The 288358-nt window shown below is 45.7% G+C and overlaps 1 protein-coding gene across 4 annotated transcripts; it reads right to left on the bottom strand.

Moving 5' to 3' along the window:
- Positions 1–159916: 159916 nt before the first annotated feature.
- On the bottom strand, positions 159917–281967 carry tsen15 (TSEN15 tRNA splicing endonuclease subunit). Of its 4 annotated transcripts, none has more exons than XM_068037828.1 (4): positions 281598–281963; positions 270852–270933; positions 261003–261138; positions 159917–162377 (listed from the first exon to the last, which is right to left on the bottom strand). In XM_068037828.1, exons 1-4 carry the CDS (start codon positions 281694–281696, stop codon positions 162368–162370), a joined length of 327 nt encoding a protein of 108 aa, XP_067893929.1. In that variant the 5' UTR covers positions 281697–281963; the 3' UTR covers positions 159917–162367. The 4 variants fall into 4 exon arrangements, with proteins under 4 accessions (XP_067893929.1, XP_067893927.1, XP_067893930.1 ...); XM_068037826.1 differs by lacking the exon at positions 159917–162377 and adding an exon at positions 212419–212905 and having other exon boundaries at positions 281598–281957; XM_068037829.1 differs by lacking the exon at positions 159917–162377 and adding an exon at positions 229235–229329 and having other exon boundaries at positions 281598–281962.
- Between the last annotated feature and the right edge of the window lie 6391 nt (positions 281968–288358).

The raw sequence follows: 288358 nt of genomic DNA, 5'->3' as shown, positions 1-288358 counted from the left end.
GAGTCAGTGTGAAGTGGGGATTAGAGAGAGAGTCAGTGTGAGCTGGAGATTGGAGAGAGAGTCAGTGTGAACTGGGGTTTGGAGAAAGAGTCAGTGTGAACTGGGGCTTGGAGAGAGAGAGTGTGAACTGGGAAATGGAAAGAGAGTCAGTGTGAACTGGGGCGTGGAGAGAGACAGTGTGAACTGGGGATTGCAGAGAGAGTCAGTGTGAACAGGGGATTGGAGAGAAAGACAGTGTGAACTGGGGATTGGAAAGAGAGTCAGTGTGAACTGGGGATTGGAGATAGAGTCAGTGTGAACTGGGAGTTCGAGAGTCAGTGTGAACTGGGGAATGGAGAGAGAGTCAGTGTGAACTGGGGTTTGGAGAGTGGGACAGTTTGAACTGGGGATTGGAGAGAGAGTCAGTGTGAAGTGGGGATTGGAGAGAGAGACAGTGTGAACTGGCGATTCGAGAGAGAGTCAGTGTGAACTGGGGATTAGAGAGAGAGTCAGTGTGAACTGGAGATTGGAGAGAGAGTCAGTTTGAACTGTGGGTTGGAGAGAGAGTCAGTGTGAACTTAGGATTGGAGAGAGAATCAGTGTGAACTGGGGATTGGAGAGAGAATCAGTGTGAACTTGGGATTGGAGAGAGAATCAGTGTGAACTGGGGGTTGGAGAGAGAGTCAGTGTGAACTGGGGATTGGACAGAAATTCATTCTGAACTGGGGATTGGAGAGAGAATCAGTGTGAACTGGGGATAGGAGAGAGAGTCAATGTGAACTGGGGATTGGAGAGAGAGTCAGTGTGAACTGGGGATTGGAGAGAAATTCATTCTGAACTGGGGATTTGAGAGAGAATCAGTGTGAACTGGGGATAGGAGAGAGAGTCAGTGTGAACTGGGGATTGGAGAGAGAGACAGTGTGAACTGGGGATTGAAGAGAGAGTCAGTGTGAACTGGGGATTGGAGATAGAGTCAGTGTGAACTGGGGATTGGAGAGAGAGTCAGTGTGAGCTGGGGATTGGAGAGAGAATCAGTGTGAACTGGCGATTGGAGAGCGAGTCAGTGTGAACTGGGGATTGGAGAGAGATTCAGTGTGAACTGGGGATTGGACAGAAGTTCATTCTGAACTGGGGATTGGAGAGAGAATCAGTGTGATCTGGGGATAGGAGAGAGAGTCAGTGTGAACTGGGGATTGGAGAGAGAGTCAGTGTGAACTGGGGATTGGAGAGAAATTCATTCTGAACTGGGGATTGGAGAGAGAATCAGTGTGAACTGGGGATAGGAGAGAGAGTCAGTGTGAACTGGGGATTGGAGAGAGAGTCAGTGTGAACTGGGGGTTGGAGAGACAGTCAGTGTGAAGTGGAGATAGGAGAGAGAGTCAGTGTGACTGGGGATTGGAGAGAGAATCAGTGTGAACTGGGGATAGGAGAGAGAGTCAATGTGAACTGTGGATTGGAGAGAGAGTCAGTGTGAACTGGGGATTGGAGAGAAATTCATTCTGAACTGGGATTGGAGAGTCAGTGTGAACTGGGGATTGGAGAGAGAGACAGTGTGAACTGGGGATTGAAGAGAGAGTCAGTGTGAACTGGGGATTGGAGAGAGAGTCAGTGTGAGCTGGGGATTGGAGAGAGAATCAGTGTGAACTGGCGATTGGAGAGCGAGTCAGTGTGAACTGGGGATTGGAGAGAGATTCAGTGTGAACCGGGGATTGGACAGAAATTCATTCTGAACTGGGGATTGGAGAGAGAATCAGTGTGATTTGGGGATCGGAGAGAGAGTCAGTGTGAACGGGGGATTGGAGAGAAATTCATTCTGAACTGGGGATTGGAGAGAGAGTCAGTGTGACTGGGGATTGGAGAGAGAATCAGTGTGAACTGGGGATAGGAGAGAGAGTCAATGTGAACTGTGGATTGGAGAGAGAGTCAGTGTGAACTGGGGATTGGAGAGAAATTCATTCTGAACTGGGATTGGAGAGAGAATCAGTGTGAACTGGGGATAGGAGAGAGAGTCAGTGTGAACTGGGGATTGGAGAGAGACTGTGTGAAATGGGGATTGGAGAGAGAGTCAGTGTGAACTGGAGATTGGAGAGAGAGTCAGTGAGAACTGGGGTTTGGAGAGTCAATGTGAACTGGGGCTTGGAGAGAGAGTCAGTGTGAACCGGGGATTGGAGAGAGAGTCAGTGTGAACCGGTGATTGGAGAGAGAGTCAGTGTGAAGTGGGGATTGGAGAGAGAGTCAATGTGAACTGGGGATTGGAGAGAGAGACAGTGTGAATTGGTGATTCGAGAGAGAATCAGTGTGAAATGGGGATTGGAGAGAGTCAGTGTGAACTGGGGATTGGAGAGAGTCAGTGTGAACTGGCGATTCGAGAGAGAGTCAGTGTGAACTGGGGATTGGAGAGAGAGTCAGTGTGAACTGGGAATTGGAGAGAGACAGTGTGAACTGTGGATTAGAGAGAGAGTCAGTGTGAACTGGGGATTGGAGAGAGAGTCAGTGTGAACTGGGAATTGGAGAGAGACAGTGTGAACTGGGGATTAGAGAGAGAGTCAGTGTGAACTGGGAGTTCGAGAGAGAGTCAGTGTGAACTGGGGCTTGGAGAGAGAGTCAGTGTGAACTGGGAATTGGAGAGAGACAGTGTGAACTGGGGATTAGAGAGAGTGTCAGTGTGAACTGGAGATTGCAGAGAGAGTCTGTGGGAACTGGGGTTTGGAGAAAGAGCCAGTGTGAACTGGGGCTTGGAGAGGGACAGTGTGAACTGGGGATTGGAAAGAGAGTCAGTGTGAACTGGTGATTGGAGAGTGGGACAGTTTGAACTGGGGATTGGAGAGACAGTCAGTGTGAAGTGGGGATTGGAGAGAGAGACAGTGTGAACTGGCGATTCGAGAGAGAGTCAGTGTGAACTGGGGATTGGAGAGAGAGTCAGTGTGAACTGGGAATTGGAGAGAGACAGTGTGAACTGGGGATTAGAGAGAGAGTCAGTGTGAACTGGAGATTGGAGAGAGAGTCAGTGTGAACTGGGGTTTGGAGAAAGAGTCAGTGTGAACTGGGGCTTGGAGAGAGACAGTGTGAACTGGGGATTGGAGAGAGAGCCAGAGTGAACTGGAGATTGAAGAGAGAGTCAGTGTGAACTGGGGATTGGAGAGAGAGTCAGTGTGAGCTGGGGATTGGAGATAGAGTCAGTGTGAACCGGGGATTGGAGAGAGAGTCAGTGTGAAGTGGGGATTGGAGAGAGAGTCAATGTGAACTGGGGATTGGAGAGAGAGACAGTGTGAATTGGCGATTCGAGAGAGAATCAGTGTGAACTGGGGTTTGGAGAAAGAGTCAGTGTGAACTGGGGATTGGAGAGTTGGACAGTTTGAACTGGGGATTGGAGAGAGAGTCAGTGTGAAGTGGGGATTGGAGAGAGAGACAGTGTGAACTGGCGATTCGAGAGAGAGTCAGTGTGAACTGGGGATTAGAGAGAGAGTCAGTGTGAACTGGAGATTGGAGAGAGAGTCAGTTTGAACTGTGGGTTGGAGAGAGAGTCAGTGTGAACTTAGGATTGGAGAGAGAATCAGTGTGAACTGGGGATTGGAGAGAGAATCAGTGTGAACTTGGGATTGGAGAGAGAATCAGTGTGAACTGGGGGTTGGAGAGAGAGTCAGTGTGAACTGGGGATTGGACAGAAATTCATTCTGAACTGGGGATTGGAGAGAGAATCAGTGTGAACTGGGGATAGGAGAGAGAGTCAATGTGAACTGGGGATTGGAGAGAGAGTCAGTGTGAACTGGGGATTGGAGAGAAATTCATTCTGAACTGGGGATTTGAGAGAGAATCAGTGTGAACTGGGGATAGGAGAGAGAGTCAGTGTGAACTGGGGATTGGAGAGAGAGACAGTGTGAACTGGGGATTGAAGAGAGAGTCAGTGTGAACTGGGGATTGGAGATAGAGTCAGTGTGAACTGGGGATTGGAGAGAGAGTCAGTGTGAGCTGGGGATTGGAGAGAGAATCAGTGTGAACTGGCGATTGGAGAGCGAGTCAGTGTGAACTGGGGATTGGAGAGAGATTCAGTGTGAACTGGGGATTGGACAGAAGTTCATTCTGAACTGGGGATTGGAGAGAGAATCAGTGTGATCTGGGGATAGGAGAGAGAGTCAGTGTGAACTGGGGATTGGAGAGAGAGTCAGTGTGAACTGGGGATTGGAGAGAAATTCATTCTGAACTGGGGATTGGAGAGAGAATCAGTGTGAACTGGGGATAGGAGAGAGAGTCATTGTGAACTGGGGATTGGAGAGAGAGTCAGTGTGAACTGGGGGTTGGAGAGACAGTCAGTGTGAAGTGGAGATAGGAGAGAGAGTCAGTGTGACTGGGGATTGGAGAGAGAATCAGTGTGAACTGGGGATAGGAGAGAGAGTCAATGTGAACTGTGGATTGGAGAGAGAGTCAGTGTGAACTGGGGATTGGAGAGAAATTCATTCTGAACTGGGATTGGAGAGTCAGTGTGAACTGGGGATTGGAGAGAGAGACAGTGTGAACTGGGGATTGAAGAGAGAGTCAGTGTGAACTGGGGATTGGAGAGAGAGTCAGTGTGAGCTGGGGATTGGAGAGAGAATCAGTGTGAACTGGCGATTGGAGAGCGAGTCAGTGTGAACTGGGGATTGGAGAGAGATTCAGTGTGAACCGGGGATTGGACAGAAATTCATTCTGAACTGGGGATTGGAGAGAGAATCAGTGTGATTTGGGGATCGGAGAGAGAGTCAGTGTGAACGGGGGATTGGAGAGAAATTCATTCTGAACTGGGGATTGGAGAGAGAGTCAGTGTGACTGGGGATTGGAGAGAGAATCAGTGTGAACTGGGGATAGGAGAGAGAGTCAATGTGAACTGTGGATTGGAGAGAGAGTCAGTGTGAACTGGGGATTGGAGAGAAATTCATTCTGAACTGGGATTGGAGAGAGAATCAGTGTGAACTGGGGATAGGAGAGAGAGTCAGTGTGAACTGGGGATTGGAGAGAGAGACAGTGTGAACTGGGGATTGAAGAGAGAGTCAGTGTGAACTGGGGCTTGGAGAGAGAGTCAGTGTGAGCTGGGGATTGGAGAGAGAATCAGTGTGAACTGGCGATTGGAGAGCGAGTCGGTGTGAACTGGGGATTGGAGAGAGATTCAGTGTGAACCGGGGATTGGACAGAAATTCATTCTGAACTGGGGATTGGAGAGAGAATCAGTGTGATTTGGGGATCGGAGAGAGAGTCAGTGTGAACGGGGGATTGGAGAGAGAGTCAGTGTGAACTGGGGATTGGAGAGAAATTCATTCTGAACTGGGGATTGGAGAGAGAATCAGTGTGAACTGCGGATAGGAGAGAGAGTCAGTGTGAACTGGGGATTGGAGAGAGAGTCAGTGTGAACTGGGGGTTGGAGAGACTGTCAGTGTGAACTGGAGATAGGAGACAGAGTCAGTGTGAACTGGGGATTGGAGAGACAATCAGTGTGAACTGGGGATAGGAGAGAGAGTCAGTGTGAACTGGGGATTGGAGAGAGAGTCAGTTTGAACTGTGGGTTGGAGAGAGAGTCAGTGTGAATTTAGGATTGGAGAGAGAATCAGTGTGAACTGGGGATTGGAGAGAGAATCAGTGTGAACTTGGGATTGGAGAGAGAATCAGTGTGAACTGGGGGTTGGAGAGAGAGTCAGTGTGAACTGGGGATTGGACAGAAATTCATTCTGAACTGGGGATTGGAGAGAGAATCAGTGTGAACTGGGGATAGGAGAGAGAGTCAATGTGAACTGGGGATTGGAGAGCGAGTCAGTGTGAACTGGGGATTGGAGAGAGATTCAGTGTGAACTGGGGATTGGACAGAAGTTCATTCTGAACTGGGGATTGGAGAGAGAATCAGTGTGATCTGGGGATAGGAGAGAGAGTCAGTGTGAACTGGGGATTGGAGAGAGAGTCAGTGTGAACTGGGGATTGGAGAGAAATTCATTCTGAACTGGGGATTGGAGAGAGAGTCAGTGTGAACTGGGGGTTGGAGAGACAGTCAGTGTGAAGTGGAGATAGGAGAGAGAGTCAGTGTGACTGGGGATTGGAGAGAGAATCAGTGTGAACTGGGGATAGGAGAGAGAGTCAATGTGAACTGTGGATTGGAGAGAGAGTCAGTGTGAACTGGGGATTGGAGAGAAATTCATTCTGAACTGGGATTGGAGAGTCAGTGTGAACTGGGGATTGGAGAGAGAGACAGTGTGAACTGGGGATTGAAGAGAGAGTCAGTGTGAACTGGGGATTGGAGAGAGAGTCAGTGTGAGCTGGGGATTGGAGAGAGAATCAGTGTGAACTGGCGATTGGAGAGGTAGTCAGTGTGAACTGGGGATTGGAGAGAGATTCAGTGTGAACCGGGGATTGGACAGAAATTCATTCTGAACTGGGGATTGGAGAGAGAATCAGTGTGATTTGGGGATCGGAGAGAGAGTCAGTGTGAACGGGGGATTGGAGAGAAATTCATTCTGAACTGGGGATTGGAGAGAGAGTCAGTGTGACTGGGGATTGGAGAGAGAATCAGTGTGAACTGGGGATAGGAGAGAGAGTCAATGTGAACTGTGGATTGGAGAGAGAGTCAGTGTGAACTGGGGATTGGAGAGAAATTCATTCTGAACTGGGATTGGAGAGAGAATCAGTGTGAACTGGGGATAGGAGAGAGAGTCAGTGTGAACTGGGGATTGGAGAGAGAGTCAGTGTGAACTGGGGGTTGGAGAGACTGTCAGTGTGAACTGGAGATAGGAGACAGAGTCAGTGTGAACTGGGGATTGGAGAGACAATCAGTGTGAACTGGGGATAGGAGAGAGAGTCAGTGTGAACTGGGGATTGGAGAGAGAGTCAGTGTGAACTGGGGATTGGAGAGACAATCATTGTGAACTGGGGATAGGAGAGAGAGTCAATGTGAACTGGGGATAGGAGAGAGAGTCAGTGTGAACTGGGGATTGGAGAGAGAGTCAGTGTGAAGTGGGGATAGGAGAGACAGTCAGTGTGAAATGGAGATAGGAGACAGAGTCAGTGTGAACTGGAAATTGGAGAGAGAGTCAGTGTTAACTGGGGATTGGAGAGAGAGTCAGTGTGAACTGGGGATTGGAGAGAGACTGTGTGAAATGGGGATTGGAGAGAGAGTCAGTGTGAACTGGAGATTGGAGAGAGAGTCAGTGAGAACTGGGGTTTGGAGAGTCAATGTGAACTGGGGCTTGGAGAGAGACAGTGTGAACTGGGGATTGGAAAGAGAGTCAGTGTGAACTGGGAATTGGAGAGAGAGTCAGTGTGAACTGGGGTTTGGAGTCAGTGTGAACTGGGAATTGGAGAGCGACAGTGTGAACTGGGAATTGGAGAGAGACAGTGTGAACTGGGAATTGGAGAGAGACAGTGTGAACTGGGAATTGGAGAGATAATTACTGTGAACTGGTGATTGGAGAGAGAGTGAGTGTGAAGTGGGGATTCGAGAGAGAGACAGTTTGAACTGTGGATTGGAGAGAGAGACAGTTTGAACTGCAGGTTTGGAGAGGGTCAGTGTGAACTGGGGATTGAAGAGAGAAAGTATGAACTAGGGATTGGAGAGAGAGTCAGTGTGAACAGGGGATTGGAGAGAGACAGTATGAACTAGGGATTGGAGAGAGAGGCAGTGTGAACTGGGGATTGGAGAGAGTCAGTGTGAACTGGGGATTGGAGAGAGAGTCAGTGTGAACCGTGGATTGGAGAGAGTGTCAGTGTGAACTGGGGATTGGAGAGAGAGTCAGTGTGAAGTGGGGATTGGAGAGAGAGTCAATGTGAACTGGGGATTGGAGAGAAAGACAGTGTGAATTGACGATTCGAGAGAGAATCAGTGTGAACTGTGGATTGGAGAGAGTCAGTGTGAACTGGGGATTGGAGAGAGACAGTATGAACTAGGGATTGGAGAGAGAGTCAGTGTGAACTGGGGATTGGAGAGAGTCAGTGTGAACTGGGGATTGGAGAGAGAGTCAGTGTGAACCGGGGATTGGAGAGAGAGTCAGTGTGAACCGGTGATTGGAGAGAGAGTCAGTGTGAAGTGGGGATTGGAGAGAGAGTCAATGTGAACTGGGGATTGGAGAGAGAGACAGTGTGAATTGGTGATTCGAGAGAGAATCAGTGTGAAATGGGGATTGGAGAGAGTCAGTGTGAACTGGGGATTGGAGAGAGTCAGTGTGAACTGGCGATTCGAGAGAGAGTCAGTGTGAACTGGGGATTGGAGAGAGAGTCAGTGTGAACTGGGAATTGGAGAGAGACAGTGTGAACTGTGGATTAGAGAGAGAGTCAGTGTGAACTGGGGATTGGAGAGAGAGTCAGTGTGAACTGGGAATTGGAGAGAGACAGTGTGAACTGGGGATTAGAGAGAGAGTCAGTGTGAACTGGGAGTTCGAGAGAGAGTCAGTGTGAACTGGGGCTTGGAGAGAGAGTCAGTGTGAACTGGGAATTGGAGAGAGACAGTGTGAACTGGGGATTAGAGAGAGTGTCAGTGTGAACTGGAGATTGCAGAGAGAGTCTGTGGGAACTGGGGTTTGGAGAAAGAGCCAGTGTGAACTGGGGATTGGAGAGGGACAGTGTGAACTGGGGATTGGAAAGAGAGTCAGTGTGAACTGGTGATTGGAGAGTGGGACAGTTTGAACTGGGGATTGGAGAGACAGTCAGTGTGAAGTGGGGATTGGAGAGAGAGACAGTGTGAACTGGCGATTCGAGAGAGAGTCAGTGTGAACTGGGGATTGGAGAGAGAGTCAGTGTGAACTGGGAATTGGAGAGAGACAGTGTGAACTGGGGATTAGAGAGAGAGTCAGTGTGAACTGGAGATTGGAGAGAGAGTCAGTGTGAACTGGGGTTTGGAGAAAGAGTCAGTGTGAACTGGGGCTTGGAGAGAGACAGTGTGAACTGGGGATTGGAGAGAGAGCCAGAGTGAACTGGAGATTGAAGAGAGAGTCAGTGTGAACTGGGGATTGGAGAGAGAGTCAGTGTGAGCTGGGGATTGGAGATAGAGTCAGTGTGAACCGGGGATTGGAGAGAGAGTCAGTGTGAAGTGGGGATTGGAGAGAGAGTCAATGTGAACTGGGGATTGGAGAGAGAGACAGTGTGAATTGGCGATTCGAGAGAGAATCAGTGTGAACTGGGGTTTGGAGAAAGAGTCAGTGTGAACTGGGGATTGGAGAGTTGGACAGTTTGAACTGGGGATTGGAGAGAGAGTCAGTGTGAAGTGGGGATTGGAGAGAGAGACAGTGTGAACTGGCGATTCGAGAGAGAGTCAGTGTGAACTGGGGATTAGAGAGAGAGTCAGTGTGAACTGGAGATTGGAGAGAGAGTCAGTTTGAACTGTGGGTTGGAGAGAGAGTCAGTGTGAACTTAGGATTGGAGAGAGAATCAGTGTGAACTGGGGATTGGAGAGAGAATCAGTGTGAACTTGGGATTGGAGAGAGAATCAGTGTGAACTGGGGGTTGGAGAGAGAGTCAGTGTGAACTGGGGATTGGACAGAAATTCATTCTGAACTGGGGATTGGAGAGAGAATCAGTGTGAACTGGGGATAGGAGAGAGAGTCAATGTGAACTGGGGATTGGAGAGAGAGTCAGTGTGAACTGGGGATTGGAGAGAAATTCATTCTGAACTGGGGATTTGAGAGAGAATCAGTGTGAACTGGGGATAGGAGAGAGAGTCAGTGTGAACTGGGGATTGGAGAGAGAGACAGTGTGAACTGGGGATTGAAGAGAGAGTCAGTGTGAACTGGGGATTGGAGATAGAGTCAGTGTGAACTGGGGATTGGAGAGAGAGTCAGTGTGAGCTGGGGATTGGAGAGAGAATCAGTGTGAACTGGCGATTGGAGAGCGAGTCAGTGTGAACTGGGGATTGGAGAGAGATTCAGTGTGAACTGGGGATTGGACAGAAGTTCATTCTGAACTGGGGATTGGAGAGAGAATCAGTGTGATCTGGGGATAGGAGAGAGAGTCAGTGTGAACTGGGGATTGGAGAGAGAGTCAGTGTGAACTGGGGATTGGAGAGAAATTCATTCTGAACTGGGGATTGGAGAGAGAATCAGTGTGAACTGGGGATAGGAGAGAGAGTCATTGTGAACTGGGGATTGGAGAGAGAGTCAGTGTGAACTGGGGGTTGGAGAGACAGTCAGTGTGAAGTGGAGATAGGAGAGAGAGTCAGTGTGACTGGGGATTGGAGAGAGAATCAGTGTGAACTGGGGATTGGAGAGAGAGTCAATGTGAACTGTGGATTGGAGAGAGAGTCAGTGTGAACTGGGGATTGGAGAGAAATTCATTCTGAACTGGGATTGGAGAGTCAGTGTGAACTGGGGATTGGAGAGAGAGACAGTGTGAACTGGGGATTGAAGAGAGAGTCAGTGTGAACTGGGGATTGGAGAGAGAGTCAGTGTGAGCTGGGGATTGGAGAGAGAATCAGTGTGAACTGGCGATTGGAGAGCGAGTCAGTGTGAACTGGGGATTGGAGAGAGATTCAGTGTGAACCGGGGATTGGACAGAAATTCATTCTGAACTGGGGATTGGAGAGAGAATCAGTGTGATTTGGGGATCGGAGAGAGAGTCAGTGTGAACGGGGGATTGGAGAGAAATTCATTCTGAACTGGGGATTGGAGAGAGAGTCAGTGTGACTGGGGATTGGAGAGAGAATCAGTGTGAACTGGGGATAGGAGAGAGAGTCAATGTGAACTGTGGATTGGAGAGAGAGTCAGTGTGAACTGGGGATTGGAGAGAAATTCATTCTGAACTGGGATTGGAGAGAGAATCAGTGTGAACTGGGGATAGGAGAGAGAGTCAGTGTGAACTGGGGATTGGAGAGAGAGACAGTGTGAACTGGGGATTGAAGAGAGAGTCAGTGTGAACTGGGGCTTGGAGAGAGAGTCAGTGTGAGCTGGGGATTGGAGAGAGAATCAGTGTGAACTGGCGATTGGAGAGCGAGTCAGTGTGAACTGGGGATTGGAGAGAGATTCAGTGTGAACCGGGGATTGGACAGAAATTCATTCTGAACTGGGGATTGGAGAGAGAATCAGTGTGATTTGGGGATCGGAGAGAGAGTCAGTGTGAACGGGGGATTGGAGAGAGAGTCAGTGTGAACTGGGGATTGGAGAGAAATTCATTCTGAACTGGGGATTGGAGAGAGAATCAGTGTGAACTGCGGATAGGAGAGAGAGTCAGTGTGAACTGGGGATTGGAGAGAGAGTCAGTGTGAACTGGGGGTTGGAGAGACTGTCAGTGTGAACTGGAGATAGGAGACAGAGTCAGTGTGAACTGGGGATTGGAGAGACAATCAGTGTGAACTGGGGATAGGAGAGAGAGTCAGTGTGAACTGGGGATTGGAGAGAGAGTCAGTTTGAACTGTGGGTTGGAGAGAGAGTCAGTGTGAACTTAGGATTGGAGAGAGAATCAGTGTGAACTGGGGATTGGAGAGAGAATCAGTGTGAACTTGGGATTGGAGAGAGAATCAGTGTGAACTGGGGGTTGGAGAGAGAGTCAGTGTGAACTGGGGATTGGACAGAAATTCATTCTGAACTGGGGATTGGAGAGAGAATCAGTGTGAACTGGGGATAGGAGAGAGAGTCAATGTGAACTGGGGATTGGAGAGAGACAGTGTGAACTGGGGATTAGAGAGAGAGTCAGTGTGAACTGGAGATTGGAGAGAGAGTCAGTGTGAACTGGGGTTTGGAGAAAGAGTCAGTGTGAACTGGGGCTTGGAGAGAGACAGTGTGAACTGGGGATTGGAGAGAGAGCCAGAGTGAACTGGAGATTGAAGAGAGAGTCAGTGTGAACTGGGGATTGGAGAGAGAGTCAGTGTGAGCTGGGGATTGGAGATAGAGTCAGTGTGAACCGGGGATTGGAGAGAGAGTCAGTGTGAAGTGGGGATTGGAGAGAGAGTCAATGTGAACTGGGGATTGGAGAGAGAGACAGTGTGAATTGGCGATTCGAGAGAGAATCAGTGTGAACTGGGGTTTGGAGAAAGAGTCAGTGTGAACTGGGGATTGGAGAGTTGGACAGTTTGAACTGGGGATTGGAGAGAGAGTCAGTGTGAAGTGGGGATTGGAGAGAGAGACAGTGTGAACTGGCGATTCGAGAGAGAGTCAGTGTGAACTGGGGATTAGAGAGAGAGTCAGTGTGAACTGGAGATTGGAGAGAGAGTCAGTTTGAACTGTGGGTTGGAGAGAGAGTCAGTGTGAACTTAGGATTGGAGAGAGAATCAGTGTGAACTGGGGATTGGAGAGAGAATCAGTGTGAACTTGGGATTGGAGAGAGAATCAGTGTGAACTGGGGGTTGGAGAGAGAGTCAGTGTGAACTGGGGATTGGACAGAAATTCATTCTGAACTGGGGATTGGAGAGAGAATCAGTGTGAACTGGGGATAGGAGAGAGAGTCAATGTGAACTGGGGATTGGAGAGAGAGTCAGTGTGAACTGGGGATTGGAGAGAAATTCATTCTGAACTGGGGATTTGAGAGAGAATCAGTGTGAACTGGGGATAGGAGAGAGAGTCAGTGTGAACTGGGGATTGGAGAGAGAGACAGTGTGAACTGGGGATTGAAGAGAGAGTCAGTGTGAACTGGGGATTGGAGATAGAGTCAGTGTGAACTGGGGATTGGAGAGAGAGTCAGTGTGAGCTGGGGATTGGAGAGAGAATCAGTGTGAACTGGCGATTGGAGAGCGAGTCAGTGTGAACTGGGGATTGGAGAGAGATTCAGTGTGAACTGGGGATTGGACAGAAGTTCATTCTGAACTGGGGATTGGAGAGAGAATCAGTGTGATCTGGGGATAGGAGAGAGAGTCAGTGTGAACTGGGGATTGGAGAGAGAGTCAGTGTGAACTGGGGATTGGAGAGAAATTCATTCTGAACTGGGGATTGGAGAGAGAATCAGTGTGAACTGGGGATAGGAGAGAGAGTCATTGTGAACTGGGGATTGGAGAGAGAGTCAGTGTGAACTGGGGGTTGGAGAGACAGTCAGTGTGAAGTGGAGATAGGAGAGAGAGTCAGTGTGACTGGGGATTGGAGAGAGAATCAGTGTGAACTGGGGATAGGAGAGAGAGTCAATGTGAACTGTGGATTGGAGAGAGAGTCAGTGTGAACTGGGGATTGGAGAGAAATTCATTCTGAACTGGGATTGGAGAGTCAGTGTGAACTGGGGATTGGAGAGAGAGACAGTGTGAACTGGGGATTGAAGAGAGAGTCAGTGTGAACTGGGGATTGGAGAGAGAGTCAGTGTGAGCTGGGGATTGGAGAGAGAATCAGTGTGAACTGGCGATTGGAGAGCGAGTCAGTGTGAACTGGGGATTGGAGAGAGATTCAGTGTGAACCGGGGATTGGACAGAAATTCATTCTGAACTGGGGATTGGAGAGAGAATCAGTGTGATTTGGGGATCGGAGAGAGAGTCAGTGTGAACGGGGGATTGGAGAGAAATTCATTCTGAACTGGGGATTGGAGAGAGAGTCAGTGTGACTGGGGATTGGAGAGAGAATCAGTGTGAACTGGGGATAGGAGAGAGAGTCAATGTGAACTGTGGATTGGAGAGAGAGTCAGTGTGAACTGGGGATTGGAGAGAAATTCATTCTGAACTGGGATTGGAGAGAGAATCAGTGTGAACTGGGGATAGGAGAGAGAGTCAGTGTGAACTGGGGATTGGAGAGAGAGACAGTGTGAACTGGGGATTGAAGAGAGAGTCAGTGTGAACTGGGGCTTGGAGAGAGAGTCAGTGTGAGCTGGGGATTGGAGAGAGAATCAGTGTGAACTGGCGATTGGAGAGCGAGTCAGTGTGAACTGGGGATTGGAGAGAGATTCAGTGTGAACCGGGGATTGGACAGAAATTCATTCTGAACTGGGGATTGGAGAGAGAATCAGTGTGATTTGGGGATCGGAGAGAGAGTCAGTGTGAACGGGGGATTGGAGAGAGAGTCAGTGTGAACTGGGGATTGGAGAGAAATTCATTCTGAACTGGGGATTGGAGAGAGAATCAGTGTGAACTGCGGATAGGAGAGAGAGTCAGTGTGAACTGGGGATTGGAGAGAGAGTCAGTGTGAACTGGGGGTTGGAGAGACTGTCAGTGTGAACTGGAGATAGGAGACAGAGTCAGTGTGAACTGGGGATTGGAGAGACAATCAGTGTGAACTGGGGATAGGAGAGAGAGTCAGTGTGAACTGGGGATTGGAGAGAGAGTCAGTTTGAGCTGTGGGTTGGAGAGAGAGTCAGTGTGAACTTAGGATTGGAGAGAGAATCAGTGTGAACAGGGGATTGGAGAGAGAATCAGTGTGAACTTGGGATTGGAGAGAGAATCAGTGTGAACTGGGGGTTGGAGAGAGAGTCAGTGTGAACTGGGGATTGGACAGAAATTCATTCTGAACTGGGGATTGGAGAGAGAATCAGTGTGAACTGGGGATAGGAGAGAGAGTCAATGTGAACTGGGGATTGGAGAGAGAGTCAGTGTGAACTGGGGATTGGAGAGAAATTCATTCTGAACTGGGGATTTGAGAGAGAATCAGTGTGAACTGGGGATAGGAGAGAGAGTCAGTGTGAACTGGGGATTGGAGAGAGAGACAGTGTGAACTGGGGATTGAAGAGAGAGTCAGTGTGAACTGGGGATTGGAGAGAGAGTCAGTGTGAACTGGGGATTGGAGAGAGAGTCAGTGTGAGCTGGGAATTGGAGAGAGAATCAGTGTGAACTGGCGATTGGAGAGCGAGTCAGTGGAACTGGGGATTGGAGAGAGATTCAGTGTGAACTGGGGATTGGACAGAAGTTCATTCTGAACTGGGGATTGGAGAGAGAATCAGTGTGATCTGGGGATAGGAGAGAGAGTCAGTGTGAACTGGGGATTGGAGAGAGAGTCAGTGTGAACTGGGGATTGGAGAGAAATTCATTCTGAACTGGGGATTGGAGAGAGAATCAGTGTGAACTGGGGATAGGAGAGAGAGTCAGTGTGAACTGGGGATTGGAGAGAGAGTCAGTGTGAACTGGGGGTTGGAGAGACAGTCAGTGTGAAGTGGAGATAGGAGAGAGAGTCAGTGTGACTGGGGATTGGAGAGAGAATCAGTGTGAACTGGGGATAGGAGAGAGAGTCAATGTGAACTGTGGATTGGAGAGAGAGTCAGTGTGAACTGGGGATTGGAGAGAAATTCATTCTGAACTGGGATTGGAGAGAGAATCAGTGTGAACTGGGGATAGGAGAGAGAGTCAGTGTGAACTGGGGATTGGAGAGAGAGACAGTGTGAACTGGGGATTGGAGAGAGAATCAGTGTGAACTGGCGATTGGAGAGCGTGTCAGTGTGAACTGGGGATTGGAGAGAGATTCAGTGTGAACCGGGGATTGGACAGAAATTCATTCTGAACTGGGGATTGGAGAGAGAATCAGTGTGATTTGGGGATCGGAGAGAGAGTCAGTGTGAACGGGGGATTGGAGAGAAATTCTTTCTGAACTGGGGATTGGAGAGAGAGTCAGTGTGACTGGGGATTGGAGAGAGAATCAGTGTGAACTGGGGATAGGAGAGAGAGTCAATGTGAACTGTGGATTGGAGAGAGAGTCAGTGTGAACTGGGGATTGGAGAGAAATTCATTCTGAACTGGGATTGGAGAGAGAATCAGTGTGAACTGGGGATAGGAGAGAGAGTCAGTGTGAACTGGGGATTGGAGAGAGAGACAGTGTGAACTGGGGATTGAAGAGAGAGTCAGTGTGAACTGGGGCTTGGAGAGAGAGTCAGTGAGAGCTGGGGATTGGAGAGAGAATCAGTGTGAACTGGCGATTGGAGAGCGAGTCAGTGTGAACTGGGGATTGGAGAGAGATTCAGTGTGAACCGGGGATTGGACAGAAATTCATTCTGAACTGGGGATTGGAGAGAGAATCAGTGTCATTTGGGGATCGGAGAGAGAGTCAGTGTGAATGGGGGATTGCAGAGAGAGTCAGTGTGAACTGGGGATTGGAGAGAAATTCATTCTGAACTGGGGATTGGAGAGAGAATCAGTGTGAACTGGGGATAGGAGAGAGAGTCAGTGTGAACTGGGGTTTGGAGAGAGAGTCAGTGTGAACTGGGGGTTGGAGAGACTGTCAGTGTGAACTGGAGATAGGAGACAGAGTCAGTGTGAACTGGGGATTGGAGAGACAATCAGTGTGAACTGGGGATAGGAGAGAGAGTCAGTGTGAACTGGGGATTGGAGAGAGAGTCAGTGCGAACTGGGGATAGGAGAGAGAGTCAGTGTGAATTGGGGATTGGAGAGAGAGTCAGTGTGAACTGGGGATAGGAGAGACAGTCAGTGTGAAATGGAGATAGGAGACAGAGTCAGTGTGAACTGGAAATTGGAGAGAGAGTCAGAGTTAACTGGGGATTGGAGAGAGAGTCAGTGTGAACTGGGGATTGGAGAGAGACTGTGTGAAATGGGGATTGGTGAGAGAGTCAGTGTGAACTGGAGATTGGAGAGAGAGTCAGTGTGAACTGGGGTTTGGAGAGTCAATGTGAACTGGGGCTTGGAGAGAGACAGTGTGAACTGGGGATTGGAAAGAGAGTCAGTGTGAAGTGGGAATTGGAGAGAGACAGTGTGAACTGGGAATTGGAGAGAGACAGTGCGAACTGGGAATTGGAGAGGTATTTACTGTGAACTGGTGATTGGAGAGAGAGTGAGTGTGAAGTGGGGATTCGAGAGAGAGACAGTGTGAACTGTGGATTGGAGAGAGAGTCAGTGTGAACTGGAGATTGGAGAGAGAGTCAGTGTGAACTGGGGTTTGGAGAGTCAATGTGAACTGGGGCTTGGAGAGAGACAGTGTGAACTGGGGATTGGAAAGAGAGTCAGTGTGAACTGGGAATTGGAGAGAGACAGTGTGAACTGGGAATTGGAGAGAGACAGTGTGAACTGGGAATTGGAGAGAGACAGTGTGAACTGGGAATTGGAGAGATAATTACTGTGAACTGGTGATTGGAGAGAGAGTGAGTGTGAAGTGGGGATTCGAGAGAGAGACAGTTTGAACTGTGGATTGGAGAGAGAGACAGTTTGAACTGCAGGTTTGGAGAGGGTCAGTGTGAACTGGGGATTGAAGAGAGACAGTATGAACTAGGGATTGGAGAGAGAGTCAGTGTGAACAGGGGATTGGAGAGAGACAGTATGAACTTGGGATTGGAGAGAGAGGCAGTGTGAACTGGGGATTGGAGAGAGTCAGTGTGAACTGGGGATTGGAGAGAGAGTCAGTGTGAACCGGGGATTGGAGAGAGTGTCAGTGTGAACTGGGGATTGGAGACAGAGTCTGTGTGAAGTGGGAATTGGAGAGAGACAGTGTGAACTGGGGATTGGAAAGAGAGTCAGTGTGAAGTGGGAATTGGAGAGAGACAGTGTGAACTGGGAATTGGAGAGAGACAGTGCGAACTGGGAATTGGAGAGGTATTTACTGTGAACTGGTGATTGGAGAGAGAGTGAGTGTGAAGTGGGGATTCGAGAGAGAGACAGTGTGAACTGTGGATTGGAGAGAGAGTCAGTGTGAACTGGAGATTGGAGAGAGAGTCAGTGTGAACTGGGGTTTGGAGAGTCAATGTGAACTGGGGCTTGGAGAGAGACAGTGTGAACTGGGGATTGGAAAGAGAGTCAGTGTGAACTGGGAATTGGAGAGAGACAGTGTGAACTGGGAATTGGAGAGAGACAGTGTGAACTGGGAATTGGAGAGAGACAGTGTGAACTGGGAATTGGAGAGATAATTACTGTGAACTGGTGATTGGAGAGAGAGTGAGTGTGAAGTGGGGATTCGAGAGAGAGACAGTTTGAACTGTGGATTGGAGAGAGAGACAGTTTGAACTGCAGGTTTGGAGAGGGTCAGTGTGAACTGGGGATTGAAGAGAGACAGTATGAACTAGGGATTGGAGAGAGAGTCAGTGTGAACAGGGGATTGAAGAGAGACAGTATGAACTAGGGATTGGAGAGAGAGTCAGTGTGAACAGGGGATTGGAGAGAGACAGTATGAACTTGGGATTGGAGAGAGAGGCAGTGTGAACTGGGGATTGGAGAGAGTCAGTGTGAACTGGGGATTGGAGAGAGAGTCAGTGTGAACCGGGGATTGGAGAGAGTGTCAGTGTGAACTGGGGATTGGAGACAGAGTCTCTGTGAAGTGGGGATTGGAGAGAGAGTCAATGTGAACTGGGGATTGGAGAGAAAGACAGTGTGAATTGGCGATTCGAGAGAGAATCAGTGTGAACTGTGGATTGGAGAGAGTCAGTGTGAACTGGGGATTGGAGAGAGACAGTATGAACTAGGGATTGGAGAGAGAGTCAGTGTGAACTGGGGATTGGAGAGAGTCAGTGTGAACTGGGGATTGGAGAGAGAGTCAGTGTGAACCGGGGATTGGAGAGAGAGTCAGTGTGAACCGGTGATTGGAGAGAGAGTCAGTGTGAAGTGGGGATTGGAGAGAGAGTCAATGTGAACTGGGGATTGGAGAGAGAGACAGTGTGAATTGGCGATTCGAGAGAGAATCAGTGTGAAATGGGGATTGGAGAGAGTCAGTGTAAACTGGGGATTGGAGAGAGTCAGTGTGAACAGGCGATTCGAGAGAGAGTCAGTGTGAAATGGGGATTGGAGAGAGAGTCAGTGTGAACTGGGAATTGGAGAGAGACGGTGTGAACTGGGGATTAGAGAGAGAGTCAGTGTGAACTGGGGATTGGAGAGAGAGTCAGTGTGAACTGGGAATTGGAGAGAGACAGTGTGAACTGGGGATTAGAGAGAGAGTCAGTGTGAACTGGGAGTTCGAGAGAGAGTCAGTGTGAACTGGGGCTTGGAGAGAGAGTCAGTGTGAACTGGGAATTGGAGAGAGACAGTGTGAACTGGGGATTAGAGAGAGTGTCAGTGTGAACTGGAGATTGCAGAGAGAGTCTGTGGGAACTGGGGTTTGGAGAAAGAGCCAGTGTGAACTGGGGCTTGGAGAGGGACAGTGTGAACTGGGGATTGGAAAGAGAGTCAGTGTGAACTGGGGATTGGAGAGTGGGAGAGTTTGAACTGGGGATTGGAGAGAGAGTCAGTGTGAAGTGGGGATTGGAGAGAGAGACAGTGTGAACTGGCGATTCGAGAGAGAGTCAGTGTGAACTGGGGATTGGAGAGAGAGTCAGTGTGAACTGGGAATTGGAGAGAAACAGTGTGAACTGGGGATTAGAGAGAGAGTCAGTGTGAATTGGAGATTGGAGAGAGAGTCAGTGTGAACTGGGGTTTGGAGAAAGAGTCAGTGTGAACTGGGGCTTGGAGAGAGACAGTGTGAACTGGGGATTGGAGAGAGAGCCAGTGTGAACTGGAGATTGAAGAAAGAGTCAGTGTGAACTGGGGATTGGAGAGAGAGTCAGTGTGAGCTGGGGATTGGAGAGAGTCAGTGTGAACTGGGGATTGGAGATAGAGTCAGTGTGAACCGGGGATTGGAGAGAGAGTCAGTGTGAAGTGGGGATTGGAGAGAGAGTCAATGTGAACTGGGGATTGGAGAGAGAGACAGTGTGAATTGGCGATTCGAGAGAGAATCAGTGTGAACTGGGGTTTGGAGAAAGAGTCAGTGTGAACTGGGGCTTGGAGAGAGAGAGTGTGAACTGGGGAATGGAAAGAGAGTCAGTGTGAACTGGGGCGTGGAGAGAGACAGTGTGAACTGGGGATTGCAGAGAGAGTCAGTGTGAACTGGTGATTGGAAAGAGAGTCAGTGTGTACTGGGGATTGGAGATAGAGTCAGTGTGAACAGGGAGTTCGAGAGTCAGTGTGAACTGGGGAATGGAGAGAGAGTCAGTGTGAACTGGGGATTAGAGAGAGAGTCAGTGTGAAGTGGGGATTGGAGAGAGAGACAGTGTGAACTGGCGATTCGAGAGAGAGTCAGTGTGAACTGGGGATTAGAGAGAGAGTCAGTGTGAACTGGAGATGGAGAGAGAGTCAGTTTGAACTGTGGGTTGGAGAGAGAGTCAGTGTGAACTTAGGATTGGAGAGAGAATCAGTGTGAACTGGGGATTGGAGAGAGAATCAGTGTGAACTTGGGATTGGAGAGAGAATCAGTGTGAAATGGGGGTTGGAGAGAGAGTCAGTGTGAACTGGGGATTGGACAGAAATTCATTCTGAACTGGGGATTGGAGAGAGAATCAGTGTGAACTGGGGATAGGAGAGAGAGTCAGTGTGAGCTGGGGATTGGAGAGAGAGACAGTGTGAACTGGGGATTGGAGAGAGAGTCAGTGTGAACTGGGGATTGGAGAGAGAGTCAGTGTGAGCTCGGGATTGGAGAGAGAATCAGTGTGAACTGGCGATTGGAGAGCGAGTCAGTGTGAACTGGGGATTGGAGAGAGATTCAGTGTGAACTGGGGATTGGACAGAAGTTCATTCTGAACTGGGGATTGGAGAGAGAATCAGTGTGATCTGGGGATAGGAGAGAGAGTCAGTGTGAACTGGGGATTGGAGAGAGAGTCAGTGTGAACTGGGGATTGGAGAGAAATTCATTCTGAACTGGGGATTGGAGAGAGAATCAGTGTGAACTGGGGATAGGAGAGAGAGTCAGTGTGAACTGGGGATTGGAGAGAGAGTCAGTGTGAACTGGGGGTTGGAGAGACAGTCAGTGTGAAGTGGAGATAGGAGAGAGAGTCAGTGTGACTGGGGATTGGAGAGAGAATCAGTGTGAACTGGGGATAGGAGAGAGAGTCAATGTGAACTGTGGATTGGAGAGAGAGTCAGTGTGAACTGGGGATTGGAGAGAAATTCATTCTGAACTGGGATTGGAGAGAGAATCAGTGTGAACTAGGGATAGGAGAGAGCGTCAGTGTGAACTGGGGATTGGAGAGAGAAACAGTGTGAACTGGGGATTGAAGAGAGAGTCAGTGTGAACTGGGGATTGGAGAGAGAGTCAGTGTGAGCTGGGGATTGGAGAGAGAATCAGTGTGAACTGGCGATTGGAGAGCGAGTCAGTGTGAACTGGGGATTGGAGAGAGATTCAGTGTGAACCGGGGATTGGACAGAAATTCATTCTGAACTGGGGATTGGAGAGAGAATCAGTGTGATTTGGGGATCGGAGAGAGAGTCAGTGTGAACGGGGAATTGGAGCGAAATTCATTCTGAACTGGGGATTGGAGAGAGAGTCAGTGTGACTGGGGATTGGAGAGAGAATCAGTGTGAACTGGGGATAGGAGAGAGAGTCAATGTGAACTGTGGATTGGAGAGAGAGTCAGTGTGAACTGGGGATTGGAGAGAAATTCATTCTGAACTGGGATTGGAGAGAGAATCAGTGTGAACTGGGGATCGGAGAGAGAGTCAGTGTGAACTGGGGATTGGAGAGAGAGACAGTGTGAACTGGGGATTGAAGAGAGAGTCAGTGTGAACTGGGGCTTGGAGAGAGAGTCAGTGTGAGCTGGGGATTGGAGAGAGAATCAGTGTGAACTGGCGATTGGAGAGCGAGTCAGTGTGAACTGGGGATTGGAGAGAGATTCAGTGTGAACCGGGGATTGGACAGAAATTCATTCTGAACTGGGGATTGGAGAGAGAATCAGTGTGATTTGGGGATCGGAGAGAGAGTCAGTGTGAACGGGGGATTGGAGAGAGAGTCAGTGTGAACTGGGGATTGGAGAGAAATTCATTCTGAACTGGGGATTGGAGAGAGAATCAGTTTGAACTGGGGATAGGAGAGAGAGTCAGTGTGAACTGGGGATTGGAGAGAGAGTCAGTGTGAACTGGGGGTTGGAGAGACTGTCAGTGTGAACTGGAGATAGGTGACAGAGTCAGTGTGAATTGGGGATTGGAGAGACAATCAGTGTGAACTGGGGATAGGAGAGAGAGTCAGTGTGAACTGGGGATTGGAGAGAGAGTCAGTGTGAACTGGGGATAGGAGAGAGAGTCAGTGTGAACTGGGGATTGGAGAGAGTCAGTGTGAACTGGGGATAGGAGAGACAGTCAGTGTGAAATGGAGATAGGAGACAGAGTCAGTGTGAACTGGAAATTGGAGAGAGAGTCAGTGTTAACTGGGGATTGGAGAGAGAGTCAGTGTGAACTGGGGATTGGAGAGAGACTGTGTGAAATGGGGATTGGAGAGAGAGTCAGTGTGAACTGGAGATTGGAGAGAGAGTCAGTGTGAACTGGGGTTTGGAGAGTCAATGTGAACTGGGGCTTGGAGAGAGACAGTGTGAACTGGGGATTGGAAAGAGAGTCAGTGTGAACTGGGAATTGGAAAGAGAGTCAGTGTGAACTGGGAATTGGAGAGAGACAGTGCGAACTGTGAATTGGAGAGAGACAGTGTGAACTGGGAATTGGAGAGAGACAGTGCGAACTGTGAATTGGAGAGGTAATTACTGTGAACTGGTGATTGGAGAGTGAGTGAGTGTGAAGTGGGGATTCGAGAGAGAGACAGTGTGAACTGTGGATTGGAGAGAGAGTCAGTGTGAACTGGAGATTGGAGAGAGAGTCAGTGTGAACTGGGGTTTGGAGAGTCAATGTGAACTGGGGCTTGGAGAGAGACAGTGTGAACTGGGGATTGGAAAGAGAGTCAGTGTGAACTGGGAATTGGAGAGAGACAGTGTGAACTGGGAATTGGAGAGAGACAGTGTGAACTGGGAATTGGAGAGAGACAGTGTGAACTGGGAATTGGAGAGATAATTTCTGTGAACTGGTGATTGGAGAGAGAGTGAGTGTGAAGTGGGGATTCGAGAGAGAGTAAGTTTGAACTGTGGATTGGAGAGAGAGACAGTTTGAACTGCAGGTTTGGAGAGGGTCAGTGTGAACTGGGGATTGAAGAGAGACAGTATGAACTAGGGATTGGAGAGAGAGTCAGTGTGAACAGGGGATTGGAGAGAGACAGTATGAACTAGGGATTGGAGAGAGAGGCAGTGTGAACTGGGGATTGGAGAGAGTCAGTGTGAACTGGGGATTGGAGAGAGAGTCAGTGTGAAGTGGGGATTGGAGAGAGAGTCAATGTGAACTGGGGATTGGAGAGAAAGACAGTGTGAATTGGCGATTCGAGAGAGAATCAGTGTGAACTGTGGATTGGAGAGAGTCAGTGTGAACTGGGGATTGGAGAGAGACAGTATGAACTAGGGATTGGAGAGAGAGTCAGTGTGAACTGGGGATTGGAGAGAGTCAGTGTGAACTGGGGATTGGAGAGAGAGTCAGTGTGAACCGGGGATTGGAGAGAGAGTCAGTGTGAACCGGTGATTGGAGATAGAGACAGTGTGAATTGGCGATTCGAGAGTGAACCAGTGTGAAATGGGGATTGGAGAGAGTCAGTGTGAACTGGGGATTGGAGAGAGTCAGTGTGAACTGGCGATTCGAGAGAGAGTCAGTGTGAACTGGGGATTGGAGAGAGAGTCAGTGTGAACTGGGAATTGGAGAGAGACAGTGTGAACTGGGGATTGGAGAGAGAGTCAGTGTGAACTGGGAATTGGAGAGAGACAGTGTGAACTGGGGATTAGAGAGAGAGTCAGTGTGAACTGGGAGTTCGAGAGAGAGTCAGTGTGAACTGGGGCTTGGAGAGAGAGTCAGTGTGAACTGGGAATTGGAGAGAGACAGTGTGAACTGGGGATTAGAGAGAGTCTGTGGGAACTGGGGTTTGGAGAAAGAGCCAGTGTGAACTGGGGCTTGGAGAGAGTCAGTGTGAACTGGGGATTGGAGAGAGAGTCAGTGTGAACCGGGGATTGGAGAGAGTGTCAGTGTGAGCTGGGGATTGGAGAGAGAGTCAGTGTGAAATGGAGATAGGAGACAGAGTCAGTGTGAACTGGAAATTGGAGAGAGAGTCAGTGTTAACTGGGGATTGGAGAGAGAGTCAGTGTGAACTGGGGATTGGAGAGAGACTGTGTGAAATGGGGATTGGAGAGAGAGTCAGTGTGAACTGGAGATTGGAGAGAGAGTCAGTGTGAACTGGGGTTTGGAGAGTCAATGTGAACTGGGGCTTGGAGAGAGACAGTGTGAACTGGGGATTGGAAAGAGAGTCAGTGTGAACTGGGAATTGGAGAGAGACAGTGTGAACTGGGAATTGGAGAGAGACAGTGCGAACTGGGAATTGGAGAGGTAATTACTGTGAACTGGTGATTGGAGAGAGAGTGAGTGTGAAGTGGGGATTCGAGAGAGAGACAGTGTGAACTGTGGATTGGAGAGAGAGTCAGTGTGAACTGGAGATTGGAGAGAGAGTCAGTGTGAACTGGGGTTTGGAGAGTCAATGTGAACTGGGGCTTGGAGAGAGACAGTGTGAACTGGGGATTGGAAAGAGAGTCAGTGTGAACTGGGAATTGGAGAGAGACAGTGTGAACTGGGAATTGGAGAGAGACAGTGTGAACTGGGAATTGGAGAGATAATTACTGTGAACTGGTGATTGGAGAGAGAGTGAGTGTGAAGTGGGGATTCGAGAGAGAGACATTTGAACTGTGGATTGGAGAGAGAGACAGTTTGAACTGCAGGTTTGGAGAGGGTCAGTGTGAACTGGGGATTGAAGAGAGACAGTATGAACTAGGGATTGGAGAGAGAGTCAGTGTGAACAGGGGATTGGAGAGAGACAGTATGAACTAGGGATTGGAGAGAGAGGCAGTGTGAACTGGGGATTGGAGAGAGTCAGTGTGAACTGGGGATTGGAGAGAGAGTCAGTGTGAACCGGGGATTGGAGAGAGTGTCAGTGTGAACTGGGGATTGGAGACAGAGTCAGTGTGAAGTGGGGATTGGAGAGAGAGTCAATGTGAACTGGGGATTGGAGAGAAAGACAGTGTGAATTGGCGATTCGAGAGAGAATCAGTGTGAACTGTGGATTGGAGAGAGTCAGTGTGAACTGGGGATTGGAGAGAGACAGTATGAACTAGGGATTGGAGAGAGAGTCAGTGTGAACTGGGGATTGGAGAGAGTCAGTGTGAACTGGGGATTGGAGAGAGAGTCAGTGTGAACCGGGGATTGGAGAGAGAGTCAGTGTGAACCGGTGATTGGAGAGAGAGTCAGTGTGAAGTGGGGATTGGAGAGAGAGTCAATGTGAACTGGGGATTGGAGAGAGAGACAGTGTGAATTGGCGATTCGAGAGAGAATCAGTGTGAAATGGGGATTGGAGAGAGTCAGTGTGAACTGGGGATTGGAGAGAGTCAGTGTGAACTGGCGATTCGAGAGAGAGTCAGTGTGAACTGGGGATTGGAGAGAGAGTCAGTGTGAACTGGGAATTGGAGAGAGACAGTGTGAACTGGGGATTAGAGAGAGACTCAGTGTGAACTGGGGATTGGAGAGAGAGTCAGTGTGAACTGGGAATTGGAGAGAGACAGTGTGAACTGGGGATTAGAGAGAGAGTCAGTGTGAACTGGGAGTTCGAGAGAGAGTCAGTGTGAACTGGGGCTTGGAGAGAGAGTCAGTGTGAACTGGGAATTGGAGAGAGACAGTGTGAACTGGGGATTAGAGAGAGTGTCAGTGTGAACTGGAGATTGCAGAGAGAGTCTGTGGGAACTGGGGTTTGGAGAAAGAGCCAGTGTGAACTGGGGCTTGGAGAGGGACAGTGTGAACTGGGGATTGGAAAGAGAGTCAGTGTGAACTGGGGATTGGAGAGTGGGAGAGTTTGAACTGGGGATTGGAGAGAGAGTCAGTGTGAAGTGGGGATTGGAGAGAGAGACAGTGTGAACTGGCGATTCGAGAGAGAGTCAGTGTGAACTGGGGATTGGAGAGAGAATCAGTGTGAACTGGGAATTGGAGAGAGACAGTGTGAAGTGGGGATTAGAGAGAGAGTCAGTGTGAACTGGAGATTGGAGAGAGAGTCAGTGTGAACTGGGGTTTGGAGAAAGAGTCAGTGTGAACTGGGGCTTGGAGAGAGACAGTGTGAACTGGGGATTGGAGAGAGAGCCAGTGTGAACTGGAGATTGAAGAAAGAGTCAGTGTGAACTGGGGATTGGAGAGAGAGTCAGTGTGAGCTGGGGATTGGAGAGAGTCAGTGTGAACTGGGGATTGGAGATAGAGTCAGTGTGAACCGGGGATTGGAGAGAGAGTCAGTGTGAAGTGGGGATTGGAGAGAGAGTCAATGTGAACTGGGGATTGGAGAGAGAGACAGTGTGAATTGGCGATTCGAGAGAGAATCAGTGTGAAGTGGGGATTGGAGAGAGAGTCAATGTGAACTGGGGATTGGAGAGAAAGACAGTGTGAATTGGCGATTCGAGAGAGAATCAATGTGAAGTGGGGATTGGAGAGAGTCAATGTGAACTGGGGATTGGAGAGAGACAGTATGAACTAGGGATTGGAGAGAGAGTCAGTGTGAACCGGGGATTGGAGAGAGAGTCGGTGTGAACCGGTGATTGGAGAGAGAGTCAGTGTGAAGTGGGGATTGGAGAGAGAGTCAATGTGAACTGGGGATTGGAGAGAGAGACAGTGTGAATTGGCGATTCGAGAGAGAATCAGTGTGAAATGGGGATTGGAGAGAGTCAGTGTGAACTGGGGATTGGAGAGAGAATCAGTGTGAACTGGGGATAGGAGAGAGAGTCAATGTGAACTGTGGATTGGAGAGAGAGTCAGTGTGAACTGGGGATTGGAGAGAAATTCATTCTGAACTGGGATTGGAGAGAGAATCAGTGTGAACTGGGGATAGGAGAGAGAGTCAGTGTGAACTGGGGATTGGAGAGAGAGACAGTGTGAACTGGGGATTGAAGAGAGAGTCAGTATGAACTGGGGCTTGGAGAGAGAGTCAGTGTGAGCTGGTGATTGGAGAGAGAATCAGTGTGAACCGGCGATTGGAGAGCGAGTCAGTGTGAACTGGGGATTGGAAAGAGATTCAGTGTGAACCGGGGATTGGACAGAAATTCATTCTGAACTGGGGATTGGAGAGAGAATCAGTGTGATTTGGGGATCGGAGAGAGAGTCAGTGTGAACGGGGGATTGGAGAGAGAGTCAGTGTGAACTGGGGATTGGAGAGAAATTCATTCTGAACTGGGGATTGGAGAGAGAATCAGTGTGAACTGGGGATAGGAGAGAGAGTCAGTGTGAACTGGGGATTGGAGAGAGAGTCAGTGTGAACTGGGGATTGGAGAGACTGTCAGTGTGAACTGGAGATAGGTGACAGAGTCAGTGTGAACTGGGGATTGGAGAGACAATCAGTGTGAACTGGGGATAGGAGAGAGAGTCAGTGTGAACTGGGGATTGGAGAGAGAGTCAGTGTGAACTGGGGATAGGAGAGAGAGTCAGTGTGAACTGGGGATTGGAGAGAGAGTCAGTGTGAACTGGGGATAGGAGAGACAGTCAGTGTGAAATGGAGATAGGAGACAGAGTCAGTGTTAACTGGGGATTGGAGAGAGAGTCAGTGTGAACTGGGGATTGGAGAGAGACTGTGTGAAATGGGGATTGGAGAGAGAGTCAGTGTGAACTGGAGATTGGAGAGAGAGTCAGTGTGAACTGGGGTTTGGAGAGTCAATGTGAACTGGGGCTTGGAGAGAGACAGTGTGAACTGGGGATTGGAAAGAGAGTCAGTGTGAACTGGGAATTGGAGAGAGACAGTGTGAACTGGGAATTGGAGAGAGACAGTGCGAACTGGGAATTGGAGAGGTAATTACTGTGAACTGGTGATTGGAGAGAGAGTGAGTGTGAAGTGGGGATTCGAGAGAGCGACAGTGTGAACTGTGGATTGGAGAGAGAGTCAGTGTGAACTGGGGTTTGGAGAGTCAATGTGAACTGGGGCTTGGAGAGAGACAGTGTGAACTGGGGATTGGAAAGAGAGTCAGTGTGAACTGGGAATTGGAGAGAGACAGTGTGAACTGGGAATTGGAGAGAGACAGTGTGAACTGGGAATTGGAGAGAGACAGTGTGAACTGGGAATTGGAGAGATAATTACTGTGAACTGGTGATTGGAGAGAGAGTGAGTGTGAAGTGGGGATTCGAGAGAGAGACAGTTTGAACTGTGGATTGGAGAGAGAGACAGTTTGAACTGCAGGTTTGGAGAGGGTGAGTGTGAAATGGGGATTGAAGAGAGACAGTATGAACTAGGGATTGGAGAGAGAGTCAGTGTGAACAGGGGATTGGAGAGAGACAGTATGAACTAGGGATTGGAGAGAGAGGCAGTGTGAACTGGGGATTGGAGAGAGTCAGTGTGAACTGGGGATTGCAGAGAGAGTCAGTGTGAAGCGGGGATTGGAGAGAGTGTCAGTGTGAACTGGGGATTGGAGAGAGAGTCAGTGTGAAGTGGGGATTGGAGAGAGAGTCAATGTGAACTGGGGATTGGAGAGAAAGACAGTGTGAATTGGCGATTCGAGAGAGAATCAGTGTGAACTGTGGATTGGAGAGAGTCAGTGTGAACTGGGGATTGGAGAGAGACAGTATGAACTAGGGATTGGAGAGAGAGTCAGTGTGAACTGGGGATTGGAGAGAGTCAGTGTGAACTGGGGATTGGTGAGAGAGTCAGTGTGAACCGGGGATTGGAGAGAGAGTCAGTGTGAACCGGTGATTGGAGAGAGAGTCAGTGTGAAGTGGGGATTGGAGAGAGAGTCAATGTGAACTGGGGATTGGAGAGAGAGACAGTGTGAATTGGCGATTCGAGAGAGAATCAGTGTGAAATGGGGATTGGAGAGAGTCAGTGTGAACTGGGGATTGGAGAGAGTCAGTGTGAACTGGCGATTCGAGAGAGAGTCAGTGTGAACTGGGAATTGGAGAGAGACAGTGTGAACTGGGGATTAGAGAGAGAGTCAGTGTGAACTGGGGATTGGAGAGAGAGACAGTGTGAACTGGGAATTGGAGAGAGACAGTGTGAACTGGGGATTAGAGAGAGAGTCAGTGTGAACTGGGAGTTCGAGAGAGAGTCAGTGTGAACTGGGGCTTGGAGAGAGAGTCAGTGTGAACTGGGAATTGGAGAGAGTCAGTGTGAACTGGGGCTTGGAGAGAGAGTCAGTGAGAGCTGGGGATTGGAGAGAGAATCAGTGTGAACTGGCGATTGGAGAGCGAGTCAGTGTGAACTGGGGATTGGAGGGAGATTCAGTGTGAACCGGGGATTGGACAGAAATTCATTCTGAACTGGGGATTGGAGAGAGAATCAGTGTGATTTGGGGATCGGAGAGAGAGTCAGGGTGAATGGGGGATTGGAGAGAGAGTCAGTGTGAACTGGGGATTGGAGAGAAATTCATTCTGAACTGGGGATTGGAGAGAGAATCAGTGTGAACTGGGGATAGGAGAGAGAGTCAGTGTGAACTGGGGATTGGAGAGAGAGTCAGTGTGAACTGGGGGTTGGAGAGACTGTCAGTGTGAACTGGAGATAGGAGACAGAGTCAGTGTGAACTGGGGATTGGAGAGACAATCAGTGTGAACTGGGGATAGGAGAGAGAGTCAGTGTGAACTGCGGATTGGAGAGAGAGTCAGTGTGAACTGGGGATAGGAGAGAGAGTCAGTGTGAATTGGGGATTGGAGAGAGAGTCAGTGTGAACTGGGGATAGGAGAGACAGTCAGTGTGAAATGGAGATAGGAGACAGAGTCAGTGTGAACTGGAAATTGGAGAGAGAGTCAGTGTTAACTGGGGATTGGAGAGAGAGTCAGTGTGAACTGGGGATTGGAGAGAGACTGTGTGAAATGGGGATTGGAGAGAGAGTCAGTGTGAACTGGAGATTGGAGAGAGAGTCAGTGTGAACTGGGGTTTGGAGAGTCAATGTGAACTGGGGCTTGGAGAGAGACAGTGTGAACTGGGGATTGGAAAGAGAGTCAGTGTGAACTGGGAATTGGAGAGAGACAGTGTGAACTGGGAATTGGAGAGAGACAGTGCGAACTGGGAATTGGAGAGGTAATTACTGTGAACTGGTGATTGGAGAGAGAGTGAGTGTGAAGTGGGGATTCGAGAGAGAGACAGTGTGAACTGTGGATTGGAGAGAGAGTCAGTGTGAACTGGAGATTGGAGAGAGAGTCAGTGTGAACTGGGGTTTGGAGAGTCAATGTGAACTGGGGCTTGGAGAGAGACAGTGTGAACTGGGGATTGGAAAGAGAGTCAGTGTGAACTGGGAATTGGAGAGAGACAGTGTGAACTGGGAATTGGAGAGAGACAGTGTGAACTGGGAATTGGAGAGATAATTACTGTGAACTGGTGATTGGAGAGAGAGTGAGTGTGAAGTGGGGATTCGAGAGAGAGACATTTGAACTGTGGATTGGAGAGAGAGACAGTTTGAACTGCAGGTTTGGAGAGGGTCAGTGTGAACTGGGGATTGAAGAGAGACAGTATGAACTAGGGATTGGAGAGAGAGTCAGTGTGAACAGGGGATTGGAGAGAGACAGTATGAACTAGGGATTGGAGAGAGAGGCAGTGTGAACTGGGGATTGGAGAGAGTCAGTGTGAACTGGGGATTGGAGAGAGAGTCAGTGTGAACCGGGGATTGGAGAGAGTGTCAGTGTGAACTGGGGATTGGAGACAGAGTCAGTGTGAAGTGGGGATTAGAGAGAGAGTCAATGTGAACTGGGGATTGGAGAGAAAGACAGTGTGAATTGGCGATTCGAGAGAGAATCAGTGTGAACTGTGGATTGGAGAGAGTCAGTGTGAACTGGGGATTGGAGAGAGACAGTATGAACTAGGGATTGGAGAGAGAGTCAGTGTGAACTGGGGATTGGAGAGAGTCAGTGTGAACTGGGGATTGGAGAGAGAGTCAGTGTGAACCGGGGATTGGAGAGAGAGTCAGTGTGAACCGGTGATTGGAGAGAGAGTCAGTGTGAAGTGGGGATTGGAGAGAGAGTCAATGAGAACTGGGGATTGGAGAGAGAGACAGTGTGAATTGGCGATTCGAGAGAGAATCAGTGTGAAATGGGGATTGGAGAGAGTCAGTGTGAACTGGGGATTGGAGAGAGTCAGTGTGAACTGGCGATTCGAGAGAGAGTCAGTGTGAACTGGGGATTGGAGAGAGAGTCAGTGTGAACTGGGAATTGGAGAGAGACAGTGTGAACTGGGGATTAGAGAGAGACTCAGTGTGAACTGGGGATTGGAGAGAGAGTCAGTGTGAACTGGGAATTGGAGAGAGACAGTGTGAACTGGGGATTAGAGAGAGAGTCAGTGTGAACTGGGAGTTCGAGAGAGAGTCAGTGTGAACTGGGGCTTGGAGAGAGAGTCAGTGTGAACTGGGAATTGGAGAGAGACAGTGTGAACTGGGGATTAGAGAGAGTGTCAGTGTGAACTGGAGATTGCAGAGAGAGTCTGTGGGAACTGGGGTTTGGAGAAAGAGCCAGTGTGAACTGGGGCTTGGAGAGGGACAGTGTGAACTGGGGATTGGAAAGAGAGTCAGTGTGAACTGGGGATTGGAGAGTGGGAGAGTTTGAACTGGGGATTGGAGAGAGAGTCAGTGTGAAGTGGGGATTGGAGAGAGAGACAGTGTGAACTGGCGATTCGAGAGAGAGTCAGTGTGAACTGGGGATTGGAGAGAGAGTCAGTGTGAACTGGGAATTGGAGAGAGACAGTGTGAAGTGGGGATTGGAGAGAGAGTCAGTGTGAACTGGAGATTGGAGAGAGAGTCAGTGTGAACTGGGGTTTGGAGAAAGAGTCAGTGTGAACTGGGGCTTGGAGAGAGACAGTGTGAACTGGGGATTGGAGAGAGAGCCAGTGTGAACTGGAGATTGAAGAAAGAGTCAGTGTGAACTGGGGATTGGAGAGAGAGTCAGTGTGAGCTGGGGATTGGAGAGAGTCAGTGTGAACTGGGGATTGGAGATAGAGTCAGTGTGAACCGGGGATTGGAGAGAGAGTCAGTGTGAAGTGGGGATTGGAGAGAGAGTCAATGTGAACTGGGGATTGGAGAGAGAGACAGTGTGAATTGGCGATTCGAGAGAGAATCAGTGTGAACTGGGGTTTGGAGAAAGAGTCAGTGTGAACTGGGGCTTGGAGAGAGAGAGTGTGAACTGGGGAATGGAAAGAGAGTCAGTGTGAACTGGGGCGTGGAGAGAGACAGTGTGAACTGGGGATTGCAGAGAGAGTCAGTGTGAACTGGTGATTGGAGAGAAAGACAGTGTGAACTGGGGATTGGAAAGAGAGTCAGTGTGTACTGGGGATTGGAGATAGAGTCAGTGTGAACTGGGAGTTCGAGAGTCAGTGTGAACTGGGGAATGGAGAGAGAGTCAGTGTGAACTGGGGTTTGGAGAGTGGGACAGTTTGAACTGGGGATTGGAGAGAGAGTCAGTGTGAAGTGGGGATTGGAGAGAGAGACAGTGTGAACTGGCGATTCGAGAGAGAGTCAGTGTGAACTGGGGATTAGAGAGAGAGTCAGTGTGAACTGGAGATTGGAGAGAGAGTCAGTTTGAACTGTGGGTTGGAGAGAGAGTCAGTGTGAACTTAGGATTGGAGAGAGAATCAGTGTGAACTGGGGATTGGAGAGAGAATCAGTGTGAACTTGGGATTGGAGAGAGAATCAGTGTGAAATGGGGGTTGGAGAGAGAGTCAATGTGAACTGGGGATTGGACAGAAATTCATTCTGAACTGGGGATTGGAGAGAGAATCAGTGTGAACTGGGGATAGGAGAGAGAGTCAATGTGAACTGGGGATTGGAGAGAGAGTCAGTGTGAACTGGGGATTGGAGAGAAATTCATTCTGAACTGGGGATTTGAGAGAGAATCATTGTGAACTGGGGATAGGAGAGAGAGTCAGTGTGAACTGGGAATTGGAGAGAGAGACAGTGTGAACTGGGGATTGAAGAGAGAGTCAGTGTGAACTGGGGATTGGAGAGAGAGTCAGTGTGAACTGGGGATTGGAGAGAGAGTCAGTGTGAGCTGGGGATTGGAGAGAGAATCAGTGTGAACTGGCGATTGGAGAGCGAGTCAGTGTGAACTGGGGATTGGAGAGAGATTCAGTGTGAACTGGGGATTGGACAGAAGTTCATTCTGAACTGGGGATTGGAGAGAGAATCAGTGTGATCTGGGGATAGGAGAGAGAGTCAGTGTGAACTGGGGATTGGAGAGAAATTCATTCTGAACTGGGGATTGGAGAGAGAATCAGTGTGAACTGGGGATAGGAGAGAGAGTCAGTGTGAACTGGGGATTGGAGAGAGAGTCAGTGTGAACTGGGGGTTGGAGAGACAGTCAGTGTGAAGTGGAGATAGGAGAGAGAGTCAGTGTGACTGGGGATTGGAGAGAGAATCAGTGTGAACTGGGGATAGGAGAGAGAGTCAATGTGAACTGTGGATTGGAGAGAGAGTCAGTGTGAACTGGGGATTGGAGAGAAATTCATTCTGAACTGGGATTGGAGAGAGAATCAGTGTGAACTGGGGATAGGAGAGAGCGTCAGTGTGAACTGGGGATTGGAGAGAGAGACAGTGTGAACTGGGGATTGAAGAGAGAGTCAGTGTGAGCTGGGGATTGGAGAGAGAATCAGTGTGAACTGGCGATTGGAGAGCGAGTCAGTGTGAACTGGGGATTGGAGAGAGATTCAGTGTGAACCGGGGATTGGACAGAAATTCATTCTGAACTGGGGATTGGAGAGAGAATCAGTGTGATTTGGGGATCGGAGAGAGAGTCAGTGTGAACGGGGGATTGGAGCGAAATTCATTCTGAACTGGGGATTGGAGAGAGAGTCAGTGTGACTGGGGATTGGAGAGAGAATCAGTGTGAACTGGGGATAGGAGAGAGAGTCAATGTGAACTGTGGATTGGAGAGAGAGTCAGTGTGATCTGGGGATTGGAGAGAAATTCATTCTGAACTGGGATTGGAGAGAGAATCAGTGTGAACTGGGGATCGGAGAGAGAGTCAGTGTGAACTGGGGATTGGAGAGAGAGACAGTGTGAACTGGGGATTGAAGAGAGAGTCAGTGTGAACTGGGGCTTGGAGAGAGAGTCAGTGTGAGCTGGGGATTGGAGAGAGAATCAGTGTGAACTGGCGATTGGAGAGCGAGTCAGTGTGAACTGGGGATTGGAGAGAGATTCAGTGTGAACCGGGGATTGGACAGAAATTCATTCTGAACTGGTGATTGGAGAGAGAATCAGTGTGATTTGGGGATCGGAGAGAGAGTCAGTGTGAACGGGGGATTGGAGACAGAGTCAGTGTGAACTGGGGATTGGAGAGAAATTCATTCTGAACTGGGGATTGGAGAGAGAATCAGTTTGAACTGGGGATAGGAGAGAGAGTCAGTGTGAACTGGGGATTGGAGAGAGAGTCAGTGTGAACTGGGGGTTGGAGAGACTGTCAGTGTGAACTGGAGATAGGTGACAGAGTCAGTGTGAACTGGGGATTGGAGAGACAATCAGTGTGAACTGGGGATAGGAGAGAGAGTCAGTGTGAACTGGGGATTGGAGAGAGAGTCAGTGTGAACTGGGGATAGGAGAGAGAGTCAGTGTGAACTGGGGATTGGAGAGAGTCAGTGTTAACTGGGGATAGGAGAGACAGTCAGTGTGAAATGGAGATAGGAGACAGAGTCAGTGTGAACTGGAAATTGGAGAGAGAGTCAGTGTTAACTGGGGATTGGAGAGAGAGTCAGTGTGAACTGGGGATTGGAGAGAGACTGTGTGAAATGGGGATTGGAGAGAGAGTCAGTGTGAACTGGAGATTGGAGAGAGAGTCAGTGTGAACTGGGGTTTGGAGAGTCAATGTGAACTGGTGCTTGGAGAGAGACAGTGTGAACTGGGGATTGGAAAGAGAGTCAGTGTGAACTGGGAATTGGAAAGAGACAGTGTGAACTGGGAATTGGAGAGAGACAGTGCGAACTGTGAATTGGAGAGGTAATTACTGTGAACTGGTGATTGGAGAGAGAGTGAGTGTGAAGTGGGGATTCGAGAGAGAGACAGTGTGAACTGTGGATTGGAGAGAGAGTCAGTGTGAACTGGAGATTGGAGAGAGAGTCAGTGTGAACTGGGGTTTGGAGAGTCAATGTGAACTGGGGCTTGGAGAGAGACAGTGTGAACTGGGGATTGGAAAGAGAGTCAGTGTGAACTGGGAATTGGAGAGAGACAGTGTGAACTGGGAATTGGAGAGAGACAGTGTGAACTGGGAATTGGAGAGAGACAGTGTGAACTGGGAATTGGAGAGATAATTACTGTGAACTGGTGATTGGAGAGAGAGTGAGTGTGAAGTGGGGATTCGAGAGAGAGTTAGTTTGAACTGTGGATTGGAGAGAGAGACAGTTTGAACTGCAGGTTTGGAGAGGGTCAGTGTGAACTGGGGATTGAAGAGAGACAGTATCAACTAGGGATTGGAGAGAGAGTCAGTGTGAACAGGGGATTGGAGAGAGACAGTATGAACTAGGGATTGGAGAGAGATGCAGTGTGAACTGGGGATTGGAGAGAGTCAGTGTGAACTGGGGATTGGAGAGAGAGTCAGTGTGAAGTGGGGATTGGAGAGAGAGTCAATGTGAACTGGGGATTGGAGAGAAAGACAGTGTGAATTGGCGATTCGAGAGAGAATCAGTGTGAACTGTGGATTGGAGAGAGTCAGTGTGAACTGGGGATTGGAGAGAGACAGTATGAACTAGGGATTGGAGAGAGAGTCAGTGTGAACTGGGGATTGGAGAGAGTCAGTGTGAACTGGGGATTGGAGAGAGAGTCAGTGTGAACCGGGGATTGGAGAGAGAGTCAGTGTGAACCGGTGATTGGAGAGAGAGTCAGTGTGAAGTGGGGATTGGAGAGAGAGTCAATGTGAACTGGGGATTGGAGAGAGAGACAGTGTGAATTGGCGATTCGAGAGAGAATCAGTGTGAAATGGGGATTGGAGAGAGTCAGTGTGAACTGGGGATTGGAGAGAGTCAGTGTGAACTGGCGATTCGAGAGAGACTCAGTGTGAACTGGGGATTGGAGAGAGAGTCAGTGTGAACTGGGAATTGGAGAGAGACAGTGTGAACTGGGGATTAGAGAGAGAGTCAGTGTGAACTGGGGATTGGAGAGAGAGTCAGTGTGAACTGGGAATTGGAGAGAGACAGTGTGAACTGGGGATTAGAGAGAGAGTCAGTGTGAACTGGGAGTTCGAGAGAGAGTCAGTGTGAACTGGGGCTTGGAGAGAGAGTCAGTGTGAACTGGGAATTGGAGAGAGACAGTGTGAACTGGGGATTAGAGAGAGAGTCAGTGTGAACTGGAGATTGCAGAGAGAGTCTGTGGGAACTGGGGTTTGGAGAAAGAGCCAGTGTGAACTGGGGATTGGAGAGAGTCAGTGTGAACTGGGGATTGGAGAGAGAGTCAGTGTGAACCGGGGATTGGAGAGAGTGTCAGTGTGAGCTGGGGATTGGAGAGAGAGTCAGAGTGAACTGGGAATTGGAGAGAGACATTGTGAACTGGGGATTAGAGAGAGACAGTATGAACTAGGGATTGGAGAGAGAGGCAGTGTGAACTGGGGATTGGAGAGCGTCAGTGTGAACTGGGGATTGGAGAGAGAGTCTGTGTGAACCGGGGATTGGAGAGAGTGTCAGTGTGAACTGGGGATTGGAGAGAGAGTCAGTGTGAAGTGGGGATTGGAGAGAGAGTCAATGTGAACTGGGGATTGGAGAGAAAGACAGTGTGAATTGGCGATTCGAGAGAGAATCAATGTGAACTGTGGATTGGAGAGAGTCAATGTGAACTGGGGATTGGAGAGAGACAGTATGAACTAGGGATTGGAGAGAGAGTCAGTGTGAACCGGGGATTGGAGAGAGAGTCGGTGTGAACCGGTGATTGGAGAGAGAGTCAGTGTGAAGTGGGGATTGGAGAGAGAGTCAATGTGAACTGGGGATTGGAGAGAGAGACAGTGTGAATTGGCGATTCGAGAGAGAATCAGTGTGAAATGGGGATTGGAGAGAGTCAGTGTGAACTGGGGATTGGAGAGAGAATCAGTGTGAACTGGGGATAGGAGAGAGAGTCAATGTGAACTGTGGATTGGAGAGAGAGTCAGTGTGAACTGGGGATTGGAGAGAAATTCATTCTGAACTGGGATTGGAGAGAGAATCAGTGTGAACCGGGGATAGGAGAGAGAGTCAGTGTGAACTGGGGATTGGAGAGAGAGACAGTGTGAACTGGGGATTGAAGAGAGAGTCAGTATGAACTGGGGCTTGGAGAGAGAGTCAGTGTGAGCTGGGGATTGGAGAGAGAATCAGTGTGAACCGGCGATTGGAGAGCGAGTCAGTGTGAACTGGGGATTGGAAAGAGATTCAGTGTGAACCGGGGATTGGACAGAAATTCATTCTGAACTGGGGATTGGAGAGAGAATCAGTGTGATTTGGGGATCGGAGAGAGAGTCAGTGTGAACGGGGGATTGGAGAGAGAGTCAGTGTGAACTGGGGATTGGAGAGAAATTCATTCTGAACTGGGGATTGGAGAGAGAATCAGTGTGAACTGGGGATAGGAGAGAGAGTCAGTGTGAACTGGGGATTGGAGAGAGAGTCAGTGTGAACTGGGGATTGGAGAGACTGTCAGTGTGAACTGGAGATAGGTGACAGAGTCAGTGTGAACTGGGGATTGGAGAGACAATCAGTGTGAACTGGGGATAGGAGAGAGAGTCAGTGTGAACTGGGGATTGGAGAGAGAGTCAGTGTGAACTGGGGATAGGAGAGAGAGTCAGTGTGAACTGGGGATTGGAGAGAGAGTCAGTGTGAACTGGGGATAGGAGAGACAGTCAGTGTGAAATGGAGATAGGAGACAGAGTCAGTGTTAACTGGGGATTGGAGAGTGAGTCAGTGTGAACTGGGGATTGGAGAGAGACTGTGTGAAATGGGGATTGGAGAGAGAGTCAGTGTGAACTGGAGATTGGAGAGAGAGTCAGTGTGAACTGGGGTTTGGAGAGTCAATGTGAACTGGGGCTTGGAGAGAGACAGTGTGAACTGGGGATTGGAAAGAGAGTCAGTGTGAACTGGGAATTGGAGAGAGACAGTGTGAACTGGGAATTGGAGATAGACAGTGCGAACTGGGAATTGGAGAGGTAATTACTGTGAACTGGTGATTGGAGAGAGAGTGAGTGTGAAGTGGGGATTCGAGAGAGCGACAGTGTGAACTGTGGATTGGAGAGAGAGTCAGTGTGAACTGGAGATTGGAGAGAGAGTCAGTGTGAACTGGGGTTTGGAGAGTCAATGTGAACTGGGGCTTGGAGAGAGACAGTGTGAACTGGGGATTGGAAAGAGAGTCAGTGTGACCTGGGAATTGGAGAGAGACAGTGTGAACTGGGAATTGGAGAGAGACAGTGTGAACTGGGATTTGGAGAGAGACAGTGTGAACTGGGAATTGGAGAGATAATTACTGTGAACTGGTGATTGGAGAGAGAGTGAGTGTGAAGTGGGGATTCGAGAGAGAGTTAGTTTGAACTGTGGATTGGAGAGAGAGACAGTTTGAACTGCAGGTTTGGAGAGGGTGAGTGTGAAATGGGGATTGAAGAGAGACAGTATGAACTAGGGATTGGAGAGAGAGTCAGTGTGAACAGGGGATTGGAGAGAGACAGTATGAACTAGGGATTGGAGAGAGAGGCAGTGTGAACTGGGGATTGGAGAGAGTCAGTGTGAACTGGGGATTGGAGAGAGAGTCAGTGTGAAGCGGGGATTGGAGAGAGTGTCAGTGTGAACTGGGGATTGGAGAGAGAGTCAGTGTGAAGTGGGGATTGGAGAGAGAGTCAATGTGAACTGGGGATTGGAGAGAAAGACAGTGTGAATTGGCGATTCGAGAGAGAATCAGTGTGAACTGTGGATTGGAGAGAGTCAGTGTGAACTGGGGATTGGAGAGAGACAGTGTGAACTAGGGATTGGAGAGAGAGTCAGTGTGAACTGGGGATTGGAGGGAGTCAGTGTGAACTGGGGATTGGAGAGAGAGTCAGTGTGAACCGGGGATTGGAGAGAGAGTCAGTGTGAACCGGTGATTGGAGAGAGAGTCAGTGTGAATTGGCGATTCGAGAGAGAATCAGTGTGAAATGGGGATTGGAGAGAGTCAGTGTGAACTGGGGATTGGAGAGAGTCAGTGTGAACTGGCGATTCGAGAGAGAGTCAGTGTGAACTGGGGATTGGAGAGAGAGTCAGTGTGAACTGGGAATTGGAGAGAGACAGTGTGAACTGGGGATTAGAGAGAGAGTCAGTGTGAACTGGGGATTGGAGAGAGAGTCAGTGTGAACTGGGAATTGGAGAGAGACAGTGTGAACTGGGGATTAGAGAGAGAGTCAGTGTGAACTGGGAGTTCGAGAGAGAGTCAGTGTGAACTGGGGCTTGGAGAGAGAGTCAGTGTGAACTGGGAATTGGAGAGAGACAGTGTGAACTGGGGATTAGAGAGAGAGTCAGTGTGAACTGGAGATTGCAGAGAGAGTCTGTGGTAACTGGGGTTTGGAGAAAGAGCCAGTGTGAACTGGGGCTTGGAGAGAGTCAGTGTGAACTGGGGATTGGAGAGAGAGTCAGTGTGAACCGGGGATTGGAGAGAGTGTCAGTGTGAACTGGGGATTGGAGAGAGAGTCAGTGTGAACTGGGAATTGGAGAGAGACAGAGTGAACTGGGGATTAGAGAGTGAGTCAGTGTGAACAGGGGATTGGAGAGAGACAGTATGAACTAGGGAATGGAGAGAGAGGCAGTGTGAACTGGGGATTGGAGAGAGTCAGTGTGAACTGGGGATTGGAGAGAAAGTCAGTGTGAACCGGGGATTGGAGAGAGTGTCAGTGTGAACTGGGGATTGGAGAGAGAGTCAGTGTGAAGTGGGGATTGGAGAGAGAGTCAATGTGAACTGGGGATTGGAGAGAAAGACAGTGTGAATTGGCGATTCGAGAGAGAATCAGTGTGAACTGTGGATTGGAGAGAGTCAATGTGAAATGGGGATTGGAGAGAGACAGTATGAACTAGGGATTGGAGAGAGAGTCAGTGTGAACTGAGGATTGGAGAGAGTCAGTGTGAACTGGGGATTGGAGAGAGAGTCAGTGTGAAACGGGGATTGGAGAGAGAGTCAGTGTGAACCAGTGATTGGAGAGAGAGTCAGTGTGAAGTGGGGATTGGAGAGAGAGTCAATGTGAACTGGGGATTGGAGAGAGAGACAGTGTGAATTGGCGATTCGAGAGAGAATCAGTGTGAAATGGGGATTGGAGAGAGTCAGTGTGAACTGGGGATTGGAGTGAGTCAGTGTGAACTGGCGATTCGAGAGAGAGTCAGTGTGAACTGGGGATTGGAGAGAGAGTCAGTGTGAACTGGGAATTGGAGAGAGACAGTGTGAACTGGGGATTAGAGAGAGAGTCAGTGTGAACTGGGGATTGGAGAGAGAGTCAGTGTGAACTGGGAATTGGAGAGAGACAGTGTGAACTGGGGATTAGAGAGAGAGTCAGTGTGAACTGGGAGTTCGAGAGAGAGTCAGTGTGAACTGGGGCTTGGAGAGAGAGTCAGTGTGAACTGGGAATTGGAGAGAGACAGTGTGAACTGGGGATTAGAGAGAGAGTCAGTGTGAACTGGAGATTGCAGAGAGAGTCTGTGGGAACTGGGGTTTGGAGAAAGAGCCAGTGTGAACTGGGGCTTGGAGAGGGACAGTGTGAACTGGGGATTGGAAAGAGAGTCAGTGTGAACTGGGGATTGGAGAGTGGGACAGTTTGAAATGGGGATTGGAGAGAGAGTCAGTGTGAAGTGGGGATTGGAGAGAGAGACAGTGTGAACTGGCGATTCGAGAGAGAGTCAGTGTGAACTGGGGATTGGAGAGAGAGTCAGTGTGAACTGGGAATTGGAGAGAGACAGTGTGAACTGGGGATTAGAGAGAGAGTCAGTGTGAACTGGAGATTGGAGAGAGAGTCAGTGTGAACTGGGGTTTGGAGAAAGAGTCAGTGTGAACTGGGGCTTGGAGAGAGACAGTGTGAACTGGGGATTGGAGAGAGAGCCAGTGTGAACTGGAGATTGAAGAGAGAGTCAGTGTGAACTGGGGATTGGAGAGAGAGTCAGTGTGAGCTGGGGATTGGAGAGAGTCAGTGTGAACTGGGGATTGGAGAGAGAGTCAGTGTGAAGTGGGGATTGGAGAGAGAGACAGTGTGAATTGGCGATTCGAGAGAGAATCAGTGTGAAATGGGGATTGGAGAGAGTCAGTGTGAACTGGGGATTGGGGAGAGAGACAGTTTGAACTGGGGATTGGAGAGAGAGTCAGCGTGAACTGGGGATTGGAAAGAGAGTCAGTGTGAACTGGCGATTCGAGAGAGAGTCAGTGTGAACTCGGGATTGGAGAGAGAGTCAGTGTGAACTGGGAATTGGAGAGAGACAGTGTGAACTTGGTCTTGGAGAGAGAGTCAGTGTGAACTGGGGATTGGAGAGAGAATCAGTGTGAACTGGGAGTTGGAGAGAGAATCAGTGTGAACTGGGAATTGGAGAGAGAGTCAGTGTCAACTGGGGTTTGGAGAGAGAGTCAGTGTGAACTGGAAATTGGAGAGAGAGTCAGTGTGAACTGGGGATTGGAGAGAGAGTCAGTGTGAACTGGGGATTGGAGAGAGACTGTGTGAAATGGGGATTGGAGAGAGAGTCAGTGTGAACTGGAGATTGGAGAGAGAGTCAGTGTGAACTGGGGTTTGGAGAGTCAATGTGAACTGGGGATTGGAGAGAGAGTCATTGTGAAGTGGGGATTGGAGAGAGAGTCAGTGTGAACTGGAGATTGGAGAGAGAGTCAGTGTGAACTGGGGTTTGGAGAGAGAGTCAGTGTGAACTGGAAATTGGAGAGAGAGTCAGTGTGAACTGGGGATTGGAGAGAGAGTCAGTGTGAACTGGGGATTGGAGAGAGACTGTGTGAAATGGGGATTGGAGAGAGAGTCAGTGTGAACTGGAGATTGGAGAGAGAGTCAGTGTGAACTGGGGTTTGGAGTGTCAGTGTGAACTGGGAATTGGAGAGAGACAGTGTGAACTGGGAATTGGAGAGAGACAGTGTGAACTGGGAATTGGAGAGATAATTACTGTGAACTGGTGATTGGAGAGAGAGTGAGTGTGAAGTGGGGATTCGAGAGAGAGACAGTTTGAACTGTGGATTGGAGAGAGAGACAGTTTGAACTGCAGGTTTGGGGAGGGTCAGTGTGAACTGGGGATTGAAGAGAGACAGTATGAACTAGGGATTGGAGAGAGAGTCAGTGTGAACAGGGGATTGGAGAGAGACAGTATGAACTAGGGATTGGAGAGAGAGTCAGTGTGAACTGGGGATTGGAGAGAGTCAGTGTGAACTGGGGATTGGAGAGAGAGTCAGTGTGAACCGGGGATTGGAGTAGAGTGTCAGTGCGAACTGGGGATTGGAGAGAGAGTCAGTGTGAAGTGGGGATTGGAGAGAGAGTCAATGTGAACTGGGGATTGGAGAGAAAGACAGTGTGAATTGGCGATTCGAGAGAGAATCAGTGTGAACTGTGGATTGGAGAGAGTCAGTGTGAACTGGGGATTGGAGAGAGACAGTGTGAACTAGGGATTGGAGAGAGAGTCAGTGTGAACTGGGGATTGGAGAGAGTCAGTGTGAACTGGGGATTGGAGAGAGAGTCAGTGTGAACCGGGGATTGGAGAGAGAGTCAGTGTGAACCGGTGATTGGAGAGAGAGTCAGTGTGAAGTGGGGATTGGAGAGAGAGTCAATGTGAACTGGGGATTGGAGAGAGAGACAGTGTGAATTGGCGATTCGAGAGAGAATCAGTGTGAAATGGGGATTGGAGAGAGTCAGAGTGAACTGGGGATTGGAGAGAGTCAGTGTGAACTGGCGATTCGAGAGAGAGTCAGTGTGAACTGGGGATTGGAGAGAGAGTCAGTGTGAACTGGGAATTGGAGAGAGACAGTGTGAACTGGGGATTAGAGAGAGAGTCAGTGTGAACTGGGGATTGGAGAGAGAGTCAGTGTGAACTGGGAATTGGACAGAGACAGTGTGAACTGGGGATTAGAGAGAGAGTCAGTGTGAACTGGGAGTTCGAGAGAGAGTCAGTGTGAACTGGGGCTTGGAGAGAGAGTCAGTGTGAACTGGGAATTGGAGAGAGACAGTGTGAACTGGGGATTAGAGAGAGAGTCAGTGTGAACTGGAGATTGCAGAGAGAGTCTGTGGTAACTGGGGTTTGGAGAAAGAGCCAGTGTGAACTGGGGCTTGGAGAGAGTCAGTGTGAACTGGGGATTGGAGAGAGAGTCAGTGTGAACCGGGGATTGGAGAGAGTGTCAGTGTGAACTGGGGATTGGAGAGAGAGTCAGTGTGAACTGGGAATTGGAGAGAGACAGTGTGAACTGGGGATTAGAGAGTGAGTCAGTGTGAACAGGGGATTGGAGAGAGACAGTATGAACTAGGGATTGGAGAGAGAGGCAGTGTGAACTGGGGATTGGAGAGAGTCAGTGTGAACTGGGGATTGGAGAGAGAGTCAGTGTGAACCGGGGATTGGAGAGAGTGTCAGTGTGAACTGGGGATTGGAGAGAGAGACAGTGTGAACTGGCGATTCGAGAGAGAGTCAGTGTGAACTGGGGATTGGAGAGAGAGTCAGTGTGAACTGGGAATTGGAGAGAGACAGTGTGAACTGGGGATTAGAGAGAGAGTCAGTGTGAACTGGAGATTGGAGAGAGAGTCTGTGTGAACTGGGGTTTGGAGAAAGAGTCAGTGTGAACTGGGGCTTGGAGAGAGACAGTGTGAACTGGGGATTGGAGAGAGAGCCAGTGTGAACTGGAGATTGAAGAGAGAGTCAGTGTGAACTGGGGATTGGAGAGAGAGTCAGTGTGAGCTGGGGATTGGAGAGAGTCAGTGTGAACTGGGGATTGGAGAGAGAGTCAGTGTGAAGTGGGGATTGGAGAGAGAGTCAATGTGAACTGGGGATTGGAGAGAGAGACAGTGTGAATTGGCGATTCGAGAGAGAATCAGTGTGAAATGGGGATTGGAGAGAGTCAGTGTGAACTGGGGATTGGGGAGAGAGACAGTTTGAACTGGGGATTGGAGAGAGAGTCAGCGTGAACTGGGGATTGGAAAGAGAGTCAGTGTGAATTGGCGATTCGAGAGAGAGTCAGTGTGAACTGGGGTTTGGAGTGTCAGTGTGAACTGGGAATTGGAGAGAGACAGTGTGAACTGGGGATTGGAGAGAGTCAGTGTGAACTGGGGATTGGAGAGAGAGTCAGTGTGAACCGGGGATTGGAGAGAGAGTCAGTGTGAACCGGTGATTGGAGAGAGAGTCAGTGTGAATTGGCGATTCGAGAGAGAATCAGTGTGAAATGGGGATTGGAGAGAGTCAGTGTGAACTGGGGATTGGAGAGAGTCAGTGTGAACTGGCGATTCGAGAGAGAGTCAGTGTGAACTGGGGATTGGAGAGAGAGTCAGTGTGAACTGGGAATTGGAGAGAGACAGTGTGAACTGGGGATTAGAGAGAGAGTCAGTGTGAACTGGGGATTGGAGAGAGAGTCAGTGTGAACTGGGAATTGGAGAGAGACAGTGTGAACTGGGGATTAGAGAGAGAGTCAGTGTGAACTGGGAGTTCGAGAGAGAGTCAGTGTGAACTGGGGCTTGGAGAGAGAGTCAGTGTGAACTGGGAATTGGAGAGAGACAGTGTGAACTGGGGATTAGAGAGAGAGTCAGTGTGAACTGGAGATTGCAGAGAGAGTCTGTGGTAACTGGGGTTTGGAGAAAGAGCCAGTGTGAACTGGGGCTTGGAGAGAGTCAGTGTGAACTGGGGATTGGAGAGAGAGTCAGTGTGAACCGGGGATTGGAGAGAGTGTCAGTGTGAACTGGGGATTGGAGAGAGAGTCAGTGTGAACTGGGAATTGGAGAGAGACAGAGTGAACTGGGGATTAGAGAGTGAGTCAGTGTGAACAGGGGATTGGAGAGAGACAGTATGAACTAGGGAATGGAGAGAGAGGCAGTGTGAACTGGGGATTGGAGAGAGTCAGTGTGAACTGGGGATTGGAGAGAAAGTCAGTGTGAACCGGGGATTGGAGAGAGTGTCAGTGTGAACTGGGGATTGGAGAGAGAGTCAGTGTGAAGTGGGGATTGGAGAGAGAGTCAATGTGAACTGGGGATTGGAGAGAAAGACAGTGTGAATTGGCGATTCGAGAGAGAATCAGTGTGAACTGTGGATTGGAGAGAGTCAATGTGAAATGGGGATTGGAGAGAGACAGTATGAACTAGGGATTGGAGAGAGAGTCAGTGTGAACTGAGGATTGGAGAGAGTCAGTGTGAACTGGGGATTGGAGAGAGAGTCAGTGTGAACCGGGGATTGGAGAGAGAGTCAGTGTGAACCAGTGATTGGAGAGAGAGTCAGTGTGAAGTGGGGATTGGAGAGAGAGTCAATGTGAACTGGGGATTGGAGAGAGAGACAGTGTGAATTGGCGATTCGAGAGAGAATCAGTGTGAAATGGGGATTGGAGAGAGTCAGTGTGAACTGGGGATTGGAGTGAGTCAGTGTGAACTGGCGATTCGAGAGAGAGTCAGTGTGAACTGGGGATTGGAGAGAGAGTCAGTGTGAACTGGGAATTGGAGAGAGACAGTGTGAACTGGGGATTAGAGAGAGAGTCAGTGTGAACTGGGGATTGGAGAGAGAGTCAGTGTGAACTGGGAATTGGAGAGAGACCGTGTGAACTGGGGATTAGAGAGAGAGTCAGTGTGAACTGGGAGTTCGAGAGAGAGTCAGTGTGAACTGGGGCTTGGAGAGAGAGTCAGTGTGAACTGGGAATTGGAGAGAGACAGTGTGAACTGGGGATTAGAGAGAGAGTCAGTGTGAACTGGAGATTGCAGAGAGAGTCTGTGGGAACTGGGGTTTGGAGAAAGAGCCAGTGTGAACTGGGGCTTGGAGAGGGACAGTGTGAACTGGGGATTGGAAAGAGAGTCAGTGTGAACTGGGGATTGGAGAGTGGGACAGTTTGAAATGGGGATTGGAGAGAGAGTCAGTGTGAAGTGGGGATTGGAGAGAGAGACAGTGTGAACTGGCGATTCGAGAGAGAGTCAGTGTGAACTGGGGATTGGAGAGAGAGTCAGTGTGAACTGGGAATTGGAGAGAGACAGTGTGAACTGGGGATTAGAGAGAGAGTCAGTGTGAACTGGAGATTGGAGAGAGAGTCAGTGTGAACTGGGGTTTGGAGAAAGAGTCAGTGTGAACTGGGGCTTGGAGAGAGACAGTGTGAACTGGGGATTGGAGAGAGAGCCAGTGTGAACTGGAGATTGAAGAGAGAGTCAGTGTGAACTGGGGATTGGAGAGAGAGTCAGTGTGAGCTGGGGATTGGAGAGAGTCAGTGTGAACTGGGGATTGGAGAGAGAGTCAGTGTGAAGTGGGGATTGGAGAGAGAGACAGTGTGAATTGGCGATTCGAGAGAGAATCAGTGTGAAATGGGGATTGGAGAGAGTCAGTGTGAACTGGGGATTGGGGAGAGAGACAGTTTGAACTGGGGATTGGAGAGAGAGTCAGCGTGAACTGGGGATTGGAAAGAGAGTCAGTGTGAACTGGCGATTCGAGAGAGAGTCAGTGTGAACTCGGGATTGGAGAGAGAGTCAGTGTGAACTGGGAATTGGAGAGAGACAGTGTGAACTTGGTCTTGGAGAGAGAGTCAGTGTGAACTGGGGATTGGAGAGAGAATCAGTGTGAACTGGGAGTTGGAGAGAGAATCAGTGTGAACTGGGAATTGGAGAGAGAGTCAGTGTCAACTGGGGTTTGGAGAGAGAGTCAGTGTGAACTGGAAATTGGAGAGAGAGTCAGTGTGAACTGGGGATTGGAGAGAGAGTCAGTGTGAACTGGGGATTGGAGAGAGACTGTGTGAAATGGGGATTGGAGAGAGAGTCAGTGTGAACTGGAGATTGGAGAGAGAGTCAGTGTGAACTGGGGTTTGGAGAGTCAATGTGAACTGGGGATTGGAGAGAGAGTCATTGTGAAGTGGGGATTGGAGAGAGAGTCAGTGTGAACTGGAGATTGGAGAGAGAGTCAGTGTGAACTGTGGTTTGGAGAGAGAGTCAGTGTGAACTGGAAATTGGAGAGAGAGTCAGTGTGAACTGGGGATTGGAGAGAGAGTCAGTGTGAACTGGGGATTGGAGAGAGACTGTGTGAAATGGGGATTGGAGAGAGAGTCAGTGTGAACTGGAGATTGGAGAGAGAGTCAGTGTGAACTGGGGTTTGGAGTGTCAGTGTGAACTGGGAATTGGAGAGAGACAGTGTGAACTGGGAATTGGAGAGAGACAGTGTGAACTGGGAATTGGAGAGATAATTACTGTGAACTGGTGATTGGAGAGAGAGTGAGTGTGAAGTGGGGATTCGAGAGAGAGACAGTTTGAACTGTGGATTGGAGAGAGAGACAGTTTGAACTGCAGGTTTGGGGAGGGTCAGTGTGAACTGGGGATTGAAGAGAGACAGTATGAACTAGGGATTGGAGAGAGAGTCAGTGTGAACAGGGGATTGGAGAGAGACAGTATGAACTAGGGATTGGAGAGAGAGTCAGTGTGAACTGGGGATTGGAGAGAGTCAGTGTGAACTGGGGATTGGAGAGAGAGTCAGTGTGAACCGGGGATTGGAGAGAGTGTCAGTGTGAACTGGGGATTGGAGAGAGAGTCAGTGTGAAGTGGGGATTGGAGAGAGAGTCAATGTGAACTGGGGATTGGAGAGAAAGACAGTGTGAATTGGCGATTCGAGAGAGAATCAGTGTGAACTGTGGATTGGAGAGAGTCAGTGTGAACTGGGGATTGGAGAGAGACAGTGTGAACTAGGGATTGGAGAGAGAGTCAGTGTGAACTGGGGATTGGAGAGAGTCAGTGTGAACTGGGGATTGGAGAGAGAGTCAGTGTGAACCGGGGATTGGAGAGAGAGTCAGTGTGAACCGGTGATTGGAGAGAGAGTCAGTGTGAAGTGGGGATTGGAGAGAGAGTCAATGTGAACTGGGGATTGGAGAGAGAGACAGTGTGAATTGGCGATTCGAGAGAGAATCAGTGTGAAATGGGGATTGGAGAGAGTCAGTGTGAACTGGGGATTGGAGAGAGTCAGTGTGAACTGGCGATTCGAGAGAGAGTCAGTGTGAACTGGGGATTGGAGAGAGAGTCAGTGTGAACTGGGAATTGGAGAGAGACAGTGTGAACTGGGGATTAGAGAGAGAGTCAGTGTGAACTGGGGATTGGAGAGAGAGTCAGTGTGAACTGGGAATTGGAGAGAGACAGTGTGAACTGGGGATTAGAGAGAGAGTCAGTGTGAACTGGGAGTTCGAGAGAGAGTCAGTGTGAACTGGGGCTTGGAGAGAGAGTCAGTGTGAACTGGGAATTGGAGAGAGACAGTGTGAACTGGGGATTAGAGAGAGAGTCAGTGTGAACTGGAGATTGCAGAGAGAGTCTGTGGTAACTGGGGTTTGGAGAAAGAGCCAGTGTGAACTGGGGCTTGGAGAGAGTCAGTGTGAACTGGGGATTGGAGAGAGAGTCAGTGTGAACCGGGGATTGGAGAGAGTGTCAGTGTGAACTGGGGATTGGAGAGAGAGTCAGTGTGAACTGGGAATTGGAGAGAGACAGTGTGAACTGGGGATTAGAGAGTGAGTCAGTGTGAACAGGGGATTGGAGAGAGACAGTATGAACTAGGGATTGGAGAGAGAGGCAGTGAGAACTGGGGATTGGAGAGAGTCAGTGTGAACTGGGGATTGGAGAGAGAGTCAGTGTGAACCGGGGATTGGAGAGAGTGTCAGTGTGAACTGGGGATTGGAGAGAGAGACAGTGTGAACTGGCGATTCGAGAGAGAGTCAGTGTGAACTGGGGATTGGAGAGAGAGTCAGTGTGAACTGGGAATTGGAGAGAGACAGTGTGAACTGGGGATTAGAGAGAGAGTCAGTGTGAACTGGAGATTGGAGAGAGAGTCTGTGTGAACTGGGGTTTGGAGAAAGACTCAGTGTGAACTGGGGCTTGGAGAGAGACAGTGTGAACTGGGGATTGGAGAGAGAGCCAGTGTGAACTGGAGATTGAAGAGAGAGTCAGTGTGAACTGGAGATTGGAGAGAGAGTCAGTGTGAACTGGGGTTTGGAGAGTCAATGTGAACTGGGGATTGGAGAGAGAGTCATTGTGAAGTGGGGATTGGAGAGAGAGTCAGTGTGAACTGGAGATTGGAGAGAGAGTCAGTGTGAACTGTGGTTTGGAGAGAGAGTCAGTGTGAACTGGAAATTGGAGAGAGAGTCAGTGTGAACTGGGGATTGGAGAGAGAGTCAGTGTGAACTGGGGATTGGAGAGAGACTGTGTGAAATGGGGATTGGAGAGAGAGTCAGTGTGAACTGGAGATTGGAGAGAGAGTCAGTGTGAACTGGGGTTTGGAGTGTCAGTGTGAACTGGGAATTGGAGAGAGACAGTGTGAACTGGGAATTGGAGAGAGACAGTGTGAACTGGGAATTGGAGAGATAATTACTGTGAACTGGTGATTGGAGAGAGAGTGAGTGTGAAGTGGGGATTCGAGAGAGAGACAGTTTGAACTGTGGATTGGAGAGAGAGACAGTTTGAACTGCAGGTTTGGGGAGGGTCAGTGTGAACTGGGGATTGAAGAGAGACAGTATGAACTAGGGATTGGAGAGAGAGTCAGTGTGAACAGGGGATTGGAGAGAGACAGTATGAACTAGGGATTGGAGAGAGAGTCAGTGTGAACTGGGGATTGGAGAGAGTCAGTGTGAACTGGGGATTGGAGAGAGAGTCAGTGTGAACCGGGGATTGGAGAGAGTGTCAGTGTGAACTGGGGATTGGAGAGAGAGTCAGTGTGAAGTGGGGATTGGAGAGAGAGTCAATGTGAACTGGGGATTGGAGAGAAAGACAGTGTGAATTGGCGATTCGAGAGAGAATCAGTGTGAACTGTGGATTGGAGAGAGTCAGTGTGAACTGGGGATTGGAGAGAGACAGTGTGAACTAGGGATTGGAGAGAGAGTCAGTGTGAACTGGGGATTGGAGAGAGTCAGTGTGAACTGGGGATTGGAGAGAGAGTCAGTGTGAACCGGGGATTGGAGAGAGAGTCAGTGTGAACCGGTGATTGGAGAGAGAGTCAGTGTGAAGTGGGGATTGGAGAGAGAGTCAATGTGAACTGGGGATTGGAGAGAGAGACAGTGTGAATTGGCGATTCGAGAGAGAATCAGTGTGAAATGGGGATTGGAGAGAGTCAGTGTGAACTGGGGATTGGAGAGAGTCAGTGTGAACTGGCGATTCGAGAGAGAGTCAGTGTGAACTGGGGATTGGAGAGAGAGTCAGTGTGAACTGGGAATTGGAGAGAGACAGTGTGAACTGGGGATTAGAGAGAGAGTCAGTGTGAACTGGGGATTGGAGAGAGAGTCAGTGTGAACTGGGAATTGGAGAGAGACAGTGTGAACTGGGGATTAGAGAGAGAGTCAGTGTGAACTGGGAGTTCGAGAGAGAGTCAGTGTGAACTGGGGCTTGGAGAGAGAGTCAGTGTGAACTGGGAATTGGAGAGAGACAGTGTGAACTGGGGATTAGAGAGAGAGTCAGTGTGAACTGGAGATTGCAGAGAGAGTCTGTGGTAACTGGGGTTTGGAGAAAGAGCCAGTGTGAACTGGGGCTTGGAGAGAGTCAGTGTGAACTGGGGATTGGAGAGAGAGTCAGTGTGAACCGGGGATTGGAGAGAGTGTCAGTGTGAACTGGGGATTGGAGAGAGAGTCAGTGTGAACTGGGAATTGGAGAGAGACAGTGTGAACTGGGGATTAGAGAGTGAGTCAGTGTGAACAGGGGATTGGAGAGAGACAGTATGAACTAGGGATTGGAGAGAGAGGCAGTGAGAACTGGGGATTGGAGAGAGTCAGTGTGAACTGGGGATTGGAGAGAGAGTCAGTGTGAACCGGGGATTGGAGAGAGTGTCAGTGTGAACTGGGGATTGGAGAGAGAGACAGTGTGAACTGGCGATTCGAGAGAGAGTCAGTGTGAACTGGGGATTGGAGAGAGAGTCAGTGTGAACTGGGAATTGGAGAGAGACAGTGTGAACTGGGGATTAGAGAGAGAGTCAGTGTGAACTGGAGATTGGAGAGAGAGTCTGTGTGAACTGGGGTTTGGAGAAAGACTCAGTGTGAACTGGGGCTTGGAGAGAGACAGTGTGAACTGGGGATTGGAGAGAGAGCCAGTGTGAACTGGAGATTGAAGAGAGAGTCAGTGTGAACTGGGGATTGGAGAGAGAGTCAGTGTGAGCTGGGGATTGGAGAGAGTCAGTGTGAACTGGGGATTGGAGAGAGAGTCAGTGTGAAGTGGGGATTGGAGAGAGAGTCAATGTGAACTGGGGATTGGAGAGAGAGACAGTGTGAATTGGCGATTCGAGAGAGAATCAGTGTGAAATGGGGATTGGAGAGAGTCAGTGTGAACTGGGGATTGGGGAGAGAGACAGTTTGAACTGGGGATTGGAGAGAGAGTCAGCGTGAACTGGGGATTGGAAAGAGAGTCAGTGTGAATTGGCGATTCGAGAGAGAGTCAGTGTGAACTCGGGATTGGAGAGAGAGTCAGTGTGAACTGGGAATTGGAGAGAGACAGTGTGAACTTGGTTTTGGAGAGAGAGTCAGTGTGAACTGGGGATTGGAGAGAGAATCAGTGTGAACTGGGAGTTGGAGAGAGAATCAGTGTGAACTGGGAATTGGAGAGAGAGTCAGTGTCAACTGGGGTTTGGAGAGAGAGTCAGTGTGAACTGGAAATTGGAGAGAGAGTCAGTGTGAACTGGGGATTGGAGAGAGAGTCAGTGTGAACTGGGGATTGGAGAGAGACTGTGTGAAATGGGGATTGGAGAGAGAGTCAATGTGAACTGGAGATTGGAGAGAGAGTCAGTGTGAACTGGGGTTTGGAGAGTCAATGTGAACTGGGGATTGGAGAGAGAGTCATTGTGAAGTGGGGATTGGAGAGAGAGTCAGTGTGAACTGGAGATTGGAGAGAGAGTCAGTGTGAACTGGGGTTTGGAGAGAGAGTCAGTGTGAACTGGAAATTGGAGAGAGAGTCAGTGTGAACTGGGGATTGGAGAGAGAGTCAGTGTGAACTGGGGATTGGAGAGAGACTGTGTGAAATGGGGATTGGAGAGAGAGTCAGTGTGAACTGGAGATTGGAGAGAGAGTCAGTGTGAACTGGGGTTTGGAGTGTCAGTGTGAACTGGGAATTGGAGAGAGACAGTGTGAACTGGGAATTGGAGAGAGACAGTGTGAACTGGGAATTGGAGAGATAATTACTGTGAACTGGTGATTGGAGAGAGAGTGAGTGTGAAGTGGGGATTCGAGAGAGAGACAGTTTGAACTGTGGATTGGAGAGAGAGACAGTTTGAACTGCAGGTTTGGGGAGGGTCAGTGTGAACTGGGGATTGAAGAGAGACAGTATGAACTAGGGATTGGAGAGAGAGTCAGTGTGAACAGGGGATTGGAGAGAGACAGTATGAACTAGGGATTGGAGAGAGAGTCAGTGTGAACTGGGGATTGGAGAGAGTCAGTGTGAACTGGGGATTGGAGAGAGAGTCAGTGTGAACCGGGGATTGGAGAGAGTGTCAGTGTGAACTGGGGATTGGAGAGAGAGTCAGTGTGAAGTGGGGATTGGAGAGAGAGTCAATGTGAACTGGGGATTGGAGAGAAAGACAGTGTGAATTGGCGATTCGAGAGAGAATCAGTGTGAACTGTGGATTGGAGAGAGTCAGTGTGAACTGGGGATTGGAGAGAGACAGTATGAACTAGGGATTGGAGAGAGAGTCAGTGTGAACTGGGGATTGGAGAGAGTCAGTGTGAACTGGGGATTGGAGAGAGAGTCAGTGTGAACCGGGGATTGGAGAGAGAGTCAATGTGAACCGATGATTGGAGAGAGAGTCAGTGTGCAGTGGGGATTGGAGAGAGAGGCAATGTGAACTGGGGATTGGAGAGAGATACAGTGTGAATTGGCGATTCGAGAGAGAATAAGTGTGAAATGGGGATTGGAGAGAGTCAGTGTGAACTGGGGATTGGAGAGAGTCAGTGTGAACCGGGGATTGGAGAGAGAGACAGTTTGAACTGGGGATTGGAGAGAGAGTCAGTGTGAACTGGGGATTGGAAAGAGAGTCAGTGTGAACTGGGGATTCGAGAGAGAGTCAGTGTGAACTGGGGATTGGAGAGAGAGTCAGTGTGAACTGGGAATTGGAGAGAGACAGTGTGAACTGGGGATTGGAGAGAGAGTCAGTGTGAACTGGGATTGGAGAGAAAGTCAGTGTGAACTGGGAATTGGAGAGAGACAGTGTGAACTGGGGATTAGAGAGAGAGTCAGTGTGAACTGGGAGTTCGAGAGAGAGTCAGTGTGAACTGGGAATTGGAGAGAGACAGTGTGAACTGGGGATTAGAGGGAGACTCAGTGTGAACTGGAGATTGGAGAGAGAGTCTGTGGGAACTGGGGTTTGGAGAAAGAGCCAGTGTGAACTGGGGCTTGGAGAGAGACAGTGTGAACTGGGCATTGGAAAGAGAGTCAGTGTGAACTGGGCATTGGAAAGAGAGTCAGTGTGAACTGGAGATTGGAGAGAGAGTCAGTGTGAACTGGGGTTTGGAGAAAGAGTCAGTGTGAACTGGGGCTTGGAGAGAGACAGTGTGAACTGGGGATTGGAGAGAGAGCCAGTGTGAACTGGGGATTGAAGAGAGAGTCAGTGTGAACTGGGAATTGGAGAGAGACAGTGTGAACTGGGAATTGGAGAGAGAGTCAGTGTGAACCGGGGATTGGAGAGAGTGTCAGTGTGAACTGGGGATTGGAGAGAGAGTCAGTGTGAAGTGGGGATTGGAGAGAGAGTCAATGTGAACTGGGGATTGGAGAGAAAGACAGTGTGAATTGGCGATTCGAGAGAGAATCGGTGTGAACTGTGGATTGGAGAGAGTCAGTGTGAACTGGGGATTGGAGAGAGACAGTATGAACTAGGGATTGGAGAGAGAGTCAGTGTGAACTGGGGATTGGAGAGAGTCAGTGTGAACTGGGGATTGGAGAGAGAGTCAGTGTGAACCGGGGATTGGAGAGAGAGTCAGTGTGAACCGGTGATTGGAGAGAGAGTCAGTGTGAAGTGGGGATTGGAGAGAGAGTCAATGTGAACTGGGGATTGGAGAGAGAGACAGTGTGAATTGGCGATTCGAGAGAGAATCAGTGTGAAATGGGGATTGGAGAGAGTCAGTGTGAACTGGGGATTGGAGAGAGTCAGTGTGAACCGGGGATTGGAGAGAGAGACAGTTTGAACTGGGGATTGGAGAGAGAGTCAGTGTGAACTGGGGATTGGAAAGAGAGTCAGTGTGAACAGGCGATTCGAGAGAGAGTCAGTGTGAACTGGGAATTGGAGAGAGACAGTGTGAACTGGGGATTAGAGAGAGACAGTGTGAACTGGGGATTAGAGAGAGAGTCAGTGTGAACTGGGGATTGGAGAGAGAGTCAGTGTGAACTGGGAATTGGAGAGAGACAGTTTGAACTGGTGATTAGAGAGAGAGTCAGTGTGAACTGGGAGTTCGAGAGAGAGTCAGTGTGAACTGGGGATTGGAGAGAGAGTCAGTGTGAACCGGGGATTGGAGAGAGAGTCAGTGTGAACCGGTGATTGGAGAGAGAGTCAGTGTGAAGTGGGGATTGGAGAGAGAGTCAATGTGAACTGGGGATTGGAGAGAGAGACAGTGTGAATTGGCGATTCGAGAGAGAATCAGTGTGAAATCGGGATTGGAGAGAGTCAGTGTGAACTGGGGATTGGAGAGAGTCAGTGTGAACCGGGGATTGGAGAGAGAGACAGTTTGAACTGGGGATTGGAGAGAGAGTCAGTGTGAACTGGGGATTGGAAAGAGAGTCAGTGTGAACTGGCGATTCGAGAGAGAGTCAGTGTGAACTGGGAATTGGAGAGAGACAGTGTGAACTGGGGATTAGAGAGAGACAGTGTGAACTGGGGATTAGAGAGAGAGTCAGTGTGAACTGGGGATTGGAGAGAGAGTCAGTGTGAACTGGGAATTGGAGAGAGACAGTGTGAACTGGGGATTAGAGAGAGAGTCAGTGTGAACTGGGAGTTCGAGAGAGAGTCAGTGTGAACTGGGGCTTGGAGAGAGAGTCAGTGTGAACTGGGAATGGGAGAGAGACAGTGTGAACTGGAGATTGGAGAGAGAGTCTGTGGGAACTGGGGTTTGGAGAAAGAGCCAGTGTGAACTGGGGCTTGGAGAGAGACAGTGTGAACTGGGGATTGGAAAGAGAGTCAGTGTGAACTGGGGATTGGAGAGTGGGACAGTTTGAACTGGGGATTGGAGAGAGAGTCAGAGTGAAGTGGGGATTGGAGAGAGAGACAGTGTGAACTGGCGATTCGAGAGAGAGTCAGTGTGAACTGGGGATTGGAGAGAGAGTCAGTGTGAACTGGGAATTGGAGAGAGACAGTGTGAACTGGGGATTAGAGAGAGAGTCAGTGTGAACTGGAGATTGGAGAGAGAGTCAGTGTGAACTGGGGTTTGGAGAAAGAGTCAGTGTGAACTGGGGCTTGGAGAGAGTCAGTGTGAACTGGGGATTGGAGAGAGAGCCAGTGTGAACTGGAGATTGAAGAGAGAGTCAGTGTGAACTGGGGATTGGAGAGAGAGTCAGTGTGAGCTGGGGATTGGAGAGAGTCAGTGTGAACTGGGGATTGGAGAGAGAGTCAGTGTGAACCGGGGATTGGAGAGAGAGTCAGTGTGAACTGGGGATTGGAGAGAGAGTCAATGTGAACTGGGGATTGGAGAGAGAGACAGTGTGAATTGGCGATTCGAGAGAGAATCAGTGTGAAATGGGGATTGGAGAGAGTCAGTGTGAACTGGGGATTGGGGAGAGAGACAGTTTGAACTGGGGATTGGAGAGAGAGTCAGTGTGAACTGGGGATTGGAAAGAGAGTCAGTGTGAACTGGGGATTCGAGAGAGAGTCAGTGTGAACTCGGGATTGGAGAGAGAGTCAGTGTGAACTGGGAATTGGAGAGAGACAGTGTGAACTGGGGATTAGAGAGAGACAGTGTGAACTGGGGATTAGAGAGAGAGTCAGTGTGAACTGGGGATTGGAAAGAGAGTCAGTGTGAACTGGCGATTCGAGAGAGAGTCAGTGTGAACTGGGAATTGGAGAGAGACAGTGTGAACTGGGGATTAGAGAGAGACAGTGTGAACTGGGGATTAGAGAGAGAGTCAGTGTGAACTGGGGATTGGAGAGAGAGTCAGTGTGAACTGGGAATTGGAGAGAGACAGTGTGAACTGGGGATTAGAGAGAGAGTCAGTGTGAACTGGGAGTTCGAGAGAGAGTCAGTGTGAACTGGGGCTTGGAGAGAGAGTCAGTGTGAACTGGGAATGGGAGAGAGACAGTGTGAACTGGGGATTAGAGAGAGAGTCAGTGTGAACTGGAGATTGGAGAGAGATTCTGTGGGAACTGGGGTTTGGAGAAAGAGCCAGTGTGAACTGGGGCTTGGAGAGAGACAGTGTGAACTGGGGATTGGAAAGAGAGTCAGTGTGAACTGGGGATTGGAGAGTGGGACAGTTTGAACTGGGGATTGGAGAGAGAGTCAGTGTGAAGTGGGGATTGGAGAGAGAGACAGTGTGAACTGGCGATTCGAGAGAGAGTCAGTGTGAACTGGGGATTGGAGAGAGAGTCAGTGTGAACTGGGAATTGGAGAGAGACAGTGTGAACTGGGGATTAGAGAGAGAGTCAGTGTGAACTGGAGATTGGAGAGAGAGTCAGTGTGAACTGGGGTTTGGAGAAAGAGTCAGTGTGAACTGGGGCTTGGAGAGAGTCAGTGTGAACTGGGGATTGGAGAGAGAGCCAGTGTGAACTGGAGATTGAAGAGAGAGTCAGTGTGAACTGGGGATTGGCGAGAGAGTCAGTGTGAGCTGGGGATTGGAGAGAGTCAGTGTGAACTGGGGATTGGAGAGAGAGTCAGTGTGAACCGGGGATTGGAGAGAGAGTCAGTGTGAACTGGGGATTGGAGAGAGAGTCAATGTGAACTGGGGATTGGAGAGAGAGACAGTGTGAATTGGCGATTCGAGAGAGAATCAGTGTGAAATGGGGATTGGAGAGAGTCAGTGTGAACTGGGGATTGGGGAGAGAGACATTTTGAACTGGGGATTGGAGAGAGAGTCAGTGTGAACTGGGGATTGGAAAGAGAGTCAGTGTGAACTGGGGATTCGAGAGAGAGTCAGTGTGAACTCGGGATTGGAGAGAGAGTCAGTGTGAACTGGGAATTGGAGAGAGACAGTGTGAACTTGGTCTTGGAGAGAGAGTCAGTGTGAACTGGGGATTGGAGAGAGAGTCAGTGTGAACTGGGGGTTGGAGAGAGAATCAGTGTGAACTGGGAATTGGAGAGAGAGTCAGTGTGAACTGGGGTTTGGAGAGAGAGTCAGTGTGAAGTGGGGATTGGAGAGAGAGTCAATGTGAACTGGGGATTGGAGAGAGAGTCAGTGTGAACTGGGAATTGGAGAGAGACAGTGTGAACTGGGGATTTGAGAGAGAGAGTCAGTGTGAACTGGGAGTTCGAGAGAGAGTCAGTGTGAACTGGGGATTGGAGAGAGAGTCAGTGTGAACTGGGAATTGGAGAGAGACAGTGTGAACTGGGGATTAGAGAGAGACTAAGTGTGAACTGGAGATTGGAGAGAGAGTCTGTGGGAACTGGGGTTTGGAGAAAGAGCCAGTGTGAACTGGGGCTTGGAGAGAGACTGTGAACTGGGGATTGGAAAGAGAGTCAGTGTGAACAGGCGATTCGAGAGAGAGTCAGTGTGAACTGGGAATTGGAGAGAGACAGTGTGAACTGGGGATTGGAGAGAGACAGTGTGAACTGGGGATTAGAGAGAGAGTCAGTGTGAACTGGGGATTGGAGAGAGAGTCAGTGTGAACTGGGAATTGGAGAGAGACAGTGTGAACTGGTGATTAGAGAGAGAGTCAGTGTGAACTGGGAGTTCGAGAGAGAGTCAGTGTGAACTGGGGATTGGAGAGAGAGTCAGTGTGAACCGGGGATTGGAGAGAGAGTCAGTGTGAACCGGTGATTGTAGAGAGAGTCAGTGTGAAGTGGGGATTGGAGAGAGAGTCAATGTGAACTGGGGATTGGAGAGAGAGACAGTGTGAACTGGGAATTGGAGAGAGACAGTGTGAACTGGGGATTAGAGAGAGAGTCAGTGTGAAATGGGGATTGGAGAGAGTCAGTGTGAACTGGGGATTGGAGAGAGTCAGTGTGAACCGGGGATTGGAGAGAGAGACAGTTTGAACTGGGGATTGGAGAGAGAGTCAGTGTGAACTGGGGATTGGAAAGAGAGTCAGTGTGAACTGGCGATTCGAGAGAGAGTCAGTGTGAACTGGGAATTGGAGAGAGACAGTGTGAACTGGGGATTAGAGAGAGACAGTGTGAACTGGGGATTAGAGAGAGAGTCAGTGTGAAATGGGGATTGGAGAGAGTAAGTGTGAACTGGGGATTGGGGAGAGAGACAGTTTGAACTGGGGATTGGAGAGAGAGTCAGTGTGAACTGGGGATTGGAAAGAGAGTCAGTGTGAACTGGGGATTCGAGAGAGAGTCAGTGTGAACTCGGGATTGGAGAGAGAGTCAGTGTGAACTGGGAATTGGAGAGAGACAGTGTGAACTGGGGATTAGAGAGAGACAGTGTGAACTGGGGATTAGAGAGAGAGTCAGTGTGAACTGGGGATTGGAAAGAGAGTCAGTGTGAACTGGCGATTCGAGAGAGAGTCAGTGTGAACTGGGAATTGGAGAGAGACAGTGTGAACTGGGGATTAGAGAGAGACAGTGTGAACTGGGGATTAGAGAGAGAGTCAGTGTGAACTGGGGATTGGAGAGAGAGTCAGTGTGAACTGGGAATTGGAGAGAGACAGTGTGAACTGGGGATTAGAGAGAGAGTCAGTGTGAACTGGGAGTTCGAGAGAGAGTCAGTGTGAACTGGGGCTTGGAGAGAGAGTCAGTGTGAACTGGGAATGGGAGAGAGACAGTGTGAACTGGAGATTGGAGAGAGAGTCTGTGGGAACTGGGGTTTGGAGAAAGAGCCAGTGTGAACTGGGGCTTGGAGAGAGACAGTGTGAACTGGGGATTGGAAAGAGAGTCAGTGTGAACTGGGGATTGGAAAGTGGGACAGTTTGAACTGGGGATTGGAGAGAGAGTCAGTGTGAAGTGGGGATTGGAGAGAGAGACAGTGTGAACTGGCGATTCGAGAGAGAGTCAGTGTGAACTGGGGATTGGAGAGAGAGTCAGTGTGAACTGGGAATTGGAGAGAGACAGTGTGAACTGGGGATTAGAGAGAGAGTCAGTGTGAACTGGAGATTGGAGAGAGAGTCAGTGTGAACTGGGGTTTGGAGAAAGAGTCAGTGTGAACTGGGGCTTGGAGAGAGTCAGTGTGAACTGGGGATTGGAGAGAGAGCCAGTGTGAACTGGAGATTGAAGAGAGAGTCAGTGTGAACTGGGGATTGGAGAGAGAGTCAGTGTGAGCTGGGGATTGGAGAGAGTCAGTGTGAACTGGGGATTGGAGAGAGAGTCAGTGTGAACCGGGGATTGGAGAGAGAGTCAGTGTGAACTGGGGATTGGAGAGAGAGTCAATGTGAACTGGGGATTGGAGAGAGAGACAGTGTGAATTGGCGATTCGAGAGAGAATCAGTGTGAAATGGGGATTGGAGAGAGTCAGTGTGAACTGGGGATTGGGGAGAGAGACAGTTTGAACTGGGGATTGGAGAGAGAGTCAGTGTGAACTGGGGATTGGAAAGAGAGTCAGTGTGAACTGGGGATTCGAGAGAGAGTCAGTGTGAACTCGGGATTGGAGAGAGAGTCAGTGTGAACTGGGAATTGGAGAGAGACAGTGTGAACTTGGACTTGGAGAGAGAGTCAGTGTGAACTGGGGATTGGAGAGAGAATCAGTGTGAACTGGGGGTTGGAGAGAGAATCAGTGTGAACTGGGAATTGAAGAGAGAGTCAGTGTGAACTGGGGTTTGGAGAGAGAGTCAGTGTGAAGTGGGGATTGGAGAGAGAGTCAATGTGAACTGGGGATTGGAGAGAGAGTCAGTGTGAACTGGGAATTGGAGAGAGACAGTGTGAACTGGGGATTAGAGAGAGAGTCATTGTGAACTGGAGATTCGAGAGAGAGTCTGTGTGAACTGGGGATTGGAGAGAGAGTCAGTGTGAACTGGGAATTGGAGAGAGACAGTGTGAACTGGGGATTAGAGAGAGACTAAGTGTGAACTGGAGATTGGAGAGAGAGTCTGTGGGAACTGGGGTTTGGAGAAAGAGCCAGTGTGAACTGGGGCTTGGAGAGAGACAGTGTGAACTGGGCATTGGAAAGAGAGTCAGTGTGAACTGGGCATTGGAAAGAGAGTCAGTGTGAACTGGAGATTGGAGAGAGAGTCAGTGTGAACTGGGGTTTGGAGAAAGAGTCAGTGTGAACTGGGGCTTGGAGAGAGACAGTGTGAACTGGGGATTGGAGAGAGAGCCAGTGTGAACTGGGGATTGAAGAGAGAGTCAGTGTGAACTGGGAATTGGAGAGAGACAGTGTGAACTGGGAATTGGAGAGAGAGTCAGTGTGAACAGGGGATTGGAGAGAGACAGTATGAACTCGGGATTGGAGAGAGAGTCAGTGTGAACTGGGGATTGGAGAGAGAGACAGTTTGAACTGCAGGTTTGGAGAGGGTCAGTGTGAACTGGGGATTGAAGAGAGACAGTATGAACTAGGGAGTGGAGAGAGAGTCAGTGTGAACAGGGGATTGGAGAGAGACAGTATGAACTCGGGATTGGAGAGAGAGTCAGTGTGAACTGGGGATTGGAGAGAGTCAGTGTGAACTGGGGATTGGAGAGAGAGTCAGTGTGAACCGGGGATTGGAGAGAAAGACAGTGTGAATTGGCGATTCGAGAGAGAATCGGTGTGAACTGTGGATTGGAGAGAGTCAGTGTGAACTGGGGATTGGAGAGAGACAGTATGAACTAGGGATTGGAGAGAGAGTCAGTGTGAACTGGGGATTGGAGAGAGTCAGTGTGAACTGGGGATTGGAGAGAGAATCAGTGTGAACCGGGGATTGGAGAGAGAGTCAGTGTGAACCGGTGATTGGAGAGAGAGTCAGTGTGAAGTGGGGATTGGAGAGAGAGTCAATGTGAACTGGGGATTGGAGAGAGAGACAGTGTGAATTCGCGATTCGAGAGAGAATCAGTGTGAAATGGGGATTGGAGAGAGTGAGTGTCAACTGGGGATTGGAGAGAGTCAGTGTGAACCGGGGATTGGAGAGAGAGACAGTTTGAACTGGGGATTGGAGAGAGAGTCAGTGTGAACTGGGGATTGGAAAGAGAGTCAGTGTGAACAGGCGATTCGAGAGAGAGTCAGTGTGAACTGGGAATTGGAGAGAGACAGTGTGAACTGGGGATTAGAGAGAGACAGTGTGAACTGGGGATTAGAGAGAGAGTCAGTGTGAACTGGGGATTGGAGAGAGAGTCAGTGTGAACTGGGAATTGGAGAGAGACAGTGTGAACTGGTGATTAGAGAGAGAGTCAGTGTGAACTGGGAGTTCGAGAGAGAGTCAGTGTGAACTGGGGCTTGGAGAGAGAGTCAGTGTGAACTGGGAATGGGAGAGAGACAGTGTGAACTGGAGATTGGAGAGAGAGTCTGTGGGAACGGGGGTTTGGAGAAAGAGCCAGTGTGAACTGGGGCTTGGAGAGAGACAGTGTGAACTGGGGATTGGAAAGAGAGTCAGTGTGAACTGGGGATTGGAGAGTGGGACAGTTTGAACTGGGGATTGGAGAGAGAGTCAGTGTGAAGTGGGGATTGGAGAGAGAGACAGTGTGAACTGGCGATTCGAGAGAGAGTCAATGTGAACTGGGGATTGGAGAGAGAGTCAGTGTGAACTGGGAATTGGAGAGAGACAGTGTGAACTGGGGATTAGAGAGAGAGTCAGTGTGAACTGGGGATTGGAGAGAGAGTCAGTGTGAGCTGGGGATTGGAGAGAGAGCCAGTGTGAACTGGAGATTGAAGAGAGAGTCAGTGTGAACTGGGGATTGGAGAGAGAGTCAGTGTGAGCTGGGGATTGGAGAGAGTCAGTGTGAACTGGGGATTGGAGAGAGAGTCAGTGTGAACCGGGGATTGGAGAGAGAGTCAGTGTGAACTGGGGATTGGAGAGAGAGTCAATGTGAACTGGGGATTGGAGAGAGAGACAGTGTGAATTGGCGATTCGAGAGAGAATCAGTGTGAAATGGGGATTGGAGAGAGTCAGTGTGAAATGGGGATTGGGGAGAGAGACAGTTTGAACTGGGGATTGGAGAGAGAGTCAGTGTGAACTGGGGATTGGAAAGAGAGTCAGTGTGAACTGGGGATTCGAAAGTGAGTCAGTGTGAACTCGGGATTGGAGAGAGAGTCAGTGTGAACTCGGGATTGGAGAGAGAGTCAGTGTGAACTGGGAATTGGAGAGAGACAGTGTGAACTTGGTCTTGGAGAGAGAGTCAGTGTGAACTGGGGATTGGAGAGAGAATCAGTGTGAACTGGGGGTTGGAGAGAGAATCAGTGTGAACTGGGAATTGGAGAGAGAGTCAGTGTGAACTGGGGTTTGGCGAGAGAGTCAGTGTGAACTGGAAATTGGAGAGAGAGTCAGTGTGAACTGGGGATTGGAGAGAGAGTCAGTGTGAACTGGGGTTTGGCGAGAGAGTCAGTGTGAACTGGAAATTGGAGAGAGAGTCAGTGTGAACTGGGGATTGGAGAGAGACTGTGTGAAATGGGGATTGGAGAGAGAGTCAGTGTGAACTGGAGATTGGAGAGAGAGTCAGTGTGAACTGGGGTTTGGAGAGTCAATGTGAACTGGGGATTGGAGAGAGAGTCAGTGTGAAGTGGGGATTGGAGAGAGAGTCAGCGTGAACTGGAGATTGGAGAGAGAATCAGTGTGAACTGGGGGTTGGAGAGAGAATCAGTGTGAACTGGGAATTGGAGAGAGAGTCAGTGTGAACTGGGGTTTGGAGAGAGAGTCAGTGTGAACTGGGGTTTGGAGAGAGAGTCAGTGTGAACTGGAAATTGGAGAGAGAGTCAGTGTGAAATGGGGATTGGAGAGAGAGTCAGTGTGAAGTGGGGATTGGAGAGAGAGTCAATGTGAACTGGGGATTGGAGAGAAAGACAGTGTGAATTGGCGATTCGAGAGAGAATCGGTGTGAACTGTGGATTGGAGAGAGTCATTGTGAACTGGGGATTGGAGAGAGACAGTATGAACTAGGGATTGGAGAGAGAGTCAGTGTGAACTGGGGATTGGAGAGAGTCAGTGTGAACTGGGGATTGGAGAGAGAGTCAGTGTGAACCGGGGATTGGAGAGAGAGTCAGTGTGAACCGGTGATTGGAGAGAGAGTCAGTGTGAAGTGGGGATTGGAGAGAGAGTCAATGTGAACTGGGGATTGGAGAGAGAGACAGTGTGAATTCGCGATTCGAGAGAGAATCAGTGTGAAATGGGGATTGGAGAGAGTCAGTGTGAACTGGGGATTGGAGAGAGTCAGTGTGAACCGGGGATTGGAGAGAGAGACAGTTTGAACTGGGGATTGGAGAGAGAGTCAGTGTGAACTGGGGATTGGAAAGAGAGTCAGTGTGAACAGGCGATTCGAGAGAGAGTCAGTGTGAACTGGGAATTGGAGAGAGACAGTGTGAACTGGGGATTAGAGAGAGACAGTGTGAACTGGGGATTAGAGAGAGAGTCAGTGTGAACTGGGGATTGGAGAGAGAGTCAGTGTGAACTGGGAATTGGAGAGAGACAGTGTGAACTGGTGATTAGAGAGAGAGTCAGTGTGAACTGGGAGTTCGAGAGAGAGTCAGTGTGAACTGGGGCTTGGAGAGAGAGTCAGTGTGAACTGGGAATGGGAGAGAGACAGTGTGAACTGGAGATTGGAGAGAGAGTCTGTGGGAACTGGGGTTTGGAGAAAGAGCCAGTGTGAACTGGGGCTTGGAGAGAGACAGTGTGAACTGGGGATTGGAAAGAGAGTCAGTGTGAACTGGGGATTGGAGAGTGGGACAGTTTGAACTGGGGATTGGAGAGAGAGTCAGTGTGAACTGGGGATTGGAGAGAGAGACAGTGTGGACTGGCGATTCGAGAGAGAGTCTGTGGGAACTGGGGTTTGGAGAAAGAGCCAGTGTGAACTGGGGCTTGGAGAGAGACAGTGTGAACTGGGCATTGGAAAGAGAGTCAGTGTGAAATGGGCATTGGAAAGAGAGTCAGTGTGAACTGGAGATTGGAGAGAGAGTCAGTGTGAACTGGGGTTTGGAGAAAGAGTCAGTGTGAACTGGGGCTTGGAGAGAGACAGTGTGAACTGGGGATTGGAGAGAGAGCCAGTGTGAACTGGGGATTGAAGAGAGAGTCAGTGTGAACTGGGAATTGGAGAGAGACAGTGTGAACTGGGAATTGGAGAGAGAGTCAGTGTGAAGTGGGAATTGGAGAGAGACAGTGTGAACTGGGAATTGGAGAGAGACAGTGTGAACTGGGAATTGGAGAGAGACAGTGTGAACTGGGAATTGGAGAGGTAATTACTGTGAACTGGTGATTGGAGAGAGAGTGAGTGTGAAGTGGGGATTCGAGAGAGAGACAGTTTGAACTGTGGATTGGAGAGAGAGACAGTTTGAACTGCAGGTTTGGAGAGGGTCAGTGTGAACTGGGGATTGAAGAGAGACAGTATGAACTAGGGAGTGGAGAGAGAGTCAGTGTGAACAGGGGAATGGAGAGAGACAGTATGAACTCGGGATTGGAGAGAGAGTCAGTGTGAACTGGGGATTGGAGAGAGTCAGTGTGAACTGGGGATTGGAGAGAGAGTCAGTGTGAACCGGGGATTGGAGAGAAAGACAGTGTGAATTGGCGATTCGAGAGAGAATCGGTGTGAACTGTGGATTGGAGAGAGTCAGTGTGAACTGGGGATTGGAGAGAGACAGTATGAACTAGGGATTGGAGAGAGAGTCAGTGTGAACTGGGGATTGGAGAGAGTCAGTGTGAACTGGGGATTGGAGAGAGAATCAGTGTGAACCGGGGATTGGAGAGAGAGTCAGTGTGAACCGGTGATTGGAGAGAGAGTCAGTGTGAAGTGGGGATTGGAGAGAGAGTCAATGTGAACTGGGGATTGGAGAGAGAGACAGTGTGAATTCGCGATTCGAGAGAGAATCAGTGTGAAATGGGGATTGGAGAGAGTCAGTGTCAACTGGGGATTGGAGAGAGTCAGTGTGAACCGGGGATTGGAGAGAGAGACAGTTTGAACTGGGGATTGGAGAGAGAGTCAGTGTGAACTGGGGATTGGAAAGAGAGTCAGTGTGAACAGGCGATTCGAGAGAGAGTCAGTGTGAACTGGGAATTGGAGAGAGACAGTGTGAACTGGGGATTAGAGAGAGACAGTGTGAACTGGGGATTAGAGAGAGAGTCAGTGTGAACTGGGGATTGGAGAGAGAGTCAGTGTGAACTGGGAATTGGAGAGAGACAGTGTGAACTGGTGATTAGAGAGAGAGTCAGTGTGAACTGGGAGTTCGAGAGAGAGTCAGTGTGAACTGGGGCTTGGAGAGAGAGTCAGTGTGAACTGGGAATGGGAGAGAGACAGTGTGAACTGGAGATTGGAGAGAGAGTCTGTGGGAACGGGGGTTTGGAGAAAGAGCCAGTGTGAACTGGGGCTTGGAGAGAGACAGTGTGAACTGGGGATTGGAAAGAGAGTCAGTGTGAACTGGGGATTGGAGAGTGGGACAATTTGAACTGGGGATTGGAGAGAGAGTCAGTGTGAAGTGGGGATTGGAGAGAGAGACAGTGTGAACTGGCGATTCGAGAGAGAGTCAATGTGAACTGGGGATTGGAGAGAGAGTCAGTGTGAACTGGGAATTGGAGAGAGACAGTGTGAACTGGGGATTAGAGAGAGAGTCAGTGTGAACTGGGGATTGGAGAGAGAGTCAGTGTGAGCTGGGGATTGGAGAGAGAGCCAGTGTGAACTGGAGATTGAAGAGAGAGTCAGTGTGAACTGGGGATTGGAGAGAGAGTCAGTGTGAGCTGGGGATTGGAGAGAGTCAGTGTGAACTGGGGATTGGAGAGAGAGTCAGTGTGAACCGGGGATTGGAGAGAGAGTCAGTGTGAACTGGGGATTGGAGAGAGATTCAATGTGAACTGGGGATTGGAGAGAGAGACAGTGTGAATTGGCGATTCGAGAGAGAATCAGTGTGAAATGGGGATTGGAGAGAGTCAGTGTGAACTGGGGATTGGGGAGAGAGACAGTTTGAACTGGGGATTGGAGAGAGAGTCAGTGTGAACTGGGGATTGGAAAGAGAGTCAGTGTGAACTGGGGATTCGAAAGAGAGTCAGTGTGAACTCGGGATTGGAGAGAGAGTCAGTGTGAACTCGGGATTGGAGAGAGAGTCAGTGTGAACTGGGAATTGGAGAGAGACAGTGTGAACTTGGTCTTGGAGAGAGAGTCAGTGTGAACTGGGGATTGGAGAGAGAATCAGTGTGAACTGGGGGTTGGAGAGAGAATCAGTGTGAACTGGGAATTGGAGAGAGAGTCAGTGTGAACTGGGGTTTGGCGAGAGAGTCAGTGTGAACTGGAAATTGGAGAGAGAGTCAGTGTGAACTGGGGATTGGAGAGAGAGTCAGTGTGAACTGGGGTTTGGCGAGAGAGTCAGTGTGAACTGGAAATTGGAGAGAGAGTCAGTGTGAACTGGGGATTGGAGAGAGACTGTGTGAAATGGGGATTGGAGAGAGAGTCAGTGTGAACTGGAGATTGGAGAGAGAGTCAGTGTGAACTGGGGTTTGGAGAGTCAATGTGAACTGGGGATTGGAGAGAGAGTCAGTGTGAAGTGGGGATTGGAGAGAGAGTCAGCGTGAACTGGAGATTGGAGAGAGAATCAGTGTGAACTGGGGGTTGGAGAGAGAATCAGTGTGAACTGGGAATTGGAGAGAGAGTCAGTGTGAACTGGGGTTTGGAGAGAGAGTCAGTGTGAACTGGGGTTTGGAGAGAGAGTCAGTGTGAACTGGAAATTGGAGAGAGAGTCAGTGTGAAATGGGGATTGGAGAGAGAGTCAGTGTGAAGTGGGGATTGGAGAGAGAGTCAATGTGAACTGGGGATTGGAGAGAAAGACAGTGTGAATTGGCGATTCGAGAGAGAATCGGTGTGAACTGTGGATTGGAGAGAGTCATTGTGAACTGGGGATTGGAGAGAGACAGTATGAACTAGGGATTGGAGAGAGAGTCAGTGTGAACTGGGGATTGGAGAGAGTCAGTGTGAACTGGGGATTGGAGAGAGAGTCAGTGTGAACCGGGGATTGGAGAGAGAGTCAGTGTGAACCGGTGATTGGAGAGAGAGTCAGTGTGAAGTGGGGATTGGAGAGAGAGTCAATGTGAACTGGGGATTGGAGAGAGAGACAGTGTGAATTGGCGATTCGAGAGAGAATCAGTGTGAAATGGGGATTGGAGAGAGTCAGTGTGAACTGGGGATTGGAGAGAGTCAGTGTGAACCGGGGATTGGAGAGAGAGACAGTTTGAACTGGGGATTGGAGAGAGAGTCAGTGTGAACTGGGGATTGGAAAGAGAGTCAGTGTGAACAGGCGATTCGAGAGAGAGTCAGTGTGAACTGGGAATTGGAGAGAGACAGTGTGAACTGGGGATTAGAGAGAGACAGTGTGAACTGGGGATTAGAGAGAGAGTCAGTGTGAACTGGGGATTGGAGAGAGAGTCAGTGTGAACTGGGAATTGGAGAGAGACAGTGTGAACTGGTGATTAGAGAGAGAGTCAGTGTTAACTGGGAGTTCGAGAGAGAGTCAGTGTGAACTGGGGCTTGGAGAGAGAGTCAGTGTGAACTGGGAATGGGAGAGAGACAGTGTGAACTGGAGATTGGAGAGAGAGTCTGTGGGAACTGGGGTTTGGAGAAAGAGCCAGTGTGAACTGGGGCTTGGAGAGAGACAGTGTGTACTGGGGATTGGAAAGAGAGTCAGTGTGAACTGGGGATTGGAGAGTGGGACAGTTTGAACTGGGGATTGGAGAGAGAGTCAGTGTGAACTGGGGATTGGAGAGAGAGACAGTGTGAACTGGCGATTCGAGAGAGAGTCAGTGTGAACTGGGGATTGGAGAGAGAGTCAGTGTGAACTGGGAATTGGAGAGAGACAGTGTGAACTGGGGATTAGAGAGAGAGTCAGTGTGAACTGGGGATTGGAGAGTGAGTCAGTGTGAGCTGGGGATTGGAGAGAGAGCCAGTGTGAACTGGAGATTGAAGAGAGAGTCAGTGTGAACTGGGGATTGGAGAGAGAGTCAGTGTGAGCTGGGGATTGGAGAGAGTCAGTGTGAACTGGGGATTGGAGAGAGAGTCAGTGTGAACCGGGGATTGGAGAGAGAGTCAGTGTGAACTGGGGATTGGAGAGAGAGTCAACGTGAACTGGGGATTGGAGAGAGAGACAGTGTGAATTGGCGATTCGAGAGAGAATCAGTGTGAAATGGGGATTGGAGAGAGTCAGTGTGAACTGGGGATAGGGGAGAGAGACAGTTTGAACTGGGGATTGGAGAGAGAGTCAGTGTGAACTGGGGATTGGAAAGAGAGTCAGTGTGAACTGGGGATTGGAGAGAGAGTCAGTGTGAACTGGGGATTTGAAAGAGAGTCAGTGTGAACTCGGGATTGGAGAGAGAGTCAGTGTGAACTGGGAATTGGAGAGAGACAGTGTGAACTTGGTCTTGGAGAGAGAGTCAGTGTGAACTGGGGATTGGAGAGAGAATCAGTGTGAACTGGGGGTTGGAGAGAGAATCAGTGTGAACTGGAAATTGGAGAGAGTGTCAGTGTGAAATGGGGATTGGAGAGAGAGTCAGTGTGAACTGGGGATTGGAGAGAGACTGTGTGAAATGGGGATTGGAGAGAGAGTCAGTGTGAACTGGAGATTGGAGAGAGAGTCAGTGTGAACTGGGGTTTGGAGTGTCAGTGTGAACTGGTAATTGGAGAGAGACAGTGTGAACTGGGAATTGGAGAGAGACAGTGTGAACTGGGAATTGGAGAGATAATTACTGTGAACTGGTGATTGGAGAGAGTGAGTGTGAAGTGGGGATTCGAGAGAGAGACAGTTTGAACTGTGGATTGGAGAGAGAGACAGTTTGAACTGCAGGTTTGGAGAGGGTCAGTGTGAACTGGGGATTGAAGAGAGACAGTATGAACTAGGGATTGGAGAGAGAGTCAGTGTGAACAGGGGATTGGAGAGAGACAGTATGAACTCGGGATTGGAGAGAGAGTCAGTGTGAACTGGGGATTGGAGAGAGTCAGTGTGAACTGGGGATTGGAGAGAGAGTCAGTGTGAACCGGGGATTGGAGAGAGTGTCAGTGTGAACTGGGGATTGGAGAGAGAGTCAGTGTGAAGTGGGGATTGGAGAGAGAGTCAATGTGAACTGGGGATTGGAGAGAAAGACAGTGTGAATTGGCGATTCGAGAGAGAATCAGTGTGAACTGTGGATTGGAGAGAGTCAGTGTGAACTGGGGATTGGAGAGAGACAGTATGAACTAGGGATTGGAGAGAGAGTCAGTGTGAACTGGGGATTGGAGAGAGTCAGTGTGAACTGGGGATTGGAGAGAGAGTCAGTGTGAACCGGGGATTGGAGAGAGAGTCAGTGTGAACCGGTGATTGGAGAGAGAGTCAGTGTGAAGTGGGGATTGGAGAGAGAGTCAATGTGAACTGGGGATTGGAGAGAGATTCAGTGTGAATTGGCGATTCGAGAGAGAATCAGTGTGAAATGGGGATTGGAGAGAGTCAGTGTGAACTGGGGATTGGAGAGAGTCAGTGTGAACCGGGGATTGGAGAGATAGACAGTTTGAACTGGGGATTGGAGAGAGAGTCAGTGTGAACTGGAGATTGGAAAGAGAGTCAGTGTGAACTGGGGATTCGAGAGAGAGTCAGTGTGAACTGGGGATTGGAGAGAGAGTCAGTGTGAACTGGGAATTGGAGAGAGACAGTGTGAACTGGGGATTAGAGAGAGAGTCAGTGTGAACTGGGGATTGGAGAGAGAGTCAGTGTGAACTGGGAATAGGAGAGAGACAGTGTGAACTGGGGATTAGAGAGAGAGTCAGTGTGAACTGGGAGTTCGAGAGAGAGTCAGTGTGAACTGGGGCTTGGAGAGAGAGTCAGTGTGAACTGGGAATTGGAGAGAGACAGTGTGAACTGGGGATTAGAGAGGGAGTCAGTGTGAACTGGAGATTGGAGAGAGAGTCTGTGGGAACTGGGGTTTGGAGAAAGAGCCAGTGTGAACTGGGGCTTGGAGAGAGACTGTGAACTGGGCATTGGAAAGAGAGTCAGTGTGAACTGGAGATTGGAGAGAGAGTCAGTGTGAACTGGGGTTTGGAGAAAGAGTCAGTGTGAACTGGGGCTTGGAGAGAGACAGTGTGAACTGGGGATTGGAGAGTGAGCCAGTGTGAACTGGGGATTGAAGAGAGAGTCAGTGTGAACTGGGGATTGGAGAGAGAGTCAGTGTGAGCTGGGGATTGGAGAGAGAATCAATGTGAACTGGGGATTGGAGAGAGAGTCAGTGTGAACTGGGGATTGGAGAGAGAGTCAGTGTGAACTGGGGATTGGACAGACATTCATTCTGAACTGGGGATTGGAGAGAGAATCAATGTGAACTGGGGATAGGTGAGAGAGTCAATGTGATCTGGGGATTGGAGAGAGAGTCAGTGTGAACTGGGGATTGGACAGACATTCATTCTGAACTGGGGATTGGAGAGAGAATCAATGTGAACTGGGGATAGGTGAGAGAGTCAATGTGATCTGGGGATTGGAGAGAGAGTCAGTGTGAACTGGGGATTGTAGAGAAATTCATTCTGAACTGGGGATTCGAGAGAGAGTCAGTGTGAACTGGGGATTGGAGAGAGAGTCAGTGTGAACTGGGAATTGGAGAGAGACAGTGTGAACTGGGGATTAGAGAGAGACTAAGTGTGAACTGGAGATTGGAAAGAGAGTCAGTGTGAACTGGGCATTGGAAAGAGAGTCAGTGTGAACTGGAGATTGGAGAGAGAGTCAGTGTGAACTGGGGTTTGGAGAAAGAGTCAGTGTGAACTGGGGCTTGGAGAGAGACAGTGTGAACTGGGGATTGGAGAGAAAGCCAGTGTGAACTGGGGATTGAAGAGAGAGTCAGTGTGAACTGGGAATTGGAGAGAGACAGTGTGAACTGGGAATTGGAGAGAGAGTCAGTGTGAAGTGGGAATTGGAGAGAGACAGTGTGAACTGGGAATTGGAGAGAGACAGTGTGAACTGGGAATTGGAGAGGTAATTACTGTGAACTGGTGATTGGAGAGAGAGTGAGTGTGAAGTGGGGATTCGAGAGAGAGACAGTTTGAACTGTGGATTGGAGAGAGAGACAGTTTGAACTGCAGGTTTGGAGAGGGTCAGTGTGAACTGGGGATTGAAGAGAGACAGTATGAACTAGGGATTGGAGAGAGAGTCAGTGTGAACAGGGGATTGGAGAGAGACAGTATGAACTAGGGATTGGAGAGAGAGTCAGTGTGAACTGGGGATTGGAGAGAGTCAGTGTGAACTGGGGATTGGAGAGAGAGTCAGTGTGAACCGGGGATTGGAGAGAGTGTCAGTGTGAACTGGGGATTGGAGAGAGAGTCAGTGTGAAGTGGGGATTGGAGAGAGAGTCAATGTGAACTGGGGATTGGAGAGAAAGACAGTGTGAATTGGCGATTCGAGAGAGAATCGGTGTGAACTGTGGATTGGAGAGAGTCAGTGTGAACTGGGGATTGGAGAGAGACAGTATGAACTAGGGATTGGAGAGAGAGTCAGTGTGAACTGGGGATTGGAGAGAGTCAGTGTGAACTGGGGATTGGAGAGAGAGTCAGTGTGAACAGGGGATTGGAGAGAGAGTCAGTGTGAACCGGTGATTGGAGAGAGAGTCAGTGTGAAGTGGGGATTGGAGAGAGAGTCAATGTGAACTGGGGATTGGAGAGAGAGACAGTGTGAATTCGCGATTCGAGACAGAATCAGTGTGAAATGGGGATTGGAGAGAGTCAGTGTGAACTGGGGATTGGAGAGAGTCAGTGTGAACCGGGGATTGGAGAGAGAGACAGTTTGAACTGGGGATTGGAGAGAGAGTCAGTGTGAACTGGGGATTGGAAAGAGAGTCAGTGTGAACAGGCGATTCGAGAGAGAGTCAGTGTGAACTGGGAATTGGAGAGAGACAGTGTGAACTGGGGATTAGAGAGAGACAGTGTGAACTGGGGATTAGAGAGAGAGTCAGTGTGAACTGGGGATTGGAGAGAGAGTCAGTGTGAACTGGGAATTGGAGAGAGACAGTGTGAACTGGTGATTAGAGAGAGAGTCAGTGTGAACTGGGAGTTCGAGAGAGAGTCAGTGTGAACTGGGGCTTGGAGAGAGAGTCAGTGTGAACTGGGAATGGGAGAGAGACAGTGTGAACTGGAGATTGGAGAGAGAGTCTGTGGGAACTGGGGTTTGGAGAAAGAGCCAGTGTGAACTGGGGCTTGGAGAGAGACAGTGTGAACTGGCGATTGGAAAGAGAGTCAGTGTGAACTGGGGATTGGAGAGTGGGACAGTTTGAACTTGGGATTGGAGAGAGAGTCAGTGTGAAGTGGGGATTGGAGAGAGAGACAGTGTGGACTGACGATTCGAGAGAGAGTCAGTGTGAACTGGGGATTGGAGAGAGAGTCAGTGTGAACTGGGAATTGGAGAGAGGCAGTGTGAACTGGGGATTAGAGAGAGAGTCAGTGTGAACTGGGGATTGGAGAGAGAGTCAGTGTGAGCTGGGGATTGGAGAGAGAGCCAGTGTGAACTGGAGATTGAAGAGCGAGTCAGTGTGAACTGGGGATTGGGGAGAGAGACAGTTTGAACTGGGGATTGGAGAGAGAGTCAGTGTGAACTGGGGATTGGAAAGAGAGTCAGTGTGAACTGGGGATTCGAAAGAGAGTCAGTGTGAACTCGGGATTGGAGAGAGAGTCAGTGTGAACTGGGAATTGGAGAGAGACAGTGTGAACTTGGTCTTGGAGAGAGAGTCAGTGTGAACTGGGGATTGGAGAGAGAATCAGTGTGAACTGGGGGTTGGAGAGAGAATCAGTGTGAACTGGGAATTGGAGAGAGAGTCAGTGTGAACTGGGGTTTGGCGAGAGAGTCAGTGTGAACTGGAAATTGGAGAGAGAGTCAGTGTGAACTGGGGTTTGGAGAGAGACTGTGTGAAATGGGGATTGGAGAGAGAGTCAGTGTGAACTGGGGTTTGGAGAGTCAATGTGAACTGGGGATTGGAGAGAGAGTCAGTGTGAAGTGGGGATTGGAGAGAGAGTCAGCGTGAACTGGAGATTGGAGAGAGAGTCAGTGTGAACTGGGGATTGGAGAGAGAATCAGTGTGAACTGGGGGTTGGAGAGAGAATCAGTGTGAACTGGGAATTGGAGAGAGAGTCAGTGTGAACTGGGGTTTGGAGAGAGAGTCAGTGTGAACTGGAAATTGGAGAAAGAGTCAGTGTGAAATGGGGATTGGAGAGAGAGTCAGTGTGAACTGGGGATTGGAGAGAGACTGTGTGAAATGGGGATTGGAGAGAGAGTCAGTGTGAACTGGGGTTTGGAGTGTCAGTGTGAACTGGTAATTGGAGAGAGACAGTGTGAACTGGGAATTGGAGAGAGACAGTGTGAACTGGGAATTGGAGAGATAATTACTGTGAACTGGTGATTGGAGAGAGTGAGTGTGAGGTGGGGATTCGAGAGAGAGACAGTTTGAACTGTGGATTGGAGAGAGAGACAGTTTGAACTGCAGGTTTGGAGAGGGTCAGTGTGAACTGGGGATTGAAGAGAGACAGTATGAACTAGGGATTGGAGAGAGAGTCAGTGTGAACTGGGGATTGGAGAGAGTCAGTGTGAACTGGGGATTGGAGAGAGAGTCAGTGTGAACCGGGGATTGGAGAGAGTGTCAGTGTGAACAGGGGATTGGAGAGAGACAGTATGAACTAGGGATTGGAGAGAGAGTCAGTGTGAACAGGGGATTGGAGAGAGACAGTATGAACTAGGGATTGGAGAGAGAGTCAGTGTGAACTGGGGATTGGAGAGAGTCAGTGTGAACTGGGGATTGGAGAGAGAGTCAGTGTGAACCGGGGATTGGAGAGAGTGTCAGAGTGAACTGGGGATTGGAGAGAGAGTCAGTGTGAAGTGGGGATTGGAGAGAGAGTCAATGTGAACTGGGGATTGGAGAGAAAGACAGTGTGAATTGGCGATTCGAGAGAGAATCAGTGTGAACTGTGGATTGGAGAGAGTCAGTGTGAACTGGGGATTGGAGAGAGACAGTATGAACTAGGGATTGGAGAGAGAGTCAGTGTGAAATGGGGATTGGAGAGAGTCAGTGTGAACTGGGGATTGGAGAGAGAGTCAGTGTGAACTGGGGATTGGAGAGAGAGTCAGTGTGAACTGGGGATTGGAGAGAGACTGTGTGAAATGGGGATTGGAGAGAGAGTCAGTGTGAACTGGAGATTGGAGAGAGAGTCAGTGTGAACTGGGGTTTGGAGAGTCAATGTGAACTGGGGATTGGAGAGAGAGTCAGTGTGAAGTGGGGATTGGAGAGAGAGTCAGCGTGAACTGGAGATTGGAGAGAGAGTCAGTGTGAACTGGGGATTGGAGAGAGAATCAGTGTGAACTGGGGGTTGGAGAGAGAATCAGTGTGAACTGGGAATTGGAGAGAGAGTCAGTGTGAACTGGGGTTTGGAGAGAGAGTCAGTGTGAACTGGAAATTGGAGAAAGAGTCAGTGTGAAATGGGGATTGGAGAGAGAGTCAGTGTGAACTGGGGATTGGAGAGAGACTGTGTGAAATGGGGATTGGAGAGAGAGTCAGTGTGAACTGGAGATTGGAGAGAGAGTCAGTGTGAACTGGGGTTTGGAGTGTCAGTGTGAACTGGTAATTGGAGAGAGACAGTGTGAACTGGGAATTGGAGAGAGACAGTGTGAACTGGGAATTGGAGAGATAATTACTGTGAACTGGTGATTGGAGAGAGTGAGTGTGAGGTGGGGATTCGAGAGAGAGACAGTTTGAACTGTGGATTGGAGAGAGAGACAGTTTGAACTGCAGGTTTGGAGAGGGTCAGTGTGAACTGGGGATTGAAGAGAGACAGTATGAACTAGGGATTGGAGAGAGAGTCAGTGTGAACAGGGGATTGGAGAGAGACAGTATGAACTAGGGATTGGAGAGAGAGTCAGTGTGAACTGGGGATTGGAGAGAGTCAGTGTGAACTGGGGATTGGAGAGAGAGTCAGTGTGAACCGGGGATTGGAGAGAGTGTCAGTGTGAACTGGGGATTGGAGAGAGAGTCAGTGTGAAGTGGGGATTGGAGAGAGAGTCAATGTGAACTGGGGATTGGAGAGAAAGACAGTGTGAATTGGCGATTCGAGAGAGAATCAGTGTGAACTGTGGATTGGAGAGAGTCAGTGTGAACTGGGGATTGGAGAGAGACAGTATGAACTAGGGATTGGAGAGAGAGTCAGTGTGAAATGGGGATTGGAGAGAGTCAGTGTGAACTGGGGATTGGAGAGAGAGTCAGTGTGAACCGGGGATTGGAGAGAGAGTCAGTGTGAACCGGTGATTGGAGAGAGAGTCAGTGTGAAGTGGGGATTGGAGAGAGAGTCAATGTGAACTGGGGATTGGAGAGAGAGACAGTGTGAATTGGCGATTCGAGAGAGAATCAGTGTGAAATGGGGATTGGAGAGAGTCAGTGTGAACTGGGGATTGGAGAGAGTCAGTGTGAACCGGGGATTGGAGAGAGAGACAGTTTGAACTGGGGATTGGAGAGAGAGTCAGTGTGAACTGGAGATTGGAAAGAGAGTCAGTTTGAACTGCGGATTCGAGAGAGAGTCAGTGTGAACTGGGGATTGGAGAGAGAGTCAGTGTGAACTGGGAATTGGAGAGAGACAGTGTGAACTGGGGATTAGAGAGAGAGTCAGTGTGAACTGGGGATTGGAGAGAGAGTCAGTGTGAACTGGGAATAGGAGAGAGACAGTGTGAACTGGGGATTAGAGAGAGAGTCAGTGTGAACTGGGAGTTCGAGAGAGAGTCAGTGTGAACTGGGGATTGGAGAGAGAGTCAGTGTGAACTGGGAATTGGAGAGAGACAGTGTGAACTGGGGATTAGAGAGGGAGTCAGTGTGAACTGGAGATTGGAGAGAGAGTCTGTGGGAACTGGGGTTTGGAGAAAGAGCCAGTGTGAACTGGGGCTTGGAGAGAGACTGTGAACTGGGCATTGGAAAGAGAGTCAGTGTGAACTGGAGATTGGAGAGAGAGTCAGTGTGAACTGGGGTTTGGAGAAAGAGTCAGTGTGAACTGGGGCTTGGAGAGAGACAGTGTGAACTGGGGATTGGAGAGTGAGCCAGTGTGAACTGGGGATTGAAGAGAGAGTCAGTGTGAACTGGGGATTGGAGAGAGAGTCAGTGTGAGCTGGGGATTGGAGAGAGAATCAATGTGAACTGGGGATTGGAGAGAGAGTCAGTGTGAACTGGGGATTGGAGAGAGAGTCAGTGTGAACTGGGGATTGGACAGACATTCATTCTGAACTGGGGATTGGAGAGAGAATCAATGTGAACTGGGGATAGGTGAGAGAGTCAATGTGATCTGGGGATTGGAGAGAGAGTCAGTGTGAACTGGGGATTGGACAGACATTCATTCTGAACTGGGGATTGGAGAGAGAATCAATGTGAACTGGGGATAGGTGAGAGAGTCAATGTGATCTGGGGATTGGAGAGAGAGTCAGTGTGAACTGGGGATTGTAGAGAAATTCATTCTGAACTGGGGATTCGAGAGAGAGTCAGTGTGAACTGGGGATTGGAGAGAGAGTCAGTGTGAACTGGGAATTGGAGAGAGACAGTGTGAACTGGGGATTAGAGAGGGAGTCAGTGTGAACTGGAGATTGGAGAGAGAGTCTGTGGGAACTGGGGTTTGGAGAAAGAGCCAGTGTGAACTGGGGCTTGGAGAGAGACTGTGAACTGGGCATTGGAAAGAGAGTCAGTGTGAACTGGAGATTGGAGAGAGAGTCAGTGTGAACTGGGGTTTGGAGAAAGAGTCAGTGTGAACTGGGGCTTGGAGAGAGACAGTGTGAACTGGGGATTGGAGAGTGAGCCAGTGTGAACTGGGGATTGAAGAGAGAGTCAGTGTGAACTGGGGATTGGAGAGAGAGTCAGTGTGAGCTGGGGATTGGAGAGAGAATCAATGTGAACTGGGGATTGGAGAGAGAGTCAGTGTGAACTGGGGATTGGAGAGAGAGTCAGTGTGAACTGGGGATTGGACAGACATTCATTCTGAACTGGGGATTGGAGAGAGAATCAATGTGAACTGGGGATAGGTGAGAGAGTCAATGTGATCTGGGGATTGGAGAGAGAGTCAGTGTGAACTGGGGATTGTAGAGAAATTCATTCTGAACTGGGGATTGGAGAGAGAATCAGTGTGAACTGGGGATAGGAGAGAGAGTCAGTGTGAACTGGGGATTGGAGAGAGAGACAGTGTGAACTGGGGATTGAAGAGAGAGTCAGTGTGAAATGGGGATTGGACAGAGAGTCAGTGTGAGCTGGGGATTGGAGAGAGAGTCAGTGTGAACTGGGGATTGGAGAGAAATTCATTCTGAACTCGGGATTGGAGAGAGATTCAGTGTGAACTGGCGATTGCAGAGCGAGTCAGTGTGAACTGGGGATTGGAGAGAAATTCATTCTGAACTGGGGATTGGAGAGAGAATCAGTGTGAACTGGGGATAGGAGAGAGAGTCAGTGTGAACTGGGGATTGGTGAGAAATTCATTCTGAACTGGGGATTGGAGAGAGAATCAGTGTGAACTGGGGATAGGAGAGAGAGTCAGTGTGAACTGGGGATTGGAGAGAGAGTGAGTGTGAACTGGGGATTGGACAGAAATTCATTCTGAACTGGGGATTGGAGAGAGAATCAGTGTGAACTGGGGATAGGAGAGCGAGTCAGTGTGAACTGGGGATTGGAGAGACATTCATTCTGAACTGGGGATTGGAGAGAGAATCAGTGTGAACAGGGGATTGGAGAGAGAGTCAGTGTGAACAGGGGATTGGAGAGAGACAGTATGAACTAGGGATTGGAGAGAGAGTCAGTGTGAACTGGGGATTGGAGAGAGTCAGTGTGAACTGGGGATTGGAGAGAGAGTCAGTGTGAACCGGGGATTGGAGAGAGTGTCAGTGTGAACAGGGGATTGGAGAGAGACAGTATGAACTAGGGATTGGAGAGAGAGTCAGTGTGAACAGGGGATTGGAGAGAGACAGTATGAACTAGGGATTGGAGAGAGAGTCAGTGTGAACTGGGGATTGGAGAGAGTCAGTGTGAACTGGGGATTGGAGAGAGAGTCAGTGTGAACCGGGGATTGGAGAGAGTGTCAGAGTGAACTGGGGATTGGAGAGAGAGTCAGTGTGAAGTGGGGATTGGAGAGAGAGTCAATGTGAACTGGGGATTGGAGAGAAAGACAGTGTGAATTGGCGATTCGAGAGAGAATCAGTGTGAACTGTGGATTGGAGAGAGTCAGTGTGAACTGGGGATTGGAGAGAGACAGTATGAACTAGGGATTGGAGAGAGAGTCAGTGTGAAATGGGGATTGGAGAGAGTCAGTGTGAACTGGGGATTGGAGAGAGAGTCAGTGTGAACTGGGGATTGGAGAGAGAGTCAGTGTGAACTGGGGATTGGAGAGAGACTGTGTGAAATGGGGATTGGAGAGAGAGTCAGTGTGAACTGGAGATTGGAGAGAGAGTCAGTGTGAACTGGGGTTTGGAGAGTCAATGTGAACTGGGGATTGGAGAGAGAGTCAGTGTGAAGTGGGGATTGGAGAGAGAGTCAGCGTGAACTGGAGATTGGAGAGAGAGTCAGTGTGAACTGGGGATTGGAGAGAGAATCAGTGTGAACTGGGGGTTGGAGAGAGAATCAGTGTGAACTGGGAATTGGAGAGAGAGTCAGTGTGAACTGGGGTTTGGAGAGAGAGTCAGTGTGAACTGGAAATTGGAGAAAGAGTCAGTGTGAAATGGGGATTGGAGAGAGAGTCAGTGTGAACTGGGGATTGGAGAGAGACTGTGTGAAATGGGGATTGGAGAGAGAGTCAGTGTGAACTGGAGATTGGAGAGAGAGTCAGTGTGAACTGGGGTTTGGAGTGTCAGTGTGAACTGGTAATTGGAGAGAGACAGTGTGAACTGGGAATTGGAGAGAGACAGTGTGAACTGGGAATTGGAGAGATAATTACTGTGAACTGGTGATTGGAGAGAGTGAGTGTGAGGTGGGGATTCGAGAGAGAGACAGTTTGAACTGTGGATTGGAGAGAGAGACAGTTTGAACTGCAGGTTTGGAGAGGGTCAGTGTGAACTGGGGATTGAAGAGAGACAGTATGAACTAGGGATTGGAGAGAGAGTCAGTGTGAACAGGGGATTGGAGAGAGACAGTATGAACTAGGGATTGGAGAGAGAGTCAGTGTGAACTGGGGATTGGAGAGAGTCAGTGTGAACTGGGGATTGGAGAGAGAGTCAGTGTGAACCGGGGATTGGAGAGAGTGTCAGTGTGAACTGGGGATTGGAGAGAGAGTCAGTGTGAAGTGGGGATTGGAGAGAGAGTCAATGTGAACTGGGGATTGGAGAGAAAGACAGTGTGAATTGGCGATTCGAGAGAGAATCAGTGTGAACTGTGGATTGGAGAGAGTCAGTGTGAACTGGGGATTGGAGAGAGACAGTATGAACTAGGGATTGGAGAGAGAGTCAGTGTGAAATGGGGATTGGAGAGAGTCAGTGTGAACTGGGGATTGGAGAGAGAGTCAGTGTGAACCGGGGATTGGAGAGAGAGTCAGTGTGAACCGGTGATTGGAGAGAGAGTCAGTGTGAAGTGGGGATTGGAGAGAGAGTCAATGTGAACTGGGGATTGGAGAGAGAGACAGTGTGAATTGGCGATTCGAGAGAGAATCAGTGTGAAATGGGGATTGGAGAGAGTCAGTGTGAACTGGGGATTGGAGAGAGTCAGTGTGAACCGGGGATTGGAGAGAGAGACAGTTTGAACTGGGGATTGGAGAGAGAGTCAGTGTGAACTGGAGATTGGAAAGAGAGTCAGTTTGAACTGCGGATTCGAGAGAGAGTCAGTGTGAACTGGGGATTGGAGAGAGAGTCAGTGTGAACTGGGAATTGGAGAGAGACAGTGTGAACTGGGGATTAGAGAGAGAGTCAGTGTGAACTGGGGATTGGAGAGAGAGTCAGTGTGAACTGGGAATAGGAGAGAGACAGTGTGAACTGGGGATTAGAGAGAGAGTCAGAGTGAACTGGGAGTTCGAGAGAGAGTCAGTGTGAACTGGGGATTGGAGAGAGAGTCAGTGTGAACTGGGAATTGGAGAGAGACAGTGTGAACTGGGGATTAGAGAGGGAGTCAGTGTGAACTGGAGATTGGAGAGAGAGTCTGTGGGAACTGGGGTTTGGAGAAAGAGCCAGTGTGAACTGGGGCTTGGAGAGAGACTGTGAACTGGGCATTGGAAAGAGAGTCAGTGTGAACTGGAGATTGGAGAGAGAGTCAGTGTGAACTGGGGTTTGGAGAAAGAGTCAGTGTGAACTGGGGCTTGGAGAGAGACAGTGTGAACTGGGGATTGGAGAGTGAGCCAGTGTGAACTGGGGATTGAAGAGAGAGTCAGTGTGAACTGGGGATTGGAGAGAGAGTCAGTGTGAGCTGGGGATTGGAGAGAGAATCAATGTGAACTGGGGATTGGAGAGAGAGTCAGTGTGAACTGGGGATTGGAGAGAGAGTCAGTGTGAACTGGGGATTGGACAGACATTCATTCTGAACTGGGGATTGGAGAGAGAATCAATGTGAACTGGGGATAGGTGAGAGAGTCAATGTGATCTGGGGATTGGAGAGAGAGTCAGTGTGAACTGGGGATTGGACAGACATTCATTCTGAACTGGGGATTGGAGAGAGAATCAATGTGAACTGGGGATAGGTGAGAGAGTCAATGTGATCTGGGGATTGGAGAGAGAGTCAGTGTGAACTGGGGATTGTAGAGAAATTCATTCTGAACTGGGGATTCGAGAGAGAGTCAGTGTGAACTGGGGATTGGAGAGAGAGTCAGTGTGAACTGGGAATTGGAGAGAGACAGTGTGAACTGGGGATTAGAGAGGGAGTCAGTGTGAACTGGAGATTGGAGAGAGAGTCTGTGGGAACTGGGGTTTGGAGAAAGAGCCAGTGTGAACTGGGGCTTGGAGAGAGACTGTGAACTGGGCATTGGAAAGAGAGTCAGTGTGAACTGGAGATTGGAGAGAGAGTCAGTGTGAACTGGGGTTTGGAGAAAGAGTCAGTGTGAACTGGGGCTTGGAGAGAGACAGTGTGAACTGGGGATTGGAGAGTGAGCCAGTGTGAACTGGGGATTGAAGAGAGAGTCAGTGTGAACTGGGGATTGGAGAGAGAGTCAGTGTGAGCTGGGGATTGGAGAGAGAATCAATGTGAACTGGGGATTGGAGAGAGAGTCAGTGTGAACTGGGGATTGGAGAGAGAGTCAGTGTGAACTGGGGATTGGACAGACATTCATTCTGAACTGGGGATTGGAGAGAGAATCAATGTGAACTGGGGATAGGTGAGAGAGTCAATGTGATCTGGGGATTGGAGAGAGAGTCAGTGTGAACTGGGGATTGTAGAGAAATTCATTCTGAACTGGGGATTGGAGAGAGAATCAGTGTGAACTGGGGATAGGAGAGAGAGTCAGTGTGAACTGGGGATTGGAGAGAGAGACAGTGTGAACTGGGGATTGAAGAGAGAGTCAGTGTGAAATGGGGATTGGACAGAGAGTCAGTGTGAGCTGGGGATTGGAGAGAGAGTCAGTGTGAACTGGGGATTGGAGAGAAATTCATTCTGAACTCGGGATTGGAGAGAGATTCAGTGTGAACTGGCGATTGCAGAGCGAGTCAGTGTGAACTGGGGATTGGAGAGAAATTCATTCTGAACTGGGGATTGGAGAGAGAATCAGTGTGAACTGGGGATAGGAGAGAGAGTCAGTGTGAACTGGGGATTGGTGAGAAATTCATTCTGAACTGGGGATTGGAGAGAGAATCAGTGTGAACTGGGGATAGGAGAGAGAGTCAGTGTGAACTGGGGATTGGAGAGAGAGTGAGTGTGAACTGGGGATTGGACAGAAATTCATTCTGAACTGGGGATTGGAGAGAGAATCAGTGTGAACTGGGGATAGGAGAGCGAGTCAGTGTGAACTGGGGATTGGAGAGACATTCATTCTGAACTGGGGATTGGAGAGAGAATCAGTGTGAACAGGGGATTGGAGAGAGAGTCAATGTGAACTGGGGATTGGAGAGAGAGTCAGTGTGAAGTGGGGATTGGAGAGAGAGTCAGTGTGAACTGGGGATAGGAGAGAGAGTCAGTGTGAACTGGGGATTGGTGCGAGAGTCAGTGTGAACTGGGGATTGGAGAGAGAGTCAGTGTGAACTGGAAATTGGAGAGAGAGTCAGTGTGAACTGGGGATTGGAGAGAGAGTCAGTGTGAACTGGGGATTGGAGAGAGACTGTGTGAAATGGGGATTGGAGAGAGAGTCAGTGTGAACTGGAGATTGGAGAGAGAGTCAGTGTGAACTGGGGTTTGGAGAGTCAATGTGAACTGGGGATTGGAGAGAGAGTCAGTGTGAAGTGGGGATTGGAGAGAGAGTCAGCGTGAACTGGAGATTGGAGAGAGAGTCAGTGTGAACTGGGGATTGGAGAGAGAATCAGTGTGAACTGGGGGTTGGAGAGAGAATCAGTGTGAACTGGGAATTGGAGAGAGAGTCAGTGTGAACTGGGGTTTGGAGAGAGAGTCAGTGTGAACTGGAAATTGGAGAAAGAGTCAGTGTGAAATGGGGATTGGAGAGAGAGAGTCAGTGTGAACTGGGGATTGGAGAGAGACTGTGTGAAATGGGGATTGGAGAGAGAGTCAGTGTGAACTGGAGATTGGAGAGAGAGTCAGTGTGAACTGGTAATTGGAGAGAGACAGTGTGAACTGGGAATTGGAGAGAGACAGTGTGAACTGGGAATTGGAGAGATAATTACTGTGAACTGGTGATTGGAGAGAGTGAGTGTGAGGTGGGGATTCGAGAGAGAGACAGTTTGAACTGTGGATTGGAGAGAGAGACAGTTTGAACTGCAGGTTTGGAGAGGGTCAGTGTGAACTGGGGATTGAAGAGAGACAGTATGAACTAGGGATTGGAGAGAGAGTCAGTGTGAACAGGGGATTGGAGAGAGACAGTATGAACTAGGGATTGGAGAGAGAGTCAGTGTGAACTGGGGATTGGAGAGAGTCAGTGTGAACTGGGGATTGAAGAGAGACAGTATGAACTAGGGATTGGAGAGAGAGTCAGTGTGAACAGGGGATTGGAGAGAGACAGTATGAACTAGGGATTGGAGAGAGAGTCAGTGTGAACTGGGGATTGGAGAGAGTCAGTGTGGACTGGGGATTGGAGAGAGAGTCAGTGTGAACCGGGGATTGGAGAGAGTGTCAGTGTGAACTGGGGATTGGAGAGAGAGTCAGTGTGAAGTGGGGATTGGAGAGAGAGTCAATGTGAACTGGGGATTGGAGAGAAAGACAGTGTGAATTGGCGATTCGAGAGAGAATCAGTGTGAACTGTGGATTGGAGAGAGTCAGTGTGAACTGGGGATTGGAGAGAGACAGTATGAACTAGGGATTGGAGAGAGAGTCAGTGTGAAATGGGGATTGGAGAGAGTCAGTGTGAACTGGGGATTGGAGAGAGAGTCAGTGTGAACCGGGGATTGGAGAGAGAGTCAGTGTGAACCGGTGATTGGAGAGAGAGTCAGTGTGAAGTGGGGATTGGAGAGAGAGTCAATGTGAACTGGGGATTGGAGAGAGAGACAGTGTGAATTGGCGATTCGAGAGAGAATCAGTGTGAAATGGGGATTGGAGAGAGTCAGTGTGAACTGGGGATTGGAGAGAGTCAGTGTGAACCGGGGATTGGAGAGAGAGACAGTTTGAACTGGGGATTGGAGAGAATGTCAGTGTGAACTGGAGATTGGAAAGAGAGTCAGTGTGAACTGGGGATACGAGAGAGAGTCAGTGTGAACTGGGGATTGGAGAGAGAGTCAGTGTGAACTGGGAATTGGAGAGAGACAGTGTGAACTGGGGATTAGAGAGAGAGTCAGTGTGAACTGGGGATTGGAGAGAGAGTCAGTGTGAACTGGGAATAGGAGAGAGACAGTGTGAACTGGGGATTAGAGAGAGAGTCAGTGTGAACTGGGAGTTCGAGAGAGAGTCAGTGTGAACTGGGGATTGGAGAGAGAGTCAGTGTGAACTGGGAATTGGAGAGAGACAGTGTGAACTGGGGATTAGAGAGGGAGTCAGTGTGAACTGGAGATTGGAGAGAGAGTCTGTGGGAACTGGGGTTTGGAGAAAGAGCCAGTGTGAACTGGGGCTTGGAGAGAGACTGTGAACTGGGCATTGGAAAGAGAGTCAGTGTGAACTGGAGATTGGAGAGAGAGTCAGTGTGAACTGGGGTTTGGAGAAAGAGTCAGTGTGAACTGGGGCTTGGAGAGAGACAGTGTGAACTGGGGATTGGAGAGTGAGCCAGTGTGAACTGGGGATTGAAGAGAGAGTCAGTGTGAACTGGGGATTGGAGAGAGAGTCAGTGTGAGCTGGGGATTGGAGAGAGAATCAATGTGAACTGGGGATTGGAGAGAGAGTCAGTGTGAACTGGGGATTGGAGAGAGAGTCAGTGTGAACTGGGGATTGGACAGACATTCATTCTGAACTGGGGATTGGAGAGAGAATCAATGTGAACTGGGGATTGGTGAGAGAGTCAATGTGATCTGGGGATTGGAGAGAGAGTCAGTGTGAACTGGGGATTGTAGAGAAATTCATTCTGAACTGGGGATTGGAGAGAGAATCAGTGTGAACTGGGGATTGGAGAGAGAGACAGTGTGAACTGGGGATTGAAGAGAGAGTCAGTGTGAAATGGGGATTGGACAGAGAGTCAGTGTGAGCTGGGGATTGGAGAGAGAGTCAGTGTGAACTGGGGATTGGAGAGAAATTCATTCTGAACTCGGGATTGGAGAGAGATTCAGTGTGAACTGGCGATTGCAGAGCGAGTCAGTGTGAACTGGGGATTGGAGAGAAATTCATTCTGAACTGGGGATTGGAGAGAGAATCAGTGTGAACTGGGGATAGGAGAGAGAGTCAGTGTGAACTGGGGATTGGAGAGAGAGTCAGTGTGAACTGGGGATTGGTGAGAAATTCATTCTGAACTGGGGATTGGAGAGAGAATCAGTGTGAACTGGGGATAGGAGAGAGAGTCAGTGTGAACTGGGGATTGGAGAGAGAGTGAGTGTGAACTGGGGATTGGACAGAAATTCATTCTGAACTGGGGATTGGAGAGAGAATCAGTGTGAACTGGGGATAGGAGAGCGAGTCAGTGTGAACTGGGGATTGGAGAGAAATTCATTCTGAACTGGGGATTGGAGAGAGAATCAGTGTGAACAGGGGATTGGAGAGAGAGTCAATGTGAACTGGGGATTGGAGAGAGAGTCAGTGTGAAGTGGGGATTGGAGAGAGAGTCAGTGTGAACTGGGGATAGGAGAGAGAGTCAGTGTGAACTGGGGATTGGTGCGAGAGTCAGTGTGAACTGGGGATTGGAGAGAGAATCAGTGTGAACTGGGGGTTGGAGAGAGAATCAGTGTGAACTGGGAATTGGAGAGAGAGAGTCAGTGTGAACTGGGGATTGGAGAGAGAGTCAGTGTGAACTTGGAATTGGAGAGAGAGTCAGTGTGAACTGGGGATTGGAGAGAGAGTCAGTGTGAACTGGGAATTGGAGAGAGTGTCAGTGTGAACTGGGGATTGGAGAGAGAGTCAGTGTGAACTGGGAATTGGAGAGAGAGTCAGTGTGAACTGGGGGTTGGAGAGAGAATCAGTGTGAACTGGGAATTGGAGAGAGAGTCATTGTGAACTGGGGTTTGGAGAGAGAGTCAGTGTGAACTGGGAATTGGAGAGAGAGTCAGTGAGAACTGGGGATTGGAGAGAGAGTCGGTGTGAATTGGGAGTTGGAGAGATAGTCAGTGTGAACTGGGAGTTGGAGAGAGAGTCAGTGTGAACTGTGGGTTTGGAGAGGTTCAGTGTGAACTGGAGTTTGGAGAGAGAGTCAACATGAACTGGAGTTGGCGAGAGAGGCAGTGTGAACTGGAGCTTTGGAGAGAGTGCCTGTGAACTGCGGTGAGGAGAATTGTGCCACAATATTCAGCAACGCCATAATCAAATGTTAGTTATATCTGCTGCTCAAGTTACTGCACAACACTTCCAGTGAAAAAACATATCTGGTTTGCTCTTGGAGTTGTGTCAGCTTTCCTGTGTGGGGTGGAGCTGCTGTTTGCAAACTTGTGCTATCCCTGTGTGACAGTGCCCTCCACTCCATCATACATATCCTGGGGCTTGGTCGCACTGTGCTGCCCAGATAGTAACAATTCATTAAAACTGTTTTCTACAGCTTGCCTATTAATGTCTATGGATCTGAATTATGCAGATTGTATATGCCTGCGTGTATAATGTGATGACTCAGCTCCACCCACAGCACACTCACTGCTGTGCCCCATGCTGAGCCCACACAGCGCTCATTATAGATTAGTGCTCGACTGCTAGACTCGGTTGTTGTGAATTAAAGGACGTGAGTCGTGCACAAAACAGACAGCAGGGCAGCTGGTAAAATTTTAAATTATTAGCAGCATTCAGTGGGCTGGAAGAAAATTGGATTTGTCCTCAGTACAATCTATCACTACATAGGCTTTCGAAATACGGTATTTACATATTAATGCCTCAGGTGCGAACCACAGATATTGCAGTAATAGAATTACGCTAGCAATGCTTTGAAGGTCATATATTTCAAATATTCGACTAAACATTTAATTTTTAAAGCTTGCCAATTAAGCACTGTAAAAGGTATATTTTGTTGTTGGAACATCTTAAAGGCCAGATGCAGAAACTTAATCAGCTATTCAGAATCTCTTCTGAAGATGGATGCTGGTAAATGAAAATCATGAAATGTTTCACTAAGTGTCTACTGACAACATTAAGGCTCATGACACTTGATTCTAGTATTGTCTCAGTAGGGCTGTATTTTTACTGTTTAATCAGAATGTTACAGCACAAAAGACAGCCATTTGGCCCATCGTGCCTATGCCAGCTATTTCATAGTGCTATCTCATTAATCCAGCTTCTATGTTCCCCATAGTTCTGCAAAATTCTCCCTTTCAAGTATATGCCAATTCCCTTTTGAAAGTTACAATTGAATCTTCTCCCACCCCATCCTTTCAGGCAGTAGTTTCCGGATCACAACTCGCTACATGAAAGAAATTTTCCTCATCTCCCCGCTAGTTCTTTTGCCAATCATCTTAAATCTGTGTCCTCTGGTTACCGATCTGTCCGCCAGTGGGAACAGTCAAAACCTCTAAAAATTTTCAACACCTCTATTAAATCTTTCCTTACACCTCTCTGCTTTAAGGAGAACCATCCCAGCTTCCCTAGTCTCTCCAGTAACTGAAGTCCCTCAGTCCCTTTCCAAGGCCTTCACACTCTTCCTAAAGTATGGCGCCTGGAATTCGACAAAATACTCCAGCTGGGCCTAACCAGTGATTTTTCAGGGTTTAGCACAACTTCTGTGTTTAAGTACTCTATGCCTTTATAAAGCCAAGCATTCCATGTGCTTTTTTAGCAGCTTTATCAACTTGTCCTGTCACCTTCAGAGATTTGTGTACATAGACCCCCAGATCTCTCTGTTCCTGCACCCCATTTAAAATTGTACCTATTAGTTAATAGTGCTTGATATATTAGCTAACTGTGCACACAGAAAAGGAGTTATAAATGTTCCTTTGACTTTCAATATCAATTGCATACAGACGTTCCAATTCTTTATTGACCTTGTGTATGTTTGCAGTTGATGGTTGTTACACCCACACCAAAAAAAATGGATAAACATGACTTGGGATTCCTACTTATTATGGAATCTATGGTAGGAATATCACTGAGGAAAAGATTGGCACATTGTAATGTGAAGATTAGTAACTCACCACAGAAGGGCTTTATATGCTTATTCTTCTCGCTCAGACTGCATCTGCTGGTCTCATCACCTTACATCTAATTAACTTCACGGTTACAGATGAATATTAAGCTGGTGTGCCCACAGCTTTAAAAGAAAAAAGTCACCATTGTACTGTAGGAAATGAGGCAGCAAATTTGCACGATCCCATAAACTGCAATGCGATCATGATCAGATCATCTGTTTTAGCTATGTTGATTGAGGGATAAACATTGGCAAGAACATCTGGGGCAGCTCCACTGCTCTTCTTCAAAGTAGTGCCATCGTCCACCCGAGAGGGCAGATGGGGCCCTCAGTTTAACACCTGATCAGAAAGATGGCACCTCTGACAGTACAGCACGCCCTCAGTACTGAAATGGAGAGTCAGCCTGATTTATGTGTTTAGGTTTCTGGAATGGGACTTGAACCCATGACTTTCTGACTCAGAGGCAAGAATGCTACCATCTGAGGCACAGCTGACACCTAAATTGAGTTCATAATTGCTTACAGCCACCATAATGTATGGAGTCTGCAGTGCCAATTGTTAGGGAATAAAAACCTGCTGAAGTGATCTGAAAAGGGCTGTGTTGAAATGGCATTATCAGCTAAATCAGCCCTGATATTAGATAAACAATCCCTGTTTCTCTGATATCATACTGTTAGATTTCACCTTTAACTCTCTCAATGTTCAAGTTTATTAATTAAGTCTGGAGTTCTGAGCACACTTGTACTGTCAGCTTGTGATCACTGGGGATTCAGTCAGGAGTACAATGCTGTCAGCAACTGCATTTTATGTATGTTGTGTTTCGCTTGTCTGATGTTCAAAGGGCATTGCTGCAAAATCAGCTCAAAGACTTGCTTGACATTTAATCCTGTGGACTTTTCAAAACAAGATTGGGGCAGTCTGTTAGAGGAGTAATGAAGTGCACTGAGAAGGAGTGGGAGGCATCTTAAAACCTTCCCACCTCCACCATATTTCTGTTCCCAGCCATGTCACTGTACCCAAAGAGGTGGTGGGTGGGGAGGGAGGGTGGCAGGGGAGGGGGATGGACCCCCTAGTGGACTACTGGACCTCACAGAACACAAGTCATGATCTCTATTGCAGAAGCCTAGAAGCAGTCATGCTGGTGTACATAGCCCAGGAGAACCAGAAGGAAAAATAAAAGAAAATAACATCCCTTCTTAACAGCAATGGCAACTACTTATATAGCACCATTAACATAGTAAAACATCCCAAGTACTTCACAGGAGCGTTATCAAATAAAACTTGACACCAAGCTAGAGAAGGAGATATTAGGGCAGATGAAGGTAGGTTTTAAGGAGCATCTTAAAGGAGGAAAGAGAGGCAGAGAGGTGAAGAGGTTTAGGGAAGGAATTCCAGAGTTTGGGGCCTAGGCAGCTGAAGGCACGACCACCAAAGGTGAACCAATTAAATTCAGGGATGCTCAAGAGGCCAGATTTGAAGGAGCGCTGTAGGGCGTCAGGGAGCTGTAGGGCTGGAAGAGGTTACACAAATAGGGAGGGGTGAGGCTGTGGAGAGATTTGAAAACAAGGATGAAAATTTTAAAATCGAGGCATGGCTTAACCAGGAGCCAATGTAGGTCGATGAGCACAAGGGTGATGCGTGGTGCAAGTTAAGACATGGGCAGTAGAGTTTTGGATGACCTCAAGTTTATGGAGGGTGGTAGATGGGAGACCGGCCAGGATTACATTCAAATAAACAAATACCTAAACAGATAAGGGAGATAGTAACCAAATTTAAGACTTCAACAGGAATAATTGAAATGAGAGGGACATTTTTCTGACCTTAATCCTGTACAATTAAAGCCTCCCAAAGAAGCTATCTACCTATTTGTGAAACCTTTCTTCAACACTGCACTTTATATAGAAATCTAACCTCCTGAATCTTTCAATGAACTTTGCACAAAAGATCATCCAGATCCAAATAATTTATTTCATAGATTTACACTCTCTCACTATCAATCTAATTCTTTCAGTCTAGTGTTTCTCCTACCTGGCAGCAGCTGTTTGTTTGCAGCACAGCTAACTAGCTTCCTTTAGTGGGTCGCTTGTGGTAAAATGGAAGCAGGAGGATGGCAGCTGTGTTCCACTGGCTCTACAACCCCAGTGTGTTCTTTTAGAATCTGGGAGCCAGTACACCAGATGGACTGGCTTCAGGCTGTAGCATTACTGCTGTTACTGGAGCAGTCTGACTCTGAATGTACTCAGTACTGGGGATAGGTGGGTGGCAGGAGTTAGGGAAGAAAGACGGATTACCGTGGAAGTGGAGACATCTAGGGAGAAATCTACAACATCCACAGTCTCTCTTCGAGTCTTCGCCTTGTCCCAAAAAACATTTGATAAAGTGTAATACAAAAGACTGTAAGCAAAGTTAAAGCTCATAGAATAAAAGGGACAGTAGCAACGTGGATACAAAATTGGCTGAGTGACAAGAAAGAGAGAATAGTGGTTAATGGATATTTTTCGGACTGGAGGAAGGCTTATATTGGAGTTCCCCAGGGGTCAGTGTTAGGATCCCTGTTGTTACTGATATATATTAATGACCTAGACCTTGGTGTACAGGGCACAATTTTAAAATTTGCAGACGTTACAAAACTTGGAGACATTGTGAACTGTGAGGAGGATAGTGTAGAACTGCAAAATGACTTTGACAGTTTGGTGGAATGAGTGGACAAGTGACAGATGAAATTTACTGCAGAGAAGTGTGAAGTGATTCATTTTGGAGGAAGAACACGGAGAGACAATATAAAATAAAGGGTACAGTTCTAAAGGGGGTGCAGGAGCAGAGGGACCTGGGGGTATATGTGCATAAATCATTGAAGGTGGCAGGACAGATTGAGAGTGTGGTTAATAGAGGATACAGGATCCTAGGCTTCAGTAATAGGGGCATAGAGTACAAAAGCAAGGAGGTTATGTTGAACTTGTATAGAATACTGGTTTGGCCTTAACAGGAGTATTGTGTCCAGTTCTGGGTGCTACACTTTAGAAAAGACATGAAGGCATTGGAGAGGGTGCAGAAAATGTTCATGAGAATGGTTCCAGGGATGAGGAACTTCAGCTACATGGATAGATTGGAGAAGTTGGGACTGTTTTCTGTGGAGAAGAGAAGGTTGAGAGGAGGTTTGATAGAAGTATTCAAAATCATGAAGTGTCTGGACAGGGTAGATAGGGAAAAACTGTTTCCATTGGCGGAGAGATCGAGAACAAGAGGTCACAAATTTAAGGTAATTGGCAAAAGAAGCAATAGTGACATGAGGAAAAACGGTATCAAGCAGTGAGTGGTTAGGATCTGGAATGCACTGCCTGGCAATATGGTGGTGGCAGGTTCAATTGAAGGATTCAAGAGGGAATTGGATTTTTATCTGAAAAGGAGGAATGTGCAGGGCTATGGGGAGAAGGCAGGGAAGTGGCACTAGGTAAACTGTTCTTTCAGAGAGCTGGCATAGACATGACAGGCAGAATGGCCTCCTTCTGTGCTGTGACAATTCTGTGACTCTGTCATTCTTTGTGCATGGAGGCTGCTACAGTAAGGATTCCAACTCTCCAAGATTGTCCTGGATACTCCGGGAATTGAGATTTCTTCTCCCAGGTACTGTGGCAAGCAACCAGGGTAAATGTACTTTGCAGCTCTGAGCAAGCACACCAGCCGCATAAACAGGAATAACGACTTAGTTGCACTGAAAGCAGTTCATGCCAGCCTGTGCTGTGCGCTATTGTATCATGTGTTTTATTCCAGGAGTCAGGCAGCTTTTGTGCATCTCTCTAAGGGCGCAGTCTCACCTCCCTTATTGCTGGGTTTCCGTGGTGGGGGTAGGAATCAGTGAATTGAATTAGCTTTGCTTTCGGTTTTATGTGTCATTTTTAGAACTTGTGTTGTTTTGAAAAAGGTCATAAAACGTCACAAAACTTTGGTTATTTATATCGATGATGACTTTCTCGAACCAATGGAATTTATTTGGTGTTTCTTAATGCAGATGATAGTGTAGAAACATACAAACATATGAACGTATGAATTAGGAACAGAAGTAGGCCACTTGACCCCCCAAGCCTGCTCCGCCATTCAATTAGTTCATGGCTGAACTGATTACTCAACATTTCCACCTACCCCCGATAACCTTCCACCCCCTTGCTTATCAAGAATCTATCTACCTCTGCCTTCAAAATCTTCCAAGACTCTGCTTCTACTGGCTTTTGAGGAAGAGAATTTCAAAGATTCATGACCCTCTGAGAGAAAAAATTTCTTCTCATCTCTTAAATGGGCGACCCCTTATTTTTAAACAGTGACCCCGAGTTCTAGATTCTCCCACAAGGGGGAACATCCTTTCCACATCCACCCAGTCAAGACCCCTCAGGATCTTATATGTTTCAATCAAGTTGCCTCTTACTCTTCTAAACTCCAGCAGATACAAGCCTAGCCTGTCCAATCTTTCCTCGTAAGACAGCCCGCCCATTCCAAGTATTAGTCTAGTAAACCTTCTCTGTACTGCCTGCAACGCATTTACATCCTTCCTTAATTAAGGAGACCAGTACTGTACACAGTACTCCAGATGTGGTCGCACCAATGCCCTGTATAGCTGAAGCAGAACCTCCTTACTTTTGTATTCAATTCCCCTCGCAATAAACAGTAAAATTCTATTAGCTTTCCTAATTACGTGTTGTACCTCCATATTAACCTTTTGTGATTCATGCACTAGGACACCCATATCCCTCTGCATCTCAGAGCTCTGCAATCTCTCACCATTTAGATAATATGCTTCTTTTTTATTCTTCCTGCCAAAATGGACAATTTCATATTTTCCCACATTATACTCCATTTGCCAAATCTTTGCCCACTCACTTAACCTATCTGTATCCCTTTGTAGCCCCCTTATGTCCTCTTCACAACTTACTTTCTTACCTATCGTTGTGTCATCAGCAAATTTAGCAACCATACCTTTGGTCCCTTCATCTAAGTCATTTACATAAATTGTAAAAAGTTGAGGCCCCAGCACAGGAGTAGTTTTTATGTAAACATTACATACCCTTAAATCTTTCTATTCTGATCATGGACCACCTCTTTTTCTTCCAGTTGCTCTTGTTCTCCAGTGTTCAGGGATATTTAGTACTTGATAGACAGGGCTGGATTTTACAGCCACTCTGACATTGGGGGTTGTGGTGAGGGGGGGCTGGAAAATGCCTCCAGCAGAGGCCCGCCACAGGCCTCAACACTGGGAAGGCCCGGCCCGATATTGCCGGCGACGGTGAGGCCTGGTGGCAGCCCCCTGCCACTCGGCAACGGGAGCAGAATTTAAATATTTAAAACAATGCAAATTAACAAATTAATTACTAACTTGCTCCCGCCATCCGTCCCACTCCAATATTCGTGTTGGTGGCTGGCACTCCCGTGCCTTCGGATCTGTGAACTGAGATCCAAAGCGGGACACTGGTGGAGAGGGGGGAGTAGGTAAATATTTCGGTGTGGGAGTCGGGGGGAGGGGGGGTGGGGGGGGTGGGGGAGAGGGGTCAAGCTAATCTGATTGGTGTAGGGGATGGTGGGAAGGGGTTGAAGTTAAAATTTTATCAACTTTTGGGGGTGAAGGTCATGTAACAAGGTAAGTATTTTGGGGGGAGATGGCAAGGAATGAACTGTATAGTTATTGGGGACGGGTGGGAGAGGGGCTAGAAACATTTCTTTTATTTTTTCAATTAAATTTAAAATGCCTATATTTTTAAATATTTAAAGTAGATGGAAGGGCTGGAAGCTTTTTAAAAATGGTGTCGGCACCTGCGCAATGGATCTTGACGCCGTTCCCAGGAATGGACTGCCCGCCCCTCCGTTACATCAGGGGGGTGGGGGTGGTCCACCCTGGCCATGTAAATGAGCCGCTGCATTTAACATCATGGTGGCTCCACCACATGTGGTCCGCGCTGTCAGACCGCCATTGGTGGCGGACATGTTAAATTCTGCCTACTATATCTACATCCCCCTGAATAGGTGCAACTGGACTGCAACATGCCAGTTTTGACTTTCAGCCTGATGTGCTGCTTCCCCAGGTGCATTGAAGAGTTTGGCCTCTGATAGCTGGTTTGTTCTTGCGAAGACGTAAAGTTGAACAAACAGAAGGTCACATTAATAGTGGGGTGAAGGTTCCCTCATAGGTTTGGACTATCATTGTCATCTGCAAAGAAATTCCTGAAGGCCAGCATTTTCAAACACACTGACCAAAACTCACAAGGAAGCAAGGAAGGAAAGAAAGAGAACAACAAACCCTTAGTAGGAAGATACTCACTTAGTTCACCAAATCCTGCCACCTCTCTAAGGTAGAATTTCTGGAGCTTTACTAGTCTTTCTTCAATGGTTTTTCTTTCTTCCTGGACTGCAACACATCCTCCTCCAGTAGCTGTGGCCTACTCCTTCACCTACAGGAACATATTACACTTCCATGGACATCTGCAGCATCTGGACAGCCCACAACATTTGCATTCAAAAAGAGCAGCAATGATGTGAGCGTGATGCTAAGTTGCTGCTCTTTCATGCATTACATCCTTGCATTGACTTATGTGGAGCTTCTGTAGCTTGTGATCAAGGAATGTCACCTAGGTGGGCAGAGACTGTTCATTGCTTACAAGATGTTATCTTTCTAAGCAATGAACATTGAGTGACAAGAAACACTAGGGTATAGCCACAGAGCAGACAAACAATTCAACATCAATGTGAATGTTCACTCTTACCTTCATCCTACAGTTGAGGTCATGAAACATTTTTATAGCAATACATCTATGTCTTTGGCAAGTGTTTATGTTGACTTCAGCCATCTCCTGGATGCCACTGCATTAAAGAGTTTACTTCCTTCCATAGCAGGTAAAAAGTGCCTCGTTCTTCCAAGTATCCAACCGAAGGTGAAAATCTCATTTGAATTTAGTACCAAAAATTGAACATTGAGATCCCGGAGAGATCCGGACTTGGAAATCTCAAGGGTCCCATTGAATTTGTATTCAGATACACACCTGGATGATGTGGTCCTTGGTGGTTAGGCTTTTCAAGCTGTCATGCTAGGCCCCCACCTGCCAAGAATGAGGCACATTAATTTTGTCATGAACATTGATTTTAAACAGTTATTGGAGTGAAGAAAGGAGTTGTTAAACAGATCAACCATGGCTGGAAAAGACATTTGCATATTAACAGATGGTGATTAGAAGGACAAAGGACCATTCCCTGACACAGTCAACCCACAATGGACCTTGATCACCAGGTATTGTGTGTAAGAGGAGCATTCCAGAGACTGCTAAGGTGATGCAATCCAAGATGTGGTCAGACCAGTTCATCACATGACTAACCTGCTTTGCAACCTGGATTTTTCTGAATTGTACAAACAGTTTGAACTCAGAGTGTCTGTTTGCTCCTGGACTGAGAAGATCTCTCCTGTCTGCTCCCATCTCTTTCTCACAAGCCTCTGAATACACTGAAGACACATGAACCCCAAGAGAGAAAAGTCTCCTACAACATACGAGGTTTAAGAAGAATACTGGAGCCCCAATGAAAAGCAAGATCTGCCTACAATCAAGGACTCATCAGTGAGCTCGAAGATCCTTAATAAAAACTCTTCAGATATTGGGCTCAAACTTTTCCACTTTATTTTTCTTCTGCTCTTTTCTGTCTCTATTTCCATGTGTGTATCGTGTATGCATGCTAGCGTGGGGCATGTCGTGTATCCATAGGCATCAACTGAATTAGAGTTTAAGTTTGATAAATGTCAACTTTTCTTCTTTAAACCTAAGAAAGTCTGTTGGTGCTGGTTTCTTTGCCTTATAATTGGAAAGCAGTGAACAAGGATTCACCAAGGGGGAGCGAAAAACAGTGTGTATACTGCTACAGTAAGACCAGGTGAAGGCTGAAAGGAAACCCTAGACCTCTTTCTCACCTGGTCATAACAGAAATTTTGGGGTTACCGTCCTGGATTTTACCCACAGACAAACGAGAGAAATTGAAAGTGAGAAGCCAAATTGTTCCCAATCAAAAAAGAGCAAGATTTCAATACAGTTTTCTTGTGGTTGCGTGTAATTGAATACTAACATGTCTGCAACTGAAGCTAGTCACTTCCCAAGCCAGGATGAAGTAACTTGGGATAAGTTAAAAGCACTGTCTATAGCGGAGTTGAGGAAAATGGCTGAGCAGTGTGGGATCACTGTACGTGGCAAGGCTAGGAAGCATGAACTCCTAAGACTAGTGGCCAACCATTTTTCCCTTGAATCTGAAGAAGTAGTATTCAATTACACACAACCACAAGAAAACCTGTATTGAAATCTTGCCCTTTTTTGATTGGGAACAATCTGGCTTCTCACTTTCAATTTCTCTTGTTTGTCTGTGGGTAAAATCCAGGATGGTAGCCCCAAATTTCTGTTATGTCCAGGTGATAAAGAGGTCTAGGGTTTCCTTTCAGCCATCACCTAGCAGACTCCGACAGGGTATTGCTAGCAAAGATACAATTGGAACAGAGGAATCTTGAATCTGAGGAAAGAGAGAGGGAGAAAGAAAAAGCCTTCCAGAAGGAATGTGAAGAAAAACAAAGACAGGAGAAGGAACGAGAGAGTGAGGAGAGAGAGAGAGAGAAAGAATATTCCAGAAAGAATGTGAAGAAAGAGAGCTTAGCAGGTTGAGTTAACTAGCGGGCAACAAAATAACCCCAGTGAAAGCATGGCCAATATGGAGGATTTTAATTCAGGGCTGGGTGCAGAATTGTTAAAACTAGCTTAACTAATTCCAAAGTTCAATGAGGAAGATGTGGAAGTATTTTTTGTGTCCTTTGAGTAACTGGCAAGGCAAGTAAAATGGCCAGCTGAGACCTGAACTTTTTTACTACAAAGTAAGCTAACTGGAAAAGCCCATGAGGTTTATTCCCTGTTGCCAGATGAGAGTTCATCAAATTATGAACTGACAAAAAATGCTATCCTCGGGGCATATGAGTTAGTACCCGAAGCCTATTGCCAAAAGTTTAGAACCCTCAAGAAGCAAGCTAATCAAACTTATCTGGAGTTTGAAAGAAGTAAGCAGCTGGCTTTTGACCAGTAGCTGAAGGCTCTTAAAGTACAGCTCAGCTATGAAGCTCAGAATCTCAGAGAAGTAATTCTGTTAGAGGAATTTAAACACTCTCTCCCACTCTCCATAAATACCCATGTAGAGGAGCAGTGGGTTCAGAGAGCCTGGCAAGCAGCCGTTCTAGCTGATGAGTTTGCTTTAATTTATAAGTCGGTCTCCCAGGGGAGAACCTTTCCTAATCACCCCCACAATTCCGAAAAGGACAAAGGGTGGGAAGGTGATAGGAGCCCCAGCAGTCCTGGGAGAGAAAGGAAAGCGGGAGACACAGGGGACCCTCCTCTAGCCAAAAAGGAAGGTGCTGTGAGCAAGAGTGAGACCCGGAGACCTGTGTGCTTCCATTGTAATAATGCAGGGCATTTAAAAGCTGACTGCTGGAAACTAAAGGGAAAACCTGTAGGGTTAATCAGGGCACATCCGCACAGTGAAGAAGTGAACCTGATGGAAAGCACAGCAGAACAAGATGTGGCTTTAAATCCAGTAAGATTGCAACCCAGGAAGCTTGCGGCTGTACGTGCAGGAAAACTTAATAGGATTCCTGAAGGTTATCAGGGTTTTGTGTCTGAAGGAAAAGTAACCCCATACCCCTCGAGTGGGGCAAGCAAGCACGTAGTGATTCTTGGGGACACAGGGGCCACTAGATCCCTTTTACTGGGAAAAGGCCTGACCTTTCCCCCAGAGAGTGCAGTGAACACCAGAATGGTGGTGAATGGTATTGGAGGTCAGTGTATGACTGTACCTGTGCACTGGGTGCATCTGGAATGCGACCTAGTTTCGGGACCGGTGACCATAGGGATTGTCCCTAGTTTGCCTGTGGATGGGGTTGACCTGCTCCCTAGGTAATGATCTGGTGGGGTTGAAGGTGGTAGCCGCCCCCCCCAGTAGTGAAAGACAGACAGCAGGAGGTCAGAGCGACAAGGCAGTGGCAGGAGACAGACCCCTGCAGTTTCCCTGAATGTTTAGGCCATGATCAAACCAGGATCAGGCCATGATCAAACCAGCTCCCCCAGAGGAGACTGAATTTGCACTGCAGGCAGATGACCAGGTCTGTCTGTCTGAGACTTTCTTTGGAAAGATAAGAGACCCAGGGAATTAATTAAATGGATTTTCCCTAGATGAGGCTCAGCGGCCAACCCAGTATTGTGAGAATTAGTATAGGCTGCCCAGTCTGAAAGTGAAGCAGAGGGAATCCCTGATTGCTACTATTTAAAGAATGAGGTATTGATGAGGAAATGGAGTCCTACTCACAGACCTGAGAGCAAGTAGTGGTCAGGCCAGGTGAAGGTTTAAAGGGAACCCTAGAGCTCTTTCTCACCTGGTTGTAACAAAGCATACATCAATGTAAAGAGTTCTTTACTACAATAACTTGCCACTTGTCACACTTTACTGGTCGCAGTGTGTCCCTTGTACCATGACGAAATATGTCAGAGCAGCAGGGATCTGTTGCAAGGTCACAATTAATAGTTGAAACTGTCATTTATCACAACAGTTTGGGTTGCTTCAGGCATTCCATGCATTATGAACCAAGCCAATGACTGCAGGAGGATGACATAAAAATTCCACTGTGCATTAAAATTAATTAAATTCACAGGCTGGGAGTGCACCATTCAATGGAATTTTGGTCTCTTTAAGTTGGTATTGTAAAACATGGCATCTGGAGGGGTAAAATAGAGGGTGATGGAATTCTTTCTCAATTCCAAAGAACTTAACAGAAAAGAGGACCAAGCAAGCTTCCCTGCATTTCGTGGCACCGTGTGGTAGTTCTCCCTCAAGCTGCGACACTCTCTCAAATAATTAATTTTTTAATTTATGGCTGAATTTGTTACTTTCTCTGCCTATGTTTTTTTTTCTAAGTGATCCTAAAAGTATTTTAAGGGAATATCCCATTGGCCTACTATTTATTCCTACAGTTCTATCTCTTTCTTTTCTCATTCTGTTTCCTGTTTTCCTGTTTCACTTCAGGGATAATTTTCAACTTTGCACCCTGGGCTTGAATCTGGCAGAGCGAACCTTTGTACACTTTCGAGTGTTAGTTAGTGTTAGTTAGAGATACAGCACTGAAACAGGCCCTTCGGCCCACTGAGTCTGTGCCGACCATCAACCACCTATTTATACTAATCCTACACTAATTCCATATTCCTGCCACATCCCCACCTGTCCCTATATTTCCCTACCTATACTCGGGGCAATTTATAATGGCCAATTTACCTATCAACCTGCAAGTCTTTTAGCATGTGGGAGGAAACCGGAGCACCCGGAGGAAACCCACGCAGACACAGGGAGAACTTGCAAACTCCACACAGACAGTACCCAGAATTGAACCTGGGTCGCTGGAGTTGTGAGGCTGTGGTGCTAACCACTGCGCCACTGTGCCGCCCCTGCTGTATTGAACCTGCTTGCTTTCCGAACCCTTGATCTCAATCGGGTGAAATCCAGGCAGTTTCTATAAGCGATGGGTAATCCCCTCCACCAGAGGTTGGAAATAACTCCCTTATCGCTCCCATTTTCAAAGTTATTCTTTCTCAGTCTCCCAGTGTTACCACACTGCTTCTACTGCTAATGCTAAATCAGCATCTGATTTTGACACTGGCAGATTAGACCATCGTAATGACATAAGTTACGACTGGTTTGGCGTAAAACAGGTGGTTGGCGGGCAGATTACACCCACTGACTGCCTTCCTGCCTGTTAATGCTGCCGTGAGGCCTGAACCATTTTGTGGCCCTAAACCAGTGAACTCTGTGTGCTTTCTAATGACTTCAGTACAGAAGTTTGTGACAGATGAAGATGTTTTTCCCTTGGAGCTAGCCTGTTGTCCAGGCCTGAAGTAGTGAAGGTGATTATGGGGGTGGAGTTCGTGGGCTAGAGGTAAACATTCCTGCTCATCCTGGCACCACAAAAATCTTATGTACGCTTGAAACAGGCAAGCACTCCAGCTGCCCGTCTAAATGCTCTCCCAAGATGGCAGCCACTGAGCGCCAATGTAAATGGGCCATTAAGTCTCCCCATGCCATTTTCAGCTCACTACCACCCCTTTTGCACTTGTTGACAGGAGTTAAAATGAGCCCCAATATTCTTTCCTATTAATGCTGCTACCTCCTGTAGACTCACCTGCATGGTCAGAGCTGCACAGTGACACCAGGCACACGTGACGTTCTTGGAAAGTTTCCTTTACTTCCCAGGTCTTGGGGCCAGAACTGACAGTCTCTGCAGTTTCACAGCTCCTGGTCCCTCAGCAATGTAACATTCAACAAAGAACAGAAAATGGAGAACGATAGGGAGTGGCAGGGGAGTGGTGGGGGGGAGGGGGGGGGGGGATCTGCCTTTCACTCTCCACAGATGCTGCCTGACCTGCTGAGAGCTTCCAACATTGTTTATGTTTAAAACGGTTTTGTGTTAGTTGTAATGGGAAGGAACAAAGACCTCAATTGCAAATGGATTGTTAACGCACTTGTGTAAAATTCCTTTGGACATGTTAACCTATTTGAAACAACTGAAAAATAGTGAACGAAATAATTTCATACAAAAGCATAAACTAATATGACGCACTGTAATTTTAAGAACATTAAGTTAAAGGGGTAAAATTATCCAAATGTAGAAAAGTTTGTGAAGTTAATGTTAGGGTGTAAAGCATTATTTGAGTTTAATTTAAAAATTCACCCCTGTTCAATTTTGATTACATTGAACATATCAAAACCCACTATAAATAAATAACATTCTTGCTGTGTTTTTAAATCACAGCACAAGCTATTCGGACTTCTCAAATGGCTGCACCCTACTGCTTGAAAAATAATTCAAATAATCCCCTCAGCCTCACCGCCATGAGTCAACTATCAAAGACGCCCTGCCTGTCAATTGAGAAACTAACTTAAAATTGTACCTAAGTGTAGGTAGGTGATTGTTTCACAAGATCATTACAGATGAGGTGAGGCCAATCAACCTAGTTCATTCAGTCAGAATGGCCTTTCCGTCAATGACATGACTGTTTCTTCAGTGATTTCTGGGCTTTCACTTCCACTACCCTACAGAAAGTCTACTGATTTGTTGATCACTCTTCATGTGAAGAATCTCCTGACAAGAGTCCTATATTTGCTTTTGAACCTGTGTTCACTTGTCCTACTGTAATGCTTTAAAATGAAATAACATTCAGAAGTTATCAGTTTTACACCACTTATTATCTTGTATACCTCTCTGAGTTGACTTCTCAATCACTTCCTTTCAAGGCTATATGACCCTTTTTGGCAGTGCGATTGTTACAGGAGATAAAGATCCAAATTAATAGTGAAATATTCCCACGTCAGTAACAAACTACAAACAAAATTATTGAAACCATGAAGAATTCTCCATATAATGGTATTCTCTTATGTCGTGCTAAAGTTGTTCTTTCACCCTCAGTGTCAGCCATGGCTCAGTGGTAGTGCTCTTGCCTCTACCTTTAGAAGGTTGTGCTTTCAAGCCCCAAGACAAAGAATCAGGCAGATAATCTAGGCTGGAACTTCGATTGAGTACTGAGGAAGTGCTGCACTGCCAGAAGTGTCATCATTCAGACGAGATGTTAAGTCAAGGCCCCATCTTCCCTCCCAGGCCCCTTAGCACTACTTGAAGAGGAGGGGAGGCCTCCCTACTGTCCTGGCCAATATTCATCCCTCAAACATCACTAAAACAGATGGGGCTAGAAATTCATTTGTCCAGATTCTCAGGTGTGGGTGTTGCAATTCGCAACATGCCCGCGTCTGTTCAGATCAAGGTGGGCATCATGCAAAATTCATGCACCCACCTCATCAGAATGATTGTGGTGCCAGCTGGTGCAATGCAATGCTGAACTCTAATTCTTAACACTTCTGGTGAGCTCTGCACACAGTTGGGCACCCTGGCAGGGTTGTTTGCCGATCACATGGTACAGGGAACCTGCTCTTCCTAGAGGCAGGCTATCTCGTAAGGGAAAGTGGAACAGAATGAATGCAGCAATGGAAATTCTTGGAAACTGAATACCAGGGCAGAAAGAGGATCCATAGTGATGGATGCAGTGCTGGAGGCATTAGTGATGCAGGTGAGCATGAGCAGAGATGCTGTGGTTCTGTGGGATGGAGGGGAACCAGGAAACCCTTAAGGACAACCCTCAGAAGGGAGTGGGAGCAGGTGGCCACGAAGGTCAACTTTCAGAGTCTGAGCCCGAAGACCTGGCAGCAGTGCCACAAGAGGTCTACTGACCTCACAAGGGTGGTCAACATCAATGAATATACCACCAAACGATATCCCCTACCCACTATACCCCCAACCTCTTATGCTGCTCAATGCACCCCCTCACTCACCCAGCAGCACTCCCTAGCACTCACTACTCACGCTTAACATACACTCTACCTCACCCTCACACACCTACCAATGCTGCCAGCCTCACACAAACCTCTCATTTCCTATGCATACATGCAGCTATTCATCTATGGTAGGCACATCACCCAAACACAGTGCTATACAGCCACTGACATTCTGCCATCTCTCTTGCAGAACAAGGTGACGCAAAATAGAAGGGAGCAGAGCAGAGCCTGCAGGGGTCAAGGATGCTTGCATCTCCTAAGCCCTACATGGGAGACAGTTCCCTGCACCAAGATGCGGGCCGCAATAGGACCCAAAGTAACCAACATCATTGAGAGCTTTGTGCCCTTTCTCAATTCCCTGCTCACCTTCATTCTGCTATCTTGTGTGATGAAAGGCTGCTGATAGTGTGACTCTTGCTTCCCACCCAATGAACTTCCCTCACACCAGCCTTCCCCTTCTGAGTTCTTGCTTTCAGACACATGAGAACTATCACCTGCCAAGCCACAAGATCCTTGGGAGAAGGAAAGGGAACAACAGCACAGCACTGATGAAGAAGCACCATAATTTGGTCTAACACTCGCAGTCACCAGCTCAAATATTAGCACTGCACTTAACTTGGAGGCTAGTATAGAGTTGAGATCAGCACATGGTAAATCACCAGGCAAGAGTGGGCCACAACCAGGCCAGGGTGAAAGGAGGGTGAGGTGAAAGACAGGTTCTGCTGCAGGTGGCTCAGATGAGGACCACAATGGGCCAGCATATAGCCAAGCACTGAATGGGCATAGAAATGCTGGGTGCATTAATTGACCTGCCAGGCAGCCTCTTGTCACTGTCACGGAGCATGGAGGAGTCCGTCTCCAACTTGGCAGAGGACATGGCGTGGAGCTTGGCCTCTCCGCAGCCTCTGCTCTAACTCCCTGTCATACTACAGACCCAGAGGCACTGGTACTGCTGCCCCCAAAGCTCTTGCAGCCTCTATGTGCACAGGTCACCTACTCCTCTGCTATCCCTCTGTGGGTGTGGCGACACGTCTGACAAATTCAGGAACTCACCAAAACGCCTCTAAAAACACTCCAGAGTACTTTCAGACTCTTTACAACAGAAAAAGTCGCAAAAATTTAACTTAGTTGGACTCAAGGTGCCTGGCCCTTTAAATAATGTCAGGACTTGCATTGTCCAAATTTTGGCATCACATCAGCCAGTTAGCCTGTGTGATGTCAGAATAGCATCAATTCAACATGTGTGGACACGCACAGGGAGCGCACCTGCATGTGCCCACATCCTTGGAAGAAGCCACAGGAGCTGTAGAGCAGCCAGTGGTGCAGCCTCCCCCCACCACCCCACACACCCCCCTCCCCCACCACGGGAAGGCCAGGTAGGCCTTCATAGTGCCACTAGAAGTGGCACATTGCCATTGTATTCTGTGCTCATGATCTGGTCATTGTTCCAATTGCAGTTTGTGGTATCTTACTGTGTGTGAATTGGCAGCTGTGTTTCCCAACATCACAACAGTGACTGCACGTCAAAAGTACTTCATTGGCTGTAAAAGTGATTTGTGCTGCTCTTGTATAAATACAGATTCTTTGTTTCTTTCCTCTGTTTTCATTTGCAACTGAAAAAAACATTTGTCTACTTAATCTCTACACAAACATGCCCCCAAGTTAAGTACAAAATAAGTTAGATTTATATGAAATGGTCAGATTTTACTCAGCCCTTGTCCAATCTGTTAATGAATCACATCTGCCCTGAAGCGACATTGTAGGAAATAGGTTTGAAGCGTTGCAGTTGATTAAAAGGAGCATTGGATTTTTCTTCTTCCATTAGCTGATGTCAGTGGAAAGCTTGACCTGAGTATAAAGCAGCTGTTTTCCTTCATGTTCATGCTGACCTTTTTAAAAAAAATGAATAGAGGAAATATCGGCATCTCAGACTGATTGTCCTGTTGCATACATATGTTTGTGTCATTAATGTACAATGCTTGTGCAATCATCAGACAAATACATTGTACGATTAGTGTACAGATGTTTGTTCAATTAGTATATAAATGTTTGTGCAGTTAGCATACGAACATTCAACGTACTAGTCTGCCAGATCTCTGTCCTCATTTTCAACAGGGCTGTTAAAAAAGGGAATATCATCACCCTGTTGAATGATCATATTAACAGTATAAACAATAATTCCTCAGTGCTCATCTTTTAAATTCTAAATATAATATTTATACCAATCGTCAAATTATTGTGCATGAAGTGTGACAAATTCAAAGTGGCAAGGAAATGTTCACACAGCAAACATTACCAGCATAATGTGAGCATATAAACATTTCCAGGTCGACACTGGCCTTCATTTGTTAAAACTATGAGTGATCTGTAACTGCTTGTTTGTGTGCAAAATGGGCGAGCAAATGTCAGACTTGTGGGCTCATCACTGACCAGTGCACAAAGAATTCCTGTATAAAATTAACCAACTGTGAAGGTAGTTTTCTCACAGTTACCCTGCAGAACTGACTGAGAGAAAGATTGCTTGCATTACACATTAATATTAACTGGCAGAGCACCAACAAAGGAAGCTACAGGTCACCAGCCATCTGGCTTTGAAGTGGGTGTTTGAAGCAACAACAGCTTGTATTTATATAGTACCTTTAACATAATAAAATGTCCCAAGGTGCTTCACTGAAGCATTATAAAAATTTGACACAGAGTCACAAAAGGAGATATTCGAGCTTTGTCAAAGAGGTAGATTTTAAAGAGGTAGTGTCTTAAAGAACACAAGAAATAGGGGCAGGAGTAGACCATACGGCCCCTCGAGCCTCTTCCACCATTCAATATGATCAAGGCTGATCCTCGGCCTCAACTCTGCTTTATCGCCCACTCCCCGTATCCCTTGTTTCCCTGAGAGACCAAAAATCCGTCTATTCCAGCCTTAAATATATTCAACGATGGAGCATCCACAACCCTCTGAGGTAGAGAATTCCAAAGATTCACAACCCTTTGAGTGAAGAAACTTCTTCGCATCTCGGTCCGAAATGATCGGCCCTTTATCCTGAGAATGTGCCCCCGCGTTCTAGATTCCCCAGCCAGGGGAAACAACTTCTCAGTGTTTACTCTGTCAAGCTCCTTCAGAATCTTGAATGTTTCTTTGAGATCACCTCTCATTCTTCTAACCTGCAGAGAGCATAGGCCCAATTTACTTAGTCTCTCATCCCAGGGACCAATCTAGTGAACCTACACTGTACCACCTCCAATGCAAGTATATCCTTCATTAAGTATGCAGTGAATGACACCGGGAACCTGGGGGAATCCAGCGATCCCCTGAACCCAATGGTTCTCACAGCTTGAGAGTTGAGCTCACATTGTCATCAACCCTCCTGAAAAATGCATTGGTGACCTCCTTGATGTACCTATGCGCTGCTGACTGTGAGATCCCACACACGTCCCTGGTGGATCCCTGGAATGATCCAGAGGCATAGAGGCTCAGTGACACGGTAACCTTCAGCGCCACTGGCATTGGATTTCCACAAGTCCCCTGGAGCACAGCTTACAATATCACACTGATCAGTGACGGCTTCCCTGGAGAGGCGGAGTTGTCATTGGCATTGCTTCTCAGACATCTGTTGGTAGTTGATCCTGGACCCTCTCTGGAGGGTACCACCTTCTGCATGGGGGAGGCTGCTGGATTTCCCCTCTGTGCACTTCACCACCATCTGCTGCTGACCCTCCTGTGCGCTCACAGGTCATTGAGGTGCCGCTGTCAGTGCCTGGACCTCCCTCCCGCCCTGCTGCATCTCCTCTTCAATGGGATCCCTGAAGCCTGGCTGAATGAGGCCCATGATAGGTGTCCTCTTCCTGGTTTCATGGCCTCTCCTCCTCCCACCCCTCCCCCCACCCCACGTTACCTCTAACAAGGAGGCACTTGCCTGCTGCCCACCTTTGTATGGCACCCGCGCAGTTCCGGGATCCTTTCCCTCACCCCTCAAATGATGCCCGATGTCTTCACTTCTCCACCCTTCCTGGCAGTTAAAGCTGCCTCTCCCAATAGCCTCCCCTCACAGCCAGCAATGAGCTCCCACCTCCATGTCACCCCCAGTGACTCCCGAGCACCGTGCATAAAATTGAAAACTAGGAATAAAGTCACTGTCAATAGGGCCCTTAACTACCTTAATTGCCTGCCCACTGCATCGATGTCTGCTCTCCACCCTCCATGTTTGCAGCCATCCATAAAATCGGGCTGGAAGGTCACAATGTCGGACTTACGGTCCAACGTCTCCTGTCTCAATTTAATGACCGCTCCGCGCCCCGCCTCAGTTCCCGTCCCTGAAGTCCACATTAAAATTCTGCCCGTGTTTTCTGTGCGGATTCCAGATCCTGGGATTAAAATGAAGCTAGTCACAGACATTTATGAAATATCATTTTGGCTTCACTAACATCTCCAATTTTTAAGTGAAAGATTTAAAGAATGCTAGTTCTATTCATATCTCTTGCATTTACTCTCCTGGGGCTGGATTTTGTTCACCTCCCAGCATCGGGTTCTGTGGCAGGAGGTAGGGGGTGGGGCAGAGAATCGGAGTGGCAGCGGCCCACCATGGAGCCTGACACTGGGATTGCTAGGCCCGATCTTCCTGGCGGCGGGGAAGCTCTGGGCCGGGCCCTCTGCCACTCTGCACCTGGACCATGCTTTAAATCTTGAACTTACCTGCTTGCATACATTTAAATTGAATTACCAATGATCTCACCTTGGGTTACGGATCTTCAGTGCGACGAGCGGCACTCAAGCGCCTTCACTTTCCCATCCAGGAAAAACTGGCGCCACCAAGGTGGGGAAGGGGGGAGCTCATCATTTGAAGTGTAGTTGGCGGGGGGGGGGTGGGTGGGTGGTGAAGGGATGAACTCTGCACTTTGTGCAGTTGAGGGGAGAAGGGGTCAACTCTGCACTTTTAGTGTAGTGGGTGTTAAACTCCAGAAAGCTCATTATGGAAGGATAATACTGGAGCCTATCTTTACTCAGTTTCACATTTATTGTACAGAATAAAAGGATTACAAATATGTCGCTCCTCACTCAATACCCACCACTAGTCTCAGTAAGTGTCTGCTTATAAGTGCTCAATTAAGACCCCAGTTAATACCTTCCACCTGCATATAATCAAACAATTGATATATGATTAACAGATTAACAGATTCCCTTCTTTCTTTTACAATACAACTTGGATTAATATGCTCAAACAACATTTCAAAATAAATTCCATATTGGGGACAAAGTATTACATTGTGAGACACCCCTCTTCTAATACCCCTAATAAATTCTTTGTGCTAGCATTTCTTTTTGTGAAACAATCAGATAGCTGACCATAATTCCATAAGTTTTAAGGTACTTGTGGATAAGGATAAGAGTAGTCCTCGGGTGAAGGTGCTAATTTGGGGGAAGGCTAATTATAACAATATTAGACAGGAACTGAAGAATTTAGATTGGGGGCGGCTGTTTGAGGGTAAATCAACATCTGACATGTGGGAGTCTTTCAAATGTCAGTTGATTAGAATCCAGGACCAGCATGTTCCTGTGAGGAAGAAGGATAAGTTTGGCAAGTTTCGGGAACCTTGGATAACGCGGTATATTGTAAGCGTAGTCAAAAAGAAAAAGGAAGCATTCGTAAGGGCTGGAAGGCTAGGAACAAATGAACCCCTTGAGGAATATAAAGACAGTAGGAAGGAATTTAAGCAAGGAGCCAAGAGGGCTAAAAGGGGTCATGAAAAGTCATTGACAAACAGGATTAAGGAAAATCCCAAGGCTTTTTATACGTATATAAAGAGCAAGAGGGTAACCAGGGAAAGGGTTGGCCACTCAAGGACAGAGATGGGAATCTATGTGTGGAGCCAGAGGAAATGGGCGAGGTACTAAATGAGTACTTTGCATCAGTATTCACCAAAGAGAAAGACTTGGTGGATGATGAGCCTAGGGAAGGGAGTATAGATAGTCTCAGTCATCTCATTATCAAAAAGGAGGAGGTGTTGGGTGCCTTGCAAAGCATTAAGGTAGATAAGTCCCCAGGGCCTGATGGGATCTACCCTAGAATACTGAGGGAGGCAAGGGAAGAAATTGCTGGGGCCTTGACAGATATCTTTGCATCCTCATTGGCCACAGGTGAGGTCCCAGAGGACTGGAGAATAGCCAATGTTGTTCCTTTGTTTAAGAAGGGTAGCAAGGATAATCCAGGAAATTATAGGCTGGTGAGCCTTACGTCAGTGGTAGGGAAACTATTAGAGAGGATTCTTCGGGACAGGATTTACTCCCATTTGGAAACAAACAAACTTATTAGCAAGAGACAGCATGGTTTTGTGAAGGGGAGGTCGTGTCTCATTAATTTGATTGAGTTTTTTGAGGAAGTGACAAAGATGATTGATGAAGGAAGGGCAGTAGATGTTATCTATATGGACTTCAGTAAAGCCTTTGACAAGGTCCCTCACGGCAGACTGGTACAAAAGGTGAAGTCACATGGGATCAGAGGTGAGCTGGCAAGATGGATACAGAACTGGCTTGGTCATAGAAGACAGAGGGTATCAATGGAAGGGTGTTTTTCTGAATGGAGGGATGTGACTAGTGGTGTTCTGCAGGGATCAGTGCTGGGACCTTTGCTGTTTGTAGTATATATAAATGATTTGGAGGAAAATGTAGCTGGTCTGATTAGTAAGTTTGCGGACGACACAAAGGTTGGTGGAGGTGCAGATAATGATGAGGATTGTCAGAGGATACAGCAGGATATAGATCGGTTGGAGACTTGGGCGGAGAAATGGCAGATTGAGATTAATCCGGACAAATGTGAGGTAATGCATTTTGGAAGGTCTAATGCAGGTGGGAGGTATACTGTAAATGGCAGAACCCTTAGGAGTATTGACAGGCAGAGAGATCTGGGCGTACAGGTCCACAGGTCACTGAAAGTGGCAACACAGGTGGATAAGGTAGTCAAGAAGGCATACGGCATGCTTGCCTTCATCAGTCGGGGCATAGAGTATAAAAATTGGCAAGTCATGTTGCAGCTGTACAGAACCTTAGTTAGGCCACACTTATAATATTGCGTGCAATTCTGGTCACCACACTACCAGAAAGACATGGAGGCTTTGGAGAGGGTACAGAAGAGGTTTACCAGGATGTTGCGTGGTCAGGAGGGCATTAGCTATGAGGAGAGGTTGGAAAAACGCGGATTGTTTTCACTGGAACGACGGAGCTGGAGGGGCGACATGATAGAGGTTTATAAAGTTATGAGCGGCATGGACAGAGTGTATAGTCAGAAGCTTTTTCCCAGGGTGGAAGAGTCAGTTACTAGGGGACATAGGTTTACGGTGCGAGGGGCAAAGTTTAGAGGGGATGTGCGATGCAAGTTTTTTACACAGAGGGTGGTGAGTGCCTGGAACTTGCTGCCGGGGGAGGTGGTGGAAGCAGATACGATAGCGACGTTTAAGAGACATCTTGACAAATACATGAATAGGAAGGGAATAGAGGGATATGGGCCCCGGAAGTGCAGAAGGTTTTAGTTTAGGCAGGCATCAAGATCGGCACAGGCTTGGAGGGCCGAATGGCCTGTTCCTGTGCTGTACTGTTCTTTGTTCTTTGTTCTTTGTTTGTTCTGATGACTTGCATCTATCCATTTAAGTTTGGAGATTTCCTTTCTCTCCAGCATTTGTTTCAATCCGACAACGTCAATACGTAGTCTTTTCTCACTCACACTTTTTGTAGACTGTGCATTGTCCCACAAAGGACAATTATCCACATAACATTCAATGGGTATCCTATCTTCAGTATGTCCCTTGTTCAGAATTTCACCCAAACATCACTCTGAGTTACCTACTCCATCTTTCTCCCTGGCATAAAACAGGCTCCTGAACACCAGCCAGCTGCCATCATCAGCAGGAAGAACTTACACTCACTCAATGTACAACTTGGCTGTGACCACTGCAAATGGATCCTGTGGGTCTGTGCATACTTCCCAGGAAGTTGCCACGATGCCTACATTTTGAGGCAGTCCCAGGTGTCAGAGCTTTTCCGTCCTCCCGTGCGCCTTCAGGGATTGATCCTTGGAGACGAGGGCTACCCACTGAGGACATGGCTACTGACACCTGTGAGGAACACTCGCACAGTTGCAGAGGAAAGGTCCAACTCCTGCCAGGAGACAGCGCGAGTGATGAGACAGGCCATCAGTTTACTCAATATGAGATTCAGGTGCCGAGATTGGTCTGGTAGAGCCTTTCAGTTCGTCCCGGCGAGGGTCTCATGGCTCGTAGTGCTCTGCAGAAGTGGGTGAAGTGTTGAACAATGAGGATAGCAAGGAGTGTGCTGCCTCCTCAGCCAATGAGGATGCAGAGGAGGAAGCTGGCCAAGCATCGCTAGATGAAGGACCCCAGGGACAACAGGAGAGACGCCATGAGATATGTGTAAGGGAGGCTTGCAATGCTCTTAAACATTCGTGTTTCCTTTGATCCATACCTCCAGTTGTAGGTTGACAAATAACGACTTCCCTTTCCCCAGCCCTATTGTCGCCTTGCTCCTTTAGGATGCATTCACTCAGTGCCCAGCTGCACACAGCTCAACTAGCAAAGCTCCAGAGTTGATCCCTCACCTCGAGCCCCTTGACAGAGGGACAATGCAATGAAAGGCCATAAATAAGAGGAAGGAGATCTTGTGCGATGGAAAAAATTTTATTATCCCTGACACGTTCACCCGTGAGTCCCCCTTGCTTCTAGGTACTCTTCTTTATTCGTTTGTGTGGCACTCCTATGAGGTGCTGCTGACCTTGCTGCACCTTGGCTATGGATGACCTTAGCGGTCATCCTCTGGATACCTTAAGCCTGGACAGTCCAGCATGCTCAGGGCCTCCTGCACAGAAGCAGTATCACCCTCTGTCGTCAGGGAGGAAGGAGGATCCGATGTCACTGGCAGAGGCGCTGAGGAATTGCGGGCTGCACCTGGAGCACCCTGAGAGGACCCCCCAGCTGCAGAGGCAGCTGCTCCTCCTCCCTAGCAAGTCAGTCTTCTGCCTCCCTGCTGACCTGAGAGAGTGAAGGTCCTGGTGGTGACGCCGGGTCCCCTGACCCCTCTCGTCTTGCCGCTGCTGCCTTGAGCTCATGGTTAAGGCAGGGGTAGAAGGTCTGCAAGAATCTCCTGCAGACACTGAGTGCTCTGCTGGATGTGGCTCCCCAGGAGAACATCCAATCTCTCAATGCAGAACGCCACTCATGCACCAGTCAGAGACAATGCAGCACCCAAGGCATGGATGGAGTCCTCCATCATCTGCGCTGGGCACGCAAAGCCTCTGATGTTGCTGACCTCTTGATGCAGTTGCAGCATTGCTCATGAGGCTGGCGACACAAGAGGCACATCATGAGCCTGGGGCTTAATATGGGCCTGACTTCCCCCGAGTCCTCCGACGGTCAGCGGCCTGGGCTGTCAGTGCCTCTGTCAGCTGTTTGGGTGCGTCCATGCTGTGGTAACTAGGTTGTGTGCCTGAATCTAACCATGAGCGCATACCCACCGATGTGAGAGTATCTGAGCCGGTGGAAGGCGCGAAGGTATGAGGTGATGATGTACCCTCTGATTCTCCGTCCTCCCCCAAAGAGGTTGCAGGCTCCCCCGCAGTTTCAGAGGCTCTCTGTGGATGCTCTACATGACCTGCATGAGAGAACAGAGATATTGAAGGATCAAGGACCTCGCCTCGTGGCAGAGCACACACCCCAACATTGGAGACCCCTGTATGCCCCTTGTGCTCCATGGTGACCTTACTCAGAGTCTTGTGAAGGTGTCCCTGTCTTTCTGTCCACTACACACCATCTATCCTGTGGTCATGCCACTTCCATGGCCCCCTCCTCCACTGGCCTCAGGATATGGAGATTTGGCAGTCCACCACCAGTCTTGGCCACTCTCTGCGATTGTGCGCAATCCTCTCCTGCAGACTCAAAGATGAATATTGTTGGTATCCCAACGGGAACAATCCCAAGAAATATGCAGGTGGTAGTCCAGTGGTTACCAATGGGGGAACACAGATGCCCCCGACATGCGGCCCCCTTTCCAGGGACTTTGTGAGGATCGCCAATAACTAAAGGCCTCAGACAGCTTGTCTGTTTGCCCTGACCCTTTGCCAATGTCTAGGTGGCCACTCCCTCTCCACCCTTCTGCTTTGCCAGATGCAAGGCCCAAGAGGTGAAGGCATTAAGAAGTACTCACGTTCGCTGCCCGGATGAGGTCTGTGAGCTGCTTGCGACACTGAATCCAGCTTCTCGGGGTTACCCCATGGCTGCTGATCTCCTCCGCAATCTGCAGCCAGACTTGCTTGGTCAGGTTCCCAGCTCTCCTCCTCTCGTCCCTAGGGAATAGTATATCACGTCTTTCCCTGCCAGCCTGTAAGAGAACCTGGAGAGAGGCATCACTAAAGCATGGGACCAGCTGGGGTCTTTCTTCTGCCTTCGTTCTGCAGCCTTGAAGAAATCTTTATACCTGGAAATGAAGCATTGAATGCAGGGCTGGCAGCCCTTTAAATATGGTGCCAGCACCTGCTGCAGCATCGGCTGACACCAGCATCTCTGCCTCCACTTCGATTCTTGTATTGAGCTCAGCTGGCCAACAGTTGGGGGCATTATATTTGTCCTCAGCACCCCTGAGCTGAGAGGGGGGAAAAGAATCAGCCAGTAACTGCTGGTGGAAACTGTGATGCCTTCCATGGACAGGTAACCCGCAGCACTCAGTATGTAAGTTCAAAGAGGGAGACTAGCTACTTGGGAGAAGTGCCAGACAGCTACTGGCACCACTGGAGCCATATCCAAGCAAGACTCAGGCTGATCCCGTCCAAGCCTGGGTGTTGTCCAAGCACAATATCCCCAAGTTCACTGCACCTCTCCAGGCCTCAGAGTGCCTGGATTTAATAGTTCTGGCCATTTCCATGACTTGGTTGCAACTGCACTGCACCCCCCCACCCCACCAACTGACACAGGCCAGTTCCTGGAAGGAATTCATACCTGGAATTAGGACAGGAAAACAGGCAGCTGCTTTCGGTTTGATGGTCGGGGACTTCTGGCTGCTGTCAGGTCCTGCAGCTACTGCAGGCAGAGGCACTCCCACATCTCCCCTTCCACCCCATCAAAAGCCTAGGCTATCCTGGGCCTCCATAAAAGGAGTGGACACCCGGCCTCTTATGCCTCCATGTGTTCATTGTGGTTGTACCATTGGTAAATATATTCAAAAATAGAATTCAATTTCCATCAGCAATGAGGGCAGACAGGTCTTTGTGAAATGGACAGATCATGAACTTTGGTGAATGCATCTTCTATGACAGCCCGGAACAGAGGAACAGGAGTAGGCCATTCAGCCCCTCGAGCCTGCTCTGTCATTTAATTAGATCATGGCTGATCTGTATCTCAACTCTACTTCCCCATTTTGGATCCAAATCCATTGATGCCATTACCTAACAAAAATCTATCAATCCCAAACTTGAACATTTCAATTGACCCAAGATCCACAACCTTTTGGGGGAGGGTTCCAGATTTCCACTATCCTTTCACTTCTGAATGGCCTAGCTCTAATTTTAAGACTGCGTCCCCTTGTCCTGAAATACCCCCGAATAGGAAATAGCTTCTCTATATCTATTCTAGCAAATTCTTTTATCATTTCAAAAACCTAAATTAGATCGCACCTCAATCTTCTAAACTCCAGGGGATACACCCCACTTTTATGCTACCTCTCCTCATAATTTAACCCTTATAGCCATTGCAACATTCTGTGCTGTATCTCCTTCAAGACCAATATAGTCTTCCTGAGCTGCAGTGCCCAAAACTGAACACAGTACTCCAGATGGAGTCTGGCCAAGGCTCTGTACAGCTGAAGTATAACCTGCACCCCTTTCTCTTCCAACCTCCTTGAGATACTGGCTAATATTCCATGAGACTTGTTGATTATTTTTTGTTTCCTGTGCACCAGCTTTTAATGATTTGTGTACCTGGACACCTGCACGGTTTCCACTTTCTTGCCATTTAGAAAATATTCCAACATGTCTTCTTTGGAACCTCACCCTTCCCCACAATGAACTCCACCTGTTCAGTTTTGCTCACTCATTTAATCTGCCCATGTCCCTTTGTAACTTCCTGCTCCCATCTATACAACTTACTGTTCCTCCTAACTTAATGTCATCTGCAAACTAAAATATCCAACTCCCTATTACTTCATCCAAGTCAATGATATACAAATGGTGAAAACTGAGGCCTCTCTAGAGATCATTGGGGATAGCCCTTGTCTCCTAGAGCCATCCTTCAAACCAGAGAAATATGAATGCTGTCTGGGAGCATACAATCACCTCCATGATCTTCTGGTCACTTCACACCTAGATTTGGATGAGGTGGAAGCATTTGCAGTTATAACGGCCATGATATTCTGTCTGGGACAGAGATGACCACATGGGTCCCATCAACAACACACTAGACTTTGCCAAATCCTATGAGTTGGGTGAATTATAGTGCCTTGTCATTCTGCTGTTGCTTTTCCCTTGGGAAATGATAATGATGTCTGGCCTGGTGAACAAAACATCAGAGACTTTCTTGATACTTCTCTGCACTGCTGATTGATTGGTGTTGCAGATATTCACCCTGGTAGCCTAGCTGGCTCCAATGGATTAAATTGAAGGTGGTTGTGAACCTGACTGCCACAGACGTATGTTCCTGATCTGGTTAATTGCAGTCTGATTCTGTAAACACAGCTCAAGGAATAATAGTAAGTGAAAGCAAACCACCCCTCGTGCAGATCAACTTCCGTAGCATTTATTCGTTCATCCTCTTCTTTGTTTTCACAAATAAATGGAAATAGATGAAACGCTTTTCACAATTTTGGTTGCAGCAACCAAAATTCAAAGTTCATCTTTAAGAAACTACTTCCTTAAAGGCCAGTATGTGACTGGCCTTTAGCGTCCATTTTCTATGCAAAGTACAGAAGATATGCATAATACTTGGGAAATTGCACAAGAGTGAATCAACATCAAATTGACTGTTACTTAAGGTCAGGCAAGTTTTGTGCAGATGCAGTTTATACCAGTTGACATGTGGAAAATATCACACCCCACATGCATCCATTTTCTGTAGATCAAGGCTGTTCCTGGAAATAACTCAGGTGATAGACTAAGTAGATCGGATATTCATGTGTTGCTGCATTTCTATTGTCAGGATGAGCAGGATGACGGCGGGTGTTCTACAGCTGTACCATCAGGCAATCTTCATTTCCCCAGGCAGTGCATGGTGCAGGGAGAAGACATGATGAGTGTTTCGCACATCATTCACTTCACTCTGTTCCAAGAGCAGTTCTGAGTGGCTGTGTTGGGACTGCTATGTTAAACAAAACTAAAGTATAATCCACTTTGATGTTGGGGATGGGGAGGGAGGGTGTGAGAACAAAGCTAAGTTATAGTTCAATCAACGAAAATAAAAAGACTGTGTCGACTTTGGTAAGATACAATTTATTGTTACTAAGGATCATTCTCCATTTGGGCAAAGCCACACAGTGTATAGGAAATAGAAAATATTACAGTAAATATTACTGACAGCTGTGGACTATATTCAAGAATTAGTACTTATAAAATGACAGCATTTTCTATTTGCATTATGTGGAGTGAACAAGCTCATGGAAAAGTCGTGAGAAACCCCCAGAAGGATTTCTTTAAAAAAAAACTGTGTTTTCCTTCATCTGGCAGGAGGAAACATAACAATATTATTAATCCATATCATGCTACCCTAAAAAGTGAACTGCACAGTTATTAGTCTCTATGGAGGAAATGTCAGCATAATGTCCCAGAGTAATGAGTAGCAAGCACAATAAATCTTCCAAAATACCATATTACCTTATTTGGTGTTCAGTGCAGGTCTTCCTGAAAAGTCTCTCAGGTAGTGTAATCACATTAAATTACTGCAGCATAAAACTTTATATGTTGCAGTTGTCAACCCGGTTTCACTTAAAAGAAACCAGTAAAATTGTGGTTGGTGAGTTAACAACATTGCCCCTTGACTGCAGAGTATAATCCAGGGTGATGCTCCAGTGCAGGACTGAAAGAATGCAGTACTGTTGGAGGTGCCATCTTTTGGATGAGGCCCTGTCTGCCCTCTCCGATGGATGTAAAAGATCAGAAGCTGCTACTTTGAAGAAGAGATTGAGTTCTTCCCAGTGTTCGGTCCAATACTTATCCCTCAACCAACATCACTAAAATATAGATGATCTGGTTGTTATTTATGATGATGATGATGGCAGACTCTTTGCAGGTGAAGATGATGGGAAGGTTTGTCTCTGTAGTAGTTGGCGTGATCGTTGGTGACTGAAGAGGACAATTCTTGATCTACAGGCTCTTGGGGACAAGAACTCCTGGTTAGGAGGGGCTCTGGTATAAGCAGTTGTTTTTTTTTAGAGATACAGCACTGAAACAGGCCCTTCGGCCCACCGAGTCTGTGCCGACCATTAACCACCCTCTGTTGACAGAGAATGATGAGGAATGTGTACAAATAGGTTGCTGCTTTTCCTACAACAGTGACTACACTTCAAAAGTACTTCATTGGTTGTAAAGAGCCTTGGCACATCCTGAGATTGTGAAAAGTGCTATATAAGTGCAAGTCATGAAGAATATAATTTTCTGTTGTCATGCACACCGGAAATGTGATGATACAACAATCATAGACTAAACCTGAAGAGTTATGAAAAATGGACTTTGTCTCCAAAAAATGATCCTTTATATTTAAAAGCGAACAATGATCCAAAGTGGCCATTGAAGAAAAAAGGGATTGTGCTTTTGCATATTCAAACTGCCTGACAAAGACAAAGGGCAAATCTTCAAAGCTAAAAGGTGTTAATGGAGCCCATTGTACACCTGTCCTTAAACATTCCAGAATTAAATGTCTTCTTATGAAACAAAGGAGGTGTGAAGTAGTCACATCCTGGGCCATTGTGTGACCACCATGGGGAAGAAACCAGAGTATCTCCTAACAGAAGGTGAGAGATAACAGCTTTTCTTTTAAAAAGGACAGCCAGGGAGAGAAAGAGAGAGACTCACCCAAGAGAGAAGCAACATCTAACAGCTCGCATTCTAGCCAAGCCAGGAAGCACATTCTCTGCTGAAAAAATCCAACATCTACATTATACAGTAGTGAGAGCTAGAAGTAGCCCACCGTCTTCAATTGAGCCTTCAATCAAGAGAGAAATCTACACTCATATCAGGCCTGCATCCATTTAGGACTTGATTTCCAAGAAAATTCAACAGGTTTATTGTAAACTTTCCCCCCACTAAAAACCACCTTCCTTTTCCCCTTCTCTATCTGTTTCTTCTTGTGTGTGTGTGTTTTTGTGTTTGTGTGTGTGCGTGTATGAGTGTGTTTGTGTGTGTGTGTATGAGTGTGTATGTCTGTGTGTATGACTGTGTATGTCTGTGTGTGTGTATGTTTGTCTGTGTGTGTATGTTTGTCTGTGTGTGTGTGTATATTTGTCTGTTTGTGTGTGTATGAGTGTGTTTGTGTGTGTGTATGAGTGTGTTTGTGTGTGTGTGTTTGTGTGTGTTTGAGCGTGTGTGTGTATGAGTGTGTGTGTTTGAGCATGTGTGTGTGTGTGTGTGTGTGTGTATGAGTGTGTGTGTGTGTATGAGTGTTTGAGCGTGTGTGTGTATGAGAGTGTGTGTGTGTGTGTTTGAGCGTGTGTGTGTATGAGTGTTTGTGTGTGTGTGTGTAACTGCATGCGTGCGTGGATGAGGTTACGACAATTTCGGGATAAGTTGCATTGGTCAATAAACAATTGATTTTCTGTTTTTTTACAACCTACAAGAAAACCTGTTGCTGTCTGTTTATTTGAGAAATAAAACACCAAGGACTAAACTCTAATACAAATGCACTTTCTGCAGTCAGGTGGGAACCACCCACATCACACCACATGGCCGTAACAAATTGGCAGCTCGAAGCCAGGATCTGAACTGCCAGACAAATGAGAGATTTGGAAAATGGGAGGAAAATTGGCCTCTAAAATTGTGGAAAAATAAAAAAGCATGTTTTCTTGTATTCTTCTGTTCTTTTTCTATGGAGCTAAAAACAAAAGAGATGGCCACATTTTGTAGAGCAGGGAGAGATGTCCCATGATAAGTTGAACCATTTAAGTATTGAACATTTAAAAAGCTTAGTTACAGAGGTGGGAATCATTTTCAGACTAAAAGCAAAAAAACCTGAACTGGTGAAAAGTCTAGCTAACCATTTTAAATTTACCCCTGAACGAGCAGAGAACAGCATGGAACCAGAGACTGCAAAAAAACATTCTAGCTAGAATGCAGTTGCAGATGAAAAGAGAAGAAATACAGTTTCAGTTACAAAAGGAGAGGAAAGAGAATTTCAGTTGAAATGAGAGGAAATACAATTGCAAATGGTTGAGTTACAGAGACTACAAACACAAAATGAAAATGCTACCAGCCACTCAAACCTCAATTCAGAGCAAAATTTTGATATACTGAAACACTCAAGACTCGTGCCAAAATTTAATGAGGAGGAGGTTGAGTCATATTTCATCTTATTTGAGTAAGGGTGACAGCTTAAATGGCCACCAATATGAATTAATACATAAACCCCTAACTCTGAATAAATTTGGGTCTAGTAACTCATACAGGCTGGGGAGAGATAGCAGGGCTGCAGAGGAAGCAGAAATAGGCTTGAGAGAAAAGGTGAGCAGGGAAGGAAAACCTGACCAGTCTCCAATTTTTAAAAGAAGGAACCCAGGAGATAAACCAATAGGAGCCCGCCTGACTTGTTTCCAATGTGTCAAATCTGGGCACGTCCAGACCAATTGTTGGTATGCCAAAAAAACGGCAGGAGACGCTGCAGTCAAGCCCGTGTCTGTGGCTTTGAAAGTTATATGCCTGTGTTCTAATATATTGCAAAGGCAGCACACATATCAGAACATTTTGCACAAAGGAAAACTTATTCCTTTTGTGTCCAGGTACCAGACAAGGAGATAACCATCCTCAGGGATACCAGTTATTTTCAGATCCTACAGGCAGCCAAACTGACAGAAATGCCACTGGAAAGCAGAACAAATATCATGGTAAAAGTAAAAGGGCTGATTGGCAAATGCTTGAAAGTTCTCTTAGCTAAAATTTACCTACAGAGTAAGTTGGTCACTGGGGTAGTGACAGTCAGAATCATTCCAAGCTTACACATGCAGGAGGTAAACCTATTGCTAGGCAATGACTTGTCAGGAAGCACAGTATTGTACCCAGAGGGTCCAGAGCAGTCCACAGAGACTGGAGATACTTAGAGGAGAAAACAAAACTCTGTACAACTGCAAAGGGCTGGGGAAGTCCCAAAAATCCCAAAGGAGGTGATACAGCCAGAAGAATTTAAAAGGGCCCAGATAGAGCCAAAAAGATTTAAAGAAGCTAATATAAAAGCTGAAAAAGTGTTACAACCATGGCAGGAGGAATGCACGGTCTTTTCTCGTTCCACGTCTCCACAGTCACAACATATATTTTAAATGTTTACCCAGTTACCGATATGGTCAATCATATACTCTTTATCGCAGAATAAAATACACCAACCATGTTTCTTTAATACACAACAAAATTATCTGGTTATTATAAAGACTTATCCATTAAAGAAGCAAAGCATTTATACACAGATTGAAATATGAAATCTCCCTTTTTACATATCCTCCCCCAACCCCCACTCTCTCTCTCACACACACACACACACACAGAGTAAAAAAATAAAGAAATTCTTTCTGCAGAGGTCTTTTACAAAAAAAAGACAAGGAAGGAAGACTTTGGCCATATACTTGCTAATTCTTGAAGAAAAAAGAGAAAATATGAAAGGATGTCAGTTGTCCCTTTTGGTCTAGCGTCTGGGTATATGGAGACCGGTCACTCGGATCTTTTCAGAAGCAGTTCATTCTGGAGATGTCAAGAAATAGTCTAGTAGGCTTTCCAGGAGAAAGGTGGTATCAGGGGTTTCAGTTAGCACACTCTGGATTTTCAGGGTTTTTTCAAAGAGGTAGAGTAAGAGAAGCTGACATATTGGATTTCTCAGGGTCTCTTGGAGAGATGCAGGAAAGATGAGCTGGGGGTTTCTTTTCAATAGCCTACAAAACCAACTGCTTTTCAACACTATCCACACCCCAAGTGAACCAAAACAATATCTCTGAAGCGAAACCACCTCCTGACCCTCTTAAATCTTGACATGTCACATCTCTGACAACATCTCCCCCAAATTATTTATTGAGCTTAAGGCATATGATATCGAGTAAAGGTTGTTTTCAAACAAGACCTCTCAGTGTCCTTTCAGTAAACTTTCAACAAAAAGGCAAAGTTCAGCATCTATGAAATCTTCAGTTGTACAAAATGAATCAATTTCCACACTTTAAATATGAGTCCTCAAAAATTATTTAACGAAAAATGGAAGCACTTACATAACAAAAGTAACCGAGATATGGTTAGCTGAAACTTCTTTTAAACATTTAAATAGGGACGAGGAACGTTCCCAAACAGGAAAGCCAAGAATGAGAGAGATGCCTCACCTAGTTGATGTGCCACAGGGAAGTGCAGTGGAATCTGAACAACCACCTGTGAGCAGTAGTGTCCCAGAGGACATGGGGCAGATTATGGAAACACCTATCTCTGAAGTAAAATGGAAAGGGCAGGTAGCATACCCTAAAGTGAACCACACTTGTGATAATCACAAGAAAACTAAAAGTTAGGTCAGTGTAGATCTATCCACTGAAGAATCACACAATCAGGTTCCAAATCCAATACTCAGCTAACCCAACAACTTAGAGTCAGAACTCAGCAAGAACAAGGGGCAGGAAGAAATCCAACATGCCTCACAGGGGCTAAAAAAACAATGCATCACCCACTATCACCCTAGAAATAAGAACTATCAATGTGCCAGAACCTGAATGGTTAATGCCATGTTTTGTGGAAGCAGTAGTCAAGGATTTAAAGCTTGTGCAAATAGAGAACCTTGCAACCAGCAGTAAGAGAAATTTGCATACTACAAGCTTCACCAACAATCATATGGTCCTGGAGATTAACATTCCTAAAGTAGTACAAACTGGTGTGAGAGAAACTGCGACCCCATTTGACAACACGTAACCAAAAGAAATGCAGATTTTTAAAGGTACCTCATCCAAAGGAAGGATGATGAAAAAATGGAAACTTGAACCTCAAATGGCTATTGCAAGCAATACCAGCTGGAGCAGTTGTAAGATGGAGGAGTGAATGAAATGAATGTGTACAATGGTGTGATCTTAAACTTACTTTTGGTTTCTTTTTTTCCCTGTTTCTAAACACCAAAAAAACAAACAAAATGAAATCCAAGGAATTTCATTTTGTTCCTTTTGGGGAAGGTGTCATGTACACAGGAATTGTGATGATACAACAATCATGGACTAACTCTGAAGAGTTATTTAAAAATGGACTTTGCCTTTAAAAAAAAACCCTTTATTTTTAAAAGTGAACAATGGTCCAAAATGGCCACCGAAGAAAAGGGGGATTAGTCTTTTGCATATTCAAACTGTCTGACAAAGACAAAGGACAAATCTTCAAAGCTAAAATGTGTTAATGGGGTTAATCCTACACCTATCCTAAAACATTCCAGAATTGAATGTCTTCTTCTGAAACAAAGGAAGTGTATAGTAGCCACGTCCTTGGCCATTGTACGATCACCATGGGGCAGAAACCAGACTATCTCCTAACAGAAGGTGAGTGTTATGACCAGGTGAGAAAGGTGTCTAAGGGTCCCTCTCAGCCTTCACCTGGTCTTACTGTAACAGGGTTTAATTTTAAACACACTGTGTTTTTAGCTCCCCTTTGGTGAATCCTTGTTCACTGCTTTCCAAATATAAGGCAAAGAAACCAGCTCAAACAGGTTTTCTTAGGTTTAAAGAAGAAAGTTTGAAATTTATTAAACTTAAACTTAAATTATAATTCGGTTAACGCCTACAGATACATGACGAGCCCACGTAGCATGCATACATGATACACACATGCAGGTAGAGACAGAACAGAACAGAAGAAGTAAAGTGGAAAAGTTTGAGGCAATCTCTGAAGAGGGTTTTTGTTATGGATCTTCGAGCTCACTGTAGATTCCTTGATATTAAGTAAATCTTGCTTTTTGTTGGGGCCCAGTACTCTTCTGAAACCTTGTTCGCTGTAGGAGACTTTTCTCTCTTGGGGTTCATGTGTCTTCAGTGGATTTGGAGCTTTGTGACAAGGAGATGGGAGCAGACAAGAGAGGCTTTGGTGAGCCAGCCAGTAGTGGGCTTTCCAGTCCAGGAGCAAACAGACACTCTGAGTTCAAACTGTTTGTACAAATCAGAAAACACCCAGATTGTCAAGAAGGTTAGTCATGTGACTAACTGGTCTGACCACATCTTGGCTCTGTGGATTGTATCACCTTAGCAGGACCTGAAATGTGCTTCCCTGCCTTAAATGTCTGGTGCTCAAAGTCCATTGTGGGTTAAATGGTTAAGGGAAGTAACCTCCCTTGTCCCTATTGGTATGTAAATGTCTTCCAGCCAAGTGTCTGGCAGCCCTTGTAACAAGCCTTCTCTTCTTCCAAGCAACAATTTAAAATTGAATGTTCATGTGGCAAGATTAATATGCCTCATTTTTGGCAGGTGGGGGCCCAGCATGACACCTCTACACCCAGCGGAACGAAATGCGATTTGATAAAAGCGCATTTCATTAAAAGGGTCAAGAGAAAATATAAGATACAGCAAAAAAATATACATTTCTCTGATTCATTCCCATTCCTTCATAAATCATAAAATTTAATACCACCTGTGTTTTCTTGGTGCCAGTGCTGATTTAATTGCCCACTTTTAGGCATCCCAGTAAAGATGTGGATCTTTGGGGAAGTTTTTTTCAGTTTGCCCGTTTCCATGGCTGCCTAGGGTCTTTGAGATGTTTAGGTTTAATTAGCCCTGAGTTGGAAAAAAAATTTTCAGGAGAGTCAGTTGTGGGCTGGTCAATCCTGAACTCTCTTTCAGTGCTTTACTGAGTCATGTAAAGGCTTTTGGCTTCAGGGGATCAGTGATTTGATTTTTTTCTGACTGTGGGGGAGGATTCTTTGCTAATCTCCCCTTTCTCCTCTGAGACACTGCTGCCCGCAGGTATTCGTGTAGACTCTACTGCACACCCCTGTGGCACTTCGACTGGGCGAGGCATCACCCTCATGGTTTCACTGCCCCCTAGAGTCTTTCTTTGTCTTTGCAGGTTCCTGTACATGCTGTTAGCAACTCTGGTGGGTTGCCTCTAGTGTCTGCATTTCCATAGGAGGATGTGGGGTCTAACTTTTCAAATTTTTCAGGGTTGGCTGACCAGACAGCCGGGGTTTTTATCCGGGATTCCTCCTGGACTTTCTTTAGCCTGCCCTCTTGGTCGCTTTTTCCACTTCCCTTTCTAACCTTTTGCCAGCCGTGTGCCTACCTGTCCTATTTTGTTCTCGGCGGGGGGGTCCCTTACAGTTTACCAGCCCTCTGCTGGAGGGCCCTCCTAACACCGGTACAGGACTTAAGGGTGCAGTTTTCACTGTAGGTTGGGGTTTCCCCTCAACCTGACACGTGGCAACTCCTGCAGTACTCCACCAAAGCTTGGTGGAGTTTTGGCCAGTCAAACCATAGTCTTATGCAGGCTTTAATCTTTCATATACCAGCATGTACAGCCACTGTAGTCTTGTGGGCCATTCTTAATATTTCTCCCTGGTACCTCTGTAGCACCACTAACTGGTGAATTATTGCTTACTCCTTGCTCTCTGGTCTGTGAGGAGAACTCCATTTCCTCATCTGTACCTCATTCTTTAAATAGTAGCAATCAGGGGCTCCCTCTGCTTCACTTTCAGACTGCGCAGCCTGTGCAAACTCTCTCAATACTGGGTCAGCTCACTGAACCTCAGCTAGGGAAAATCCATTTAATTCATTAGCTGAGTCTCTTAACTTTCCAAAGAAAGTCTCAGACAGACAGACCTCATGGTCATCCGCCTGCAGTGCCAATTCAGTCTCCTCTGGGGGAACTGGTTTGATCATGGCCTGATCCACTACACATTCAGGGAAACTGCAGTGGTCTGTCTCCTGCCACTGCCCTGTCTCTCGGACATCCTGCGGTCTCTCTTTCACTACTGGGGGGGTTACCACCTTCACCCCCACCAGATCATTACCTAGGAGCAGGTCAACCCCGTCCACAGGCAAACTAAGGACAATCCCTACAGTCACCGGTCCCGAAACTAGGTCGCACTCCAGGTGCGCCCAGTGCACAGGTACAGTCATACACTGCCCACCATTCATTCACCACCATTCTGGGGTTCACTGCACTCTCTGGGGGAAAGGTCAGGCCTTTTCTCAGTAAAAAGGGATCTAGTGGTCCCTGTGTCCCTGAGAATTATTATGGACTTGCTTTCCCCACTCAAGGGGTACGGGGTTACATTTCTGTCAAACACAAAACCCTAATAGTCTTCAGGAATCCTATTAATGTTTCCTACACCTGTAGTAGCTAACCTCCTGGGTCTCACTCTTACTGCAGTTAAAGCCACAGTTTGTTCAGCTGTGCTTTTCATCAGGTTCACTTCTTCACTGAGCGGGTGTGCCCTGATTAACCCTACAGGTTTTCCCTTTAGTTTCCAGCAGTCAGCTTTTAAATGCCCTGCTTTTACAATGGAAGCACACAGGTCCCCGGGTCTCACTCTTGCTCACAGCACCTTCCTTTTTAGCTAGTGGAAGGTCCCCTGTGTCTCCTGCTTCCCTTTCTCTTCCTGCACTGCTTGGGCTCCTATCACCTTTCCACCCTTTGTCCTTTTCGGATTTGTGAGGGTGACTAGGGAGGGTTCTCCCCTGGGAAGCCGACTTATAAATTAAAGCAAACTAATCAGCCAGAACGGCTGCTTGCCCGGCTCTCTGAACCCGCTGCTCCTCTACATGTGTCTTGATGGAGAGTGGGAGAGAGTGTTTAAATTCCTCTAACAGAATTACTTCTCTGAGATCCTCATCACTGAGCTGTACATTAAGAGCCTTCAGCTACTGGTCAAAAGCCAGCTGCTTACTTCTTTTAAACTCCAGATAAGTTTGATTAGCTTGCTTCTTGAGGGTTCTAAACTTTTGGCGATAGGCTTTGGGTACGAATTTATATGCCCCGTGGATAGCACATTTTGTCAGTTCACAACTTAATGAACTTTCATCTGGCAACAGCGAATAAATCTTATGGGCTTTTCCAGTTAGCTCGCTTTGTAATAAAACAGGCCAAGTCTCAGCTGGCCATTGTAGCTACATTGCCAGTTTCTCAAAGAACACAACAAATGTTTCTGCATCTTCCTCATTGAATTTTGGGATAAGTTGAGCTAGTTTTAACAACTTTGTACCCAGCCCTGAATTACGCTCCTCCATATTGGCCATGCTTTCACTGGAGTTACTCTGTCGCCCACTAGTTAACTCAAGCCGCTTCAGCTCTCTCTCTTCACATTCCTTTTAGAATATTCTTTCTTTCTCCCTCCCCTCTAATTCAAGTTTCTTCTGTTTCAATTGTAGCTTTGCTAGCAGTACCCTGTCAGGATCTACTTCTAACCCTGTTTCTGCTTCTTCAGATTCAAGGGAAAAATGGTTGGCGACTGGCCTCAGGTGTTCAGACTTCCTAGCCTTGCCATGTACAGCTCCCACACTGCTCAGCCATTTTCCTCAACTCCTCCATACACAGTGCTTCTAACTCATCCCAAGTTACTTCACCCTGGCTTGGGGAGCTACTAGCTTCAGTTGCAGACATGTTAGTATTCAATCACACACAACCACAAGAAAACCTGTATTGAAATCTTGCTCTTTTTTGACTGGGAACAATTTGGCTTCCCACTTTCAATTTCCCTCGTTTGTCTGTGGATAAAATCCTGGACAAGCTCCCAAATTTGTGTTACGACCAGGTGAGAAAGGTGTCTAGGGGACCCTCTCAGCCTACATCTAGTCTTATTATGACAGGGTTTAATTTTAAACACACCATGTTTTTAGCTCCCCCTTGGTGAATCCTTGTTCACTGCTTCCCAATTATAAGGCAAAGGAACCAGCACAAACAGGTTTTCTTAGGTTTAAAGAAGAAAGGTTGAAATTTATTAAACTTAAGCTTAAACTCTAATTCTGTTAACGCCTACAGATACATGACGCGTCCACGCTAGCATGCATACGCAATACAGACATGCAGATAGAGACAGAACAGAGCAGATGAAATAAATGTTTGAGGCAATCTCTGAAGAGGGTTTTTGTTACGGATCTTCGAGCTCACTATAGAGTCCTTGATTTTAAGTAGATCTTGCTTTTCTTTGGGACCAATATTCTCCTTAAACCTTATCTAAAACTTTTCTCTCTTGGGGTTCATATGTCTTCAGTGGATTTGGAGTTCCATGAGAAAGAGATGGAAGCAGACAGGACAGGCTGTGGCGAGCCAGCCAGGAAAGGTCTTTTCAGTCCAGGAGCAAACAGACACTCTGAGTTCAACCTGTTTGTACAAATCAGAAAACACCCAGATTGCCAAGCAGGTTTGTCATGTGACTAACTGGTCTGACCATGTCTTGGCTCTATGGATTGTATCATCTTAGCAGGGCCTGAAATGTGCTTCCCTGCCTTCAGTGTTTGGTGCCAAAGTCCATTGTGGGTTAAATGGATAAGGGAAGTAAGCTGTCTTGTCCCTATGTAAATGTCTTCCAGCCAAGTGTCTGCCAGTCCTTGTAACAGGCCTTCTCTTATTGCCAGTGACAATTTGAAATTTAATGTCCATGTGGCGAAATTAATATGCCTCATTCTTGGCAAGTGGGAGCCCAGCATGACAGTGAGAGATAACAACTTTTACTTAAAAAAAAGAGACAGCGAGAGAGAGAGAGAGAGAGACTCACCCAAGAGAAAAACAACATCTAACACAGGGTTGTTCAACATACGGCCCGCAGGCCAGAATCCAGCCTGCCAAACGTTTCCATCCTGCCCATGGGTGTAAACTGTTCCCGGGGCCATTCCTCGTCCTCAGTGAAGATGAGAAATTTTCGTTTGTCAGTCCGACTTTTAAACTATTGCGCTGTCAGTTTCTCAGGTGACAGCTGCTAACTCTCACACAGTTGCAGAGAGTAAAACACTCTTTTAAAGTTCTTTTCAAAGTGAGCTCTTTTTAAAAAGATCATTATCAGTTTCAGAGCCGACAGCCACTGACATTGAGAATCGCCGTTTCCAAACAAAGTCGGGCTTTTCCGGCGGGTGCTGACTTTTTTTTAAAAGCCAGAGGAAAACCCCGTCTGTTGGGAAACTGCTGTTCCCAATGTCAGTGGCTGTTGGCTCTGAAACTGACAACCATCTGCTTTAAAAAAGCTGACTTTGAAAAGAACTTTATAAGAGCCTTCCACTGTCTGAAACTGTGTGAGAGAGAGGGGGGAGAGAAGGGGAGATACAGAGAGAGGGAGAAACAGGGACCGGGGTTGGGGGGGGGGGGTACAGAGAGAGAGAGGGAGGGGACAGAGAGTGAGAGAGAGAGAGGAGGGTCAGAGAGCGAGAAAGAGAGGGGGCAGAGAGACAGAGAGAAAGGGGAAGAGGGGGGAGGGACAGAGAGAGGGGGAACAAAGAGAGGAGGACAGAGAGAGCGAGGAACACTGAGCAGGGAACACTGGAGACATTAGGGGTGGTGGAGAGAGGGGGGGGTGGAGAGAGACAGAGAGAGGGGGGAGAAGGAGACAGAGAGAGGGGGAGAAGGAGACAGAGAGAGGGGGAGAGGAGGACATAGAGAGCAGACAGAGAGGGAGAGAGAGAGAGAGTAAAAGAGTCATTTACCTACAGCACAGAAAGTGGTCATTCTGTCCATCAAGCCCATGCCAGTTCTCCACGGAGCTACGCAGTCAGTCCCACTTCCTGGCTCAATCCCCTCAGCCCTGCAAGTCTATTTCTACCAGATGGCCATCCAACTTCCTCTTGAAGTCATTGATCGTCTCCACTTCTACCACCCTTGTGGGAAGCGAGTTCCAGGTCATTACCACCTGCTGTGTAAAAAAGTCCTTCCTCATATTCCACCTGTATCTTTTGCACAAACCTTTCAATCTGTGTCCCCTGGTCCTAGAGGGGAGGGAAGAGGGAAGAGAGAATGAGATACACACACAGCGCAGGGTAAGGGGGAAAAGAGATCGAAGTCTCTCCTGAAAGGTGGACATCCATCCAGTATACTCTACATCAAGTGTGCGGGCAGAGATTGATTACTTATTAAAGCAAAAACAATGGCAGGTATGTCACTAAATCAGTTTTCAATATAGTGATGAGAAAGTAAGTCAATAAATGAGTCTTCTCATTTTTTCATTTAAAGATTCTTCACAAAAATGCACATTTGCTTTTGTTTTTATCGGTAAGATAAATTTTTAATGCGTTTATCTTTCAAAATTTGCTCACCGGCCCCCTGGACCGAGCAAAAATCATAATGTGGCCCTCTGCCTGAAAGGTTTGGACAACCCTGACCTAACAACTCGCATTCCAGCCAAGCCAGGAAGCACGTGCTCTGCTGAAAACATCCAACATCTACAGTATACAGTAGTGAGAGCTAAAAGTAGCCCACCGTCTTCAACTGAGACTTCAATCAAGAGAGAAACCTACATTCATATCAGACCTGCATCCATCTAGAACTTGATTTCCAAGAGAATTCAACAGGTTTATTGTAACCTTTCCCCCCACTAAAAAACACCTTCCTTTTACCCTTCTCTATCTGCTTCTTCGTGTGTGTGCGTGTGTGTGCGTGTGTGTGTGTGCACGCGCGAATGAATGCATGAATGGATGCAGTTGTGATAATTTTGGGATAAGGCATATTGGTCAATAAACAATTTATCATCTGTTTTTTAAAAAATCTACAAGAAAATCTGTCGTTGTCTGTATATTTGAAAAATAAAACACCAAGGAGCTAAACTCTAGTACAAACACACTTGCTGCGGTAAGTTTTGGAGTTGAACAGTGGGAACTACCTACATCACAACACATGGTCGTAACACCGTTATGTGAACTGCCATAAAGCCATCTTTCATAAATTATCTATTAAGCGACTATGTACATTTGCATATAATACCACTAATTCTGTCCCTATTTGGGCTGAATGTAAGGTTTCATGTTAAACATAGTTCGTATCCTTCCTTGAGTTTCCCTCTGACCTTGTTTCTGCTCTAATGAAGCAAAGATGGTGGAGCCAACACCATCATCAACACATTCCCATCAGCAATTGCTGCCAACTGTCGCTTCTATCTCCCGACTGTAGTTCAACCTCCCACTTCTAATTTAAAGTGGAGCCTGCCCAGCAGAACAGATACAGGGAGAAAAAAATTTAAATCGGCAGTGGGAGCCAGAACAGAAGTTGTGGAGGCAGAGTTGACATTTAAATTTCACAGCATTGGATAGGAGTGGGTAGGAATGTGTTCATTAAAATGAAAGAAAGACTTGCACTTATACAGCGCCTTTCACCACCTCAGGACTTTTTTTTATTCATTCATGGGATGTGAGCGTCGCTGGCAAGGTCAGCATTAATTGCCCATCCCTAATTGCCCTTCAGAGGGTGGTGGTGAACTGCCTTCTTGAACTGTTGCAATCCATGTGGTGTAAGTACAACTACAGGGCTGTTAGGAAGGGAGTTCCAAGATTTTGACACAGCAACAAGGAAGGAACAGCGATATAGTTCCAAGGCATGGTGGTGGGTGACCTACAGGGGAACTTGCAAGTGGTGGTGTTCCCATGCGTCTGCTGCCCTTGTCCTTCTAGGTGGTAGAGATGGCAGGTTTAGAAGGTGCTATTGAAGGACCTTTGGCAAGTTGCTGCAGTGCATCCTGTAGATGGCACACACTGCTGCCACTGTGCACCGGTGAGGAGGGAGTGAATGTTTAAGGTGGTGAATGGGGTGCCGATCAAATGGGCTGCTTTGTTGAATGGTTCGAGCTTCTTGAGTGTTGTTGAAGCTATACTCATCCAGGCAAGTGGAGAGTATTCCATCACATGCCTGACTTGTGCCTTGTAGGTGGTGGACAGGCTTTGGTGACTCACGTAGTTGGTTACTCACTGCAGAATTTCCAGCCTCTGACCTGCTCTTATCATCACAATATTTACATGGCTTGTCCACTTAAGATTCTGGTCAATGGTAATCCCCAGGATTCTGATGGTGGGTAATTTGTTGATGGTAATGCCATTGAATGTCAAGGGGAGATGGTTAGATTCTCTTTTGTTGTGAGATGGTCATTGCCTGGCACTTTTGTGGTGCAAATGTTACTTGCCACTTATCAGCCCAAGCCTGAATGTTGTCCAGCGCTTGCTGCATGCGGGCACGGACTGCTTCAGAATCTGAGGACTAGCAAATGGTTGAAGACTGCAATCATCAGCGAATATCCCCACTTCTAACCTTCTGTTGGAGGGAAGGTCATTGACAAAACAGCTGAAGATGGTTGGACCTGAGGAACTCCTGCAGTGATGGCCTGAAGTTAGATGATTGGCCACCAACAACAACAATTATCTTCCTTTGTGCTAGATGTGACTCCAACCAGTGGAGATTTTTCCCCTGATGCCCATTGACTTCAATTTTTCTCTGGCTCCTTGATGCAATACTCAGTCAAATGCTGCATTAATGTCAAGGGCAGCTACTCTCACCTCACCTCAGCTCTTTTGTCCCTGTTTGAACCAAGGCTATATTTAGGTCTGAATCCGAGTGTTCTTGGCAGAACCCAAACTGAACATTGGTGAGCAGGTTATTGCTGAGTAGGTGCCGCTTGATAACACTGTCAATGACACCTTCCATCACTTTGCTGACTATTGAGAGTAGGCTGATGGGGCGGTAATTGGCCTGATTGGATTTGTCCTGCTTTTTGTGGAGAGGACAGACCTGGGCAATTTTCCACATTGTCGGGTAGATGGTAGTGTTGTCGCTGTACTGGAACAGCTTGGCTAGGGGCGGGCTAGTTCTGGAGTACAGGTCTTCTGTACCACAGGAGGGATGTTGTCAGAGCCCATAGCCTTTGCTGTATCCTATGCTTTCAGCCATTTCTTGGAGTGAATTGTATTAGATGAAGACTGGCATCTGTGATGGATCATCCACTGAGCACTTTTGGCTGAAGATGGTTGCAAATGCCTCAGCCTTTTGCATTAACATGCTGGGCTCCCCCATCTTTGAGGATGGGAAGTTTGTAGAACCTCCTCCTCTGCTGGTTAGTTGTTTAATTGTCCACCACCATTCATGACTGGATGCAGCAGGACTTCGGACCTTGATCTAATCCGTTGATTGTGGGATCGCTTAGCTCTGTCTATAGCATGCTGTTTCCACTGTTTATCATGCATATAGTCCTGAGTTATAGCTTCAACAGGTTGGCAGCTCATTTTTAGGTATGCCTGGTGTTGCTCCTGGCATGCTCTCATGCACTCCTTATTGAACCAGGGATGGTCACCTGGCTCGATGTTAATGGTAAAATGGGGGATATGCTGGGCCATGAAGTTACAGTATGTGGTTGAATACAATTCAGCTGCTGCTAATGGCCCACAATGTTTCTTGGATGCCCAGTTTTGAGCTGCTAGATCTGTTCTGAATCTACCTCATTTAGCATGGCAATAGTGCTACACAACATGATGGAGCATGCCCTCAGTGTGTATACGGGACTTTGTCCCAAAGTGCTTTACAGCCAATGAAATACTTTTGAAAACTGTAATCACTGTTGTAGTGTAGAAAATGCAGCTGTCAACTTGTGCATGGCAGGAACCCACAAAAAGCATAGTCATAGAGCACTGAAACAGGCCCTTTGGCCCACCGAATCTGCGCTGACCAACAAGCACCCATTTATACTAATCCTACATTAATCCCATATTCCCTACCACCTACCTACACTGCAGGCAATTTACAATGGCCAATTTACCTATCAACCTGCAAGCCTTTGGCTGTGGGAGGAAACCAGAGCACCCAGTGGAAACCCACACGGTCAAAGGGAGAACTTACAAACTCCACACAGGCAGTTCCCAGAATCGAGCCCAGGTCGCTGGAGCTGTGAGGCTGCAGTGCTAACCACTGCGCCACTATGCCGCCCGAAAGAGAAGGACCAGATAATCTGTTTCAGTGGTATTGGTTGAGGGATAAATATTGACCACGGGCAGAAATGAATGAGAAAGAATGCAGAGTAAATGTGTATGTGGACACCAGTTGATAAGAATTATTGTCCTCATGTAATATGAGAATTATAGATTGCTTCGGGTTCTTTTGGCAGTTATCTTGTATGTGGGTCAGCTTGTACTCTAGTGTTTACCGTAATATTAAACCCCTGTTTGTGTTTGGGCACACTGCAGTGTGTTGGGTAGAATGCTATTTCTCTAGTTGAGGAATGTTGGATTACTATTTATATCACAAAATATCTTGCTGGCAAACTTTGAGCCTATTAGATGTTTGATGTACAGGCCAGCTTCCTGTTTCCCTATTGGATATAGCAGAATGTGGTATTTGTCTACAGTGGAAAACACTTCAATGCTGCTCAGACTGCAGCTTATCTGCCAAACTGCAATTCATCTCATCTTCAGGATAAGATAGGTCATGCACTCTTGTTCTTAATACAGTTGCTAATAATAAATTCTGTTTTCAAACTCTTGGCTTCCACAGAGGCAAGAATTCTTCAACTTCTCTCTGCCTCTTTGGAGGAATATAGGAGTTCAAATATTCAATCGGTTTTACTGTGAAATTTAATGTTACCGACTTTGAACAGTGTAAAGTAGTGGATGCTACATGACCTAAGAAAACCTTCTCTACACAACTCCTTGGGGGTGATTTTAACCTTATTCACCTGACTGGAAACAGGTGGGATTGGATCATCATCCGTTTTACACACCACTCAACTTTACTCTCCAATGACTGCAAATCATTTACAACAGCATTTTCAAACTCCCAGTTGCTTAGCCTTTGACCGGTTTGCTCAACAGCTTACAGACTTGAGCAAAAGTGGGTCACAACTGGTTTAGCCATCCATCAATGGATCTGGCTGGACAAAATTAAGTGTTAACAAGCCTCATTGTCCTCTGTCAAACCTGCCCAAGATCATCCTTGAGAGCAAAGGTCAACCACTCCCTCTCCCCTGCTCTATCCACCGTCACCTTTAACAACAAGTATGAGGAGCTCATGGGGAATCCATCTATTCTGCAGTCTTTGCTGTTTCCTCTCCTTCCTTTGTCCACACAGCTAAACTTCCCAACAGACTTCCCCTGCCCTACCCGTGAAGCTCTGTATCTCTCTAATTTCTCTACTGTTTCCCTACAAGACCACTCTGAGCTTATTTTGTCCATGGGACATATCTCCTGCTCCCTTGACTCCATTCCAAGTTAACTGCTCACCACCCAACTTTTCTTTCTGGCCCCCATGCTAGCTTGCCTTGTAAATGGTGTCCCCCTTCCTTTCAAAAGCCCCTCATCTCCTCCTCTGTCCTTGCAAACTAATCCCCCATTTCTAATCCCCCTTTCCTCTGTTGGTAACTCCCAAATCAATTCCCATCTCATTACAACTCCCTGTTTGAGTCTACCCAATCAGGTTTCTGTCCACACCATCCTCCTCAAACCTCTCTCCTGCACTGTCCAGCTCAGTGGGACTCATAAAACCGCCATGCACTTGCACATTTAAGAGGAGCCACTGGATAGCCATTAGATGTGGGAACACTGGCTGTTTATTATTTTTTCCTTCCTAGTAGAGATTCCAAGGTCAATCCTGGTACCCATAATACAAACCTGGCTGATTCGGCCCAGATCAGAGGTCAAAGCTGGGATCAGCATTGAATGGTTTCGTTCAAACTCTTTTTACCTATAAACACATCATGAGAATCCTTGAGCCTTGTGTTAAATTGTTGTGCAGAATATCAGTTGTTTGACTGGGAAGGAGGGCTGTTTTGCTGACTGACAGCAAAAATATTTTCCTTCATTGTAACCTCTCCATTTCTATAAAATTATTTCATTTGGCTCCTCAGTTCTACTAAAAGATTAATGCAAGACAAGTCATTGGACAGATGGAACAGATGTCTGTAGATCTTAGAGTAATACATTAGGTTCAAAGAGCCTCACTTGGGACACAAAAACAGACAGCAAAGGAAGAGGAGAAGATGAGTAAATTATGCAGAAAATCTCCATGAAAGGAATAAAGTAGCACGTTGTACAGATTATACAATTGATAGCACATCCAAACTGAAAATGACCTTTATCGTGTGACCGTGATTCTTGAAGGAATGACACAGATAAAGGCTAGGAATTGAGGTGAGGGAGAACTAATAATCTTTTGAAGAATAAAAAATCAAATCAACTCAGTAATTTTTGAAACTTATTTCTAAAAGTTGAAAGGGTATTGTTGATAAACATAGTATTTAAAAGACGCTTGTTCGAGCCCCCTGGTAGTTAATCTGTCTAGTATAAAGGGTGTTGACTAGATCCTGGCTTGAGTCTCCAATGGCCAAATGTCAGCCAAGCCATTAAAACATGCCAGCCAATGTGAAAGGAAGCAATCGTATGAACGAAATTTGCAACTACGGCGAGAATGTAAAATTGGCAGCTGCTGATTGTCTGCCTGTTATATACCTGCTAGCATCTCCTTTCCATTGACTTTAAGGGAAATCAGGGCAGGGTGTGGAACAGGCAGCCAATCCGCTAACCCCCACCACGTCTCAATCTCCTGCTTCACTCCATTGTCCAAAAGGAAAGTCCTGCCCTTATGCAGCAAAGATTAAACTGCCCGGGCAGCTCATAAGCATAATGTCAATTAACCAGAAACATTGCCGATCCCTCACCCAGGTTCACAGCTTAAATCTTCACAGAACTAGAAAGGAAAGGCACTGGCACTCTGCTTCCTGCCAGTTGCAATTATAGGCTGTGGGCTCAATTCCTAAAATGCTCATGTATATAAACAGCTGAGGCATCCATTCTTTTGCATGCTGTGTGGGAGATGTTTGGCCCAACACTCCAATCCAAGTTTGCGTGCTGCCTACCTCCACCTCAATGGGCAAGGGCAGGTCACAAGTCATGACACCCTACCACCCCTGCTCCACACTGTGCCCAAAATTCAGCATGGATCAATTTAGCACTTCATGTGTATATTCACCTTCAGTCAGTCAATAGCATAATGGGACACAGAAGTTTTTTTTAATTAATTCATGAGATGTGACCATTGCTGGCAAGGCCAGCATTTATTGTCCATCTCTAATTGTCATTGAAAAGGTACACAAGTGAACTGATCATTTTGTTTTGAGTTACTGATTCATTTGGGCAGCTTAAGACATTATTAAGCAATCAGGATACAGATCACAGTAACAAGATTTGAAATCAGTGTTTAACATAGTATGACGCAGCTTTGCAGTCTGGAAACATACTCATGCAATGATAATTTCTCAAAACATTGCATTCATCATGATATTGAGACATGTTTAGATCTGTTGTAAGATGCCACATGTGATTAAACACTACAGTTTAATACATTTAAGAATTTCAAAGCCAGAGGGAGATGAGATTTTTTTTTTAACTCAGCAAGTTATTCTGATCTGGAATGCACTGCTTAAAAGGGTGGTGGAAGCAGATTCAAAAATAACTTTCAAAACGCAATTAGTTTTATACTTGAAAAGGAAAAAAATTGCAGGGCTATGGAGGAAGAACAGGGAATTGGAACTAATTGATAGCCCTTCCAAACAGTTGACAAAGGCCTGATAAGCAGCATGGCCTCATTCTACTCTGTATTGTTGTATAATTCTATGAGTTAAAATGAAGACAATTAGATTTTTGGTTTCTGCCATTATTAAAATATTTCAGTACAAAATATCCAATTTTAGACATGATTTCTCAATGGTCTAGTAGGCAAACCTATCACCAGTATACCCAGCAGTTAAAACAAGGCCTTTATAGGCTTTATAATTAGAGCCCTGTCTCTAAGACTAGTGATTGCAGGTCTGGTTCATTGCAGTTGTTACGCTTATAATATAACTCTCCATTCTTTATCACACCTCCTAAATACCCAAGAAGCAGGCCCACATTAATGTTATGTGGTAAGGGAAAGTGAAAGGTTTCTGAGGTAAAATTAGCATTTGCTGCCTGTCACACATTGAAGTAGTTCACTCCTACTATGTTACTAAAAGCTCTCAGCCAATAAGGAAAATGTCCTTAACCCACAATTAAGGAAACATTGCAATGTAAACATTATGGAGATGATAAATATGGAGTTCAAACTTGTGCTACATTCCTATTAATTAATTCTGTCAAATTTGTACTTTCCTTGTTGTAGATTATAAGAATGTCACATTCTATTTACCTCAATAAAAGATAACTTTTACTACAGAGAAACTAAGTTTCTGCATGGTGCAGGATACCATCTAGGCTGAAAGGAATTGAACAGAGGACTAGGTAACTCAAAAAAATGCCCAAGAGATAGCAATTTCCATGGAGACGCAGCTACAGAGCATCTTCGAGGAGGTTGTAAAAACTGAAGTAATTGAGGAAGACTTTCTTGGTATGTTTATGGACACAGTTGAAGATGAGAAATGTCAAGTTTGGGGAGAGAAGGTTTGGTATGAAATAATAAAAGTGAATTATTATTCACTAATGTTTTATATTTTTAAAGCAATGGTTTAATAGTTTAAGATTAGTTGCTATTTAAAACCTATTATTTTTTAAAACAAAGAATTTGAATACACTGATAGAAGTAAGAAAGATGAGTGGGAAACAGTAACACATGATGATCACTGAAATGAAGGCTGGAATTTTTCGTGCCCTGTCGGGGATTTGGAAGCGGAACCAGAAGCAGGTGGTGAAGGCCCTCGTGCTACGACCTCAGGTCATGGAGCGATCTCACACTGGCTGGCCAATTAACTGCCAGCAAGTGATTTCGCCATCCATGCAGCTTCCAGAGGCGGGCCTTGAGATAGCGGCTGCATTGTCATCTGACACGAAGGAAGTACTGGCGGCATGTTTAAAGGGCTGCCAGCACCCAAGCCCTGTATCAAACTGTGGCCAGCAGGAAGCCTGTGTCCAATGACCATCTTCTTCAGCCAGCAACTAGACCCCTTCAGCCTGAGACCACCCTCTTCAGCTAGTGACCAGCCCCCGACAGCCTCCAGCCAAGGTACCCCCGTCAGCCTGCATGATGACCACGCCATCTGGACCCTGACACTATAACCCCTGTCCAGTGGGTGCTGAAGCACTATCAAGCTCACACCCCTCTCAGGCACACCTCCAGTAAGCCCCCTGACAGGAGGAACAACTCCTCAAGGGGGCCTCAACCCTAAATAAATGGTTGTCCTACTCCTTCCTTGCAATGAAAGTGAAATGCCTCACTGCATGGTTGTTAAGTGCAGCAACACTAACATCTGTCGTCCTGTTGCTGCCGTTTAAAGGCTGCCAAGGCTCTGAACGCACCCCACCAACCAACCCGTGTCCCCTGTGCACAACTTGAAAAATTCAGAGGAGCCCATAAAATCGGTTTCAATTGTCCCCATAGTCATCTAAATGACCTTTTAATTGCTTGTTTTCAAAACATGAGCAGAGTCCCCATGCAACTTACCATTCGCCACTTGTGAAGTTGCGTCATGGCGGGATGACTTCGGGGGCCCAACGTGACACCATCACAGTTATACATTTCCCCCCCACCCTCCAAAGCCTACCTTTATCGCCGTCCACTTTTTTCAAAAAGAATCCCAGCAGAGGAGAAGGATGTGTCAATTCACATCATCATCCTGCTATGGAGTAAGCCTTTGGCTTAAAGGTAGCACTCCTACCTCTGAATTGAATAATACAAGATTCAAACCCCACCCCAGGAATTCTCAGTTCATATCCAGAGGGATACTCACACCCAGGGGATGTGGGTGCCCATAAAACTCTCCCACCAAATAGGACTAACCACCCTATTGGCTCATATAAAGATGGAAGGAGCATTCATGTTGTGGCCTGTTAGACTGTTAATCAGCCAGCAAATCTTTTCACTATTCTCTGATGAAAGACTGCAAAGATATTAAACCAACAAGCTTACACTGTTGCCTGATAAAGGATTTAAAAATGTCAAAGTTCAAGCTAGTTTGATTTTATGTATCTGGAGGAAGTATCTAACTGAATTGACAGTTTACCATTCCTCACTTCCCACAACAATTCACAAGTGCTCCTCCATAAAATTAGAAAGGCTTCCAGACAAAGAATTCTTGGTTGCATCAGCAACTGGGTGTAATTCTAATTGACTCGCTTGTGCCATTTTAAACAGTCTCCAATAAATTATGCCAGTATAGAATTTAATGTGCATGCTGTTGACACATTTTAACATCACGGCAGCAATACAGTGGGGAGTTTGTGGTTGACAAGCCACTCAGTTGTATCAAACCACTACAGAAAAGTTAAGTAAGAATAAAACAGGACAGACTACCCAAAATCAACTTAGGTACCAGAAACAACAAAGGCACACCCTACCAGTCAACTCTGCAAAGTCCTCCTCACTAATAGCTGGGAACTTGAGCCAAAATAGGGAGCGCTGTCCCACAGACTAGTCAAGCAACAGCCTGACATAGTCATACTTGTAGTATATGGATATGAAAGGGTTAATCTTGAGACAGTGTAAAGATTACCCCCCACCATGATGATGTAAGAGATCATGTGGGAGAAACTCAAGAACAGATACAGCATGGCTTTTGAAGGAGACACACAGGCTAGTGTGATGTGTATCTTCTTTGGCCTCCTTGTCTCGAGAGACAATGGGTAAGCACCTGGAGGTGGTCAGTGGTTTGTGTAGCAGCGCCTGGAGTGGCTATAAAGGCCGATTCTAGAGTGACAGACTCTTCCACAGGCGCTGCAGATAAAATTGGTTGTCGGGGCTGTTACGCAGTTGGCTCTCTCCTTGCGCTTCTGACTTTTTTCCTGCCAACTGCTAAGTCTCTTCGACTCGCCACGCTTTAGCCCCGCCTTTATGGTTGCCCGCCAGCTCTGGCGATCGCTGGCAACTGACTCCCACGACTTGTGATCAATGTCACAGGACTTCATGTCGCGTTTGCAGATGTCTTTAAAGCGGAGACAAGGACGGCCGGTGGGTCTGATACCAGTGACAAGCTCGCTGTATTCTCAGGAGGCAGTGAAGATGGAATGAATTGAGACGTCGCTCTTGGCTAACGTATGTAGTCCAGGCCTTGCTGCCGTAGAGCAAGGTACTGAGGAAACAGGCTTGATACACTTGGTCTTTTGTGTTCCGTGTCAGTGCGCAATTTTCCCACACTCTCTTGGCCAGTCTGGACATAGCAGTGGAAGCCTTTCCCATGCGCTTGTTCATTTCTGCATCGAGAGACAGGTTACTGGTGATAGTTGAGCCTAGGTAGATGAACTCTTGAACCACTTCCAGAGTGTGGTCGCCGATATTTCTGGATGGGGCATTTGTGACGTTCTGTCCCATGATGTTCGTTTTCTTGAGGCTGATGGTTAGGCCAAATTCATTGCAGGCAGCCGCAAACCTGTCGATGAGTCTCTGCAGACACTCTTCAGTGTGAGATGTTAATGCAGCATCGTCAGCAAAGAGGAGTTCCCTGATGAGGATTTTCCGTACTTTGGTCTTCGCTCTTAGACGGGCAATTTTCCTCCACACAAGAAGTGTATATAGTTGTTATTAAATAATTATTAATGTTTAAATACTACAGTCTAAGAACCTCTCTGGTAAATTCAATAAGGTGGCAGCATACAGAATCCAAACATATAATACCGAAACATACCTTACAACCAATGGCCCAGACTCCTCCATCACTATCTGAGTATGTCCTGTCTCACACTCAGGACAGACTCAGTGGTGGTGGCACAGTGGTAAACAGTCAGTAGGAAGTGGCCCTGGGAGTCCTCAACATTGACTTCAGACCTCATGGTGTCTCACGGCAGCAGGCCAAACCTGGACAAGGAAACCTCCTGCTGATTACCATCTACCATCCTCACTCAGCTGATGAGTCAGTACTCCTCTATGTTGAACACCATTTGAAAGAGGCACTGAGGGTAGCAATGGCACAGAATGTACTCTGGGTGGGGGAACTTCAATGTCCATCACCAAAAGTGGCTCGGTAGCACCACTACTGACCAAGCAGGCCAAGTCCTGAAGGATATATCTACCACACAGCACTGTGTGTGTTCCTACACCCCAAGGACTGCAGCAGTTTGTTACGACCAGGTGGGGAAGGGGTCTAGGGCTCCCATCTCAGCCTTTTCCTGGTTTGGCTGTAACAGGGTTTAACTTTTAAAGCACAGTGTTTTTATCTTCCCCTCAGTGAGTCCTTGCTCACTGCTCTCTAATTGTAATTGTAATGAAATCGACCAGTCAGGTTTTCTCAGCTTTAAACAAGAAAAGTGTAAGTTTATTAACCTTAAAATTCTAACTCAGTTAAAACGACTAAGAATTCGCGATGCGACCATGCTAGCATACATACACGGTAAACACACACTCAAATAGAGACACAGGAGGAGAAAGAAATAAAGGAGAAAGGTTTGAAGTAGTAGATGGAATTCAGTTACTGGTTTTGGGTTGGATGGAAAGTCTTTGATTGAAGTTAAGTTTTGCAGTTCTGGTTGGGGCCCAGTGCACACTTTTAAACTTGTTTCTCTGGTACCAGAAGGTTGCAGGGGTCTTCTGTCTTGAGTTACTTCAGTGGGTTCCGGGAACTTTGCATGTGAGAGAGAGACAGAGAGAGGTGCTTTCTTCTTAAAGTTCAATTGCAGTCTGTCTCAAAACATTACTGTGAGCACAATTCAATCAACTCCAGGTTGACCAACAGGTTAGTCATCTGACTAGCTTTTTGTTGGAAAAAGCATCGTTGCCAAGTTTGTTAATTCTTCCAAACTTACTAGACATACTCAGTGGGGTGGGGGGGGGGGGGGGGGGTGGTGGTGGAGGGGTGGAATGCTGGCTCTTAAACATTCAATGACTTTCAATGTCTCTTGATCATCACTATTGGCAAAACCCATCTGGCTAATTGGATCAGGGAGTACTTCCATTGTCTCTTTAGGCAACTATCTCTCAGAATGCAAATGTGCAGCCATGTTTTCAGCCACTCAGTCCTGTGGTGTTTTTAAACAAGTTTGTTCAAGGTTCAGTACAAGTTCAAATAGTATTCCATATGATGAAATTAATATTCTTCCATTTGGCAGATGTGGTTTCCATCACAGGTTCAAGAAGGTAGCTCACCACCACCTTCTCAAGGGCAATTAGGGATGGGCAATAAATACTGGCCTAGCCAGCGATGCCCACATCCCACGAATGCGTTAAAAAAGAACACACATTCCCTGAGGAGATGAGGTCCCATCTTTTCACGGAGGACATGCTCCATCGTGTTGTGTGGCACTATCACCGTGCTAAATGGGATAGATTCAGAACAGATCGGTAACCTCATGGCCTGGCATATCCCTCATTCTACCATAACCATCAAGCCAGGGGATCAATCCTGGTTCAATGAAAAGAGCATGCCAGGAGCAGCACCAGGCATACCTAAAAATGAGGTGCCAACAGAGGACTACCTGCATGCTAAACATTGGAGCAGTATGCCATAGACAGAGCTAAGTGATCGCACAACTAACAGATCAGAAGAAAGCTCTGCAGTCCTGCCAGATCCAGTTGTGAATGGTGGTGGACAATTAAACAACTAACAGGAGGACAAGGCGCCATAAACATCCCTATGCTCAATGATGGGAAAGCTCAGCACAAAAGTGTAAAAGAAAAGGCTGAAGCATTTGGAACCATCTTAGCCAAAAGTGCCAAGTGGATGATCCTTTACTGGATACAGTAAAGGCTATGGACCTTGACAACATCCTAGCTGTATTACTGAAGACTTGGGCTCCAGAACTAGCTGTGCCGCTAGCCAAACTGTTCCAGTACAGCTACAACACTGGCATCTACCTGACAATGTGGAAAATTGCCCAGGTGTGTCCTCTCTACAAAAAGCAGGACAAATCCAATCCAGCCAATTACCACCCCACAGGTCTACGCTCAATCATTAGCAAAGTAATGGAAGGTATCGTCGACAGTGCTATCAAGCAGCACTTATTCAGCAATTTGAGCTTTTTGAGCTCAGAAAGCTCAGTTTGGGTTCTGCCAGGGACACTCAGCTCCAGACCTAATATAGCCTTGGTTCAATCGTTGACAACAGAGCTGAATTCCAGAGGTGAGATGAGAGTGACTGCCCTTGACATCAGGGTAGCATTTCACCGAGTGTGGCATCAAGGAGCCTTAACAAAACTGAAGTCTGTGGGAATCGGGGGAAAACTCTCCCCAGGTTAGAGTCATACCTGGCACAAAGGAAGATGGTTGTGGTTGTTGGAGGTCAATCATCTCAGCTCCAGGACATCACTGCAGGTGTTCCTCAAGGTAGTGTCCTCAGTCCAACCATCTTCAGCTGCTTCATGACCTTCCCTGCAACACAAGTTCATAAGTAGCGATGTTCATTGATGATTGCACAGATACTGAAGCACTCTGTGCCCGTGTGCAGCAAGACCTGGATAATATTCAGGCTTAGGCCATTTGCACCACACAAGTGCCAGAAAATGACCACCTCCATCAAGAGAGAATCTAACCATCTCCCCTTGACGTTCAATGGCACTAACATCACTGAATCCCTTGTTATCAACATCCAGGAGGGTCACCATTAACCAGAAATTGAATTGGACCAGCCACCTAAATACTGTGGCTACGAGAGCAGGTCAGAGGCTGGGAATTCTGTGGCAAGTAACTCACCTCCTAATTCCCCAAAGCTTGTCCACTATCTAAAAGGCACAAGTTAGGAGTGTGATGGAATACTCTCCACTTGCCTGAACACTCAAAAAGCTTGATACCATCCCAGACAAAGCAGCCCACTTGATCGGCACCTCATCCACCATCTTCAACATTCACTTCCTCCAGTGCTGGCACAAGTGGCAGCAGTGTGTGCCACCTGCAAGATGCACTGCAGCAACTTTTCAAGACTCCTTCGACAGCAGCTTCCAAACTCATGACCTCTACCACTAGAAGGACAGTAGACGCATGAGAACACAATATCCCCTCCAAGTCAAGCACCACCCTGACTTGGAATTATATCGCTGTTCCTTCACTGCTGGATCAAAATCCTGACACTCCCTCCCATCCTAACAGTGTGTGCTCCTACATGGACTGCAGTGGTTCAAGAATGCAGCTCACCACAACTCAAGAGCAATTAGGGATGTGAAATTAATGCTGGGCTTGCCAGTGATGGTCATATCCCACAAATGAATAAAAAAGGTTGACCAAGGTTGTTTGTTAGCAATCATATCCTCTGTTCTGCTTTTGATGTTTGTCAAATCAATCGAATTCAGTAGGGATTTTGATATAAGTCATCAGTTACGTTTCTTCCAGTATTCTCCCCTCTTTTCCTCCAGCTGCTGACTCTCACTGAGGTTCAGAGGTGTCAGCATCTTTGCCATTCCACCATTTAACTGTGACCCTAGACATTTGGCATTCTATTTCACCATGGTGGTGCAGCCTGGGATTGAGAAATGCCCCGACTTGATGAAAAGGAAATGGGAGATGGGATCAAAGTAGGTGCAGCAGAGTTTGGCTGGACAAACGAGTTGACCAATAGCTGGACAATGTCATGGCCACAAAGGTACCATGGTGCTGGAGTATATCAAGGATCCCCTGAGGGGAGGGAGCCAGAGCAGCAAAGAAGTGAACACTTCGTTTTCAGGTCATTTCCTGCCCAAAGGGTCAGGTTAATACCTGTAATTTGCACTAATTGCCTTGTTACTGTTTGTAGCCTATTGTATTTAATCATTAAAGTTACCAATTGCTACCGTATTGGCTGTCTCATCAAATTGTATTCCAGTGGCATTCCTGCTGGGACTGATCTTGCCTTCGCCTGCTGTTTACAAACAAACTTCGTCTGCAGAAATCATTGGATAATGATTAGGATGAGAAACCCAGGTTGATTTTTCTCCTTTCTATCCTGGGGGTGCTAAGCAGAATTAAGGTATCCCGACTTCAAAGATATCAATGCAAAGCAAAATCTGCAACTGTTGGAAATGTGAACCAGGAAGAGAAAATGTTGGAAGGACCCAGGAGACCTCTCAGCATCAATGGAGAGAACAGTTAAGTTAACTTTTCAGGATAAAGCGCCTCATTGGTGCTGAAAAGAAAGAAAGATAGATGAGTATATTAATAAAATCAGAATAAAGGGGAGGAAGGGAGAAGCAAACAAGAGAGGAAATATTGGTGGAATGGCCTGTTTAAAAGGAAACTCCGAGCTGGATAGATTACCAAGATAATCGTTAGATGTCGGACAATGGAAAGGAGCAAAATTTAAAGTCTTAAAGGCAATGAAAATTGACTTGAGCAAGAGATGGGAAGATGAATTATTTATTTATCTGAGACTTTTGAGTTTGTTCTAATTCTCAGAGACCACTGGGCCACAAGAAGCACACATAATACGGTCAAAGTGAAGGCAAAGTGAAGCACAGTGGTAGGCACTGGAAATATTTTGTTATATCAGTGAACAAATGCAAACACTTTATTTCTCCTTCATGCAGATGGCTTTTTGTCAAGCAAACTGATGTTAAAATGGCAGTTAGAGGACAGTAGATGGAAAGTACATTGTTTCTGGCAGCACTGGAAGTAATTTTATAATCCCATGCCCTATGCTCTCTGCAAGCACTGCTCCCCACTGGGAGCACAGGATCATGGAAATATTCTAGACACCCGAGCTGTGCAATGGTGCAGCTTTCCACCCAAGCTATCCCGAAAATAGAATGTTTGCTTTAGCATCTCAGTGCCGTGGTGTACGAGGATTCAAGTTGAGGCATGTGCTCTATTGATTTATGCCATGCTGCAGCTCAGGGTTTTTTTGTGTGCTTATCAGCCACACTGCAGCCAGCCACTTAGTCCACAAGCTCCTACAACTAACACAGGCACCATTGACTGCTCAGCACAGGGACAATGGAATGAATGGCCTCCTTCTGCACTGTAAGGTTCTATGGTAATAAAGGAATCATATTTGTTTCCAAGAGCGTTCAACAAACCATATGGTCCATGAGTTGGATTGTTTTCCTCACCCTTCTGCTCAAATATTTTTTCCGCCGCAAGTTGCTGGAATGCACGCTGATGAGAAGGCCAACAAAACATCTGGGCCTTTGGTAAATGACCCTTAACCAGTGGGTTTTATGGATAGAGAAAGAAAACGAGGAACAACCGAGAAGGAAATAGGGGGAATTAAAGTCAAATTAGATAAAGAAAGAAAGAGAAGGATTAAAGATTGGAGTAGGAAAGAAACAAGAGGCAGAAAGGAAAAATAAGAAAACATTTTAAAAAGTAGAAATTTAAATTTAAAAATCTCAAAGAATAATTTACATCCTGCAGGAGTGAGACTCCACAGTTTCTGTTGTTCCCTTTCTTGGCCTCCAAGGTTGTATGATAGTGCAAGAACATAACATCATTAAAAGGGTCCTTACACTGTTAGGTACTGCCCCTAACTTTCTGTAGCATGTTTTATTCATTTTAACATTGCAAATGCAGCAATTTCTTGAAACCCATGGGAGATTGACGGTGAGATCCCGCTATCACTAGGCTAATGGCAGAGCTGTGCAAATCATCCAGCAATTTGTGGCAATTTACATTTCACAGTATTGCTTTGTTCCCACAAATTGCTGTTTTGCTTACACACTAACAACAGGGAGTGCCATGAACTCTCTGTTATTTTTCCAATAAATTCTGAACAAATGACTTGCCTTAAGGTGTTCCTGAAGTCCGCTACCACCTGAACATTAACTGAATGGGAGTCCTTGCTGTTCATGTAGACTGTCAGGTAAATGTGAGGGGCCTTGATGCGCACATGGCTGTCAATTCCTATGTGTGGACAATTGGCAACCCTGACATCTGATGGAAGTTTGGAATGCTGCCCAGCAAATGCCTTTGTTCCATAGGGAACTATTTGAAGATGATGCTTCATGAAAAATATTCCATCTGTCACTTCTTTGGTGCATTTATGGACTGCACATCGAGGTTAATCTTGCATATTTTGCTTGCAGTTGCTAGCAGCATACATGTTTAATGCTGTCTTAATCTTCAGAACTTGGAAGAGCCATCACTGTGGTGGAAGTGATGTGTGAATCAGCCTAGAATGGATGGTACAGTTCAGTGACAGCCCCTCTAATGAGGCGAGGTAGCCTAGACTGATCTCCTGTGCCATGCACAGACAGGATATAAATACCGGTCCTGGGTACCGGTAGGTGAAGAGCATAATGCCTCAGGTATCATTGCAAATGCATCTCGTGTCTCCTCAGGAACTTGCCTTCCTAAACTATGGAAGCATCTTCAACATTTTGTTTGATGCAACTTCAACTGCAGTAGCACGTAACAGCACTGGAGAAAAATCTTAGAAAATATTATTGGGGAAAGCTGGTGCTTTCACAGCAACAGAAACTAAATATTAAAAACAAATTCAAAAAAAGAGCATCTATAGTATCAAAGTTTGAAACAGAAACCTGGCTTTATGAATCCAGCTTGAGAAGGCCAAGCTATTTGTATGCCCAATTTCTATGGACAAGGCATGCGACAAGGTTAAAGCTTTCCTCAAGCTCGTCAAATTTGGCATGGTACCTAATTACCATGAGTAGCATATTACAATGAGGCTGACACTGGTTATTAGTGGTATCTCCCTCTGTCTGCCATTAGATTTGAGCTACTAATCTGGCTGTGGCCTACACACCCTACTCCGTGATACAGTGAAGATTTGCTGCCAGCAAAATCAGGGCTACAGAAGTCCAGCAGATGCAAACGGTGCAAAATATAAACAAATACAATCCAGTGGGTCAATTATTCAGTGTAAGAGCTTTTTCTGAAGAAATGTAATAGCCTTTTATTTAGTCTTTGTCAGTATTATTTCTGCAATCATGATGTTGACAGAAATCATGCTCATAGAGTAAGATCAGCCAATTTTGTCCGAAAAAGGTTCACTCAATTTACAAGTTTCCAGTCTAAACAGGTTTGTTAGATAAGGCATGACCAGTTATCAACAATTAGCTCATTCCAGGAAACCTCTGCTGTTTATAGTGGTGTAGTCATTACAAATTTAAGTCTGCAAAGTAATCTGATCCAGGATCAAAGATATTGTTACATCTGTATTGAGTGTGAGATAAGCAAAACCATCCAGTTGTAATAGGTTGCTTTGATTTCTTTAAATTGTTCTGTGATAGAGTCGCCAACGGTGATTCAGTGTAGTCCTGGAGGTTTCAACACAAGACCTCCCTCGTCCATTGCCTCTCTCCCACCATCCAGTCAAACTGTCTTTTTTCCCATTTACAATAATTTTATAACCAATAAATTAAAGTGTTCAAAGGCAATTTTAAAAGTGCATCATTTTCTTTAATGCTCCTATGATTTTTCTCCCACGTTGCTCACAGCAGCACCCTGAAGATTACGTTTCAATGCCTGGAGACCGATCCTGTGGGTTGGCAAACCTATTGCATGGGTAAGTGTTGTGCTCATGATTCAGAATAGAATCAGAAAGTCTCAGGTTTAAATCCTCAGTCTATGCTTCATTCATTTTTTCAGCTCGGAAACTTGAGTAAACTGATTTGTTCATTTCCCACAGTCTTGTGCGTTGCTTTCAATTTTGGAGGACTTTCTCTATTTCAATTTATTAAAAATCAAAGCACGGTAAATAATGACATTTCATAAATAAATATAAAGCAACTTCAAATTCTTCATTGTTCACTTGTTTTTGGAAAGCATCTTATATTCTGCAAGTTTTTAACCAAAATGTTTTCATGGTTTTGAATTATTTTTCCTCATATTTCCTCACTGTGGCACAGTAGTGCAGTGGTTAGCACTGCAGCCTCATAGCTCCAGGGACCCAGGTTCAATTCTGGGTACTGCCTATGCAGAGTTTGCACGTTCTTCCTGTGACTGTGTGGGTTTCCGCTGGATGCTCTGGTTTCCTCCCACAGCCAAAGACTTGCAGGTTGATAGGTAAATTGGCCATTGTAAATTGCCCCTAGTGTAGGTAGGTGGTAGGGAATATGGGATTACTGCAGGGTTAGTATAAATGGGTGGTTGTTGGTTGGCACAGACTCGGTGGACCGAAGGGCCTGTTTCAGTGCTGTATCTATAAATAAATAATAAAATATTTAGGAACTCCACAACTATTTCTGGGGATCGATTCAGTGATTGTCTTAATTGCCCAGAAACGTCTTAATTTATTAATTTTCAACTCAGTTTCTTTTCATTTCCAGGTAGGATTCGATTTACATCTCAAAAAAGCTTTAAAAAAAACATTGTTGCAGACTCTGAGAGCTTCCCATGGGTGGCACAGTTAGAATATGGTTTTAGATAGGTTTGAGCTAATTAGGTCCAGGGAGTCACTAGTTAAATCCCCAAAGCCGAACTTGTTTGTTTGAGTTCAGGAAGGTAAAGTGAAATTATTCATTTGGCATCATGTTCAGTGGCAACTTAGTTCAGTTGGCAGCACTGTTGTACGTCAGAAACCTGTGGGTTCGTGTCCTGACATGAACTTAAGCACATTACCTGAGCTGATCTTTCAAGGGAGTGCTACATCCTCTGATTGATTTTCAGATGGGACAATAAACTGAGGCCCTATTTTCCTTCTCAAGTGCATGGAAATAGCTCGATGGTAGTTATCAATAAACAGTAGTTCTCCCTGTATCAGCAACAACCGCTTTCATTTAGGTAGCACCTTCAATGTAGTAAAATGTCCCAAAATGCATCACAGGAGCATAATAAATAAAATTTGACACCAAGCCACATAAGGAAATATTAGAAAGAAAGACTTGGATCCAAATAGCAACTTTCACGACCATCGGAGTCTCAAAGCACTTTACAGCCAATGAAGTATTTTGGAAGTGTAGTCAGCATAGTCACTGTTGTAATGTAGGAAACACAACTGCCAATTTGTGCACAGCTAGCTCCTACAAACAACAGCTTGATAATGACTAGATTTTTTTTTGTGATGTTGATTGAGGAATAAATATTGGGGATAACTCCCCTGTTCTTCTTCAAAATGGTGTTATGGGATCTTTATGGCCACCTGAAAGGACAGACGGGGCATAGGTTTAACAACTTATCTGAAAGACAGCACCTCTGACAGTGCAGAACTCCCTCACTATTACACGGGAGAGCCAGCCTTGATTTTTGTGCTCAAGTCCTAGAGTGGGGCTTGAACTCAGACCTTCTGACTCAGAGGCAAGAGTGATAAACTGAACTTCAGCTGACATATTAGAGCAAATGACCAAAAGCTTGATTGAAGAGGTAGATTTTAAGGAATGCCTTAAAGGAGAAAAGCAAGGTGGAGAAGTTTAAGAAGGAAATTCCAGTGTTTAGGGACTCAGCAGTTAAAGGCATAGCATTCAATGGTGGAGCAATTAAAATTGGGGATGCACAAGAGGCCAGAACTGGAGGAGTTCAAATATCTCAGAGCTTTGAAGGGCTAGAGGAGGTTACAGAGATAGGGAGGGGCAAGGCCATGGCAAGATTTGAAAACAAGGATGAGAATTTTATCATCGAGGCATTACTTAACAGCGAACCAATGTAGGTCAGTGAGCACAGGGGGATAGGGGAACGGGACTTGATGCGAGTAAGGACATGGGCAGCAGAGTTTTGGATGACCTTAATTTTATGAAGGTTAGAAGATGGGACACTGGCCAGAAATATGTTGGAATAATCAAGTCTAGAGGTAATAAAGGCATGAATGAGGATTTCAGCAGCAAATGAGCTGAGGCAGGGATAGAGTCAGTTTATGTTACAGGGGTGGAAAGAGATGATCTATGGCCCGGATATGCGGTCAGAAGCTCATCTCAGTGTCAAATATGACACCAAAGTTGGGAACAGTCTGGTTCAGCCTCAGATAGTTGCCAAGGAGAGGGATGGAGTCAGGAGCTCGGGAATGGAGTTTGTAGCGGGGACTGACGATAAGGGCTCCAATCTTCCCAACGTTTAGTTGGAAGAAATTCCTGCTCATCTAGCACGGATGTCGGACATGCAGTCTGACAATTTAGAGAGAGGTGAGGGTGAGGTAGAGCTGGGTGTCGTCAGAGTACATGTGGAACCTGATGCTATGTTTACAGATGATGTTGCCAAGGGGCAGCATGTAGATGCGTAAAAGGAGGGTACTAAGAATAGGTCCTTTGGGGAAACCAAAGTTCCATCCTCAAAAATGTAAATCAGATTAATTGGTCATTTGCCTGATTTGCTGTGGCATGCTATGTATAAATTGGTTGCTATGTTTGTCCTTACAACAATGGTTACTACACTCCAAAACTAACCTATTGTTTGTAAAGTACTTTGGGATGTCCAGAGAATAAAGCACTATATCTATAGTTATTTTTCTCTCACCTACATATCATTCATCAACCCTTCTCCCATTCCATAATCAGCTGTAAAAGGTGCATCAAAAGCAGTTGAAACCATCTTACTCTTGGATTTCTCCTCTATCTCAGTGGGAAATAGATTACTTTCATGAAGTACCTACTAACACTGATCTCGTTTTTCACCAGTCAGGTGTCTGACAGGTATAGGAACCAATCGTTGTAAAACAAAAAGGTTCCAAATAAGCTGCTAAGAAATCTACACTCACTTAATTGGTGGCACAGTGAGCAACTGAATTCAGCATAAGATGTGCGTCACAGAGATCCTCCTTACCAGGGCAGGCACCATGTCCAATAATTGGAGTTCCAGCAGTGGCTGCTTGCCTTTCTGTGACCGAGTTATCATCAGCACATAGCAGCAAATCTCTGAGCATGTGTTCTTCTATCTGACCTCCAGATAGAGGCTTGCTACAGCTGTCATTGTTTGCCTATTAGTTAGAAGCTTGGCATCAACTTTCAGCTTGGTGGAAATGTGTATTGTGCCAAGGGTTGCCAACTCTTTTAGGATGGTTTCCTGGAGGTTTCATCACTTGACTTCTCACCTCTAAAAGACCTCCTCAGTCAAACAGCCTTTCTTCCCCCTCTCTAATACTTGGATAACTAATAAAAGTGTTCAAAGAAAAAAAATTTTTAAAGATTTTTTCAATGTCACAATTATTTGTCTCCAGGCTTGCTTGCAGTTGTGCCTGGGAGATTAATCTTTAATTCCTGGAGGTTAGTTGGCACATAACAAGCCAACGAGAGGGGGCGCAATTCTAGATTTAGTCTTCAGTAATGAAGCTGGGCAAGTGGATGAAGTAGCAGTGGGTGACCATTTTGGATATAGAGACCATAATACAGTTAGTTTTAGCACAATCATGGAAAAGGACAAAGATAAAACAGGAGTAAAATTTCTAAATTGGGGGAAGGCACATTTTACGAAACTGAGAGGTGACCTGGCAAAAGTGGACTGGATAAAGCTACTTGAAGGAAAATTAGTGGCAAACCAGTGGGAGGCATTCAAAAGTGAGATTCTACAGGCACAGTGTAGACAAGTCTCCACAATGGTAAAGGGTGGTAGAGCCAAATCTAGAGCCCCCTGGTTATCTAGAAGCGTACAGGATAAGTTAAAGCAGAGAAAGAAAGCTTATGATGATCACAAAAATCTTAATACTTCAGAAAGCTTAGAGGAGTATAGAAAGTACAGGGGTGAAGTAAAAAAGGAAATTAGAAAAACAAAGAAAAACATGAAAAATTATTGGCAGGTAAAATCAAGGAAAACCCAAAGATGTTTTATCAGTACATTAAGAGTAAGAGGATAACTAAGGAAAGGGTAGACCCTATCAGAGATGTACAAGGGAACTTATGCATGGATACAGAAGATGTGGGCAGGGTTCTGAATGAGTACTTTGTCTCTGTCTTCACAAAGGAGAGGGTTGATGCAGACACTGTAGTAAAAGAGGAGGAGTGTGAAATATTATATACGATACAGAGACTTGGTTGAGGGAAGGACAGGATTGGCAGCTAAATGTTCCAGGATTTAGAAGCTTCAGGCGGGATAGAGGGGGATGTAAAAGGGGTGGGGGAGTTGCATTACTGGTTAAGGAGAATATCACAGCTGTACTGCGGGAGGACACCTCGGAGGGGTAGAGCTCAGGAATAGGAAAGGTGCAGTCATGATGTTGGGGGTTTACTACAGGCCTCCCAACAGCCAGCAGGAGGTAGAGGAGCAGATATGTAGACAGATTTTTGAAAGATGTAAAGGTAACAGGGTTGTAGTGGTGGGCGCTTTTAACTTCCCCTACATTGCTTTCATTGATCTCACCAAAGCCGTTGACCTCGTCAGCAGACGTGGTCTCTTCAGACTACTAGAAAAGATCGGATGTCCACCAAAGCTACTAAGTATCATCACCTCATTCCATGACAATATGAAAGGCACAATTCAACATGGTGGCTCTTCATCAGAGCCCTTTCCTATCCTGAGTGGCGTGAAACAGGGCTGTGTTCTCGCACCCACACTTTTTGGGATTTTCTTCTCCCTGCTGCTTTCACATGCATTCAAGTCCTCTGAAGAAGGAATTTTCCTCCACACAAGATCAGGGGACAGGTTGTTCAACCTTGCCCATCTAAGAGCGAAGTCCAAAGTACGGAAAGTCCTCATCAGGGAACTCCTCTTTGCTGACGATGCTACTTTAACATCTCACACTGAAGAGTGCCTGCAGAGTCTCATCGACAGGTTTGCGGCTGCCTGCAATGAATTTGGCCTAACCATCAGCCTCAGGAAAACGAACATCATGGGGCAGGACATCAGAAATGCTCCATCCATCAATATTGGCGACCACGCTCTGGAAGTGGTTCAAGAGTTCACCTACCGAGGCTCAACTATCACCAGTAACCTGTCTCTAGATGCAGAAATCAACAAGCGCATGGGTAAGGCTTCCACTGCTATGTCCAGACTGGCCAAGAGAGTGTGGGAAAATGGCGCACTGACACGGAACACAAAAGTCCGAGTGTATCAGGCCTGTGTCCTCAGTACCTTGCTCTATGGCAGCAAGGCCTGGACTACATACGTTAGCCAAGAGCGACGTCTCAATTCATTCCATCTTCACTGCCTCCGGAGAATACTTGGCATCAGGTGGCAGGACCGTATCTCCAGCTTGTACACACTACTGAGTCAGCGGCGCTTGAGATGGCTTGGCCATGTGAGCCGCATGGAAGATGGCAGGATCCCCAATAACACATTGTACAGCGAGCTCGCCACTGGTATCAGACCCACCGGCCGTCCATGTCTCCGCTATAAAGACGTCTGCAAACGCGACATGAAATCCTGTGACATTGATAATAAGTCGTGGGAGTCAGTTGCCAGCGTTCGCCAGAGCTGGCGGGCAGCCATAAAGACAGGGCTAAAACGTGGCGAGTCGAAGAGACTTAGTAGTTGGCAGGAAAAAAGACAGAGGCGCAAGGGGAGAGCCAACTGTGCAACAGCCCCGACAAACAAATTTCTCTGCAGCACCTGTGGAAGAGCCTGTCACTCTAGAATTGGCCTTTATAGCCACTCCAGGCGCTGCTTCACAAACCACTGACCACCTCCAGGCGCGTATCCATTGTCTCTCGAGATAAGGTGGCCCAAAAGAAAGAAAAAGAAAGAAAAGAATATTGACTGGGACTCACTTAGTGTTAGGGGCTTCGATGGGGCAGAATTTGTAAGGAGCATCCAGGAGGGCTTCTTGAAACAATATGCAGATAGTCCAACTAGGGATGGGGCCGTACTGGACCTGGTATTGGGGAATGAGTCCAGCCAGGTGGTCGAAGTTTCAGTAGGGGACATTTCGGGAACAGTGACCATAATTCCATAAGTTTTAAGGTACTTGTGGATAAGGATAATAGTAGTCCTCGGGTGAAGGTGCTAAATTGGGGGAAGGCTAATTATAACAATATTAGGCAGGAACTGAAGAATTTAGATTGGGGGCAGCTATTTGAGGGTAAATCAACATCTGACATGTGGGAGTCTTTCAAATGTCAGTTGATTAGAATCCAGGACCAGCATGTTCCTGTGAGGAAGAAGGATAAGTTTGGCAAGTTTCGGGAACCTTGGATAACGCGGGATATTGTGAGCCTCGTCAAAAAGAAAAAGGAAGCATTCGTAAGGGCTGGAAGGCGAGGAACAGATGAATCCCTTGAGGAATATAAAGACAGTAGGAAGGAACTTAAGTAAGGAGTCAGGAGGGCTAAAAGGGGTCATGAGAAGTCATTGGCAAACAGGATTAAGGAAAATCCCAAGGCTTTTTATACGTATATAAAGAGCAAGAGGGTAACCAGGGAAAGTGTTGGCCCACTCAAGGACAGAGATGGGAATCTATGTGTGGAGCCAGAGGAAATGGGCGAGGTACTAAATGAGTACTTTACATCAGTATTCACCAAGGAGAAGGACTTGGTGGATGATGAGCCTTGGGAAGGGTGTGTAGATAGTCTCAGTCATCTCATTATCAAAAAGGAGGAGGTGTTGGGTGTCTTGTAAAGCATTAAGGTAGATAAGTCCCCAGGGCCTGATGGGATCTACCTCAGAATACTGAGGGAGGCAAGGGAAGAAATTGCTGGGGCCTTGACAGAAATCTTTGCATCCTCATTGGCTACAGGTGAGGTCCCAGAGGACTGGAGAATAGCCAATGTTGTTCCTTTGTTTAAGAAGGGTAGCAAGGATAATCCAGGAAATTATAGGCCGGTGAGCCTTACGTCAGTGGTAGGGAAATTATTAGAGAGGATTCTTCAGGACAGGATTTACTCCCATTTGGAAACAAATGGACCTATTAGCAAGAGACAGCATGGTTTTGTGAAGGGAAGGTCGTGTCTCATTAATTTGATTGAGTTTTTTGAGGAAGTGATGAAGATGATTGATGAAGGAAGGACAGTGGATGTTATCTATATGGACTTTAGTAAAGCCTTTGACAAGGTCCCGCATGGCAGACTGGTACAAAAGGTGAAGTCACACGGGATCAGAGGTGAGCTGGCAAGATGGATACAGAACTGGCTCGGTCATAGAAGACAGAGTAGCAGTGGAAGGGTGCTTTTCTGAATGGAGGGGTGTGAATAGTGGTGTTCTGCAGGGATCAGTGCTGGGACCTGTGCTGTTTGTAGTATATATAAATGATTTGTAGGAAAATGTAGCTGGTCTGATTAGTAAGTTTGCAGACGACACAAAGGTTGGTGGAGTTGCGGACAGTGATGAGGATTGTCAGAGGATACAGCAGGATATAGATCGGTTGGAGACTTGGGCAGAGAAATGGCAGATGGAGTTTAATCCGGACAAATGTGAGCTAATGCATTTTGGAAGGTCTAATGCAGGTGGGAAGTATACAGTAAATGGCAGAACCCTAAGGAGTATTGACAGGCAGAGAGATCTGGGCGTACAGGTCCACAGGTCACTGAAAGTGGCAACGCAGGTGCATAAGGTAGTCAAGAAGGCAAACAGCATGCTTGCCTTCATCGGTCGGGGCATAGAGTATAAAAATTGGCAAGTCATGCTGCAGCTGTACAGAACTTTAGTTAGGCCACACTTATAATATTGTGTGCAATTCTGGTCGCCACACTACCAGAAGGACATGGAGGCTTTGGAGAGGGTACAGAAGAGGTTTACCAGGATGTTGCCTGGTCTGGAGGGCATTAGCTATGAGGAGAGGTTGGATAAACTCGGATTGTTTTCACTGGAACGACGGAGGTGGAGGGGCAACATGATAGAGGTTTACAAAGTTATAAGTGGCATGGACAGAGTGGATAGTCAGAAGCTTTTTCCCAGGGTGGAAGAGTCAGTTACTAGGGGACATAAGTTTAAGGTGAGAGGGGCAAAGTTTAGAGGGGATGTGCGAGGCAAGTTCTTTACACAGAGGGTGGTGAGTGCCTGGAACATGTTGCCGGGGGAGGTGGTGGAAGCAGGTACCATAGAGACGTTTAAGAGGCATCTGGACAAATACATGAATAGGAAGGGAATAGAGGGATATGGACCCCGGAAATGCAGAAGATTTTAGTTTAGGCAGGTATCAAGATCGGCGCAGGCTTGGAGGGCCGAATGGCCTGTTCCTGTGCTGTACTGTTCTTTGTTCTTTGATAAGCATAATGAGAGAGGAAATGCTAGAAAGTCTGACATGCTTGAAGGTGGATAAATCGCCAGGACCAGATGGATTGCATGGTTGTTAAAGGAAGCCAGGGAGGAAACAGCAGATGCGCTGAGGATCATCTTCAAATCCTCACTAGATACAGGCGAGGTGCCAGAGGATCGGAGGTCTGTGACCGTTATACCATTTACAAAGGGTGCGAGAAATAAGCCAAATAATTATAGGCCGGTCAGTCTGACCTCAGTGGTGGATAAATTATTAGAATCAATTCTGAGAGATAGGGTAAACTGCCATTTAAAAAGGCACGGATTAAATCAGGTATAGTCAGCATGGATTTCTTAAGGGAAGGTCCTGTCTTACTAACTTGATTTGAGTTTTTTGAGGAAGTAACAAGGAGGATTGAGGAGGATAGTGCAGTGTATGTGGTCTACATTGATTTTAGTAAGGCATTTGAAAAGGTTCCACATGGCAGACTGGTCAGAAAAATGAAAGCCCATGGGATACAGGGGAATGTGACAGGTTGGATCCAGAATTGGCTCAGTGACAGGAAACAAAGGGTAGTAGATGTTTTTGTGAATGGAAAGTGATTTCCAGTGGCGTACCACAGGGCTCAGTGTTGGGTCCCTTGCTGTTTGTGGTATATATTAATGATTTGGCTTTGAATGTGGGAGGCAAGACTGGGAAATTTGCTGATGGCACAAAAATTGGCCATGTAGTTGATAGTGAAGAGGAAAGCTGTAGACTCCAAAATGATATCAATGGTTTGGTTGAGTGGGCGGAAAAGTGGTCAATGGAATTTAATCCAGAGAAGTGTGAGGTAATGCATTTGGGGAGGGCAAACAAAGCAAGGGAATACACAATAAACAGGAGGATATTGAGAAGGGTAGAAGTAGTGAGAGACCTTGGAGTGCATGTCTACCCTGAAAGTGGCAGGACAGGTAGATAGAGTGGTGAAGAAGGCATATGGATTGCTTTCCTTTATTGGCCGAGGTATAGAATTCAAAAACAGGGATGTGATGCTGGAATTGTATAAAATGCTGGTTAGGCCACAGCTGGAGTATTGCGTACAGTTCTGGTCACCACATTACAGGAAGAACATAATGGCTCTAGAGAGAGTACAGAGGAGATTTACAAGAATGTTGCCAGGGCTTGAAAGTTGCAGGAAAGAGGAAAGATTGGATCAGCTGGGACTGTTTTCCTGAGAACGGAGGAGGCTGAGGGTTGACTTAATTGCGGTGTACAAAATTATGAGGGGCCTAGATAGAGTAGACAGGAAGGACCTGTTTCCCCGAGCAGAGAGGTCTTAAGGTGATGGTTAGAAGGATTAGAGGTGATATGAGGAAAAACTTTTTCACTCAGAGGACGGTGGATGTCTGGAATTCGCTGCCAGGAATGGTTGTGGAGGCAATAACCCTCAACTCATTTAAAAGGTACCTGGACATGCTATAACCTACAAGGCTATGAACCAGGTGCAGGAAGGTGGGATTAGGCGGCTAGTTTTTTTCGGCTGGTGCAGTCATGGTGGGCTGAATGGCCTCCTTCCATGCTGTAATTTTTCTATGATTCCATGGTTCTATAGTCACTTAGTCCACTTGGCCCACCTCATTTCCCAGCACCAGATTCAGCATTGCCACCTTCCTATTTGGACTGAGAGCATACTTGTCAAGAAAATTCTCCTGAACACAATTCAGAAATTCCTCCCCCTCCTTTCCTTTTACTCTAACGTCATCCCTATCAATATTTGAGGAATTAAAGACCCTCAGTATCATCACTCTATAGTTCTTGCAGATCTCGGTGATCTCCATGCAGATTTACTCCTCTATCTCTCTCACTGTTTGGAGGCCTATAGAATATCCCCAGTAGTGTGATCATCCCCTTTTTGCTTCTCAATTCTAACCTGATGGAGTGAGTGGCTTTAGCAAAGAGGTTTTCCTTCCTTGAGGCAGACACCCCTTCCAAGGTATTTAGTGATAGCTTGCTGTCAGCCAAGCCTTCTATCCATGCAGACATCCCCTTTATCTGCCATAAATTCATCTGATAGTTTGATCTTGAATATCAGAAGAAGGCCTTCTATTGTTTTGAACCCTGAAGAACTGTTTGGCCATGTATTTTATATGCTGCAAACATATCAGAAATGTCTCCAAATTACTCTTGGCTAACACTGATGGACTTGTCAGCATGAATCAGCATCACACCACGAGAAGCAGCACAACACTAATGTGATTGCACATGCAATTGTACTTCAATCCATCCTTATTGCCAAATATCAGATTGTGTCTTTGGGCCAAGAATGTAAACAAAAATGCTTAAATAAATATTTCCCATGCATTCTTTGCTACTCAAAAATGTATTGCATAGAAATTAAAATAAACAGACTCATGCCTTTCCTAAAATAGTAGGCACAATAGTGTCACATGAAGCAGATCCCAATAACACAGACAGTCATTTCTAGGTTTAATTAATTAATTTATTTATTTATTGGACCCAAAATTGGCTTGGTGGCAGGAAACAGAGGGTAATGGTCGAGGGTTGTTTTTGCGAGTGGAGGCCTGTGACCAGTGGTGTACCGCAGGGATTGGTGCTGGGACCCTTGCTGTTTGTAGTGTACATTAATGATTTAGACGTGAATATCGGAGGTATGATAAGTAAGTTCACAGATGACACGAAAATTGGTGGTGTCGTAAATAGTAAGGAGGAAAGCCTTAGATTACAGGACGACATAGATGGGCCGGTAAGATGGATGGAGCAGTGGCAAATGGAATTTAATCCTGAGAAGTGTGAGGTGATGCATTTTGGGAGGACTAACAAGGCAAGGGAATAAACAATGGATGGTAGGACCCTAGGAAGTACAAAGAGTCAGAGGGGCCTTTGTGTACTTGTCCATAGATCACTGAAGGCAGCAGCACAGGTAGATAAGGTGGTTAGGAAGGCATATGGGATACTTGCCTTTATTAGCCGAGGCAGAGAATATAAGAGCAGGGAGGTTATGATGGAGCTGTATAAACTGCTAGTTAGGCCACAGCTGGAGTACTGTGTACAGTTCTGGGCACCACACTATAGGAAGGATGTGATTGCACTGGAGAGGGTGCAGAGGAGATTCACCAGGATGTTGCCTGGGCTGGAGCATTTCAGCTATGAAGAGAGACTGAAAAGGCTAGGGTTGTTTTCCTTAGAGCAGAGAAGGATGAGGGGGGACATGACTGAGGTTAAGTTAGATAGGAAGAGACTTTTTCCCTCAGCAGAGGGGTCAATAACCAGGGGGCATAGATTTAAGGTAAGGAGCAGGAGGCTTAGAGGGGATTTGAGGAAAAATGTTTTCACCCAGAGGGTGGTTGGAATCTGGAATACACTGCCTGAAGAGGCAGGAACCCTCACAACATTTAAGAAGTATTTAGATGAGCACTTGAAACGCCGTAGCATACAAGGCTACAGGCCAAGTGCTGGAAAATGGGACTATAATAGTTAGGTGCTTGATGGCCAGCACAGATACGATGGGCCGAAGGGCCTGTTTCTGTGCTGTATAACGGCTATGACTCTATTTGACAAATCCATGAGTCTTTTTAACATATCTGCTATTTGGTCACTGGAGGGTAGCAATATCACAGAAGCCTGGAATAATACCAATTCCTTTCAACATAATGTGAAACATCAGATTCATTCGAAGTTTAAAGGGGATGATCATGCTAATCCATGATCACATATCATGTAGCTTCTAACTTTATAAGTAGAGTTTAGTGCTACTAATCAGTTCACATAATAACAAAAATAATATAACTATTCCTTTGCTAATTTCTATAGAATGTAATATTGATGTCTTATCAGCAATTTTCATACAATAATTTGGTTGTAGAACATTGATTCAGTGCCAATGAACTGAGAACACAAATTGTTAGCAACCTTTGAAAATGCTAAACAAAAAAATTCAATAAATGATCTAATAACATAGAAAATAGGTCTAAGAGTAGTTGTGCTGCATGAAGCCATATTGTAAAAATCAATCATAATTTTCATACGTTCTTGATCTTTTTGAACCTGTGGGAACAATGTTTTATAATCACACCAAACATTATTACATAAATTAACAAAGGGAGGCATTTCACCTCTAATCTTCAGCAAGAACACAACTCTTATTACTGAAGTTGTTGGTAATAATAATATAAAACTGTTGCATAGAAGTCTCCTCAGTCAGTTGGCTGAGTTCAGATAATCTCCAATCAGCTCCTGGACTTGAGTCCAAAGCAAAAAACCAACTCCAATCTGGCACGAATTGAGAAAAAGTTATCAATCCCACTCAGAGAGGGCAAGCAATGGAGGGTGTGAGAAAACAAATTTGCATCCTAGAACAGTAATGGTCTTCTGAGATTGGAGATGAGACACACATTGAGCAAAGGAAGCTGGAGTCCGTATCTAACACTGCGTTACGAAAGTGCCTCTGTGTTTAGCTGAACACATTTTTTGAGGATTCATTTTTGAAAAATTGAAGAAATGCTAAACTTTAGGGTTTTCAAAGGGGGTCATGTAAAGGCCACTTGGCTTTGAAAAGCAGTCCCTGGAAATGTTTTTAAAAGGAGCACGGAGAGGTCTTGTGAAGAAAACAAGCCTTTCTGGGAAACCACCTGACTTCCAACAACAACAAGCCTTTCTGGGAAACCAGCTCAATAAACAACAGAGAATTTTGGACACCTGGAGAAGTTGTTTACCAGGAAGCGGCAGGTCAGGATTGATGGAGGTCAAAAGGTTGACCTCTTGTCGTTTTTTTTTAAATTGTTTTGAGTTAGGGTTTAACTGTATAAAAAGGGAGAGAACTTCCAAGGAGAGAGGAAACTTCCAAGGAGAGAAGAGAATTCCCAAGGAAGGAGAGAAGATCACAACCCAGCTCAGCTTTCCAGCACCTCTCTAAAAGACCATGAGAAGTCCATTGTGTCAACTCATCTCCTGTCTTTGAAGAAAAGCCTGTTAAATTAATTCTCAACACCGCCTGAAAAGAACAGTTCTAAAAGATCCCAGTGACCCATCGACATATACTTGGAGGCCAGACTGTAAGCCAGTTTTGGAACACAACATATCTCATCTGCTGTTTCTTCAAGAATAAGCAAATATTCAGCCCCTGTGTTTTTTTGTCTGTAATAGAGCTCTAAAAACAAAAATCCCTTTACTTTTCTGGTGTGTGTGTCTAAGGTAAAAAGGGAACTTTAATATTTCATCTGTGTGTTTATGCTTTAAAACAGATAATTTTGTTGTTTATTAAGGAAACCTGGTTAGTGTGTTTTATTCTGGGGAAAAAGAGTATATGATTGACTGTATCGGTAAGTGGGAAAACTTAAATATATGTTGTAACCTGTGGAGAAGTGGGACTAGAATGAACAGTGCACTCCTCCTGTCTCGGTCGTAACAACAGCTTTGCCCAACTTATACAAAAGAGATATAGAAAATCCCAAAGTCAGAAAATACCATGGGCCTGAAATTCCTGGGGGCCATTCTGCCAGTGAAAGTGCAATGGAGCCAAATCCTAACCTGTCCTAGCCCCAGGTTGGAGACCCTTGTCCCAAATCTCAGAGGTGGGGTCATTTGTATGGCAAAGGAAGGTCACCAGTGCTTTCTGGGATGCACCAAATCATGAGCCAATCATCCTCTAGGATCGGTTACCTTAAAATGGCTAGAGTTTGAAGCTTTACTGATAGCATCAAAAGGAAGTCACACCAACTTTTAGCTGGCATGAGTTCTGCTGAGGTCTTTTAAGGACATGAAGGACAGAATTCCCAGAGTAACCTATCCTGCCATAGGAGTCAGCAGATGGAAGATCCATCAAAGCCCCAACCCCATTGCAAGATGACTACTAAAGAAAAATGGGGTGGACTCTTGGAGGAACTAAGTTCTGCCAAAATTCCAGATTTTGTGGCTGATCCATCCCCTTTTCACCCTTGATCCAGGGTGGAATTTGAGGTCCAGAAGTCCTTCTAGTCCTCCTTCCTGTGGTCCAAACAGTAGCAACTACCAATGTGTTTACCATCAAAATTCTTGTCCAATTTGACTTTGAAGAGCGACTTGGCTTTCCAGCCTGCTGAGCAAGCTATTCCAAAAAAACAACCACCGTCTCAGAGAAGTAGTACTTTTTTTAAGGCCTAGCTCAGCCTATCCCTTTTCAATTTATACTCCAGAACAAAGGGACATAATGTTAAAGTTAGAGCTGGATTATTTAGGAGTGATGTCAGGAAGTTCTTCTTCACACAAAGGATTGTTGACATCTGGAACTTTCTTCCCAAATTACTGGGGAGGCTGGGTCAATTGAAAATGTCAGAAGTGAGAGTTTGTTGGGCAATGGTATTCAGATATATGGAAGCAAGTGTAAGTAGATGGAGTTGAGATACAAATTGGCCACAATCTGATTGAATGATGGAATAGGCTCGAGCGGTTGAATGGCCTACTCCTGTTCCTATATTCTTTTGTTCTACTCTCCTTCATTGGTTGTGAAGTTCTTCAGAGCATCCTGAGGACATAAAGGGCATTATATAAATGTAAGTCTGGATAGATGCAAATCCTCCTAAAATATATTTCTAAAATATTATAGCAAGGGAACATATGAATACAGGAACATAAGAGAAATAGACTTACACTGTAGGAAGCAAAATTAAAGCTGTTTGAAGCCAACATAGATAACAAAAAGACAAAGATCACAAAAATTCTCTGGGCTATACTGTTCCAAATAAAAGGTAAAAATACAGAGACAAATTAAAGGAGGATAAAGTCATCTACAGCAGATAAGAAAGAAGAATTTAAACCGGAATCACTTTTCCCTTTTATATCCTACGAGTAGCTTGTCCTCATGGTGAACAAGCTAAGTGGGAGGTAGCTCATTAAACTAGAGCTAATCAGTGATAAGAATGGTACAGAGAAATGTGACTAGCTACCCAGGCGGAAGAATTAGTTTAAGAAATAACTAAACAAGGAGGCTCTTGGGCAAGCAAAGGTGGAATGACAGGAATGAAGGAGGCTTGCTCCTCATTGCAGAGAGCTGTGTCTGAGGAATAGGTAAAGCATGCAGTGAAGCAAATGATTTTCACAAATACCATCACAGGCGCATGGGATCAGAACAATGCTGCTGAAAGACGTTTGGCGTGAAGTGATCGGGCTTCCAGTGATGGTGGCAGAGTGGTAGACAGGATTAGATGCAGGTTATAATTATCATTTCCATGAGAAAGGAGGCAGCAAAAATGCAAGACACCCTAAGGGATCAAATTCAATTCAACTTTGCACAACTAATAGCTATCTTTTTATTGTAAGACTTGCTCAAAGTGTTTTCATCATAACATGCCAAGTATCTTTCTCATTGTCTATTGATAAACATGAAGCTTGGCATTTTCACCACACCACAAAATATAGCTCACGAATCCCTTGATAAGTGATGGCGTTTGATGCTTTCTCTCTTGCGTTGGAGAATGTGCCAATCAAGTGAGCGGTTGTAATTTAAGCTGTCGGGAACCATTCCTAATTAGAAAATGTTTACATTTACATTTACATTTTCTTGTGGGAAAAAAAAGAGACAAAATGTAAGCTTTATGAGGTGATTATTTCCATTTCTTTCTCAAGCTAATACTTAAAAATAGGATGATGTGTCAGCTTCTCAAAAAACTGAAAGTGCAACAGTATGTTTTCAGAAATAAGTATTCAATAATATTAAATAGTTCAGAAGCACATAAGACAATGAGAAATCTAAGGAACATTGTTATCAATTGGATCTAAATTTAATTTTGAAAGCTTGAAAAGAGAGCTTATAGGATGATTTATTGCAAATTAATGTGTGAAACTGTATGCTAATAATAACAAATTCCTATGTCTTGTAGCCTTTGAATAATATACCATAGAAACTGTTTGCTAAAGGGCTTGGATTTGTATCCAGTCAGAATAACGGATTGATAGCCCCCTTGCTCTGCCAGCTATAAGCATTCTAATTGAGGTCAACCTGGAAGGTTTAAGCCCCTTGCCAGCAGGATGAACTGCAGGTGCCAACCAAACAACCAGGTTTAAGCTGACAGTTATTGAACTTACCAAGATTTGACAAAAGAAATCAAATGGTTGAAATTGGTCTTCGCCAGGAGCCTGTAAAGAATAGAACTGAAAATTGGGCAGAGCAAGTAGTGGGCAGCAGATGTGAGACCACTCACTCTGTGTTCCCTTCCAAATCAAGTTACACCATCCCACCCCAGACTCTTTTTTATTGGGGGTTTGAAGGTCGTCAATATCAACCAATCAGATCACTTAGAAGGCAAGACTAATAACTTAGAATCAATTATGTAAGTTGGAGGGCAGGGGTGGGAGTCAGCCTATCATTAATTAGTTTGGCCATGCCAATCATTTCAAAGTTCCTTTTCCTCTTTGTAGCTTGAGGCAAATTAATGAAAAATAAACTGCTGGTTTCTGAGAGTTATAGTTACAGCTGCACCTATTTAGTGTCTGCCCATACAACAACAACAGCAACAGCTTGCATTGAGATAGCGCCTTTAACATAGGAAAACACCCCAAGGTGCTTCACAGGAGTGTGATCAAATGTAGTTAAACAAGTCATTTAAGATGGCGCAGTGGCGCAGTGGTTAGCACCGCAGCTTCACAACTCCAGTGACCTGGGTTCAAATCTGCGTACTGCCTGTGCGGAGTTTGCAAGTTCTCCCTGTGTCTGTGTGGGTTTTTGCCGGATGCTCCGGTTTCCTCCCACAGCCAAAGCTTGCAGGTTGATAGGTAAATTGGCCATTATAAATTGACCCTAGTATAGGTAAGTAGCAGGGGAATTGAGTAAAGGTGGGGATGGGATAGGAATATGGGATTAATGTAGGATTAATATAAATGGGTGGTTGATGGTCGGCACAGACTCGGTGGGCCGAAGGGCCTGTTTCAGTCCCGTATCTCTAAATAAAAAAAATAAATAAGAAGTTATTAGGGCAAGTGACTAAAAGCTTGATCAAAGAGGTTGTTTGTATCAAAGAAGTTATAAACAACAAACCAGTTGCTTAAATGGAGCTCTTAAAAATGTCTCATTTGCCTCAGAGGACCATGCCCAGTCACTTTCTTCTGTGAAGTTTTATTTTCTTCAAGATCAGTTACAGAGACTTTTTTGAGATAGGAACAGTGTTACCTTTGAGTAAATGCACGAACTTGTTTTGCTTTGCATTCTTATAGCTGCACTTAACAGAAGCTGGAAATAAAATCGGAAGTACTGCTGGAGTAGTTATAAGTTTTACTTACTTTAAAAGCATTCAGAGTTAATATACACACCAAGAATTGCAGCAAATCAGGCATATAAAACAGGGTGAGTATTGACAACATTATGGCAGCCAAGGAGTCGCCGGCAGAGGTGGGATTATTTCTCCAGAACAACAAGCCCTCAGACTCTCTCGGAATAAATCTGATGCCTTCAGCAGTCATATTCCACTTCAGTCATTTTTAAATTCATCACTACTGCAAACTCTGTTCTTAGGTATTGTCTTTTGATCTGGTATAAGGCCCTTATTCAGTGCTGCTTTTGAGTTGTCAGTTTTCTGGGGGCTATGCCAACTTTTTTGAAGTCATTGGTCAGTTTTTGTGAGTTATCCGGGTTGCAGTGTACAAAGAATGCACACCAAAAACACCATATAATTGGATACAAAATTGACCCAAGTTGGCAATCTCACGCAGAGAGACCACAAAGATTGAGAAGTGGAAATTTCACAAAGGTGCAGTAGACAAGCCTAGATGTTCCTCTATAGCAGTGTTCCTACAGGAAGTGCATTGGGAATACGCTTTTGTCTACCAGCGTGATTCCACTCTGACCCTACCATATTTTCCTTCCTTGGATTAATCAGCATGTTCGTGGCAGGCTCCCAGTGCTGTTTAACCTCTCTATTGGAAATTCACCTCTGGAAGGAGGGAGATCCTGTAATGTTGCCATATTTAAAGGAACATGGTGTCAACAGAACAGCAGTAAGCAAGCACTTGGAAGAACGACTCAGGTCTGAGACCTCAAGTTCTCACTCTCTTCCTTAGGGATTTTATGGGCTCCAAGTCTGGAAGAAAGGCCTGAGCAAAGAAAGACAGCAAAAGGTATTGTACATGTTCAGTGGAAGAAGGTGTCCTTGACATTCAATACTACCTCATCAAACATCCGACATGGCCATTCAATGTGGGAAGAGGTTTAGTATCTTCATCAGCCAAAAGGAAACAGTCGCACATTTTACCAATGCCTGTTAACAAGAATGTTTTATATTTCAACACATCTTACCCTGCCTGTGTTGCACATCATCTACTACTTTGTACAGGTGCTTTTTATGAAGGAGGAAATGGTCCAAGGTTTCTCTGAAACCAATTCTAATGGTGCCAACTGAGATTAGCTAACTCAACACAGAATAGAAATTGAACCTGGGATCTTCTGGTCTGGGTGGCTTAGTGCCAAACCACATAGCCACAAGCAATAGAAGGTGCTCTGGAATTAATATGGATTTAAGATAATTGGCAAAAGTACCGGGAAGATGAGAATTTTTTTACATAACAGGTTGTTATGACCTGGAATGCATTGCCTGAAGGGGTGGTGGAAGCAGAGTCAAAAGTAACTTTCAAAAGGGTTATGGGGAAAGAGCATGGGGAGTCGAATTAACTGGATAGTTTTTAAAGGGCCGGCATGAGCCCAATGGGCCAAATGGCACTGTAAGATTCTATGATTCTTTTATTTTTGTTAGAAATGACTGATAATCCCCAAAGTAAAAAAAAAGACTTTAATTTTCCACCATTGGGTCTGAGTTAATATCCAAACCAATGAGCATGTAAATTATTCAATGCAATTTCACAGTGATTCATCAAATAGCAGATGTTCCAGCTTGCTTTGAAATTATTTCAGGGCTCAATCAGAGCAGGAAAAGCTTCTGTTGTGATACTGTGACGTAAAAAGCTAAGTGATCGCTTCTTCTGGTATATTTAGTGGTACAACAACTTGCATTTATATACAGTCTTTAACATGGCAACATGTACCAAGGTGCTTCACAGGAATAGTATCAGACAAAATTTAACACCGAGCCACATAATTATTTATCTTTCACCAAAATCATGGTCAAAGAAATAGGTTTTAAAAGGAGGAGAGAGAGAGGCTGAGAGGTTGAGAGAGGGAATTCCAGAGCCTCGGGGCCTTGGCAGCTATCAACATCCTGTAGTGTTTGATCTGGGGGAGGGGAAAGGCGGGAGAAGTTAATCATCATATTGAAATTAGTCCTTACTCCCCCTCCATCCTGACTCCTTTGTGTTCGATTCAAAACCATTGCATAACTACCTTGTAGCAGTGGCTGAATCTTCATGTGTAGATTATTGCATATCTGTAACTACTGCACCATGTGCCCTTGCAATTACTCTGTGGGATATTAGCACACGAGCACTAACACACATTTGGATGACAATTCTTTGTCAATTATTTGAATGGTTGATCTTAAAATAAATGAGTAAAGCATCTACTAAATTAGCAGTTAAAGGAACAAACGCCACAAGCATCCATATGCTAATATCGCACTGTGTAATTTCAAAGCTATTGAGATATGTTTCTTTTTAGGTTTTTGTTCGATCTTTACCACTGACTTTCATGATCAAACTCCCTCCAGCTTTCATAAAGTGGTAGAACTGGTGCACCAAAATCCAAAACTGGACAGAAGTTACTACAGGACAAACAGGCTTTGATGCTTGCTTGATTGATGATAAAAATTCAGAGAAAGCCTGAATAATGAAATCCTCCACATCACAAGGCACTGAAGCAGAATAGCTGCCTTCTGTTTTTAAAAACAAGTTTTGGTGCCTGCTTTACATTTTAGAATTTTCCAGACAGTATGCTGCAAAACCAGACTGTCCAGGCCACAACTGCACTGGCTGCGATCCTAAATCGAACTGTCTTTGGCTGCAGAATTTGATCCAGTCCTTGTCAGTACCCACTCATGAACAGCTGAATGCCTGTGCATATTGGGAATGGTGCCATCACTATTTCCTTCCCCCCCCCAACAACCTCACCCCCCGCAATACGATGGAGCGCTCTGTTACAGTAAACTGTTCCACCTAGATGGCAAACAGAGATACTGTAAAGTTTCCCTTGTCAAAGGAACTGCGTCAGATGACTATCAAAAGCTAGATCTGAGTGGGAATCTAGCCCTTTATGCAGCATAATCATCGTCATTTTAAAACAAGACAGCAAACATAAATATAATAAAATATCTAAGATTTTATTGCATTGAAAATATAACAACTCACATTTATATAGCCCCTTCCATGTAAAATAAATTCCAAAATGCTCCACAGCTTACTGCGGGTATCATGCTAGGCTACCACCTGCCAAGAATGAGGCACATTAATTTTATCATGAACATTGATTTTAAACTGTTACTAGAGTGAGGGGAGGCCTTGTTGAACAGATCAGTCATGGCTGGAAAATACTTTTGCATATTAACAGTGGCCGGAATTTTACGCCACCCCAGCGAGCAGGAAGGTGGCGGGGTGGGGTGGCATAAAATGGAGCGGGAGGGTCCGGGAGGACTTTCCGATCCGCTCCCGCCTCTGCCCCACTTTACATAGGGCGTGGGGCGGGGGCGAAAAATGGGCCACCTGCCCCAGGCCAAGCAAGGCCCTTAAGTTGCCAATTAACGGCCACTTAAGGGCCTTCGCCCACCTCCACAGGGATTTTACCCAAGGCAAGCGGGTGTCCTGGAGTCAGGAAAGGCCACCCGGTGAAAGCTGGTGGCCTCTCAGCAACCCGGGGATGGGCCCTGACAAACAGGCATAGAGTGCCCGATTGAGGGCCGCCCCCGCTTCCCCAAACACCCACTGGACCCAAGACACCCCCTTCCCCCCAAATGACCACCCTTGCCTTGCCAGAGCCAACCGATTACTCCCAGTGGGGCAACCCAAACTTACCTGCACTCCTGGCTCCACGTCCTCGGCTGGGCTGCAGACCCAGCAGTGGTCACAGCTCCCAGTGGTGCTGCTGGGACTAAGAGCAGCCAGCCCGATGATTGTCCTGCAGCTCACTGAGGTGGGACTTTCTCCCTTAAGTGGGTGGAAGACCCGCCTCAGAACAATTAAAGGCTGGGGACTTGTAAAATGCGGGACAGATCCCTAGGCTAGGCGGAAGCTCCTGTCCGTCTGAGGTAAAATCCAACCTAATGTTTGGAACAACAAAGCAGCTATTCCCTGACATTCAACCCACAATGAACTTTTGATCACCAGACGTTGAAGGTGGGGGAGCTCGCATTCCAGGTTGACTGCTAAGATGGCCGAATACACAAACGGACATGGTCAAACCAGCTAGTCACATGACTAACCTCCTGGGCAACCTGAGTTTTTTGAATTTATACAAAATTTATACAAAACAGTTTGGACAGAAAGCTGTTTGCTCCTGGACTGAGAAGATCTCTCCTGTCTGCTCACTTTTCTTGCTCACAAGCCTCTGAATCCATTGAAGACACATGAACCCCAAGAGAGAAAAGTCTCCTACAGCGAACAAGGTTTACGAAGAATACTGGGGCCCAACGAAAAGCAAGATCTACCTACAATGAAGGACTCTACAGTGAGCTCAAAGAACCGTAACAACAACTTTTCAGATATTACCTCAAACCTTTCCACTTTCTTTTTCTTCTGCTCTTTTCTCTCTTCATTTGCATGTGCATATCACATATGCATGCTAGTTTGGGCACGTCTTGTATCCATAGGCGTTAGCCGAATTAAAGTTTAAGTTTAAGTTTAAGATTAAGAAAATTTCATCTTTCTTCCTTAAACCTAAGAAAGCCTGTTTGTGCTGGTTTCTTTGTCTTATATTTGGAAAGCAGTGAACAAAGATTCACCAATGGGGAGCTAAAAACATGAAGTGCTTAAAAAATAAAGCCCTGTTACAGTAAGACCAGGCGAAGGCTGAAAGGGAACCCTAGACCTCTTTCTCAGCTGGTTGTAACAGAGATTTGGGTGCTAGCATCTGGAATTGGCCCACAGACAAATGAGAGAAATTGGAAGTGGGAAGCCAAATTGTTCCCAATCAAAAAAGAGCAAGATTACTACATGTTTTCTTGTGGTTGTGTCTACTTCAATACTAACATGTCTGCAACTGCATCTAATAACTCTCCAAGACAGGGTGAAGTAACTTGGGATAAGTTAAAAGCACTGTCTATGGAGGAGTTGAGAAAAATGGCTGAGCAGTGTGGGATCACTGTGCGTAGCAAAGCTAGGAAGCATGAACTCCTAAGGCTACTGGCCAACCATTTTTCCCTTGAATCTGAAGAAGCAGAAGCAGGGTTAGGAGCAGACTCCGACGGGATATTGTTAGTAAAGATACAATTGGAAAAGAGGAAGCTTGAATTTGAGGAGAGGTAGAGAGAAAGAATGTTCCAGAAAGAATGTGATCAGAGTTGAGTTAACTAGGGGCTTGAGTTAACTAGGGGGCGACAGAGTAACCCCAGTGAAAGCATGGCCAATATGGAGGAGCATAATTCAGGGATGGGTACAAAATTGTAAAAACTAGCTCTACTAATTCCAAAATTCAATGACGAGGATGTAGAAGTGTTTTTTTGTGTTCTTTGAGAAACTGGCAAGGCAGCTAAAATAGCCAGCTGAGACCTGGCCTCTTTTACTACAAAGCAAGCTGACTGGAAAAGCCCATGAGGTTTATTCCCTGTTGCCAGATGAAAGTTCATCAAATTATGAACTGACAAAAAATGCTATCCTCGGGGCATATGAATTAGTACCCGAAGCCTATCGGCAAAAGTTTAGAACCCTCAAGAAGCAAGCTAATCAAGCTTATCTGGAGTTTGAAAGAAGTAAGCAGCTGGCTTTTGACCAGTGGCTGAGGGTTCTTAAAGTACAGCTCAGCTATGAGAATCTCAGAGAAGTAATTCTGTTAGAAAAATGTAAACAATCTCTCCCACTCTCGATAAAGACCCATGTAGAGGAGCAGCCGGTTCAGAAAGCCCGGCAAGCGGCTGTTCTGGCTGATGAGTTTGCTTTAATTTATGAGTCAGTTTCTCAGGGGAGAACCTTTCCTAGTCACCTCCACAAATCTGTAAAGAACAAAGGGTGGAAAGGTGATAGGAGCCCAAGCAGTCCTGGGAGAGAAAGGAAAGCAGGAGACACAGGGGACCCTCCTCTAGCCAAAAAGGAAGGTGCTGTGAGCAAGAGTGAGACCCGGAGACCTGTGTTCTTCCATTGTAATAATGCAGGGCATTTAAAAGCTGACTGCTGGAAATTAAAGGGAAAACCTGTACGCTTAATCAGGGCAAACCCGCTCAGTGAAGAAGCGAACCTGATGAAAAGCACAGCTGAACAAACTGTGGCTTTGACTGTAGCAAGAGTGAGATCCAGAAAGCTTGCGGCTGCAACTGCAGGAAAACTTAATAGGATTCCTGAAGGTTATCAGGGTTTTGTGTCCAAAGGGAAAGTAACCCCATACCCCTCGAGTGGGGCAAGCAAGACCATAGTAATTCTCAGGGACACAGGGACCACTAGATCCCTTTTACTGGGAAAAGGCCTGACCTTTCCCCCAGAGAGTGCAGTGAACACCGGAATGGTGGTGAATGGTATTGGAGGGCAGTGTATGCCTATACCTGTGCACCGGGTGCACCTGGAATGTGACATAGTTTCGGGACCAGTGACTATAGGGATTGTCCTTAATTTGCCAGTGGATGGGGTTGACCTGCTCCTAGGTAATGATCTGGTGGGGATGAAGGTGGTAACCCACCCCCAGGAGTGAAAGAGAGACTGCAGGAGGTCAGAGAGACAGGGCTGTGGCAGGAGACAGACCCCTGCAGTTTCCCTGAATGTGTAGTGGATGAGGCCATGAACAAACCAGCTCCCCCAGAGGAGACTGCATTGGCACTGCAGGCAGATGACCAAGAAGTCTGCCTGTCTGAGACTTTCTTTGGAAAGTTAGGAAACCCATGGAATGAATTAAATGGATTTTCCCAAGCTGAAGTTCAGTGAGCTGACCCAGTATTGAGAGAGTTAGCACAGACTACCCAGTCTGAAAGTGAAGCAGAGGGAGTCCCTGATTGCAACTATTTAAAGAATGAGGTACTGATGAGGAAATGGAGTTCTCCTCAGAGACCTGAGAGTAAGGAGTAAGCAGTAGTGGTGCCGCAGAAGTACCGGAGAGAAATATTAAGAAGGGCCCATGAAACTACAGTGGCTGTACATGCCGGTATACGAAAGACCAAAGCCTTCGTAAGACAGCAGTTTGACTGGCCAAAACTCCACAAAGATGTGGTGGAGTACCGCAGGAGTTACCACATGTGCCAGGTTGGGGGGAAACCTATAGTGAGACCTGCACCTGGGATGCCAAAAAGGGGGCAATTAAAGCAGCACTGGCACCAAGAGAAGACAGGCCGTAATAGGTTTTAGGATTTATGAATGAATGGGAATGAATGAGAAAAATGCATGTTTTTTTCTGTATCTTACATTATTCGAGGCCCTTTTAATCAAATGCTCTGTCTGCTCCTTTTCTCAAGTTGCATTTCATTCCGTTGGGTGTGGAGGTGACATGCTAGGCTCCCACCTGCCAAGAATGCGGCGCATTAATTTTGACATAAACAGTGATTTTAAACTGTTACTGGAGTGAGGGGAGAACTTGTTGAACCGATCAGCTGTGGCTGGAAAATACATTTGCATATTAACAGACAGTGTTTGGAAGGACAAAGCAGCCATTCCCTGACACATTCAACCCACAATGGACTTTTGATCACAAAACATTGATGGTGGGGGAGCTCGCATTCCAGGTTGACTGCTAAGATGGCCGAATACACAAATGGACATGGTCAAATCAGCTAGTCACATGACTAACCTCCTGGGCAACCTGAGTTTTTTGAATTTGTACAAACCGTTTGGGCAGAAAGCTGTTTGCTCCTGGACTGAGAAGATCTCTCTCCTGTCTGCTCACTTCTCTTTCTCACAAGCCTCTGAATCCACTGAAGACACATGAACCCCAAGAGAGAAAAATCTCCTACAGCGAACAGGTTTAAAAAGAATACTGGGTCCCAACGAAAAGCAAGATCAATCGACATTCAAGGACTCTATAGTGAGCTCAAAGAACCATAACAACAACTCTTCAGGTATTGCCTCAGGCCATTCCACTTTATTTTTCTTCTGCTCTTTTCTGTCTCTATTTGCATGTGCGCACGCATATCCATGCTAGCGTTGGTACATTGTGTATCCGTAGGCGTCAACTGAATTAGGGTTTAAGTTTCAGTTTAATAAAATTTCACCTTTCTTCTTTAAACCTAAGAAAGCCTGTTTGTGCTGGTTTCTTTGCCTTATAATTGGAAAGCTGTGAACAAGGATTCACCAATGGAGAGCTAAAAACACGGTGTGTTGAAAAATTAAAACCCTAGACCTCTTTCTCACCTAGTTGTAGCAGCGGGAAAGGAGAGATTAGTACCTGGAGTTTCCTCAAAGTCAAGGTTCCCAGCAGAAGTTAGGTGGGGCAGGACGTCTGGCCACTGGCCTGGCCCTACTAATTATATTAAGGGCAGATTGCCAGCTCTATGTGTATCTTTCTTTGCTTTCTTGACCATAACTGGGAGGGAAAACCTGTGCAGCTGCAGCTTTTCAGTCACTGCAGCAGCTGAAACGGGAAGACCACCACTTTTGGAAGACGCAGCTGCGATTCAGCCGGGAGACATCTGGAGATGGGCTGGAAAGCAGGAGGGCTGGTAAAAAGGCGGAGGAAGGTGACAGAAGGGAAGCCCAACATCTTCCTACTGCCATGTCATATTTACAGAATTGGGAACGGCAGTGACGCAGCCGCCCGCCAATTGGAGGCAGGTGGTCAATTAGTTCAATTAACTGGCCAATTAGCAGCCACTGCCCCTGCCGCCATTTGACCAGTGTGGGAACAGGCCCCTGCCACATGGGGAGACCATCAAGTAGACCATGGCGGCCTCCCACTGTGTTCCCAGGGGTTGGTGGGGGTCATCCTTTATAGCCACTCAATGGCCCACAGAGGGGCCTCCCCACCTCCATGGCTCCACACCACTGCTAGACAGGTCACCCCTCCAATCGCTGGGGCCTGCCTGCCTGACCTCCGCACATTCTTACCTGCCCCTCAGCAGTGCCTCAACATGGATGTGCCCTCTTCCTCTCCCTGCAGCCACAGCAGCTACCTCTGTCAGTGGTGCTGCCAAGGTGGCCAAGCTGCTGAGCTGCTGGCCTCTGATTAGGCTGGCAGCTCTGAGAGATGGGCCACCGTTCTTATTTGGAGGGTGGTTCCAGCGGCGGCGGCCTCTTAATTGGCCGCTGGTAAAAGATCCCAATGTATTATTTGAAAAAGAGCATGGGAGTTCTGCCCAGAGTTCGAGCCAACATTTGTCCTTTGACCAATCTCAATAAAACAGATTATCTTGCCATTATCGCATTGCTTTTTATGGATCTTGCTGTTCACAAATTGACTGCCGGATTTTTTACATTACAACAATGACTACACATGGAAAGTACTTCATTGGCTGGAAAGTGCTTTGGGACGTCCTGATGGTTGTGAAAGGCGTTATATAAATGCAAGTCTTCCTTTGTCACAGAAAAAGTGAGCTTCAGATAACCCTTGTTCTCCAGGATGATCCTAGAACAGTGGATGGTTTAGTTCGATAAAGTATGATAGACCTCAACGTGGTCCAGCCACATAATCATATTGGATAGTTAAGCCAGTGATTCCCCAGATACAGTAGACATGAAGGACTGACAATAGAGGTTCAAATGGGGGAAGAGCATTTAAGTGAGAGATGATGATTGTTTTACTGGGAACACAGGTATCAAAGATAGACCTCGATTATAATGCATTTTTATTCCCTTAATTCTGGCTTTAGAAAGTATTGTTTATATTTCTGTGATCTGACATTACAGTATGCAGCATTAAAAACATAGTTTGCAAATGCTACATACTGTATTTAAAAATGCTGCTTAATAGCAGCACATGAGGATGATGTGTAGTAGGATGTGTGTTCATGTCATTTTCTCACATTGTAAGCTTCCAATCTCTGCTGAGGAAACAGTCATAGCAAAGATCAAGTTTTTCCTCACATGGGGAAGGATCATTGAGGAATGAGTCACCCAGCTGTTCTCCCAAGTGCCTACTTATATAGTGTCACATCCACCTGCCCGCTTTGCTGCAAAGAGGAAGAAAAACACATTTATTTTAGATGTTAGTTCAAAAGAGTTTGTTGTTTTAACTCACATGGTCTCGCTGGTTGAATAAAATCCTCTTAATATACAGATTTCCTATTTAAAGCAAAGATGATCACAGAGCTACCAATACTAGGATGCTTGTTTAAACAGGGACATTCCATCTCTCGACCAAGAGAAGAATGCTATCTGTGAAATATCCTACCCTCCCAACAAGGGAAGATGCAAATGCGGGGGGCGATCTTTGGAAAAGTTGGGGAATTACAAAAAACGGTATTTGCAATGTATATTTTTAATCATTCTGAATGGTTCAACAACTTATAATTGTACAGCACTTGTCACGTAATGGAATGTGTCAACATTGGGCAATGAACAGGCAGTGCGAGAGTGGTTAGGGGAATGTGACCTCAAGCACAATTGAAGAGGTAGGTTTGAAGTTGGAGAAGATGATAGTAAGACAAAGAGACTGAGGAGCATGATTCTGGAATGCGGGAAGGGTGGCTGAAGGCTGTGTTACTGATGGAGTGGAGGGAGGAGAGGCTCATAATGGGCCAGTCTCATTCCCCCCACCCCCCCTCAAAACCGCCCCACAACCCCCAGCCCTGTCCTCGGTTTCCGTCCATCATACTGGCCTGTGCTCGGCCGTCTGTCCAGGAGAGGCAAGGGAATGGGGAGGTGAACAGACTAGGGTGGACCTCCTACACTTCTACCTCTTGTCCTGTCCATCGTCTTGCTTCATGCCTCTCTCCAGTGGATTGAGTGAACACTGAGTGAGGAACCAAGGGTATGAGCCCACATTCAATCACTCTGTGCCATACCGTATTACAGCTTTGTCAATTTATAACCTCACTAAGTTAGGATGTGGGAAGTTATTCACATCAAATTCATATAAAAGAAAATTCAATCTCAAATTAACTTCAGAGCAAGTCTTGTGTAGATTCAAGACATTCCAAAGTTAGTTACCTTTATAGTAACATAATATCTGATTTCTCTTAATTCATGACCTGAATAGTGTTTTTGTGTGGTCTCACTTTAGAAACTGAAGCAGACACTTCTTCTTTTTCTTCTTTGGCCTCCTTGTCTCGAGAGACAATGGGTAAGCGCCTGGAGGTGGTCAGTGATTTGTGAAGCAGCGCCTGGAAACTGAAGCAGACACTAGTGTCTTGGAATCAAAGGTTTCCACAAGGTTTCTCTCTGACATGAAAAATCATCTAAATTCTAAACTGTGCAGCAACAGCACCCTCTGCAGTTCAAAGTGAATACAGCACATATAATTCTCAAAGAAAAAGCCAGAGGGAGTACATCACATTTTCCTCTATCTTCCCCATTTAGATCAATGAATGACCCCGATATCTTCATTACATTTAGAGACAGTTACAGTTTCTTTTTATTTATACAAAGATCCTTACATTTTGTGAAGCTGATTTTACTTTTTTACTACGCAGGATAGAATGGCACTATGGTAGTTGGTCCAGTTAAGCGTAAGTTAAGAGTAACCTAGAAACCATTTGTTTTGGGGGTCAGGGTGATTTTCTTTTTGACTTTGCTCGGTATAGCTGGGTCAAAAAGAGTTCCAAGTTCCTGTCTGCACACAGCAGCATCATTGGCCAATGCGAGGGTTAGTGGCCCAGTTGAACAAGAGAGAATCCTTGATACGTTGGGCTGAATTTTGTGGCTAGGCCCCAGGGCCCGCTGTCGGCACCAGAAACAGGAGCTGCTGCCCCCCTGGGCGAGGATCGATTGGCCACAAGCAATTTTCCATCAGCTGGCCTATTAAGAGTCATCAGGCGAGGTGACAGACGACTAAGAGAGCTGAGGCGGGCACAAAAGTGCCAGAGACAGTGTGATGTCACACTGTGGCAGTTGCTGGCACTATATTTAAAGGGCTGCCAGCACCAACACCATCCAGCCTTCCAGGACATCTGCAGGAAATGAAGACCTGAGGAAGAAATCAGCTGAGACAATACCAGAAAGAAGACCCTGGGCGGCCCCACGGGCAGGCAGTCCTCTCCCAGGGACAGGAGGAGGAGACTGGCCTGAATGACCAAGCAAGCCTGGATGGAGATTGCAGAGGAGGTCAGCAGCTGTGGGGTCACTCTAGAACCTAGCTCCAGTGCCACAAGAGCATCAATGACCTTATTCGTTCTGCCAGGGTGAGTACGCCATATCGCTTTTCCCTTTGGGCTTGCATGTGGCACCATGAGAGGATGGGTTTGGTGCAGAGGGAGTGACCACCCAGACAGTGGCAATGGAGTCCGACAGCAGTATATCCTGTCAGAGGAATGGCTGCATCTTGGTGACAGGCTCCTGTCTGTGATTAAAGAACAGAGAACAAAGAACAAAGAAAATTACAGCACAGGAACAGGCCCTTCGGCCCTCCAAGCCTACGCCGATCCAAATCCTCTATCTAAACCTGTCGCCTATTTTCTAAGGGTCAGTATCTCTTTACTTCCTGCCCATTCATGTAACTGTCTAGATACATCTTAAAAGACGCTATCGTGCCCGCGTCTACCACCTCCGCTGGCAATGCGTTCCAGGCACCCACCACCCTCTGCGTAAAGAACTTTCCACGCATATCCCCCCTAAACTTTTCCCCTTTCACTTTGAACTCGTGTCCCCTTGTAATTGAATCCCCCACACTGGGAAAAAGCTTCTTGCTATCCACCCTGTCTATACCTCTCATGATTTTGTACACCTCAATCAGGTCCCCCCTCAACCTCCATCTTTCTAATGAAAATAATCCTAATCTACTCAACCTCTCTTCGTAGCTAGCGCCCTCCATACCAGGCAACATCCTGGTGAACCTCCTCTGCACCCTCTCCAAAGCATCCACATCCTTTTGGTAATGTGGCAACCAGAACTGCACGCAGTATTCCAAATGTGGCCGAACCAAAGTCCTATACAACTGTAACATGACCTGCCAACTCTTGTACTCAATACCCCGTCCGATGAAGGAAAGCATGCCGTATGCCTTCTTGACCACTCTATTGACCTGCGTTGCCACCTTCAGGGAACAATGGACCTGAACACCCAAATCTCTCCGTACATCAATTTTCCCCAGGACTTTTCCATTTACTGTATAGTTCACTCTTGAATTGGATCTTCCAAAATGCATCACCTCGCATTTGCCCTGATTGAACTCCATCTGCCATTTCTCTGCCCAACTCTCCAGTCTATCTATATTCTGCTGTATTCTCTGACAGTCCCCTTCAGTATCTGCTACTCCACCAATCTTAGTGTCGTCTGCAAACTTGCTAATCAGACCACCTATACTTTCCTCCAAATCATTTATGTATATCACAAACAGCAGTGGTCCCAGCATGGATCCCTGTGGAACACCACTGGTCACATGTCTGCATTTTGAGAAACTCCCTTCCACTGCTACTCTCTGTCTCCTGTTGCCCAGCCAGTTCTTTATCCATCTAGCTAGTACACCTTGGACCCCATGTGCCTTCACTTTCTCCATCAGCCTACCATGGGGAACCTTATCAAACGCCTTACTGAAGTCCATGTATACGACATCTACAGCCCTTCCCTCATCAATCAACTTTGTCACTTCCTCAAAGAATTCTATTAAGTTGGTAAGACATGACCTTCCCTGCACAAAACCATGTTGCCTATCACTGATAAGCCCATTTTCTTCCAAATGGGAATAGATCCTATCCCTCAGTCTCTTCTCCAGCAGCTTCCCTACCACTGACGTCAGGCTCACCGGTCTATAATTACCTGGATTATCCCTGCTACCCTTCTTAAACAAGGGGACAACATTAGCAATTCTCCAGTCCTCCGGGACCTCACCCGTGTTTAAGGATGTTGCAAAGATATCTGTTAAGGCCCCAGCTATTTCCTCTCTCGCTTCCCACAGTAACCTGGGATAGGTCCCATCCGGACCTGGGGACTTGTCCACCTTAATGCCTTTTAGAATACCCAACACTTCCTCCCTCCTTATGCCGACTTGACCTAGAGTAATCAAACATCTGTCCCTAACCTCAACATCCGTCATGTCCCTCTCCTCGGTGAATACCGATGCAAAGTACTCGTTCAGAATCTCACCCATTTTCTCTGACTCCACGCATAACTTTCCTCTTTTGTCCTTGAGTGGGCCAATCCTTTCTCTAGTTACCCTCTTGCTCCTTATATATGAATAAAAGGCTTTGGGATTTTCCTTAACCCTGTTTGCTAAAGATATTTCATGACCCCTTTTAGCCCTCTTAATTCCTCGTTTCAGATTGTGCCTACAATCCCGATATTCTTTCAAAGCTTCGTCTTTCTTCAGCCGCCTAGACCTTATGTATGCTTCCTTTTTCCTCTTAGCTAGTCTCACAATTTCACCTGTCATCCATGGTTCCCTAATCTTGCCATTTCTCCCCCTCATTTTCACAGGAACATGTCTCTCCTGCACGCTAATCAACCTCTCTTTAAAAGCCTCCCACATATCAAATGTGGATTTACCTTCAAACAGCTGCTCCCAATCTACATTCCCCAGCTCCTGCCGAATTTTGGTATAGTTGGCCTTCCCCCAATTTAGCACTCTTCCTTTAGGACCACTCTCGTCTTTGTCCATGAGTATTCTAAAACTTACGGAATTGTGATCACTATTCCCAAAGTAGTCCCCTACTGAAACGTCAACCACCTGGCCCGGCTCATTCCCCAACACCAGGTCCAGTATGGCCCCTTCCCGAGTTGGACTATTTACATACTGCACTGGAAAACCTCCTGGATGCTCCTTACAAATTCTGCTCCATCTAGACCTCTAACACTAAGTGAATCCTAGTCAATGTGGGGAAAATTAAAATCTCCTATCACCACCACCCTGTTGCTCCTACATCTTTCCATAATCTGTTTACATATTTGTACCTCTATCTCACGCTCGCTGTTGGGAGGCCTGTAGTACAGCCCCAACATTGTTACCGCACCCTTCCTATTTCTCAGTTCTGCCCATATTGCCTCACAGCTCCAGTCCTCCATAGTGCCTTCCTTCAGCACAGCTGTGATATCCTCTTTGACCAGTAATGTAACTCCTCCACCCCTTTTACCTCCCTCTGTATCCCGCCTGAAGCATCGGTATCCTGGGATATTTAGTTGCCAATCATGCCCTTCCCTTAACCAAGTCTCAGTAATAGCAATAACATCATACTCCCAGGTACTAATCCAAGCCCTAAGTTCATCTGCCTTACCTACTACACTTCTTGCATTAAAACAAATACACCTCAGACCACCAGTCCCTTTGCTTTCATCATCTGCTCCCTGCCTACTCTTTCCCTTAGTCACGCTGACTTCATTATCTAGTTCCTTACAGGCTTCAGTTACTACCTCCTTACTCTCCACTGACCTCATTTGGTTCCCATCCCCCTGCCACATTAGTTTAAACCCTCCCCAACAGCGTTAGCAAAAGCACCCCCAAGGACATTGGTTCCAGTCCGGCCCAGGTGTAGACCGTCCAATTTGTAATAGTCCCACCTCCCCCAGAACTGGTCCCAATGTCCCAAAAATCTGAACCTCCCCCTCCTGCACCATCTCTCAAGCCACGCATTCATCCTGACTATTCTTTCATTTCTACTCTGACTATCACGTGGCACTGGTAGCAATCCTGAGATTACTACCTCTGAGGTCCTACTTTTTAACTTGGCTCCTAACTCCCTAAATTCTGCTTGACTCCAGTAAGGTCCCTCGAGAGTGGCCGCATGCAGGAGGCATTTGTGTGCTCCCATCATGGACAGCTGGGCTGCCACCAGCATAACAGTGTGTTTGTCTTCGTGGGGTAACTGACGGTGTTAATCTTTGTGCTTGCAGGAGAAGACAGCCCATAATGTTAAGGAACAAGTCAAGCCTAATGAAGGGGATCCATACTAGACCATGCCAAACCCCATGGAGGAGGAGGCGTTGGAACTGGCAGGGCTCCACAGCACAGGGGCCACTCCATCCCAGATGGCGAGACAGGAGTGCAGAAACAAGAGAGTGAGTGGCCGAGTGCAGTGGCATAAGGGAGCCTCTGGAGCACACAGGGCATAGTGCTCATGTATCCAATACTAGAGGCACAGAGCTCCACACTAGCAGTAGCTGGAAGGATGTAATGGGAAGAACATAACTCTTTAATTTGTCCTCTCTCTCATGCAGGTCAGGCAGAAATGTACAGTGCTGTAGTGACCGGGGGACAGCCGTCCACCTCTGAGGAGGAGGAGGGATCCTCAGAGGGCGCACCATCACATCATTCCCCCACACCCTCCACCAGCGCAGATATTTTCACGTCACTGGGTGTCTGTTTGCGCATGGATTCAGGGTCATAGCCTGGTGGGCACAGCACAGACGCACCCAAGTAGCTGATGGAGGCTGTTACAGCTTCCACAGTCGAACAGTCCGTAGTCTAACTCCAGCAGTAAGTGATGCTTCCTTCTTCAGCGATGGATTTCAACAGTTCACAACTTGCAAACACTTTCAATAGAATCAATCTGACTTGAGAGTTTTTGAGGGATAAAAGATTGTCACAGTCTAACTTCCCTTCCTTCAGTTCAAATTATCAGAGATCCCCGTTTTGGCTTGACTTTTTTTTAGAATTTTGAGAGATAATAATAATTAAACAGTCGAAAATTCTCTTCCTTTAGTTTAAATGGCTGAGAGCTCTTTTTTCGGATGCTAACACCACAGCTGTCTGTGTGTCCTCTGCCTGAGTACTCTGTAGAACAGACTGTCTTCAACCAATAAGCCAGGTCAAAATTGAATTGTAACAAATGTATCGCTTGATACTCACTCCAAGTGGCTGTCTCCATGGTAACGAGAATGCACCCTTTGAATCGCAGTCTCCAAATGGTTGTATCCAAGGCAACGAAAATGCACCTTTCTATAACTCCTGAGGCTTTCTGGTTCTTAAAGCAGTACTGATCCTTTGCAAGCCTTGAAGGCAAACTGCATATTCCCCGGAGAAAAAAAACTACAGGACCATGACAGTGCATACCGAGACTCACTTATGCGTGTCTCATTGCGCCTCACCTGTGGTTCTTCATCATGCATCGCCTGGTCAGCATCCTCCTCTACATCCTCATCAATGGAGGAGACATCATACTCCATGACATCTTCATTATTCAGCAACTCCCCCTTCTGCAGTGCCAGGGTATGTACAGCACAGCAGACTGCCATGATACCATTTAGGGCGGCACAGTGGCGCAGTGGTTAGCACCGCAGCCTCACAGCTCCAGCGACCCGGGTTCAATTATGGGTACTGCCTGTGTGGAGTTTGCAAGTTCTCCCTGTGTCTGCGTGGGTTTCCTCCGGGTGCTCCGGTTTCCTCCCACAGCCAAAGACTTGCAGGTTGATAGGTAAATTGGCCATTATAAATTTTCCCTAGTATAGGTAGGTGGTAGGAGAATATAGGGACAGGTGAGGATGTGATAGGAATATGGGATTAGTGTAGGATTAGTATAAATGGGTGGTTAATGGTCGGCACAGACTCGGTGGGCTGAAGGGCCTGTTTCAGTGCTGTATCTCTAAATCTAAAATCTAATCTAGATACACGAGACCTTTGCTGGGGCATACTGAAGGGCTCCATTGGATTGATCAAGGTACCTGAATCTCATCTTCAGGAGACCTATGGCCTGCTCGATGACCGCTCCGGTTGCCCTGTGGCAGGTGTCGTATCTCTCCTCTGAATCCATGCATGGGTTCCTCACAGGCATTAATAGCCATGTCCTCAGTCCTTGTCTTCTAACATCCATCCCTGAAAGCACAGGTGGTGGGGGTTGCCGGAAAAGTTGAGGCACCTGGGACTGCTGAAATATGTATGTATCGCAGCTGCTTCCTGGGAAACATGCAGTCAATCACACCCTACACCTGGGGGAATCTAGTGCTGGCCCAGAACCCAATGGATCTCTTAGCTTGACTGTCGGGATCGGTGCGAAAACGCCCTCTTGAACAGGGCTTTGGTCACCACCGTGATGCATCTAAGAGCCACAAACTAGGAGATCCCACTCATATCTCCAGTGGATTCCTGGAAAGATCCGGAGACGTAGTGGTTCAGTGCCACAGTGACCAGCACCAATGGCATTGGGTGGCCACCACCGCCCATGGCACACAGCTCATCCTGCATCATGGCACAGTGACCAGTGACAGCCTGCCTGGAGAGGTGCAGTCTTTGGTGACACTGCCACTCAGGCATTTGAAGGTAGCTGAGCCTCTGATGGTATACTCTCTCTGGTGGGTAACCTCTACGGTGCACAAGAGGCTGGTCGCCTGCCCCTCTGTGCCCTTCTCCTGTGTCCCCATCTCCAAGGCAGGTCTTCCTGTTGGTCCTGAGATTACTGCTCTCCCGCTGCCTGTGGCTGCATCTCCCTCCCTCTCTCCTCCTCCTCCTCCTCCCTGGAGGTGTCAAAATCTGAGTGAATGAGGCCCATGGCAGGTGGCCTCTCTCAGTGTCCAGGGTCTCTTATCCAACCGCAACCTCTGTTTATTGAGCACGTGCCAGTGCCCTGATCGCACTCTGGTGGCACGCTCCCGCAGTGTTGGCCCCTTTCTCCCACTCCTGTCTGTGATTGCCAATGACTGTGCTGCTGCACCCTCCCTGGTATGCCACACTGGCTCTCAGGATGGCTGCCAGATGAAGCCAGCACTGAGCTCCCACTTGCTTGCGGCTGAGATTCTGAAGCCCCGCCGTTCCTGTGCACATATTGGAAAATCCAAAAACCGCGTAAAATTGCTCTCAATTGTTAAATAATTGGCTTAATTACCCTCCCACCGCGTTCAGGCTCAATGTCCTCCTGCCAATGCTGGTCGCCTTTTGGAATATCTGATTACGATGTGAAGACATTGGGCTTTTGTCCTGCTATTCTGCCGCCTCCCGTCTTCAAGCCCATTCCCAAAGGGTCTGGAAAATTCAGTCCGTTGAGACTACATTCCCACTTAACCCATTCTTTACCATCCTTTGCGATTGATAGATTTTTGTTAGGTAAGGGTATTAAGGGTCATGCAACCCGAGTGAGTAGATGGAGTTAAGGTGCAGATCAACCATGATCTTCTTGAATGGCAGAACAGGCTTGAGAGGCTGAATGGCCTTCTCCTGTTCCTCTGTTTCTTTGAGGCCTTTAACCATAGAGGTGGGGATGTCTGGATTGAGTAGGGGTTTCCGGGAAAGGACTCAGGTTCTCTGTACATTATCAAACTGCCACAAGTATTCACTGATGTGTGTTATGGGGAGAGTTGCAGTTCACCACTGGGGTGGGGGCAAACAAGGAAGGAGGCATCTTTGTGCAGCTCGCAGTGACAGCTCAATAGCTTATGCGGGGCCCTTTTGTCACTGGGCAGGTTTGATAGGGACAGGCCTGGATCTGCAGGAATTAAAGCCAGCCAAACTCTCTGTGCCCTCCCAAACTGTGGAGATGACCAGAATATATGTAGCTTTATGCTTTTCTGACCACAGCCCCACCAGTAGTAATTCCCATAGCGAGAGCTGAATTGGTGAAGCAGTTGTGGAGAGTTTAGAGAGTAAGAGGCGATTTGATTGAAACATATAAGATCCTGAGGAGCCTTGACAGGGTGGATGTGGAAAGGATGTTTCTCCTTGTGGGAGAATCTAGTGGTCACTATTTAAAAATAGGGTGTCTCCAATTTAAGACAGAGATGAGGAGAATTTTTTCTCTTAGAGGCTCATGAGTCTTTGGAATTCTCTTCCTCAAAAGGCGGTAGAAGCAGAGTTTTTGAATATTTTTAAGGCAGAGGTAGATAAATTCTTGATAAGCAAGGGTGAAAGGTTATTGGGGGTAGGCGGGAATGTGGAGTCGAGGTTACAATCAGATCAGCCATGACTTTATTGAATGGCGAAGCAGGATCGAGGGGCTGAATGGCCTACTCCTGCTCCGAATTCTATGTTCATATGTTTGTGGTGCGCTGACTTTTTTGCCTTCTGGTGCAAGTGGTGGTGGCTTGCTTGCATAATTGTCTCCAGTGTTTCCGCAGCCATCCCCCAATCCCTGGACCTTTAGGGCCGAAGACTTGTTCCCAAGTTACCTTCAGATTTTCTGTGTTGTCGTTTTGAACTGGAGGCCAACACGGAGCAAAGGGTTGAGATGGCGTTGCAGGGGTCTGTTGAGTAATAGGGGTATGGCTCCAGATGGAAATGTAACTGACATCAAAGTTTGTGCAACCTAGTGATGTCTACCTCATACCACATTCAGAATCTACCTATGGCAACTATTTATGAGAGTGTCCACTGCCAATCGGCCTGCTAGTATTTTCATACAGGCAGAAGCTTCTTTTTCAGGCTGAAACATTGCTGCTACTAGGCCAGCCTCCTCTGGAGGCCTATGAAGCACAATCTATACAAGGGAAATGTTTTTGGAGTTCTGGTCTCCATTCCAATACATGAGATTGGCTAGATTCCAGGCCATAATTCCCTGGAGTTGAGCCATCCAGAAATAGTGCCTGAAATTGGGAAGTTTGAGCCCACTTTCATGTTTGGAGGGCTGAAATAGTTAGCCGCATTTTTCATTTTTTTCCCTTCCTGCCTATTAGAACTGAGAGATATGCTGGTCAAGGACTCAAATGTTGGGCTTGCACCCAAACTGGCAGTATCTGAAACAGGTAGAGAAGGAGGGGGAAGTGCTTCATTTCCATTGTCCTTGATCTCTCCAGAGGGCCGGAGAATTGCAAACAGGACATCTATGTTCAAGAAGGAAGAAAGTGATAAACCAGGTAACTGTAGACCAGTGAGCCAAGACAAGCTTCTAGGGCCATAGGAAAATAAAATTAATATTCACTTCGAAAGGCATGGGTTAATTAAGGATAAACTATACTGAGTTGTAAAAGGCAGTTCACATCTGCCAAATTTAACTGATTTCTTTGAGAAAGTTATGTGTATGCAATTGATGTGTATATCGATTTTCAAAAGGCATTTGATATAATGCCACAGAGGAGACTTGCTTATAAATGTAAGGCGTTTGATATTAAAAGGGATTTGGCTGCACAGATACAAAGTTGGTTCTAGCATAAAGAGTAGAGGTTAAAGGATGTTTCTTTTCAGCCTGGAGCGATGTAAATGGTTTCGGATCATTGCTGTTAGTATCTGTGATCTAGACATAATAAAGGTGGGGTTTAATACCAAAAGCTGCAGATAAGACAAAACTGGGGAGGATGACTAAGTGTGAAGGGTAAACAACTTCAGAAGGACACAGAATGATTGGTAGATTAAAATCAAATTTAATGTGAAGACATGTGAGGCGATCCATTTTGGAAGGAAGAAAAATAAATGGTAAAACTTTAAAAGGATTAGACAGCAGAGAAACTTAGGTGTTCACATAAATAAATCGTTAAAAGTGGGAGAACAAGTAGAGAAAGCTGAAAAAAAGCATTTAGTCATGGAGTCATATAGCACAGAAACAGGCCCTTCGACCCATTGTGTCTGTGCTGGCCATCAAGCACCTCTCTATACTTATCCTATTTTCCAGCACCAGGCCTGTAGCCTTGTGTGCTATGGCGTTTCAAGTGCTCATCTAAATACTTCTTAAATGTTGTGAGGGTTCCTACCTCTACCACCCCTTCAGGCAGTGTGTTCCAGATTCCAAACACCCTCTGGGTGAAAAAATCTTTCCTCAAATCCCCTCTAAACCTCCTGCCCCTTATCTTTAATCTATGCCCCCTAGTTATTGACACCTCCGCTAAGGGAAAAAGTTTCTTCTTATCTACCCTATCTATGCCCATCATAATTTGTATACCTCAATCAGGTCCCCCCTCAGCCTTCTCTGTTCTAAGGAAAACAACCCCAGCCTATCCAGTCTCTCTTCATGGCTGAAATGCTCCAACCCAGGTAACATCCTGGTGAATCTCCTCTGCACCCTCTCCAGTGCAATCACATCCTTCCTATAGTGTGGCAACCAGAACTGTACTCAGTACTCCAGCTGTGGCCGAACTAGCATTTTATACAGCTCCATTATCTGCAGTACCTTAGGTTTCATAAATAGAGCATAGAGTACAAAAGCAGGGGTAGTAATATTGGTCTGTAGTTACCTGCTGAAGCTATACACATCATTAGTTAGAACACAGTATATTTATATGTGCAGTTTTGGTCAGCCTACTTTAGGAAAAGTGGTACGGCTGCGGAAATGTTAGAAGATTGATTACCATGATACCATGGACGACAGGCCTTAGTGACAAGGACAGACGAGAAAAACTGGAGCTTTTTCACTACGGCCAGGATGGTCAAAAAGAGATTGAATTGAGATGTGCAAATTATGAGGGGATTTGATAGCTAAAATAAGGGCAAAAAATTTAACCAAAAGAACAAGGAGAGTTAGGAGATGTTATTTTGTGCAAAGAATTGTTAGGAGGTGGAATGGGCTACTAGAAACACTGATGGAAAGAAAGTCTAAAACAACAATTTAAAAAAATAGATATTTGAAACAGAAAAACAAGAAACAGAGAAAGGGTAGGGGAATGACACTAAAAGGATACATTTATCAGAAAGCCAGCACAGGCTGTGAAATTATCAGATACTATTGCCATATTTCCCTGAGCTTTAAACTTACAGTCCATCTATTTACTGTGACGTTGTAATTATTTACACTGTAGACATTTTTTTATTCATTCATGGGATGTGGGCATCGCTGGCAAGGCCAGGATTTGTTCTCCATCCTTAATTGCCCTTGAGAAGGTGGTGGTGAGCCACTTTCTTGAACCGCTGCAGTCTATGTGGTGTAGGTACACCCACAATGCTATTAGGAAGGGAGTTCCAGGATTTTGACCCAATGACAGTGAAAGAACGGCGGCACAGTGGCGCAGTGGTTAGCACCGCAGCCTCACAGCTCCAGGGACCCGGGTTCAATTCTGGGTACTGCCTGTGTGGAGTTTGCAAGTTCTCCCTGTGTCTGCGTGGGTTTTCTCCGGGTGCTCCGGTTTCCTCCCACAAGCCAAAAGACTTGCAGGTTGGTAGGTAAATTGGCCATTATAAATTGTCACTAGTATAGGTAGGTGGTAGGGAAATATAGGGACAGGTGGGGATGTTTGGTAGGAATATGGGATTAGTGTAGGATTAGTATAAATGGGTGGTTGATGGTCGGCACAGACTCGGTGGGCCGAAGGGCCTGTTTCAGTGCTGTATCTCTAATCTAATCTAATCTAATCATATAGTTCCAAGTTAGGATGTTGTGTGGCTTGGAGGGAAACTTGATGGTGATGTTCCCAGTCATCTGCTGCCCTTGTCCTTCTAGATGATAAAAGTTGCAGATTGGAAAGGTGCTGTCAAAGGAGGCTTGGCGAGTTGCTGCAGTACATTTTGTAGATGGTACACACTGCTGCCACTGTGCACCAACAGTGGAGGGACTGAAGGTTTAAGGTTGTGGATGGGGTGATGATCAAGCAGGTTGCTTTGTTTTGGATGGTGTCAAACTTCTTGAGTGTTGTTGCAGCTGCACTCATTCCTGACTTGGACTTTGTAGATGATGGACAGGCTTTGGTGAGCCAGGAGGTGAGTTACTCACCACAGAATTCCCACCTTCTGACCTGCTCTGTAGCCACAATATTTATATGGCTGGTCCAGATAAGTTTCAGGTCAATAGTAACCCTCCAGGATGTTGATAGTGGGGGATTCAGCAATGGTAATGCCATTGAATATCAAGGGGAATGGTTAGATTCTCTCTTGTTGGAGATCGTAATTGGCTGGCACTTGTGTGGCACGAATGTTACTTGCCACTTATCAGCCCAAGCCTGGATGTTGTCCAGGTCTTGCTGCATATGGACATGGGCTGCCTCAGTATCTGAGGAGTCGTGAATGGTGCTGAACATTGTGTAATCATCAGTGAGCAACCCCACTTCTGGCCTTATGGTGGAGGCTAGGTCATTGATGAAGCAGCTCAAGATGGTTGGGCCTAGGACAGTTCCTGAGGAACTCCAGCAGTGATGTCCTGGGGCTGAGATGATTGACCTCCAACAACCACAACCATCTTCCTTTGTGCTAGTATGACTCCAACCAGTGGAAAGTGTTCCCCTGATTCCCATTAACTTCAATTTGGCTAGAGCTCCTTGATGGCAAACTCGGTCAATTGCTGCCTTGGTGTTAAGGGCAGTCACTCTCACCACTTCTGGAGTTCAACTCTTTTGTCCGTGTTTAGATGAGGCTGTAATGAGGTCTGGAGCCATGTGACTCTGGCAGATCCCAGTAGACAGTGGGTGTCACCTGTAGCTCAGTGATAGCACATCTTGCCTTTGAGTCAAAAGATTATAGATTCAATATCCACTCCAGAGACTTGAACACATAATCCAGGCTGACACTCCAGTGCAGTACTGAGGAACTGCTGCATGATCGGAAGTGCTGTCTTTCAAATGAGATTTTAAACTGAGGCCCCATCTGTCCTCTCAGGTGGTCTTTAAAGATTCCATGGCAGTATTTTGAAGAAGAGCAGGGGAGTTCTTCCTTGTGTCCTGGCCAATATTTATCCCTCAATCAACATCACTAAAAAAAAAATTAGCTTACTCTGTGGGATCCTGCTGTGTGAAATTTGACTGCTACATTTCCTGCATGACAACAGTGACCACATAACAAAAGTCCTTCAGTAGCTGAAGCGTGCATTGGGAGGTGCTAAGGTTGTAAGGTTATAGAAATTACGTTTTTTCTTTAATATTTAGGGAATAGCAAGTGGACAGAATTTCAAGATGTAAATGTTAAGCTAATCTACATTGGATAGTGTGGACTACATGTACACAGCAAAGTGCAGTGTGGGCTACATGTACACAGTGAAAACTGTAGTGTGGGCTACATGTACACAGCAAAGTGTAGTATGGGCTACATGTACACAGTGACAAACTGTAGTGTGGACTACATGTACACAGTGACGAAGTGTAGTGTGGGATAGATGTACGCAGAAAAGTGTAGTATGGGCTACATGTACACAGTGACAAAGTGTACTCTGGGCTACATGTACACAGCAAAGTCTAGTGTGGGCTACATGTACACAGTGACAAAGTGTAGTGTGGGCTACATGTACACAGCAAAGTGTAGTGTGGGCTACATGTACATAGTGACAAAGTGTAGTGTGGGCTACATGTACATAGTGACAAAGTGTAGTGTGGGCTACATGTACACAGCAAAGCGTAGTGTGGGCTACATGTACACAGTGACAAAGTATAGTATGGACTACATGTACACAGCAAAGTGTAGTGTGGGCGACATGTACACAGTGTCAAACTGCAGTGTGGGCTACATGTACATAGTGACAAAGTGTACTCTGGGCTACATGTACACAGCAAAGTGTAGTGTGGGCTACATGTACACAGTGACAAAGTATAGTATGGACTACATGTACACAGCAAAGTGTAGTGTGGGCTACATGTACACAGTGTCAAACTGCAGTGTGGGCTACATGTACATAGTGACAAAGTGTACTCTGGGCTACATGTACACAGCAAAGTGTAGTGTGGACTACATGTACACAGTGACAAAGTATAGTATGGACTACATGTACACAGCAAAGTGTAGTGTGGGCTACATGTACACAGTGTCAAACTGCAGTGTGGGCTACATGTACACAGTGACAAAGTGTAGTGTGGGCGACATGTACACAGTGTCACAGTGACAAAATGTTGTCAAGAAAACATGCCATGCCAAATGAGGATTTTTAATTCATCAGTTGGAAACCTACATTAAACTTTTGAAAAGGAAAGCTGGGATCCTACATTTAACTTTCAAAAGCTGGCAGCCAAGATGGCCACCACAATTTGGACACCGCATTGAAATACCTCACATTCTAAGACATCGAATTGGAGATGCATGTCTAACGAGGTTCCCATCCAGGACAATGGTTGGATCACTGAGTAGTTTATCCAGTATCACTGTTATTGGTGGGATATTCAAAGCCATCTTGGAGCATTCACTTTTAAAAATGTACCTCTGGGAGTAAACATTGAAACAATGAGACCCAAGAGAGATTGAGAATTCCTAGACTTGAATCTAGTTAAATTGCAATTGTGGACACTGGACAATCATGTGACCGCCTCCACCATCTGTGAAAAACTAGCAGTTTTTTGCTACAAAGGACAAGCTCCTGAGACTTTGAAGCAGGATCCATTAGGGAGAGTGTCTCTTTCTCTCCCTCTCTCTCTCTCTTCAGGTGACATTGGGGCATTCAAAGCTTGCCTGCTGACTAGAAGAGATCAAAGACAAAGATGTCTGGGAAGAAGACCACCTGCTCCACTGTCTCCAAGAACATCTACCAACCAAGAATGTCAGGACTCCAGATTCAGCTGGAAGACAACTGAATTAACAGACACCACAGACTGTACATTATTTTTATTTGTTCGGACTCTAATCCAACCCAAACTATTCCTCATCACTCTGTAATCTATTTGTGTGCGTGTGATTCTCATGTATGTGTTCGTGGAAGTGTAGCATACTTTATTATTTTATTTAGATCAAGGTTTTGGTTAAGTACAATAAATTCACCTCTTGTTTAAATTCAAGAAAACCTGTCCGATTGATTATTTTATGATCACAACAAAGGATGAAGGTAAAGCACTCACTGAAGTGGTAAGCACATCCACTGTTTACAAAGGAATAAAATCCTGTTGCGGTCAAAGAAGGAGACGGACAAGACGGGAGCCTTGTGACCCCTCCTCACCCGATTGTAATGCTGTAGTGTGGGCTATATGGTATGACAGCAAGCATAATTAGTCCAGATGAATTGGATTGACAGAAGATTGTTGCCTCTGTGCATTTGGAAGTTAAAAATAAAAGTTTCATATGGGAGAGCTTTTGCTTTTCACATAAAAGTTGGTAAGAATGTAATTCAAACCCTCTTGATTAGCATGCTAATTCACCTCCCACCCCAAACATAAAGCCACTATAGTTCAATATTCAGTCAATAATTGCAGCATCAAGTTTGCTTTTGTCAACATATGGATGGTTTTATTGGCTACCAGGAAGGCATCATTCCAATGCCAACTTTTGTTTATCTTTAAATCTTTTGTTTGTAGAGAATTGATCATCATTGCTGCAAATAGTATATAGGTTAGCAAACACCACCAGACTGTCTGATCTTTTAAGAGGACAGTGAAAATCCCAATGGAAATCCTTGCCTTGAAATATCTAGATTCATGACTGGTCAAGAAACTTAGAGAACATTTACATCTTTCCTCTAGCTTAAGGTTCCATAAATCAAAAGCATAGCATTGCAAAGTACTGTGGAATATGACAATATCATTCTGTCAGCAACAATGAGACTCTTACATTAGGGCTGTACAAATGTGGGAAGTATTTTCGTGAAAATTGTTACAATGCATTTGAGGTCAGAAAAAGTGTGAAGCAGATGGGGAGTAATATGAAGCAGGTTGGGAGCAGAGTGAAGCAGATTGGGAGCAGTGTGAAGCTGGTCTGGATCAGAGCAGTGTAAAGCAAACCAGGAGCAGTGTGAAGGCAGGTCAGGAGCAGTGTGAAGCTGGTCTGGATCACAGTAGTGTGAAGCAGGTAGGGGTCAGAGCAGTGTGAAGCAGACCAGGATCGGAGCAGTGTGAAGCTGGCTGGGATTGAAGCAGTATGAAGCAGGCCAGGAGCTCAGCATAGCAGTGTAGAGCAGACCGGGAGCAGTGTGAAGCAGACCAGGAGCTTAGCAGAGCAGACAGGGAGCAGATCGGGCTGTGATCTGTGAGTCTGAACCGAACAGAAGAGGAGAAAAAAAAAATCACAAAGTGACATCACAGGATGAGGAGTCACGTGGGATGAGTTTATTGGTAAGTTTTTAATTTAATTTAATCTAAATTAATCAACTATAAAGTAAGACTTAATTAATTAATTAATTTGTATAAAAACTAAAAACTAAAGCCAGTTTGATATTTTATCATATAAGTGCTCAATTAATCAATCAGATCTAGGGGTTAAAGTTAAAATTAAATAATAGGGGTTGAAAAAATTCAAGTCCAAGTTTTTCAGTAAATTAAAATCTAACGTTCTTAGCAGTTAAGTAAAAACCATTCCGTAAACCTCCCTTCAAAATAGTGATGTCAGCACAGGAGAAGCAGCTGATTGGTGAGTGGTTGGTGAGTCTTTGCTTTTTTAAGTCATAATTTTAATAGTCTAAGAGACACAGACCCCCCGCCCCCCAAAACGAAACTCTGCTTCTCTCTCCACAGATACTACTTGATTTGCTGAGTATTTCCAGCACTTTCTGTTTTTATTTCAGATTTCGAGCATCTGCAGTATTTTGCTTTTATTTACTTTAAATCAGTGTCCATTTTGATACATAGATTAAAGAAAATGCTACTTCCTGAGCTATCTTTCAACATAATTAGATCCCTGAAAACAATTGCTCAGATTTTATGTGACACCACACAACCATTTTTTTATATTCGTTTCATGGGATGTGGACATCGCTGGCTAGGCCAACATTTATTGCCCATCCCTAATTGCCCTTGAGGAGGTGGTGGTGAGCTGCCTTCTTGACCCGCTGCAGTCCATCTGGTGTGGGTACACCCACAGTGCTCTTCAAGAGGGTGTTTCAGGATTTTGATCCAGCGACAGTGAAGGAACGGCGATATATTTCCCAGTCAGGATGGTGTGTGGCTTGGAGGGGAACTTGCAGATGCATTTGCTGCCCTTGTCCTTCTAGGTCATAGAGATCAGGGGTTTGGAAGGTGCTGTCAAAGGAGGTGTGGTGAGGTGCTGGGTAGATGCCAGTGCTGTAGATGTACTGGAACAGCTTGTCTAGGGGTGCGGCTTGTTCTGGAGAACACGTCTTTAGTCCTACAGCCGGAATGTTGTCAGGAACCATAGTCTTTGCAGTATCTTGTAGATGGTGCACACTGCTGCCACTATGTGTCAGTGGTGGAGGTAGTGAATGTTTAAGGTAGTGGATGGGATGCAGATCAAGCGGGCTGCATTGTCCTGGATGATGTCAAGCTTCCTGAGTGCTGTTGGAACCACGTTAATTCAGGCAAGTGGAAAGTATTCCAGCCCACTCCTGACTTGTGCTTGTCGATGGTGGACCGGCTTTCGGGAGTCAGGAGGTGGGTTACTCGCCGCAGGATTCTCAGTCTCTGACCTGCTCTTGTAGCCACAGAATTTATATGGCTACTCCAGTTCAGTTTCAGGTCAATGGCAACCCCCAAGATGTTGATAGTGGGGGCTCAGTGATAGTAATGCCGTTGAATGTCAAGGGGAGATGGTTAGATTCTGTCTTGTTGGAGACCGTCATTGCCTGGCACTTGTGTAACACAAATGTTACTTGCCACTTATCAGCCCAAGCCTGAATGTTATGCAGGTCTTGCTGCATATGGTCATGGAGTACTTCAGTATTTGAGCAGTTATGAATGATGCTGAACATAGTGCTATCATCAGCGAACATCCCCACTTCTGACCTTATAAGGAAAGTCATTGATGAAGCAGCTGAAAATGGTTGGACCTAGGACATGACCCTGAGGAACTCCTGCAGTGATGTTCTGGGCCTGAGATGATTGGCCTCCAACAACCACAACCATCTTCCTTTATGATAGGTATGACTCCAATCAGTGGAGAGTTTTCCCCCTGATTCCCATTGACTACAGTTTGGCTAGGGCTCCTTGATGCCATACTCGGTCAAATGCTACCTTGATATCAAGCGCGATCACTCTCACCTCACCTCCTGAGTTCAGCTCTTTTGTCCATGTTTGGACCAAGGCTGGAATGAGGTCAGGAGCAGATGGCCCTGGCAGAACCCAAACCGAGCATCAATGAGCATGTTGTTGCTGTTTAAATGGCGCTTCATAGCACTGTCGACGCCACCTTCCATCACTTTGCTGATGATTAAGAGTAGACAGATGGGGCTCTAGTTGGCCGGATTGGAATTGTCCTGCTTTTTGTGGAGTGAACATGCCTAGGCAATTTTCCACATTGCTGGGTAGATGCCTGTGTTGTAGCTGTACTGGAACAGCTTGGCTAGAGGTGCGGCTTATTCTCGAGAACAAGTCTTAAGTACTACAGCTGGGATGTTGTCAGGACCTATAGCCTTTGAAATATCGAGTGCCTTCAGCATTTCTTGATATCACATGGAGTGAATGGAGTTGGCTGAAGACTGGCATCTGCAATGCTGGGGACCTCAGGGACGAGGAGAGGGATCATCCACTCAGCACTTCTGGCTGAAGATGGATACGAACATACATACAAACATATGAATTAGGAGTAGGAGTAGGCTAAATGCTTCAGCCTTGTCTTTTGCAGTAATGTGCTGGGCTCCTCCATCTTTGAGGATGGGGATATTTGTGGAGCTTCCTCCTCCTGTTAGTTGTTTAATTGTCCACCACTATTCAAGACTGGATGTGGCAGGACTGCAAAGCTCTGATCTTATCCGCTAGTTGTGGGATCGCTTAGCTCTGTCTATTGTATATTGCTTCGGCTGTTCAGCATGCAAGTAGTCTGGTGTTGTAGCTTCACTAGGTTGACACCTAATTTTTAGGTATGCCTGGTGCTGCTCCTGGTTTGCTCTCTTGCGCTCTTTATGGAACCAGGGGTGATCTCCCAGCTTGATGGTAATGGTAGGGTGAAAGATATGCTGGGCCATGAGGTTACAGATTGTGGGTGATTACAATTCTGCTGCTGCTGACGGCCCACAGCACCTCATGGATACCCAGTTTTGAGCTGCTAGCTCTGTTCTGAATCTATCCCATTTAGCACCGTGGTAGTTCCTCACAACAAGATAGTGGGTATCCTAATTGTGAAGTCGGGACTTCGTTTTCGCAAGAATTGTGCAGTGATCATTCCTACCAATACTGTCATGGACAGATGCATCTGCAAGTGGAAGATTGGTGAGGACAAGGTCTGGTATTTTTTTCTCTCTTGTTGGTTTGCTCACCACTTCCCACAGGCCCAGCCTGTCAGATATGTACTTCAGAACTCAGCCAGCTCGGTCAGTAGTGGTGTTACCGAGCCACTCTTGGTGATAGACATTGAAGTCCCCCACCCAGAGTACATTCTGTGCCCTTGCTACCCTCAGTGCTTCTTCCAAGTGGTGTTCAACATGGAGGAGTACTGATTCATCAGCCAAGGGGGGCAGTAGGTGTTAATCCGCAGGAGGTTTCCTTGCCCATGTTTGATCTGATGCCATGACATTTCATGGGGTGTGGAGTCAATGTTGAGGACTCCCAGGGCAACTCTCTCCCGACAGTATTCCACTGTGCCACCACCTCTGGCAAGTCTGCCCTGCCAGTAGGACAGGACATACCCAGGAATTGTGATGTTGGTGCCTGGGATGTAAGGTATGTTTCCATGAGGATGACTATGTCCAGCTGTGAGACAGCTCTCCCAATTTTGGCACAAACCCCCAGATGTTAGTAAGGAGGTCTTTTCAGGGTCAACAGGGCTGGGTTTGTTGTCATTTCCGGTGCCGAGGACGATGTTGGGAGTTCCATCCGGTTTTATTCCTTTTCAATTTTTGTGTAGCGGTTGTTGTACAACTGAGTGGCTTGCTAGGCCATTTCAGAGGGCTGTTAAGAGTCAACCACATTGCTGTGGGTCTGGACTCATACGTAGGCCAGACCAGGTAAGGAAGGCAGATTTCCTTCCTTAAAGGGCATTAGTGAACTATGAAGAGCATCTAGCTCACTTCCTGTGTTGGCTGTAGATCGACTGGCTGGACATGGGTAGTCCCCAAAAATTCCACAGTCGGCCATCAGAAAGAGCACGAATCTGGTCCACACTTACGGCCAACACCTCAGATAAAGCTGTCAATCAAAGATTCATGGTCTCAGTGTGGTTTGATTCTTTGACATGTGCCAGTTGATTTGAACCCTATGTCAGAACAAAAAAACATTGACCTCTTAGGTTCTTTCAGTCGACTGTCATTCATAATCAATTGCAGAGGAAATCTGTCCCCAGTTTAAAAACAACTGTAATAATCGGAAAGCTAACAAAGATATAATAAAACAGGTGCAATGCAGGATCTCTGCATTTGATTAATATTGGCATATTAAAACAGTCTTTTGTTTCAACAGGATCCAATCACAGATGTGGTTCTCTCTTCAGAACCTTGAGAGGAAACTTGTCTGGGGTTTTGCACTGTGTATTAGACAGGCTGGCCATTTTCTGTATGGATTTTGTGTTACTCATCCCTAGTTCTGTTAATAATAGTAGAAATTCAAATCAATAATACAGGCACAAGTGCTGTATCTCTGTAAGTGGCTATGGAATGGCATGTGTCAGCTTGACTTAGTTGGCAGCACACTTGTGGTTGGGTCAAAAGATGATGACTTTGATCTAAAAATATCAAGACTAGCACTCCATTGCACTATGGAGGGATTGCAGTATTGTTGGAGCTGGTGTTCTTTCTATGAGACATTAAACTGAGGTCCAGCATCTAATCCAGGTTTGTGCCCGATACATGTCAGTGGATATCGAAACCTTGGAGAATGTTCCAGCAAGAACAATTGAAATGGTACCTGGTATTTGGGCCTTTTTTAAATTCGTTCAAGGGATGCGGGCGTCGCTGGCTAGGCCAGCATTTACTGACCATCCATAATTGCCCATGAGAAGATGGTGGTGAGCTGCCTTCTTGAACCGCTGCAGTCCATGTGGGGTAGGTACACCCACAGTGCTGTTAGCAGTGGAGTTCCAGAATTTTGACCCAGCTCCAGTGAAGGAATGGCGATATAGTTCCAAGTCAGGAAGGTGTGTGGCTTGGAGGGGAACTTGCAGGTGGTGTTCCCATGCATCTGCTGCCCTTGTTCTTCTAGGTGGTAGAGGTCACGGGTTTGGAAGGTGCTGTCGAAGGAGCCTTGATGCATTGGTGCAGTGCATCTTGTAGATGGTACACACTGCTGTCACTGTGCGTTGGTGGTGGAGGCAGTGAATGTTTGTGGATGGAGTGCCAATCAAGCAGGCTGCTTTCTCCTTGATTGTGTCGAGCTTCTTGAGTATTGTTCGAGCTGCACCCATCCAGGCAAGTGGAGAGTATTCCATCACACTCCCGACTTGTGCCTTATAGATGGTGGACAGGCTTTGGGGAGTCAGGAGGTGAGTTACTCGCCACAGGATTCCTAACCTCTGACCTGCTCTTGTAGCCACGGAATTTATATGGCTACTCCAGTTCAGTTTCTGGTCAATGGTAACCCCCAGGATGTTGATCGTGGGGTATTCAGTGATCAGAGTGTCATTGAATGTCAAGGGGAAATGGTTAGATTCTCTCTTGTTTAAGATAGTCATTGCCTGACAATTGTGTGGCACAAATGTTAGTTGCCACTTATCAGTCCAAGCCTGGATATTGTCCAGGTCTTGCTGGATTTCTACACGGACTGCTTTAGGAAGTTGGAGCGACAGAAAGAAAACTTTGTGGTGATCTGATTGAGCTGCTTATAATGATCATGGAGTCATAGAATGTTTACAGCACAGGCAGAGGCCATTGTTTCTGTGCCGGCTCTCTGCAAGATCAACTCACCTCATCCTTGTCTTTTCCCCATAGCCCTGCAAATCTTTTCTCTTCAGATAATTATCCAATTCTCTTTTGAAGGCCTTAATTAAATCTGCCTCCACCACACTCTCAGGCAGTCCATTCCAGATCCTAACTACTCGCTGCGTAAAAAAGTTTTTCCTCATGTCGCTGTTGCTTCTTTTGCCAATCACTCTAAATTAGTGTCCTCTGGTTCTGCATCCTTCAGCAAAAGGAACAGATTCTCCCTATCTACTCTGTCCAGACCCCTCATGATTTTCAGCACCTCTATCAAATATCCTTTTAATCTTCTCCAAAAAGAACAGATCCAGCTTCTCCAACACCTATCCACATAACTGAGGTTTCTTATCCCTGGAACCATTCTCATGAATCTTTTCTGCACTCTCTCCAATCCCTTAACATCCTTTCTAAGTGTGGTGCCTAGATCTGGACACAATACTCCAGTTGAGGCTGAATCAGTGTTTTTACAGGTTTATCATAACTTCTTTGTTTGTGTACTTTATGCCCGTTTATAAAGCCCAGGATCCCAGATGCTTTATTAACCACTTTCTCAACCTGCTCTGCAATCTTCAATGATTTGTGCACATATACCCCCAGGTCCCTCTGCTCCTGCACCCACTTTAGAATTATACCCTTTAATTTTTGTTGCCTCTCCTTGTTCTTCCTACCAAAATGAATCACTTCACACTTTTCTGCAATAAATTTCATCTGACACTTGTCCGGCCTTTCCACCAGCCTGTCTATGTCCTTTTGAAGTTTGTCACTATCCTCCTCACGGTTCACAATACTTCCAAATTTTGTGTCATCCTCAAATTTTGAAATTGTGTCTTGTACACACAAATCTAGGTCATTAATAAATTAATATATGTATTCAAACTTCCACCAACTTGTGGGAAAGATATAGATGAACAAATTTGCAAGGAAATTACAGAGAGGTGCAAGAATTATAGAGCATATAATGGGGGACTTTAATTATCCTGGGAGAGTAATAGTATAAAGGGCAGAGAGGGACAAGAGTTCCAGAGTGTGTTCAGGAAAATTTTCAATATCAGTATGTTTCCAGTCCAACAAGGAAGGAGGCATTGCTGGATCTGGTTCTGGGGAATGAGGTGGGTCTAGTGAATCAAGTGTCAGTAGGGGAACAATTAGGGAACAGTGATCATAGTATCATAAGGTTGGCTATGGATAAGGACATGAAGCAATCCAGAGTAAAATTAATTAATTGGGGGAGGGTCAATTTCAATGGGGTGAGAATGGATCTGGCCCAGGTAAATTGAAATCAAAGATTGGCAGGCAAAACTGTAATGGAACAATGAGCTGCCTTTAAAGGGGAGATAGTTCAGGTACAGTCAAGGCACATTCCTATGAGGGGAAAAGATAGGACAAACAAGTCCAGAGCTCCCTGGATAACAAAAGATAGAGAGTAAGATGAAGCAGAAAAAGGGTGTGTATGACAGATGTCAGGTGGATAATAAAAGTGAGAACCAGGCATGATTATAGAAGGTTCATAGGGGAAGTGAAAAAATAAATAAGAGAAGAAAAGAGAGTTTGAGAAGAGACTGGCAGCTAACATAAAAGGGAATCCAAAAGTCTTCTATAGGCATATAAATAGTAAAAGAACGAGAGGAGCCAACAAAGGGACCTAAAAGGGGATTTACACATGGAGGCAGGGGGCATGACTGAGGTATGATCTGTCTTTACCAAGGAAGATGATGCCCAAGTCACAGTGAAAGAGGAGATAGCTGAGACACTGGATGGGCTAAAAATTGATAAATTAGATAGGCTAGGCTGTACTTAAAGTTGGTAAGTCACCAGAACCGGATGAGGTGCATTCAAGGATACTGAGGGAAGTAAGGGTGGCAATCACAGAGGCACTGACCATAATCTTTCAATCCTCCTTAGATACAGGGGTGGTGCCAGAGGACAGGGAAATTGCTAATGTTACAACCTTGTTCAAAAAGTGTGTAAGCATAAGCCCAGAAACTACAGGCCAGTTGGTTTAACCTTGGTGGTGGGAAAAGCTTTTGGAACAATAATTTGTGTCAAAATTGTCACTTAGACAAATGTGAATTAATTAAGGAAAGCCAGCATGAATTTGCTAAGGAAAATTGTGTTTAACTAACTTGCTTGAGTTTTGTGATGAGGTAACTGAGAGGGTTGATGAGGGTAATGCGGTTGATGTAGTGTATGTGGACTTCCAAAAGGCATTTGATAAAGTGCCACATAACAGGCTTGTCAGCAAAGTTAGAGCCCATGGAATAAAATTTACATTATTATCATGCATATGAAATTGGCTGAGTGACAGGAAACAGATAGTAGTGGTGAACAGTTGTTTTTCGGATTGAAGGAAGCTATATAGTGGGGTTCCTCAGGGTCCAGTGTTGGGACCCTGCTTTTCTTGATATATGTCAATGGCCTAGATTTGTTACTAAAACAACAGGAGAACTCCAACTCCTCTGAATTCAATTATATCATTGCCTAACATGTACTGAACTTCCTCCCTGATTTTAGTCAATTTACTGGGATTGAGCCTGGAGGTTTTTTTTTCGTTGGTTTACCTTCTCCTATATCAACCTCATGAATTGCCAGAGAAGTACAACCTGGCTTATCTGTGCATAGAGGCTTATACTTCCTCAATAGGTCAGCTATCGCTTTCCTCTGGTGCTCAGGTAGATGTTGCAGCACCTCATCTGGACTCTCTAAATACTTGTGTTCGCCAGCTTCACTGCAGGAGGCTCAATCTGGGAAAACTCAGTCGCTGACTCATCCTCTGGTATCAGTATCACCATCTACATTCTCTACCACCTGTGCTACACCTACCGGATGACTATGCTCACGATCATAGTATGTCTTCAGCATATTCACATGACAAACCCTTTGACGTTTCCATTTGTCTGGCGTACTAACCAAATAGTTCACCTCACTGAGTTTCCTTTAGATAATGTAAGGTCCACTAAACCCAGCTTTCAATGGTTCACCAGGCAAAGGCAACAAAACTAGCACCTTATCTCCGGGTTGAAAACTACGTGCCTCAGCTGTTCCATCCACTTGGGTTTTCATCACCTGCAGAGAAACCCTTGAGATGTTCTCTGGCCATTTCACAAGCTGTTGAGAGTCTCTCTCGAAACTCTGACAAATCGGGCTGCATTTTACGAGCAGATTGGCGGCGCGCTTTGAAGATGGCAATCTGCTCGCGCAGATTGCCCATCGCTGAGCCTCCACCATATTAAGCGCAGCAGCTCATTAGCATCACGGCAATGTGTTGTCGCCCCCTCCCCCCCACCCCCATATTACGTGGCGGGAGGCAGGACATCCGGCACCATGATGGACGTTGGCTCCGCTGAATAGCAGGTGTTGGAGCCCTATTTAAAGTGCCCTAGCACCTGCTTCCTGACAACTGCCAAATAAATACTTACCTCACTATTGAAGGGTGGGGATGCTAGCAATCTGGCAGCAAAGCAGAAAGTGCTGAAGAAACTCAGCAGATCTGGCAGCATCTGTGGAGAGAGAAGCAGAGGTAACTTTCAGGTCTGTAAACTTCCATCAGAACCACAAAGGTCACAGACCTGAAAGTTAACTCTGCTTCTCTCTCCACAGATGCTGCCAGACCTGCTGAGTTTCTCCAGCACTCTCTGCTTTGCTGCCATATACTTATTCTCCTTTGTCCCAGTGTCCTGTACAGTTGAGATCCTCTTCTTCCACTCAAGTGTAACATTCCTTATTGTAGGCGTGCTGCACCTAGGTGAATAATCTTAATTTTGCATTTACCAGAATGTGAGACTGAATTGTATCATAAAAGGCATATACATTATCAGAAATAAGGGCATAATTTAAGAATATCTACATACTATGGGCTTTTAATTACCTGAATGTGAAAAGCCACAGACTAATATGCATTTGGAATCTGTATTCATTTCTCTGCTAACTGTTATGTGAAAAGACATGTAACTGGAATTAAAAGTACTTCTTAAAGAACCAGGAAAATATGTTTATATTCTAGTTGCATTGCAAGCCAGAAATATTACATCAATAATTATGTCCGTGAACATGTGTCCATCTGTCATTGATGAAAAACCAGGACAACAGCACAGATTTCGTCACTAGTCCTGCATTAGTTTTCAAACATGTGCAAGAGAAACCTTACAACCAGAGGTTAGAGCAGTTACACTGTGGAATCACCTTTGCGGTTAAAGGACCAGAGCAGAAAGTGAAGATGACAGAGGGGCATTGTAGGGTGGCCCCATGGTTCAGCAATGCCTCCCTGCTCACACTCCTCCAGGCTGTGCAGGCGAGGCAGGAGGTCCTTTTCCCCAGCGATGGTAAGAAGAGGCCCTCTCGCCTGACCAAGGCAGCCTGGCTGGAGGTGGCAGAAGAGGTAAGTAGCTGTGGGGCCAGAAGAGCATGAACGATCATTCCCCCAGCCAGCCAGGGCCCTCCAGGCCTTGTGCGCAAAGCGTACGACTGCCAAAGTCATCCACAGCCAAAGGTCAATCTGATCAGCAGCTTTTCTCCAGTCAGGCTGCTGGCGCAGAAATGGCACCATGAAGGAGCACCCGCAAGCGTTTCAAAAGTACACCATGACACAAATGGATCTGCATGGGTGACACAACACTGTGAAAAGTTCGATCTCTAAATCTTCTTCACTAACGTGTGTTGCTTTTACTGTGTGAATGAAGCGTGCCAGCATGTACCGATTACATAATTGGCCTTTCATAACAACCAATGTATGGAATGACATCATTGCCATGCCAGTATTTCTTTGTGCATCTCCACGGATGCAGTAACATGGACAATGGCTCAGTCTGCTGCTACCAGTAATGGTGGACGCAAAGATGTTGCAGACGTGCACTGCTGCACAACAGCTGGACGAGGATGCTGTGTGGCTTGCAGAGCCCATGGTGGTTCCTATGGCTTGGAGAACCTTTGATCAATATGACTTTGCCGTGCATCTCTTGCTCGCTGCTCACCCTGCATGCGGTGCCTGGATGCTCTCTGTCCGCCCTTTCCTGCTGCAAGTCCTCAGTGTCCTCATCGTCCAAGGATGAGTCCTGCTTACGCCTGTCCTCATCCTGCAAGGCCTACCCCCTATTGAGTGCGTAGTTGTGCAGAGCAAAGCAGACAGCAACGATATGAGCTACCCTTTCCGGCTTCCGGCTCGTACTGCAGGGCACCATCCGATCTACCCAGGCAGTGGAAATGCATTTTCAGCCTGCCAATCACCTGCTCAATGGTGGCTCCTGTAGCTCCGTGGCTGGTGCTGTATCTCTCCTCTGCAGCAGTGATGGGGTGTCTCACTGGTGTCAGGAACCATGTTGGCAAGGGGTAGTCCTTGTCTTCAAAAAGCCACCCCTCCATCTGAGCCAATTCAGTGTGCAGCAGCGCCAGCTGGGACTGGCGCAATATGAAAGCGTCAAGGCAGTTGCCTGGAAAGTGGGCACAGATTTGTATAAAGTGGTTACAGTGATCACATACTAACTGCACGTTGAGCGAATGGAGACCCTTATGGTTTACTTATGCAACTGGTCGCCCAGTGGAAGCCCTGATGGCCACATGGGTGCAGTCTATGACCCCTTGCACCTTTGGGAATCCCGCAATGGAGCCGAAACCAACGGCCCTCTGGGCCTGGCTCCCAGGGTCCGTCGTGAAGCGCCCATAGTCACCGGCCTTCTGGTACAGGGCATTGGTGACCTCCCTGATGCAGCGGTGCACTGCTGACTGAGTGCCCCCACAAAGGTCTCCGGTGGGCCCCCGGAATGATGCATAGCGTAAAGGTTGGGAGCCACTGAGTCACTATGAGGGCCACAGTAATAGGATGTCCACCAAAGCTCATGGGCTGCAAGTCATCGTTGAGCAGGGCAGAGATGTGTCCGCCTCTCTCAACATCCACAGTAGCCTCTGACGCTGGCGCTTTGACAGCTGCAGGTATGTCATGTAGATGTGCGGCGATCTTTAGTGGCGAGCTCTCCTTCGGGGGTGCTGCTCATGACCGGGGGCCTCTAGGTGGGCTGCACTGGCCTGCTGGTTTTGCCTGTGGCGCATATGGATTCTCACGAGAATCACGGATCAGACAATATAGGATGAACCATACCCATCTCCACATGCCAAACAAAGTCGTATCCCTCACTTCCTCAGAGGTTCCTAACAAGGCAGGCATTGTTGTTGACTGTTAAATCAGGTGCTTTCATGCATCAACTATATGGCGTGGCATTGCATTTCCCAACTTAGCTCCTACTTAGATTGACACAGCATGACCAATCAATATTCTACCAGCTGCATCAATTGCCCCAGCCAAGTAACCTTTACACGCCTACCGTTTCTGGCACCCTCCTCACTCACAGGGTGACTGGTGTGCCATTATTCCCTCACTCACACAAACAACGCAGAGCGGCCTCCCTTTACGGAGGGAGGGTACGCACTACCTTCCTTCATGCCTGCAAGAGCTGTGCCCCCAGTAATCCCATCCCCCCCTCCTACCTCCCTTCAAGTATACAGAGTGGAGACCCCGATATACAGAGACTTACCTGCACTGTCTCCGATTGCTCCCTCTTCTGCTGTTCAGTCGAATTCTCTCATTCGTCAACGGGACAGCACGTGACAACCACTTGTTCAGCGAAAAATACAGAACTGAGGAGCAACGAGCAGCGGGATGCATAATCAGGCAAGGTAAATAGCGCTTAGCATATTTAAATTGGGGTGCCACCGCCAAGCGGCAGGGGGCCGCACCAAGGTCCTGGCGCCGCCGGTAAAATGGGGGGGGGGGGGGCATACCCAGTGCCAGAGGTCGTGGTGGGCCCCCCCACCACGACCCCTGACATCGGAGGGCGGGTACAATTCAGCCCATAATCTAAGTGGATAGCTTCCCCCTCCTGTGACAAAAATCTCTCCTTAATGAGTTTAAGAGGACTCCTAACCTCATGCCCATGGACCAGTTCAAATGAACTGAAACCAGTAGATTCATTTGGTGTGTCCCTAATTGCGAACAACAAAACTGATATCCCTGAATCCCAATCCTGGGGTTACTCAAAACAATAGGCCTTTATCATACTCTTCAGGGTTTGGTGATTTCTCTCCAAAGCACCTTGTGACTGCGGGTGATAAGCAGACGATTTGAGCTGCTTCACTCCGAAATACATCTCCTGATGTACAGCTCCTCAAGTACATCGAACATGAAATTTGACCTTTGCTCAGACTGAATTTCTTTTGGCAACACATACGAAGTTAAAAATTGGATCAACTCCTCAATCACATCTGTCAATGTGATCTTTTTCAAGGGTAGTGGAGGGATACACTTCTGGAAATCAGCTGGACAAATCCATGATGACAAGAAGATACTTGTGACCTGACTTAGTCGTAGGTAAGGGTCCAACAAAATCCACAAAAACCCTACTGAACTGTTTGTCAAATGCAGGTATCCGTATTAATGGGACTGGCTAATCGAAGGCTGTGGCTTCCCAATCATCTGACATGTGTAATGTGACATGTCTTACAGAAGTCAACCACATCCCTATGCAGCTTCGACCAGTAAAAATGCATCATTACCCTAGCCTGTGTCTTTCAAACACCCAAATGACCTGCAACTGGAATCTCATGGGCAATTATTAAAATATCATTATAGTAGCAAGGATGAACAATTTGATGAACTGCAGCCCAATCTTCATTAGTGGGTCTTTGGGGAGGTCTCCACTTCCTCATCAGAATGTCATCCATAACATAATAACACTCGGGTACCTTTTTAACCTCTGCCTCTGAACATGCTATCTAAGGCAGGTTTCTCAAGGCAGGTCTGCCTGTTGTGCCTCAATCAAAGAGGACCTGCTAAACAATTCACCATTGCTCGCCTTGGAGCCTTAATCACCAACATCCCCACCCAAACCCTTGAAAAAATGTTTCAGTCAGCCACCCAAATTGTCCTCCACAACAACTGAATCCATCTCATCTTGTTCAACCCTATGAGCCTAGGATCTAGTCACAACACAATCTGGGCATATTCCCGGAAATTCTTCCTGTAAAACCTCAGTTTCAGCAACTTCAACTGGTTTTGCTGAAACCATTGGAGACGCCAATACCTTATTCCCAGCCAAGTCATTTCCTCGCAAAAGATCTACCACCTCAATGGGCAAACTAGGAACGACCTGACGGTAACAGGACCAGTCACCAAGTCACATTTTAAATCAACCCTATATAAAGGAACTGATAAATAGGTTCTATCTACACCCCGGATTAGCACCTTCACGCCCAGCGAACTACCGAGGAAGAAATTCATGTCACCTGCCAACATCAGTGACTGTGCCGCCCCTGCATCTCCAAGGACGACAATTGACTTGCCTGCTTCACCAGCCGACTGTGAGGATACTTCACCCTACAACAGAAAATTTCTATAGCCTTCTGCAACCTGATTCACCCGATCAGTGAACGTGGGAGTAACTACCTGCTTGACGTGAACGTCACCCGCTCGGACATTATCTTCTGTGGAAACACACTCTGACTGTACACATGCAACAGGATTGTTTTTCCACTTCCAAAGCTTAGCCTTCACATGTCCTTTCTTATGACAGAAATAGCATGTTGTTCCCCTCAAACCAAACTTTTTCTCATGGCTTTCTCTTTTACTAACCTGAGGTGTGTCTGTGTCTTTACTTTTGTCATCTTTCTCAATAGAACCAGATCTCTTTTCATAATCAACCTTCCTATCTCTCCAACTTCACTCTAAGTTTCCAAACTGGGGTCTGTATCTACTGCTTTTGTGGGTCAATTTATAATCATCTGCCATTACTCCGGCATTCTTTATCCTACCAATTTTATTTTCTTCCAGATGGGACTTTATGCCTGAAGGGACACTGTATTTGAATTCTTCCATCAGAATTAATTCGCCAAGCCTCTCAAAATCTTGCACAATCTTCATTGGTCTATACCACCTATTAAACAGCATTTCCTTCTCTTGAGCAAATTCCATAAGTCTGGCCTTGTTTTTTCTTTAAATTCCTGAATTTATGGCTGTAGGCTTCTGGTACCAACTCATAGGCATTGAGAACAGCAGACTTTACTCTGTCATAGTCTTATGAGTGTTCATCTTAAAGAGATGGGTACACCTCCAAAGCCTTCTCAACTAAAACACTCTGTAGCAGCATCATCCAAGATGATTTAGGCCACTTCAGACTCATGACAATTTTCTCAAATAGCACAAAGTACATTTCTACTCCCTCTTCCCTAAATTTAGGTACCAAGGGTATATTCTTTACCAATTCAAAACTATAGCCAGGATTTAACCCATGGCGGATGGGAGCCGGCCACCACTGAAAAGTCGGTGGTTGACTTGCTTCCGCCTGGCCTGGGGATCTGACCCATTTTTTGCGGGTTCCCGGCTTTTGTTCTGAGGCAGGACTTACACCCGCTTGAGGCAGGCAGCCCTGCCTCATCGAGCTGCTGGCCAATCAGCGGGCTGGCAGCTCTGTCCCAGCAGTGCCACCAGGAGCAGTGGCCATTGCTGGGACTGCAGCCCAGCCTGCAGAAGATGATGTCAGGGAGCCCTGGACCTAACGTAAGTTTTTGTTGCCTCGCCAGGGTGATCAGTCGGGCCCGGCGAGGCAAGGGTGGTCGATTGTGGGGACAGGGGCGTGTTGGATTTTGTTGAGGCTGCGGGGACGGCCCTCCATCGGGCACAGGGTGCCTGATCAGTAGGGCTGCCCCCGCCGCCCCAGACCGTCAGAAAGCCGCCTGTCTTTGTCAGGCAGTTTTTCCTCAGGTCTAGTATGCCCGCTTGCCATGCATAAAATCCCCGTGGAGGTGGGCAAAGGCCCCTAAGTGGCTGTTAAGTGGCCACTTAAGGGCCTTGATTGGCCTGGGGTAGGCGGGCCGGCCGTTTTACACCACCGCTGCCCTGCGTAAAACAGCGGCAGAGGCAGGAGTGGGTCAGGAAGGTCCCCCTGAGCTGCCCGCTCCATTTTACTCCACACTTCCCCCGTCCCACCCCCACGCACCCCCCCCCCCATCCTTGCCACCATCCCACTCTTTGAAGGGATGTAAAATTCAGCCCTACATGTCTCCCCAGGTCCTCTAACTTGCAGCTGCAGTGCACGTGAGAACTTTGAACTTTTCTCTCTCCAAGTCTAATTTCTCCCTTTCTCTTTCCTCTTCGTTTTCTCATTTCAAATTGTAATTGTCTGTCTCTTTCTCTCTCTTCTCTTGCTCTTTCCAATCTTAACTTCTCTAACTCAGTTTTGGCTAGTTCCACTTGAACACTAGCAGAAACATCCTCTCCTTTTACCAACTTCGAGTCAGGAGCCAGTTTTTCGATTATCTCTGCTTTCCTAGCCCCTGACTTACACTGACACCCACATGTGCTGATATTGCGACCAAATGGACCTTTTCCAACTGCTGCAACATACTGAGAGTCAAATCTTCCCTCTTAAATTCTTGTACATTGATCATACACGTTTATTTCAAACGGACTCCAGCCAAAGTAAATGTGAAATCTGTTTTGTTTAAACCGTGGAAGATTCCAGTGAACCCATTTTACAGTCTAATTGTGAAGAATTCAAATCCCAGACGAGCCCCAAATTTTGTTCTGATCCATGTGGAGACCATCAACAGATGAAAAGAATCAAACCGACTAAATGACCCCAATTTAGGAAACAAAGACCCAAATGGACAAGATTTCACTTCTATAAATTTTATTTTAATTTTCAACCAAAACAAATTAAACATGAAATAATGGTTATATCACAGTCAATATATATCTTCAATGTTACACATTATCTATCAGATGCAACAAGATAGTCCTTACAGGTCTTCAGAATAGTCTTATTAGCAAGGTGGTGCTGAACAGTCCCAAAGTCCCTCATGTCTTTGAACTTTTCAAGCAGATCTCCAGATCCTGTCTCCAAAGTTGCTAATGCCGGCTTCCACTCGATGACAGTTTCTCTGCAATCCAAACCTCACCAAAACTGCGCACCCTTCCAGAACTTCTGTGGCTTTTTTCACAACAGTCCTGGTGGTATAGCTTCACAGATAACTCTTTCAGTCACCGAAGACAAAGGCAGCACCTTGTATCTTTCAAGGGTCAGTTACCAGAGGTTCCAATTCAAAGAGTATGTTCTTTTAAAACCAACAGCTCCCAGAATTTTCCCCTGTTCAACAGCCCTAGGAGTCTCTTATATAAAAAACACCCAGTTTTGCAGCTTTCCCATCTCTTTAAACAACCAACCTCCTAGCTTTTTTAGGTGGCCTCTTGTGCAACTCTCTCAGCTTTTCTCCCCCCTTGTCTTGAGATTCTGTCGTGTTTTCTTGAAACGAAAACTTAGTCACATGACCTTGGTTAAAAAAATCAACTGTTTGTTTTCAATCACAGGACTGGTGTTTGTCTAACCTGGATTTGACTTCCAACCTGGAAACCCCCAGCCCCAAATCAAGGACCATCTCAAAAACACAAAGACAAGCTGTACAGAAACACAGGGAGTGCAGAAAAGATTCATTAGAATGATTCCAGGGATGAGGAACTTCAGTTACGTGGATAGACTGGAGAAACTGGGGCTGTTCTCCTTGGAGAAGATTAACAGCAGATTTGATAGAGGTGTCTAAAATCACGCGGGGGCTGGACAGAGAGCGAAGGACAAGCTGTTCCCATTGGCAGAAGGATCCAGAACCAGAGGACACCGATTTACAGCAATTGGCAAAAGAAGCAACAGTGACATAAGGAAAAACTTTAAGAAATGAGTGGTTAGGATCTAGAATGCACTGCCTGAGAGTGTGGTGGAGGCAGATTCAATCAGGGCCTTCAATAGAGAACTGGATAATTACCTGAAGAGATAAAGTTTGCAGGGCTACGGGGAAAAGGCAGGGAGTGGGACCAGGCGAGTTGTGCTTGCAGAGAGCCAGCTCGGAAATGACGGGCCGAATGGCCTCCTTCTGTGCTGTAACCATTTTATGATTCTATGATAAATTCACCAGTTTTATCAATTGTAGGCCACAAAATCCACTGTAAAATATGCTCTGGTGTAAAAATTACACCTACTCCATTAAACAAATCTACATCAAGGCTCCATATTTAGAGGTCATTAAAAATGCATCGGGACTTATTCACTGGACTTTACGGTTTTAAATTGCTATTTTATTTTCTATCCTTTATTCTTCCTGTTTCACACTCCATTTGTCCTAGACAAGGATGACTCGCAAGATAGCTTCTTTCTACATTAATCAACGCAATCCCAAATAGGTGCAACCCTATTTTTTCTGAATCGTTTATACATTAGTGCCTCATCTCAGTGCTCAAAATCCCAACTGATTTTAATGGAAATCAATCACCACTTGTGCTTGAATCAATCTGCTTAAGACACTCTTTTAATGTTGTAATAGATTATTTCAGAAATCAACAAGCGCATGGGAAAGGCGTCCGTTGCTATATCCAGACTGGCCAAGATGGTATGGGAAAATGGCGCACTGACACAGAACATAAAATTCCGAGTGTTTCAAGCCTGTGTCCTCAATAACCTTGCTCTATGGCAGTGAGGCCTGGACAATATATGTCAACCAAGAGCAACGTCTCAACTCATTCCATCTTCGCTGTCTCCGGAGAATCCTTGGCATCAGGTGGCAGGACCGTATCACCAACACAGAAGTCCTCGAGGCGGCCAACATCCCCAGCATGTACACCCTACTGAGTCAGCGGCGCCTGAGATGGCTTGGCCATGTGAGCTACATGGAAGATGGCAGGATCCCCAAAGATGCATTGTACAGCGAGCTCATCACTGGTATCAGACCCACCGGCCGTCCATGCCTCTGCTTTAAAGACTTCTGCAAACGCGACATGAAGTCCTGTGACATTGATCACAAGTCGTGGGAGTCAGTTGCCAGTGATCGCCAGAGCTGGCAGACAGCCATAAAGGCGGGGCTAAAGAGTGGCGAGTCGAAGAGACTTAGCAGTTGCAGGAAAAAGACAGAAGTGCAAGGAGAGAGCCAACTGTCTAACAACCCCGACAACTAATTTTATCTGCAGCGCCTGTGGAAGAGTCTGTCACTCTAGAATTGGCCTTTATAGCCACTCCAGGCGCTGCTCCACAAACCACTGACCACCTCTGGGCGCTTACCCATTGTCTCTCGAGACAAGGGGGGCCAAAGAAATGAAAGAATAGATTATAGCAGTACAGACTGAGGCTACTTCTACATTAGTTTATCTTTGCTGTCCACAAGGCTTAGAGTCATAGAGAGATACAGCACTGAAACAGGCCCTTCGGCCCACCGAGTCTGTGCTGACCATCAACCACCCATTTATACTAATCCTACATTAATCCCATATTCCCTACCACATCCCCACCTTCCCTCAATTCTCCTACCACCTAGCTACACTAGGGGCAATTTACAATGGCCAATTTCCCTATCAACCTGCAGGTCTTTGGCTGTGGGAGGAAACAGGAGGTCCTGACGGAAACCCACGCAGTCACAGGGAGAACTTGCAAACTCCGCACAGGCAGTACCCAGAACTGAACCCGGGTCGCTGGAGCTGTGAGGCTGCGGTGCTAACCACTGCACAGTGGGAATGTAAAAGTTCTGCTCAATTCCCAGATCTATCCCAGGTTTTTCAGGGCTTTATTCTTTAAAAATCAGGGACAGGATGTTTAGGTCCTGCCATAGGCGGGAATGGAGCCAGGTGGGCACTGAAAATAATGGCGTGCCGGTTTCCCTCGCCATTCCCGGTTCCTGGATGGCAGACAGTCTATGACAAGGCAGTGACTCAAAAGCATCCAGAGAACATCAGATCATAACAGCAACACTCAAATTTGTCAGCAGAACTGCATATATTGTCCTATCAGCTGATTTGTTGTTTTTCTCCTGATGCTCCTGGTTCATGCTACAACATCCAGCCTCACTGAATATCAGCCTGTGGGGTAAGAGGTCATCAGTGAGCCAAAATACAGGAAGTGCTTCTAACATTGCTCTAGGGGGGCTGCATTCAATTTCTCGTGGCAGAGGTAACCATAATAATAATACAAAATGCTCTTTTACAAAAAGGAATATAAATACTCAAGTATAATTTATATATATATTTAAATAGTCAGCATTGCTATACAGCAGAATGGACATGAATGAAGAATGAACCTTTTTAAAATGATTAAGTCACACTCTTGCAACTGTTTTATACCGAAGCTGATGAATGCAACCAAGGTTAAAACTGAAACAGCCATCAGAGATCTACGCCATCATAGTGAAAGCAAACTCAAGACAATGTAATTGAATTTTATAGTTTTGTAACATTTACATCTTTTGGAAAAATAACATTCACCAGAATGAGATTTGGCAAAATGAAATGGGTTATCTCTGAAACTTTCTCCGTTTCTTTTTGCACTGTTTGCTGTCCACCTCTTCGACAATGTCTGGTGGGTCGGGTACAACAAACCCATTGGTAAGTTGATAATACACTACTGTAGAGTCTGAGTCAACGATGGCCAGGGTGAGTGCCTTCTCGTTTTGGTCACAAACACACTCCATGATTCTTCTAATCCTAAAAACAAAACCAACAAATGATGAGATGCACTGGGATGTTTGAGGTTACGCTAGTCTACACAAGGAACTAAAATAACAGTTGTGTTTATATATATCACACAAAAAAGCACTAGAGTGGTCAGGTTGATCCATTAGGATGCTTTCCTGCTCTTTGAAAGTTACCGAGAAAAGTCCTGGGCTGGAATTTTACAGCCATTGCCCCCCCCCCCCCACCCCCAAACGCTCCACAGGAGTGAGCTGATGGCAGGGGGAGAGGTCGTAAAATTTAGTGGAAGGCGGGGTGTACCATTCCGAACGCCTTCCTGCCCCTGCTGCATTATACCAGGGGTGGCAGCAGCAAGAAACAGCCTGCTCACCCCAGGGCAATCAAGGCCCTTAAGTGGCCAATTAATGGCCACTTAAGGGTCTTCCCCGCCACCGCTGGTCTTTTACCAGCAGCCGGCGGACACCTCAGGGTAAAACCTGGTGGCCTCCTTGTGGGCCGGGGGAGGGGAGGGGTGCCTCCTGATTGGGCACCCTGTGCCCCACGGAGGGCCCCCCAAAGTCCCAACCGTCTCCACTAAAATAAAGACCACCCTCCCCCAACCGACTCCCTTGCCTTGCCGGGGCCCGGCCAATTGTCCCTGGCGGATCCCCAAAACTTACCTTTCTTCCGGGGCCGCCGTCCCTCTTGCTGCCAATGTTGGGTGCAGTCCAAGCAGTGGCCACCACTCCCAGTGCCTCAAGGAGGTGGAAGTCCTGTCCAAGTCCAATTAAGGGCTTGGAGAGCATAAAATCCTGGCATGGCTCCCTAGGCCCGGTGGAGGCGGGGTCGCCCCCGGCTTTTTGGCTGGTGGGCCGGGCCTCCCGCCCAATGTAAACTCCTGGCCCTAATTACCTTTTGAACCATCAAAAACCTGACGCCCTCTTTCTTGGGCCCAAATAAATGGTGGACGAACTACACCCAAGTGAGAGAAACACTCAAAACACAAAGCTTTGAATTATCCAAGCTCAGATGTTGTAAGGACTTAAGTGTTCCTTCCTGAAAAGTACAACTGTCTAGAAATATATAATTTTCATAAACTAAAAAGCACAGATTATTTTACAAACAAAAGTTAAGAAAGCAAAAGAAATTGTGACTTTGACTTATAATTCAGTTAAAATTAGCGGGAGGAATAGAAATTTCTGCACAGGTTGAAGAAACTTTCATTGGTTTCAGAAAAGGCAAACCAATGCTTATTAAGGTCTGACTGTGCAGCACTCATATTGGAAGGGTATAGATATAGCATTACAGACATCAGGCACTAGAGAAAATTGTAGAAATGTGCTCCCTGGCACTGACTCCTCTGACAGCTGTACTGCAGAATTTACTGATGATGGATGTTTGCAAAAGGTATTAACAAGAGATATGTAATAAAAATGGCTGATGTGAGAAATTGAAAGTCCATATCTAACAATATGGTCTCTCGTGTCTACTTGACTCTGATCTTGCCTGTGTCATCAAGTGACTTCTCTTATTGTTCGGGAAGGAGACTGGTGAACACACCAGTGAGATGATGTTGATTGTAAAAATAAACCTATTTACTGGTTTACTTTACATGAAGTACATGAATGAACAAAATACTGTAGTTGGTTAAGATTCAAACGTTGCCCTTTGAAACGGGCCTAACTCACTTTACAACAACAACTTAGATTTATATAGCACCTTTAACATTATAAACATCAAAGGTGCTTCAGAGGAGCATTATAAAACAAAGCCACAAAAGGAGATATTAGGTCAAAAGTCAAGAGATAAATTTTAAGGAGTGTCTTAAAGGAAGTAAGTGAGGTAGAGAGGTGTGGGGAGGGTATTCCAGAGCTTGGAGCCTAGACAACTGAAGGCGCAGCCACCAATAGTGCAGTTACTAAAATCAGGGATCCACAAGAAGCCAGAATTAGACGAGTACAGATATCTCGGAGGGTTGTGGGGCTGGAGCAGATTACAGAAATAGAGAGGGCAAGGCCATGAAAACAAGGATGAGAATTTTAAAACCAAGATGTTGCTTGACTGGGAGCCAATGTGAGCACAGGGGTGATAGGGGAACGGGACTTGGTGCAAGTTAAGACACGGACAGCATAGTTTTGGATGACCTCAAGTTTATGGAGAGTAGAATGTAGGAGACCAGCCAGGAGTGCGTTGGAATTAAGTCTAGAGGTAACAAAGGCATGTATGAGGATTTCAGCTGCCGATGAGCTGAGATGGGGTGAAGTTGGGTGATGTTACAGAGGCAAAAATGGGTGATCTTAGTGATGGCACGAATGCGAGGTCGGAAGCTTATCTCAGGGTCAAATGTGACAGCAAGGTTGCGAACAGACTGGCTTAATCTCAGACTGTTTCCAGGGAGAGAAATGGAGTCAGTAGCTAGGGAACATCATTTGGAGTGGGGGCTGTCATCAATGGCTTCAGTCTTCCCAATATATAATTGGAGGAAATTTCTGTTCAACCAGTACTGGATGTTGGATAAACAGTGTGATAATTTAGCAACAGCAGAGGAGTTGAGAGAAGTGGTAGTGAGGTAGAGCTGAGTGTCATCAGCATACCTGTCATACAAGTCTACCATCTAAACCAACAGGCAATAACTTTAGAGCACAAGACATCCATCTCTCACTCTGACCATTCCACATCCAAAAACTAAGACTTCCTTTTTTCTGAGGGAGAGAAAGAAAGAGGAGGGAAAACAAAGTAACATAATTAACCAACCCCCACCCCAGCTTCCTGCAATGAGGATTGGCTCACTGAGCTGTCAATCAAATTCTGTGCCTTGAATGAAATGTCATCCCCTTGGTGTGGAAGCTTTGGCAGCCACTGTCTAGCTTGGCCCCACTGCTGAGCACCATGAATAAAAATAATTCCCACATTAAAGCTGCAAATATTGTGTTGGACAGCCCCCACTGTATCAAACTGATCCAATGGGCTGAATGTTACCTTGGGCAGATGGGAATTCGCCACTGACATGAAAGTCGGTGGCTCACCCACTTCCGCCTAGCCCTGGGGATCTGTCCCGTATTTTATGGGTCCCCGGGCTTTAACTGTCTCGAGGCGGGACTTCCACCCACTTGAGGGAGGAGGTCCCGCTTCAGTGAGCTGCCGGCAGCTCTTAGTCCCAGAGGCGCCACCGGCAGCCACTGCTGGGACTATAGCCCAGCCCAGTCGTGCCATAGACCGTAGGGGAGTGAGAGAGTTGGGCACGCCTCACCGGGGGATCGGTCCTTCCCTGGTGAGGCTGGAGTGGTAGTTTGGAGGGTGGGGGGTAGGGGGGGAGGGGGCGTCTTGGGTCCCGTGGGTGGGTTGGGAGGCGGGGGCAGCCCTCAATCGGGCACCCTGCACTCGACTGCCATGCCCCCACTCGGGGCGCGGAAAGGCCGGCAGCTATCGCTGGGCGGCCTTTCACGTCCCCAGCACGCCCACTTGCCACAAGTAAAATACCCGTGGAGGCGGGCGCGGGCCCTTAAGTGGCTGTTAAGTGGCCACTTAAGGGCCTTGATTGGCCTCAGGCGGGCGGGCGGACTGTTTCCCTCCTCCACGCCCGACCGTCGTAAAGTCGACCGGAGGCGGGAGCAGGGCAGGTAGGCCTCCCGGAGTCTCCCGCACAATGTTACGCTGCCCCCACTCCACCAGCTGGGGCGGCGTAAAATTCAGCCCAGTATGTGACAATTGTCATGCAGGCCCCCCACCTGCCAAGAATGAGGCACATATATTTCGCCACATGGGCATTAAATTTTAAAATTATTACTGAGAAAAGAAAGCCTATTACAAGGGGTTGACAAGCCCCTGGCTGGAAAGACATTTTTTTCATACTAGCAGTGCTGCACCAAAAGGAACCAGTCCCTACCCCAAAATACAGAAGGGACCTGGGCAACCAGTCAGTCACGTGACCACTTGATGGCCAAAGAAGAGAGTTTTAAATTGGAGAAACAGTGTCTGAAGGCAGAAAGCTGTTTGCTCCTGGACTGAAAAGTCCTTGTGTGGCTGGCATGCCGCCACCTCTCCTGTCTGCTTCCATCTCTTTCTCATGGGACTGAAGACCCATTGAAGACACATGAACCCCAAGAGAGAAAAGTCTCCTACAGTGAACAAGGTTTAAGAATAATACTGGGCCCCAATGAAAAGCAAGACTACTTATAATTAAGGACTCCACAGCAAGCTTGAAGCACAGTAACAAACCCTCTTCAGAGATTGCCTCAAACCTTTTCACTTTATTTTTCTTCTGCTCTTTTCTGTCTCTATTTGCATTTGCGTATCGCATATGCATTCGAGCAGGGCGCGGCGTGTATCCGTAGGCGTTAACCGAATTAAAGTTTAAGTTTTAATAAATTTCACTTTTCTTCTTTAAACCTAAGAAAGCCTGATGACTGATTCATCTGGTATCCCAACAAATTTTTCTTATATAATACTGCTGGCTGTCTTTTCTCATAGTTAATTCCTTTGTGAACTGAAGTTAATTTCATAACAATAGAACATAAGTTAAACCAAAATCCCTTCCTGGTCAAATAGGCAAACATCTTAAAACATCACAATTTGGAAAACAAAACAAAATCTAGACCCATGCTCTGGAATTCCCTCTCTAAACCTCTCCACCTCCTCATACAGAATCCTCTTTAAAAAAGGTTTTGGTCATCCATGTGTGACGTAACATTCAGCGACCATTACCTGAGAAAGAATAATTTTCTTCTCATTTTGCACACTGTGTACTCCTCTTCTTACAACCCTCAACAGGTTTGTTGTCTTCACATTTTGTATTAGTTTAAAAAGACTACAGTTGCAATATTTAGTATTGAATTTAACGACACATTAGAGCCAGAGTAATAGGCAAGTTCCAGTATTCAGGGTTTACTGTAGAGCTGATTGCCATTAATATACATTTCACAGGAACCAGATGCCTGCTCTGATATGAAATGTATCATTCAGTTTGATATCAAATATCAGCTTCTGTTGATATGTAAATGTCCATCTGTTGCAACAGGCATTGGGCCCAAAATTAGGCTAGCATAAAGGTTTGAAATTACATAGAATTATGTGGCATTTAAGGCACAGAAACAGGCCATTCAGCCTAATCAGTCCATGTCGATTTTTATGCTCCACACAAGCTGCCTTCCACTCCTTTTATCTCACTCTATCAGCATAACCTCCTATTCCTTTCTATCTCATGTGCTTATCTAGTTTCCCCTTAAACACATCAATGCTCTTCACCTTTCTTTTCATGTTTGTGCTTTGGGCCAGGGTTGTTCATTTTTCTGTCAATTAACACCCACTCTGCACTAACGCTTTGTCTTACAGCACACCAGTAACATACCATTTGCCTTTGCTCCATGATCTTATGGTCAGTTATTCTCTGTGACCCTGTCCTATCAACACCTTCCCTTTTGTTATCTCTTGCCCCACCCCGCTTTATTTGCTTTGCCAGTTCTGATGAAAGGTCACTGACCTGAAACATTAACTCTGCTTCTCTCTCCACAGATGCTGCCAGACCTGCTGAGTAATTCCAGCATTTCTTGTTTTTATTTTTATTATTAATGCTCCTTGAGGTGGTGAGTTCCACATTCTAACCACTCTATGGATAAAGAAGTTTCTCCTGAATTCTCCACTAGATTACATTTATGGCTTCTATTTTTAGTCTCCCAACAAGTGGAAGCATCTTCTCTATCTCTATTCTGTCAAACCCCTTCAAAATTTTAAAGACCCCTCATTGCTCTGACTTTACTCATGGGTCTACTACATGCTGCCTTATCAAAGACTTTGTGGAAATAATACAGATGATAAAGCAGACCCTTCAAAAAAAGGATGTGGCTCAAGTCCTTCGGCAATATATTAAAGTAGCATTTGTGATGATCAAGATGACGACTCAATGTAGGACAATGGAATAACAGTTTTGTCAAGCACTCCCAGGTCAAGTATAGCGTAGGTTAAATGTAGAGTAAAGCCTTCTCTTAATCTCCATCAACAATGCATTTTTCTAACTTCAGGTCAGCACCAATTGCTGTGCTGGTAATGACATTGCCATGCACTGAGTGAAATTTCCAATTCACTACTAACATTTGCTACATTATTATATCATTCCTGCCGTCCACCCGATCACAGACACTTCCTGCCACTTCCCCCACCACCCGCCAAACCACCCTTTTCCCTGGCAGCTGTTCATGTCTAGCATCTATCAGTAACAATGAATGACCATTGGTCTGAAGTGTTGGTTCTCCACTTGCTTGATCTTCTGACTGTCTCCAACATTTAGCTTTTGTTTCAGATTTCCAGCATTCACAGTATATTGCTTTTGTGCTGAACTAGTTTTAATACATGGGTCCATAAAATGAAAGCCATCTTTCTAAGCCACTGGAAAGAAGAGAGTTCTACTAGTCTTAGTATGATTAGAACCTGGGTCTCAGAAGTAAATGAGCTAAATGCTAACCAGTGTGCCCTTCCATGTCCGAGTTGGCATGTTCATAATGGCAAATGGAGGTAGGATTCTGCTCAAAAAAATTGCTTGAACCACTTCACTGCTATAAATCTCAGCTTCCAAATTAAAACAAAAATAAAGCTTCCCGGAGTGTCAGGATGGGTTCAAATCATGCAGATTTAACATCAAAAATTTCTCCCAATGTCATGTCCATAGCATTGCTCTCCCAAACATACAAAATTGACAGTCAGGGAAAGACCAGCTGGCCCACGAAACCTGCCCCACATCACCGTGACTAAACACTTGCTCAATCTCTCTTCCCACCCCATAGCATTGTAATCTCCTGAGAGGGGCAAAACACAGAAGAAATAAAAAGGGAAAAATACTCTGGAAAGTTCCTCTGCAACCCTCAAATCCAGTCAAGGAGATCACATAGACCAAGTGTCACCTCGCCTACTCGTTACCTACCCCGCCCCAACCAGCTTCTGTAAACATGCCCCCGCATAACATGCCCTAGGAAAAATTAAATTCTTTGCAACCAACTGTAGTTTAGTTTAGAGATACAGCACTGAAACAGGCCCTTCGGCCCACCGAGTCTGTGCCGACCATCAACCACCCATTTATACTAATCCTACACTAATCACATATTCCTACCACATTCCCACCTGTCCCTATATTTCCCCTACCACCTACCTATACTAGGGGCAATTTATAACGGCCAATTAACCTATCAACCTGCAAGTCTTTGGCATGTGGGAGGAAACCGGAGCACCCGGAGGAAACCCACGCAGACACAGGGAGAACTTGCAAACTCCACACAGGCAGTACCCAGAATTGAACCCGGGTCGCTGGAGCTGTGAGGCTGCAGTGCTAACCACTGCGCCACTGTGCCGGTTGTACGGTTGTACAAGCATACAACCAGCATGCAAGAGCAGACTCTAAAATTAATCTACGGTCCCCATCACAAACTCCACACCGACTCCATCCCTCACCCTGGTCACTGTCTGAGGCTGAACCAGAACATTTGCAACCTTAGCATCTGATTTGACCCCGAGATGAGCTCCTGACCACAAAACTGCTCAATCAAGACCACCTACTTCCACCTCAATAACATCGCCGTCTCCACCCCTGCGTCAGCTCATCTTTTGCTGAATCCCTCAGCCATGCCTTTGTTACCTCTAGACTTGCTTTCCTGGCTCGACTTCCATCATCTACCCTTCAGAACCTTGAAATCCAAAATTTTGCTGCCCGTGTCCTAACTCACACCGGGTCGAGCTCACCCATTATCCCTGTACTCCTTGACTGGCATGAGTTTCCAGGTGGGCGATACCTCGATTTTAAAATCCTAAACCTCGTTTTTAAAACCATCCATGGCCTCGATCCTCCCTATCTCTGTATCCACCTACAGCCCTCCAGAGATCTCTGCGCTCTTCCAACTTCGGCCTCTTGCATATCCCCAATTTTAATGCTCCACTATTGCAGGCTGTGTCTTCAACTGCCTGGGCCCCAAGGTCTGGAATTCCCTCTTCGGCCTTTCTACCTCGCTGTCCTCATTTAAGATGCTCCTTAAAACCAAACTCTTTGATCAAGTTTTTGGTCACCTCATATCTCTGCATGGATCAGTGTCAAATTTTGTTTCATAGAGAGTTCCTGCGAACCGCATAGGTACGTTTACTGCCTTAAAGATACAATATAAATTCAAGCTCCTGTTGTTGTCTTTGGTGTAGCTAAGCTCCATTAAATACACCTGCAGATGTCTCAATAGCAGTACCAGACCTCAGCAAAATTATAATCAAAATAATTGACACTTTTTATTCATTACTGGGATGATGGCATCGCTGGCAAAGACAGCATTTATTGCCCACCTCTAATTGCCTTCTTGAACTGTGTGATGTAGGTACACCCACAGTTCTGTTAGAGAGTGTTCCAGGATCTTGACCCAGCGATGAAGGAATTGGCGATATAGTTCCAAGTCAGGATGGTGTGTGGCTTGGTGGGAACTTACAGGTAATGGTGTTCCCATGCACCTGCTGCCCTTATCCTTCTATGTGGTAGAGGTCACAGTTTTGGAGATGCTTTCGAAGCAGCCTTGGCGAGTTGCTGCAGCATATCTTGCAGATGGTACACACTGCTGCCATGTGCATCGGTGGTGGAAGGAGTGAATGTTTAAGGTGGTAGTTGGAGTGCTGATCAAGCGGCTGCTTTTTCCTGGTTTGTGTTGAGCTTCTTGAGTATAGTTGGAGCTGCACGCATCCAGGCAAGTATTCCATCATACTCCTGACTTGTATCTTGTAGATGGTGGATAGGTTTTAAGGGAGTCAGGAGATTATTCAGTCACCACAGAATGCCCAACCTCTGACTTGCTCTTGCAGTCACAGAATTTATGTGACTGCTCCAGTTAAGTTTCAGGTCAATAGTGACCCTCATGATGTTGATGGTGGAGGATGCAACAATAGTAATGTCATTGAATGTCATGGGGAGGTGGCAAGATTCTCTCTTGTCTGAGATGGTCATTGCTTGGCACTTGTGTGGCATGAATGTTACTTGCCACTTATCAGCCCCAGCCTGGATGTTGTCCAGGTCTTCCTACATGCGGGCACGGGTTGCTTCATTATCTGAGGAGTCGCAAATAGTGCTGCACAATGTGCAATCATAAGCGAACATCCCCACTTCTCACCTTATGTGAAAGGGAAGGTCATTGATGAAGCAGCTGAAGATGGTTGGGCCTAGGATAATACCCTGAGAAACTCCTGCAGTGATGGGCTGAGGTTAAGATGATTGGCCTCTAATATTCTATGTGCTAGGTATGACTCCAACCAGTGAAGAGTTTTCCTCAATTCCCATTGACTTCAATTTTACTACGGCTCTTTGGTGCCATACTCAGTCAACTATTGCCTTGATGCCAAGGGCAGTCACTCTCACCTCACCTCTGGTATTAAGCTTTTTTGATCATGTTGGGAGCAAGGCTATATATAACGAGGTCTGGAGCCGAGTAGGCCTGGCTGAATCCAAACTGAGCACTGGTGAGCAGGTTATTTGGTGAGTAAGTGTCCCTTGATAGCACTGCCAAAGACCCCTTCCATCACTTTATTGATAATTGAGTCTAGGCTGATAGGGCTGTTACGCCAATGTGTTTTTTTGAATGATAATTTTCTGTGGTCCACTGACTGGAGATTTGAATTTGTATATTTTTTTAAAAGACAAGTTGCCAACAAAGTCATCCTTTCAACTTAAGATGATCACCTAGTTAGCTACACTGTATCCTACATTGCAAAGGATTATGAGGAGGGAGACAAAATGTCTGCTCAGTCCCCAGCAAGAACCAAGACCCAGGAAGTTTAAATCAACTATCTGTTCTCTCATCAAACAGAGAAATACTGCTATGTCTAAATGACTGAGTGACTGTCATGTGACAAGCCCCTCCCCATCTGTGTCCCTCGCTCTCTCTCTTCATTCCAGCTTGAAAGCTTTCAAATCCTGCCGTTGATTGACCACCTTTGCATACTCTGACCACAATCAGAAACTTCGTTGGGGGAAATCATCCACATCACTATCTTCAAGAGACTCACCGAACCAGTCATCTACCTCTTCAAACTAAAAGCCTCAGGACCACTGGATTCAGCTAGAAGCCAGCCGAATCACCAAACTTCACGCTGTATACCTTTTTTATGGACTCACACTCAACCAATCTACCTTTCCCCACTCTGTAACCTATTTGTGTCTCTGTCAGCTTGGCAAGAAGCATGGCTAGTTCTGGAGCATAAGTCTTTAGCACTGCAGCCAAGATGTTGTCCGGGACCATAGCCATTGCAGTATCTAGTGCCTTCAGCTGTTGCTTGATATCACATGGAGTCAATTGAATTGTCTGAAGACTGGCAACTGTGATGGTGGGGTCCTAAGGAGGAGGCTGAGATTGATTGTTCACTTGGCATTTCTGGCTGAAGATGGTTGCAAATGCTTCAGCCTTGTCTTTTACACTGACATGCTGATCTCTGCCATCATTGAGGATGGGGATGTCCGTGCAGCCTCCTCCTCTGTTGGTTGTTTAATTGTTCACCACCATTTGCAACTGGATGCGATAGGGCTGTACAGCTTTGATCTGATCCGTTAGTTGTGGGATCGCTTAGCTCTGTCTATAGCATGCTGCATCCACTGTTTAGCATGCAGGTAGTCCTGTGTTGTAGCTTCACCAGGCTGGCATCTTATTTTTAGGTGTGCCTGGTGCTGCTCCTGGTATGCTTTCTTGCACTTCTCATTGAACCAAGGTTGATCCCCTGTATTGCTGATAATGGTAGAGTGAGGGATATGCTGGGCCATGAGGTTACGGATTGTGGTGGAATACAATTCTCCTGCTGCCAGAATAGCATAACTTTCCCCTCTATGGCTATGGCCTAGACACTAACATTGGCACAGAGAGAAAGGAGGTGGGCCGATTGGTCAGGGGCCAGAGTAAGCTTTTTCTTTCCTCTGCATATTGCCAACAAGGGACACTACTGTAATGATTTAATACCAGGGCAAAGAGTGCCTTTCCTTTCAATTTCAGAGTTGATTTTTAAATATTCAAGCTGCCTGGCAGACAGCATTACATATATTTGTATAAAATGACAGTAAAAGCTGGTGTTTAAATCACAGAAAGTTTTCCTGTGTTCCTTAGCCAATTTAATGCATTTCACAGGACCAGATGTTCCTATCAAAGTAACAGTGTGGCTAATGGTGCTCGCAGCTTGAGGCAAGGGCAGCAGATGGAATAGTTGCTGTCTGAGTTGTGCCACTCCGCCATTAGCTTCACAAAACGGCATCTCACTGTCTGTCTCACCACTGACATGCACGAAATGGCCTAAAGTTGCTGTATTTGCGAGGTAATTACAAAATAAACTCGCCACAAAAAGTTGGATTGTCCATTCCAGTCGAAGTACATTTTTAACAATGTGATAAGTGTTTATTACTGCCAATCAACCTCTCTAGCACAGAAGATTAACTATTAAAAATGTGGAGTCTCATTCCTTCAAATATTAATTGTTATGGAGATTTTAAAAATATCAGTTTGTTTTTAAAACTTGTTCCTTGCTCTCTCTTCATCCAATTAGAACATTACAGCGCAGTACAGGCCCTTTGGCCCTCGATGTTGCGCCAACCTGTGAAACCATCTGACCTACACTATTCCATTTTCATCCATATGTCTATCCAATGACCACTTAAATACCCTTAAAGTTGGTGAGACTACTACTGTTGCAGGCAGGGCGTCCCACGCCCCTACTACTCTCTGAGTCAAGAAACTACCTCTAACATCTGTCCTATATCTATCACCCCTCAACTTAAAGCTATGTCCCCTCGTGTTTGCCATCACCATCCGAGGAAAAAGACTCTCACTATCCACCCTATCTAACCCTCTGATTATCTTATATGTCTCTATTAAGTCACCTCTCCTCCTCCTTCTCTCCAACGAAAACAACCTCAAGTCCCTCAGCCTTTCCTCGTAAGACCTTCCCTCCATACCAGGCAACATCCTAGTAAATCTCCTCTGCACCCTTTCCAAAGCTTCCACATCCTTCCTATAATGCGGTGACCAGAACTGCACGCAATACTCCAGGTGCGGTCTCACCAGAGTTTTGTACAGCTGCAGCATGACCTTGCGGCTCCGAAACTCGATCCCTCTACTAATAAACGCTAACACACCATATGCCTTCTTAACAGCCCTATTAACCTGGGTAGCAACTTTCAGGGATTTATGTACCTGGACACCAAGATCTCTCTGTTCATCTACACTACCAAAAATCTTCCCATTAGCCCAGTACTCTGCATTCCTGTTACTCCTTCCAAAGTGAATCACCTCACACTTTTCCGCATTAAACTCCATTTGCCATCTCTCAGCCCAGCTCTGCAGCCTATCTATATCCCTCTGTACCCTACAACATCCTTCGGCACTATCCACAACTCCACCGACCTTCGTGTCATCCGCAAATTTACTAACCCACCCTTCTACACCCTCTTCCAGGTCATTTATAAAAATGACAAACAGCAGTGGCCCCAAAACAGATCCTTGCGGTACACCACTAGTAACTAAACTCCAGGATGAACATTTGCCATCAACCACCACCCTCTGTCTTCTTTCAGCTCGCCAATTTCTGATCCAAAGCTCTAAATCACCTTCAACCCCATACTTCCGTATTTTCTGCAATAGCCTACCGTGGGGAACCTTATCAAACGCCTTACTGAAATCCATATACACCACATCCACTGCTTTACCCTCATCCACCCGTTTGGTCACCTTCTCGAAAAACTCAATAAGGTTTGTGAGGCACGACCTACCCTTCACAAAACCGTGCTGACTATCGCTAATGAACTTATTCTTTTCAAGATGATTATAAATCCTGTCTCATAACCTTTTCCAACATTTTACCCACAACCGAAGTAAGGCTCACAGGTCTATAATTACCAGGGCTGTCTCTACTCCCCTTCTTGAACAAGGGGACAACATTTGCTATCCTCCAGTCTTCCGGCACTATTCCTGTCGACAATGACGACATAAAGATCAAGGACAAAGGCTCTGCAATCTCCTCCCTGGCTTCCCAGAGAATCCTTGGATAAATCCCATCTGGCCCAGGGGACTTATCTATTTTCACACTTTCCAAAATTGCTAACACCTCCTCCTTGTGAACCTCAATCCCATCTAGCCTAGTAGCCTGAATCTCAGTATTCTCCTCGACAACATTTTCTTTCTCTACTGTAAATACTGACGCAAAATATTCATTTAACACTTCCCCTACCTCCTCTGATTCCACACACAACTTCCCACTACCATCCTTGATTGGCCCTAATCTAACTCTAGTCATTCTTTTATTCCTGATATACCTATAGAAAGCCTTAGGGTTTTCCCTGATCCTATCCGCCAATGACTTCTCGTGTCCTCTCCTTGCTCTTCTTAGCTCTCCCTTTAGATCCTTCCTGGCTAGCTTGTAACTCTCAAGCGCCCTAACTGAGCCTTCATGTCTCATCCTAACATAAGCCTTCTTCTTCCTCTTGACAAGCACTTCAACTTCTTTAGTAAACCACGGCTCCCTCGCTCGACAACTTCCTCCCTGCCTCACAGGTACATACTTATCAAGGACACGCAGTAGCTGCTCCTTGAATAAGCTCCACATTTCGATTGTTCCCATCCCCTGCAGTTTCCTTCTCCATCCTAAGGATGAGAATTGATCCGTAACAAAGACGAGGTTTCAATGGTAGGCTTTACATGTAGTAACTAAATTTTGCTGCTATTTATGTATAATGTAGAAATGTAAACGTTTATTCCTTTAATGCTTGGAAATCAGATGTTAGAAGCAATAGTAACTGTGAACACTAAATTAAAGCTATGTGTACCTACCCAAGATCAATTTGTTTCCCTCATTATGTGCACCTAATTTTGAAATATGGGCAATGATTTTTTTTTTATTTAAAACTCCTTCAGAATTTGCAACTTTTATATCTTCATACACAGGTTACACCTATAGAAACATAGAAAATAGGAGCAGCAGTAGGCCATTCGGCCCTTCGAGCCTGCACCACCACTCAATACAATCATGGCTGATCGTCCAAACTCAGTACCCTGTTCCCGCTTTCTCCCCGTATCCCTTGATTCCTTTATCCCTATATCTAACTCTTTCTTGAATATATTTAATGATTTGGCCTCAACTGCTTTCTGTGGTAGAGAATTCCACAGGTTCACCACTCTCTGGGTGAAGAAATCCCTCCTTATCTCAGTCCTAAATGGCTTACCCCTTATCCTTAGATCGTGACCCCTGGTCCTGGACTGCCCCGCCATCGGGAACAGCCTTCCTGTATCTAGTCTGTCCAGTCCTGTTAGAATTTTGTAGGTTTCTATGAGATCCCCTCTCATTCTTCTAAACTCTAGCGGATACAAGCCTAATCGACCCAATGTCTCTTCATACATCAGTCCTGCCATCCCAGGAATCAGTCTGGTGAACCTTCGCTGCACTCCCTCCATAGCAAGAACATCCTTCCTCAGATAAGGAGACCAAAACTGCACATAATACTCCAGATGTGGTATCACCAAGGCCTTGTATAATTGCAGCAAGAATATCTGGTGAGTATTCAGCCATGGAGCCCAATCGTATCATCTCACAAGTACAACCTCTGGCTGAGACCATCTTATATGGAAGCTGAAGCACACAAACAAGCCATTTGGCTCAACTGGTCAATGCCAGTGTTTATGCCACACACGAGCCTCATCCTGCACTAAGCACCCCTTCCCAACTTGCCCCGTGTCTGTCTCTACCCTCTCCCTCATGTTAACTCAGTAGAAATTAAGGATTAAACCTTGGATCCACCTATCCTGTATGGCTGAATACCTCAGCAGTTAATCCACTGGACTATCAGGAAAGCAGCAAAAGACAGACAGATCCTATGGCACTATGCACAATGCAATTTATACTATGTAGCATACCATATATAGTGAGGACCTCTGAGTTATGGTTACTGAATAAGCAAAACTGCATTTTATTATAAACTATTATGGAACTTGTCAATATTTCCAGGATCCAATTATGAGAGTTTGCCCCTATTTTTGTGAAAATTGCAAATCAGTGTCCTTGACTATTATATTTATTTAGCTATATACATAATTTTAATTTTTTTTTTAAAGTCCAAGTAACACAGAAAGTTGTAGGGATGATGTTCCAGGTGGGTAAGAGATGTGCAGCAATGACAGGGAAAGGGAGAACATATGCTTTCTTGGTGTTGGAAGTGCTGTTTTAGAAGCACTGAAAGTTGTATGCTGGGGTGCGGGAGCATTGCAGAGGTGGTTAGAGAGTATAAAAGTGGTATGAGGAGAGAACTGAGTCTGCAAGCACTTGGGAGGGGATGGCTGAATGTAGGAATACTGGGAGATCATGGAATCATGGGGTTTAGGAGCAGGTGGGCCTAACAGATCTCATGCCACAGTTTGACGAGGAGCAGGAAAGCTCCCCCAGTATCCTGACCAACGTTTCCCCTCAATCATCACCACCAAAAGATAACTTTTCATTTATCTCATCCACTATATGAAAAATGGCCACAGTACAAAAAGTAATTTGTTGTGTTGCAATGTTTTTTTGCAATGTCCTGAGGTGTTGATAAGATGCTATTTAAATATAAATTGTTTTTGTTAAAGAACGATAATGAGCAAAGGAAATAAACATGCACTAATAGTGAAAAGCCTTATTACACCCTTAAGATTTTCACTTAAGAGTACACCAAGGGAGGGCTTTAAAATCAAAAACATTCAATGTAGGTCTGGCTCAGGGCAAAGTGTGCATTACATATGTTAAAAAAAAGGAACGGAGGAAGATTGATTTCAGCTTAAACCAATGAACTGAACTAAACCTGATCCTGCAAAATAAAAATCAGAGGTTCCTAAACTCATGATAACCAGAGAAGTGCTCTGAAGCATTTCCATAATCTGCACTCCATGACACCTGCTGCAAGCAATACAATGGACTGAGTTTTGTTACAGTCAGGAAGTTCTGGGAACTGAGAGGAACATTATACAGAGAACCTCGGAGTGGGGGAGAAAACAAAGATCACAACTATAAAGAGGAGCCCCTGTGAGAAAACAGCACATCATTTAGGAACTTTAAAAAGGAAAAAAAACTCTTATAAAGTAGTGATTTACAGAGAAACAATCGCATAGAGAAGCTTCATGAGAGTTAAAGAATGAATGGCTTTAAAAAGTTTCACTGAAATGACTGGATCCAGCATCACAGAAAAGATTCAAATATCAATTGAGAATGAAGGATGCAGTGTCCCTAATTGGAGACAGGTCAGTTAGAATGTAAAAACTCACTGTTCTGTGGAGTACAATGTCCAATTGTGAACACATGTTGTGAAGTGGCTCCCTTAGTCTGCAAATGAAACCAGTACCTGAAAGTGGCTTGCATACTGTGTAGTCAAACAGGCCATCTCCTGATCGTAAACCTCTTAGTGAAATATTACATGAAACTTCTTCTGTTGCACTATGTCTTCTTGCTTTCAACTGTAAATATTTAACAAAAGTGATTTCATAGAGATTACTTTCAATTTGCTGCGGTTTTGAAAATTGTACAAATAAATGTTTAGATGGAACTCAGTGGGGCAGGTTTTGGAATGAAAACATAGTACAAACATTAATTTGGAGGGAAAAGAATTGTTTCACTTAACAATGTAACACCAGAATGACTTATTAAAAAGATGGGCACAAATAAAAACCGCAGAGGCAGTGTGGCATCAGGTTAACATCCATTCACAGCCTTCTGGCACATGCAAGGGACGGCCCGGTGTGTGCCCTAACAGAATGCTGCGCGGGCCGCACAGGAAGCGATCCACAGCACAGAGGACACAGAGAGCAGAGCAAGGCCTCTGTAGCCAATACCAGCAATACTATGTGAGAAATTTCTCATCCAATGAACAAATACACTTAATCACTTATTTTGGGAACAATGTTATTACATTCACTTGTATATTGTTGGTACATCATTGTATCTGGAGCTTCTTTCTTTCTCTTTTGGGCCTCCTTATCTCGAGAGACAATGGATACGCGCCTGGAGGTGGTCAGTGGTTTGTGAAGCAGCGCCTGGAGTGGCTATAAAGGCCAATTCTGGAGTGACAGGCTCTTCCACAGGTGCTGCAGAGAAATTTGTTTGTTGGGGCTGTTGCACAGTTGGCTCTCCCCTTGCGCCTCTGTCTTTTTTCCTGCCAACTACTAAGTCTCTTCGATTCGCCACAATTTAGCCCTGTCTTTATGGCTGCCCGCCAGCTCTGGCGAATGCTGGCAACTGACTCCCACGACTTGTGATCAATGTCACACGATTTCATGTCACGTTTGCAGACGTCTTTATAACGGAGACATGGACGGCCGGTGGGTCTGATACCAGTGGCGAGCTCGCTGTACAATGTGTCTTTGGGGATCCTGCCATCTTCCATGCGGCTCACATGGCCAAGCCATCTCAAGCGCCGCTGACTCAGTAGTGTGTATAAGCTGGGGATGTTGGCCGCTTCAAGGACTTCTGTGTTGGAGATATAGTCCTGCCACCTGATGCCAAGTATTCTCCGAAGGCAGCGAAGATGGAATGAATTGAGACGTCGCTCTTGGCTGGCATACGTTGTCCAGGCCTCGCTGCCGTAGAGCAAGGTACTGAGGACACAGGCCTGATACACTCGGACTTTTGTGTTCCGTGTCAGTGCGCCATTTTCCCACACTCTCTTGGCCAGTCTGGACATAGCAGTGGAAGCCTTACCCATGCGCTTGTTGATTTCTGCATCTAGAGACAGGTTACTGGTGATAGTTGAGCCTAGGTAGGTGAACTCTTGAACCACTTCCAGAGCGTGGTCGCCAATATTGATGGATGGAGCATTTCTGACATCCTGCCCCATGATGTTCGTTTTCTTGAGGCTGATGGTTAGGCCAAATTCATTGCAGGCAGACGCAAACCTGTCGATGAGACTCTGCAGGCATTCTTCAGTGTGAGATGTTAAAGCAGCATCGTCAGCAAAGAGGAGTTCTCTGATGAGGACTTTCCGTACTTTGGACTTCGCTCTTAGACGGGCAAGGTTGAACAACCTGCCCCCTGATCTTGTGTGGAGGAAAATTCCTTCTTCAGAGGATTTGAACGCATGTGAAAGCAGCAGGGAGAAGAAAATCCCAAAAAGTGTGGGTGCGAGAACACAGCCCTGTTTCACACCACTCAGGATAGGAAAGGGCTCTGATGAGGAGCCACCATGTTGAATTGTGCCTTTCATATTGTCATGGAATGAGGTGATGATACTTAGTAGCTTTGGTGGACATCCGATCTTTTCTAGTAGTCTGAAGAGACCACGTCTGCTGACGAGGTCAAAGGCTTTGGTGAGATCAATGAAAGCAATGTAGAGGGGCATCTGTTGTTCACGGCATTTCTCCTGTATCTGACGAAGGGAGAACAGCATGTCAATAGTCGATCTCTCTGCACGAAAGCCACACTGTGCCTCAGGGTAGACGCGCTCGGCCAGCTTCTGGAGCCTGTTCAGAGCGACTCGAGCAAAGACTTTCCCCACTATGCTGAGCAGGGAGATTCCACGGTAGTTGTTGCAGTCACCGCGGTCACCTTTGTTTTTATAGAGGGTGATGATGTTGGCATCGCGCATGTCCTGGGGTACTGCTCCCTCGTCCCAGCACAGGCATAGCAGTTCATGTAGTGCTGAGAGTATAGCAGGCTTGGCACTCTTGATTATTTCAGGGGTAATGCTGTCCTTCCCAGGGGCTTTTCCGCTGGCTAGGGAATCAATGGCATCACTGAGTTCCGATTTGGTTGGCTGTATGTCCAGCTCATCCATGACTGGTAGAGGCTGGGCTGCATTGAGGGCAGTCTCAGTGACAGCATTCTCCCTGGAGTACAGTTCTAGGTAGTGCTCAACCCAGCGGTCCATCTGTTTGTGTTGGTCAGTGATTATGTCCCCCGATTTAGATTTGAGGGGGGTGATCTTCTTGATGGTTGGCCCAAGAGCTCTCTTCATGCCATCATACATTCCTCTGATGTTTCCGGTGTCTGAGGCCAGCTGAATATGACTGCATAGGTGTTGCCAGTAGTCGTTTGCGCAACGCCTAGCTGTTCTTTGTGCAGTACTTCTGGCTGCTTTAAGTGCTGCGGATGTTAAATCGCTGGGGGCTTTCTTGTAGTTCAAAAGTGCAATGCGCTTAGCGGCTATGACAGATTCCAGCTCTTCATTATGAGATTGAAACCAGTCTGCATTTCTCTTCGCACTTTTGCCATAGGTGGTCAAAGCTGACTCATAGATGGCGTCTCTGATGTGGGCCCACTTGGTCTCAGCATCCCCTGTGGGAGTGTTTTGAAGGGCTGTTACAAGTGAATTTAGAAATTTTTGTAACAGCTGTGGGTGAGAAATTCTGCTCGTGTTGATGCGCGGATGGCCCTTCTGCTTGGAATGATGCAACTTCTTTGGTCTGAGTCTAACCTTGCTGCACACCAGGGAGTGGTCGGTGTCGCAGTCCGCACTGTGGAAGCTGCGTGTGATTTGAACACTGTTTAAGGTGGCTCGCCTTGTGACAATGAGGTCTAGCTGGTGCCAACGACGTGATCTTGGGTGCCTCCATGAAACCTGGTGACAGGGTTTAGTGTGAAAGAACGAGTTGGTGATGCAGAGGTTATGATAGGTACACAACTCAAGCAGTCTCTGCCCGCTCTCATTCATCCTTCCAACGCCATAGCGCCCAAGGCAGGAGGGCCATGAGTCATGGTCGGCCCCAACCCTGGCATTAAAGTCCCCCAGCAGGAATAGGTGTTCGGTGTTGGGGATGCTGCTAATGATGTTATGGAGTTGCCCGAAAGGTGGACTGATACACCGCACCAAACAACATGAAAAAAGGAAAGAAGGTACCAGCCCTTCGCTTTGCAAGCTGGAACGTCAGAACTATGTGTCCTGGCCTGTCGGAAGACCTTACACAAATCAACGATTCTCGGAAGACCGCCATCATTAACAACGAGCTCAGTAGACTCAATGTGGACATTGCAGCACTTCAGGAGACTCGCCTCCCCGCGAGTGGCTCTCTAGCAGAGCAAGACTACACCTTCTTCTGGCAGGGCAGGGATCCTGAAGAACCAAGACAGCATGGAGTGGGCTTCGCCATCAGAAACTCCTTGCTCAGCATGATAGAGCCTCCCTCAAATGGCTCGGAACGCATACTGTCCATCCGACTGCTCACCACCTCTGGTCCAGTACACCTACTCAGCATCTATGCTCCAACACTCTGTTCCGCACCTGAAGCTAAAGACCAGTTCTATGAACAACTCCATAACATCATTAGCAGCATCCCCAACACCGAACACCTATCTGGAGCAATTATGCAAATTATAGAATATCTGAATAATAACCCATGCCTCCAAAACCCTCCCTATCCTACTCATAAGGAGGAAGTGTTTCGACATGCGGTGGTGCCAGAGGTGGGGAGGGGAGGAACTCTTGAATGCAACCTGCAATTATACTCAGTTTAGCCCAGGGAATTTTCTTCATGGAGTACATTCGCTCCCTTTTATAACATTCACAATAGAATTTGCAATATCTTACTTGCTATGATTGTTTGAACCTACATCAAGGTTTGGTTGATAATGTCACCTCTCAGATACAACAGTTAAAATGCAATGCAAGCTTTTTACAAACTGAAATATTAGCTTAAATACAAAAGCTGGTGCAACCAACACGTACTCAATACTGTACAATGTATTGGCTGTAGGGAACTAGAGTTAAAAATATAACCTATACCAGGCACTGGTGATGAGTCAGCAGTGGCAAAGATCCAAAAGCACAGATTCCAACAAATTAGACGTGCATCATAAATGCACACTAAGTGTCCAATTTCCCTCTGCATGGGTGAGAAGACACATTAGCAGAACAAACCTTTTATATTTCAACTGTGTAGACAAAGTTCAGATTACTTAGTGGACTAGTAATTGGATCTTCAGCGATCGAAAGCTTTATTTCTAGAAATTCTTTCATAAAATACTACTTTGAATCAATTGATCTGATACACAGCTGCCAAGACAATATCCCCCCCCCCCACCAGCCCCACCCAATCCACTGGAAGATTGGGCTGGGTTTTTAAAAAGTGTGGGTATTCCAAAATGGAACTAAATATCCCAGGGGAGATTTTCGACTTCTGTGCTATGAAATCTATAGTTTTCCACCTATTAAAACAAACAGGTAGTAAAGTCAAAGGATGTGGAGTGCAGCAGCTTAAAATGACAGCCCCATTTTTAAGCAAACTTGGGGAGGCGGGGGGAGAAAGAGGAAGAGAGTAAAACAACTGGACACAGTTCTCATGAAACTAACCCTTACAGTTACAGAAACTGTAGAAAAATACAAAGGAATTTGTCGCTGAGATGACCTCCATGCACTGATGCATAATTTAAGGATCATGGCTCTGACTGCGTTTAAATTTCTGCATCCCATGGAACAGGGTCAGGTGCCAACATTATCTGAGAAAGAAATGCGCAGGCAGGAGTGATGCATGAAGTTTTATGACTGACATTTTGTATGGACCTCCTGGACTTCTAATGTGCAGGTGCAACTACAGCAGCTTGTGTCCCCAACGTAAACCATAACGACTTACGTGGCTGCAACTATAAAGCGGTTCGCCATTCTATCAGCCATTAGAACTTTAGTCCACAGTAGGTCCAGGAGCAAGAAATGCAGCCTGTTAAATAAATAGCATTTTAACATTGAACGGACACAGGAAGTTCTGTTGCAGATTATCACTTTGCCAGCTTTATCTATTTTCTTCGGCATAGCTCATATGCATTGCTAGATTAAGCAGCAGGATTCCTGTGAATGAACAGGCGTGGTATCTTTATAGTGTTGATTTAATCCAGCATAGACTGCATTCTGCAGTATAACACATATTAGGTTAACCTTCTCAAATGGGAATGAAAGCGCAGTTTCTAGAGTAAATTTACGTCAATATGAATTTGAAAGCACTGCAGCATAAATCAAACCAAATGTAACCTCAATTGTTCACTGGCAACAGAGCTAATTTTTAATGAAAGCCAATATCACAGTGATGTAAACATACGGCCAATCACAACACAGGTATCTGCTGCCCTATTTGCACACGTGCTGTGTGTTGACTCTCCCAAACGTCCTATATCCGTTTTTCTGCTGAACTCCAGCTTAAATGGGACAAGAGATTTTGACAAAGAGTAATTTCAGATATTTGATTTCTCAACTAATCAAATGAAAGGTGGGAAAAAAAATCAACATCTTGCTGGCTTTTAACTAACAGTGTTAATCTCTTCACCAATCACTCGTCGTTCAGTTTTTCTGTCACAGTGAGCCTAATCCTTTGTGGCTTGTCTATGCTCCAATTACTAACTTCTATCAATGGCCCATCTATTTTAATGCTTTTGAATTTTGCTCCTATAGTTAACATTTGAGCAACAACATTGGAGGAAGAAAAAGGATGCAGCAGTGAAAGATCAAACTTCCATTCCATGATCACTTATCATAATTTACATACTTACATTAGTGGAGACGTTTTTAAAAAGTCATCTTTGTTTGTGCAAACCAAGTCCTACTTCAAAAAGGATGAAGTGTCTCTTCTCAGGTTTGTTTCACAGAACTCCACAAGAATTTGTTCACAGGGACTTATTTCTAACATTGGCACATGGACAAGGCCCATCATTATATTTCTATTCCCATGTGGTAGTGGTTGGGCGGGGGGGGGGGGGGGGGGGGGGGGGAGGGGTGAAATAATACGTACACAAGTTTAATTGGACAGAAATTAACTGGTCAGCTGCAGTTACTTGAGGTTTGATGCATTTTTCAAATACCACAATGCCTCATTTAACTGCAAAATTAAATAATGGATCGAGTGCAAAATCAAACTGTTTCAGCACAGATCAACTGCTGTGTAAAATTTGTATAGTATTTGTGAAATATTTTTAACACTAGTGAAAAGAAGCAGGTAGGCCATGAAAAATTAACTGTGGAACCCTGCGGCTGCTTCTCCCTGTGTAAAATGCCTGAAGCACCTTGTCAGCCTTGTTCAGCCACAGGTTCAGTAAAATCTTGAGAAGAAGTTTGCTGAATATAAAAACGTCACACGTCACATTCAACAATACATACCCAGTGTTGACTAGTAAAGCTGAATGGCAGCCATTCCCCGAGAGAATACACTGCAACAATCAACTCTTGTGCTGCAAGCTCTCATAGTGCTGTATTCACTGCACCAATAGAGTACAGTCGAAGCATGAATTGTTCAATTTAATACTCCTCCAAATACTGTTGTTACGGTCAAGTGAGGAGGGGTCGAAGGGCTTCCTCTTTTCCCAAAACAGGTTTAAAACTTTCTTAAAGTGGATGCATTGGCCAATTCAGTAGGTGTTTGATTATTTACTTGCTATGATCATAACAAGAACCAATTGGATAGGTTTTCTTGAGTTAAGAAAGAGGTTCACTTTATTATACCTAAACCGAACTAATAAAATAATAAACAAAGCACCGACTTTCACTCTCTCACACACTCTGGAGGTTTACACACACACACAAATAGGTTACAGAGTGGGGAAAGGTAGATTGGTTGAGTTAGAGTCCATTAAAAAAGGTATACAGTCTGTGAAGTTTGGTTATGCGGCTGACTTCTAGCTGAATTCAGTGGTCCTGAGGCTTTTAGTTTGAAGAGGTAGATGACTGGTTCGGTGAGTCTCTTGGAGATAGCGATGCAGATGATTTCCTCCAACACAGTTTCTGACCATAGCTGGAGTATGCAAAGGTGATCAATCAACAGCAGGATTTGAAAGCTTTCAAGCTGGAATGGAGAGAGGGACCCTCCACTTAGGGTCTGCTCATGTCAGAGTGCAGTTGCTTCTCCTCTACTGCAGAGAAAAACACCATCTTAAAACCACAGATGGGGAGGGGCTTGTCACGTGACAGTCAGTCAGTGATTCAAACATAGCAGTTAGCAGTATTTCTCTGCTTGCTGAAAGAACAGGTAGTTCCTTTAAACTTCCTGGGTCTTGGTTCTTGCTGGGGACTGAGCAGACATCTTGTCTCCCTCCTCACAGTCCTTTGCAATGTAGGATACTGTGTAGCAAACCAGGTGATCATTTTAAGCTGAAGTGATGACTTTGCTGGCAGCTTGTCTTTATAAAAATGTTCTTCTTAAATTTCTCAAAAAAATACAGTCAGCTCTCAGTGAACCACAGAAAAATTAAAACTATAGAACCATAGAAAATTTACGGCACAGGAGGCCATTCAGCCCATCGTGTCTGCACCTAAAATTATCATTCAACAAATCACATTGGCATAACACTGTACACTCAATACTTGGCTGGTATTAGATAATACAACTATTTGGGTGAAAGTAACATAGTTACTCAGGAAGCTTGCATTAATGATTTAAGAAAATAGGACTAAAATTTAAAAAAGAGCTTTTTGAAATTCTTGAAGGAAAGTGGTAAAAATAATCTGATTACTCAACTCAACAAAAGCGATTCCATTGATTGTTCAAATGGAGAAACAAAAGGTGATTCTACCAAATTTGTGCCTCCTTGCTCTATCCCCGGACAAGAAAATATAGTGCTATTAGGTAGCAAGGGCACCACTACTTAACTGGTACCAAAAATACAAATGAAATAGTAGTCACCATTACGATGGTACACAAAGACTTCTAACTCAATGGAGCTCTAAGTCATTACCAAATTAAGAAAAGAAATTAAACGAAAAGATAACACAAAATTTTATTTTTTAAAAAGCCTGCACTTGCAAAAGTTATTCTCAAATTGCTGGAACGTTCTATCATTACAAACTCATGAGTGGTCACTATGAGGACTGTGACTGAAAGGGAGGGGCCAGGATTAAGCTATTACACTTTTTGAACCTGATCTTCCAGTGTCAGATATATAAGAGCATTGTTCTCAATAGAACTGTTTCCCCTCCTCGCCATTCCAAACTGTAGATAATTCTAGATTTTTCTTGTAAGTATTTGCACTAAAAAAGGAAACCTGAGGGTTGAAGGTATGAGGTCGTAAGAGCTACAAGTCTGCAAACTTTCTTTCCAGCGTACAACACACAGGGTACATAGAATTCTACTTACAAACTGTACTGCATATTACTGCTCAAGAGCTGCAGCTATGGTGCCAATCATTAGTCCAGTAGTGGCAACGTCACAAGGAGCTGCATTCAGCAGTTAGATTTACCACAGACCCCAGGAAGACACTAAAATAACAGAATGTTAAATACGTACCCACCTCAGAATGCTTCTTCTATTCCCCGAAAGGTAAAAATGGCCGTCAAATTAAAGAGTTCTTGAAACTTAAGGGCAGATAACTAAACCCCTGTATATAAAAAAAGGTAGATTGCCTAACTTTGTCCAGACTAAAAAGTCCCTAAATCCACACAAATAGCATTGCACAATGGAACAAACCCATTTACATTCTAAACAAGCACCCTTACTATCAGCACCTCACAAAAAGACAAAAAACTTTTTTTTTTAAACTTTGTTTAAATGTAAATTGGCAATAACTTCAGAACTGGCTTCGAGAGTTACTGAGTTTGATAAAAAGTAAACAAAACTAAAATGTTTCAGTGGAGAATAATTGCCAGAGGTGCCTCAGCTTAAATTGTGTGTGTTAATTGAGATCCTCACACTGAACTCAGTAACTACTCCAATGAAGTCAATAGCAACAAATGATGAAAACAAACAAAAGGAAACAAAATTTATATGTCTTTCCTCAGAGTGTGAAACTTGCTGCCACATGGAGTGGCTGTAGCAAAAAGCATAGACATATTTAAAGGGAAACTAGATAAGTAGGGAGAGGAATAGAAGGATATGCTGGTGGGGATAGATGAAGTAAGGCAGAAGGAGGCTCAAGTCGAGCATAAACACCAGCATAGACCAGTTGGGCCGAATGGCCTGTTTTTACTCACTTGGCCGTAAAAGAAATATCTGTCCAATGGCCAAGTGAGTAAATGCAAAATGTGTGGAATTAAGTTGCACAGACCACCACAACCCCGATTTGTATTTGTGTAGCACTTATGACATAAAAGGGCCCCAATTCAATCTCCAGTTGGTGTCACTTGCTGGCGGGGTGGGGGCACAGTTGGAGTGCTGCAGCTAGTCTCAACACTCCAGAGTGGGAAAAAATAAGAATGTCAGGGATCTTGCTATCCAGGGGTGCTTGCTGAACAGTATTCCAGTTTGCTTCTGGTACCATGCCCAAGTAATTAACCTTAATCTATAAACTCAGATTGTGCATTAAGTACACTGTAGATTCAGCTGCGAGGCTGTCTAAAATTGAATAGCCCATCATTCACTGAATTTTATCTGGGCAAAGAGTCAAGGACTCCGGGAGACCAAGGAAGAAAAATGGGCAGAGTAATGAATAACAATGTGTCAGTTAACAACTGAGATTAGTTTCATTTTTGAAAATGGTTGATAGTGCTGAGACCCGCTCAACAATAAGCCTTCTGATTTTAGAATTAAAACCACCCTTCACATTAGGTTTCTTCTTCTTCTTTGGCCTCCTTGTCTCGAGAGACAATGGGTAAGCACCTGGAGGTGGTCAGTGGTTTGTGGAACAGCTCCTGGAGTGGCTACAAAGGCAATTCTAGAGTGACAGACTCTTCCACAGGTGCTGCAGATAAAATTGGTTGTCAGGGCTGTTACACAGTTGGCTCTCCCCTTGCGGTTCTGTCTTTTTTCCTGCCAACTGCTAAGTCTCTTCGACTCGCCACACTTTAGCCCCGCCTTTATGGCTGTCCGCCAGCTCTGGCAATCACTGGCAGCTGACTCCCACGACTTGTGATCAATATCACAGGACTTCATCACATTTGCAGACGTCTTTAAAGGGGAGACATGGACGGCCGGTGGGTCTGGTACCAGTGACGAGCTCGCTGTACAATGTGTCCTTTGGGATCCTGCCACCTTCCATGCGGCTCACATGGCCAAGCCATCTCAAGTGCTGCTGGCCCAGTAGGGTGTATATACTAGGGATGTTGGCCGCCTCGAGGACTTCTGTGTTGGAGATACGGTCCTGCCACCTGATGCCAAGGATTCTCCGGAGGCAGCGAAGATGGAATGAATTGAGACGTTGCTCTTGGCTGACATACGTCGTCCAGGCCTTGCTGCTGTAGAGCAAGGTACTGAGGACACAGGCTTGATACACTCGGACTTTTGTGTTCCGTGTCAGTGCGCCATTTTCCCATACTCTCTTGGCCAGTCTGGACATAGCAGTGGAAGCCTTTCCCATGCGCTTGTTGATTTCTGCATCGAGAGACAGGTTACTGGTGATAGTTGAGCCTAGGTAGGTGAACTCTTGAACCACTTCCAGAGCGTGGTCGCTGACATTGATGGATGGAGCATTTCTGACGTCCTGTCCCATGATGTTCGTTTTCTTGAGGCTGATGGCTAAGCCAAATTCGTTGCAGGCAGCCGCAATCCTGTCGATGGGTCTCTGCAGCCACTCTTGAGTGTGAGATGTTAATGCAGCATCGTCAGCAAAGAGGAGTTCCCTGATGCGGACTTTCCGTACTTTGGTCTTTGCTCTTAGACGGGCAATGTTGAACAACCTGATCTTGTGTGGAGGAAAATTCCTCTTCTGAAGACTTGAACGCATGTGAGAGCAGCAGGGAGAAGAAGATCCCAAACAGTGTAGGTGTGAGAACACAACCCTGTTTCACGCCACTCAGGATAGGAAAGAGGTCTGATGAGGTGCCGCTATGTTGAATTGTGCCTTTCATATTGTCATGGAATGTGGTGATGATACTTAGTAGCTTTGGTGGACATCCGATCTTTTCTAGTAGTCTGAAGAGACCACGTCTGCTGACGAGGTCAAAGGCTTTGGTGAGATCTATGAAAGCAACATAGACGGGCATCTGTTGTTCGCGGCATATTTCCTGTAGCTGACGAAGGGAGAACAGCATGTCAATGGTCAATCTCTCTGCTCGAAAGCCACACTGTGCCGCAGGGTAGACATGCTCAGCCAGCTTCTGGAGTCTGTTTAAAGCGACTCAAGCAGAAACTTTCCCCACTATGCTGAGCAGGGAGATTCCACGGTAGTTGTTGCAGTCACCACGGTCACCCTTGTTCTTATAGAGGGTGATGATTTCGTGCATGTCCTGTGGTACTGCTCCCTCATTCCAGCACAGGCAAAGCAGTTCGTGGAGTGCTGAAAGTATAGCAGGCTTGGCACTCTTGATTATTTCAGGGGTAATGCCGTCCTTTTCCGCTGGCTAGAGAATCAATGGCATCACTGGGTTCCGATTTTGTTGGCTATACGTCCAGCTCATCCATGACTGGCAGAGACTGGGCTGCACTGAGGGCGGTATCAGTGACAACATTTTCCCTGGAGTACAGTTCTAGGTAGTGCTCCACCCAGTGGTTCATTTGCTTGCGTTGGTCAGTGATCGTGTCCCCTGATTTAGATTTGAGGAGGGCGATCTTCTTGATGGTTGGCCCAAAAGCTCTCTTAATGCCATTATACATTCCTCTGATGTTTCCGGTGTCGGAGGCCAGCTGAATATGACTGCATAGGTGTTGCCAGTAGTCATTTGCGCAACGCCTGGCAGTTCTTTGTGCAGCGCTTCTGGCTGCTTTAAGTGCTACGGATGTTAACTCACTGGGGGCTTTCTTGTAGTTCAACAGTGCAATGCGCTTTGCGGCTATGACAGGTTCCAGCTCTTCAAAGTGAGATTGGAACCAATCTGCATTCTGCTTCACACGTTTGCCAAAGGTGGTCATTGCTGAGTCATAGATGGCATCTCTGATGTGGGCCCACTTGGTCTCTGCATCCCCTGTAGGAGTGTTTTGAAGGGCTTTTTCAAGTGAATTTAGAAATTTATGTAACAGCTATGGATAAGAAATTCTGTTAGTGTTGATGCGCGGGCGGCCCTTCTGCTTGGAGTGATGTAGCTTCTTTAGTTTGAGTCTAACCGTGCTGCACACCAGGGAGTGGTCGGTGTCGCAGTCCGCACTGTGGAAGCTGCCTGTGATTTGAACGCTGTTTATAGAGGCCCGCCTTGTGACGATGAGGTCCAGCTGGTGCCAACGACGTGATCTTGGGTGCCTCCAAGAAACCTGGTGACAGGGTTTAGTATGAAAGAACGAGTTGGTGATGCAGGGGTTATGATAGGTACACAACTCAAGCAGTCTCTGTCCATTCTCATTCATCCTTCCAATGCCATAGCGCCCAAGGCAGGAGGGCCATGAGTCATGGTCGGCCCCAACCCTGGCATTAAAGTCCCCCAGCAAGAACAGATGTTCGGTATTGGGGATGCTACTAATGATATTATTGAGTTCCTCGTAGAACTGGTCTTTAGCTTCAGGTGGGGAGCAGAGTGTTGGAGCATAGATGCTGAGTTCACATTAGGTTTAAACTCAATAAAACCAAGAAGTATCATCAACAGACCGCTGGCCAATGAGCCGTTTCGCCTATTCGATGCAGGGAGCACTGTGTGTCGATTAACACCCTTCCACAATTATTTTGCTGATTACACCTAATTGTAACAAAAAAATTCTGATTGTGGAACTATGTGGATTAATTAAGGAAAGCCAGCATGCATTTTTTAAGGGCAAATAAGGTCAGAAGTGGGGATGTTCGCTGATGATTGCACAATGTTCAGCGCCATTTGCGACTCCTCAGATACTGAAGCAGCCCGTGTCCATGTGCAGCAAGACCTAAATATCCAGGCTTGGGCTGATAAGTGTGGCATGAATGTTACTTGCCAGAAGTGCCAGCCAATTGTTAAGACCCGGTGAGAAAGGTGTCTAGAGTTCCCTCTCAGCCTTCACCTGGTCTTACCGTAACAGGGTTTAATTTTAAACACCAGGTTTTTAGCTCCCCCTTGGTGAATCCTGGTTCACTGCTTTCCAATTATAAGGCAAAGAAACCAGCACAAACAGGTTTTCTTAGGTTTAAAGAAGAAAAGTTGAAATTTATTAAAAACTTGAACTTAAACTCTAATTCGGTTGACGCCTACGGATAGACGACGCGCCCACGCTAGCATGCATATGCGATACACACATCCAGATAGAGACAGAACAGAGCAGAAGAAATAAAGTGGAAACGTTTGAGGCAATCTCTGAAGAGGGTTTTTGTTATGGATCTTCGTGCTCACTGTAGAGTCCTTCATTGTAGGTAGATCTTGCTTTTCATTGGAGCCCAATATTCTTCCTAAACCTTGTTCGCTGTAGAAGACTTTTATCTCTTGGGGTTTATGTGGCTTTAGTGGATTTGGAGTTCCGTGAGAAAGAGATGGGAGCAGACAGGAGAGATCTTTTCAGTCTAAGAGCAGACAGTCTTTCTGAATTCAAACCCTGAAACAGCCAGGTAGTTATGTAACCAGCTGGTCTAACCAGTCCTGGTCCTTGTGGACTGTATCCTCCTTAGCAGGCCCTGGAATGCACTTCCTCACCTTCGATGTCTGTTAGTATGTAAATGTTTTTTTCCAGCCACAGCTGATCTGTTTAACAAGTCATTCCCTCGCTCCAACAGTTAAAAATCAATGTTAATGACAAAACTGATGTGCCTCATTCTTGGCAGGTGGGGGCCTAGCATGACAGAATGAACATTTCCAACAAGAGAGAACCTAACCACCTCCCCTTGATGTTCAATGGCATTCCAATTGCTGAAACCCCACTATCACCATTCTGGGGGGTTACCATTGACCAGGAACTGAACTGGACCAACTACATAAATACCGTGGCTACAAGAGCAGGTCAGAGTCTGGGAATTCTGTGGCGTGTAACTCACCTCCTAACTCCCCAAAGCCTGTCCACCATCTACAAGGCACAAGTCAGGAGTGTGATGGAATACTCTCCACTTGCCTGGATGGGTACAGCTCCAACAACACTCAAGAAGCTCACACCATCCAGGACAAAGCAGCCTGCTTGATCACCACCCCATCTACCACCTGAAACATTCACTGCCTCCACCAACAGTGCACAGTGGCAGCAGTGTGTAAAATCTACAAGATACACTGCAGCAACTCACCAAGCCTCCTTCGACAGCACCTTCCAAACCCGTGACCTCTACCACCTAGAAGGACAGAGCAGCAGGTGCATGGGAACACCACCACCTGCAAGCTTCCCTCCAAGTCACACACCATCCTGACTTGGAACTATATTGTTGTTCCTTCCCTGTCACGGGGTCAAAATCCTGGAACAGGCTTGAGGGGCCGAGTGGCCTACTCCTGCTCCTAATTCGTATGTTCGTATGCAACTCCCTTCCTGACAGAATTGTGGGTGTACCTATATTCCAAGGACTGCAGTGGTTCAAGAAGGCAGCTCACCACCATCCCAAGGGCAATTAGGAATGGGCAATAAATGCTGGCCTGCATCCCATGAACAAATTCTTTTTAAAATGGAGTTTAAATAACTTGCTTGAGTATTTTGATCAGATGGGTTGATGAGGGTAATGCGGTTGATGTGGTGGACATGGATCTCCAAAAGGCATTTGATAAAGTGCCACATTAACAGGTTTGTCAGCAAAGTTGGAACAACAGGGACTGTAGCAGCATGGGGACAAATTGGCTAAGTGACAAGAAACAGAGAGTAGTGGTGAATGTTTGTTTTTTTTGAACTGGAGGAAGGTATATGTAGTGGGTTTCCCCAGGGTCAGTGTTTGGACCCCTGCTTTTCCTGATACATATTAATAACCCAGACTTGGGTGTACAGGGCATAATTTCAAAATTTGCAGATGACACAAAACTTGGAAGTATTGTGAACTGTGAGGAGAATAGTAATAAAGTTCAACGGGACATAGACAGGCTGCTGGAATGGGCAAACAAGCTGTTACGACCGAGGCGGCAGGAGTGTACTGTCTTTCTCTAGTTCCACTTCTCCACAAGTCACAACATGTATTTAAATGTTTACCCAGTTACCGATACGGCCAATTACACTCTAATTTTACTTCAGAATAAAATACACCAACCAGGTTTCTTTAATAAACACCAAAATTATTAATTATAAAACAAGACTTAGTCAGTAAAGAAGCATGGCTTTAACACTTCGTTTGAAATATGACAGTAGATATATATATAAATATATATACACACACACACACATATATATATCCCTTCTAAATACCCAACACACACACACACAAACACACACCGGTTAAAGGAAAAACAAAGAAGTTTTCTCTGCAGCGATCTTTTTACAAAAAAGAATACTTTGGCCAAATACTTGTTAACTCTTGAAGGGAAAGGAGAAGATTTAGAATGATATTAGTTGTCCCTTTATACTGGTGTCCGAAATACGCGTGGATGGCTGTCAGTGGGATCTTTCTGGAGCAGTTCTTTTTAGGTGGCGTTGAGGATTAATCTGGCAGGCTTTCCAGAAGAAATGCGGCAACAAGGGTTTCAACTATCGCACTGGATTCGCAGGGCTTTTCAGAGATGGAGAAAAGATGAATTGATTTTCTCTTTTACCAGATTGACCTCCACCCAACTCAAAACAGTATTCAAAATCAAACCAACGCTTGACCACCATAAATTTTGACATGTCACTTCTCTGTAAACAACTCCCATAGTCAGAAGGCACCTGCTGTTTACTTAGCTGAAAACATGTTACTTCCAGTAAATATTATTTTTAAACAGAAAGCTCAAGTCCTTCCAGTGGCCCTTTTTAAAAAAACAAAGTCCAGCATCTGTGGAATCACTTCAGACCTCCAATGAATCCATCTCCACAATTCTAACACACAAGTCCTCAGTAAATATTTTTAAAAATAGAAGCATTTTCAAAACAAAGTGTGAAGTGATTCATTTTGGTCAGATGAATGAGGAGGGGCAATATAAAATAAAGGATACAATTCTAAAGGGGGTGCAGGAGCAGAGGGACCTGGGAGCATACAGTACAAAAGCAAGGAGGTTATGACAAATCTGTATAAAACACTGGTTCGGCCTCAACTGGAGTAGTGCGCCCAGTTTTGGGCAGCACACTTTAGGACGGATGTGAAGACATTAGAGAGGGTGCAGAAAAGATTCACGAGAATGGTTCCAGGGATAAGGAACTTCAGTTATGGGGACAGGTTGGAGAAGCTGGGTCTTTTCTCTTTGGAGAAGAGAACATTAAGAGGAGATTTGATAGAGGTGTTCAAAATCTGGGTCTGGACAGAGACAGATAACGAGAAACTGATCCCATTGGTGGAAGGATTGAGACCCAGAGGGCACCGATTTAAGGTGATTAGCAAAAGCAATGGTGGAAAAACTTTTTTATGCAGTGAGTAGTTAGAATCTGGACTGTACTACCTAAGAGTGTGGCGGAGGCAGATTCAATTGTGGCTTTCAAAAGAGAAACGGACAATTACCTGAAGAGAAAAAATTTGCAGGGCTATAAGGAAAAGGCAGGGGAGTGGGACTAGGTGAGTTGTTCTTAGAGAGACAGCACAAGACAATGGGCCAAATGGCCTCCTTCTGTGCTGTAATTGTTCTATGATTGTGAGCATTCAGTTTATTTTTGACCCCAAGTTTGATTTGTTCACAACCAAATTTACACAATATGTTTGGATCCAGTAAGTGCCCAACACCCTGACACTATTCCAGCAAGGACTGAATGTCTTTAGGAAGATGAGAAAGGAGAACAATCAATTTCGCTTTGAGGGAACTATTTTACAAGCTGAAAAAAAAGGATTGGTGGTGGGGGGGAGGGGGGGGCGGGGTCAGGAAATCAGGAAAATTTCCATCTTTCAGGTAAAGTCAGACTGTTACATGAAGTAACAACTGTCTGTTTTTTGCCTCAGTCACCACTTGAGTCACATTTCTTAACTCTTCAATCCAATAGTACCTGACATTTCTCAGCTGGCTTTAACCATTCTATTAGAATTCCTGGCACTGGTTGCAGTGATTCTCAAGATCTCTGAATCCCGTATTAAAGGTGCTGACTTCTTGCACACTGCAGTTCATGGATGCGGAGTCATTATTGATGTACAAACCTCAACAGTGTGCGACAGGAAGCAATTTGACTATGGGGTAACACAACCAATTGCTCAACTTTATGCTCACCAACCTCTAAATTTTTTGCGTGGTATCTTAAAGGCAACAACTTGTGAACTGTCTGCATGGTACCCCACAGGTTGCTGTATGCCGCATGCATGCACAGCTTACACTGAATGTTGGTGCTCACCTAATGTCTGGTCTGTGCTTCCTGGACTTAATCAAAATGCTTGAACTGATGATAAAATAGACCTCAGCACCCTGGTTAACAAGCAGGCAATTGAGCAGAATTCCTGATCTGATCAACAACTAGTAGTCCCTCGTGGAAATGCATACATATCAGCATTGATCAATTATATATTAAAAATGGTGAGCAGTCTCAGGATGCCAAAGATACTGTGCAAGCAGGTGGCATTGTGTCTATAATGATGACATGACACATTGACATGAGTCAGGTGCAGTATACCTCTTTAGTCACCCCAAGTCAGTTCACCCTAAAAATTATTGCAATTCCAACCTCATAGAAATAGACCAGCAGAGCATATTTCAATCAAATGTGATTCCTCAAAATAAAAAGGTTATCTGGTGTTACTTGTTGGAAAAGGTCCCAGACTGGCAAAATTAAAATAGAGACAACGCAGTAAAGACAGCTTAAGTAAGAAAGGGGCACACAAATGAAATTGGGATAATGAGCGATCATACCAAGCCCAAAAACTTGCCTGCATTTCCTAATTGGGAATCCTGGAAGTGGATGAAGAGCAAATTACAGTCACCAGCGTTAGTGTATCAACTAAGATCAGGAAATAATCAAAAGTGATTTGAAGCTTGCACTTCGATGGAATGCACATGGCAATGCTAAATGAGAAGTGGCAGTTGTAGCAATCAAGTCCAAACTATACAGCAAATCCCGACTCATACCCCACCGAGTAGAAATCAAGGCATGCCCCCCTAAGACATAGAAATCTTACTAACTACACCAACCCAGCCAGTGGCCAGCAACACTAATCTCTCTCTTCTTCCTCTTCCCCACCCACAACCTGCTAAGCAGGAAGCATGGGCCATCAAGCTTGCTGACCACCACCCCCCACCAATCGAAAAGTCAGTCACTCCTCTACCCTTCAATTGAGCAGGAATAGCCATATACCTCCAACCACCAAGTAGAGGAAGTCACAGTAATTTTTATTGACTCGGATGCAAATAAATCACAGACCCCTCTCCCCAACTGAGCAGCAAAAAATTCTCCCCCGAGAGGAAATCAGTACATAAACAACACCCCTGCCCCCACCCAACAATGAGGGAAAGTCCAATGCCCCCAAACACAGAACAAAATCCCAACCCCTAAAACTAAATACAAATTCAGCCACCATCCCCGCCCCACCCCACCCCTCCTGGTAGAGAAATCCTGAAAGTAATTCCTCCCTTCACACTGCTCAAGAAGAAATTTAAACATTCCCCATCCACTAAGGGCAAACCCAGTCCTCGTCACCATTTGCATTGCATCCATCAGATGTACTATATCTTTTATACATAGTGTAAATAGATTCTCCCATAGTAATGCAACCGCTCTCGTCATTTAGGGCAAGGGGACCCTGCCATCTCCAGAGGACAAACGTGGCCTACTACCAGATCCCCAGAGGGCAAAGAGAACCTTGTTCACCCGACACAGAGACACACACACTAATAAAACTCAACCTCCTCCCCATTCCTTCAAAGTCAATATCTTCTCCACTGTTCCACTGACGACAAACAATGTCTCTCCTGAAAAAATTCAGTCTTCTCCTTTCCCCTGCTAAGAACAAATTCCCCCCCATCCCCAAACCCATCTGTGCCTGCACCCCACCTCAGGTACCCACACCATGAGCAGTAACTCCCTTCCACCCAGTGAGGAGCAAACTCCACCCCACTGAGAAACAACTAGTGCTTCCTCTAGCCCCTCATCCACAAGCAACTCAGCACTACCCACCCACTCCCCGCAATCTCAAGCCAAAATATTACCCTCTAGCATTTCCCCCATGAGAAGTAAAACCACTCCTTCCCATCCCACACACTGATGCAATTAAGCACTAACTTAGTGCAGCTTTCCTTCCCCGAAAAGAAGACTGGCTCAAACTCAGCGTCACTCTTCTAAAAACAGCCCTCATCATCTTCCTCAACCTCTCCTCTCATCCCATCACCTTGAAGAAATGCAACCTGGTTCAGTGCCGTCTGTTGCTGTACCTCCTCCTGCCCTATTTCATTCCTCTTCACACCTGCCACCCCTCTCCTGGATCCAGTTATCCCATCACTTTCTAACCTGCTTGACCTTGATACTGAACATGGCCTTGGCTCCCTTTGCACAACCCCACAGGATATCAACATATATTTTATGTATGGTACAAAATGTCCTTCCATCATAGTCTAACTGCTCAAATTATTAAAGCCAATAAAATATCTACAGGACAGTTCATAAGGGAAAGTATTGAAGCAAAAGTTGAAATCAGAATACTTTTAAAAGAAAGCAGGTTCAGATGAAGCACAATACTGGCTTGCATACCATCAAACTGTGGAATGTTACATTTATTTTACTAGAAAAACTATCCTAAATAAAGATAGCTTTCTCGTGCCAGCCTTGCATTGCCAGACTCCTAAAGCAGGTTACAGATTCCTCCAAGAATGCACCCCATTTGACAGCCCCATTTTGTGTGTATTACTGCAAAAACTGATTGATCGAATGAAAAGACTGCAGTATCACTAAATGAAATTGGCTGCTTCATACAGAAATATTTTTAAAGTGAGGATTGCTAAATCTAGGCACATATCCAATTAAAATTAGTAACTTGTCAGTTATTTGCGAAGGAGAAGAAATGTCCATTTACTGAAATTCGGTACAGATTTCATTGCACGTAGACTTCTCGAATGACAGAAACAGGACTCCTACTGAAGGAGTCTTTGCTGCCTCAATAGTCTGATTGTTTTGAAAGTAAATAATGGTGAGGGATAATACTCTTTATCAAATTAAATTCATATATAAATACAATATACAAGGCATCAAAATCCCCAAAATTTTCTTAAGGAAATGATCTGTGCACTCAATGGTTAGTCTGAATGAGTCCAGTTTTCAATAACAACTCAACACTCTCCTCATGCCTTTCTCCCCTCAACTTGCTATTACTCCATATAAACTGGTACACTGCAGAGCTTGATGCCCCATTATTTAACAAATGATGGAATAAACTACACTGTTCCCACAGAACAGTGGATTGTCCAAGCCCTGTAATAACTGACGGCCTGCAAATCTACACCAGACACAGGATGATACGGGTTCTCGTGGTGACACAAAGCGTGTGATCATAAGAGGACACGAAACATGAATCTTAAACCTAAACAAAGCGAATTACTTAGGTATGAGGGGAAAGCTGCCTACGGTTGATTGGGTAAATAGACTAAGAGGTATGGTGGCAAAGAAGCAATTCAAAATGTTCAACAAAAGCACATTCCAATAAAAAACAAAAACCCAGCAAGAATGATCCATCCATGGCTTACTAAGAAAGTTCAGGATAGTATTAGATTAAAAGTAGAGGCTTATAATGTTGCAAAGAATAATAGTAAGTCTGAGGATTGGGAATGTTTTAGAAACCAGTAAAGGGCCAGCAAAAAGTTGATAAAAAGGGAAAAAATAGAATGAGAGTAAACTAGCCAGCAATATAAAAACAAATTGTAAGAGCTTTTACAAGTTTACAAAAGGGAGGAGAGTTGCTCAAGTAAACGCTGGTCCCTTAGAAGCAGAAGCAGGAGAAATTATGGGCAATGAGGAAATGGCAGAGTAATTGAACAAATATTTTGTGTCCATCTTCAAAGTAGAAGACACAAGTTACATACCAGAAATAGAAAGTAACCTAGGGGCCAATAAGAGGGAGAAAATTAAGGTAATTTATATCAGCAGAGAAAAAGTACTGGAGAAACTTAAGGGACTAAAATCTAACAAATCCCCAAGATCCAATGGCCTACATCCAGGGTTCTAAAAAAGGTAGCTGTCGACATAATGGATGCGCTAGCTATGATTTTCCAAAATTCCCTAGATTCTAGAATGGCTCCAATAAATTGGAAGTTAGCAAATATAACACGCTATTCAAGAAAGGAGGGAGAGAGAACACAGGGAACTACAGGTCAGTTAGCTTGACATCAGTCATTGGGTAAATGCTGGAATTTACTATTAAGGAAGTCTTAATAATTCACTTAGAAAATGGTCAGACAAAGTCAACATGGTTTTATGAAAAGGAAATTGTGTTTGACAAATTTATTAGAATTATTTGAGGATGTAATTAGTAAAGGTAGATAAAGGGGAACCAGCACATGTAGTATACTTGGATCTCTAAAAGGCATTCAATCAGGTGCCCCACAGAAGGTTAATAGGCAAGATCAGGGCTCATAGAGTTGGGGGTAAAATATTAGCACAGACAGAAGATAGTTAACGGATAGGAAACAAAGAGTAGGGATCCACATTTTCAAGTTGGCAGGCTGTAACTAGTGGAGTGCCACAAGGATTGGTGCTGGGACCTCAGATATTTACATTCTATATTAATGACTTAGATGAAGAGACAGAGAGTAAGTTTGCTGACGATACAAAGCTAGGTGGGAATGCAAGCTGTGAGAAGGACTCAAACAGGCTGCAAAGAAATACAGACAGGCTAAGCAAGTGGACAAGGTTGCAGAAGGAGTATAATGTTGGGAAGTGCGAGGTTATTCACTTTGACAGTAAGACTAGAAAAGCAGAATTCTTTTTTTAAAGGTGCGAAGCATGTAAATATTGATGTTCAGAGGGATTTGGGTGTACTTGTACAAGAAACACAGAAAGTTACCATGCAGGTACAGCAAGCAATTAGGAAGGCAAATGGCATGTTGGCCTTTATTACAAGGGGATTGGGGTACAAGAATAAAGAGGTCTTGCTACAATTGTACAGGCCTGTGGTGACACCACACCTGGAGTATTGTGTGCGTTTTTTTTCTCCATAATTAAGAAAGGATATACTTGCATTTACTTGCAGACCGAGTGCACCCAGCACAGTGCAGTTTCTGCATTGGCAGATCTACTGTGGACATAGAAGAGAAGTGTAGGGAACAGAGTATACCCCTTTACCTTACTTTCGTATATCTCACTGAGGCATTCAACACTGTCATCAGAGCAGGGCTCTACAAGATTTTGGGAAAAATTGGCTATCACCAAACCTCCTCAGTCTCATCCGCTCCTTCCCTGACAACATGAGCTGCACTGCACAGTTTGATGGCTTCCACTTCCGACAGTTTCGGAGTGAAGAATGGAGTGAAACAGGGTTGTGCCCGAGCCACCACTCTGTTTGGTATCTTCTTCTCTGTGCTCCTAACCTTCATTTTCCCTGCAGATATGGAAGGAGTCTACTTGCACACTTGGTCAGACAGCAAGCACTACAATTTATCAAGGCTCAAAGCGAATACAAAATCACACCACATCCTAATCAGAGAACTCCTTTACGCTGATGATGCCATGCTAGTCGCTCACACGGAAACTCAGCTACAATGACTCAAGGACCTGTCTCTCCCTTGCCTGTAACTCGTTCTCCTTGACTACAAGTGTCAAGAAAACTGTGGTCATGGGAAAAGGTGCTGCATCTCCGCCCCTGATCACACTAAATAACACCTCACTGGAAGTGGTTAGCAAATTCTGTTACCTAGGATCCAAGGTGACAGACAATCTTTCCCTTCAGGCAGAGCTCGATACACACATAGGGAAAGCAGCTACCACCTTTGGCCGACTCGCAAAACGCACATGGGAAAACACCAAGCTGACCCTTAGGACCAAGCTGATGGTTTATAAGGCCTCTGCTCTCGGCACCTTGCTGTATGGCTGTGAAACATGGGTGACACTAGTTCGGCTTCAGCTGGAGTATTGCGTCCAGTCCTGGGCGCCGCACTTTAAGAAAGATGTGAGGACATTGGAGAGAGTGCAGAAAAGATTCACGAGAATAGCTCCAGGGATGAAGAACTTCAGTTATGAAGATAGATCGGAGAAGTTTTCCTTGGAGAAGAGAAGGCTGAGAGGTGATTTGATGGAGGTATTCAAAATCATGAAGGGTCTAGATAGTGTAGATAGAGAAAAACTGTTCCCGCTCGTGAAAGCAGCGAGAACAAGGGGACACAGATTTAAAGTAATTGGCAAATGAAGCAATGACGACATGACAAAAATTCACGCAGCAAGTGGTTAGGATCTGGAATGCACTGCCAGAGAGTACGGTGGAGACAGGTTCATCGAGGCATTCAAAAGGGAATCAAATAGTTACCTGAAAAGGAGGAATGTACAGGGTTACAGGGAGAAGGTGGGGGAATGGCACAAAGTGAATTGCTCTTTCGGAGAGCCGGTGCAGGTATGATGGGCCGAATGGCCTCCTTCTGCGCTGTAACAATTCTGTGATTCTGTGACTTACAGATAATAGGAAAAGAAGCTCAATAATTTCCATCTTCACTGTCTGCAGCATATTATGGGTATATCCTGGCAGGACAAATGTGGGAGTCCTCTCAAAGGCAGAGTTCCCAAGTGTGTTGGCACTCATCAAACAGTGGCATTAATCGGACACATTCACAGGATGGAAGATGGTCGCACACCCAAGAACCTTCTGCGGTGAGGTAGCTGGGGCCAGACGACCAATGGGGCATCCAAAGCTCCACTTCAAGGATGCTTGCAAGTGTGACATGAAGGCCCTAAATGTTGACAATTGCACCTTGGAGTCAATATCTGGCAATAGGGAAATGGCGACACATCCTGTGGACTGGCATGCACTACCACGACGACCAGTGGTTACAGTAGCTTGGCAACAGGCACCAACGTCGAAAACAACAACTCATAGCGTCACTTGGCAGCCTTACGTGCAGCAAATGGGACAGAACCTGCCTCTCAAGGATTGGCCTTCACAGCCATCAGCAAAGGTGTACCAAGAGAAGGCACACTACCTAAATGGATTGTCTGCTGTGTGTCCATCATCTTTTGTAGATGGCAGGATGCCAACCATACTTGCATTAGAGGCGATGCAGTGAAGGTTCACTAGATTGGTCCCTGGGATGAGGCGCTGAGTAAATTGGGTCTATATTCCCTGGAGTTCAGAAGAATGAAAGGTGATTTCATTGAAACATACAAGATTCTGAGGGGGTTTGACAGAGTTGACAGAAAGGTTAAAAACAGAAAGTGCTGGAAATACACAGCTATGATGAAAGGTCACAGACCTGAAACATTAACTCTGTTTCTCTCTCCACAGACGCTGCCAGACCTGCTGAATATTTCCAGCACGTTCTGTTTTTATTTCAGATTTCCAGCATCCGCAGTATTTTGCTTTTATTATATTAGACAGTGAGGTTGTTTCCCCTGGCTGTGGAATCTAAAACACAGGGGCACTGCCTCAGGATAAGGAACCAATCATTTAGGACTGAACTGAGGAGAAATATCTTCACTCAAAGGGTTGTGAATCTTTGGAATTCTCTACCCCAGAGGGTTGCGCATGCTCCATCGTTGAATATATTTAAGGCTGAGATCAACTTATTTTTGGTCTCTCAGGTAATCAAAAGATATGGGGAGAGGACAGGAAAGTGGAGTTGAAGCCAAAGATCAGGCATGATCATATTGAATGGCAGAGCAGGCTCGAAGGGCCGTATGGTCTACTCTTGCTCTTATTTCTTATGCTCTTACATAGGACCAGACTTCACATCCCATCCTCAGTCAATCTTGCTTGACAGGGACTCCAAGTTCTTAATCAGACTGCTAGTCAGAGCATTGTGCAACCACCGAGTGCCCAATCTCAGAAAGAGACTGAAACAGGGAGGGAGGGAGGGAGGAAGTGAGAGGGAGAGACAGAGACAATGAAAAAGAGAGTGCTGTTATACCCAATTCTTGCTGATTTATTACATAGCATAATTGACTCGGGCTATGGTGAGTTCAGCAACATAGATTGTCCCTCCTGCCAAACTAGAGAAGGACAGATGGCAGCAGGTGGTAGCAACGAAAACCTGTGCAGAACCTGCTCCCTATGAAGAACTGCTGAGAATGCAGCAAGTGGCCGTGGGCAAATGTTACACTTCTTAATGAGGTTTTAGCAATGATTCAGTACTCATGAGCTAAAAAATCAGACAGTTCAACTGAAAACCACATTGTTTCTCTCTTCAAAAATCCTACATTTATATTCCTATGAAATATGCAGCACTGTGAAGAATAATGCCAAAATATAGTAAACATTTTTTTAAAAGTGGGGAAAAGTTTTTTTTTAAAAATATTTCCATTTTTTAATTTTAATCAACATAAATAAAGCCTTCACAATATTACTTCATGATCTATCCTGGCCTGGACAAAATATTCCAGTTAATCTAAAAACAGCCATCAAATTCATAAATGATAAAAAGCTTCTCTACTTGCTCATTTTGAAGGATAGCCTGTGAAGTCAGTAAGCATAATGTAGTGACAGACACTATTATAACGTAAATCGGACATCCTCACTGACTAGACTATCAGATTTGGTGGTTAAAGAATATATATTTAATTGGATTACATAGTTGGGAAGATGGGGCTGAAATAGAAAGTACAAAGAATTTTTGAATTCTATGTTTTATCACCTTTTTTTTAAAATCACTGAGAACCTTTTGAATGTTTTAGGACTCATACTTAAATTATCCTTAAATTATCAGTGGAAATTTTATCAATTAAATTCACAAACATAAAACTTCAGCAATCAAGGCTAAGCCTTTCAGAACTTCATTTTTGCTAATGAAAACTGCAAGTTTGCATTTCACTTAGATACCAACGCAATGTCTTAGTGTTACACAAACTCTCTCAAGACACCAAGGTGTCCTGTGGATACATCACGAATTTTTATCTGCCGACAAGGCAAAAGGATAAGAGGCTGGAATTTAAAATAACCAGTTTATTGTCTCCCCGCCATGACCTGAAAATTCAGATGGTCTTTTCCAAAATGAATTTAACAAAGTCTGTAGTCCTTCATGTGAAGTTAAGTATTAATGCTATAGAGCTGAGAAGATGCAGTTTGGTGAGATAGAGAATTGCCAACTCAGACACCGAGCGTAAACAGCCAGTAAAAGAAACTGCACCTCAGAAAATTTGAGAGATTGGCAATATGTTCCAATGTATTCTGCCACAAGAAATTTATGTTTTCTGAATGTCTAAAACAAAATAATGCATTTCATGTTAGAAATTTTGAGTCTGCCTTAGTAACCTCCTCAGGTTCAGTGGTGCTGGTCACTCCCGTAAGCAATCCATAAGTCTTACATTCACTTCCTAGTCATTAATTACACGAGAGTATAACCTGGGGAGAGGGGACATAACAGCAGTACTCCATCATCTGAACTGAACATGTCAATAAAATTTTTTATCTAAACCAATCTAGCAGGAAAAAACGGGATCAGTTGGAATGCCAGTTTAAGCCCCGCCCAATATTAATCCTCCGGTGACTGTAAAACCAACTGTTTACCAACAGGTAGGTTAGGTTGAAATTGTTCCCTGTCTTTCATGTGCAGTTCTTCAGCCTGTTGATGCGCTGAAAACACTCTACAAAGATGAGGTCAGATACAAATCATTGTGCTGCTTTATTTCACAGAAAGCAAGTAAATGTACAAAGTGATCATTATAATCAAAACTCACTCACTTCATTTCAAGCGTTTTCTCTTGAGTAGCAAGGGACAAATCATGCTACAACAACCCACGTTAGTGGGTTAATTTAACTTTTCCTAGTCAGCCTCCCGGTTCCAACCAGCTGAGCGAGTTTTCCATTTCTAGGCCAGGCTGTCTTCCTAGAACTTAGACCTTGTCAATGGTGGATTTTATTTGGATGTTCTCTGTGTCAACTGGAAGTCAGGAGGTTCGTCTTACAACATCTGCCCCCTCACATGTCGAACAGACTGTCATCACCCTCAAAAAAGCAAGACATCCCCAGATCTTCTTCACTGAGGTAAAGTAGAGTTTTCAATGCACCATGTATGAATGTATGTTAAAATCATCCCAATTTATTAACAGCTTATTTGCCTCGACAAGTATTGAAAGGTGACTTTCAATGGGTGGCCCAGTCTCCCAAGAGGATGCGATGAGAGACCTGTCTCCCTATCATTCAAATGCCTCCAATGTTTTTCTCCTTTTTTAAGACTGCTAGCATTTTGTACATTAGAATCTTAGAATTTTGGATTTGACTTCATATTAAAATTCAAACTAGGAAACCCTCACAAGTACAACAGAAAGTCAACCCAAAGCACAACACTTATTGGTATTCTGTATAGAGTTAACATTGAATTACAGCATTAAAACAGTGGAGACTTCAACACAAAACCTGACTTATGGTCTACTCCTCAATCCAAAGTCTATTAATTCAATCTGAGCACTAACTTCCCATTTTGCGGTGTATTTTATGAAGCTTGAATCAAAGTATTAGATTATTCAATTTTGAAGTGCAAAAAACAACACTTCAAATTTTCAGGAGTAGACCATAGTTTGAAGTACCCAAAACCTGACACCATGTTTTCAGAACTTAATACTGTCCTTCAGGTTCCCCCGCTCTATCTGGGATGAAGGACAAGAAAGGCAAACAAAGTTTGACCTTTTAGTTTAATTTCCACTTCAAAATTAAACATTTTGGCATTTGCAATACCATTCCTGTTTTCTCTCTCTTGAAGCACTGCATCACATAAATACAATTTCACAGATATTGTCAACATTTCAGTACTGGCTAGTGCATACATGTGAACCATGACTGAATGTCACCATGATTGTGAGGAGCAGCACAAACAAGCCAAATACTGCCTTCACAATATCTACAAGTCTGAAATTTCAGCAAGTCAGTGGACAGCAATCAGGAGCTACAACCCCAGATCATTTCCCCTGTCTCTAGCCTAGGAAGGGGAACAAGAAGTGCTACAATCAGCCTCCACCACCACTGAGCAGACTAAGGCTCAAACCCGGGGCTTTCTTGATCTGTATGGCTCGTAAGCACACCAAAATGTGCAGTCAGTCACTCAACCCTCAGGGAAGTAGCAGGTTTCATTTGTTAGAAAAGAATATGACTATTTTCAGATATCAGCCTCTCAATCTTTCAGTATTCCTTTGATAACATACCCACAGTACAGTGGTTTCATATCAGAACACCACAAACACAGTTATCCAAAACCACACTGCAGGCCCAATTACTGTTTAAATCAAAATTATATGTTTTTGCATAATTACATATCTGCAGATCATCCAAAATAAGCATAATATAGCTCCACACTTACTTGGCTAATTGAAGTTCTAGTGTACAGTATAAAAATTTGTCCACTAGAAAATGGAGTCGAACAATGCAAATAAATAGCAATTGTGGGCTGCTTGCACATCTGGCAAAACATCACTCAGTTTTCCCCTTCTTTTAAGCTCAATAAATCTTTGACTGGTGACCGTTCACTGTGGCTCCCTCATCCATGTGATGAGAACTGACTAGCTTTGCTGGAGCATAACGTTTTCTGCCAAGGGTCCTTTACTCGGCGACTACTGTTTGTATTATATTAAAGCCCCATTCACATTATGTCTACTTTACCCTGATAAAACATTAGGAAGAGGATGCCAGTTAAAAATTTGACATTTTTCTGACAAAAAACAGCTCGCACTGACCAATTACAAAGTCTGGTAAAATCACTGGGTAACTATCACTTTTGGCCCAACGGAAAACTATCACTTATGGTTTGGCCATCTTCAAGAGAAAAGAATATCAGGTGTGGTGTACAGCAAGCTGTCATTTTTACAACCACCTCCAATGTGAAAATTACCCCCATTAGTACAGTTCTCCAAACTTTTCATTGAGGTAAAGTTACCCATTTCAGCATCATTGAAACCGGTATGCTGAAATGGATATCAGAGTTTGCATGGATATGGATCATGCTGCAAGAAATAGGAACTATCAAATGGCAATCTGATGTCTTTACTGGACAACAAGGAAATTCAGAAAATGTTAGCAACCATAGAACCTTAGAAAAATTACAGCACAGTAGGAGGTCATTCAGCCCATCGTGTCCATGCTGGCCGGAAAAAAAACTAGCCGCCCAATCTAATCCCACCTTCCAGCACCTGGCCCATAGCCTTGCCAGTTATAGCACTTCAGCTGCATGTTCCAGGTACTTTTTGAAAGAACTGAGGGTTTCTGCCCCCACCACCATTCCTGGCAGTGAATTCCAGATACCCACCACCCTCTGGCTGAAAAAGCTTTTCCTCATGTCCCATCTAATCCTTCTACCAACCACCTTAAATCTGTGCCCCCTGGTAATTGACCTCTCTGCTAGGGGAAACAGGTCCTTCCTATCTACTCTATCTCGGCCCCTCATAATTTTATACACCTTTATTCAGTCACCCCTCAGCCTTCTCTGTTCTAAGGAAAACAACCCTAGCCTATCCAATCTTTCCTCATAGCTGCAACTTTCGAGCCCTGGCAACATTCTTGTAAATCTCCTCTGTACTCTCTCCAGAGTAATTATGTCTTTTCTGTAATGTGGTGACCAGAACTGCATGCAATACTCCAGCTGTGGCCTAACCAGCATTTTGTACAGTTCCTGCTTTTGATTTCCATACCTCGGCCAATAAAGGAAAACATTCCATATGCCTTCTTCACCACTCTATCTACCTGTCCTGCCACCTTCAGGGACCTGTGGACATGCACTCCAAGGTCTCTCACTTCTTCTACCCCTCTCAATATCCTCCTGATAATTGTGTATTCTCTCGCTTTAGTTGCCCTCTCCAAATGCATTACCTCACACTTTTCTGGATTGAATCCCATTTGCCACTTTTCCACCCACTCAACCAAACCATTGATATCTCTCTGGACGCTACGGCTATCCTCTTCACTATCAATTACACAGCCAATAGTTGTGTCATCAGCAAATCTCCCAGTCATGCCTCCCACATTTAAGTGCAAATCATTAATATATACCACAAACAGCAAGGGACCCAACACTGAGCCCTTTGGAACGCCACTGGAAACAGCTTTCCATTCACAAAAAGATTCGTTGACAACTACCTTTTGTTTCCTGTCACTGAGCCAATTCTGGATCCAACCTGTCACATTCCCCTGTATCCCATGGGCTTTCATTTTACTGACCAGTCTGCCGTGTGGGATCTTGTCAAATGCCTTACTAAAGTCCATGTAGAGCACATCCACTGCACTACCCTCATCAATCCTTCTCGTTACTTCCTCAAAAAACTCAATTAAGTTAGTAAGACATGACCTTCCCTTAACAAATCCATGCTGACTATACCTGATTAATCTGGGCCTTTCTAAGTGGCAGTTTATCCTGTCCCTCAGAATAGCTTCTAACAATTTATCCACCACCAAGGTCAGACTGCCCGGCCTATAATTATTTAGCCTATCCCTTGCACCCTTTTTAACCAATGGTACAACGTTCGCAGACCTCCAATCGTCTGGTACCTCTCCTGTATCTAGTGAGGATTTGAAGATGATCCTCAGCACATCGCTATTTCCTCCCTGGCTTCCTTTTACAACCTGTGATGCAATCCATCCGGCCCTGGCGATTTATCCATTTTCAAGGATGTCAGACCCCCTAATACTTCCTCTCTCATTATTCTTATCGTATTCAATATTTCACACTCCTCCTCTTTAACTATAATGTCTACATCAACCCTCTCCTCTGTGAAGACAGAGACAAAAAACTCATTAAGAACCCTGCCCACATCTTCTGCATCCAAGCATAAGGTCCCTTGTACATCTCTGATAGGCCCTACCCTTTCCTTAGTTATCCTCTTGCTCTTAATGTACTGATAAAACATCTCTGGGTTTTCTTTGACTTTACTTTTCAACAATTTTTCATGTCCTTACTTTGCTTTTCTAATTTCCCTTTTTACTCCACCCCTGCACTTTCTATACACCTCTAGGCTTTCTACAGTATTAAGATTTTTGTTGTGGAATTGTAAGGATAAAACTTCTCTCAGTATCAGAGAGAGCCGGCGTTGTAACATGCAGCGATACATGGAGAAGTTCCTGTCATCAGAACGGCGTTCTTTACAGTTCTGTTGAAAGATCATCGACCTGAAACATTAACTCTGTTTCTCTCTCCACAGATGCTGCCTGACGTGTTGAGTGTTTCCAGCATTCTGTTTGTATCTCAGTATAAATAAGTTATCTGGCTCAGACATCTGTACAATACATTTTTCCCATCCGCCACTCCAGCAAATTTGCAGGGAAATTCACTAATAGCCCTGGCTTCAGAGCAACTTCTCACCTTTCATGACTCAATGACATATGAACTGGCATTGGCACCACTACTTCCATTCCCACTTGCTCTCCTGGACAACCCTGTAGGTAGACCAACTGAAGCTCTTCTGATCCCTTGTATGTCACATCCTTCCAGTTCCTGGCTTCAAAAACACAAGAAACTGGTGAGCTTAAAAACAAAGACAGGAATCACCTGTTCACATACAAGAACAATAATTTTCTACATTTTGCATGCCATGTCAGTATCAAAGCCAGCTGCAAGATAAATCTTCATCTACTTTATTTTAATGTTGTGCCTCAAATTCACCCTTGCAAAATCTCAAGCTTACTTTACCACTTATGTTATTTCCATTTTAAACATCGGTCAACACTACAACCCCAAATGAGAACATCAGCTTAGTGCAAATTATGGACAGTTGTGTGCTCACCAAAGATTACATCATCAGAGGGAGAGACTCTTGGTTAGGGGTGATTTCAAACCCAACCATTAAGAGGTCGATGGTTACAAAATTCAGATTTTGGAAAGCACATTCCAAAAATAACAATGCAGTTGTGACAAAAACCACACCTGCCAAAATGAGGCATATCAATTTCATCATACAGAACATTATTTTGAACTGTTACTGGACTTGAAATAATTTGTTTAAAAAAGACCACAACAGTGGCTGAAAACATGGCTGCACATTTGCATTTTAAAAAACAGTTGCCTGAAGAAGACAATGGGAGTGCCTCCCTGATTCAATTAGCCAGATGGATTTTTGATCAAGAGACACTGAATATGTAAGAGGCCGCATTCCACCCTACCCCCACCCCGCCCCACTAAGAGTATCTGCTAAGCTTGGGGAAATCCACCAACCTCGCTGGAGAGGTTGTTCTAAACAAGGAGCTAGTCACATGACTAATCTGCTGGCAATCTGGGGGCTGTTTGAATTATGCCTCACAGAAAGGAAGAGACTGCTTTTTGAAGACCCAAGAGAAGCAAGGCCTCTCTCTCTCACACAAAGTTCCAGGGACCCACGGAAGTAACTCAAGCCTCAAGACAGAAGACCAGTGAAACTAGTTTGAAAGAGTGCACTGGGCCCCAATGAGAACTGCAAGACTTAATTTCAATCAAAGACTTTACATCAAAGCCAAAGCCAGTAACTGAACTCCAGCTACTACTTCAAACCTTTCCCCTTCTTTCTCCTCCTCTGTCTCTATTTGTGTGCGTGTTTATTGCATATGCCAGCCAGCGTGGTTGTGTCATGCATTCTTAGTAGTTTTAACTGAGTTAGAGTTTTAAGGTAAATAAACTTACACCTTTCTTGGTTAAATCTGAGAAAACCTGTCTGGTTGATTTCTTTGCTATTACAATTAGAGAGCAGTGAGCAAGGACTCACTGACAGGGAAGCTAAAATACGGTTTTAAAAGTTAAACCGTTACAGCCAAACCAGGAACAGGCCGAGAGGGGGAGCCCTAGATCCCTTTCTCACCTGGTCATAACACAGTGTTAAAATTATACATGTTTAACAAAGCTAATTTTAGAACTCACGGTTTTATGAAAGGGAAGTTGTGCTTGGCAAATCTATTAAAGGTTTTTTGAGGGTGTAACTAGAACAATAGGAAAAGGGGAACCTGTGGATGTAGTGTATCTGGATTTTGAGAAGGCAAATGATAGGGTGCCACTCAAGAGGTTGTTGCAATAGAGTAGCTCTTGTGAGATTGGATGTTATATTATCGTAGATTGAGGATTGATTAACAAACAGAAAACAGGCAGCAGGAATAAATAGGTCATTTACACCTGCTGGGTGTAACTAGTGCAGTGCCGCAGGGATCAGTGCTGGGCCTCAGCTGTTTACAATCTACATCAATAACTTAGATGAGGAGACAGAGTACAATATATCCAAGTTTGCTAACAACACAAAGCTAAGTGGGAAAGTAAGCTGTGAAGAGGACATTGTTCTTTTTAATCATTCATGGGATGTGGGCATCACTGGCTAGGCCAGCATTTATTGCCCATCCATAATTGCCCTTGAGAAGGTTATTTTGAGGTGCCTTCTTGAAGTGCTGTAGTCCTTGGGGTGTGGGTACACCAACAGTGCTGTTCAGAAGGCAGTTCCAGGATTTTGACCCAGCGACAGTGAAGGAATGGTGATATATTTCCAAGTCAGGATGGTGTGTGGCTTGGAGGGGAACGTGCAGATGGTGTTGCCCTATGCGTTTGCTGCCCTTGTCCTTCTAGGTCCTGCAGGTCCTTGGAAGGTGCTGTCAAAGGAGGTGTGGTGAGTTGCTGCAGTGCATCTTGTAGATGGTACACTCTGCTGCCTGTGCGTCAGTTGTGGAGGAAGTGAATGTTTAAGGTGGTGAATGGGGCAGCGATAAAGTGGGCTGCTTTCTCCTGGATGGCGTTGAGCTTCCCGAGTGCTGTTGGAACCGCATTCATTCAGGCAAGTGAAAATTATTCCATCACTGAAGCAGACTTGCCAGCCTCTGACCAGCTCTTGTAGGCACAGCATTTATGTGTCTGGTCCAGTTGTTTCTGGTCAATGGTAACCCCTAGGATGGTGATAGGGGGCGGGATACAGCCATTGAATATCAAGGGGAGATGGTTGGATTCTCTTAAGATCGTGCAAAGGGATTATAGACAGGTTAAGTTATTGAGCAAGAAGGTGGCAGCTGGAGTATAATGTGGGGAAGTGTGAAATTATCCACTTTGGTACAAAAAATGGAAAAGCACTTTTTTTTAAAAAAGGCGAGAGACTCACAATCATTGGGATTCAGAGGGATCTGGTTGTCCTTGTACACAAATCACAGAGAGAAGACATGCTGGTACAACAAACAATTAAGGCGGCAAATGTTATGTTCGCCTTCATTGCAAGGAGATTGGAGTATAAGAGTAAGGAAGTCTTGCTGAAATTACACAGGACTTTGGTGAGACCATACCTGGATTATTGTGTACAACTTTGGTCTCCTTACCCAAGAAAGGATATACTTGCCTTACAGGAAGTGCAACAAAGGTTCACTGGGTTGATTCCTGGGATTAGAGGGCTGTCCTATGAGGAGAGATTGAGTAGAATGGGCCTATATTCGCTGGAATGTATAAGAATGAGGGGTGATCTCCTCGAAACATATAAAAATCTTAGACAGCTTGACTGGTTGATACTGAGAAGCTGTTTTCCTTGGCTGGAGAGTCTAGAACTCATAATCTCTGAATAAGGGGCCTGCCATTTAGGTCCGAAGAGAAGAGAAATTTCTTCAAGACAGAGTTGTGGATCATTGGAATTTTCTGCCCCAGAGAGCTGCGGACACTCAATTATGAGTATATTCAAGACTGAGATCGAAGATTTTTGGGCACTAAGGGAATCAAAGGATATGGGGATAGGGCAGTAAAGTGGAGTTGATGTACATGTTCAGCACTGATCGTACTGAATGGTGTGCCGACTCGAGGGACCTTATGTCATACTCATGCCCCTATTTCCTCTATTCGTATGTTAACTGGTTTCTTAATGCAGGTGCTCACAACAACAGGGTTCCCCAATGCCAAATCAAGGTATTCATATAGGAACAGGAGTAGGACATTCAGCCCCTGGCGCTTGTTCCCCAATTCTATATGATCATGGCTGATCTGTTCATTAATTCCATTTATCCTCCTTAGCTGCATATCCCTTGATACCCTTACCTAAAAAAAACCTATTGATCTCAGTCTTGAAAGCTTCAATGGACCCAGCATCCATAGGACACTGGGGGAGAGGATTCCAGATTTCCAGTACCCTTTGCGTGATAAAGTGCTTCCTGATTTCCCTCCTAAACAGCCTGGCTCTAATTTTAAGACTACACCCCTCAATCCTGTTTCCAACCCTCTTCTTCCACCGCACCAGAGGAAATAGTTTCTCTGTATTTACCTAATCAAATTCTTTCAACTTTTTAAAACACCTCGCTCAGATCACCCCTCAACCTTCTAAAGTGTATGCAGCTTGCCCACAAAATTTATCCAACCTGTTCCCATAGTTTATCCCTCTAATCATTCTGAGAATCTGCAGTGTATTCCTGCCAAGGTCAATATATTCGTTGATATGCAGTGCACGAAACTATATGCAGTACTCTGGACAGGGTCTGACCAAGGCTCTACATAAGCAGCCAGATTTGCAGATAAGGAGTTTATTCACTTTACTAGTGATTTATTTTCTGCTGTGTTTTGAATAACTTTTAAATGTACCTCTCTATTTTGTTCTACTAACAATGTTGTTTTTGATTTCCTACTTTCAGGATTTATTACGTGATTTGATTATGAGTGGGCAAAAGAGAGAATATTTAAATGCTGCACCATTGCAAAGCCTACAAGAAATGCATGGGTAATTTGCACTTGGGGCTTTTTGGTGCTCCCAGTTACAGCACTTTCTGAATGCCCATAGGTTCATACACATTAAGCAATGCTAAATGTAAAAACAGCAAATTCTTAACAATCATTATGAAACTAAGCGGTGAGCATTATCACATGGTGTTAAGGCTTTCTATTCTACCCTGTGCTGCTGTTAAAGTCCAGACAAAGACACATCTTTTCAATTCCTATTCGACTTTAATGTTACACAAACATTTTTCATAAAGGTCATATTGGTAGGAACATGAACAATTTCAGCACTCTGCAGGACAAATCCAATCCAGACAATTACTGCCCCATCAGTCTACTCTCAATTAGCAAAGTGATGGAAGGTGTCCTAGACAGTGCTATCAAGCAACACTCAATAATCTGATCACCGATGCTCGGTTTGGGTTCCGCCAGGGCCATTCAGCTCCAGACCTCTTTACAGGACAAAAGAGCTGAATTCCAGATGTGATGTGGGGGTGACAGCCCCTGACATCAAGGCAGCATTTGACCGAATGTGGCATCAAGGAGCCCGAGCAAAATCAAAATCAACGGGAATCAGGAGGAAACCTCTTCACTGGCAGCAGTCAAACCTATCACAAAGGAAGATGGTTGTGGTTGTTGGAGGCCTATCATCTCAGCCCCAAGACAGCGTTGCAAGAGTTCCTTGGTAGTGTCTTAGGCCCAACCATCTTCAGCTGCTTCTTCGGTGATCTTCCATCAAACATAAGGTCAGAAGTGGGGATTTCACTTATGATTGCAAAGTGTTCCAGTACCATTCGCAACTCCTCAGATGCGGTCTGTGCCCGTGTGCAGCAAGACCTGGGAAACTTGCAGGCTTGGGCTGATAAGTGGCAAGTAATATACATGAAAGTGCCAGGCAATGACCATCTCAAATAATGAGAGAATCTAACCATGTCCCCTTGACATTCAATGGCATTACCACTGAGCAGAAACTGAACTGGACCAGCCATTTAAATATTGTTGCTACAAGCACAGGTCTGAGACTGGAAATTCTGAGGCAAGTAACTCATCTCCCGACTCCCCAAACCCTGTCCACCATCTACAAGACACAAGTCAGGAATGTGATGGAATACTCTCCACATGCCTGGATGAGTGCAGCTCCAACAACGCTCAAGAAACTTGACACCATCCAGGATAAAGCAGCCTGCTTGATCAGCACCCCATCCACCACCTTAAACATTCACTCCTTCCACTAAAGGCGCACAGTGGCAACAGATGCACTGCAGCAATTTGCCAAGACTCCTTCAAAAGCAACTTGCCAAGACTCCTTCTAAACCCGTGACTTCTACCACCTAGAAGGACAAGAGCTGCAGATGCATGGGAACACCAATGCCTGCAATTTTCCCAAGTCACACAGCATCCTGACTTAGAAATATATTGCCACTCCTTCACTGTCACTGGGTCAAAATCCTGGAACTCCCTCCCTTTAGGCACTGTGGGGGTATCTACTACACCACACTAATTGCAGCAGTGCAAAAAGGCAGCTCACCACCACCTTAACAGGAAAAGACAGGCTAGATAGAGGTAAACTATTTCCACTGGTTGGAGATTCTAAAACTAGGGGGCATAGTTTAAAAATTAGGACCAGACCGTTCAAGAGAGATGTTAGGAAGCACTTCTTCACGCAAAGGGTGGTAGAGATTTGGAACTCTCTCCCGCAAACAGCAGTTGAAGGTAGAACAGTTGTTAATTTTAAATCTGAGATAGATAGATTTTTGTTCAGCAAAGATATTAAGGGATATGGGCCAAAGGCAGGTATATGGAGTTAGGCCACGGATCAGCCATGATCTCACTGAATGGCGGGACAGGCTCAAGGGGCTGAATGGCCTACTCCGGTTCCTATCTTCCTTTGTTCTCAAGGGCGAATAGGGATGGACAATAAATGTTGGCCTTGGCAGTCATGCTCACATCCCATGGGAAATAAAAATAAAATGAGCATTCAAGATCTAGCAGATTCTAAAGTGCAACAGCAGAAGGATTGTGCTGTCATAAAAATTACATCAAATGCACAAGACATAACAGCATTGCCATCAAATGCTTTTTTTGCCACTCAGAATGTGCAGCGTTAAACACTTTCTGCTTTCAACAATACAGAGAATGTCACACCACTATGATCTCTGGAGCCCTGTTTTTTCAGCCTAATAGCAGTGAGGAGACAGCACTTCAAGTTATTGAAAAACAATTCAGCAATAAAAGCAATTCTTTTCAATTATTTGCAAATTTTTCCTGAATTGCTTGAGCTATACCAAGAGGTTCTGTGCTGATGAGTAACACTGTTAAAACTAAAATACCATGTTGCGATGATCAGAACTCAATTAGATAGAATAAAGCTACATTTCTTTTCCCTCCCACAGTAAACTGAACACCTTAAGGCTTCACGGGTGCAACTTCTTCCCTGATTGTATGAGGAAGCAAACAGCAAACAACTGCACCAAAGAGGCAGAGATGGATCGTTATAACAGCACAACAAACATTTGCTGGATCCTTCTGCAAAAGATCACAAGATATTTACAGAGAAGGAAGGCCATTTGGTCCATCTTATTTCATCCATCCAAAACAATCTTCCACTTTCCCCATTCCTGCATCCATGTGCTACTTAGATGATCCTAGGATTTTCATCTCCATCATTCTGCCCAGAACTCCAGTCCAAGTATTGATCACTCTGTGTGTGAAGAACTTCCTGATATCAGTTCCTAAAATTTGAATCCTTGAACTACTCCCATTGCTTATTTTCAAATATTCCAGATGAACAGTATCATATATCTCCATAAAATCAGCTCTCACATGCCTCCTTCACAGGTTGAAAAGGCCAGTCTTTCCTCATAAGAAAGAAAAAGGCTTGCATGTACATGTTGCCTGTCACAACCTCGGACATCCCAAAGCACTTTACAATGAATGAAGTACTTTGGTAGTGTAGTCACAGTTGCAATGTCAGAAATGTGGCACCCAATTTGCAAGCAGCATGCTCCCAAAGACAGCAATGAAATAAATGGCCAAGTAATCTGTTTGTGCAATTTTGGTTGAGGGATAAATTGAGGTTGAGGGAGACTCTCCTGCTTTTCTCCGAATAGTGCTTTTGGATCTTCTACATGCACACAAGGGCGATGATGGGGCCTCAGTTTAACATCTCATTCAAAATAAAATATCACCCACTATGCAGCACTCCCTCACTACTGCACACAGTTCAGATCCTGGAAAGTAAGAAAAAGCCTTGTAGCAGTTCTCTGCTCTGCTGCCAGTGCTCTAATGTCTCCCCAGAACGGAGAAACAGTATTCAAGGTGAGATCTGACAAGGGCATTGCACAGTTTAACCATGAAATCCTGTAACTTGTACTCTACTGTTTCGACTAGGTAGTTCAACATTCTACTGACTTTATAGACTGCTAATCTGCATTATTTGTATATGTTGAGCTTTGAATCTACCAGGGCTCCCAGGTCTCTTCCAATTTGATCATTTCAGCAATTCTGCTGCAGGGAAATGCACCTTTTGTGCTTACATGTTAATCACTGATGTGGCTCAGTGCAACTGGCCTCAAAAGAGAAAGGTTGCACAGTGGCGCAGTGGTTAGCACCGCAGCCTCACAGCTCCAGCGACCCGGGTTCAGTTCTGGGTACTGCCTGTGCGGAGTTTGCAAGTTCTCCCTGTGACCGCACGGGTTTCCTCCGGGTGCTCCGGTTTCCTCCCACATGCCAAAAGACTTGCGGGTTGATAGGTAAATTGGCCATTGTTAAAAAAAATTGCCCCTAGTGTAGGTAGGTGGTAGGAGAATTGAGGGAAGGTGGGGATGTGAGAGAGAAAAATTGGATTAATGTAGGATTGGTAAAAATGGGTGGTTGATGGTCGGCGCGGACTTGATGGGCCGTAGGGCCTGCTTCGGTGCTGTCTCTCTCTATGACTAAGGCAATCCTCAGTAAATGGCTTTTACATAAGACCAGCATTTGCATTTGTAAGATTATTAAAGATGTAACCCTACTAAAGAATTCTTGTAGTATAATGGAGTAGAAAAATGGAGCATAATACAAAAGTTGCCAAGGTCAACGGATTGTGGGAAATTGTGTCAGACTCTAACAAGCCCACTGGAGCTGAAAGTCCTTGAAGAGCTGAGAACCAGTCTAGCAGGTCTCTCTCAAGTTGATAAGAAAGCACAGGATGTAAAGACTTCGAGATAAGGAGGGAATAAGACATTCTTGTAATGAAAGGCATTATGTAATTATGTCAGGTTAGAAATAGCCACATGAACAAATACCTGATTGGTCAGGAAAGGCATGCACAGGGCATGATGGTCACAAGGATAAACATGATTGGGGATGGGGACGGATTACTTGGATAAGAGTCAGGATAAAAGAGATCAGTTCTGTATGACGGAAAGAACCAGAAATAAAAAAACAAAGAGAAAAGACGAGAGAGAGAGAGTAACTACTGGCTGAGGGACGCACTAAAGCGTAGGGCAGCTGCCACAAAGACTCAATGGGGAAAGGCCGCTGTGTAAGGTCCTCCCGCCATAGGATACTGAGGGGCTGGAACCCATGTAAAACCCCTTGGGCTCTATGCACCAAAATGTTTTTTTGCTATGTAATGCCAATGTACACTGCATTTAAAAAGGAGTGGCCACGAATTGCAAGGCACCTCATGTTCTGTATCGAAGAAATCTGATCTCTACTGTACTTTCCAAAATGTCAAATTTGAACTGTTTTGTAATGTATTTTTGCAAATTTTTATGAATAAAGTATATTTTTGGGAAAAAAAGACGAGAGAAATAAACAAAGACAAAAGAGGAGTTCGCAGACCAAAAGCTACAAGAGAATGATTTGCACTCCCCATCCAGAACTAATACTGGAAGTATATAGCCCGTGTTAGACTGTAATTCACTGCCCAAGTTTATTGCCATCGTTTACATGAAAGTTAATAAACTTGTTCTTACTTTGTTTCAATAAGTAACTTTACAAATGAACTTTTGTCACGTCCAATCCAGTTGTGAGTAAGGGGTTAAATCCTCACAGATTGACTCCTGAATACATTTAAACCCAGCAGTTTGAATATGTAAAACTCAGCATGAAAATGTTCAAACACAGATTATATCTGACTTTCAGAGATGAATGCTATAGTTCTGATACCTAATACACTCCAAGAGTGCTGCTGCCCTACACGACTGTATTGCATCCACTCTGAAAATAGAGTTATCGTAAAACAATGAGTTCTAGGGAGTAACCTTAAAAAGGGATATTTAAAAAAAAGTTTAATTTTCAAATGTACCACTGTGTAAAATACATTCGATGTAGAACTCCTGTTAGCCCTTAGAAAATAATTTTACACCTGTTATTCCTGATATTGCAGTGCTTGAAGAGTGCATCAGGAAGATTCAATGCCATCAGGAGAGGCGGAAGACAAGAGAGAAGAGAGAAAATTCATGTAAAGACAATTAGTATAATACTAATTACTTTAAAAAATACCTAAAAAGTCACAAGAATATTCCAAATACATTATCTTACCTTCCAGAAGGTCAAGGAACACCAGAAATGCAGTATATACTTGAGTACTATCTGCAACGTCTAAAGCCATCATCTCTGTGTACTGAAAATCAAAACATGAATGAAAATGATAGCACCTTAATCCAGCTTGCATCACCTTATATGTTGGTGGAGTGAAAAAGAGAGCAGAAGCATAAACATGTAACAAGTGCAGATAGACAACAAATACATCAAGCACACCCCAATCAGACATGATGCAGCTACATATACCACTGATCCATCTATGAGTCGTATAATTTCCTGAGAAAGGGGACATTCAAAAAGAAAAAAACCTAAGGTCGATTTTGGAAAAACTTGGAAATTCATCTCCAACTCCAGAAGGCAATCATGCAAATCTCTAGGAGACCACAGTAATGTATGAATCTTTCTAATGCCACCTAATATAACTGAAAGCATGCTCTTCCCTCATGAAATTGTCTAGCTCCCTTCTGAAGAGCTTTAGAGAAACCATAGTTACTGCATGCTTTGGCATTCTGTTCAAGAGGATGACAACTCTGTGTGAAAAGAAATACTTCCTAAAAATGAAACTAAGTTTTACTACAAAGATGTGATACTAAGTCACAATCCAACGATCCCCATTCTCTCAAATGGACAGACTCAAACCCCTTGATCACCATCAGCCAGGATTAGGGGGGCGTGACGCAGGCAGTGGGGGGGGGCGCCAGCGTGACTCTGGCCGGTGGTGGGCTGATTGGTGAGGAGCTGGAGTCTTTTATTTTAAGTAGTAGGTTTAATAGTCTAATAGATAGAGGCATGGCAGGGCAGCTCAGACTGGTGGAGTGCACATCCAGTTCCATATGGGAACTCAAGAAGTGTCCTGGACAACCATATGTGCAGGAAGTGTCATCAGCTGCAGCAGCAAGTTGGCACAGCTGTAAGGGACGGTTGGGGGGGGGGTGCAAGAGGAAGATTGAAAAGCCGTGACCAATGTCCTTGTGAGGCGATTTACTAGTGCTATCGGGGAGGGTTTAAACTAACTTGGCAGGAGTGTGGGAACCAGGGATGAATTTGGAGAGGAAAACCAAGGTGCAGAGAATTGGGAGAGACAGATAGCACTGGAGTAGGAAATAGTAAGGTATTAGATAGGGACAGTGTAAGAGGGGGTGTAATAAGGTCTAAATTAGATTTAGCGTGCATGTACATGAATGTGGGAAAATAGAAATAATGTTGGTGAGCTGCAGGCACAGATAGCCATGTGGAAATATGATGTTGTGGCAATAACAGAGACCCTGGTTGAAAAAAGAGCAGGACTGGATACTAAATATCCTTGGATACAGGGTGCTCAGGAAAGATAAGGAAGGAAGGAAAGGAGGAGGGGTTGCTGTATTGATTAAGGAGAACATTACAGTGCTGAAGAGAGAGGATGTCCCAGAAGGATCAAGGACAGAAACTATTTGGTTCGAGCTAAGAAACAATACAGGTGCCATTACATTGCGGGGGTATTCTATAGGCCACCAACTCATGGTAAGGATAGAAAGGAACAAATTTGCAAGGAAATTGCCAAGTGGTACAAGAATTATCGAGTAGTTATAATGGGGAACTTTAGATTAGGATAATAGAGACCGGGATAGAAATAGTGTAAAAAGCAGAGAAGGGCAAGAGTTTCTAGAGTGTGATCAGGAGAATTTTCTATATCAGTATGCTTCCAATCGAATGAGGAAGGAGGCATTCCTGGATCTGATTCTAGAGAATGAGGTGGGTCAAGTGAATCAACAGACAGTATGGGAACATTTAGGGGACAGTGACCATAGCATCATAAGGTTTAGCTTGGCTATGAAAAAGGACAAGAAGCAATCCAGAGTAAAAATAATTAATTGGGAGAGGGACAACATCAACAGAGTGGGAACAGATCTGGCCCAAATAAACTGGAATCAAAGACTGGAAGGCAAAACTGTAAATGAACAATGGGCTACTTTTAAAGAGTTGATAGCTTGGGTACAGGCAAGGTATATTCCCACGAGGGGGGAAAGGTAGGGCAAACAGATCCAGAGCTCCCTGGATGACGAAAGAGATGGAGAGTAAGATGAATCAAAAAAGGGTGCATATCACAGATGACAGGTGGATAATACAATTAAGAACCAGGCTGAATATAGAAGGTTCAGAGAAGAAGCAAAAAAACAAGCAAGAAAAGCAAAGAGAAAGTATGAGAAGAGACTTGTGGCCAACATAAAAAGGAATCTAAAAGTCTTCTATAGGCACATAAATAGTAAACGGGTGGTAAAATGAAGAGTGGGGCCAACTAGGGAACTAAAAGCGAATTTATGCATGGAGGCAGAGGGCATGGCTGAGGTACTAAATAAGTACTTTGCATCTGTCTTTACCAAGGAAGGAGATGCTGCCCAACTCATGGTGAAAGAGGAAGTAGTTGAGATGGGCTAAAAACTGAAAAAGAGGAGATATTAAATAGGGTGACTATACTTAAAGTTGATTCGTCACCAGGGCTGGATGAGATGCAGCGAAGGATACTTAAGAAAGTAAGGATGGAAATTGCGGAGGCGCTGGCAATAATCTTCCAATCCTCCTTAGATACAGGTATGGTGCCAGAGGACTGGAGAATTGCAAATTTTACACCCTTGTTCAAAAAGAGGTACCATTACATCCCCACTTCTGACCTTATGATTGAAGGAAAGTCATTGATGAAGCAGCTGAAGATGGATGGGCCTAGGACACTACCATGAGGAACTCCTGCAGTGATGTCCTGGAGCTCAGATGGTTGACCTCCAACAAACACAACCATCTTCCTTTGTGCTAGGTATGACTCCAGCCAGCGGAGGGTTTTCCCCCTGCTTCCCATTGACCTCAGTTTTGCTAGGGCTCCTAGATGCCATACTCAGTCAAATGCTGCCTTGATGTCAAGGGCAGTCACTCTCACCTTACCTCACTTGAGTTTTTTGATAAGGTAACAGAGAGGGTTGAGGAGGGTAATGTGGTTGATGTGGTGTACACGGATTTCCAAAAGGCATTTGATAAAGTGCCACATAACAGGCTTGTCAGTAAAGTTAGAATCCATGGAATAAACGGGACAGTAGCAGCATCGATACAAAATTGGTTGGGTGACAGGAATCAGAGAGTAGTGGTGAACAGTTGTTTTTTTGACTGGAGGAAGGTATATGGTGGGGTCTCCCGGGGATCGGTGTTGGGACCATTGCTTTTCTTGATATGTATTAATGGCCTAGACTTGGTACAATTTCAAAATTTGTAGACGACACAAAACTTGGAAGTATTGTGAACAGTGAGGAGGATAGTGATAAACTTCAAGAGGGCATAGTCAGAGTAGTGGAATGGGCAGACAAGTGGCAGATGAAATTTAATGCAGAAAAGTATGAAGTGTTTCATTTTGGTAGGAAGAACAAAGAGAGGCAAAATAAATTAAAGGGTATAATTCTAAAAGTGGTGCAGGAGAGCGACCTGGGGGTATATGCGAACAAATCATTGAAGGTTGCAGAGCAGGTTGAGAAAACCGTTATTAAAGCATTTGGGATCCTGGACTTTATAAATAGGGGCATAGAATACAAAAACAAGAAAGTTATGATAAACCTGTAAAACACTGTTTCGGCCTCAAGTGGAGTAGTATGTCCAGATCTGGGCACCACATTTTAGAAAGGATGTTAAGGCAATGTAGAGGGTATAGAAAAGATCCTGGACAATGGTTCCAGGGATGAGAAACTTCAGTTATGTGGATAGGTTGGAGAAGCTGGGTCTGTTCTCCTTGAAGAGAAGATTAAGAGAAGATTTGATAGAGGTGATCAAAATCATGAGAGGTCTGAGAGTAGATAGGGAGAAACTGTTCCCTTTGCCTGCAGGATCCAGAAAAAGAGGACACTAATTTAGAGTGATTGGCAAAAGAAGCAACAGCAACCGGAGAAAAAACTTTTTACGCAGCGGGTGGTTAGGTCTGGAATGCATTGCCTGAGTGTGTGGTGGAGGCAGATTCAATTGAGGCCTTCAAAAGAGAATTGAATAATTATCTGAAGAGAAAACAAATTGCAAGGCTACAGGGAAAAGGCAACGGAGTGGGACTAAGTGGGTTGCTGTTTCAGACAGCCGGCAAGGACAAGACAGGCCGAATGGCCTCCTTCTATGCTGTACCCATTCTATGATCATTTTAAGCAGTTCAATCGTATCACCTCAAAGCCCATACTTCTGTAGCTCCGACATCCTATCCTGATAACTATAAGCCCAAAGACCCGGTACCATTTTGATAGTTCTTTCTGAAACATTCTCCAGGACTTTGATAACCACTGGCATGTATGGGGCGCAAACCAGGATTTGATGCTGGATCTCAGTTTAATGTCTCATTGATAGAACACCAGCTCCAATACTGCACTCCCTCCATAGTGCAATGGTATTTTTAGATCAAATCCATCACATTCTGACCCAACCACAAGTGTGCTGCCAACTAAGCCAAGCCGACACATGCAACTTACATAGACACAGCACTTGTGCCTGTATGATTGATTTGAATTTCTACTACTAGTAACAGAACTAGGGATGAGTAACACAAAATTCAAACAAAAAATGGCCAGCTGTCTAATGCACAGTGTGAAACCCCAGACAGGTTTCCTCTCAAAGGTTCTTAACAGAGAACCATATATCCATTACCACATCTGTGATTGGATCCTGTTGAAACAAAAGACTGTTTTAATATGCCAATAATCAAATGCAGAGACCCTGCGTTGCACCTGTTATATTATATTTTTGTTAGTTTTCCAATTATTAGTTATTTTTAAACTGGAGCCTAGATGAGGAGTACATATTTGTTTTCGGGATAGTTTCTTAGAACAGCACATTCTGGAGTCAGCCAGAGAGCAGGCTACACTAGACCTGGTAATGTGCAATGAGATAGGAGTAATTAGTGACCTCATAGGCAATTAGGCAGCAGCGATCATAATATGCTTGAATTTTACATTCAGTTTGAGGGAGAGAAGAGTGGTCTAAGAAGAGTATTTTAAACTTAAATAAGGGCCTTTATGAGGGCATGAAAGCAGAACTAGCAAAAGTGAGCTGGCAAAGTAGGTTAAGGGATAGGTCAATAGAGATGCAGTGGCAGACATTTAGGGGATATTTCAGAATACACAAAATAAATACATTCCAATGAAAAAGAAAAATTCCAAGGGAAGGACCCACCATCTGTAGTTAACTAAAAAAGTTAAAGATAGTATCAAACTTAAAGAAAAAGCATATAATTGCGCAAAGATGGGTAGCAGGTCCTGTTTCTGTGCAGTATAACTCTATGACTCTAAGACTGGACAGAATATAAAAAGCAGCAAAGAACAACTAAAAGATTAATAAGGAGGGAAAAATTAGAGTACGAGAGAAAGCTGGTGAGGAATATAAAGACAGATATTAGAAGTTTCTATAGATATTTAAAAAAGAAAAGTTAACAAAGTGAGCATTGGTCCTATAGAAAGTGAGTCTGGGGAATTAATATGGGAAAATAAGGAGATGGCAAATGAACTGAACAGGTATTTTGCATCGGTCTTCACCATAGAGGATACAAGTAACGTCCCAGAAATAGCTGTAAAGCAGGAAATGGAAAGGAGGGAGGAACTCAAGAAAATTACATTCACCAGAGAAGTGATACTGAGCAAATTGTTGGAACTACGGGCTGGCTAGCTCCAGGTCTTAGATTCAGAGAGTCATACAGCACAGAAACAGGCCCTTCAGCCCATTGTGTCTGTGCCGGCCATCAAGCACCTATCTACTCTCGTCCCATTTTCCAGCACTTGGCCCATAGCCTTGTATGCTATGGTGTGTCAAGTGCTCATTTAAATACCTCCTCTACCACCCTTCAGGCAGTGTTCTCCAGATTCCAACCATCCACTGGGTGAAAAGATTTTTCCCTCAAATCCCCTCTAAACCTCCTGCCCCTTACCTTAAATCTGTGCCCCCTGATCATTGACACCTCCTCTAAGGGAAAAAGTTTCTTCCTATCGACCCTATCTATGCCCCTCATAATTTTGTATGCCTCTATCAGGTCTCCCCTCAGCCTTCTCTGCTCCAAGGAAAACAACCCTAGCCTATCCAGTCTCTCTTCATAGCTGAAATGCTCCAGCCCAGGCAACATCCTGGTGAATCTCCTCTGCACCCTCTCCAGTGCAATCACATCCTTCCTATAGTGTGGCGACAGAACTGTACACAGTACTCCAGCTGTGGCCTAACTAGCAATTCACAGAGCTCCATCATAACCTCCCGGCTCTTATACTCTATGCCTAAGCTAATAAAGGCAAGATCCTATATGCCTTCCTAACCACCTTATCTACCTGTGCTGCTGCCTTCAGTGATCTATGGACAAGTGCACCAAGGTCCCTCTGACACTCTGTACTTCCATTGTATATTCCCTTGCCTTGTTAGTCCTCCCAAAATGCATCATCTCAGGATTAAATTCCATTTGCCACTGCTCTGCCCATCTTACCAGCCCATCTATATCATTCTGTAATTTAAGGCTTTCCTCCTCACTATTTACGACACCACCAATTTTCATGTCATCTGCGAACTTATTGGTCAGATCTCCTATATTCATGTCTAAATCATTAATGTACACTACAAACAGTAAGGGTCCCAGCACCGGTCCCTGCGATACACCACTGGTTCCAATCAAAAAACAACCCTCGACCATCACCCTCGGCCTCCTGCCACTTGGCCAATTTTGGATTCACTTTGCCAAATTGCCCTGGATCCCACGGGCTTTTACCTTCTTAACTAATCTCCCATGCAGGACCTTATCAAAAGCCTTACTGAAGTCCATGTAGACTACATCAACTGCTTTACCTCCATCTACACATTTAGTCATCTCCTCGACAAATTCAATCAAGTTTGTTAGACATGATCTCCCCCCTGACAAAGCCATGCTGACTACCCTTGAGTAATTCCTGCCTCTCCAAGTGGAAATTAATCCTGTCCCTCAGAATTTTTTCCAATAGTTTCCCTACCACTGACGTTAGACCCACCGGCCTGTAATTACCTGGTTTATCCCGACTACCCTTCTTGAATAATGGTACCACATTCGTTGTCCTCCAATCCTCTGGTACCTCCCCTGTAACCAGAGAGGATTTGAAAATTTGTGTCAGAGCCCCTGCACTCTCCTCCCTTGCCTCACTTAACAGCCTGAGATACATTTCATCTGGGCCTGGGGATTTATCAACTTTTAAGCCTGCTAAAACCGCTAATTCTTCCTCCCTTTCAATGCTAATTTGTTCGAGTATATCACAATCCCCCTCCCTGATCTCTACACCTACATCATTTAAAACGTCACCTACATCCTCCGGCTCCACACACAGATTGCCACTTTGGTCCCTAATGGGCCCTACTCTTTCCCTGGTTATCCTCTTGCCCTTAATATTCTTATAAAACACCTTGGGATTTTCCTTTATCTTGCCCGCCAGTGTTTTTTCATGCCCCCTTTTCACTCTCCTAATTACTTTATTAATTACCGCCCTAAATTTTCTATACTCTTCTAAGGCCTCCACTGTTTTCAGCCCCCTGAATCTGCCATAAGCCTCCTTTTTTTCCTTCTCCAATCCTCTATATCCCTTGACATCCAGGGTTCCCTGGACTTGTTGGCCCTACCCTTCACCTTTACGGGAACATGCTGGCCCTAAGCTCTCACTATTTCCTTTTTGAATGACTCCCACTGGTCTGATGTAGACTTTCCTACAAGTAGCTGTTCCCAGTCCACTTTGGCCAGATACTGTTTTATCATATTGAAATCAGCCTTGCCCCAATTCAGTACCTTTATTTTCGGTCCATCTTTGTCCTTTTCCATAACTACCTTAAATCTTACTGAGTTATGGTCACTATTCCCGAAATGCCCCACTGACACTTCTACCACTTGTCCGGCTTCATTCCCTAGGATTAGGTCCAGTAGCACCCCTTCTCTTGTAGGGCTTTCTATGTCCTGACTCAAAAAGCTCTCCTGTATGCACTTTAAGAATTCTGCCCCCTTTGAGCCTTTTGCACTAAGACTATCCCAGTTAATATTGGGGAAGTTGAAATCCCCTACTATTATTACCCTATTATTTTTACACCTCTCTGAGATTTGCCTACATATCTGCTCCTCTATCTCTCCCTGGCTGGTTGGACACTCCCAGCCAAGTGATTGCTTCCTTTTTGTTTTTAAGTTCTACCCATATGGCCTCATTTGAGGAACCATCTAAGATATCATCCCTCCTTACTGCAGTAATTGACTCCTTGATCAATAGTGCAATGCCACCTCCTCTTTTACACCCTCCCCTGTCACGCCTGAAGATTCTATATCCTGGAATATTGAGCTGCCAGTCCTGCCCTTCCCTCAACCATGTCTCTGTGATAGAAATAATATCATATTCCCATGTGTTAATCAACGCCCTCACTTCATCCACCTTACTTGGAGGACCCCTTGCCTTAAAATAGATGCAATCCAGCCTTGCATTGTTCGCTTGTGCCTTAATAGGTCTATATTTGCTCTGCCTTCCAGACTGACTTAATTTCTCTTCTATATTTGGCTGTGCATCACCCCCTACTGTACCTCCATTCTGTATCCCATCCCCCTGCCAAATTAGTTTAAACCCTCCCCTAATACAAACCTCCCAGCAAGGATGTTGATCCCATTCCGGTTCAAGTGCAACCCGTCCAACTTGTACAGGTCCCACATGCGCCAGAAACAGACCCAGTGATCCAGGAAACTAAAGCCCTCCCTCCTGCACCATGTCTTCAGCCACGCATTCATCTGCTCTATCCTCCTATTCCTATAATCACTAGCACATGGCACCAGGTGTAATCCAGAGATTGATGGACTTCATTCTAGGGTCTTAAAAGAAGTGGCTAGTGAGATAGTTGATGCATTGGTTTTAATTTTCCAAAATTCCCTAGGTTCGGGGAAGGTTCCATTAGATTGGAAAATAGCGAATGTAACTCCTTTATTCAAAAAGGTACTACAGGCCAGTTAGCTTAACATCTGTCATAGGGAAAATGTTAGAAGCTATTAATCAAGACATTATAGCAGGGCACTTAGAAAAATTCAAGGTAATCAGGCAGAGTCAACATGGTTTTGTGACAGGGAAATCACGTATAACCATATTATCTAAATGGTGAGAGATTGCAGAGCTCTAAGATGCATGAATTGCAAAAGGTTAGTATGCAGGTACAGCAAGTAATTAGGAAAGCTAATAGAATGTTATTTATTGTGAGGGGAATTGAGTACAAAAGTAAGGAAGTTATGCTTCAGCTATACAGGGCATTGGTGAGACCAGATCTGGAGTACTGTGTACAGTATTGGTCTCCTTATTTAAGGAAGTATGTAAATGTATTGGAAGCAGTTCAAAGAAGGCTTACTAGACTAATACCTGGAATGGGCAGGTTGTCTTATGAGGAAAGGTTGGACAGGCTGGGCTTGTATCAGCTGGAGTTTAGAATAGTTACAGGCCACTTAACTGAAACATATAAGATCCTGAGGGGATTCGACAGGGTGGATGTGGAAAGGATGTTTCCCCTTGTGGGGAAAAATAAGGAGCCACCCATTTAAGACAGAGATGAGGAGAAATTTTTTCTCTCAGAGGGTTGTGATTCTTTGGAACTCTCTTCCTGAAAAGGCAGTGGAAGCAGAGTCTTTAAATATTTTTAAGTCAGAGGTGGACAGATTCTTGATAAGCAAGGGGGTCAAAGGTTATTGGGGTAGGTGGGAATGTGGAGTTGAAGTGACAAATCAGATCAGACGTGATCTTATTGAATGGTGCAGCAGGCTCGAGGGGCCGAGTGGCCTCCTCCTAATAAAGTTTGTTGGGCAACATATGCAGCATTCCAGTAAGCTGGTGTTTCAGACTGATGGAGCATGAAACATTAAATAGGAAAGTGTCAGAGAGGCTGAGGGTGCACACAGGGACTGAAGGAGAGGTGAAGCATGGAGTGTTTGTAGGCGCAGATCAAAATATTAAATGTTAATTCTCTGAATCATGGAGTTCCAGTGGAGCTTAGATAGGATAAGGGTGATGTGAGTGGGAACACTGATTGCAACAGTTTGACTGGCTTCGAACATTTCCCCCTAGGTTCATGAATGAAGTTCTGCTCCCCAGTAACTGTACAGCAGTTGAAGTTATCACCCATATTGATCACACTTCTTTGATAGAAAACTGTGAAAATATAAGGTCACTGACACCAATTTTTAAAACCTAAAACTCCCATTTCCCCTACACTCATACATAGGGATAGTAACTATTTAAGTTATCAAGCTTTTCAAGGAATTGAGCATCAACTGTGGTTCAGTTGGTGGCACTCTTGCCTGAGTCTGAAGATTGCAGGTTCAAGCGGGGTCATTCCATGACCTGAACACCTAATGCTGGCTGATAGTACAGTAGAGGGAGTGTTGCACTGGCGGAGATACTATGGTTTGGATGAGACTTGAACCAAGGAACCGTCTACTTCTTCAGGTAGACATAAAAGACCCCATGCCACTAATATGAAGAGCAGGAGAATTCTCCAGTGTCCTGGCCAACACTTATCCCTCAATCAACATCACAAAAACAGATTATCTGGTCATGATCATATATCTGTTTGTGGGAGCTTGCTGTACACAGATTCTCTGCTGTGTGCACTACGTGACAACAGTGGCTACAGTTCACTGGCTGTAAAGCGCTTTTAGGACACCCTGAGGTTGTGAAAGGTTTGGGGGATTTCTGGCGGCAGAATGTGCAGCAACGAGGCAAACCCCACGGCTCTCGGCCCCCACCGTACCTTGGGATGCAGCAGCGGCCGCTCCTGCCCTGGCGTTACCCCGCCAGCCTCCCGCTCCTCCGAGTCCGTCGACTCGCTGCTCTTTTCCACCGCTTCCATCACTGGTACGCCCCAACTTCACTCCGCCGGTGTCACATCAATCCCCGCACGGGGGAGGAACGCATACCCGCTCCACAATGGTTCCGGGGATCAGCAGAGTCGCTGCTACTGCAGAAACAACCAGTCCCGGCGGCCTTCAATCCCTGAACTCTCCATCTCGCCACACACACTCCCTCTTGAGTTTGCTTTCTTGCTGCAGCAGGTCTCATCCTTCTGGAGTGAGATTTGTCTTTTGCTTAGGTGTCTCCCACTCTGAAAGGCGCTGGTCTGCAAACGTTCACATTCATTTTGATCTTAACCTCAGTTCTAAACTCCCCCAGGCCCTGACGTTTGTGTGTGAAATGTTACAGTGAAAATATGTGACAGATTTCCTGTTATTAACCCTTTGAACATTTATGCAGTTTTCATCAAGAGACATATTATCTTCAATGATTTCGTCCAAATTTGAATACTGTGTGCTATAAATTAAAGAGGGAATATGGATGTATACAGCACCTTTCACAAACTCAACACCCACCTCACCCCAAAGTACTCTACAGCTAGTGAAGTACTTTAGAAGTGTAGCCATTGTTGTATGAAACAGGGCAGCCAGTTTGCAAGCAGCAATGACATGATTGACCAGATAATCTGTTGCAATGATGTTGGTTGAGAGATAAATATTGGCCAGAACTTTGAGGAGAATTTTCCTGCTCTTCTTCAGTTGGTGCAATGGGATTTGTTACACGCCCCTTAGGGAGCAGACAGCGCCTTGGTTTGAACACTTTTCCGAAAGACAACACTTTCAAGCTGTCTTCCAGTACTGTGCTGAAATGTTAGCCTGTGTTTATGTGCTCAAATCACAGGAGTGTGACCTGAGCACACCCTTCTGTACTCAGAGACAAGGGTGGTACCATTGAGTTAATGCCGACTATAAGTTAAACAAATAACAACATGTTTGTCAAACACTGTGCTAAAAATGGCAACACAGGTCCTCCACACCAGGACGCCCCAGGCTCAAGCCTTTGTGCTGAGTTACAAAGTATTGCAAATATCTAAAGCACAGATCCATGCCAGTGCTTATGATCCCCATGAGCTTCCTGTCACCCCTCTTCATCTGACCCCATCAACATAGCCTTCTGTTCCTTTCCTTTCGCTCTCTTGCTTATCTAGCTTTCCCTTAAATGCATTTATGCTATTCACCTCAACTACTCCCTGTGGTAGGAGTTCCACCTTCTCACCACTCTTTGGGCAAAGAAGTTTCTCCTGAATTCCTTACAGGATTCATTGGTGACTATCTTATATTTATGGCCCCTGGTTCTGCAATTGCCAGCAAATGGAAACATCTCTATAACTACCCTATCAAACTCTTTCATAATTTTTTTTTATTCATTCATGGGATGTGGGTGTCGCTGGCTCGGCCAGCATTTATTGCCCATCCCTAATTGCCCTTGAGAAGGTGGTGGTGAGCTGCCTTCTTGAACCGCTGCAGTCCATGTGAGGTAGGTACAGCCACAGTGTTGTTAGGAAGGGAGTCCAGGGCTTTGACCCAGCGACAGTGAAGGAGCAGCGATATAGTTCCAAGTCAGTGTGGTGTGAGACTTGCAGGTGGTGGTGTTCTCATGCATTTGCTGCCCTTGTCCTTCTAGTTGGTAGAGGTTGCAGGATTGGAAGGTGCTGTCTAAGGAGCCTTGGTGCGTTGCTGCATTGCATCTTGTAGATGGTACACACTGCTGCCACTGTGCGTCGTTGCTGGAGGGAGTGAATGTTTGTGGATAGGGTGCCTATCAAGCGGGCTGCTTTGTCCTGTATGGTTTCGAGCTTCTTGAGTGTTGTTGGAGCTGCACGCATCCAGGCAAATGGAGAGTATTCCATCACACTTAGATGGTGGACAGGCTTTGGGGAGTCAGGAGATGAGTAACTCGCCACAGGATTCCTAGCCTCTGACCTGCTGTTGTAGCTATGGTATATATATGGCTACTCCAGTTCAGGTTCTGGTCAATAGTAGCCCCGAGGATGTTGATAGTGGGGGATTCAGCGATGGTAATGCCATTGAATGTCATGGGGAGATGGTTAGATTCTCTCTTGTTGGAGATGGTCATTGACTGGCACTTGTGTGGCGCGTATGTTACTTGCCACTTATCAACACAAGCCTGGATATTGTCCAGGTCTTGCTGCATTTCTGCACGGACTGCTTCAGTATCTGAGGAGTCACGAATGGGGATGAACATTGTGCAATCATCAATGAACATCCCCACCTCTGACCTTATGATTGAAGGAAGGTCATTGATGAAGCAGCTGAAGATGGTTGGGCCAAGGACACTATGCTGAGGAATTCCTGTAGTGATGTCCTGGAGTTCAGATGATTAACCTCCAACAACCACAACCATCTTCCTTTGCACTAGGTATAACTCCAACCAGTGAAGAGTTTTCCCCCTAATCCCCACTGACTTCAATTTTGCTAGGGTTCATTGATGCCATACTCGGTCAAATGCTGCCTGGATGTCAAAGGCAGTCACTCTCACCTCACCTCTTGAGTTCAGCTCTTTTGTCCATGTTTGAACCAAGGCTGTAATGAGGTCAGGAGCTGAGTGGCCCTGGCAGAACCCAAACTGAGCGTCATTGAGCAGGGTATTGCTAAGCAAGTACTGCTTGATGGCACTGTTGATGACACCTTCCGTCACTTTACTGATGCTTGAGAGTAGACTGATGGGGCGGTAATTGGCCAGGTTGGACTTGTCCTGGTTTTTGTGTACAGGACATACCTGAGCAAATTTCCACATTTCCTAATAGATGCCAGTGTTGTAGCTGTACTGCAACAGCTTGGCTAATCATGAAGACGTCTATCAGGTCACCCCTCAATCTTCTCTTTTCTAAAGAAAAGATTTTCAGCCTTTCAATCTTCCTAATGAGTATAACCTCTCAGTTCTGGTATCATTCTAGTAAATCTTTTTTTTAATCCTTTTTGTTCCTTTTCCCTTTCTCTGTATCATTTTTATAATATGGAGACCAGAACTGTTCACAGTACTCCAAGTGTGGCCTAATCAAGGTTTGATACAAATTTAGCATAACCTCTCAGCTTTTAATTTCTATCCCTCTAGAAATAAACCCCAATGACCTGTTTTTTTATGGCATAATTACTACTACTTTTACTAATCTGTACCCCAGATCCCTCTGTTCCTCTAACTGATTTAGACACTTCTTTTCCAAGGAGTATCAGGCCTTCTTATGCTTCCTTCTAAAATGTATTAATATCTCTTACCTATATTGAAATTCATTTGCCAATTACAAACCATTCTCGCTGGTTTCAGCAAGTGCAACAACCCGGAATTCCTCCCAACGTTTATAAGCTTGAGTGGAAAATTGGTCAGGACTTCTTGTGTTACCCATTGAACACCTATTTTTATGATAATCTAACAATGTCCTTTTTTTTTATTGTGTCAGACTACAAATTACCAGATTTAGTGAATTCAATTGTACAAGTTTCCACGTGGGCTGGTGGGTGGTGGTGAGTTGGTAGAGTAATTGAATTCAGAACCTCAAGGTTACTAGCCCAATACCATAATCCCTAAACCAGGGTTGGTCAACTGGGGGTCCATAGCACCCTATGGAGCTGCAAGAAGGTTTCATACGGGCAGTCAAAAAAAGGCTTAGATAAACTAAAGCCAGTGCTTAATATCAGTGATCAGACCTGAAATGATGCTTTTACCCAGTGGCTCCCCTGGATATAAAGATCTCACATTGAGCATAGTTCCAGTCTCTGGTTTATTCACTCTAACAGAGCCCCTGAGTGTTCCTCACTCTGAACTACACAGGGTAGAGAAATGATCCACAAACAATTCTCCTTCAGTTGGCAGCATATATAATTGGATCTGGTGAACAAGGAGAAGCAGATTAAACTGTCACTCAAGTTCATCCATATTCTTGTGTTTCTCGAAGTCACATCCGATACTCGCTGCCTGAACTGCAAAATGTCCTCAACAAAACATCGGGATTTAAAGTCACTGGGGTAAGGAAAATCTCTTTTACACACCTGTTCAATCTCTCGAATATAAAGAAAACTGGAGGAAGAGCCTCCAGCCCCAGTGGCCCCTAAGAGACAATGTTAAACTGTTGTGATACTTAGGACAGCTCCATACAAAGAAAGAGAACATGTTGGAGGAGGGTAAAGCAAGAATTTGAACTCCTCAGATCATTGTTGGAACTGTGACAATTAAAGACACCAACAGTCTCATTTAGAACAGTGCCGGAGCAGAATGAAGGAGGGGCAATTGAGAGATGAATGTTTCCAGTAAATCATGGTCAAGAAACAAATACAGGGTCCATATATGGATTTCAAACTCTATCCCTGACAGACTCTATTGACTTGACTGCGGAGAGTTTGGGTGCATGTTGACAGAAGCAAGAGTTGTGACCCTCAAATGTGTCCAATGTCCTATTGAAGTTTACCTAGTGTATCAGAGCCATTTCCCAGCACTGGGACAGTTCTCACTGGTTCAGTCTTCAAGCAAGGTCTCCAGTGGCTGTCCTCCCAAGTCAGTTATAAGATAGGGCAACAGCATTCAGCGCAGTGGGTGGGGTTTCACAGGGTCAATGATAGGGTATCAGCCACCTTGATGTTCTCGATGTTTCAATCCAGTGTCATTTAGCAGGCTAACTCACCACCAACTACAACATGGGAAATACACAGACCCCTGTCAGGGGGTTTAGCAGAGTTATATTCACTTAGGGATTTATCTTCCTTCCTGGTTGCGCGATCACAGTTTACTTTTACCCAGAGTCTTCCCTCCATAAAACAAGTTCCCTTGTTTGCCTGAAATCTCCCTCCTAACTTAGTGGTGGATCTGGTAAATGGAGCAGAGAGATTCCTTGTACTGCATGTCTAGGAATTCACTCCACCTCTTGCCAGAATTGGTTCTCAGCATCAGCAGCGAGTTTCGCATTAAATGAGTAATACAAAAATAATAATACACGTACATGTTTAATTGTAATACTAATTTTTAGACATAAAAGTAATTTGTATTGTGCTACAGGGGGCCCATGGAATTTTTATAATACGAGTTGAGAACCCCTGCTCTGCAGTACCCCTTTGAGAACAGAGTCAAGCCTGCGATGGCATCTACTATCGTGCATTCGGCTGACCTCCATGTCTGATTCATTCATGGCCACTTAGTTGAGATGTGAAAAGAGTGCCCAGAGTTATGGAACATTATTGTAGCAAGAGTCTTTGGGAAAAGAGAGAAAAGTTGGAAGATTAAAGAAGAAAGATTTCCAATATTTCCTCTAGTTTCTCTTTGCTCTGCGCAGGCTTGTTGCACTATGTGGTCCCTTTAAGATTGTCGCGTGATCGTGCATGCACGCATCTTAAAGGGAATGTTGGTTATGCATGGCCTATTTGTTCCCTGCGTATTAGGTTCCAGATTGCTCTGCAGATGTGCAACCCTGCAGCTTAGAGGGTACATTCATATGGACCCTTTAATACTTGCATCTGGTGTGCAGTATATATTTTTCAAAACCTTCTAGTGTTTGTTTACAATATTTTTTGCTTCTTTAAGCATATCAGAATTGCATAAATGACAATATAATGTGTTGTATGTTTGTTTGGTACTCTGCCACCTTACTTAGTCCAGCTGATAGAGATATTTCAGTCTGGGTTAGTTAGAATATTGATATTTATTATAACTATTTACATCTTCACACTAGTCTGTGTGACTCCACCAAAGCCAGGCTGCATCTAGTTTCAAATCTCTCTCACATGTGATCTCTTACATCATCATGGTAGGAGGTATTCTTTACACTTTCTCAAAATTAACCCTTTCAGACCCTTATACTACATCTTCCCCCAAGTCTTTATCCAAATATATATTTACATACATTCACTTTTTATTTTCATATTACCCCATCTCTCCCAAGTCTCTGACTTTGTAGATTCAATCTGTCAGGCGCCTTCACAACTCTCCCTGATCTTGTTGTCATCAGATGTGGAAGATTGGTAGTCTTTCTCTGAACTCTTGTGGCTTGATTTGGACGGCCTTCATTGAGCTTTGTAGCATCCTGTGTTTTCAAAATTTCCAGTTCGACATCTGATTCATCCAAATGTATTGCCGTTTGACTTCTTTGATGTAACAGAGTAAGATTCCTCAATTTGTTCGTACAGTACCTTCTCAAGTTCTTAGTAAATAAGATCGCTGTTGATTCTCCTCTCTCTGAAGACTAACTGCTTCTTTGTTTTGGTCTCGTACCCATACATTTTGCCCTTTGACAACTTTGGTAGGTTCCTGGTACTGTATTTCCTGCTATAATTATGTGTTTGTTGGTTCCGGTAAGACTTTTCTCTGTCTTGAACTCCCTGATAACCCTGGATTTGTATCCCTGGTAGTAATTTCTTAGGAAAAATTGGAAGTGGCATCCTACGTTTTCTTCCCATTAACATCTCAGATGGTGCTCGTCCACATAACAATGGAGTAGTTCTGTAGTTCAGAAGCGCTGATTGGAATTCTTGATTCTTCTTTAACAGTGCTTTAATAGCTCTGACTGCTCACTCAGTTTCTCCATCAGATTGTGGATACCTAAAGGAACTTGTTATATGCACAAATCCACTAATTTCCGCAAAGTTTTTGAAGTAATCGTTTGCAAATTGTGGTCCATTATCGGATACTATCTGATCAGGTATACTATGTGTTGCG

The sequence above is a fragment of the Heterodontus francisci genome, chromosome 8, assembly GCF_036365525.1.
Source record: "Heterodontus francisci isolate sHetFra1 chromosome 8, sHetFra1.hap1, whole genome shotgun sequence".
In the NCBI taxonomy this organism is placed as follows: domain Eukaryota; kingdom Metazoa; phylum Chordata; class Chondrichthyes; order Heterodontiformes; family Heterodontidae; genus Heterodontus; species Heterodontus francisci.
The sequence above is the reverse complement of the archived record's forward strand: the minus strand, read 5'-3'. Positions and strand labels throughout refer to the sequence as shown.

What these genes read in the sequence shown, in the direction of transcription:
- tsen15 (XM_068037826.1), bottom strand. Translation starts at nt 281,696, where the DNA reads ATGGAAGCGGTGGAAAAGAGCAGCGAGTCGACGGACTCGGAGGAGCGG. An exon ending in GGCCGCTGCTGCATCCCAAG is followed by an intron (nt 270,934 to 281,597) that starts GTACGGTGGGGG and finishes TTTGATTTTCAG; the next exon opens with TACACAGAGATGATGGCTTT. An exon ending in GTTCCTTGACCTTCTGGAAG is followed by an intron (nt 261,139 to 270,851) that starts GTAAGATAATGT and finishes GTGTTTTTGAAG; the next exon opens with CCAGGAACTGGAAGGATGTG.